Source organism: Cyprinodon tularosa, unplaced genomic scaffold (assembly GCF_016077235.1).
Source record: "Cyprinodon tularosa strain WSP-4 unplaced genomic scaffold, ASM1607723v1 ctg707, whole genome shotgun sequence".
NCBI lineage: Eukaryota > Metazoa > Chordata > Actinopteri > Cyprinodontiformes > Cyprinodontidae > Cyprinodon > Cyprinodon tularosa.
In genome coordinates this window covers 17,119-305,476 of record NW_024039460.1, presented here as the reverse complement: position 1 = coordinate 305,476, position 288,358 = coordinate 17,119, and the positions used below count along the sequence as shown (strand labels likewise).

Genomic DNA, 288,358 nt, shown 5'->3' with positions numbered 1-288,358 from the left:
TTGTGAGCTACAGTTTGTATGTGTAAGGATGCAGAAGTGAAACATAACCTGTAAACTGCTGTCAATCTATGCATCTATTTGCAAATCTGATTCTGATGACGTCAGTGCCTCACCAGCTATGAACCTCACCGCACGTCACTGCATTTAGGTTTTAAAATTAAGGAAATAAAATGTGCCAAAAGAGCATAAACACATGCTTAAACAAACATTATGTAAGTTTTAACTGAAAAATGTCTATAATTAGCCTTTTAATTTACCCTTTACAGCTAAAACATTGTTTGATGAGCAGAAAGAGCCTGGTTCTGCCAGAGGCTTCTTCCCAATGGGGAGTTTTTTTCTCTCCACTGTCGCTCCATGCTTGCTCATCATGGACAGGTTCTCTCAACCTGTGTTATCCAACTGGACTTCCATCTTCCAGGTCCCTGACTGAAGCTCTAGTATCAGCTCACGCAGTCCACTGGATCTCCCCATAAAGCTCAGCAGACCGTCTCACTAACCAGCAGTCTACAGACTAACCAACTTCATCTATCTCCACTCCACCACAAGTTTCAGGCCTGGGGGGGAAATAGCTCTATTCTTTGCTCCTTTTCATGCAAATTAAGCACTATGTTTCCTGCCGAGGTCTGAGCGCCAAAGAAAAAGTAATTTTTTTAAATACATTTGTAATTGTCTTCTCTCTTTGTGTGAGTTTTTCAGATTGAATGTAGATTTGGTCAGCTGGCATCAATCCGAGTCATTGTGTTTATGTCACACGTGACTATTAGCTCCATAATCATTTTACGCAAACCACAAGGAAACAATTATATTATTATACTATTTAAATGTTTATTAACAGCTCTCCATCACACAAAGAACACAAGATCAAAAAGATAACACTCTAAAATACTATGGTTACATTAAACTGCATCAATAGATATGAAAATGCAGAGGCACCATGCTTTTACTTTGAGCTAAAGGCAGGGTGCCCTGCCTAAGGCTTGGGCTGCTCCTGATCTCTGAACCAACAGTGTCTCATAAGAAGGTATGATAGAAACGCTTAGATGTTTGATGATAGGACAAAATCTGGGGCTACAAAATCAAAATTATCATCACAGTTTTAGATCCAAACAAATATGGATCTGTGCTTTCGGCCATTCTCCCCTTTTTGCCATTTAAATGATTGGTGACCTGTCTCGGATGCACCCATCTCTCATACAACGTACGTTGAAGATAGAGAGCAGCCCTATTTGAAATAGTTGGGTTTTACCTAAAAGTCTGGTTTTTGCTTATTATTTTTTCAACTTAAATTTACTACAAATTCTATTAAGAGAACATCTGTCTATCAGTGTGGCATCTTGTTTATTGGTATAAATAAAACTTTACAGCTTGCATTTTAACTAAAATTTGTGGAAAAAAATCCACAATAAATTCAAGCCCAGTTTTTTGTTGTTGTTTTTTTTTGTAAAGAATTAAAGATATATTGTTAGTCATGCCAACAAAGAAATTATTTAAAAAAACATCACAAAGTCCAAAATTAACATGGGCAGTGAGGAAGATATGAAAATTCTTAATGTTGCTATACATACTTGTTGACAAAAAAAATCAAACAGCTGTAGACATAAAAGCAGGAAGCATTTTAAATGTGTTACATACCTGAGTGGAGTCCACAGTGGGTGCCCCTCTGGTCTCTGTACTCCCTGCACCCAGCTCTCTGCTCCAGCCAGGGACAGGGATCACCACTGTTACCGGGCTGCTGCTCTACGTGACGGACACGGACTCTGACTGATGGCTGACAGGGCTTGGCACAGCCACTCCAAAAGCTCCAGGCGCCCACAGCACAGTCCTGAGCTAAAATGTGGCCCCGACAGAATAGAAGAAAGTTATTCAGGCAGCAATAGGTCCAACCTCATTCAACCACAAAGGATTTTAGAGCAATGGAGCTAAATGTAAGTTGTAACATGTAGGTCACTCTATTACTAACTCCAATTTTTAGAATGATACAGTGTTTTGTTTTTTATGTTTTTTCTGTCTCTGCTACAAATAGGTTGATTGTGCAAAGTGAACACCAGTTCACTTTATGGTGCTTAATAATCAAGATTTCATGAATTATGTGGCTACTGGCCTCTAACTCATATTAAGTACGCTCAACTTGTTTGCCTGGAACTATAATTGCTGCAACTGATTGACAGAATCACATTCTTCAAATATTTGTCCTAATGCCATTATGTGGGCCAGTCCACAGAAATAAGGCTTGGCACAAAGACGGCTGAGGTATTTGGTGTACACATAAGATAAAGTAGAAAAATTACAGATACTGTTCAGGAGGAGTCATCGCTGCCAGAAGAGCTGGATCGGTAAAGATTAGATCAGGATAACCATTTTCCCTCTTCTTTTTACCGTTCAACAGTTTCAGAAGATAATCAGTTCCCTGGTTATCTCATTTTAGTCTCATAAATTTAAGCTTTTAATACTACAAAAGAGTCCTCTGTGATTCTTTCACCTAAAGACAGGTCTTCATCACTCACCGGGACACTCTGTAAAATAGTCAAAGCAACAGTCCTTGGCGTTGATGCAGTCTTCGTCGCAGTAGCACGTCCCGTACGTTCGGTCCATCCTCCAGTCAGTAGACGAACATCCCATGTTTCTGCCCCTGCAACACCTCCCAGAGCAGCCACTGGTCACCAGATGCTTCCGTCCAAGATAACACAACACCATCAACCAGTAAGCCACCTCTACAGAAGATCCCCTCATGATGGGAGTCAGAGCCAAAAGTCCAGTCTGGAATTGACACTTCTGCCCCTGTGGTTGGCTTAAGGTATGAAAGGCTGTAGTCTGTAAAACATACCTAATCCTGTTTTATTGCTGACAGGCTTCTAACTGTAAGAATTAAAAAGACTCAGCACTTCCTGTTTCTTTCCCCTGTGTCCAGGTGTTCAGGTCTGCAAAAACAGCCTACAGAATAAAGCATCCAAAAGTTCCTACAGCGACCACCCTTTCAGTCCTCATGCTGTATTTGCTTCGACTTCTTCTCAGAGCTGATTTACCTCTGGGTTTGCCAACCAAGTACCTCCCTGAAACAAGGGGAGGGGTGATCTCTTGGCTTTGGGTTTTTGTGTTCCGGCTCCAGTTTCTGTTCTTTTACCTTCTTTTTTACCTGCAATAGTTTTATCTGTTTGTCCCATCCCTTCCCTTCAGAGGAGCTGTAATCCTGACACCATTTAGTGTGCCATCGCTGATCTCCAAGTCCAAAAAGAAAGGAAGGAATGTGAACATTTGGCAAGTCCCCAAATAACTGTGCTGCAGGGTCCTCAGAGGACACTAAAGCCACTCTTCAGTTCTTACCTTTCTGCCCTTTTTGTCTCCCTCTTTTTTTCAGTGTTGTTCCACAAGAGCAGAGGAAGCTGAATTAAGCCAGCTGTTGTCTGGGTTTTTAGCTTTTAGAGATTTAGTTAATTTTTCTTTTCAAGAAAATAGTTAGCTGGCCAATGGTTATAATCTACCGAATCTAAACCCAAGAAATACCCTAACTTCTATTTTTATTGTATATCATCAGTACTGAGCACGTAATATGATCTTTTTATTTTTATTTCACATTGTAACTGCATCAAATGACTAAAGTGCAATCAAATATCTATGTATTTCATGATGCATCCATGTTTAGTTCATATGTTTTGGGATAAATTGTTAAAAATGTTTCAGGTTAAAATGGGCTTTGGCCTAAAAGTTACCATCTCGTGATTTTTTTTCCATTTTGCAAACCTAACGATCAACTGACCATCTTGGGCTGATAGTTTAATGCTCAACATAAAGTTTATGAGCATCTTTCAGGGAGTGATGCTTAAGTTTTTATAAACTCTTTAATAAACAAATTTTTGTTATAATCTTGATATAGTTATTTGATGTACAAATGAGAGATATGCGGGTCCTTTAGTTCAACCTCATTTTAAGCTGGCTGCTGGAGTTACAATAATAGCTTTCAACTTCATCATAGTCTTCACCAGGTGCACACAGCACGTGTCGGAACCAGTGAATATAAAATATTTAGTGAACTCAACCTGAACTGATATCCGATGGAAGAATCATGTGCTTTTCATTTGGATGACAAGCAACACAGCTACCAAAGTGTTTTGTTCTCTTGGCTTTAATGTAGAATCCTTTTACCCACACTTGCATGAGTACAGCTTGGTTCAGTCATAGTGCTGATTTGATCTCCATTGATCCGAGGAGGGAAGTTGCATAAGTTTGCATGGTGGAGGTGCAACATCAAAGCATTTGTGTTTTACATCTGACGGATTCCTAACCCTGTACCTCCTGCCCCCGGAGTGTATTTGTCTGAGATAATCAGCCTAATCATTATAACACACCCAAGTACTACGTCTTCTTGGTGTGTCTCAGCAGGAAGAACCGTATGAATGTCTCTCAAGATGTCAAACATTAATGGCATTGTGCTCTTGTGCTGATTGGCAGAATGTACCTGAGAATGAGACAAAGAGTGAGATCGATTGTATTCTGTCAAGGGTGGACCTTCACTTCTTAGATAACGCATCCCAGAAAGGGCATTGTAACTCTTCATCGCATCTCTGTGGGGAATACAATCTGAAACTCTTTAGTTGCTTTTAAAACATATGTTGAGAAACTAAAGAGGTCATCTCATCAACATGACCCGTGTTGTAAAGCTACGTTGCTAATGTCAGGTCTGAAATAGATTGTTCCCAACCATTAACATAAACCCAGATTTGAACCCAATTTTGGTCTAAAGAGTCAAAATGGTTATTGTAGCTTTCTGTATTATATAGCTTACAGCACTGTACATATGCTTGTAAAACGTCAGGTATTGGTAATGTAAAAGACTGAAACCACAATATGTCAAAAAATTATAACAACACTTTAATATCCTATCCTAGCTTCTCTTCATTTGCTTAGAGATAGCTTTGAGATCAGATTTTTCCTTATGCTCCTAGGAGAGCATTCACTCTCAATCTGCAGGTTTACTAGTGGTTCCTAGAATTTCTAAAAGTAGAATGGGAGGCAGATCTTTTAGTTATCAGGCTCCTCTCCTGTGGAACCAACTACCAGTTTTAGTCCCTGAGGCAGACACCCTGTCTACTTTTAAGGCTAGGCTTTAGACAGCTTGCAAATACTTTGCTTGACATTTCCACCTTAATGGAAACTATGAAAATGTCGAGGGAGTATAGAGAGTTGAACTAGAGCTACTTACTCTGGTTATTTCTTCAAATGTACTGTTTGACATTTCCAAATGTGAGCTCTTTCATTTTGTGTAATGAAGAGTTCATGCATTTTGCTACATGTATTTAACTAGCATTTTTGTGTGGTTATTTTTCTGCAAATCTGTAATCTGGGATTTGTTTGGCATCGGCTATTAGTGTTTGCGTCCCGTAATGATGTATGAGTTAAAGTGTAGGAGGTGTAATGCTACGTTCAGACTGCACACGCTAGAGGCAGTGGCAGCAGCTAGTTTACATGCAATGGTTGACACGTGTCTAGGTTTAGCAAAAGGTCCTGCAGCACGTTTTGAGCAGCAGGAGCAGCACGTCTGAGCAGCTGAGGCAGTGTGTCATGAGCTACAGCATCTGACGCACGTGACGTGCTGCGAAAGCGGCAGCTGCTGGAATTGGAAAAATTTAACTTTTGCTGCTGGATGCATAAACCAATCAGAAAAGCTGATCAAGGAGCTGCCAGGGAGACGTACACAGCACTGCTGATGCAGATCGCTATGATCCTCCTCCTATTAAGGCCTAAATTAACTTAGAATGTCGAAACCTGCCAGCAAAATATAATCGCTTTGATTATTCTGATGCCTGCAGTTTGGATTACGTAAGTGAAAATTACTTTCCAGCCCCCGCGAACATTTGCAGAAAATCACGAAGAGGCAACCAGGCCAGAGGCTGCTGTTCAAGGGGTTTTCCAGGGACAAAGCACCACCGTACAACTGCTCAGGCCGTCAGTGAACGGAGGTCTGAGAGGCTCGGAGAGCGAAATTATATTTGAAGGCAGGATCGTCATCTTGTAAACTGACAGGACAGATTAAGTTTTCAGGTGGACTTTCTCACTTGAAAACATATTAAAACTACTTTTTACCCACTTATAACAGCAAAGCCAATCTGGCATTGAACACAGGAGAAGCAGAAGCAGCACACGTATCTGGACACACTTTACTGGATGAGCTTCAGGAGCATCAAAGATGCTCTTGACGTACGTCTGACCTTAATGTGTACAAGTATCAAAAATGAAGCAGCAGAAGCTTTTTTGCTGCTTCCAGCACTTGCAGTCTGAACTTGGCATTAGGTATTGGCACAGCAGGCCAGACTTCCTCTCCTACTGATAAAAGAGTTCTTGACCCCCCGAAAGTTTGAAGGAACAGAAACTAGGGTTATAATTAGACCTTTTCGGAAAAGCCAGGGACTAATTATCCTGTTAAGGGAACATGACTGTTCACCTCCAAGAGGAAAATATGTTACAATTAAATAACGGGCAATCAGATTCTGACTTAAACCTTTAGATCTCTCTTAGAAGGCTGCAGATGAAGAACGTTTGTACTTTTTCAGTAGTCCAGTGAGTACAAATTAAGAAAGGAATTGTAGTGGCCTAACCTGAACCAAGAACTACATTTCAAACACAATTTATGTGGTCATTTAGGGGAAGGGGTTTACACCTAATTGAAGAAAATGAAGACCTAATTAGATTTATGAGGTACAGTGGACACATATTACCAAACAAAGATGTTACATACATGTTGACAGGCATAGAAAATGATTTGTTTTATTTTTAGTTGAATCTGTTTGATAAATCTTTATTTCATGTGAAAAAGTTACAAGTTGTTTTTTTTTAACCTCATTAAACCCTGGCATGTTGACAGCCATGCATGCCTTAGAGAGCCTCTAAAATCCATATTTACTACTTGTGGAGCTGGAAGAGTTTATATGCAGTAGATGTGGTTTGCAAAACCTTATGGGAACAGAATTTATCTTTCTGACAGGCTGTTATATGTAAATGACAGAACCAGATGTGTCACTGGTGCCTGAGTCATTGATTTAGGAGTTAAGAAGTGAATTTGTTTAAACTGGCTTAAAACATCAATGACTTTGTGATGCGGAAGGAACGGTGTTTAAAATGCATTTCAACAGCCATTAAGACTTACATCATGATGCTCAGGGAGTCTTGGTCGTTGCCCACCGCTCACAGCTCTGCCTATCATCTTAAAGCATATTGTACAGACACGAAATCCTCCTTTATTCCCTACAGGGAGTTTATCAGTCAAGGAAAATATAACATGCCTCTCTGGGCACCAAACAGCAGGGGGGGCTGGTTATATTCCAGTCTCGAATCCCCTGACTTGCTTGACCTTGGAACAGTGCCACCAAGGCAAGAAGTAAGAAGGTGATGCTGATGAAGGTTTTCCCCTCACCCAAAGCTGACATCATCACTGATAATCATCAAATCATCTGTGACCTCCCTTTGCATACACTTCTATATGTATGCAAATCAAGTAGGTATATAGGGTGACATGTGTGGGCGTGGACCTCTGCCTCACAGAGTGATGAAACTACATGTAATGATGATGATGACTGCCAGAACGGGGAGCATCTATCATGGCCCGTTTCAGAAATCGTCTCATGAAATGATAAAGAGCAGTGGAAAGGTTAGGTCCCTAGACAGTTGTGTGTGCATGTTTTTAACTGCTCTGCCAAAAGCAAAGTGAATAAATACCACAAACTGCAAATGCTATACACCTGAAACCTGCTCTGAAAGATCTCTCTTGAGGAAATTAATTTATATTGTTGTCAAACTTTAAATTTCCTATTTGCAAACTTCATATTTAAGTGCATATGTGTGTGTTTATAATGTTTAAGATATTACATTATAGATGGGGAAATGTATTTCTTCCTTTCGATTTGACAGTTTTATCCACAAAACTGAAGAGAGTAATACCTTATGATCAGTGACGTGCGGTGAGGTTCATAGCTGGTGAGGCACTGACGTCATCAGAATCAGATTTGCAAATAGATGCATAGATTGACAGCAGTTTACAGGTTATGTTTCACTTCTGCATCCTTACACATACAAACTGTAGCTCACAAAACACACATTTCCTTAAAAAACAAAACAAAATAAATGTTATTACTGTCTTACCTTTACTTATAAATGAATAGAAGTCCTCCTTATCTTCCTTCAGTTTTAAAAGTCTCTCTGTCTCAATGGAGATCACTGCCAGGGAAGAAAGCCTTCCTTGATCCGTCCTGTTCCTGCCTTATGTTTTCAGTCTCTTGAGCACCCCCTGCCATGAGGCAAGAGAACTGCCTGCCTCACCTCGAACTTGTTCTCTGCCGTTTATAATCGCTCATTACACGAAACACGTTACACAAACACAGTTGGTGACAAAAAGCTCTGTACATTATATACATAAGCCAAATTATTAGAAATAAGTTCACATATTACATTTGTTTAAACCATTTTATTGACGCCGTACAGCAACATGCTCTCTCCGCTTTGCAGCCAGCGCAGAGCCAGGGGTTGCGCAATCCAAGGTGAGGCAGAGCTCGCTGCTGCCTCACCGGCATCGCTTCCAAGCATTTGAATGGGAAAATAAGAAAATTCAGCGATTTTGAACAAATAAAAATCGAAATTGGTGAAGCTACATGAAAAATGAATATTTTTTAGTACAAACCACCGGATGAATATAACAATTTAAATTACTTTATGATTATATATTTTCTTTCTTTCCATGATGGCTGGTGAGGCACTGCCTCACCTGCCTCCCCTGACCGCACGTCACTGCTTATGATTCCCTAAGTTTTGTAGCTGGATACAGCTGGAGTTCTGCAAAAGTAATCAAGTCAAATTATTTTACATTTGTGACTTTATAACAAACTGTGATTTATTTTATTTCTTTGTATTTTTTTCATTTAACCCAATCATTAGGAAGCTGCAGGCAACTTTGAGCACCTATGGGTCTTGGTAATGAACAGAGTGGTAAGCTGGGGGGTTTAACCAGGTATTCACAGCCTCCTCTATATGCAATATGACAGAGCAACATAATGGCAAAGAGAGCATTGATCAAAATGTTAGCCAACAGGTCCATCACCTTTCAGGAGGAGCTGCAAAAATACAAGATGAATGCCAAAACTTCAGCTTTATTTTATATTTAAAGCTATCAACTACTTTGAATTATCGAGTTCATCAAATCCTAATAACATACTAAGTTTGCACTTATAATATGACAAACTGAAATATTCTATGAGGCGTAAACATTTTTGAAAAATAACTGTCGTTTGGGGTGGGTTGTTTAATGAAAGCATTTATGAACTTTCCTAAAATACAAAAGGTTCTTGGCCAAAGCTTCCTGACTACACTGACCACATTAACAAGAGTTATTTAACAGTTTTAGCTATTTTTTTTTTCTTCCAGCATAAGTTGTAGAAAGTTTACACAAAAACATGGAACCTTGGCAACAAATAATTCAACATCAGCTACCTTTGCAGGCGGGTATATTTGTATGGTACAGATTACTTTGTTTAGCCATTAAAACACTTAAAGAAAGTAAACTGAAGGAAAATGTGTTGTGTGAATCATCCTGTTTTCATCTTCAGATTTTGGACCTATAGATATTATAGACATTATATTGATGTCAACATATTTATTTTTTGAAAAGCTCAAATCATGATTCTTGATAAAATTGTGCTTTTATCAAGAATTTTATCAAGAAACATGTTCATTATAATTTCTGACTTTTTGTTCCCTCTGAGCTACTGGAGATCTATGGAGGGCCAACTCTGACATAAATAAATAAACGTTCAATAAAGACATAGGCATACAATTAAATGGGCAAAAAATACATTAAGTAAATAAATGTTAGCAGTAATTAAATTATCCAATAATAAATATTCCATCCATCCATCTTCTTCCTTTTATCCGGGCTCGCGAGGGTTGCAGCTTCAGTAGGGAAGCTGTATATACTTTTTTACTGTATTAATTTCTCCCAACCTATTTATTTCTCCTTTTCTGTATGAATTTTTGCATCATTATGCAAATGAGGAGCAGGTTTTCTTAAGGGGACGGCTTCTGACTTGATTGGTTAAACTGCATAGCACCTATGTGCTACCAGGCCACCCACAGTCCCAACAAGGATGGCTATCTAGCATGAGGTCATTAGATAGTTGAGCTGAGGAATTTAGTACCTTTATTTTAAAAATTGATCAAATCCCTGACTTTGTTTTTTATGTGGATGCACTGACTGCATACATGGACAACTTTAGTTGTATGTCATCCTCGATCTTCCCAAACAGAAACAGCAGCTTCTACTTCAGGAACACGAATTCAGCAGAAGCAAACTCAGTCTCCATCTCCAATGCTCTAATGGGGAATAATCCCAAACTAGTTTCTAATAAACATTGATTCCAAGTTTAAAATATTCTGGCACATCTCTAGAATTTCTAATTTATTCCATAACCACCTGCTGAGTGGTCAATGCCCGTCTCACTCATTATAAATTGTAAAACATAGTGATAACAGCATCATGCTGAGGGTGATAGGGAAACATGGAAGCTGATCAAAGCTGATGGGAGGATGAGCGGAGCTTGATAAAGAGCAATTTACTGAAGAAAACTACAAAAGGCTGTGACTGGTGTTGAGCTCTGCTGAAGATGAGTTGGAGCAAACATCTGTCTCTAGGTAAGCAAAGCTGATAGAGATATAGGCCTACCTCCAAATACCTGCAGTTTGATTAATAGCATTATTCCTATTCTATTGGATAAATGCATGTAAAACCATCTATTGTTAAATGGCTGTGAAGAATCTTTACAAGCTTCTACTGAACTAGTCCTAACAGCATCTTGCACATACAACATAAAAAAACACATTTCATGTGCTCTCTAAAAAGTATTTATCATTTTGTCCACAAACCCAATTACATGTGATTTTTAAATGTGTGACATTTATGCATATGCTACATGCAATTTTGGAGTAGCTTACTTGGATTTCTTGTAGTTTCCTGGCAACGGCTCAGAGACTTTACAAGCTGTACAACTTGAGTTTTTTTTTAGGATTAGCAACAACAAAAGAAATCCATCAAGTAAGTGGCACCTACTAAGGTTCTGGGAGGTGGATTTAAGAGACCCTGCTCACATTTTGCCCTCTTTGCAAGAAGACTGGGGGCCTCACAGATCTTTAACCCAGTTCAAACTCAGGTTATTCATTCATTACATCTCGCACTGACCCAGGCATATTTGGAGCATTTTTTATTTGAGGCCCTGGAGAAGCTGTACATTTGGCAGAGGGGGAGGTAACATTCTTTTACCGCTGCTGAGAGAGTCAGCTGGAATGACATTAGGTCTGGTGAAACATTAACAAAACCTGCCTTTTCATAATTATAACACAAGCAGGTTGAGCAGGGCAAACACATGACCATTACAAGGATGCCTTGATGTTATTGGAATTATATCTTGCACAAAATGTCAGCCTTTTCTTGTATTACAACCTTAAACATTCAGGAGGATTTAAATGAAAAGTTTACTTTGGATTACAGCAGTCAAAGGCTTCTGAGGAGCTACAGTGAAATGATAAACCGCTTGTGAACCGACCCCAGAACAGCCCTTATTAAAGCCCTCATTGTCGGCTGTTTGTTCCAGGTCATTTTGTTTCACTAAACTTGAAAGGGGCGGTAAAAATCCCTGCGAGAGAAGGGAAACCCGGCCTCCGTTTAAGCCTGAATGCAGCCAGTTCGCTAAGCAGGAATCAGAGGGACAGCTCTGTTTTTCTAGGTCATCATGTGTCCCTGAAATACACACCTCCCTACCCAGAGGGAGGGAGAGAAGGATGCAAGCAGACCCTGACACCTGAATACATGGGATTTGTATTTAATAAGAAAGTGCACTCGCAGTTAAGTTTCCAAAAGGTATGCTAAATAGTGAGATATAATACTAGTCTCCATCACACATATTTTTTGCTTGAACATAGGTCAACCTTTGGCTTTTACATGACTTTTTTCTGATTACACTTAATAGCCTCTGCGACAGCAGGAAATACTTGCCTTTCAAATTACAGCAATTCAGTTCTTCTGGTAAAGTATCTGCATTCCATTCAGAGTATCTGTCTATGGAAGAGGATTAGGGCCACTGAAAAAAAAAGTTAACTGATTTATTTTTTATTTTATTTCAGTTTAATTTGGAAAAAAGTCAGAATTCTGACTTTTTTCTCAGAATTCTGACAGCTTACAACTATGTTATCATCAAGCTGTAGCCATGTCTGTTTTAGAGACTAGCTCTCTTGTTTTAATGACCCTCTGCTTCTCCATTAATGAGGGGACCCCTTAAGCACATAAAAAGTTGCCTAATTCCGTAATTTACCACCACTGTGTTACTGGCCTTCTCAAACAACTTACATCTTTGTCAGTGAAGCTAAGTGCTCCCACATCCCTTCCTTCATGGTGCCCATCTACATTAAGATCCAAAATTCTGAGAAAAAAGTCAGAATTCTGAGAATAAAGTCAGAATTCTGTGAAAATTTTTATTTTTTTTCCAGTGGCCCTATTCCTCTTCCGTATCTGTCAGTATGGAACTAAAGTAAGATAGGAAAAAACAATCACACATTCAAAACAATGTAATATTACTATGTCTTATTGATATTATCCATTTATAAAATTCTAACTATATTTTTTCATTCACTGGAAGAATTTCTTTATTTTTGTATTCAAAAGAAATGTTTTGAGCTTTTAACGAGTTTATATATTTTTATAATATGTTCTTGTGAAAAGCAGATGTCTTTCATTCTCAATCATAGCTTCTCTAATATGATCTTAGATGCTTGATATCATCGACCCAGTGCTGACTTATTGTCACACGATCTGCATTTTTCCTTCCATCTGCTTGCTTCTGTAGAAGAGTTCAACTTTCTTGTACACATTTGTTGTCTCTTTTACAGCAACCAAACAAGCCAGTGAAATGAAGATGGTGCTCTGTGTGTGTTGTATTTTGTTCAGCTATTGGCACAGAGTTAAAGGTTTTAATCGTGGCCCGCCGTGACTCAGATGGAGGTGAATGTCAGGAGGGAGATTTTCAGGATTTCCTGATTTCCCTAAGCTTCTCCTGTCTCACTTTCTAAAGAGATCTTGAAAATCTGGTGGATGATTTCCATCAGAGCGAGGAGTGATGACCATTGAGTCTGCATAAAGGGAATGCAGAGAAGGAGGTGGGATGGAAAAAAGCATGAATGCAGAGAATAAGAAGTTTCATTATGATAGGTGTACGAAATTAAACACCAATTAGTTAGCATGCGAATATAATGAAGAACCATCACTTTTCAAAAATAGAAGAAATAAAATTTTTGTGAAGATGCTTCTTTCCAAATGTTCCCTCTTTGTTATGCTCATGATCAGGAGCAAAGAAAAACTGCTTTTAATGTCTAAGCCAAAAAAAATGACAAATTGCATAAGTGTTTTGATCTTCCCATCTTCTTTCCACCACAAGTGCAACTTCAACTTTTCAGTATCAAATAACATGTTTGTAGAGAACTCAGACCATTGACCTACAGTTTTGATTGGTCTGCAAAGCTCGGTCTCTGGTCTAAACCAAACTGGACCAATCACAGCATTGCAGGGGATTCATAACAGAGCTTTCTCTAACAACAGTCCAGATGAAAGCTACAACTGAGCAATGTGCCAAAAATGACTCCATGTGTTGTAAAGGAAGAAAATATTCTAACATAGTTAACTTTGGAAAAAGATTGGCTTCTGATTCTTCCCTTCCCCAGGTCCACTCGGCGAGCTGCGTTTGGTAATAAAACCAACATTGCGTGTTGACGTCACAGAATTACAGAGTTTAATCCAATATAAGACAATGCATACACTTTAGAAATAAGACAATGCACAAACCTACACCAGAAACTGCAGAACAACAGAGACATACATTCCATTACCTGACATAGGAGGAAAGAAAGCAAAGAGTACAGAGACATCTTTGGAGAGTTGCAAGGGCAAATCTGATCTTTTTCTTCTATTTAGAAAGCTTTATCCTCTTGTATCTAATCCATTCAAAAAGGGGCTGGCCCTCGGTCCTCCAACCAAACGCCATCTCTGACACTGCTAGGGCTTCCCCTTATTTACTGCAAACATCTGGGGTCATTTGCTTCTTTGTTTTAACAAGAAAAGGCGGAAAGCTTGTCCTGGCATCTAGAATTCCTAAAGTCATAAAACACAAGATAAGCTCTCACAGACAGCTTGTGGAATGCGGGGGGCCTCACCATCCCTGGTTGTTTATTCTGGAAGACTTTTGACCTTCTGTAAACCAAGCAGAAATCTCTCCTGCAGGCTTAACTGTTATTCACCCCCCAGGAGATACTCATTTTAAGGCCTCCTGTGCTTTGAATACTTACCCATTAGTAGTTTTAAATCATTAACACAGCCTTGTTCAAAATTAAGAAATATGTTCAAGTGAGAGTGTTTACACATGCCATAAGATTAACTGTAATAAAGTCTAAAAAATAATAATTTTTCTTTAACAGTCCCCGTTTTGAGGTCTGAGACATACAGACCTCACAAATAAAATGATTAAGCCTTCTAATAGAGGAACCAAAAAATTATTTAGTATACTAAAAAACTAAAACATTAGCCCAATTTTATAACAGTCCCCTTTTTTAAACAGCACCTCCTAGGTCCCCTGCCAGGCCATGTGTCTAAAGCTGAACTCCATAATCTAAACTTATCAAATGTATCTTGCGCTGTCCAACAATTTAATACTCACCTGATGAACCACAAAATTTTAACCAGTAAAAACTAAACTAAAAATACATTTCACTTATCAAATATGAAAAATCCTAAAACTCAGTTATCTGAAAGAGAAGCAAACACACAATAGGAATATCAGCCCAGAATATGAAATAAAAAATAAAAAATAAAAGTAAGATATCTCAAAATTACTAAAAAATGCTCAGCAGACTTAAAAGACAATATTCACCACAAAAACTACAATTTGTCAATAAAAAACAATAACAACATCAAGAAATACATCATAAACACATAAAAATTACAAAATAGCATAAACACATAAAAATTACAAAATAGTTTTTCTTTTTTTTCTTTCACAATTCAACAATAAGAAGTTAGAGTTCGTCTCTATGCTCCTTCGATAGTCTTTCAAAAATGAATATGAATTCTTCGTCAGGAAACGATCCAAAAATACGCGCAAAAAGAAACGAATGTTCTTGAAGAGTTCGCAAAAAACGAAAACACGCAATAAAGAGAAGATAAGTTAATGATGATCTTGTAGCTGGATCCTTCACGTGTTCCTCCTCGGTTGTAAACCTCAGGTTTTCCACCTGAGTGTCCGTTGCTCACTGAAAATTGGAGTATTATGCCAATTTAACAGTGAGTTTAAGGAGAGGGTGCAATCTCCTTTTCTCAATGGAAGGACACCGGAACAGGATTATTGTGCCTGTCTGGGCCTTTTAAGCCTTGTAATTCAGGAAAATGAAGTGGTTTTGGCAGACTTCTGCCCGGAAATGCAGATCCTCCTCCGCGCTGTGATGGCCCTCAGACACTCCTCGACCGCAGGTTGAGACTGTAGATTCTCCTGTATGCCCTGCAGCGTGCGCCGTGGCTCCTCAGCTGATGTGCACTGACTCCAATGGAACCACGTGTCTCCTTCTCTCTTGTAGACGGACAGCATGAGATGTACTCTCCACGACTCGGTATGGTCTGGCGAAGCGAGGTTCAGACCACTTTCTTTTGATGACCATCAGGCGCACCCAGTCGATTCCCCGAACTGATCCCGAGCCTGGACGTTCCTGTGACGTCTGATATTTTGTAAATTCTGCTGCCAGGACCTGTAACTCATTGAAGAAATCTTTATGAGATAAATGTGCAAGCTTACCTTTCCATCCTGGAATGCGGGTAGCAGGTCCTGGAAACATCCGTCCTGTCTGGAGCTCATATGGAGAGAACCCTGTTGATTGGTTAATGATTGATCCTACACTTTATGACAGCTTCACTGTCTTCCTTTTGTATTATAAATCTGCTACTTTGGAGTTGTATTTTATCAATCCTTTGACCCTCTTTTTATATAAGGCCTACATGAGAAATGAAAGTTTCCTATCATGTTAAACCCAAAACTTAACTGTATTTTAGAAGCAGTTCCATAACTGTTAATTTGTAAATTTCCAATTTAGACCAATTTAATTTCAATCATCATATTTTCTATTTTTTAAAACCTAAAGAATGATCAGCCTGCTTTACATGAGTCACTAAATATCAAAAATGACCTACTTTATTCCAATCATATTTTAAATCCCAAAAATTTCAACCATTTTTACCTTTGATCCATTTATTCATTTGAAAACCTATTTATAAAATATTTAATTGAATAATGTATTACCCTTTTTATATTGTTTATCAATTATCAATGCCTTTTCAGTTTTGGAGAGAGATTCAATACAGCTAAATTTATTAAATGATGTAAATCTTTAGTTTAGACCTTCCTGGATGTCTTAGTTAAACAACTTATTTTAAAACATATGAATAGAGATACAACAATCCAATGATCACCTTCCTTAGTTTAAGAACACTATTTTATGTAAATTATTTGATAGTCAATATTTTGTTTAGTATATTCAATTTATACATTTTACTTATTTCATATCCAAATAGTTAGCTCATCTTTAATGCTGGTAATACACCGTAAAACATTTAATGTATTTTGATTTAACTTCAATAACCTCTTTTTCCGAAAAGTAAATGCAGAGATCCAAACTAAAAATTTGCCTATCAGATCAATTCCATTCATGTCCCCCTGTTTCTATAACAGAACAAATGTTATGAAATCCGCTATCACCACTAACTTTAGCCTCATGTAACACAGGTGGATGCAATTCAAACACGGTGTCCCAGATGCTGTTACAATCTGCACACCTCAAGCAAAGAATTTAATGTTTGATTAAATTTATGAAATCAACACAGAACTTGGTGTCATTTGCTCAGTAAGTCAGTCTATAGACACCCAATCCACTTTAACACCTTAATTTCAAATTCCATTTAAATTTAAATTTAGTTTTACTGAATGGTAGCCACTGTACTATGCAAATAAAAATTTAGATCATCTTCCTTAGTAGATGAAGCGTAACACACAATGCAATTCAGCTATAGTTAAAAAAGAATGTAATTGCAATCGTTAGTCCCTGCCCATTCTTTTCAGGCAGGAAAGGAAAAAAAACACACTAGCATTTTGTGAGACAAACAGAGTGAATCATGGAGGAATGCAGTGTCGTAACAGTTGGTGGTAACACCAACCCCTAACTGCATCGTAAAACCTCTGACCCCAGGAGATGGGGTTGTCCTCAACACCTAGAATTACACTGCAGGGCTGCAGGACGTGAAGAAAACAGGGCGCCTCAGTGCTATATCTAAAATAAGAAGAGAACAATGGCATCACACACTACAAAAATTTAAAGAAAAGAACTTATTCACCACTACCAAGTTGTGTTGGCACCCATTTCGTCTCCAACCTGCAGACTGAAGGGAACCCCAGGAGTGGGCCTTGGCGCCCAGGTCACATGATCAGAGGTGAGAATCCAGGATCAAACATGAGAACACACAACAGGACCACCGCTGAGCGACTTGCCATGCCCCAATTCTGTATCTGCTGAATCAGAACGTGTCTAGAGAAGCAGTCATTCCAGCAGTGCAGAAACATCTGGATACAGTCCCGCTTTGATGAACTTTGGTCAGCCTTTCGTGGTCGACAGAGCAGGACATAGAAACCAGCAGACCAGTCATCTACTGAAGCCCCCGTCCGGGTTTGTCTATGATCTTTGTGGTCCCGACTCACTGCTGATTTCCAGCCATAGAAGACTCCCACAGATAACGCCTGAGTCCCTTTTGTTTTCAGCCAGGCATGAAAAGCAACAGTCAAAGGAGACATCTGTTGCCAGGTAACAGTTCGCCTTCACTGACCTTCGTAATCGCTCAACAGCGTTTGGCTTTCATACAGCAGTCCAGCAGAAGATGGGCACAGTTCAGCATCATCATGTCTTTGTTCAGCAACAACAGCGGCCTGATGCGGTAATCAAGAAGATCCCTTCAAATACATCTTCCCATGATCTCTGAGCTCAAAAGACCCTTCCCCCAAGATTGCCATCAAGTCAGAAGGAAGGAGAACTGCCAGAGAAAAAATAATACAAAGTAATTAAAAAGCAAAACTTATATTTGCCACATTTTGTTACTTTCACTACTATAAATAAAATTTATCTTGTGATGCCTCCTCCCGTGTGGCGCTAGATTTGTTGTTGTTATAGCACAAACGGCCAACTGCCCCAAATCCTGAACTGCAAAAAGAATAGATAGAAATTTGTTAAAATAGTCCACGATCGGATGTGCCAGAATTAAGAAAATAATGACACTTACTGTTCAAAATCAATAAACGTCAATACCTCGATGACATTCACTCTGCTTGTGCCAAATATCAACTACAAATTCTAAAATCACAACCTCACAAACTCATTAAAGAATTAGAACAAACTCTAGAATGTCCAAGTACTGATACTTATAAAAGTTGTGATGGAATTGCCCTTGGTCAAATAATTATGAATTGCATATTGTTCTACTAAATACCAAACATCCTTATCATTGTCCCACGCTTCAAGACAAAGTCCTATTTCAAAATTTCAGAAATTATTTACATTTTATTTGAATTCCATAGCAGTTTTAACCAAAATTTTCCTCAACAAAGAATTTACACCCAACTGTATATAATCAAGGTCAGCAGTGATGCAGAAATCTATCAACAATTTTAAATGTAAATAAACATGGCATAGATGTTATTTGAAACCGTTCAATTTGAGATGATCAAATCTAATTTAGTAGAAGCTTCTATATCACATACACCATATTGTAGTAAAGCAGGAAGGCCATATGACTCTACATTAAAGAAATCCATAATTCACTATTGTTGAATCGAAAAAATCAGAATTATTGATTAACTAATTTACCATTAACCATATCCAAAAATTTACCAGGAATTAGGGTCTACTTCTGCTTCTCCCCCTGTTGATATAATAAAATTACCATTTTGAAAACAATTTGGAATCTATGTCACTTTTATATAATAATTTGCTGAAAAACCAAAATATCATAAGATGTTCCACCATTTCTCCAAATCTTCCATCTAGTATTCAAACTAGACTGAGATTATGTAAATTTCAAAGTTCCATCTGTAATGTCTTATCTTTATAACATCCCCCTGTGTTTTCTTATTTCCAAAAGAAAAACAATTTAGAGGTGGAAAAACAAAAATGGAAGAACTTACCCCCATTATGCTAAAATTTCAACATGTCCAATCAGTCACCCATATGAAATATAAACCAAGTTTATTTAGTTAGAATTTAGGTTAGTTTGTTAGTGTTGTTAGTCAAAGTGGATAACACAATTTCCTAATAACTACATCTATCTGCTTTAAGCCAAGGCTGAATTCTCGTTTCATATTAATTTCACTACACAAGCAGAAGATTCAGCTTCAACCAGATTGTGACACCAAAATATGAAATCGTCATTAGCTTAAAATTGTCCCTTAAAGCAGTAATAAAAACATATTTATGAAACAAAACCTTCAGTGTACCTAAATAGTTTAAAATAAGAAAAATATCACACAGCTACACACTAAACTGAGGTCATATTTACATAGAGCATCCTAAAACCCATCAAAGGCCATCAGCCTACACATTCACTCTCATTCACACTCAAGCACTCATCAACACCCCATTGTAAGAAAGATGCAGGATGTTACCCCAGATTTCAAACCAAAATTCATCCTGTAAAAGTCTTAAACACAAATATTATAACACCATGGTTGAAAAAAATAATAAAAAGACATTATTATCCAATAGTTCTAATATTGTTCAGTTTTGAGTGAACCTTTTTAAAAACTCCAAATTATACACACAACCGTATTTCATGATAGCCCACTGTTATTAAACGGCTACCTATACCCCCTGTAGGAAAACCCAAAAACCGTTCATGTGGTCATGTAATATGCGAAATGGGCTGCACACGAAGATCGTCCTACAAGAAACAAAGTCATTCATTAGCGTTTCAACATGTCCCACATTAACAGTGTAGAAAACACTGTTACGCAGAAAAACATCCATATGTTCTCATTTTTGTTCTCTTACAATCAGTGAGGGTGTTCCATCCTGTCAGGAAACCTAGAAATTTAAGTGATTGTCAATGTTACAGTATTATAAAAAACAATTGGATCATTCCAGTGCTCTAGCCTGGAACTGATGCAACACATTTCACCCGCTGAGAAAGTAAAAACATCTGTAAATCTGTTATTTTGTACTTTTCATTTCAACACAAAACACAGTCCTAAAGCAATTCACATCAAAATCCAAGAATCCTGAAAGCGTGAGCTGGAAATAGCACAGAACTGAAGCACTCCCAAAATGCAAATAAGGGGGGTCAATCAGTCCCCCCGCTGTGAAACAAAACTTGCATCCAAAACGGAGACACCGCTGTCCCACAGAAGCACATTTTAACAGAAAGTTAGTAATACAACATCCAGCAAAAATATTTAACAATATTTCAGAACACAATCTTGAAACACAAATCACTTCCGCACAATCTCAGCACAATTCAGACACAGACAGACGAATAGACAGCAGCGCGTGGTGGGACATAGGCTACAGTATAACGGGGGAAGACAGACACACAGCCACAAACACAAAGAAACATACAAAACACAGAAACACAGACAACGTTGTAGTTCAGTCGAGAAAAGACAGAAAAAAAAGAAAAGAAAACGTCAGGAGCCGGCTAAAAGAATGTATGACGCATCTTTTAATTGTCCAATTTCAATTTTACAAATCCCTTTTATTCTCATTTCAACTTCTCAGTCCTACACTTCAGAGCTGGGTCAAGCTCGAGGCGAAAATAAGCCTCAATTTAGTTTATTCGATCACTCAATCCGCCCAGTGACAAAAGGTTTTTTCTTTTTCAGCTGGGGAGAGCGATTGAACCCGTATTAAATCAAATAATTTATTTTAGTCCTTTATACTATAAGCAACCCGCTTAAGGGTGCCAAAGAAAGGTGATCAAACCTGCTATTAGTCCTTTATTTCCCACGAGTGATACAACTCGGTCCAATTAACCTGCTATTAGTCCTTTTCCATGAGTGATACAACTCGATCCAATTAACCCAAATAATTATAAGTCCACTGGAGATGAGTCGAAATCTCCGGCTGATACAAGCCAAAACTAACCAATACACAAATTTCCAAAATACTTTTTCTAGAGGCCCAGGCATTGCTCCTCAGGGTAAAAAGAATATACATTTTTTAAAACCCAGCTTAAGTCAGAGTTAACGTAAAGGCTCTGTTTTGAACTAGCCACAGTTCCCTGTAATGTGTATTTATTCAAATCCTTAAACAACTGACTCTTTTAGAAGGGATTTTATCTACCTCTGCAGCATCTGAATTCTGTGAGGCCGCACACAGCAAATCAGCCCCGGTCCGACGACACACGGCGCTTCAGACAACTAAAAAAATAATCAAATACTGTCTTACCACACCGAAGCGTCGGGCCGAAACGGATCAATCAGGACCAAACAGCCGTCCGCCGAGACTCCAGAACCGGCACGAGCCCCCAATTGTAAAGGAAGAAAATATTCTAACATAGTTAACTTTGGAAAAAGATTGGCTTCTGATTCTTCCCTTCCCCAGGTCCACTCGGCGAGCTGCGTTTGGTAATAAAACCAACATTGCGTGTTGACGTCACAGAATTACAGAGTTTAATCCAATATAAGACAATGCATACACTTTAGAAATAAGACAATGCACAAACCTACACCAGAAACTGCAGAACAACAGAGACATACATTCCATTACCTGACATAGGAGGAAAGAAAGCAAAGAGTACAGAGAACTCTTTGGAGAGTTGCAAGGGCAAATCTGATCTTTTTCTTCTATTTAGAAAGCTTTATCCTCTTGTATCTAATCCATTCAAAAAGGGGCTGGCCCTCGGTCCTCCAACCAAACGCCATCTCTGACACTGCTAGGGCTTCCCCTTATTTACTGCAAACATCTGGGGTCATTTGCTTCTTTGTTTTAACAAGAAAAGGCGGAAAGCTTGTCCTGGCATCTAGAATTCCTAAAGTCATAAAACACAAGATAAGCTCTCACAGACAGCTTGTGGAATGCGGGGGGCCTCACCATCCCTGGTTGTTTATTCTGGAAGACTTTTGACCTTCTGTAAACCAAGCAGAAATCTCTCCTGCAGGCTTAACTGTTATTCACCCCCCAGGAGATACTCATTTTAAGGCCTCCTGTGCTTTGAATACTTACCCATTAGTAGTTTTAAATCATTAACACAGCCTTGTTCAAAATTAAGAAATATGTTCAAGTGAGAGTGTTTACACATGCCTTAAGATTAACTGTAATAAAGTCTAAAAAATAATAATTTTTCTTTAACAGTGTCTAAGGTGTGTATCTGACATGCAGGGAGAATTCAGTCATTTGGTTCAGGTGTGTTAGAGGAACTGCTTTTAAAATTTGGAGTCTGGGAGCTCTAGAGATCTGGACTTGGCCCCCCCTGTTCTACCAAAATAGTGCAGCATGCTATTGTGTGATGACAGCTCCACCTACTGGTGGGAAGTTTGCATGCAAGCCACAGGCTCCTGAAAGCGGATAGTGATACAGGGACTCATTTTCTAAAAGAAAGCTTCCCCCAAAGATGTAATTCCCTTGATCAATATTCCCAGACACCCCTGATCTCCTATATACATTGAAGAAATGTATTTTAAAAAGTGACAATAAGAATCAGTTAATTCTTTATTCAAGGAAACCTAAGGCACACTAATGTCTAAGAGTTTAGGAGTAAACACATATTTAAGCTTTATATAATAAGAACAAAAAAAATTCGAGATAAAATGATGAACGCTTTATTGGCTGTTAATGTGTTGTGAAAATGAAACAAAATGTTGGATTTATTTATTTTCATATTCATATATATATATTTCAATACTAAATACCATGTATATATTTTCATTTAACGGTGAAAACTAATATTAATAGAGCCACTATATGACAAAATATAAGCTACAGTGTTGGAAATATTTTCGTTCCCCTTGAGATTTTTTAAATTAATTCAAGCATAAAAATCATATTCCATGTTAATAACATTTTAGACGTCATAGCTTGAAAATACAGTTGAAAAAAGATTGACACACAAAATCAGACTAAACTTTATGAGCAGTTTTGGATCATTCCTTCCATATGAACTGTTGTGAGAAAGGCGGGATACTAAATTGAGTCCTCTGAGCTTTTTCAGCTCTGCCCACAAACTCTCTGCAGGACTTGGGCTTTGTGAGGTCCATCAGATTTTAACTTCAGCTTCAACTTCCAACATTTTAATGTAATGTTCTCTCTGAATTAAGTTGTCTAACTTATAAGGTGGACCAGTTCCTCCAGGAACAGATTATCTCCCTGCTTCACAGTTGGGATAAAGTTCTTAGATTGTCAAGTTTCTTACCTTTTCACCCAAACGTCAGTCATTCCGGGTAGACATTTTAATAAGTTTTATTAGACAATGTAATGGTGAATAAGTGGTTTTAATTAAGCAGTCTAAGTGGTGGTTCACATCCTACGGTGTGGTGGTTGGGCTCTCCGACTGTCATGCAGGCAGTAGATTTAAACCCTGCACAGGGCAGCAGGAAAGACAACTAGCAATACACTCACCGGCCACTTTATTAGGTACACCTGTCCAACTGCTCGTTAACACTTAATTTCTGAGCAGCCAATCACATGGCGGCAACTCAGTAGGCATGTAGACATGGTCAAGACAATCTCCTGCAGCTCAAACCGAGCATCAGTATGGGGAAGAAAGGTGATTTGAGTGACTTTGAACGTGGCATGATTGTTGGTGCCAGAAGGGCTGGTCTGAGTATTTCAGAAACTGCTGATCTACTGGGATTTTCACGCACAACCATCTCTAGGGTTTACAGAGAATGGTCCGAAAAAGAAAAAACATCCAGTGAGCGGCAGTTCTGTGGGCGGAAATGCCTTGTTGATGCCAGAGGTCAGAGGAGAATGGCCAGACTGGTTCGAGCTGATAGAAGGGCAACAGTGACTCAAATAACCACCCGTTACAACCAAGGTGGGCAGAAGAGCATCTCTGAACGCACAGTACGTCGAACTTTGAGGCAGATGGGCTACAGCAGCAGAAGACCACACCGGGTGCCACTCCTTTCAGCTAAGAACAGGAAACTGAGGCTACAATTTGCACAAGCTCATGGAAATTGAACAATAGAAGATTGGAAAAACGTTGCCTGGTCTGATGAGTCTGGATTTCTGCTGCGACATTCGGATGGTAGGGTCAGAATTTGGCGTCTACAACATGAAAGCATGGATCCATCCTGCCTTGTATCAACGGTTCAGGCTGGTGGTGTCATGGTGTGGGGAATATTTTCTTGGCACTCTTTGGGCCCCTTGGTACCAATTGAGCATCGCTGCAACGCCACAGCCTACCTGAGTATTGTTGCTGACCATGTCCATCCCTTTATGACCACAATGTACCCAACTTCTGATGGCTACTTTCAGCAGGATAATGCGCCATGTCATAAAGCTGGAATCATCTCAGACTGGTTTCTTGAACATGATAATGAGTTCACTGTACTCAAATGGCCTCCACAGTCACCAGATCTCAATCCAATAGAGCATCTTTGGGATGTGGTGGAACGGGAGATTCGCATCATGGATGTGCAGCCGACAAATCTGCGGCAACTGTGTGATGCCATCATGTCAATATGGACCAAACTCCCTGAGGAATGCTTCCAGCACCTTGTTGAATCTATGCCACGAAGAATTGAGGCAGTTCTGAAGGCAAAAGGGGGTCCAACCCGTTACTAGCATGGGGTACCTAATAAAGTGGCCGGTGAGTGTATGTTTGCAGCAAGAAGAACAAAAAGGCATTTTGCAAATGTCTCCAAATTCATTTTCAAGCAGCATTTTTGTTGCAGATATATTTATGTTGCAGATGGATTAAAGACCTCGTCCTCTCTGTCCTTTTAGCCCAAATCTGAACAGCACCTTTAAACAGGATATTGACACAACTTCATAAAGTGTCTAGTTTATTATGTTTCCCACCAGAGCCCAGAAATATGGTTACGCACAGAGTCCAAATTACCTAGATTATCAGTCATTGACACTCACTAAAATTAACACAATACTTGGGAAATTAACATTTTTTCCTTTATTCTAACACACGGACTGAGATTTTTCAGCTGCACCACCCAGCCCATATGTTGATTCAAGTCTTTCTAGGTGTTAGATTCTGAAATTACACACTTATATTAACACAAGACAGTGTTATTTGTACGGCCTAGGTTACAGCAGATATGTCTTATTTACCTTTCTCCTCTTCTCTCAATGAAAGGCGTAATCTAAATTTAAAAAAAATTACAATAGAAAAAAACATAAATTGATGGAGAGGAATTATGAGATGGTAATATTTCAAGTTCTGCCTTTTTCATCTGGGCTTTTATATATACACAGAATAAGAAAATATTAGGTTTGGATACATTTCATAGAAATTTAAGTTTTACACCAATTCTCATGAGGTGGAAGAAACCTTCAGGATTAAGACTAAATCTGGTGCAGATGCTTTTTTCCCAGCCACAAATATATGTGTATATTTATCAAAGTAGCAAGGGCAAAGAATGGGGGCATAAAGGGTAGGGAGAGCAATGATCTACTGAGTGGAGCTTCTCACACGTTATGATTGTCAGATATTCTCATAATTTTTAAATTAGTTTTCTTAGTTTACCTGTTCCATTGTTTCCCTCTCTGCAAACTGCCAGCCTCCATGAAAGAAAATGTTTCCTTATTCCGTATATACAGGCCTAAATTAAAATTCTCTTGTAGCAACTCTTCATAGGATCAGAGCCAATAGGCAATAAAACAATGAGTCACTTCCACACAAACTTCTCTGATTTGGACATATCATGTATGTGCTGCATTTACTGTAACTGGCAAAAAAAAAAAAAGTATCCTTCCTGCATTAATGTCCAAATATTTGATTTTTTTGTTTTACGGAAGGTCGTTTGATACAAATTTCACATAATTTGTCCTAATTCCCAAATGCAAGCTTTAATTTGTCCTATCTTTTAATTACATTTAAATAGATGTTAAAATATCTATTTTTCTGATTGGTTTTCTACATACAGCATAAATAACGCTCATGAGTCCAAACCCCATGACTGATTCAACTCAGGAATTATTTCCAGTCTGTTTAAATAGAATTACAAAATAAGTTTGAATATTTAGGTGTAAACTTTCATTTGAAAAGTCATTTAAAAAAATTTTTAACGATTCTTTTGTTTTTTTAGAGAACCTGTAAATAGTCCATTTGATACTGGATATTTTATTTGTAAAGAACAGCAGGATAACCAGTACTCAGATTGCTTTGTAAGTATTACAGAAAACATTTTTGACCTCTTGAAGGATTTTATGACCAACTATAACAGTCAAAATATCTTAGTCTTTTCTTGGCAAGTTTCATCTCAGGACAGACTTTGCAATTCTAGGTGTTTATATACATGACCTATGCAAACTGCTTTCTATTTAAATTGGACCAAGCTGATACAGCACAAAAAGGGGCAACAGGTACAATGACACAAATGTAAACCAGAAAGTTTTTAACAGGTTTTTATTGTATATTTTTGAGTCCTTAGAAAACCTGAAAGAGAAAAAGAAAAATCTGTTAAAAAAAAAAAAAAAAATACTCAAGGTGATAAAGGCAGTTATTACCAAGATGTGGTTTCAGACATGGTTGGCTTATTAACAACGTATTTTCACCATAGTCGATAAGACGGGGAAAAAAGATTATGCATCATTTACCACCGTAGGGGAATTGTAAGAATTGTATGGCATTACTAAAACATACCATAAATTTAGTTCATCCTTCGGATCAGCCGGTTGATCTGGTCCTCCCTGTTGCCAGCGTCGCCTCCCTCCACAAAGTGTGTGGTCTTCTTGTTCATACCACCACGAGGTGAGGACAGCTTAAACGGCCACAGGAAGTTGTTGGCAGACTTGAAGTTCTTGCCGACTGTGTAGATCTCATGAATAAGGTCCTCAATACAGATGATACCGTATTTGCCTGAAGAATAAAACCAACATTTTACTGCTGCCAATATATTTCAGATTACACCTATAAGTACAAACTAACTGCCCTTTTCAATTGCAGGTACTGGGGAGATGCAGCTGATAATTTTGAAACCCTGGTGTTTTTTTTCCTTTGACAATCCCAAATTTACACAAAAAGATTTGGGACAGACCAATATCTTCATTATGTTTAAATGAGTGTGACTGTCTCAATACAAAAAGGGGTCGTTAAGATTTCATAAGCAACACAAAACCTATAGCTGGCATGTGGTTTCAGATACAACTGGCTAAATTTGCTGTTTTCTTCTCACCACAGTCGATAAGACGGGGAAAAAAAGTGTACATCATTAACCACATTAAGTGCCAGGACCCAACAGGAAAATCTAAGAGATTGTAGGGAAATATCTGATACGCAATATTCATTAGCAACAAAAATTAGTAAAGTGTTTATTTGAAGTTGCGTGTGTGGCAAAGAGGCTCATACCAAGGGCTTTATCTATCAGAGCGTTGTCTGTGAGGGCAATGCGCATCTTCTTGACCTTGCCATGGCCACGTTTGTAGATCAGTTCACGCACAGACTTCAGGTTGGGATATCTGAGTGTAATCAGAAAAGTAAATTATTAATGTCAAAAAAACATTGGGAAATATTCATATATTAAACTAATGCGATATACAACTGAAGGTTAGATTAATTGTTAAGCTTTTTAAACCAATAAACCCAACTGTGTACTCCAAGGCATTGGACACAAACTGCTGCAATAATAAAAATGTTTTCTGCTTATTAGTTCAGGTCACAAAACAACACTGCACAGGATATTTTATATTACATCAAAACATTTATGAACAGCAGCTTTTTTTAAGCTCTCTTTAGTCAAATCTAATTTTTTTAAAGATATAATTTATAAATCATTCATTGGTTTAAAAGCCATCAGTGAAGTGGTAGAATGTGTAGGAAATCGCACCAATTTGTTTTAACAGTTCAAGTTAGTGGTCTACTTTTGAAGTATAGAGCATTAGCAAAGCCAGATTTCTTACTTTTGCAGAGGTAGATGCATTTGATTTCTAACATGTATGGGTCAAAGATCATTTAAATCTAGGCAATCCAGATGTGCACCTCTAGTTTTCCATGTTCCTGTGCTCATCATAAATAAGCCAAAAAAATGCTTTGAGTCATTTGTCAAATCTTAAATCTAAATAGATTCCAATCAGTAACTGCACTTATAATAGAAATACATGCCTCTTGATACACACAGCAGATTTGTGCCACAATTAAGAAAAGTTTTAGACTAAGCTTGATAATCTGAGATTTTAAGGGTTAAATTAAAGTTAAGGATTGGTTGATGTCAAATGTTTGCAAGAGCCGACTGCTCATTAGAGCAATAGCAGAATTTTTATCGAAATACTCATAATTAAACCTTGTGAAAACACCTAATCTCAAGTTTGTGTAAACACTACCCTACTCTTGGATACGTCTGATTTCAAGCCTCACAGAAATGGAAATCTTGAATTTTGGTGGCTTGTATTCTTAAGTTAGATCTTTGCATTAACTATGAATTAAGAATAAACAGGTCTTAAAAACATAATGCACCACCGTGCCTGCTGAAGAATCAAGGATCATTCAAAGCAGCCTTTTGACATCCAAGGGAGAATCGTTCAATTCCTCATTTCCCAAAGCACAATTGCAGATTAACTGTTGGGAAATATTTGAATTCTGTGTCATGAAGTACTAACAGAAGCATATTTTTCTTAACTGTTTCTCAATGCTAAAACAAAACCGTCTCAACCAGTAAGGAGTTAAAACAAGATTGCTTGGAATGTGGTTTCAGACAAAACTGGCTTAGTTTCAGAGCATCACCACGGTCGATATGATGGGGAAAAAAGGTTCAGCATCATTAACCACATTCCAAAATATATAACTAGATTTAAATAATCAAAAACTCTTACCCCCAAGCAATGTAAGGTTCTGCAATCCTGAGCATGTTGATGGAGGCCTTGTTCAGCTTAACGAATACGCCATTGAAGATCTGGCGGAGACGGAGCAGCTGAAGAACTTTGCGGACCTTGGGTGGGACACCATTGATACTGAGAAGGAAAAGTTGACAGTTAGCATAAAGAGCAACAACTAGTTGTACATTACAAAACGCAGCATTAAAAGTGGTTTCAGAAAAGAGTTTGGCTTAAGCAACTATTCTTTCACCATTGTCGATAAGTCGGGGAAAGAAAGTTCATCATTAACCACTTTACTTGACTTAACATGCATTGCTATTTCAAAAAGGCACTTTCTAAAATACCTGTTGCTGCTGAAGGACCATCTTTCAACACAAAGGATTGTTCTCAAAATAATTTCAGTGATAGAATTAAAAACAACTATGCCTTAAGCTCTTCAATACAGACATGTTATGGAGATTACTACATTAGTTTTATTTGCAGTGAGATCAACAGTTCTTAAGTTGCCGTTTGATCGTGTTCTTAAACCATTTGAGATTAACAAATCACCCTCAAGTGACCAATAGCCATAGCTATGGCACCCCCTTTTTATGCTAGATAAACCAATGGATGGAGAAAATGACCAATTATCAACAATATTACATTGGAAAATAGAATAACAATGACTAGAAAGACTGATGGAGAGCAGTATGGTCAACATAATCAAATAACCAAGGGATAGATGTATTTTTGTTGGGAATATGGCCATTAAATGCAGGTGATTCTATTCATATTCCTACAACATAAGGCAAGTTAAATTCAAGGCTAAGACTTTTTTCATCCCTTGAAATAAAACTTCACAATAAAAAAAAAAGAAAACCTGGTTGCGACAAATTTAACCCGATGCTTATTTTATCAAAGCACTACTTTCTGGCCCAGTAGAAATGTTTACAATTTTGAAAAACTTTCCATATAGAAAGAGGGCTAAAAACACACCAATAACGTATTTTTAACAACTAATGAATGGAATTCACAAGCTTTGTTTTGATCCCTAATAGCTCTGCTTTCATTGTAGGCGTACCGCCAAACACTATCTGGAGATTTGGTGCTTTTTTTGACTCTTCACATGTCTGACTCCATAGCTTTGATTCCCACCATGCAGAGTTTGAATGACTTCTTGCTCAAAATACACCATTCCTCATAAACATTAATTTGTACTGTTCTTGGCCATGAAGAAACTTGGCTGGATATTTCCATTTCCCCATATTATTTGAGCATCACCCCATGGTATTTTTGCAACATAAGTTTTTTATTAGTTTTGCTGTCAGCATGGAACTAATGATGGTTCCAGCTAAGCTGTTCAGTAAATGTAAAAAAAATTTCATTTTTGATATGAATTCCAAAAATAAAATTATTTATGACTTGGGGACAATTTCAAGACATATGAAAGTTTTAAGACATTTTAATACCGATTAAGGCCTTATTTTTATATTGAAGAATTCAATGCCCTTTAAGACTTTTCAGGATCTGCAGGAACCCTGTACAAGGCAGTTCTTTCAACAGATAAAATAATATCAGGCATGGCCTTATGACCAAGTTTAAAATTAATTTACATCTTCCATATTTAAGACTAAAAAAATGGAAGGCCACAGTGTCCTGCCATTACAGATACTTCCGTTTTTCAGCAGAGTCCAAACATAATCAAAACAAACACCAGGAGAACATTTTATAAAGGCAGCAATCCATACAGATGTCCACACTGCTCTACATCAGCATGAGGAACAACTTACCCTCTGATTCTGATGACAAAGGCCAGCTTGGGCTCAGGAGGAACATAGTAGTTTCCCACTTTGCGAGCCGTACGAGCCATGCGGATCTCACGCCTGTACATCTGACGGTACTCCTTATGGTACCTTTCGGCCCTCTTGTAGATGAGTTTCCTAGTCTGCCTGCGGGCCTAGATAGAAGAGAGACATGCTGAAACAATTCACAAAGCCACCACCAGATAATACAGAGGTGTTCAAGTCCAGTCCTCAAAAGCTTCCATCCTTTAACTTTTAGATGCACATCCTTTCACTAGCACACCAGAATCGAAAGCCTCAATCCCCTCATTTAGCTCAGCAGAGGCATGGTAATGAGCCATTCATTTGATTCAGGTGTGTAAAAAATGGTTACATCGAATAGTAGCAGGATAGTAGCTCTTGAGGACTGGACTTGAGCACCACTGAGAAAATAGAAAATATGAAGTAGCATGATTCTTCAGAGCAAGTTACCTTTTTTTCAGTTAACAATTTCTTGATACGCATGGCCTTCATGGCGGCGTAGGCCTTTCGCCTTTTTAAAAGGCTCTCAGGGACCGCCGGAACCTTTTTTCTGTCAACACAAATAAATTAAATTAGTGTCGATAAAACACCCACGTTGCGCCTAACGTGGCAGCAGCCAAGTAGCGACACATTAGCATCCTTGCAGTGCTAACAAGCTAGCTCAGCTTCTTTACCGGCTTCTATGGAAATGACAATTCTCTACAAATAAACACTAAGAAGGACATTCTGTGAGTTACATCTTTAATTTTGACTGATCTCGCTGGGTTTAGTAAAAACATTTCTGGAGTTATTGTAGCCCAAAATGCAGCCATGTTCTGACTGTTCTGCCGACGACAACTGACTAATCATAAAACAGCACAAAATACAAGACATCTTCTAGAACTATTTCAGTCATGTAATTGTACAAGACCTAAAAGGCTTGTATATGCCATAAAACACTAAGTAGAGAAAATAAGACGTCTGGATGGGCTTTGATTCTATGACGGAGAAAAACACTCACTCTGCGTCCGCCATTGCGATCACCGAGAAAGAGAACGTTCCATCTACGCATGTGCAAACTAAAGGCTTGGCGGGTTGTCCGCGCGGCTGCCTGACGAAAACAATAACATAAACGGTGTTTTAATTATATTTTAATTATTCTATGTCCGGGGTTCTCTCATTGTTGCCTACTTAATTTTCACCAAGCTTGGATTCCCTTAGATCTTATTCTGAAAATGCCGATTATTGTACATTCATGTTGTTCTTGTTTTTGTTTTATGCAGGCATTTCCATGAAATCGATACTATTTTTTATGTACTAATTTTGATTTAAAATGTTGATGTTTTTACAGTCTTTATTTTTTTTTTAAATGTGAACCTGTTTGCTTCCACTTGCCTTCTTGAACTTCCACTTGTACACACACTGGAATTTCCAAGGCTGTGGGAAAATAAAGGCTATTTCTATCTCTGTTATGAGCAGTGTGTCAGTAATGTGTTTTCAAGATAATTGTGATATGAAGATAATTCATATGCTAATCTTTATTAAATTCATGCTTAAAGTTCACGATTCCATGATATCCTACAAGCTATACTAATGTATCCCCAGACCCTCTGCATTAGATTAACGCACGGTCTACTGTGTATATAGTATATAGCTATATAGCCTACTATATATTGCATATAGTATACTGTATGTTATATATTGTATACAGCTATACATATATATATATTTATTTATTTATTTTATTTTTATTTTTTTGTCTGCACCATCAACACCAAGTCAAATTGTAAGAGCAAACCTACTTGGCAATAAACTTGATTCTGATAGCAAAGAAACTCATGGAAAATTTCAAACAGGAAAAATACAGCTAAGCAAGAACACTCAAAGGGCTTACCTAATGTTTATTTTAAAACAATAATGTATGGTACCCAAGACTGTTGGGATATTTTGGTGTATCTGTCCGGCAAAAGTTGAAGTAATTGGGAGTTCTGTGCAGGGGCAAAGCTACATGGGGGGCTAGGGCTGGCCATGGCCATTTATTTCCCTCTAATACAGATGTTGGCAACAGTAATAATCTCAAGTTCAATATCCAGAACATTAAAATTTTTCATATATTAACAATTACTTGACAACAAAAACACTGTGGTTAATTATGCAAATCAATATGCTAACATTAAAATAATAAGTACAAAATTCAAGCAAAAATAGATTTTGTGTTTTATGGGGTAAAGAGAAAATGAAATCATAGATACATAACTATTTCAATAAAAACTTAATCAATTTATGTAGATATTTGTAATTGTAAATATCAATTTTATGCAGAATGATTATTGATAAAAGTAGGAAAGTAAAGACAATGAAAAAGATGTTCACCCAAAACTCAAACCTGAAAGAACTTTATTATGCACTATACCTTTAATTTAGAAAACACAAATGTTTGAATATATGTGTCTATTTGTTAGCAAATGCTGTGGGAAAGTCTAGTTTGTCTTTATTTAGAAAATATGGATGTTTTGCTTGTTAATTTTCCTGTTGGAACAGTGTAGATTGACCCTGAGGTTCTGGTGCCTAATTTCAGCCACCCCTCAGAGTACATTGGTTATTGCCTGGCCACCCTTATACATAATTTCTGGCTATGCCTCTGGTTCTGTGTCCCCCTGTGTCCAACTTCTAATTAAAAGTATTCAAGAAAAAAATCCATGTTTACAGTCAAATATGATGAAAGAAAAATAGGAGGGAAGGACAATCATTACGATGTTTGAGACCTTAAGGCCCTTTATTCAGAGGTATAATAATATGAAGTTCAGAAGAACATATACCTCTGAACAGTGGCGGAGCTAAAGGGGGGGCAGGAGGCACCAAGAAACTAAAGTTTTGCGTCTCTGCAGTTATCAAGTAGTCTTCTTTAAGATTAGCTATATGTGTGTATATTATGCAGAAACATAACCAATTTAGAAAACATACAAGTATAGATAAATATGTGTGTAGATTTATAGTGAGGGCTTTATGAAAATCTAATCTGTCGTAATTGATTTGTTTGGAAAATACGGATGTTTTGCTAATTGCGATTAGTGTAAACTGACCCTAAACTGCTTTTGGCGCCCATCAGTTTTCGACCACTCCTCGGTGCACATTGGTACCTGCCTGGCCGCCCCTTTGAAAATCTTCTCTCTTCGCCACTGCTTCTGAATGGGTTAAAATAATTTAAAAAGCTTCAAAGTGGTGTCAAAGTCTTAAGTTAAATCCAGTTGAGATGCTTCTTGCTTCCCAACTTTTAACATTACATTCATGCTTCAAATGCTTCCATTGTGGCTGAATTAAAGTTACCAAAAAAGAGAGAGAGAGAGAGAGAGAGAGAGAGAGAGAGAGAGAGAGAGAGAGAGAGAGAGAGAGAGAGAAATCCAAGCAGCTAGCAGGGAACTGTAAGAATGGTTCATTGCTGTTTTTCCATTAGATTATTCTGCTTAGAGAGAGAAGGATATAAACAATTCTACATTTTCTTTTCATTAGAATGTAAATAAACCATTATATTTAATTTTATAAATCTTAAAAGACAATTAACATTGATTTAATTTACTGCAATGTATAAAGCTTTAATGCCAGATAAAGCTCAGTGACAGCTGTTGTTGTTTCCAAGGATTGCGCAAACAGGTTAAGGCCCAATCCCAATATACCAGCCTTCTTTATCAGCTTGCTGGGTTTCTTTAAGTCATTTGCTTTAATGCTGCTATCCCAACAGATGATGACAAAAGAGATCACACTCTCCACCATAGAATTATAGAAGATATGCAGCACCTTGCTGCAAATGCTGAAGGAGCTAAGATTCCTTAGGAAATACAGTCTGCTCTGTCCCATCTTGTAGACGGCTTCAAAGTTATGTCTCAAATCGAGTTTGTTGTCCAGTTGAAAACCAAGGTACTCCTCCACCATCTTTACTTTTCTCCCATGATTTTTTTTTTTATAGGATTCCTGTTTAAGATCATGTTCCTATTTCCAGGAATCAGAGGGTTCCTGTTTTGTTGGCGTTCAGCTTTAAACAATTGTCTCCACACCATAGCAAAAATGTTCTTGTTTATCTCTGATGCACCTAATGGCTGCAGAGTCATCTGAGTAATTTTGCAGATGGCAGGAATCCATCTTGTACCCCTGTGGTACTCCTTTGCTCTAAACAACAATAGGTTTAATGAAGCAGGTATATGATGGACACTTCATGATGTGGGATATCAGGGCAACAGGTCTATAGTCATTGTTGACTGCTTTTGTAGGCTTTGTATTTGACTTTCTTGAGCATTTTAGTACCTTGTTTGTATCTATTTATAAAAATGATCTTTGGAATGAAAAAAAATATTTCTAAAGTATAAGCTTATTCAATTCAAAATGTCAGGAATAGCGTTGAGTTCCTGTATGGGGGAAAAAAAAGCTTCCTAGATGGGAAGCGAAACGTCTTCAAACTTGGAAAAAGAGTCTAGTGGATTGTTTTAATTTTCTTTTATGGAATCTCCTCTGCATCCTTTTACTTGATGTCTTGATTTGGTTATCTCTGAATAAAACATAATATTGGATATATTTTATAATATTAGATGTTATCAGAGGGTAATCATAAAAGGAAACTTGCAATTGCAACATGATTAGAGTTATATAGTCATTTACTGGGGGAAAATGGGCTCAGTCATATAGATTTAATTATAAATTAGAAAAGATGCTGTCCAGAAGTTAAATTTTATTTAATTTCTCCTGTCTGGGGATTTAATTTTATGTCTGGGAACATGTATATATAAAATTCTCATATAGAAAACATTATATCTTTAGTAAAATAATTAATCCAAACATAATGAAAAAGTTTTATATTCCTAAACTCCATAAGATTTGAATTAGCTAAGCAGGTATTTAAGCCATCTGGTAGTTATGCATTCAAGTAATTCAAATAATCAAGTAATTCAAATGATCAAATCAAATGTTGAAACATTTACATCAAGGAGCTTAATCTTTATCAATAATTGCATTAATGAATCTGTATAATGATAACTGCCAATGTGGATAAATGTAGGCCTTGCACTTTGAATGAAAGTAAAACTTTATATAATGAGTGGTTTAGTCTAGTTTATTCTAGTCAGTAGGGGAGACTGCAGATTGCTGCAACACATTTTTCTTTTTGATTGATACACCAACCATTTATTTATACATTAAAGTTACATCTGTCTGCTAATACCCATTTAAATACGATTACAGGTTGTTCCCCACAATACTCATAAAAAAATTAATCTGTTGCAAAAGACCCTTTCCCACTCAGAGACAGTTGGTACATTCTAGAACTTCACACAAATTCACAATATATATATATATATATTTTTTTTTATCTGAATATTATTCGGATTATTTGTATTTTTAATAAAAAAATAAAAGTAATTTAAAGCCAAACTGCAATTTGCATCTATAGACATCCCAAAAGGAAACAATGAAATTTTGAAACTTTTTCGAATACTTTTATTAATGACCCCAAATTAACAAGGCAAAACAGCCTATAGCATTCATGACATCCCAATAGCCAGTTTTTTTGGGGGGGAGTAAAAAAACAACAACAAAGTTTTTAAGAGCAGAGAAACCTTAAACATTTCTTTATTTTTCTTAAAAATAAATAAATAAATCCAAATGAAAAGATAACCCGTGCTTGTGTTGCATTTAATAACGCCCGGAAATTACAAATTTTCCTCCTTTTTAATATAATAGCGCGGTTATTATATTTAATTTAATGGGAATTTCTTTTTTCTATAAAAAAAAAAAAAAAAAGATCCAGGACTGGATAAGAATCCATCGGGACTAGAGCTAAGCCAGGCGGCGCCACTGATGCTCTTCCATTTTCATCTTTTTATTAAAGCAACTTCAAAAACTGGCTGATTTAACATTGTAATCCTGTCATTGGGCCAGCAGAGGGCGCAAACACCTAACCGTATAGTGAAAGCTTTAAAACCATCTCCAGGGTTCCACCAAGACCACCTACCATGTGTCACTGTTTTGATGTGAACCAGAGTCAAAGCAATAAAACATTTTATAATACAACGAATTACAATTTTTTTCAAAAGTTTTGAAATTCCCTACCACTGGACTGAGAATCTATATGACAATGCACATTTAAAACCATTAGATAAGACTGTGGCTCAGATGTTTAACCATATCTTATCCTAATTAAACCTAATTTATTCCTAGTGTGTGTTTTCCTGGCCATATAATACTATATTTTATTTCTCGTTTCTTCAAGAAAGATATATATATATATATATATATATATATATATATATAAATTTTTTTTATTCAACTTTAAATTTGGACATTTTAACTGAAATAAAATTTAGTAATATTGTATGGCGATCATCTATTGCCTTATAATAAAAAATTTTTTTGTTATGTTTGGTTGCATTTTTACTCATTTGTAAATGAATGAATTTTCTTTTACAGTTGGCTTTAGGTTAGCCACGCCCTCTCCAATCATAAGCGACACCTGATTGGTTGGCGGACGTTGCACAACATCGTGATGTAAGCAAGAAAAAGAAAGGTGTCCCCATTAGGCATTTGGAGGGCTAGTCCTTCAGATTATTCAACCAACCCCCAAAGTAAGATGCACGGTATATTCAGTCCCATTATCTGGGCTGTGAAGTCTTTTTGTGTGTTTGAAGCTGTTTTATAAGTGAATCACCATTTTTATCATTTACTGTTCATCACCATAGTTAGCCAGCATGTCTTTGGTAAATACATATCTCAATAAAGTACACATTTATGCAATCATACCATGTTTCTTTGTAAATGTAGATTTATTTGAACTTATGTTAAAACCTGCTGTTATGGCAAGTTGGATAATGGCTTCCAAATTTATAAAAGGAAGAACCTGCACACTATATTCAAAGTACCATAATGCTGTCAGCACAGTAGGAGTAACATCTATTATCCCAGCTTAGAAAAGAGGGGGATAGTTGCAGTAATAAAAAGTTATGTTAATTTTATAAAAAAAAAAAAAAAAAAATAGCAAACAGATTTTTGTATTTCCATTTAAGTCTTCGTTAGAACCATATTTTTTAGAATATTATACTATTAGTCAACTTAATTGTTTTGATGTTAAACGGGCATTCTCTTAAATCATATGTGATGTCCAAATGAGAACAGTAACAAGTGAAACTTGTTAAAGTAAAAACTTGCAACCAAATAGAGTATTTTTTATTGCTGAGGAAGTGATTGCTGGTTGAAAGCACTGGGGATTTGCTTTTTGTTTTTGCATGAAAATCACCGCCTCAGGTTTAGAAACTCAAAGCTTTGAGTTTATTATTAGTGATTTAGTGGGATAAAAACTGAATACTTTCAACCCATGGACCGCAAGTTATTACATATTAAAACTTTGACCTGTTGTATTCAGTCATACTTCAACCAATATAGAATAGGATAGAAAAGAAAATCCATTTATTGTCCCACAATGGGGAAATTGTGGTGTTATACAAGCAAAAGGTTATAGCAGAATGTGCACTTTAGAAAAGTGTATACAAATAACAGTTAAGAAAATGAGAAAAACCTAACCAACAAGTAACAAACAGATTTCAGTTGTTTAGACAGGATTTGTTAATGTCATACAATTTAACCATTGATGATCATCACATTTACAAACAAAAATGGGCTTGTTTAAAATGAAAATAAAATGAACATAACATTTAAAGGGTGGAAACCTAATTACAAACTTGTAGGAATAGATTTATAACACTCTTACTTTTTATTTATTTATTTTAATGGGGGACAAACCAGGTTAGAAAAATGTATCTAAATAATGACCAATTACATTTGTATCATTTATTTAACAGAACAACAATGTCAATTTTGACACAAATTGCATTAGGTGCTAACTTATTTTTTCTATATCAAAGGAAATAGGCCTATCATTTCCTTTTTAAGTGTTGGGGGGGGGGATTCAAACAGATCTGCAACAGATTATTGTAAAAATATTTGCCTTACATCACCTACTGAGTGCAGAGCAGGGAGCTGGCACTTCAGTCTGTCAGGCGCCCACTCCTATTGGGTCTAGCGTTGGATGGGAGGACTGAATAAATAGCGAGTGAGATGCGGATCTGAATGACATGAGATGTGGAGCAGCAGCAGCAGCAGCAGCAGCAGAGAGAGTAGCAGACAGAAAGCATAGAAGCTGCTCCTTAGTCACCGCAGATCAGTGCTAAAACAGCCAGTCGGTCCCTTTAACTGATCCTTTGATCTCAGTGCTCGCGCGCGCTCCTCACTGCTTTGATCCAAGTTCTGTCGGGGAAAGCTCACCCCTCTGCTGTTAACAGGTTGGATATCTATTTAGAAAAGAAACAAATAAATAAGGAACTACAGATTTTTTATTTATTTATTTATTTATTTTTTTGCGCGTCTTATCTAAAATCGCTAGAAAGATGATGATGATCATCGCGGAGTTCTTCGTGGTTATTTTAAAGGTGCTTTGGTCGTTTGTGACAGCCGGGGCCAAGTGGGTCGTGCAACCCAAGGAGAAGAGCGTGGCGGGACAGGTGTGCGTGATCACCGGGGCCGGCAGCGGCCTCGGGCGGCTGTTTGCCAAGGAGTTCGCCCGGAGACGCGCAGTCCTCGTCCTGTGGGACATAAACAGCCAGAGCAACGAGGAAACAGCGGAGATGGTGCGAGAGATATACCGAGAAACGGAGACTCCCGCCGCCACAGACGGTAAGTCAGCCTGGAGGACTTTAGATCTCACTCTGTCTAGGAAAAAACACACACCAACCTGCTTTGTTTGAAAGCACAAAGCATGAAAATTATTATTATTCTATTATATTACCTTATTTGTGCAGCAGCTTTATCCAGAGTTGCACTGATTGAGCAGATTGATCGGAATCAGACAATTTTTCAATGATTGGCACTGATAATTCAACCGCATGATCAATAACAGGAAATCACATATTCTGATGGCTACAGTTTCATGATACAGTTTTTTATTTGTACCCTATGTGAGGATTCCAAGTGTTTTAAAATAAAAAAAAGATAAATATCTGAAAAAAAGCCTTGATATCAAAGTCTTAATCCTAATCTATTTATATTTATTTATTTATAACATGCTGAAAACCTGTAATTCTGTAAAATCCTAAATTATTTGAAACAGTTTAGGGGGGAGGTCAAATAAAAATCTTAGAAAGATTAAAGATCTGCAGCTTTTGATATAGAAGAAAAAAAGTGTATTTCTAAGTGATATTTTTCGACAGGTTGCATGTGAAAACAAGAAAACTTTGGTCTTTTTCCTTTCACACAGTTGACTCTGACAGCCCCACTCATCTAGATTCTATTCTTCCTTCTTCAGGGCCTGTTGGTGGAGTGGAGGAGGTCCCTGCTTTTAAGCCTCAGGTCTACACCTATGTGTGTGATGTGGGAAAGCGTGAGAGTGTGTATTCCACTGCAGAGAAGGTGCGGCGAGAGGTCGGCGAGGTGGACATACTGATCAACAATGCCGGCGTGGTTTCAGGCCACCACCTGCTGGAGTGCCCTGATGAGCTGATTGAGCGCACCATGGTGGTCAACTGTCACGCACACTTCTGGGTACGTTTTTTCAACTTTTTCTTTCTTTGCTTTGTGGTTGTACTATAATGAAGCATGTGAAAAAGTAGCATTTTCACAAGCAATGTGATGCCATCATTTTCCACTCCACCTCCCACGCCTCCTTCATATCTTATCCCACCTCCTGATCTCCCAGTCAAAATACAAAGATGTTTCTGAATCCCTCACTGAGAGGGAAAGTGAAAGTATGTGACCAAAAATAGGCATCTTTGATGTTCGCTCCTCAGCTAAAGGTCTGCCACAGGAAAGTCACAAGGTTTTTCTTTAATGAAACTTCCCCTGTTCTCTGCTGATATTGTGGTATGGAAACCCTTCCTTTATCCTTGTGTGATGAGACAGGGCTCTGTCAAAGCCTCATTTCAGTGCAGCACTTTTTAGTGGTAGGTGGTGATTTTATGGGGATCTGTATCATATTTTCTTTTGGCTCCTCTCCCAGGGTTCTTCCTCTGCCTTCTTATCTCCAAAGGAACATGTTTTGCACTTAAACATTTAGTTTAAATAAATATGAGCTGTAGTGTAGGGGAAAATAAATATAGTGTGCCATATGGAGGGTCAAAAGTGCCAGAGTAAATATGTAAATACAATAATAATTTCTTGATGTCAGATATACATATATAAAACACTACTATATATATTCTACTACTATACTACTATAAATATACACATATACATATATATGTACATATATGTATGTTTTAAAATATTTTTTTCCATATTTTTAAGTAAAAATTTAATTATGAATTTATAATATTCTATACACTTTTATGGTGTGCCAGTCAATGGATTGTTATGGATGAGTAAAAGGTAAATGTCATATAGCATCTTTTGAATTGGGAGGAATCCAGAGGGATTTACAATCATTCAGTGATTCATACATTCAAACACTGATGGTGGCGTGCTACATTGTAGCCACAGCTGCCCTGGGACACACTGACAGAAGTGAGGCTGCCGTACACAGGTGCCACCGGACAATCTGACCACCATCATAGATGACTAGTCTCAAAATGAATGATTGTATATTTATCCAATCAGACTTTAAGATGTATTTAATGAGAAAATTTAGTAATAGTTAGTAACCATTTCAAGAATTCTAGAAAATAATTATTTGATTTTTTTCACATATAATGATTTAATTTTGCATCAAATTAAACAATTAAAATGTGTATTTATTATATTTCCAATGAAATTATAACCAATTTTTATCTTGTTGAATTATGGCATGTTTGACCTTCCGTAGTTGCATTCTCTCACTGTGATAAAAAAAAAAAGATGCGTCCTTAGGCTCTGTGAAAGACGCTAAAAGATGGGACTCTGGAATGAAAATATTTTTTATCACTTAGCAGTGGGCTCTGTTCAGCAGCTGTCATGCCTGTGCATAATTAAATGTCGCTCTATATATTTATTTAATCTGTTTTCCAGGGTTTTTTTTTCCTGCATAGTAATGGTCCTCACACCTAGTAGAAGCCTTGTTGTAGTAATTGTCACATTATGTTTGAAAACCAATTGTTTTCCTTTTCTGTGGCTGCAGGTTGTTTTTAAATGGAGATACATCCTCAGTGATGCCATGAAACCACACTGAAGCTCCATAATTGGGCATGAAAACCTCTTGTGTTGTCAAACATGTTGCGTATTTCCTTCCTAATTGCTTCTTCATTCGTTCTCCTCTCTGCTGGCTCTCCTCGTGTTCTTTTACATCCAGGATTTGGAGTCACTATTCAGTGGTTGGGTGGCAGATTTGGGGATTCCTAATAGAAAGCTGTGTTTGTGTATCTCCAGTATTCTATGGAGAGTGTGGTTTCTTTAGAGGTGGGGTGGAGACGAGCGAGGGAGGAGGGAGGAGGAGAGGACGTAGATGAAAGAAGGATTTAATGAATGGCGACAGCCAGAATGGAGGATGTGGTTCATTAACGACACAAGCTAGATGAATAGAGCTTAGACTAACAGAGACCTGACCACTATCCTCTCACAAACACTGTTGCTCACTGCATGCAGGTGGTACCTTTTTGTCCTATATATATATATATATATATATATATATATATATATATATATATATATATATATATATATATATATATATATATATATATATATATATATATATATATATATATATATATATATATATATATATATATCAGTGGCGGCCGGCCCATAGGGGGCGCTGGGGCACCGCCCTCCCTGATAAGAAGAGAGAAACGTAAAATATATTTTTAGAAATTAACTCATAAATGTCAGTTTTACTCTCTAGACTGTGTACCTATAAGCAAAACAAATTATATAAACTACATTTCCCTATCTATTGTCATTAATTTGTGGATTTCCACAGACAGACTCCTACCGTCTCTGTTCTGGGGGCTGTGATCAGACTGACCCACATTTGCAGAGAATCTGTCAATCATGTACTATTGCTAGGTGAATTTAATGGCCAATCAGCGTCTCAGAACTTTATGGTCTTGGGGCGCTGAAAATACTGCGCTTTAACAGGCTTCTGAACCCAAGCGCAGGTGCAGACAATTAAAGGGAAGATGGCGAATGTAACGACCGAGATGCAGCTTCCACCAAATTCGGTGAGATCCTTATTTATCTACCCGTTTGCCAGAAGAATATCCCTGTTGTAGGATATGAACATTTCATGTCATGGTTATTGTGACTGTGACGAATCCACCTCGTCGCTTAAAACAACCTCTCTAACTTTGCGCGCCACACACACATTCCTGTTATACTGTGTTTGTGAGGACCAATACACTCGCGCTGAGACCAGTAGCTCCATTAACTTAAAACACACAAGCTGTTCCTGGTTACCTGCTGGCGTATTGAGGGGGCACACTTAATATTTCAGTGGGGTTAGCTGTGTGTGTGTGTGTGTGTGTGGGTGTGTGTGTGTGTGTGTACGTGTTTATGCTACGGGGACTTGTCATCTTCAGTCTGGCTGCGTCTTTGCTGGGTTCAAACCCAGTTTGGTGTAATTGAATAAGTCAATGAATCTGTGTAAAAGAATTAAGTTGTAAAAATTATTTGTTTTTGTACATCAATTGTTTGTGGATGTAATATATGGACAAAACTGATTAATGAGAAGAAATCAGAAATAAGAGAGCCTGATGTGAGGGGCTTAAACTATTTAATGAGGGCTGTGGGAAGAAAAGCGGCAATTTTTGTTTTCTGTTTCTTTGTTACATTGCTGGTAACTGGAGGGAGGCTGAGGCCCAGAGTATCTTGTACATGTTTAGTTTCTTTTGCACCCTGTTTTGAGTTTTTGAGCTCAATAAATCACCAACACCGGTAACCCGACTGAGACTGGATTCTTGGAGGCCAAAGAACCCCGTCACAGTGACCCAAATCATCACTGTTACTGTTATTATATAGTAAATTAAATCATTACTGTTAAATTGTATGTATTGTCCAATTGTTTATTTGAATTCTTATTCCGGATTAGTTGGAGACATACACTAGGCTATAGCAGCCCCACCAAAAATAGTTTTCACCAGCCGCCACTGATATATATATATATATATACATACACATACTTTTACAAGAGCACCTGCAACAATTTGAGATTAGCTTAGAATACTATAATATAGTCAGTTCTTTGGAAATAACATACTTACATCCAGATGTTTGAGCATTTACAATCTTTTCGGGTTGTTTAAAAATAATTGAATTCATATGTATTCCCAGATGCAGCTGTTTAGTTTTTTTAAGCTGATTGCTAGAGTCAACAGCTTATACTTAGTCCCAAAACACAAAGCAGACCATCTAATGCTAGAATACAAATTACACTGATAATTAAGGAGGTTGTGTTTAAGTACGATGGTGGACTGCTTTTAGAATATTATAGCACCATTAGGAGGTATTCATAGAAATTATCTTCCAACAATCAGGCACAGAAATAAGAAATAAAGCATTTTTTCAGAACAGACTTCTATCAAGAGCAGGGAGAAGATATTAAAAGACTCGTGATTTGGAGCATTTTATTAAATGATCATACAGGACTATCCTTAATTAAGGCTTTTAATTCCTATAAAACCGATAGCAGTATGGAACGTCATCCTTGCAGAACATCTATAAGCATAAACAAAAAAAGCTAAACTGGTTTCTCTCAGAGGTCTGATACTGTTTCAAAAAAGTAAAAAAAAAAAAGAAAGTTTTCCTCATATTTTATCAGCATAACGAAAGAAGAAAAAAGTCAGTTGTAACAACAGTTTCTGATTTGTACAAGTTTTGGACTCTGCATCAGGAGTGAGGCAATGACTGAGACTGCAGCAGGAAACGCAGGGTAATCGTAGTGTGGTTGTCTGCCAAAGCAGCCGAACCCAGACCCCACACTCCATCTCTCCTCCTTCCATGGGGCCTCTCTGACTCCTCCCAACCCAAGGGATTTGGAGGCAGTGGGTGCAGCTGGAAGGGAGTCACCAAGGCCAGCTTCATTTATCTGGCTCTGCCACACACACACATCATAATTCAGTCGCTTTCTTCTCTTAAGATTTTTCTTTTTACTAAGAGGGAGCATGACTCGCTCTGATGTTTTCATTAGTCCACCTGAACGTTTGTAATGTTTCCCACTTCTGAGTCATGTTGGCATATGGGATGCACAGTCATTTTGCGAGGGACACCAGAGCCGTTTCTGTTTGAAGATTCACAGCTATGTTGTGGAATGACATGAAAGCAAATCAGCCTCAGCATCTTGAGCCGGTTATCGAACAGGTGGTTTGGTAAATGATTAATATTTGTTTCTCCTTCCCCGCCACGGAGATCCTTGTTCTCTTGTGCTAATGCATGACATGGCGGGAAAAGAACGCAGTGCCATCCCATGCATAAGCTAGGCAAGAGGGTAATGGTAAGCTGCTGCTGACCCACTTTATCTGACAATTGGTTTCTTGTCTGTGGATCAGCTTGACAAGATGCCAGGCGACAGGAGCCAAGTTCCGCAGGCAGCGTTCCGTCTTTAGACATAGAAAAGAGGCAGCCAGGCAGAATGGTCCTACTTGACTAGTTTTATAAGGGCCCCTCCTCCGGCCTAATGCACCTGTACTCCTTCATGAGAATGCTTATCACTCCTCCCCTTCCTATGTACCTGTTCATGCCCCATCAATCTTTCTCTTTAATTAAATTTCTGATGAGACTAGAAAATGTGGAATGGCTCTAAGTCATTCAAGTGAGAACCAAAAAACATTCTGCCTCTTTTCTTTACTTTGCAGAATGACTTAATATTTAATTTAGAGCTCAATAACTAATCATGGGAAAGATCATATATATTAAATAGTTGGATGTTTCTGATGAAACAGTGGGTTTAAAGGTGCAGTGAAGCATTTACATTACGATTTAAACCTTAGAAATTACTCCTTTTGGTTGATCTCATCATCACCTCCTTTATTTAAGCCCTGTTTTTAAAATAACATCACAGGTCTCCAATTCACTGACAAAAAAGGATAAAAAAAAATTTGTAACTGACTCAAAAAAGTAGTTACAAACCTCTAGACCAGACTTAGATTTTTTTACCAGGGCTTTATATTTATCTGTTGGTTGTAAAAATAGCTGGACACATTCAGATTTACATTTGTTCCTGGCATTAAAGGCTGAACCCAAATGTTTTCTTTGTGTTTTCTTTCAGTTAAGTTCTGACTCTTGGAAACACCATTTCAATTTTCCTGAAAGTAGGAACATCCCAATTAGCAGACAGTTTAAAAAGAGAGTTAGCCAATGCATTTGTATTCAATCTATTTCTATATTCAGTAGCAGCAAGCAATACGTATTTCTACAAGATAATGCTAATAAGAACTTCAGCCCTTTTACAAGATAATAATAAACTACTTTAATGACAGATTAATAATTAAAGAAATCTTAGATATTTAAAATTAAACATATTTTTGTAACCATATTTTCATAAAGCCCTTATGTAATGCCCACCTCAGCTTTCAACCTTGGTAAAAACTTATCTCAGCTTTTAATAAAGTAATTACTGTAACAGCTGTTTTTGTATGAGCTTCTGTCAGGCATGTTGGATGTATTCAAACACATTGAAAGAGTATGAGCAGAGCAGTAAATTACAGTGTCCTCAGCAGAGAATAGTTTGCAATGCTTTGTCTTATGTTATTTACATGAATAAAACAATAATGGGCTGAGAGCTAAACTTTGTAGAACTCATGTATGGGTATGCACTACTCTGCATTAGAAAGAGCAATCTAGTTCTAATTAAAGCTAGAAATCTGATAAAGCTATATATATATATTGGGTAGAAAAAACACTGGAAAACAGGCCCAAATCTATCATCTACAATCAAAGGTGGCAGCAGCACAGCTGATACCTCAATCCAGGATGGTGTCACAGCCAAACCAGAGCAGACCATATGATAATGATGATGAAAAAAATAGTGCATAACAGTTGAACTAATAAATACTGCAGAATTAGAGAGGGCAGATCAAATGAATCAGAAAGATGTAAAGTGGTCCCTCTGTCTTCCAGCAGCTTAAGCCTATAGTAGCATAGAGATAGCTGAAGATAACCTGAATCAATCTAACTATAAGCTTAATCAAAAATGAAAGTTTTAATCCTAGCTTTAAAAGTAGACAGGGTGTCTGCCTCACGGACCAAAACTGGTAGTTGGTTCCACAGATAACTAAAAGATCTGCCTCCTATTCTACTTTTAGAAATTCTAGGAACCACTAGTAAACCTGCAGATTGAGAGCGAAGTGCTCTGTTAGGAACATAAGGAACAATCAGATCTCTGATATAAGAGGGAGTTTGACCATTTAAGGCTTTATAAGTGAGAAGGAGGATTTTAAATTCTATTATGGATTTAACAGGAAGTCAATAAAGATATTCTAAGATAGGAGAGATTTCTCTTTTTAATTCTCATCTGGAAAATTAAAGCTGGATTAGCTGAAGGTTTTTAGCTACAGCGTGTGGACTTCCTAATAGTAGAGAATTACAATAGTCCAACCCTGACATATCAAATGCATTTACTAGTTTCTTACTCTCACCCCTCGATCAACATATTATATTTAATTCTTGCAATACTATGGAGATGAAAGAAGCACATTATAGAAACCTCTTTGATATCTGATTTAAATGAAAGGTCCTGATCAAACATAGCAGCAAGGTTTTTATTTATTTTTTGATTATTAAAAAAATGCAGATAAGGTTACTGACTAACAACCTTCGTTTTCAAATACTCTAGTAGTCTGTAATCTATATAGCGGGTTGGTTACATCAGGATTTATGGACAAATACAACTAAGTATCATCAGCATAACAGTGATAATGAATCCCATGCTGTCTGATAATTCTACCAGCTGGGAGCATAGTAAAGAGAATTGGTCCTAGCACTGATCCCTGTGGTACCCCAGGTAACTCTGGTTCTTGAGGAAACGTTTATCATTAAACTGAGCAAACTAAAATCTGTCAAACAAATAAGGTTTAAAACAGCCTATTGCTGTTCCTGTAATACCTGCAGAATGTTCAAGCCTTTCTGAAAAAATATTATGACAGATGGTATCAAATGCAGCATTTTCATCTAAAAGCACAAGTACAGATACAATGCCATTATCTGAGGCCATGAGAATGTCATTTGGGACTTTCAGCAGAGCTTTCTCAGTACTGAACTTAATTGTTCCTATATATTGGTTCCTGGTTGTACAACTTGTTTCTGTAAGAGTTATGAAAAAGCAACAATTGCTGGCTAGTTAACTTGGTCCATCTACCTGGAGCAGCCTTCATCAATCATGCATTATGATCACTTAAATTAACTCAGCCCATTCTGCTTCCTCATTCAGTCAAACTCCGGTACTCAGAAAGTTTTTTGCTCCCTCTCCTTCATTCACTCATCCAAGGAAAAGTCAACCCAATTAAATGGCCATCTGGTCCAAAGCAAAGGCCAAAATTTCGTTCATATTCCTGTTGGTCAGGCGCTAGCACTAATGCAGCCTGACACCCCAGCTGCAAGAAGCTTTGTGTGGCTTAAATGCTCCGGGGGGCACTCACCAATTAGGAGGGGGTGCAGCGGGCTGGGCACCCCCACTTGGGCCAAGGAGGCCCGCTTGTGTCAACGGGTAATTTAGCGGAACAAGAGAGCGTTGAGACCCAATTACGGCGGCTCTGATGTAAGACACGAGACTCTGGTTGCCTTCACACATTTTGTGTCTGAGAGGTCAGTGGGGGTCATACCCACATGCCAGAGCTGCCATGAGAAGCAGGACATCCCGGCAGGGTGGGAGAGAGATGGGATGGTTGGTCACACTCAGGGTCATCCTCAGCTTGAGGGAAAAATCTTTCCTATATCAGTTCCAGGTTATAAGACCACTCAGCAAATCTGTCCAGCTGAAATCCAATAACTGGCTTGGACTGTAAAGAATTGTGCCAGATCAAGTCATTCTCTGCTGTCAAGAAGTTGCTTTGGGAGTGGGAAATTTTGGCTCAAGTCAGGTACGGGCATATCTTGAGGTAATTCTTCATTTGCACGCAACTCTCTCCCTCTGTTGCCATTCTGGCTCATAGAGACCCCGCTCAGCATTTGCCCAGGCCTAGCATTCTCATTGCTACCTCTCTTTGGGCCCCATCACTTGATGAGTTGAATATTGCACCAACCCTAAAATTTATGTTCTGGAAAACTGCAGATGTCTGGATCCATTTCAGATCAGTTATACCTGACTAAAAATGAACTCCAACAATGAAGTCATTTCTGTTTCTTACAACAGCCTCTCTGTTTAGTTTTGACCTCACTAAACAAGCAGAAAGGCATCTACAACACAAAAGTTAATCTCGGTGTGCAGTTTTAATGAGCCTTTTTCCTCTCTGCTCTGGCGGTTCCATGGCTGTGCTACCAGGTACCAAGCTCTCGCTGGCCCTGTGCTCCCCTTCTGTAAATGTTTATGAAGAAGGATGGATAATTTATCTGGCAAGGAGTTCAGATAATAAAACCCTTGCCTTTAGTTTATTTTAACACACATTATTTAAAAAAAAGTAATTTAAAAATTATATAATTTTCAAAAGATACTAAAACAACCTATTTTTTTGGGACATGGAGAAAAAAAAAGAGTATTCAAATATTTTTAGGGTTCTTAAGCTGCCTGAAAAAACTTTTTGAGGGAAGAAACAGAATGAAACATCCCTTTAGTTTAAAATTTTATAAGCAGCACCGTTGTAATTGTATATTAATAATATATTAAGAAACTTAATTTTTTCTGCCCTCTTTTATTCTACCATTCCTTCCTTACTTGCTCTTTTATTCATTGTTTTCAATCCTTTCTATCTTTAATCAGTCATTTTTTCATCCTATCAGATTAGTTCTTTACTTTAGTTCCTTTTTTTTTACAAACCTGTTTTTGCAGTTTCTGCATCTAAAGACTGGCATCTGTCAAAAAAAAATCAAGAGTGAAGTCAAAATTCTGTACTTAAAAATAAATCGCAAAAAAAAAAGCTTGTATGAAAATCATTTTGACATGTAATTAATCCAAGAACCATGTCTCCCTCTCTATATATAAAACATTACAGTATGGATAGCACATGTTGCTGCTGAGAACAGAAGGTTGAGTTGCCAAGATGCCCGCGGATTTTACTTCATCACCTCAGTAACTTTCTGTATCCCTGAAAGTTTCATGTATTCTTCACCTTCGTAGCACATATGTCACCTAAATTATTAGCTGAGCGACCAACAAAAGGCCTGCTGGGTCTTTGCAGACGTCCCAGTGGGAGAGTGATTGGTCAGTTCCTGTCACTGCCATTATGTGTCACACCTGCTGATTGGCTCATGCTGTGTGCAGATGAGCTCTAAAGTCAGGAGCAGACAGGCAGAGTCAGCTGTACCGTAGGCGTCTAACCCTCATCAGAGCAGCCGGTGGAACTAGTCTGTCTCTCACGTGGCGTTGTGGTTTTTAAACCCTTTCATCTCTGAGCTGGACTGGCTCATCTGAAGAACTTTTCAGTCGCTCGGGTGGGGGCGATGAGGCCGTGTAGGTAGAAAAGAGGCTGCACTGCTACAGGTGATGAGTGAGTGGAGGCCTGCGACTGGTGTTGTCACCAAGTCTTTAGTGCAAGGCTCAACGAAAGGCACCAGATCTGTGTGGGAAAAGAAGCGACTTTGCTGAAACGCTTCCATCACTCCCTTTAACAACGCCCTCCTTCTCTTTTACATTGGATTTATAAGGGATAGAAGTTTTTAAATCTTGAAATGTTGTACCTCCCCCTCTCTCTGTTATGAATTGTCATTCTGACTTTTCTTTCTGAATCTCCATGGAGAAGCGATAGAAACTGAAGGGGGGGGGGGGGGGGGGGGTGAAGGATCAAAGAGCATTGGCACAGACGAACTGCACAAGTGAACTAACCTTCTTCTTTTTTCCCCCCTTGCCCTTCTGTCTCCTCTGTCCTTCCCCCAGACCACCAAGGCATTTCTCCCCAAGATGCTGGAGCTGAATCACGGTCACATTGTGACTGTTGCCAGCTCCCTCGGTTTATTCAGCACAGCTGGAGTTGAGGTTAGTATCATACACAGAAACACACACACAGCCGAGTTGTTCCCACCATCCGCGAGCGGTGCTTTTCTCCTCCATGGCACGGCGTGCCAGCTAGCACGCTGAGAGCGAGGAGGTTAGGCCCCCTTTCTCTGGTTGTTCCCCCACCCGTTAAATTAAGCAACACAGATGAGCATTCGGTAGTCTCGTATAGATTCCTCTATCTGCAGCAGCGGGGGTTTGGGGGGCCCCTCAGTGGGCACTGGCCCTGGGGCCAGAATTAGCTGACAGCTCCCTGAGGGACAGAAACATCTTCATCACTGCTTTGTGAAAAACTTGCTCCTCATTCAATATTCAGCTCACAACTGTTTCCAATTGATATGCTTTTCCTTCCTATAGTTTTTTTTTTGTTCTATTGCATGATAGAATATTTAAAGGGGGGGTATTTATCTCCACAACCACAGAGAGCAAAACAGGACCCCCCTCAAATATTTAGGGTATTCTTATTTATTTTATTAGCAACTGTTTCGTGAAGAATGCATTCAGAAAGTTTGCATGAATTCAGATCTGCAAGTTATTTTTTTGGAAATCTACAACGTTTTTCCTGTCTTTATTGTTACACGTGTGTTTAAAGAGGCTGCTTCATTTTTTTATTTTTTTTTTGTACTTAAGATTATTTCCACAGCGAACCACATCAAAACCTTGCTGCCCAGCAGAGCAGCATACTAATGGCTTAGAGAAGAATGCTAATGAAACCCTAGGAAAGCAGTTAGGTTCCCTCAGGTTTTCTTTGTGGCTGTATCATTACCAGCTAGGAGAAACCCCTGAGCCCATTGGGGCAGGTTTGATAATGTTTTCTGCTCTCTTTTTGTTTTATTCTTTTCAGGATTACTGTGCCAGCAAGTTCGGTGCCATCGGGTTTCACGAGTCCCTGAGCCATGAGATTAAAGCCTCGGAGAAGGACGGCATCAACATGACCCTGGTGTGCCCTTACCTGGTCAACACGGGAATGTTCAAAGGTTGCAGGATAAGGTGAGCCTCGACAGTCTGCCAGTCTAACTGCTTCGGTTTCTCTGTTTTTCTTTTTTCTTCCATCTGGGAAGAGTTTTTTTTAAACAGCTTTCAAAGCAGATGTTGATGGTTTGTTGGTAGAATTACGGTACAGTGATTTCAGTTTCATAAGTCAACAGTTTGTATAAACAAGGAGGGCTGCCTTTTGTTACCCAGGTGCACCTGGTCTACACCACCACCTCCATCCCTCCACACTAACTGCCTCTTGTTATGGTCTTCACTTTGGTTTAGGGTTATTGTGTGCAGGTGGCCTTACTGTCAACCCCCCTGTCCCCACCCCACCCTTCCCCAAAACAAAACTCTTAAAGCCTAATCAGTGGTAATACATAAAAAAAAAAAACATTGCAAAGCTTCATCATGCACAAAACACACGTTACATATTTCCATTTGCCTTAGTGAGGATTTCATGTGAAAGACCAACATAAGTAACATATTATTTTGAAATAGAAGGAAAATCATACTAAATGGATTCAGATTCAGTCTCTGTTATTTTAATACCTCAAAAGTGAAGCAAAACTTATCCACAAATGTACCCAAGAAAAACAGAGCCATTAGCCCAGGTGGAAAAGTAACTCCTACATAATTCTGTCTTTTATTGAAAAAAGCCAAAAGATTTAAAGACTGCAAATCCCCCCTGCACACACCATCACCAACAGCATGGTGCTGCTGGGTCGCTTTTCTTCAGCAGTGACAAAAACGCTGTTCTGCATGGCTAGAAGAGCCTCAGCAAAAAGGCTGAGGCGTCTCTGATTGAGGATTTGATCTGAAAATGGTCGTTCACACAATTTAGAAATCCGTTTTCAAGCTTTTAGTCGTAACATAAGGAGTTTTTACATGCTTTAAAGGCTTTGCATATTAATGATCAAAGTTCTTATTCCAACTAGGAAGGAGATCGAGCCTTTTCTGCCTCCCCTGTCGCCGGAGTTCTGTGTGAAGCAAGCCATGAGAGCCATCCTTACAGATCAGCCGATGGTCTGTACGCCTCGCATCATCTACATGGTTAACTTTATGAAAAGGTAGGATTCCTCCTCCATTAGCTCTCAGTGTAACGCTTTTGGGTCGCTCCTCTTTTAATCCCGTCTTCGTCCCATCTCTGCAGCATCCTGCCCTTCGAAGCCATCGTGTGCATGTACAGATTCCTCGGAGCCGATAAGTGCATGTACCCCTTCCTAGCTCAGAGGAAGGAGGCAATGAACAACAATGAAGCAAAGAACGGGATCTAGGGGACCAGCGTTTACAGCATTTATACCTGCAAGCATTTGGAAACAACCACTGAAGATAAAAGATGGGGGAGGGTGAAAAGAAGAAAAAGACTGAATCTAGACTGGTGCACTTGCATTGAGCAAATGCAAAGATATACCATATTGTTCCTCTGGAACAAAAAAGCTGCGTACTACACAAAGGATATATTAGATTTTTTTTTTGCCTAGAAATCAACATCTATATACCTTCACTAGTTTTGAAATCATACAAAAAAGGTATCCAGTAATTAACTATTTACATAATGTAGTCACCAGCCTTATATAGTGTCATTGTGGAAATATACAGTATGTTACTGTAAAAAAAAAAACAGTAATCTTTTTTTCAGTTATTTTATTTTTGTAGACATGCACTGTAATTTCTAATTTTTATAATGAAAATTCAGATTTGCTCCCCCCCCCCCCCCACTGTCAGTGATATTTGTATAGATTTAACTCAATGTTTCGAACTAAGCCAAGATTTTCTCATGCAGAGGCTCTTTTCCAGTCCAGTTTACCTTCTTTGCTGCGATTCATAATGGCGTGCCATTTCTTAAAATCAAGCGATCACCATGTTTCTTCCTTTTTTTTTTTTTTTGCTTAGAGACATAATTTTAGTCACAGTTTGAGTTTTGAAATGCATTCCAAATGGGACTCAGTGGCCAAGTTGTTGACGACCTTTTTTGGCTACGTTCACACTGCAGGCCTTAATGCTCAATCCCGATTTTTTTCGTGAAATCCGACTTTTTTTTTGCGTTGCTGTTCACATTTCCAAATATATGTGACTTGTATGTGATTTCCTCTGTGAAGTGCATTCTTATAACGTAAGTGTGCAATAGAGGACGCAGTGATGTCACAAGCAAGTCGTGCTGGAGCGCATCTAGTGATCTTTCTCAACCTTAAAAACTCAATCTTTTCAAGATGGTTTAAGAAAAAGACTGCTCTCCACATTATCGTCGTCCATGGTTGTCGTTTTTGTTTCTGCTTCTGCATAGCAAGACGGAGAATTGTGACCTTTGTTGAGTATTAATGACGTTCAGGTCGGATGAATGGCTGTTTAGACACAAGTTGCATTTAAAAATATCAGATTCGTATCGGATTCAGGACCACATATGCAATTGGCCTTGGTCGCATTGAAAAAGATCGGATCTGTGTTGTTCAGACAGCCAATAAAAGATCAGATAAAGAACGCATGTGGGCAAAAAAAGTCGGATTTGGGTCACTTCAGGCTGCTGTGTAAATGTAGCCTTTGACGCGGTCATTGCTTTGATGAATCTCTCATTTGGAAAGTGGACAACAAATTCGCTTGTGGGAGGAATCGGCATGCGGCTGAAAGCAGAATGTATCGTTTGAACAGAAATCCAGAGAGCAGGCCTTCATGATTTTTTTTCTACTCATTCGTGTCCATTTTTCTAAGTGTTGTTCATATTGTAAATTTATATTTTGAACAATATTACTAAAATAATAATTCCAGTTGAATAAAAAAAATGTATAAATTGACATTGTTTTGACCAGTTAAAGTGAAATGTATGTTTAAATGTTGTTAACCTTTGCCCAAATGGGCATTCCCACCACATTTGATGTATAAATATTTTATATACTTTAAATATATTTTTTTGTTCTGAATGTTAAATACAATACATTCCAACAGGCATCATTCCCTCAGTCACAGTGATGAGCCTAAATTCTCTACCTCTTCATTTTTGCCTGTTTATTTTATTTGACAGTATAACATAAGCCGTTTTTTTTAATGTTCTACGGAAAAAAAAAGTTCCATAGCAGAGCAAATGTGGTTTCAATGTTTAGTGTCTCTACCTAACTTAAATTAATAAAGTGATTTAGATTATTATCAGTGTGTTGTGTTGCTTGTAAAGAAATCTTTATAAAAAAGCATTCTTAATTTAGATCCATTTCTTTTAGTGCAATTTGTCTTTATGGAGCTGAAACAAAAATGTTACTCAGCAGCAGGTAAGGTGTCTATGACACCTCTGTTGGTTATTCTCGCAGAGAGAGAAACAAGAAACGGGATCCTCCAAATGACTGAAACTGCGATGGAGCAGTTTTCATTGTCACACCGACTCCCTCCCAGCCCTTTTCTTCTATCTGCAACTTCTCTTATGACTGGTATCAGTGTCACTGTTCTCCCACATTGTACCACCCACTGAGTCAGACGGCATTTAGATATGGGTGTTGGCTTCAGAGGGTTATAGCTGCAGCTATTGTAGCACGTTTTTTTATTCTACAATTTCATTTATAACAGCAGCGATTCTGCGGTAAGCTGCCATCAGTATCTGGTTAACTTATGTTTACAAAGGAAAGGATGTGGCTGGTTGGACCCTAGCATGGACTGAACATGGTTTCTCCAATCTGTTGTCTAATTTTGTTGAGCCTGGATGAAATAAAGCTTTCACCAGAAAAACTATGAACTACCTTAAACTATAAGATTAGATGAGCAACAATCACTTGGCATAATTTTATCTAAACTCTCAGATTCTATTCTATATTTTTACAAACAACTTAAAGTGGACATTTTTTTTGTTGTTCTCTTTTTATTTTAGTTTACACATTAAAAAAAAAATAAACTAAAAGCTATTAGATTACCCTTTATGTTCTCATCAGTGGTGGAAGAATTACTCCTAAGTAGTACTTAAAGGTATAGTGGAGGATTTTTGCGAATGTTTGAAAAGACCCGCCCTCTCCACTTTAAAAAAAAACCCAGTACCTGCTTCATTGAGGGAATGCCTATTAAACGCGTGAGAGTGTGCATGAGTCCATTTCTCCTCATGCACGCTCTGTTAAAAAGTTGCTGTTTGCATCACTCATACAAGCTTACTTTCCAAAAGAACATTTGCAATTTTCCCACTATGTCAGACTCACCACGGTAAGTAAAAATGGGGACGAGCACATAGGACGGCCTTAAGATATCACCAGAATGATTGACAATTAGAAGGACCATTAATTTTGATGATCCACCTGCAAAAACATCCTCCACTATACCTTTAGGTAAAAGTATTGATAGTAATAGTCAAATCTTACTCAACTACAAGTAAAAGTTACTTGGTCAATCATCTGTGGAAGTTAAAATATTGAAGTACTCACTTTTGAAAATACTTAAGTATTCAAAAGTACTAATAAAATCTTCTAATATCAGTACATTTCTGTGTAATTTTAAAGAACCTTTTAACTTCCTCAGGGCCGTCTCTCCTCCTTTCTTGGATTAGGGTCGGATTTCCTGGGCTGGCCCCTTCTTGTCACCTTTGCTCCTGGGGTCCCTTTGGGCGTCTGGGGGTTTGGGTCTCCCGGTGCTGGCCTCAGTGCTCTGGGGGGGGCCTCTTCGGCTCTTCACAACAACTATTAAGCATTTCTCCTTTGGATAAACTTTACATGCACAATTGCACTCTCACAAACAACTACAGGTGCTTGGTTCCAGGTACTTAGAGATTCACTTCCATACAGAAAGCCCATATTCTTATCTTCAGCTACCACAGTATACATGTCAGATTAAATAATACTATTTATACTTAAGCGATAGTATCTAGGTGTTACTTTGTTGTATAACCTTTACCATGTCCGTTGGTTGTGCTGTTCTTTTTACATCTCTTTGCAGGTGATAAAGCAGACGGAAGTTTTTTTTTTTTTATCGTTATCTCCCTTTTATCTCCTCTTTCTTTCATGTTTTCTCCTTTTTTCTGTTTTTCCTCTTCTGTTCTACTTACATTGCAGTGTCCATATAATCTGTAATACTCCCTGCATGAATTATAATGAAGCTATTTATATGCATAAATCAATCAGAACACTATGGCGATAGCCGTACTGCTCCACTTGTGAAACTAAAATCTGTTGGGCTCTTTTTGGCATCAAGACAATCACATCACTTTGCCAAAAAAAAAAAAAAATAAAAAAAAACTTTTTAACTTTCAGAAACCCCTTATATATTATTGTATGAGCATCATATTGATGCATAGAACCACCTGCAATTTCTACACCACCTATAAAGAACTTCAGCATCAAAAGGCCCCAAAAAATGAAGAACAGCAATTTTGATTATTATTTCTGATTTAAAAACAAAGCAAAAACAAAACAGGAGTGTCTTGATTCTCCTCTAAGTTTCATTATGAAATAGAGGTTTAATGTTGAATGCATTACCACAAAGAAACAACAACTCATCCTGCAGAACAACTTGCTGCATGACAACCACTAACGCCTTAATAAAATGTATAAACTACAAAGAATATCTGCCCTGAATTTTTCACATTTGCAGGTTGTCATGCAAATCTCTAAAACAGAGTCCTAATTTAGTCCGAAGGGCTGCTATCTGCCATGTTGAAATCGCATTTGAAGCAGCTTCCGCTAAATGTAGTGGAGTAGAAAGTACAATATTTGACTTTGAAATATATAAGTAACCCCCCAAAAACATTACTCAAGAAAATATACTTAAAAAATTACTTAAGTACAATAATCAAGTAACTGTACGTTGTTACTTTCAACCGCTAGTCCTTATGTTGTATATATTACAGTGAAAGAGGGTGATTGTGTTTAATTGCAGCCCTACATTTGCAGATGTAAGACAAGTGAAATATTTATGCCAATTAAAAAAGGCGAAAGAAAAAACATCTGAAACAAATAGTGAGGATAAACATTTCAAACATTGCGACCCACAAAAAGGTTGGCAAAGAATCCCAGTTAACGTGAGAATAGAAATATTCTCTGTTGCCTAACAGCAAACAAAAACACCCATCCATGCCATTACCTCTGTGAAAATGTGTTTCTGTTTGCTTGATAAGCCATCTGGGAGCAGAACAATGAAATTCCAACCATTTCTATTGCAGCTGTTATGTAGTCGACCTTTTACTTCCCCAGAGAAAAACAAGAGGAAAGAATCATTTCCTAATTGGTGTCAGCAAAGATGTCATGAGCTAGTTCTCTACTCACATGCTCAAACTGCTGTGTTTGTTTGCTACAGAGCTGGAGTTGCTTTTCAGGATCACATATTAGCGCTTAAAAGTTAGGGAATTTTTTTTAATTAAAAGCCTTTAAAATAAGACAAACATAACTAATATAAAGTGGGTTTCAGTTTGTATTGAGTGCTGTATGGTTAACGTCTGTCTGAAATCTAAAATACAAAAATAAACACAAATATATTCCTTTAAAAGATTAAGACAAGCATTTTAGAACTTCTCTAAAAATGAGATTTGAGATCTACCCAAATCTTTGGGTAGCTCTGAGGAGGGCCTGTGATCTCCTTGTGACTGCTGCAGGTGCTGAATGGAGCAGGTGAGATATACCTGAAACCAGATCAGTAGTACAAACAAGGTGGGTTATGTTCAAAATAAATATGCAAATATTGTCAGAACATCTTCCATGCCTGCATGTGTTCCTTAATATTGTGTTGTTTTTTTTATCAAAAAGATGAGAAAATGTTGAAATGTGAAATAATTTTAGGAAATGTTAAATATTATCTGCTGACAAAAAAGTAAAAGGTTAAAATTAGACTAAAATGTTGATATTTTTTGTTGACTAAAACTAAACGAATAAAATTATATTTTCTTGGACTAAAATAAAGACTAAAATGCTCGACTTATAGTCGACTAAAACTAGACTAAATAAAAATGGGATGATGTCGACTAAATGTGATAAAAACTATTAAGCGAGTCTGAAACTGGACTAAAACTGAAACTAAATTTAAAAATGGCTGCTAAAATTAATACTAGTTATCAGACTTATTACTGATGCTATAGCTACTTAGTAAAAAGAAAAGCTGGGAAGCAAAGGTTTTAGGGAATGAGGTCTTGAGGAAAACAGTGCAATATAAAAAGGTCAGATGTGTGGGTGAAGGTAGTTTTTTAAAGAGAACTTTTGATTGCACACTGCTCAAAAAAAGGAAACACAGAAAACACATCAGATCTTAATGCGGCAAAAAAATCATGCTGTTTATTTATACTGATATGGACTGGGTGATGTGTTAGGAACAAAAGGATGCCACATAAATTGATGGAAATGGAAATGATCAACCTACAGAGGGCTGAATTCAAAGACACCCCAAAAATTACAGTGAAAAAATGATGCGGCAGGCTAGTCCATTTTGCTGAAATTTGATTGCAGCAACTCAAAATGGTATTCAGTAATTTGTAAGGCCCCTATGTGCGTGTATGCATGCCTGACGTCGGGCCATACTCCTAATGAGACGATGGATGGCGTCCTGGGTTATCTCCTCCCAGATCTGGACCAGGGCATAATTGAGCTTCTGCACAGTCTGAGGTGCTACCTGGCAGCTTCGGATGGATCGAAACATAATGTCCCAGAGGTGGTCTATTGGATTTAGGTCAGGCGAGCATGGGGGCCAATCAATGGTATCAATTCCTTCATCCTCCAGGAACTGCCTGCATGCTCTCACCACATGAGGCCGGGCATTGTCATGCACCAGGAGGAACCCAGGATCCACTGCACCAGCATAGGGTCTAAACTTCATTTTCTACCTGGTTTGAGGCAATATTTTATTTCCATTATTTAAGAATAGGCATGATATTTTATTTGAATTAATTATATGTTTATTTTTTAAGTTCATTATTCTTATTAATCAAATCTATTTATTTGTTGTTCTTGCACTTCAAGCTATTTGTGCACAAAGTTGTTGCAATTAAAAAGTATAAATTGTATTACACTGTAAAATAGGCTGCATACTAGTTTAAATCTTTAAGTAACCCTAGATGATGCTGATTAAATCTATCATCTGATTAAAAACTATTGAAGCTTTAGATTTTATTGGCAGAAGTAGAGGGTTTGAGTTTTTTCTCCATAAATATGACAAAAAAAATAAAATAAAAAACATCTTAAATCCAATCTGAGATATTGTGTGACTGGATTTTCTCAACATGAACTTTCCCCAATATTGATGTGAAAAGAGCCACTAAAATGAATCCTATCTTAAAAAATGGTGCCAGGAAAGCATTTTTAGATCAATCTCCTTTTTTCTCTGTCATCATTACAGATTTATGCACAGCAACATGGTATTCCCTCCTTTTTTAGGCTGAATGAATTAATATGTGATGTCTGTTAAATGTAGCAAAAGCATAGCAATTCTCTTCATAAACTGATTTTAACAGCTTATCTTAAATCTCTAGGCGGAACAAAATGACCTCTCTGTAAAAGAAAACACCCATCCTAAGCTTTGACCTTACTTTGAAGGTTTCTAAAAACCACAGAGATGACAGGAATCCTGTTGGGATTAATCACACTTGCTTAGGTCAAAACATTCTTAATACGACAGAGAATTTGGACTCTTTTCTGTTTTACAGTAAATGTTCTCATACCAGAGTAAACTCCAAGTAGAGGTATGACAATCTTTTCAAGAAACTAAAAAAAAAAAAAACTGTTGAGACTTTTAGTTTGATCATTTTTACGGACATTTATAAAGTGGACAGGATTCCTCTAGCTTTTTATCCCCGTTAATACGGCTGTAATTAAGAGAACCTGAATGGTGCTCAATGGAACATCAGTCAGGCGGAAAAATCAATGACAATGGCATTTGCTTTTTCATGGCACCAATCTAATTGATTTTGGTCTATTTGGGGCACTGAGGTTCACAATTCACCACAGACGGATAAAAAGACAGGTACTTCATCCTGTGTCCAAAAGACGCTCACGCTGGTCTCCTACAAACTGAACAAGGTTCTGGAATAGAGATCTGCTGCTAATGTAAGAGAACAGCTTTGGCACTCCTCAATGGTAAGCAGATGTAGCTGCCAACAGAAGTCCATTAGTCAGTGCGGTTGGATTGGACCGCCGCTGTCCCATTCACTCATCCGTCTCACTAATAGGGGGTGGAAGCAGAGGCGCTTTGGTGATGCACAGGCGGTCAGCTCGCCAGCGGACAGAAGATCTGGAGGAGTTACGTGGGAACCATGTAAAAGAGGATGATAGGAAGAAAGAACTGCTGGTTAGCTAGGCATTGATTAGTTTGACATGGATTCTTCAAGAAAAATCATACTCAAAATCCTATTAGCTACACACTTATACAGTAATATTTATGAACTAATCAGAAAGATAACCAGTTTGTTCTTTGAATTCATTCTACAATACTTTGTTTGCAGTGTTACACATTAGTGGTGAAAAAGGTCAGAGTGTCCCAAATAATCCGAAGCAGCCTCATCAAACTGTGTGTTATGATAGTAAACAAGTAGGAAGGCAATACTGTTGTTATTTTTTCTAAGGCAGTATATTCTCCTGCATCTCTGACATGAAGAGCGAAGTCTCAATAGAATAAAGGATGGTCTCTTTTACCCATCCTAATCATTTATAGCAACAGATTTTTATTGTAAACTACACAAAGTCAGTTCACACCAAAAACTAAAGAACCCATGAGCACAAGATTTGAGTAAAGTATAAATATTCAATGGTGGAGGCAGAATCTGTTTTTATCATTTGCTCAGAGTAAGGGAGGCGTTTCTGAGCCAAGAGCTGAATGATCCATAAATACACTTACCTTTCTGCATCTGTCTGCCTTTGTTGAGGCTTTTGTGCAGGAAATTTTAAAGGATTGTGGTTGGAAACTGTGAGATCGGTACCTTTGGTGTCTCCTATGGCTGAATTATTATTAGTTTGTGTTTTTTTTAAATAAATGAGGCACATGGTTAATAGAATTTTAGTTTAATTCAAGATAATTTTACTCATGGTATATATGTGCAGTGAACCTTTTTAAAACCTCCTGAATGAAACCATGAGGTCCATCACGTTGTTGCAGACATCTCTCCAACTACAGCCCCGTGGATATGACAGAGCTTTAGCTTAAGCAAAGTATTTTGTTGTTCCTAAGGTTTGTATAAAACCCAGGGCTGCACATTTTCACCGACAATGGAGCATTAGTGAACAAGTTTAAAAACCAAAGTGGTGATTTAATCAGTGACCAGGAGCTGTTGTAATTATGAGTTAATTTAGTGGTGCAGGTTTAAGAGCAGGGACTGTTTGTCCATGTTAATATTCTGCCTACTAAGGCTGTGGCAGGGAGGTTGCACCATTTTTTTAGATTTGTATTATTGGTCAGTCTACAGAGATTATAATTAAAACCTCATTTAGATGAGGGTAACCGAAAAAAAAAAAATCCTGTACTTAATGACTCGTCATGTACACCAGGCCTAAATGAAGCACCATAAAAGAAGAAATGACAGAGAAAAACTACAGCAGTTCAGCTTTTGATCAGATATAACTGCTGATAGGAATGCTGGTGCTATTAGTTTAGAAGGTGGTTAAAAGTGTATTCATGGGTGAACACACACAGAGAACACCCTTAAACTGGTTAACATGTTTATGAAGCAAATCTGTTTGCTATTTTGGTTTCCCATCACAGATGGGAAGATTTTAAATTGATTTATTTAAAAAATCTGACTTTTTAAAATTTTGTATACTCGTTTGGTAACCTTGTAATAGATTAATCACTGATATTGCATTCTTATGAATTAAAAGCTATAAAGCTACTGCAGACAACTGAAATCTCCACGACTGACTAGCTGCTAACTTTAGTCATCTAAGAGACTCAAAAGAAAAAGCTTATTCTAATACCGCCTGGGGGTTACTAACTGCTAATCTGCTCCAAACCACAATAACTGACTAAAAAAATCTGCAAACTCTGCAGGACTTTAGTCATAAAAAAGGATACAGTTCAACAGTTGAAATCAGGTACAACAGTAAATCTAAACGTTCTTTTCTTTTCTTTTTTAGGTTAGGTTTTAGGTACAGCTGGGCATACGCTGTTTGATATTTTCAATTGTTTTACTAAGCCACAGCTCAAACTGTACGATGATATCGCAGGGTTTAAAAGTTCACAGCTCACGATGTACGTTCTTACACTGTATGGCCTGACGCTCTACCTGCTCGCACTGCACGTCCAAAAACCACACGTCTAAATCAGCGACCAGAGACTCGTCAACCTTGAAGAGCTACTCCCTTGTTTGCACATATGCGAAGTTCTGATTTGTCCACGAACACCTCACAAGGGCCGTCTGAATTTCAAACATGTTTGATTTTCTCCCAACCTAACGATTCCTGATCGGGAGGTGGTCGTGAGAGGCTGATCGCCCATCGGTACCTCCTGTATACTAAAAGATAGAGGACGCACGATGAGGCTGAAACCACCGAAAAGGTGTCGTACGGCTGGAGAATCATCGTGAAAATGTCAGCGTATGTCCGGCTTAACATTATCTGAAAATTAAACCCCAGGAGAAACTGATAATATTGAACTTACAAATACAAGTTACAACTTTCCAACAATACAAACACAAATTCCGAATTTATGTGTTCAGATCAAAAAGTTAAGAAAAGTAATCTAGAACCCCTGATGAAGCTGTTACACTCATCAGTTGGTGGTGGTGGTAATCCACCTGAATGTAGTTCATCAACTGGCTTTTAAATGAAAAGAAAACAGAACCCAGTAACTAAACATTACACTGCTTATCCTCTGAAAACATATAACACATGACACTAGTACGCAGTTTAACATCTCCATCAGAGTATTTATATTCAGAAATTTGTAATTGTATGTTTTCTAACCACTCATTCTCTGTCACAGATTAAAAAAAACTTGAAATGGCACATGTATATATGTGCTAACAACAAATACTAATCTTAAATTTATATATGTATTTTAGACTTAATTTCCAAATGTAGGCTCATATCCAGATGTTTTTAATGTTTGTTATCTGATTCAATATTTACGGACTTACCAACAGTCACCAACCTATAAATAAACTCTGATCTGATGTCCATTTGGCTTTATGGCGATTACTTAAAAACGCTTCAGTAAGAATAGCAAAGACACAGGAAATGATACCATTTAAGTTTTTGTAACATTCCGATTCCCACTCTGCAAAGTAAAAAAAAAACGTAAAATCTGTTGGATATTGAAAAAGAAAAAACAGACAATTTTTCACACGAACTGGGGTGTTTTTACTGCATTTCAGAAACAGCCTTATGACACATTGCACTCACAGCGAAGAAGAACACACATCCTCAACGTCAGTGGACAAAGTGACCCAAAGTGTCATTTATGGGGATGAGGGGGAGAGCGTGAGTCTGCAGTTCAGTCACAGGCTCACTCTCCTCCTTAAAATGGTGCACTTTAGAGTAGCAGGCATTAAAAGCACCCAGTTGATGCTTAGGTAAGTCAATACAACACACACAATGGGTGTAGATGTGATCGACAAAACTGTTGAGGGGGAGAGGAGAGGAGGGAAACATCCACTGACACAGATTCACTGGAAAGGTGAGAACTTTTCACTGGTTGAGAACCGACCGACTCTATCTAGGACTTGGACTCTGCTCTGATCGTATCCAGTCTTCTGTTCATTTTAATCCTAATCGGCCTTTTCCTTCGAGTTAAAAAGTAAAGCAGTGGCTCCCCTTTGCCTCTGCGTTAGTTCCTTCTCTGCTCCAGTGGCGCGGTGACAGTATGGGGTTGTGTTAAAACACCTCTAATAAGAATAAACTTCTAACACCAGTTTTGTCCTTTTTGTCAAAATTAAAAAAAAAAAAAAAATTGTGGCATTCTTTTTTTTTTTTTGGAATATGATACTCTTGCAAAGTCATACACATCCATATAGATGAACAGTTTCTTTTTTTTGTCAGCATACAAGGTAAGCTGGGTGACTATATATGAAGACAACAACTACAACTTTCACAGCACTGGCATTGGTTAATTTTAAATACAGTACTCAAGCATTGTTAGAATATTAAGATAACAAAAAATTTTTTAAAAAAAGGTAACATAATACCTCAGATGAAAAAAAATAATTAAAAAGCTACGGTACGCAAGTCGGTTTCTGTTCTAAAATGTTTCTTCCATAAATCAATGGCATGATGTACATATTTGTTTTTAACCATACCAACATCTATCCCAAAGAGAACAAATTGTCTATGCAGTATATCGCTTTGGACTTCCCTTGATTTCACACAGTACCATGCAGTTATCTCATTAATTATGCATCAACTTTGTTGGCTAAATTCGGACTGAAATCATCGATAAACGCGTTAGGAGAGTGTTGTCTTCACATAGACACGGGTAATGGTGCTTTAGTCGGTAATTTCTCGGTGCACATCCACCCTATTGCATGTTGACAGGTTTTGCAGGATACAGTGGCAATCGTTGTGGGTTGGGTTTGGGGGGGAGTGGGGTATTCTGGGTGTAAGGTGTTTGTAGCTGGATGGGGAGAGGGGGGGGGGGGGTGGGGGGTTGTCAGCTCCTTGACGACGGCCTTTGAATCCTTGCAGACCTGAGTGGTGGTGCCTGAGTTAGTCTGTTTAATGTCCATCCTCGCTCCCGCACGGTTCGCTGGTCTGAAAAAACAAATGAAGCCCACGTTAGGGAGTAGGGAAAGGATTTGTCCGATCAGTCTAGAAATGTCGGGAATAATCCCTCCCTCTGTGGTTAATTCTCTCCTAGTTGGTGGGAAGTTTGTGGGGATTCACTCAGTCTGTGGAGTTTTTCATTCAAAACTGAGCCATTCTAAAGGATAAACCTCCAGGGGAAGAAAGGGCTGTGCCTGTGACTCAGGCCACTTAACAAGTCCTTGTACTCAATCTGTCTCACACTACCTGATAAAATGTACCAGATACTGGGTTTTAGGAGAAGAAAGAAAGGCTGAGGAGAGTGTCTGGTTGGAAAGTGAAATATCTAAAATCTCAAACTTAACTCCTGAAAAGTCAGTGCTGTACGACCTATGCAGACATGAATCAAACTGCTTAAACTGCCTTATAAACACTCCCTATAGAGCTCTGATAATAAGCTTTTATTTGATTATGGTGTATTGAAACAGATCTACAGGTTGCAGGACACCAACTCTTGAGGATTGGGTTTTTTGACCAATGATCTAACTGCTCGTTATATCATCCATCAGTGAATTTCCACAATGAATTCAAGCCTTGTGCAACATCTGACCATTTTCCAACCCCTTCATCTTTCCTGGCGTGTAACTTAATTTCATTTCTCTTACATCTAAAGAGATTCGCTGTCCTTGCTGAGGAAAAGCTTTCGTTCAGATTGATGCTACAACTACTGCAGTTGGGGAGGAAGGGTGGCCTAGTGGTTAGGGCATTGTGCTTGTGTCCCAGAGGTTCTGAGTTCAAGCCCTATTCCCACGGACTACCACTGTGGGTCCCTGAGCAAGACCCTTAACCCCACAATGCTCCCCGGGCGCCGCAAAATGGCAGCCAACTGCTTTCCAAGGGAATGGGTTAATTGCAGAGAGTGAATTTTGTTGCTTTGTACTTGTGACAATAAAGTTAAATTCCTCAATTCTTCCTCTTCTTCTGTTTAACCGACTTTATCCCCGGCCTGTCTGATATGCTTCTCATATAGCTATCTGTGCGCTAATAATCACTAACAAACCTCTGAGGCCGTCACAGCTAGATTTATAATAAGATTGTATCCACTGGGTTTAATTAAGGCGTAAGGAAGAAGAGTGCAAGAAACTTTAAAATAAAAAAATGGCATTAATACAGAGGGTCTCTTTCCTTCTTCCTTTGGGAATGTACTAAGTGCTTGGGTGTAATTACTGTCACATCTCCATTTGGCTGCCATAACAGAGCTCGTCTTTCCTCACTTTTGTTCCTTTTTTTCTGAAAAGAAAAAAAAAAAGCTATCTTGAGGCACGCCTACTATGAAAATACTCCAGAAAAATTTGAAAGTGGTTTCCTTCCTCATAAAAAAAAAACCCAGCTGAAGCCTTTAGTACTTTCCTACAGTCATCCATCCTATTTCCTTCCCTCATTTCCTTGTCGTGAAGTAGATACGGGAGAGGCTCATGGAGAAAACCCCCCTCGTCTATAATGATTGAGATTTAGTGGAGATAGCACCCATGCAAAACATGAACCGCTGACAGCAGCGGCTATGTAAAATACATACGCCTACTGTTGCTTTCCAAATTCCAGAAAAATGATGAGCGGAACTGATGGACAAGTGTGTGTGTAGTTGGGGGGAAGCCCCTGATAGGCGAGCCTTAAGTGCTACATGATTTGCACGTTGCAAGTTGATTCACAATCACATTTTGGGACAGGCACCTATCTCGTATCTGGAGCTATCCAGGTCCTACCGTACCTTGATGGGGCCGTCCACTGGGTCCAGTCCCTGCTCCGACAGCTGTTTCAAGGCACTTAGAGCAGCCTGAGAAGAGAAGGGGAGGGGGGACAACAGATGGTTGTGTGAGTTAGGAGGCAGGGGAGGGGTTCAGAGACTGGGTGGGAAGAGAGTGAGTGTCAGCCTTCAGCTGCTTTTCAAATAACACTTAACTTTGGGAAACCTGATGCCAGCAGGACACTTTCCCTTAGCTCTCTGTTGTCTTTGGCTTCACTCCTCTCACTGTTTATCCAGCATTATTGGGCTAACATTTCCACTTTGTGTTTTGGCTGCACCGCATTTACCTAAATCAAACCAAGTGACATCTGTATTCACGGTGGCCGCAGCCGAACCAGAAGTGGCAGGTCTTTAACACTTGTAAATCAAAACCACAAGCTCTGAAAACTTCACAGAATGGACGAGGAGGAAAAAAACGTTGTTTGCTCATAATGTTTGTGCTCCTAATTGTATAAGGATGCAATTATGGTTGATTTTTGGTAGAGAGGGGAAACAGTGTAAAACTGCTGAGATGGTGTTTAGATTGAAATCTTTTACATGAAGGCATTTTGGGGGATAATTGCTACCAGAACTACAGAAAAAAAAACTATAAGAAATCTATATCTGTAAGCTTAGAGCTAAAAAAATTATGTAATTTCCCTTCCCCAACATTCTGTGTAAAATAGCTGGACTGGTAGTGATGTGAGACGGCTTTGTGCTGCTTTTATTGTATGAAGAAGTGCAAACAAACAAGGTTTTTAAGGTACCTCTGGAACTTGACGGCTAACGCAGAATGCCTAGGTTTAGCTTTGAAGCAATTCAAACCTTCTTAAGGTAAAAAGAAAAATCTGAAGGATCAGATCTACGCTTCCTAGATTCGTCTGTTCAAAACTGAAGTTATCTTAACCAGTTTGGTTCAGTCATCAAGCAGATTTCAACTACAACCTAAAAATTTGTTCCAGATGTGTTCTGCATCTCTGTCAGAAATGTGTGGGCAGATTGTGTAATGGGGGGAATCTATGCTGTGTTTTATTTTGCCTTGAAAGTTGGGAAATTGGGTCTGGGAATGACATCACATCAAACATATCAGTGTTTCAGCTGTGAGGAGTTGCAAATTATTTTCTACATTAATTACAACATAGGTTGTTTTGATATGTTTGTGCTGCTAATTTAAAGCATTGCAGACTAACCTAAACATGTTACTGATGTATGTGCCGTAGCTTTATATCACCAATAGAGCCGTTTGGGACTTTTGGGTCCAGACAGGTTAGACACCTTAACTATTACACACAATTGGATAAATCTCAGCCTGATAAGCCAAAACAAGCAATTAGAAACTGAATCATCTCTCCTTATGTGGATCAGTGAATGCAGCTAAGCTCTTGCAAAAGGGCTACTAAATTCTGGCGCTTGAGGTCTGGTGTTCTTCACCTTTTAGATATGCCACATCTTTAATACACCCGGGTCAAATAATGAGGTCATTAACTGGACTCTGGTGAACCAGTCATGTGATTGAGGTGTGTAGAAGTTGATGATTTCTGCAGTAGCAGGTTAGGCTAACAGCAGCAGACTCCTGGATTAATGCTGCCACAGAGAGAAGAGGAAGCACAGAGGTTTAAGGAGACATTTAAAAGAGAACTATTTAGTTTTAGAGCGAAAGAGTGAGAGCATCACTATAAGCAAATAATAAGAAGGCTGCGTACCCTACAGATGCCCAAGGAAAATAAGATAGATTTTGCCTATTGAAAAATGCAGAGTTATGGCAGGAATACACCCTCTATGTGAACTACACACACAGAAAGGTTGCTAACTTCTAGCGTGTTAAACAACATTATTTAAAAAAAAGCATTTAGACATATCTCAATACTGGACATAAGATAACGTGAATAAACACAAAAAGCAGTTTCCAAACACAGATTCATTTGTCGAGGGAAAAAACCCGTTTATTATCTGCGTTACATCTCTGAGGAGGGATTTTGGATTGCTCTTCTTTGCAAGACTTTTTAAAAAAATCCAAACTGCATGGCCTACTTTGTGCCAAAATTAGGCACAATTAGGGATTGTGGTTCACTGAACTTTGGGAGAGAGTTTTCCTACTTGTCTAAACTGACATATCTAAAACTTTCACTTTTATTCCTTTAGACTGATGCATGGTGTTTTGCTTTAAAAGATATTTAAGCAAACGTCATGTTGTGAGGCGGGTTCCTATCAGGCAACATTTTAATGGTATGACAGAAACACACATTGATTAACCGCATTTTAGGCAATAGACACCTGGCTAGCATCCAGGAAAACGGTGTAAAACTGAACTACTGTCAGGCTTAGCACAAGCATACCGGTAACTTTAATATTCTGTGTTGCTGTTTGTTTTACTATTTGATTCTCTGTAAAAGAAAGGCATATCTGTCAACTTTAGGAGAAACATGTAAACTGAAGCTAGAAACAGTCTCTGGTTCAGCTAAATCATAGTATATATATTAAACAAAAATTATCTTTATTTGCTTTGTGACTGTTTTATGAATATCGCTTTGCACACACACAAAAAAAATAAATAAATCAGTGCACATCTGTTTCTTATACCAGAGGCCAATACTATCCTGTATCCATTACACTCAATTACTGTTAATTAGAACTAAGATAAACCACAAGTGGCAGTGCTCAGTAGATAAGTGAGAGGCGATGATTGGTTGAGTCCCTCATTATAAAGCTTACCAACATCCATCTGTAAGCCATTCTTATTTAATCTACTTCAGAGTTTACTTATTTCCCTGATAGGAAAATCTGAAACATCTCTATAAATACTCATCTGTACTTAAGACATCTGCATGAAAGAAGTATGTTTTATGCTTTTGTAAAGTATAAAAAATAAAAGAGCTGCATGCCAAATCAATGTTTTTACTCAATGCATTATAAATGGGACAAGACAATACAAATTAATCTCTGGTCTTGCATCACAAATTATTAAAGCCTCTTTTTTCCCTATGCACAAGGAGAAACACATCCAAGGAATGGTAATAAATGACTGACAGGTGCAAGGGTCAAAATCTGGGTTGTATCTATCAATTTAAGAAAAAACCCAACTTGATACTTTAAAGTACTAAATAATGTAGAGCAATAATAGCTGGACTGATTTGAAAAATTGATACTGTCAGGGTTACTTAAAGCTTTTACCCCCTGAGACCCAGAGATTGATTGAAGCCCCACCAAGAGTCTAACAGACAATTTATGGCACAATGTGTTTTTTTTTCTTTTTGTGAAGCTTTGACACCCAGCGAGATGTAGAAGCTGAATATGCTAGAAGAGATTTAAAGCGACAGCCGAGTGAAACATGACAGACGAACGAAAGCTTTACAATTACATTTCTACTAATCATAAATTAAAACCCAAAAGTATGTTTGCAATGACTTAATAAGAGAAAATGGTTGCACATGTGTGTTTAATGGAAAACCCTATTAAAAAAAGTAGTTTACACTAAACCGCATGACTGGTATCACACCTTTCAAAATAAGAAAGGTTTTCTCCCGCTATTAGTACGCTGCAATCACAAACACCTTCCCCATAAACTTCTTGTTTGTCGTATTTATTCAATGAGTTTGAAAGTGTTTTTGTCCCTGAGTAAACAGCCAGGGACCATCTGTTGGAGTTCGGGGAGAGGGGTAGTGGGTTAGGGGCCGGAGATAAACAGCCATAAATCAGGGGCCTGACAGTGGCAGTGCTGCTGATATACGACAGGCAGGCATAAGGGCGTAGCAGCTCAACGAAGGACGCACAGCTCAAGACAAATATTGGCTCTATCTGTAGGAAATGTAAAAAAAAAAGTCATAATTTTTTTTAATGTGATGAGTTAGCTGTCATTAGAGGACGGCAATTCTTTGGAGCATCATCACTATAGATTGTGTTTTGTCTGAGGCTGTGAGGAGAAAGGTGGAGGTGTAAGGTGGAGGTATTCCATCTATCTCAACTAAAGGAGGGTTAGTAGGAAAGGACATGGGATGTTCTCTGTTAAGGAAATTACCAGTTTAAAAAATAAGCACACTCGCTTTGAATATGTTGTACTAAATAGAAAAGGTAGGTCACTCTATCTTTAAGATACTTCGAAAAGTTATACTTCACCAAAGTATAAAGGCTTTTCTGAGGATGAAGAATCAACCAATAAGTTTAACAAGGCCTGCTTTTTTTCCTGACACTGTCAATAATCTCCCCAAAGGAGTTTTAGGGCTCTCCACCATACCCACACTAATTTGATATTCTATTAGTCATTAAATGCAAAGATGTTACAGGTTTATTTTTTTTGACAGGTCAAAAAATAAAATCCATAGTTATTAAAATAATATTTCCATTGGTTGTTGTTTCTCATGTGTTTGCCACTTGCTCCAATCAGTGTTTCTTTCCTCTAGCCCAGGTGGTATTGGGAAATAAGTTATTCAGAGATAGAGATTTTATTGCAAGAAACACCTGGGAGCAAATCATTTATCCTCTTGTTTAAATAATGACCCAAGAAACTAGTCTCAGTTCTGAATAACCCATCACTGACCACATTATTGTGGACAGTGCTCACAAGAGGGTGATAATGGATGTGACTTGTATTTTTAAATTGAAAACCTGCCGTGTGTTAGCCAAAAACAGTTGCTAAGAATGCTCTTTGTCAACATAACTGGCATGAACTGATGCTGATAAATATACAGATCAGTGCTGCTTTCTCTCAAACGTTCAACTGTTGAGACGAATGCTATGCGCCGGTGTCATAGGGAGCTGTATAGCTAATTTGAATCGTCTAAAATGGGAGAAAACAGTTGTTGGACCTTTTTTTTTTGGTAAATTGCTGACAATGATTATTGTATACCCAAAAAAGAATTTATATTTATTACAAGAAGTTAAAGGAATAGTACACCCAAAACATGATTAGCCTTCATTTTCTACTCAACCCCATGCTGAACAACACTCTGGAGTACTTTTTTGATATCTCAAATGCATCTGGAGATCTGGGAGGCTTCTTGCTGTCTGCTGACATTCAAATAATGGAGGTGCCCAGCGCCCGAGGCAGAAAGGTCCATAAAAGTCCACAAAAACGTGTCAATATTCCTCCATACTGCTCGTCCAATGTATTCCAAGTTTCCTGAGTGGGTAGCATCCAGAATTTACACGAAACGAAGTCATTTAGAATGTTTTTAGAGCATAAACAGTAGTGTATAGGATTTCCTGAAAGCGCGCACATGCGCGATCACGACGCTACGGAAGCCGGCAGACCAAACCAGCGCATTCAGCTCGGCAAAGAACTCATGCTCTTCCTCAACACTGAAGTCCTCAGACATTTTTCTTTCGTTGTTTCTTTCTTTGCACAGGTAAACGGCACATTTCTTCTTCTACGCTTGCATTATTGGAAGAGCAGACGCTGAATGCGCACTTTCATCTGGTTTGGTCTGCCGGCTTCCGTAGCGTCGTGATCGCGCATGTGCGCGCTTTCAGGAAATCCTATACACTACTGTTTATGCTCTAAAAACATTCTAAATGACTTTGTTTCGAGTAAATTCTGGATGCTACCCACTCAGGACACTTGGAATACATTGGACGACCAGTATGGAGGAATATTGACACGTTTTTTGTGGACTTTTATGGACCTTTCTGCCTCGGGCACTATAGACCTCCATTATTTGAATGTCAGCAGACAGCAAGAAGCCTCCCAGATCTCCAGATGCATTTGAGATATCAAAAAAGTACTCCAGAGTGTTGTTCAGCATGGGGGTGAGTAGAAAATGAAGGCTAATCATTTTTTGGGTGTACTATTCCTTTAATAGCATTGAAATTTTTGAAATACACATCAATGATTTAATGTAATCAATGTCATTTCTCTGGCTGTATATACCTACAGGTTTATTTGGTGGAGGGTTTTGTTTCTATTTATGTTCAGGTGAATTTAGAAAATTTGGAAATTGGTGTTTGGGTTGGTTGATGTTAACTAGTCTCTCTTGTGTGTATTTGGTTTATTCATTTATTGTTGTTTGTCAAATTGTCTGAAATAAATTCCTATTCATTCATTTATAATCAGCATAATATTACTAACTATAGAACAGGAGTATAAAACGACAGCCAAGTTAAAGGTGCTGGGGTGAATGCTTATCGTGGGAAAAAATGAAAGTATACGTACTTTAATATCCATGGTATATAGGCCTTTTAACCATTAGCAACACAACAATGGACTGTATTAAGAACAAGCTTTGTGCTAAAAAAATGGTCTTGCTTTAGAGGCATCATTGGAAAAATAACTTGTTTCATTACTAAGTCCTGGTGATTGTGTTATTAGCGCATTGATACCAAGAATGAGAAAAAAAGACCAAAAATATTTGCACTCTCTCTCTCTCCAATGTTATTTGATGGCAAATTTAACCAGAATAACTTGCTACCTTGTGTTTTGCTCATACAGGGGAACATCTTGTGCATGCCCTTAGAAGTGAGTACTCTCATCATCTCTAAAGGTACCCCCCCAATCAAATCTAGGCTCTCAGACTGTCCTGGTGTGACAGCATGCCAAAACCCATTCCCCTTGAGGCACATTAACATTGCTACAGTCTGGTTCTTGGGAAAAGTGAGAGAATTCTCACCCACAGTTGGCCAGATTTCCTTCACATATAGATTTTTACAGCGGGTCAAACATCATACAGTTTCAACAGATTGTTTTGGGGCAGCATTGGTTGATGATGAAAGCCTGCCTCTCAGGGGATTTCTGTTACTTCTTTGCTCTTTGAATGTAGTCATGTTGCTGCACCAACTCATTACGCCCAGTAACCCTGTGAACCATTTAAAAATCTCATCTTCAGATTCATGCTCCATGTTTTTCCTTCCTCAGTTTTCTCCAACATAAATGCGCTGGTCTTATGCCTAATTCTATCTCCATCCATTTAAGCTGGCAGCCACACTGCAGGCAACTCATTCCAGGAGGTATATATATTTGCAAAAAGATCAGCAGTTATTAATGTGCCAGGGTATGGTTTCTGGTCAGTTTCAGGGTCCAGGATGGGTTCACATCAGACGCTGACTGTAGCACCGTAATAAGGAGAGAACTTACATAATACAGCTAATATAGACTATGCAAGTGTTAAGTGTTTTGCTACTAAATGCTGTCTGTATGGCTGTTTTACTGTGTGCCATCATGTCCGTTTGCATCAAACGTGGAAGTCATTGTTACCTTTTCATTATTGTGCTGCTGACAAGATTTCCCCCCTGGCTCAGTGCTAATTGCTGCCTCATTGACTACCCAATTCCTTTGTGCCTACTTTAGATAACAATCCAATACTCATTATTAACCTAAGACTGATAGCCAAGTAAAAGGAGTTAGCAGTCAATCTGTGAGCTTTTCCATCTATTTAAGAGTTCCTAGTTCAAAGGATTGGACCAACAGTGGTCAGATGTGTCACGTTTGTGAATGATCTGCAACCGTGGCGAGTCTCCTGATGTGGAGTGACAAGGTCAGTTCATTTTTCTGGGCCTGCTGCGCTTCTAATGGTTTCCTTGACAAAGGCTTGACTTCCATCAGCGGCTAAGCTAAACAAAGGCCCAGTCCCACAGGAGTCTGCAGCATCAGCTTGACAGACATGATGGATCATAGGATCACATTGACCCTGACAAATCAGACCCCTGTATCAGCTCTCACTGTTGGGTAACTGTGTTCTTTAGTACTAATGAAGACATTTAAGAAATAGAGTAAGTCTGGAAATAGTTTAGCAAAAGTCTTTGTGGGATACGAATTTATCCATAAAGGAAATGAGAGGGAAAAAAAGTCCTTTAGTCAACAGTGTGTATTCTCCGTCTCTTTGTAGAGTCCCATCCTCACAGATCTGCCTGTAATGCCCTTCATGACTTTGTGCATTCTTGAAACGTCCATACTAATTATTAAGTTACACCACATTTTTTTATTCGGCTGAATACTAAATTAAAGTTGAGAGCAGGGCTCCTTAGATTAAGGAAAGGAAAAAATATGCACAATTTGCACAGTAAACTATCATTTCTCAATAATAACTTTTGGTTTACAGAATAATACATGATAAAACACTATGTTTGGTTCTGTGTCGACACTATACTTAATTTTTTCCATCAGCTGAAAACCCATTATCTATGTCTCCTACTACACCACATCCAATAGGTGTTCTTATTATGAATTAAATTTGATTATCTTTTCATTTCTATAGCGCACAGAGCAGGGACCTTCTAGTACTCCTATGCAGACTAATTAGATGTTAAAAGAAGCAGTCAGAGATGATTTGGGTTTAACATTGTAGATTATATTGCTGGAAACATCAGAAAATTAAAAGACTATTGTCATATATTGACGGACACGATCACTAACAATACTTAGGTAGGCTTTATGAACCCTGAACTGTGCAAAGAGTTTGCACAGGTTAGAGCTTACAACCTGTATGTTCAAAGGCTCCAAGTTCTCAGCACTGCCATTTGAGTCTCTTCGCTGGATTTTTTCCTCCTTTCTCTAAAACCAATTTCCATACTCCCAAAAAACCCTTCCAAAATAAATAAACTAAAAATAATGTTTAAAAATAGGGATACAGGATATAATCGGCCCCCTATCGGTATCGGCCTTAAAATATCGGACATCGGCCACCACACCGATATTTAACCCGATATTTGATCAACTTCTGAGTTTCTAAAGTCTAAAAAAAAATACTACTTCTTTTTCCTCAAAAACTTCTTTTTTACAGACTTAAAAACTTCTAAAGAAGAGGGAAAAAATATTGATACATTAAAATATCACAATATCTTCATATGCTGATATATTGCCATTTAAAAACACCATATCAATCTCTTTTACTAATGAAATATTGCTATATGTCATCGTTATGCTACGAAATCCCCCGAAAATTCACGAAATTTTGCCATATTTTTATATGTTGATATATTGACGCGGTATCGATCTATTTTACTAACAAAATCTCACAAGAATTTGCAAAATATCACGAGAGTTTGTAACAGAACGATGAAATTTCACGAGATTTTGAAAGTAAAATAGATTGATACCGCGTTTTAAAAATCAATTTGATATCATCATATGAAAATATATTTGAGTATATTATTTTTCAAAGTGTCAGAAATGGATAACAAAACTGCTATTACTAATGACCACTTATTTTTGTCCAGCTTTAACATCGATATCGATATCGGTTATCGGCTACATGAGTTTTAAAATATCGGCATATCGGATATCGGCCAAAATCCCAATATTGTGCATCCCTATTTAAAAAGCTAAAACGGTACCAAGAAAAAGAAATCAGAGGATTACACCTGCAGACTGAATTTCTGCTAAAAGAGGAGGCGTTCATGTTTTTTGTTATGCCAAATTCTTAACATAAAAAGTCACAATGCTGTTCCTGAAATCCTGAAGATTTTTCATTTTTGCCATTGTCCATGTCCGCTTAGCCTGCATTAATGGCACCCATAAGTTATTGCTCAGTTAACACGAGAACACTCTTTCTGCTGCTGTAATCCTTTAGGCATTCAGAGGTGACTTTCAACATAGTTGCAAAGAACATCTATTTGAACAGGCTTGTTTATTTTTCTCTTGCAATAAAAAAAAAAAGAAATCGATCCACATAAAATTGCTCAGTGTTAAGATACAAGCAGATTATTCAGTGTTCAGACCAGCCTGTGCTGCATACATAGTCACTTTAATCCCTTTCCTCTTCCACACTTATGCTTGGTTTTGTGTTTACCGAGAAATCTTGCATCGACTAGATGCCTGAAGGAGTTACTGCTGTGTTGTAATTTGCTATTTGTTTTAACACACAGCTGAACAGGTACAACTAATAAAGTATACCCTGTAAATAGCATAAAGGCTGTTTTCCTCACTATTCCTTTGTACTATGGGCATATATCTTTGGTAACAACTTTTCTATAGAGAAAACGCCTCCACTAATGCAGGAAATGGACTATTTCTCAAACAAAGCAATCAGTAAAGCTAAAACATGCATATCGTAAGAGCTTAATAATGTGAAAAAAAAAAGAGTTTGACTGAAATCGGGTGGGTGCTTTTGAACTGCTGTGAAGCAGGAACATGAAGGGGATGCTGGGCAGCTGCTTATGAGGATGATCTAAGGACATTCACTAGACTAAACAATGACCAGAGTGGATTTCAAACAGGGCGTTTTACAGGCTGGACCTGGGAGGATGGAAAAATGAGCACTCTGTTGTTGCAAAACTTCTGAAGCTGGATATATTATTCTGAAAAAGGGCTTGTCTTGTTTTCAAAAGGCCACATAAACCCTTGACAGTACCCTCTCTTTAGCGCTTACGCCTCAAAGCTTGAACGTAACATGAGCATACCGGGGAGGAGAAAACCCCAGCTATCTTTTTGTCCAGAGCTAACCCAGATATTTCCATGGCATCAACATTACATCTTTTCTGTGATTTGTTTCCTAGAACTGAGCAGAATGCCCTTCATTCTCAGCTTTAACCATCTGCAAATCAAGCAGAATAGCTTTTTCAGTCATCTTAACTTTTCTCATCACTTGGCTTTTATGTGCTCGAAATTCTTTTCTTCTCCCTCTGCCCACATCAAAACCCTGGATGGGGATCACTGGAACATTCACGGACAGTTCTCGGAGAACACCTGTGTGTGCATGAGTGCCGGCAGTGTACATGTCCATTTGTTAATATGGTGTGATGTGTACGTGGATTCTTGAGTAACTACAGAGAAAATGTATTCAGATCCTCTCTTCAAATCTCTTCCTCACTCTCTCTCCAGATTTCACATCCTCTTCCACATCAGAGCCACAGATAAAGAGGCAGTGTGTGCTTGGCGGTAGCCGAGCTGCAGCTTGACATGACGTTAATTCCTCTGAAGTAGCACTTGATCTTTGCCGGGACATTTCTTGTGGAAATGCGCAGCGACTCCAAAAGCTTGAACTGCTAAATAAACTAAGGAATTCAGCCTGATTCTTCTTAGTTAGGTTGGCCCAACTACACATTGTGGTGATCATAACTCCCACAGTGTGTAGTGCTTTCTTTTGTGCATCTCCCAGGCATAATATTACCACTAAAAGCAGATTGAGTTAAGTGGGGGGGTAACGGCTGTGGCTCCCCCCAGGGGAGCAAGTCTTTGCTGACATGGGAAGCCATAAATAAGAGCCCAGAGCCCATGTCATGCGTCATTTGGGCCAGTGAGAAGTGCTTTATCCTCTCCCATCACTGAGTTGCTGAGCATGGCACCTCCTAGGGTGTAATACAAAACACATGGGCAAAGGGCGAGGGGCAGGAGCACCTCAGTCTACCGTACTGCAGCCTTGTCAACACAGAATCCCAGAGAAGAAGCAGACACAGACGGCCCTATGATAACACCTCTACAATGCGTCACCACATTTGTCAAGAAAGCTGCGAACTGGACTTAGCCAGTTTTCAAATGATAAATTCACATTTTTGGCATGATATCAAAAACATAAAGCATTAAGCAAGTTTTATGGCTTAATCTTCTTGACATTTAGAGGAAATAAGTACCAATATCATCCACTGACACATACATTAATGATAATTGATCAATTCAAGCTTTATGGGAAAAAAAAACAAAACACAACTGTGTGTTAGATTTTATGATAACGAGGCACAGAAGAATAGTTAGGTGACAAGGTTTGATCAGTGACTGGCCAGTCGGTACATAAACTATCTGGTATTACTGAATTCCCAAAGGAACTAATAGAAATTGCTGAACAAAAAACAGGTTTGTTGAAAATGTTGCTGTGAGAAACAGATTAAGTTAGCCATTTTCAGTCAGTAGTAGTAGTTAGCCTCACCATCCTCTCTTTGACATGGTCAACTGTGTTGCCTTTAAGATTTATTCTACAGCATTCATTTATTCCACTTAACTGTAATCAATATGTTTGGATACAGCACTCTGAACAGGTAACTTTTTTTTGCTGTGACTTTATTGAAACCCTCATTGTGGACCATGTGTTTGACTGACTGCTACAAACCTCTGTTCAGTAGTCTTCCTCCTTAATTGATCTTATGGAATGTTCTTATTTTCTTTAACTTTATGAAAAAGTTTCTTTTTTGGCAGCTGCATGGGGGCGAAGTTTGCAGCACTGTTGCTTTCACATCGAGGGTTTTTCTGCATGGAGTTTGGATGTCCTCCCTGTTCATGCATGGGTTATCTTCAGGTACTCTGGCCCCCTCCTTCAGTTTAAAAACATGATTGTTAGGTTGGTTGGCATCTCTAAAACTGGCATTAGGTGTGAGAGAATGTAGGTGCATTGTTGTAAATCTCTGCCCTGCAATTTACTGATGAGCTATCCAGATTGAAGCCAGCCTTTAGCCCATATACTGGTTTTAACTATAAGCCCTAAACTTCAAATATTTAATAGATAAAATCTCTATGTGTAATAAATCCCAATAGCGGTTTAAAATTTTATATTAAATAAGTGAAACAAACTATTTTTTTTTTAGATATTCTAATATATTTGGATGCATGTTAAACAATCAAGAAACTCACAGCAGTAAGTGAAACTGGCTGTATATTAGCAGGTTAAGGGTTAAAAAGATGTTTTTTGCAAACATTTAATCAATATTAAATTTTTCTGGATCTCTATGCGCTGTATAATGCTTTATATTAAGACGAACATGAATATCTTTCATCATTTCACAACTTTTTAAATGTTTATTCTCCTGGGGATAGACCAGATGGTCTGTGAGCTGTATCCCTTAGGCTCACACATCTGGACTTTGCCTTTAAACCATGAATCAGTCTAAGTAGGGGAGACTGAAAAACACTCCCGTTGGCACATCTTTTGACCAAGCAGAGAAATCTGAACACTTACACTTTTCATTTAAGACTGAGACAATGAGACATTTCACTTGAGATAAGAACCTAAAAACAGGAAGTATACGAGTCAAACCTTCTACATGTTCTATTTTTTTTTATCAATCATGAACATGCACTCATAGAGCCCCCAGTGTAAGATACGGCAGATGAGAGTTACATTAGCAATCAGGAAAACACCTAAGATAACATTAGGAAATAGAAGATAATACACAAAGGTCAGTGAATCATCAGTGTCAATCTGACTAAGTTGAAATATTTCCCAAAAGTGACCTCTTGGATCTTCATGTCTAACCAGCCAAGAGATGCAATGTGTATGACTGGACATAGACAAGTACAGGATGGAATACTCTTTTATGACTCAAATGAACAAAAACTATTTCATTACTGACATGCAATTTTTGTCTGGTGGAAATCCGATATTAATGTGCTGCACAACTTATGACAGTAAGTCTCATATTGAGGCAATGTTACAACACACCAGACCCACCTGAAGAGATCCACTTTTCAATGCCTGAGGGAGAAGCTTCTATAATCATGAACAATTGCACTCAGATTGTCCTGGGAGAGGTACAAAAAGCTTCAGGAAGAAAGGCCAGCCTTCAGACACCCGCTCTCTTATCAGCCCTGAGATATTGATCAGCCCCAGGGGGTGCTCCATTTCTCTTCTCTGCTTCCCAGTTGCTAGACCCTTTCTGTTTTTCTCTTTGCAGCGAAGATAAAACTATACAGCTCAAATACTGATAATTTTCCTCAAAATAAATTCAAAATGTCAAGCCAACACCATTTAACTGGTGCTCGATGGGCTGCTTCACTGGACAATTGGTATTTTGTAGAGATGTCAGTAAGCTAGACGTGGATATCATTTAAAAGATAAAGGAGATTTTCTATAGTATATGCCTTACAAAAATTAGTGTCTAAGAGCCAGCTTTGTACAGATATAAAAGACTCAAGTAAATATATAGTAGGGCAACTCTTGAATAATATCATCAATCAGGCCAAATGTCAATACTAATAATAAATGCTGCCCTGTAAACTGTCACAATTTTAGATTCATCATTAATTGATAGAAGCTAAAATGTATTTTTTTTTAATCAAATCTGGAAAATATTGCCAAAAGTAAAGACTCACATGCCTTGGTTCAAATATGACCTTAAGATATATCCTACTGTTGATCCAAAGTGTTCAATATTATTGCACCTTTTACAGCTTTAGAAGCCTAAACTCTTCTTGGTTAGCTTTCTTCAAGGTGAAGGATTGTCTTATGGGTATTTTTGCCCATTCTTCCAGAAGTGTGACTAATTTTGGACAAGAAAGCCACCCTATTTATCTAAAAGATTGTCTATCGTGCTGACGTCATTATGGTTCATCCACATCCATGTCTTTATGGTACTTTCTTTATGCACTGGTGCACCATAATGTTAAAAAAGGAAGGAGTTATTTCCAAACTGTTCCCAAATAATACATTTAGACATGTACTGGTCTCCTGGCAACCACGAAACCCAGACTAGTCCATCAGAAGATGCCTCCACTACTCTAGAGTCATATAACATACACTATGCTGGGATACACTAAGTGCATGAGAATGGTGTATATTATTAAGTAAGGAAGAGATAGATCAGGTGAGAGATTTCTTTATTCTTTTAGTGGATCAAAAAAAAAAAAAAACTGTCTGAAAAAAAGGAGAATAAGTTACGACATAATCACGAGATATTTAATTTTTCAGAATGAAAACACAGATTATTTTTCTCACGTTGTCTCTATATTTGATGAATAATTTCTATTACCTTTATCACTTCCAAAATATTTCTCTGCAGCCTGGATCTTCCCAATACATTTCCACTGTTTTTTTTTGTTTTGTTTGACTTTTTAATAGAACTGAAATGAAGGAGAAGGCTAATGGTGTAAAGTTATGTATAAGGAATGAATTATACAAGTAACAAGATAAAATCTCCTCCAACCTTATTTGTTTCGGTCAAATAAGCCAATTTACGGTATCATTTGCCCCCCCATTTTTTTTTATCCATGTTTTTTTTTTCTTTACCTTCTAAATGGAATTTTGTGCCACCTTACAAGCCATTTAATCCAATTTCCATTCACGTTGGCCCTGATATTTGCAAGGGGCAATTGACTCCTGCAATATACGAACAATTACGATTGGCTAATAAAACTAAAACACTCTAAAAGACCACTTGTTAGTCCTATGTGCTAAGAATAGAGAAACTATTTAAGTCAGCTTTTCACATAAAAGGTACAAAATGTCCTCTTTCAGGTATGAACAGATGTTTGGTCTGAATGAAATGCGTCTCTCGGCTTAATTTCATTTCCCAAATGCTCGGTATGAAACAGCCAAACACAAAGTAAAAAAAAAAAAAGGTAACATGAGCAGCACGCTGGTTTAACTCTCAAGCTATATATGTTGAGTATTTAGCTGTTTCAGCTTATGATTGGGAGCTTTATTGCAGCTCCTGGGGAGTATATCGTGAAGATGCCAAACTCCACAGAGCACAAGACCTCGCAGTGGGTTGGCAGGTGAAACTGTTTGTCACGTTGTGCTATGAAACAGATTGGAAATGATGCAGTAGCCATTACATCAATAGGTGATGTAATTAAATCATTTAAATTTTTTTTAAAGCCTTTGCACTCTATTAAACTGCACAAAATGTGTTCCCAGGTAGCATCCGTTTACATTTTGCATAATATAAATTGCATTAGCTACTTAGATGTGCCTTTTCGCAACATCGGAATAGGTGGATATTTTGAGAACAGTTTAGTTTTAAAATCAAAACCCCTTTACACAGCAAAATAATATTTCTTAAGATTTACAATATAGACTTATAAGAGTCATAATGTAAACAAAGGAAAATTCAGGAGGTTTTGTTTGATTGGGGTAAGGGCATAAAAGCAGGCCTGAGCTTACAGTAACAGCTACCAGCTGCATGTAATAATGTGCAATCCTCCATCATGACCTTAAATATTTCTGAATTAGACACATCACTGTGCAACAAACTGGTAAGAGGAGAGGACACACAACCAGACAGCGTTTTATACCTTTTACTTCTAGTCTCCCCCTTGTCACACTCTTTGCTCCATTTTTTGTGTTGTGATCACTTAGCGCACACAAGGGATATGCCTGTAAAACCCTTTTGTGCCGTGTTGTAATTTGCAATGAATCCCCCCCAGAACCTATGAGTGGTTTTCATTACCCAGCATGCTCTATGAGCCCATAAGACATACACAGACATCTCATCGTATACAGGAATCTGAAGGGAGAGACTGAGACCCTCCGTGTCAAGGCCCCTGAAGTGTTATGAAAACTCTACTGTGTTTCTCTGGTAACTGATAGCGTGCAGAACAGATACAGATTATGCTTAAGGAATGTTTGCTGAAAACAATAAATTCCAGCACGGTTATATCAAGAGGCAAGCTTTGTAGACTAAAACGTATTAAACATAATCAGGTTAACAAGGCTGAAGACGGATAGCCAAATGTGATGAAGAAATGTTTGAAGCCTGTCATTGCTAAGTTATACTAACTTAGGCGAGGTTGTCACAAAGTGTTCATAAACAGCAGGGATCAATCTGTATAGGAAAGAAAATAAGCTATGTTATGGATTCTGTCTAAAAACAGCAGCGTGTCCCAAGGCCAGACAGGGCTGCTGACATGATAAGAAATAACAGAATAACAGTGGTTGGGTGGGCCTCGCATAGAGAATAGAAGCAACACGACATGATCTGGCTGGCAAGGGGAGTGAACTTAATCTGCAAAATTGCATATAATTTTATTAAATCGAAAGAAGCTTTGAAAGTATTACTTAAATTGGTTCTGAGAGGCAGGAGGCATGCATGACAGTCTGTATCCTTTCAAGCTCCCCTGCAGTAGCAAAGCACTTGCAATCCATTATTTACCAATTTCACTGTGATTTTATCCACCAAGCCAGAGTGAAACCTTTAACAAAGAACGGACAGATCTTTATGAGCAACCTCACACATTGTTACAGCATGGCAAACAAGACAGTAAACACAGAGGCAGCTCTGAGTTTTAACATACGATTAAGGCGCAGGTAATTAGATAACAGTCAGTAAAACAGCGAGGAAGAATTGTAAAAGCGGGGGCGGAGGCAGTCCTGAGTGTGGGATCCGTTAAGCCCTAGACACAGCATGCGGCTGACAAATGATCGCGATTGGGTTTCTCATTTCTGCCACTAAAATGCAAAAAACAGACACTGGAAGGTAAAAAAAAAAAATGCAGGGACGAACCCTTCATCTAGTTCCTCTGCACCTACGTCGTGGTTAGTTCCATTAAACAGAGGTCAAGGTACTAATGGAGGACCTTGTGGCCTTGTATGCCTGTAGATCCCACCCTCCCACAAACACCACTCCCCTGTTCTCTTATAAATCAAACAGACTTCACTGACACTGTCGGAGTCCTCTGATGTCCGTGCCATGTCTTATTTTAAGGTCCTTGTGGAAGCTGATGTAGTCACATGTTTACTCATTAGACAGGAAGGAAAAGTGAATGTGGGAATGTCTGCAAGAATCAAAGGGACCAAAAGAGAAAGGGAAACAATAAAAAAGTCTTACTTTACAGAAATAATCATAGTGAGGTCTATCAGGAAATTGCTAGATTACAATAAATGTTTTTGAAGTGACTAAGTTGGATGTGCAATAAATTGAAGTTTTCTTGTTAGTCATTATTTTAGGAATGGGGATTCAGTGGGAAAAAAAAACCCTTCTGTATTCCACCTACTGCTGCCCTGAGGGAACAGTTACTAAACTAATTTCCATCAACCTTTGTGTGTACATTTTGAAGTATTTAACTAGAGGAGCTCATTAAAAACAGCAAAATTCTAGTCAACTTGCTACCGCTCTCCAAATAGTTTTATGCTCTCTTGAGGCGGATATGGAGTTTTCTGAAACAGCGTTGATGTGCTAAAGTTCGTATAAATTCTGATGTAGCTAATATTTACCTCACATGACTGATCAGCCCTTTCTGCAAATACTGTTGTCCTGAATAATTGGATTTAGAGCACACTTCGTTCTTGATGTCTTTGGATGGTATGAATCACCACTTATGCTAGTGGACATGATAACCTAAGTACATTTTGCCCGATTACAAAACATTTATTAAAACTCCGGTTTATCGCTGATCTGTGGTCTGTGCTAGCTTGCTAACTCTACTTCCCATTTATTTCCGGTAAGCGTATTGTCAACGTTTGAGACTTAAGGCTTATTTATACTTCGAAACTAGGCCGTCTGCTTGGTATCACAGTCAACTCAGAGATTCAATGTTTCCTGTGCAAAGGACAACAATTAGTTCAAAACCAAATTGTTTTTTGTTTTTTTAACACATTTACATGACAACTTTTTAAATAAGATCTCTGTCCACAAAACAAACCGAAATGCTAAATGTTTTAACTTCAGCTACGATACAGTGAGCAGTGTGCTCTTTGAAACACAGCAACATACAGGGGATAATGAAAATACAATCTGAGGCACACAGACACAATGGGGTGTTAACATGCGACACTCCAGTCGTAACTCGTTTCTACCCCCGATGGGACTGACGGTTTGAGGTATTCAGAATGTCTGATGTTGGAGGTTTGGGAGTGTGTTAAAGTCCAGATGAGAGGGAGGTGGTTATTTGGGTAGAAACGGATAGGAAAACATTCCCCAGTCTCCAAGCTCATCTCCATAAATCTGGGCACAGGCAGAGAACTGATGTTGACGCGGGACAATCAATGACCATTTAACTACTCTCGAACACAGGTTTTCTGCCTGATGGCTGCCAATATGGTTCAGGGGGAGCCCAAGGAAACAAAAAGCCTCCTCATCATCTAATTTCATTAAGTCAGCACAGCAACCAAGAAACATTTTAACATCCAACAATAGCGGTCCTTGTTAGGCAACTTGGTGTGTTTACACTTAATATGCCCATGGGGTTGTTTTTATGCCTTTGAGCCTAAACATGTTACCCTGCAATTACTGTCATAGTGCTATCTCCTTTTAAAGCCCTCCTGTGATGAATAACTATTAAGTATTTAACCACAAGATGCGCATCGCATATCAAGCAAGTGTTCCCTTTAACAAAGATCTTACTAAGTTGTATAACAATTTGGAGCAAAACAGAGCAATAAATTTTGCCTTATTGAAATCTAATTCATGCATTTTGCTTGAAGCTGAAAGAAAATTCTTGGCAAATGTGCAAAAACTGGGGTCATGATTTAGTGCAACAGTTTGCAATATGATTTACAGCTTTTATTAAAAGCATGTAATTTAAGGAAACTTAGGTGGAATTTTGGGTTGCTGTTTTGGTTACCATTAAAATCTTTTAAGATACGGCCATAACCTTTCAGTGGCAGTCTTGGTGGTAGTTTTCAGTTTGGTTTTGGTGGGAGTTTTATAATGTTTTGTAATGGTGATTATGAAACAAAGGTGGATTATCTCCGTTTCAGGACTGAAAACCAAAGTACGTTGGAAGTAGAGGTGATCTCCCTACAGGTGATACATCTCACACGTTTTCACTGAGGGGTTCAAGATAAAGCAGAGGGGTGAAAAAAAATTATATGCGGTCCTTATCTTGGGGACCTTTTCAGCAAAGCGGACTATCACTCAGGATCAAATGACATTAAGGTAATGAGCCAGAGACACTACAAAGAGCGGTTGGTAGCAGCCTGGCTGGCTGATGCCTCCCATAGAGGCGATGAGTTAAGAAAGGTGTGATTGCTTTACAGACCTTTAGCCAGACCAAATTTGTGTGTGTGGAGAGTCACATGTGGAGCTTAATGGCACTGAAGACAGCAAGGCCACTGCCAAACATCTTGTTCCTCTTTACAGGAATGTGATAATGAATCTAGCACCTTTGGCTGTCTTTAGTAATCGGACAGGACAGGCAGGTTTATAAACAAAAAAAAAAAAAGGTAAAAAATGGCAAACGGAATCAGTTTTATTGGTATATTTTAAAATAGTGGACAGATAAGGACTTTAAATTAGATTTTAATTTGCTCTTAGAACAAGAATTAAAAAATAAATACATTAAATAAATTAAAATAAATGTTTTAAAAAATTAAGTCAACATAGACATAAAAATTAGAGTAAAGAAAAAAACCTACTTATGAATAGATGCAGCCAACCGTGTAACTGTGAAAGAAAACCTTTTAACTGATCTGTATGATTTGACATCACCTGAGATGATTCGTCATGAATTGGAGCTACATATATCAACTAAGTGTATTTTTTATGCTTTGTTATCTTGTAACCTAGAATAAAGACCTCTCGGGCATTTCAGAAAAAGGTGTGTTTGTACTGATCATGAGAACTTTTGATTGCACACAATTGGACATGTCTAATTAATTCTGTCACTTTTTAAGGTAACTTTACTTTTTAAAATTTTTGTCTTACCTTTTTCTTAGCACTTTTTACATAAAGGTTGAGTTAACTTCTTGATCAGGCGCTTAGGTGAACCCTGTGCACAGTTAGCCTGACTAAACAGGAGAATTTCTTTCCAGTTAAAAGGGAGTGTTTCTCTCCACTGTTGCTGAATGTATGCTTGGTGTAAAGGATTGATGCAAAGTCAATGATAGAATGCAAGCGAATGTCTGCTGTCGCCACACACACATCCTGGAGAGCAAAAGTTAATGACTACACTGCAAGAACCATCTAGAAATAGGTAAAACATTTTTAAATTAAGTGTATTTACCTTTAATTTGAGTAGGTAAATAAGATGATTTGCCAATAGAATGAGTAATTTTACCACAAAAATAAGATAATTAGATAATATGCACTTGAATGTAAGACAAAGCAATTGTTTTTTTTCTTATTTTCTTTTCTTATATATGTAAATTGTCTTGTTCCATTGGCAAAGTGTCTCACTTACCTCCTCAATTCAAGAAAAAATGCGTAATTTGCAGTGTAGATGCAGTCAATTGGGTTTTCTTAGATAGAAAACTTTTTGACTGTAATTCTTGAAATCTAAATTGAACATCTTGAATTTTCTAACAATATAATAAATAATAGCTTCTTTAATATAGCATGTAACATACATATTTTATGAAAGTAAAAAAAGAGCCCAAGATCTTGCACGTTTGAGCCTGTGTATGTTTAGTCTGACACTGTGTCCACACTTTATGAGTAAACTGATGTTCTAAGGGGCCACTTGAAGCCATCATCACATCCTTTAATGGCCAAGTTCATGTCTATTCTCTCCCCATAGCTCATCTCTTCCTTTGGTGTGCAATAAAAGACCATCATGTCTATCTTCTATTTTCTCATTTCTTGTGCTCATCCATCTTTAGCATGCCCACTTAATCAGTTTCTCTCCAGTCTCTCCCTTTCCCGTCATTCCTCTCCAGTCGTTTACCCGTTTTCTTTCCTCCTCCATCATTCTTTCACTACTCCTCTCCTCTCCAGTCACACTCTAATCTCTTGGTCTGAAAGGTGTTTCCTGAGGAGGGCAAGCGGGAAGACAGGCGGGAGTGATGGATCACTTGGTGGACGCTTCACTTTGTCCTCACTCTGAGGCGGGAACAGGGCGGTGATGGGACGATAAAGTCCAGGCCTTGTTAAGCATTTATGGAAAGTCAGTCTCCCAGCTGCAGCTTTAAGTTGCACTTTGCAGTGACTATTCTCAGAAATACTCTGTATCTGTGCCTAAAGGAGTTTGCAAGACTGGCTCGATATATAAAAGCAACAGATGAATGCTCCTGTGAGCCAAATTCTTGGATTATTTCATTCAGCTGTGGTTTGATGTCTGGCAAATGTTTATTTTTTCCACTAAGCTTTTGGCTTTTTTATATTTTGAATTTGAAAGAGGCTCAACAGTCTGCAGTGATCAAAAACACCTCTTTTTTCCTGTTTTTTCCACTACAGCTGTCAATCTGTCCATTCATAATACATACCTACAGTTGCATAAACTCATTAATATTTAGGCTTTGTGTCTGGGTTAAAAGCTGCAAGAATTTTATTATTTTTTTTAACATAAAGTGAAACAAGATCGGCTATTACCTAGAAGTGCTTCACATTCAAACCAATTTGTAAAAGTTTACAGTTTTGCCACTCTAATGGTTTTGTAACCAGGCTTTGCACCCCCAGGTGCTAAGCGTGGTTACACAACTTTGGTACATTAAGACGAGACAGGCAAGACAGATAAGCAGGGAGGAGAAGCTGTCCGACAGCTGCCGGCCTGGTTGGGTAACACTCAAGCAGGACCCCCTGAGAAGAGCCCAGCCTGGGGTAACGTCTGCACTGCAGTCAGGGAGGAAGACTTCAAACGCAAGGCTTGTTCAACCTCTGGCCCTCTGCAGCTCCCTCTCCCACTGTTCTGCTGAGCTCCATGGGGGACCTCTGAAGACCTGACCAGCAGTTGGCCGTTTTTTCTTTTTTTTTGTTTTGGTATCTGTTGGCCCTTACCAAGACTAGATATGCAACATTACTGGAATTCAAAGCAACAGTGTGGTTTCACTGAGAAATGGGTTTAACATCCATATAAAATTCCAATAATTGATGCTCTCCATGGATTTATCCAGATATAATGATTTCACTGTCAGAAAAAAATAAAAACTGTAGATGGCATTTCTGTTTGCATAAGTCCCAAATTCCTTACAAAGGAAAATATGAGGAGCTAACAGAGCCATCCTGCTCTGTTCCCAGAATCAATGTTCTGTAGAACCACCTGTCACTGCAACGTCCGCTCCAAGTCCACCAGGGTGTGTATGTAACCAGCTTTTTAAGTAGGGAGAGTAACATTTTTGCCCCATTATTTAGCTCCATCCATCTTCCTGTCGAACCTGACCAGCCTGTAGTTTCTGCTGAGGCAAAGCTTCCTCACAGCATGATGCCACAACCACTGTGTACCATGGGGGGATCTGGGTTAGTTTTCTGCTATTTCCCACGCATTTTCCATGGAGTCTAAAAAAAAAATTAGTGGTGGTCATCTTTCTATCTCAAATGAGGTAAACTGCAAACTGCAAAGAGTCTTCCATAAATGTGAGCTTTGGTGATGGCAGACTCTGTAGCATGAGCTGTGGATTTCTGCAGCTCCCCCAGAGCTATTGTGGGCCTCTTGCCGTGGCGAGCTGACATAACCGCTTTGTTTATCACATAAAACACCATTAAACAAACTAGATGCAAGTGGTTGTAAAAAATAGGAGTGGGGATCGCAGCAATGGAAGCAACACAGTGGCACCCTCCTTTACTCCTTAATATTAACCTTCTACATAATTACTGCCAAAGAAACCCGTGATGAAATACATGCATCTTGTAAATAAATATATTTCTTATCAGCAGCACACATTATCTGTTTATTTAAGCTTTCTACCAAGATTAGAAACCCAATTAAAATTAGCAAAATTTATATATATATTTTTTACTTTAGGGAGGTTTTTATAACCAGGAGACTTGACTGACATGATTATCCAAGTGTTTATAGTTGCATTTGGAAGTAGTAAAAGGTGCAGAAATGCAAGCAATCCATGCTTTCATAAAGCTGGTTTGGAATTTTAAGAGTATTTTCACCCTAATAAAACAAACTTTAGGGAATAGAAATGCTGTAGACATTTGAAGAAAAACAACAACAAAAAAACAGCCTCAAAGCATGTCTGCCACACCTTTTAGTCCTGATGCAAAATGTAAAAAAAATCATGTCAAAACAGTCAAAAACTGCTCCTGCCGCCAGAAATCTAGGCATCAACAGCTGATGTTCTGGGCTCTGGGGGCCTCAGGGACCCAGGGGGGGACTCAGCTGAGGACATATCTGCACGCAAAGCAGCCACAAACACATCCAAAAACACACAGGATCTGGTGGCAGACAACAGTCACCCTGTCATCTTTGATTGCGGTTCGCTCATGTTGGAGGAGCGACACCTCGCACAAAGCGGAGTGGGGCTCAGCCCCCCTGGTGCCACCCTGCCGCCATGGAGAGACTGCCAGAGAGTTATTTCAGCTCAAAAGAGCAAACACAGAAATCAGTCTGTCAAAAGGTTTCTAGTCATGTAAAAATAACGCCAAACGCTATCGTTTGCAGTTTATAATCAACAAATGTGATTAGGGTTTTAGCTAGTCCAAACTGGTTTGATAAAGAGCAGTTAAAAAGGAGCAAAGCCAATAATCTGTTATCACTGAGTAATTTGTGATTTTCAGTCAAAACTGTACTTCTAACTACAAACTAACAATAAACCTGAAGATTAAAAACAAATGCAAAGGAAGGTTAAAGACTTCTTTTGGGTTAAGCTTCCAACTTATGGAGATTAGCTTTTTCAATCTATTCCAGTTTAATGTAATTATGTTCTTATCAGTTAGTAAATCTGAGGGAAGTTTGGGCTTCAGGCTACTTTCAGAAGCCTGTGGGCTCACATGTGTTCGGCAGATGGCAAAGAGAAAAAGGCACGGATGTTACTCAGCTGAATATATATATATCTCTCACAGACCCTCCAAGAATGTCCACACAAGGCCAAGCATTATGGCATCTGAGGGCTGTGCTGCCTGCCACTGTGTAGGTGCTGATGTATGTTGACATTTCATCTGGATAAAATGCATTTCTTCCTTATATCTGTCAACCCTTCCTACCTACCTTCATTTTGTCTGTCACTTCTTCCTTCCTTCCTTCCTTTGTCAGCCCTTTATTATCTTATTCTTCATCGCTTATTGTACTGCCAGAGGACCACATGCAGAGGTTTAGAGCCTTTGTGTTAGTTACAGTTCCATAAATATTTACCACTTGTGGGATCAGAGCTTTAAATATGCAGATGTTGCAGAAACATACAAGAAAAAAAAAAAATCAACCCTTACATTGTAAAAGTGAACATGAAGATCTTTAGTTCTCTTTTGTTTTTGTGTAATTTTTAATAAATTAATGTGTATTTGTCATATTTGAGTTTTTGTCTTTTGTTTTTATCTGGACCTTGAGTCTAAATAAAGTATCTTATCTTATAATCCATCCCCTATATATACAATTATATGTTGGAAAAAAGATGCAAGATGATACAGATGACATATGATTGTTATAAGCTAAAAAATGCGTTGTTCAAATCCTGTGTTTTTCTATTTCTATTCCTTTAAAAAAAAACAAGACTCTCAGGTACTTTTAATCTGCTTTAGAGATTGATTTGTACTTAAAAAAAGAGTTACTTTTAATAACTGTAAATGTTGCTGGTGCACAGCCAGCATCTACAGTTGAAGTTGTAATTTTAGTAGGAGTATATATGGATAAATAACCATATAAACTCAGCATTAACTGATTATTTAGGCGTTTTAACCCACAAAGATCTTTAGAAATACTAAGGAAAAATGTATCTAAAATTGCTTAAAGAATTTTAAAAAAGACAACCTTCCAGGATGCAAAGCATAAAAAAATTTCATGCGTTTTGTGTTTGCAAACATATTACTAGTTCATACGAATTTATTTCCTTCCATACCCATGGAGGGAGGATTTCCTTTGGCAAGAGATCTCTATCAGTTGCTCTTGTCTACGTGACGTAAACCTCCACGGAAGACTCCCCCCACCCCCCGGACACGTACAGGTTGACACTGGCTGATTTGTTGGGTTAGCGTGTGTGCATCAACAAAGGGCAGGCTCCAGGAAAGATCCGATCTGATGTTTCATCAGCTGTTAGTAAAGGGATCCCCCCTTCTATCTCATCAGATTTATAGCATCTACCAGCAGAGATCCATTTGCAAGCTGATTGAAGCTGTGTGAGTGGGTGGCAAGGGTGACACTTGTCCCTGAAACACACACGGAAGTGTGAGAATTTGTGGATCTGGTGTTAAAACAAATGAATGAAGTATTTTATCATCTCTAAGGTAACAGACAAGGAATAAAGGCTTGAAAATGAATTAATGAGTTTCAGTATCTGAAATGAGTCACAAAAATATTTTTATAAACATAGCCATTAAATAAATAAAAATTAATAATTTTAAACCCATCTGCAATTTTATCTTTTTTTGGGGGATAGTCCATAAAATATATCAAGATACGCTCTCTTTAGTTCTACCCATCCTCACATCAACTCAAAACAGCTTCCCTATTCCCACAGATCCAACAGAATCCCATAGCTTCATGCTGCCCCCACTATGTGAAATCCTGAGAATGTTTTCAAGATGATGTGCAGTGTCATATTCTGCAACAATACCTTCTTTTTCCAATTTCCTTAAAGAGTAATTTGACAATAATTTGGATGAAAAGAGGAGTGGAGCAAATGCTAAAAATGGCCTAAGTTTGGGAATCGTACAAGGTCTGTTTACAAAAACTGAGCACCCTCGAATGTTTGCTGTGTGGGGGAAACAGGCAAACAATGCCTGGAGGAGTATAGTGGAGGTATAGTTGAAGATTTTTGAAAAGATACACCCTCTCCACTTTAAAAAAAATGCACATGCATGACCCTGTACCCACACTCGAGCAGGAACGCCTATAAACGCTTGCGAGAGCGAGCACAAGCCCATTTCTCCTCATGCACGCTGTTTAAAAGTTGCTGTCTGCATCGCTCATACAAGCTTACTTACTTACTTACAAGCTTACTCCAAAAGAAAATCTGCAATCCTTTCACTATGTCAGACTCACCACGGGTAAGTGAAAATGGTGATGAGCAGGTAGGACGGCCTTATGTAAACACATCACCAGAATGTTTCACAATTAGTAGGACCACTTATTTTGATGATCCACCCAGAAAAAGAACATCCTCCACTATACCTTTAAGACCTGGTTTGGAAGTGTATTTATTACGCCTAATAAATACACCATGGACAAATACCTAAACCTACCTTTGCAGCTCCTCCAAACTGGTTGGCTTCAAACTAAAATAATAATATTCATTTTAAAACCGTGGATGTCAAACATCCTTGTTTTCCTCCTTCTTCATGATTTTGCCCACACTGTGTTTGTTTACCCCGACTAAAATACAATGGAGATGGTATTCAAAATGTCATAAAACTGTAAGAGCTTATGATGGATAACTTTTTTTTTTGCAATAAATTTCACCATAATAATCCATAGAAACTGGATTTTCTGAAACGCTCTTGGTGGGATCAACAAAAAGAGCGACGCCTTAAGGTCTGTTCATATGTCAGGATTTCAGGGGCTGCTAACGTTGACCCCGTATTGTTAGATGCTCCCTTTGTGGTCGAACCCTTCACTGTACGGAGCGAAGGAAAAGAAAGGCCTCCTCTAACAGTCGGTCATGCCCCAGTGCTCCTGGCAACAACAGGTCCCAAGGACGCAGACCTGCCTGCCCTATATTGGCTCGGCTCTCCATTAGCGCTGGCGACACCAGCCCCCCGTCAGCTGTCCCATTCAGGGCCGGGCCGGCTCTTTATTAAAGCTTTGATGGCTGCGTAACAAAGAGGCGTCCTATGTTTAGATGATAGAATGTAAGCAAGTGGTTTTCTGCTTGGGCAACGCAAGACAAAGAGCTTCCTTCTGAATACAGGAGAGAACGCAAGCGAGAATGAGTGAGAAAACTGGAGAGGGAGGAAGAAAAAAAAAAAAAAAAAAAGAGGGATTTGCCCGAAACTTGGAAAGTAACATCAGATGACTCTTTCGATGGAGTAAAAAACTGGGAGCTGGTATGATGCTTTAGAGTAACCAACTGAGAAATGAATACTGAGGAATGTTAAGCTAGCAAATCAAAAAGTGTTAAAATATAGCAAAAATGTACAATATCATTAACTGCAAACCATTATATCAACTAATATTATACTTCATATTGAATAAAGACTAACTTTTACCAACTTCAATGGTTTTGCTAATTAATCATTTGGTTGATTTAATTTATTGTAATTCTAGCAAATGTCACTGTAACATCTTGCAGTTAGAAACATACTTTTTATATTTTGGTTTTTTCATTTTCTTTGCACACAACTACATGTAGAGTCATATAAAAACAGAAATAATAAAAGCCTGATATTATGAGATATCTTCAATCAATATTTACAGACACTGAAAAAAAAACAAAAAACTGTGTTTACAATGAAGAATACATTTAGTTGATTTAAACCATCAGCATGTAACAGCTCATATATTTGCTTTGCACACATACCTGGTCATGGCTGGCTTGGAGGGTGCTCCCGGTGCCGTGGAAAGTCATTTGCACTGGGGAAAGGGTCAGATAGGTCACGAAATCCGCCCCACTCTGTGCATCACTGTATTGCACCTGAAGGAGAAACCAAAAATACTTCTTTAACAAACATTTTCTAGAAACAAAAACATCACATCCTTCAAAAAGGAGGTGTCTTTATTGGGATTTTATGTGTTGGACCAACAGAATATAAAACCCATTTGTAAAGGGGGGTGGAAAATAGATTTGCTTTTGTTTGTTCTCACCCTTCTTTACATTTATACAGTTGAATAAAACACAACCCACACTGTGATTGTCACCAAATAGCATTTACTCTCAATTACCCACCAACACACAGAAATGGCAACGGAGAGTAACAAGTGAAAGTGCATGTGTGGTTAAAAGGGGGCATCCGAGGTAGTGATCGCATTGCTAGTGACCCATCTGAATTGAGAGGTTAACTCCGCAGGCATTCCTAAATGCTGCGCAATCAGGACTGTTATGACATGCCGCTCCTCTGGGACTGGCTGCTCCTGAGATGGAAGAGCTTTTAGTAACACTGGCTGCTCTCTGTGCCCTACTTCTCACTGGCCTAGTGTTCGCTTTTTTCACTTGCCTGAGTTTATGTGTTTTCCTGTCCTACTTATGCCTGGGACAGCTGCAGGCATCTTAATAAATAGCACACATAACTATGACAATCGAAAGAAGGGGAAATATCTGACTAACACCAAGAAAAGGAGGCACCAAATGACATGGAGAGGACATTTATGATTCCTCCTGGCTTTTTGATGCTATGAGAAAAAGAAAGTTAAACATCTCACAGGTGTGTAAGATACCATATTGTCCTGTAAAGTATCTATGGCATTAAATCAAAGACTTGTATAGATGTTATTAAGATTACTTGGGAGAGAAATACATAGCAGTGGAAAGGCCGACAGGAAAGGAGGTATGAGAGACGGGGAGAGACATGCGGCAAAGGACCACAGGTCAGATTCGAACCCGGGTCTGCTGCGTCGAGGACTAAGGCCTCCGTACATAGGTCATGTGCACTAACCACTGTGCCACCTGCACGCCCGGAAGGAAAAGGTTGTCAAAAAGATAATTAGGTATCAATACCTGAAACGGATGGCATCAATGTAACCCCTTAAGGACATATTTATAGCACCACTACAGCAGTGTTGTTTCCATCAACTATTGCAAAATAATTTCGTTGACGCTCCTTTTTTTCCTGATGATAACGAGAACTGACGAGCTAAACATGGATATTTGATGATGGGTGTGAGTTTTCGTTAAAGCGATGAGACTAAATAAAAGTGTTAATGGGGAGGTCTGTCAGAGATTTAAAATACAACATTGTGCTGTAATCAGCTAAGCAGTATAAGCCGTGCTGCTGCTCCCTGTTTGGTCATGCAGCCCACCTGGCGTGCAGAGCTGCGTATTCTGCAAGACCACAGATGGACTGTGGCAGCAGTGCAAAGAGTGAAAGTAAGCCGGATAGATCTGGTGCTGCATGCTCAACTCTGACAAACTCTGCTCTTCCTGCTGTGCTAGTGCAGGAATACATCTTTGCCCATGCTTAGCTCCGCAATGATGATTCGCTCTCAGCAGTATGGCTCTTCCTGCCCTCGCTACTTCAACTACTGTATATGTGGCTGATCATCCTCTGCCAAGCGTATAAAATCCCTTTGTCTAACTATTAAGATTTCATCTCCTCCAGCTCACAAGAGGTGATGCTAAATCTTTGATTTCTATCAAAAGGAATCCCTAAATTATATCCAAAGAAAATATTCCATTGCATACTGCTTATCATTTGATTAAACTTTAAGTGAAAAAGTAAAGAGAATACTGCTCTCTCAGTTCTTGTTTCTATCTATTCAAATATGATGTAAATGTTTCCTTGTATCGTCATTAAAATATATCTATTTCCTTTGAATATTTCAACATTTCAGTTAGCATATTCATTCTATTTAGGGCTGGATTGCCATGGCATTACAAGGCAATCATGTAGCTTCCCTGTATAATTTTTCATATCAGTATTCATATCATATTTTTATATTCATCTATTTTCACCTCTGAGCAGCAGTAACCGAGGGGAGATTTAAAGAAATAAAGCCAAAATTGACAAAGTAGAAAAAAGAAAGTTTTTGGTTCTTTGCCTTTTTTGGAGCAATGAAGATTTTATTGATCCGTGTATAATGCATAATTCATAGTCAACCAGGAAGTGTTTGCTTTTGGATGAAACCCTTATATGTGTAAAACTATTCCTTTATTGTACATTTTGTTAGCTTTTCTGTCTGCTATACTCACCAATATGATGTGTTTAACTAGATATGCCATTTTCATAACTTTTGTGAGATACTTTTTTATAAAGTAGAGCATTAATTCATAAAAAATGTTATTTGAATTCTATAAATGAAAGTTTTCTGCCCAAAAGCAATGATGAACTGCATGACAGTATTCTATACCCAGCAATTTTATTATCTAGGCTAGAGCTGTCAGTCTGGTAAAGAATCTGGTTGTTATTCGAAATTGTAAAGGTTAGCTTTATGAATTACAACATAAAACTGACTAAAACCCTTTTAAAACTGGACAAAAAAATTCTGATAGACTGAGATGGACTGAGCGAAAAAGCCATGTTTTCAATCTTTACCTGTAAATATCAATAAATATATCCGTTTAACTTTAAAATTATGTAACAGTTTGTTTTTATGGTTTACCTAAAATCCCTGTAAAAACACAAGAAAATGTTGTGATTGTAATGTAAAAAAAAATGTGAAAAAAATGTTGAAATCTTTTTTGCTATGCTCTTTATTTTGAACTTCCTACAGTGCAAAGCAAACACCCACCTGACTGGCAAATAGGGCTTAGATAAAAATGATGCAAATTTGCATTATAAAAAAAAAAAAAAAAAAGCCTGTGGAAATAATATTTCATCTCAGCATTTGAGTTCACGTATAATGAATGTCCTGGCTTCCAATCTGCATATTTATGTTGGCAGAAAAGTTTTCAAGTCTTTTTATCAGAGAGCAAGCGAGTCATAAAACAAACCTCCACAAGCTTATGTGTGCTTAAATCTCTTCACCGGATCAAAGTTTTATCTTATCAAGACCCTTTACTTTGCCACTATACATGCTGAGCTTGTGTGCATGCACATGCACGCACATACAGCAGCCGTATATGATCTGTGACTGAAAGCTTCCAGAGTTGTGTGTCTCTTTCTCTCTGGATGAGTTACGACCAGGCAACCAGACACATGGAAGTCTGTCTGCCTGATCGTAATTCACACACAGGCACAGAGAGATATGAACATGTTTCCACGAAAACACGAACAACCGTGCGGCGCTACATGCAGCGCATACGTACAGCACATGCTGGCATGCGTGCACCCATGCTGGTGAGATGAGATGGGCTCTCAGTGATAAATCAATGCAATCTGTTATGAGGATGAATGATGAATGCAGTAAAGCGAGCCACGGAAAAAAAGCCTTCCCAGACAGGTTAATCCCCAATAAATTGTCCAGACTTTAACATAAACGAGAAAAGGGCAAAGATAAAAAAAAAAAAAAAGGTGGAAAGGAGAGAAAAAAACCCCGAACAAAGCAGAGTGAGTATATATAATGATTTGGTAACAAAAGCTTTATGGTGAAAATGTAGGAAATCCTGTATGTGAATGAGTTATGTGAGAAAGCATGGAGTGTTTGTTTATACGTGACTGTCCTGAGCTCTTTTTCAGGTCTTTGGATAAGAGACCGTGATATATGGGGTAATCACCCTGAATAGTGGGCACTTTGCTTGGATCATTTTTTGTGGTCTGTCAAAAGTCTGGCTGAGGGGGGAAGGTCCCCTCATGAAGCTGGAAGAAGTAGCTGATTTAGTAGTAATAGTAGATTTTAATTTATCATCTAGTTCATAACACCTGTAAAAGAAGGGTTATGGTAGTCAAACATTGTGGTTTTTCAAGTGATACGACCTAAACATTATTATATTGTTAAGTGTTTTCCTTTGAGGTCTCCCAAGGGGATTCCTCTTTATTTTACTCTTGATTATAAAAAAGGAGTTCAGTAATTTAATAACTTGACTTTTGTTGGTGGCAGTATAATCCTATGAAGATGTTTTAATATAAGGAGTGCAGGTACATGAAATGTAGATGTTGAAATAAAAAGGTTTAGTTGTTGCTATAAATGACTAAACTTCACTTCAAATAATCGGTTAGGTAGTTTAAACCTGGTTTTCTAATTGGAGCTGTGTAAAACATATCCTAGTCTAAATTGATTATCATGTTAATTCGTAAAGATCGATTCATTGAACCAAAGATCGAATTTTTTAAAGTTCATTTTTTACAGTGATCTTTAACATGTAAGCTGGCTCGTCTCCAGTAGGTGGCAGTAATGCACCTTACGATACTGGCTAAAGAAAAATAAGGAGAAGATAAAAAATGTTCCATGGTTTCGCAGAAAGATGGAGTTTTAACGAGGCATTGTGCTATTCGGGTAACGTTAGCCTCAAATATAATGTGAACATAGGGGATCTTGACAAAAGCAAAGCAATTTAGAAAAACATGCAGATCAAAAGTTAAATTTGTGAAAATACAGTACAACCAAGTCAGGAACAAGATATTGCTTCATCACCTGGAAATCTTGTCTTAAAAAAATAAGCCGCACAGAGTATAAAAAATGCAGACGTGTATATTGTAAGTGCATAAAACGTAACCCACCCAACTCCCCACCAAATAAACCAGAACTACCAGCCAATCCTGCAGGTTCCTAAAAAACTAACAGAGACAATTGCAGCCTTTAATCAGCAAATATATACAGCAATATTGAGTTGTTGAAAAATAATGGTTTCAGGCGGCTAACAAGAGTAGCACAGCTGCATTATGCTACGGTATCTTATAAAGATCTCTTTGAATAATCATTGTGAACATGTAAAACTCTGTAAAAGAAATAAGATCCTTGCAGCCTTTAATACTATTACTTTACTAATTATGTTTAAATTAATCCCAGCACTCAAATACTGAATTGGATTGAATCAAATTGAAAATAATTTATTTTGAAATCGTGCAAATCGGGAATAAAATTGATTCTTGAAATTTGAATCCATATCCAGCTCTAGTTAAAATAGGACTGTAATTCAAAACACACAGGTCAATCAAAACTAGTTCAGCTTCATGAACACATAAAGCTGGATTATTTTTACCTTTTAAAATGTTCGAAACCAACTTTGAGTCTGAATTCCACAGCATGGAGCCTGAGTAATACCAGGGTCTAACTACTTTGATCATATTTTCTCATCAATTCTCAACTTTCTTTAGGACAGATGCTCTAAGTTCTTTCATGTCAAGGTTGGTGGATGCTGTTTTGGACCCAAATGCAGAGAAGAGGACGCAGGGATGATTGCTTGCAAAATTTAATGAAGAAGTAAAAGTACAGAATCCGTAGTCCAGAACCGATCGACAAGAAACTTTAGAACAAAAACACTAGGAGACACTAGGGAGGAATAAAACTAAAGAATGACGAGGCTCCAGCAATGAGTACCTGAATAAAAGGTCTATATGTGGGAGACAAAATAAATGGGAGGAATAATTGGCTGATAGGGAGCAGGTGTAGACAGAATTATCTAGAAGGAGCTAAATGGAAAGGAAAAGACACTAGGGGGCAGCAAAACTAAAAATAGAAAAAAATATGTAAATCCGGAGAACATCACAGTACAAAACAAAGCATATTTGAGAACCGAAAAAATTAAAACTTAACAAAAAAAAGGTCCAGGAAGTAAGATCATAACACTTTCCCTTCTTTCAAAGATTTCAAAACAACGAAAATGAAAACGGTTATAGAAACCTTTATCTACTACAAAAATTAGTCAAACTTCTGGAAGGTCACCAAGATTCACCCGTTTTTTTTTTTTTTAAATCTTAGTGGCTTTCTGATCAAATCCCCAATGTGTCTGATCTCTCTCAGGAGTAACTAATTACTCTTAACTAAAGGCAGGAAACAAAGTTCACCGAACTGCTGACATCAAAAGACGCAACAGGATCATTTCATTTGTGATGATTTGGCAGAAACTGGAATAACGAGCACCTTAGAAAAACAAACGGCCTATTCTCAAATCCAGCCCGCTTGTTTTGAGTGCATCTGTGAGCGCATGCATTCTAAAGAGCCCGGACTAATCATCCCTGGTCCCATCACAAAACACAGCCTCTAATCCACTTCCTTCTGAGACAAAGAAGCAGGAGAGTTATGCAAGGCCTGCAATTGATCGGCGGGACTAATGTGGAGCGACCTTTGACATCTGGCTTCTAAAGCTGGATGGCTCATCTTCCAATGGTCCTCTTCATTCAAGCAAACATAAACATGCACAAACCCCGAAAAAAAAACAACCAGTCACTGTTTATGGAGATCGAGAAAATCAAAGTTATGTAAACAAATATGCGGGTCAACACCCAAAATTTAAAATCCGTAATTAAATATAGTAGATATGCAAACACTGGGAAAGAAAGAAAGACCACACAAATCAGGAGGAGAGAGTTTCACAATATTTTCAGAGAATTTTCTAAAACAAACTCTTAAAGGAAGGGTTGTTGCATTATCTTAGCTTAAATACATGGGTTTCACAACAACACACAACTAGTAGGAAATAACATCACCCTAATCGTTGTCAAGCAGCCACTAAGAAAAGCTGACATTGTTGGTGAAGATCCATTAGGCTCCAAAATAAGCCACTTCAATGAAGTCAAGAGAATTTAAGTAGACTGTTGATATTCTTTTTACTTCCAGGAATAGCAGGATGTAGATGCCAAACAAAGGTGCTACTCCAAAAATACACTCACCAATAGAGCCTTTATAGAATGAGACAAAGCATTTGGGGCTCTAATGAGACCTTTCCGTGAGATCGTTAGCTCTTTACAAAGGCTGCCTGAAGCAAATTTGTCACATTCACATGAAATCATATTTTTTTTTGTCATTTCTCTTCCCAAAAGAGGTTTATTTTAACCTTAATACTGAACACAAGTAGGGGTGTGGGAAATAATCGTTTTGGCGATATATCGTGATATTCGGCTGCCCAATATAATATTGATCTTTCACTTCTTAGTATCGATTTTCAAAAAAAAAAAAAAATGGTTATATAAAACATTGATGGGAAAATGGGCTACCTCTGCACCACCACTCTGGCAGAAAGCGCTGTGGAGCCCTTTAACTGTGCGTGCAGCACCAAATCTGAATTTGAGGCAGTCACAGTGGAAGAAAACCCCAAACAACATGGATAATAATACCTAATCAATATTTTCTGATGAAAATATACAGCACTTGCTGTTTTATCTCATCATTTGATTTTGATAGCTAGGGAAAATATGGCAATATATAGTGATACTGCAATATCGTGATAATATCGTATCGTGACCCAAGTATCACGACATGTATCGAATCGCAACACTCATGCCAATACTCACCTCTAAACACAAGCAGGATTCTGTTGTTTCGGTTGTACAGATTTAATGAATGGCTCTTGGCAAACTCTGTACACAGAAACATTGATGGGTGTCATAAAAGGAGAGTAAAAAAAAACAATAAAAGCTTAAAAAGAATAACAAAAACAAAAGGAGCTTAACTACTAAACTGTATAAATAATTAAAGACAGTGTAAGTGGGCTCAACTATTTTGTGTGTATGGAGACATTTATCCATCAATTAGCCACCTCTGTTAGGCAGGCTCATATGTAACAACCTATTAATAACAGGGTTTATACATGAATTAGTAACTCTTATTTAATGCTTTTAAATCATCTTGTAATGCTCTTAGAAAAATATTTAATGCCATCAACAAGTACCCATGACTCTCATATGTATGTATATATATATATATATATACGGCAAAATCCTTCGTCATGGATTTCTCGTTTTCCCGCCACTTTGGTTCAAATTTGCATTTTTCCCCATTCTCTAGCCTTTTCTCCACCTCAAGCTTCTTTTCCAAAGCATTTTAATGCCACAATTATCAAATTTAAATAATTTTAATGCCACTTAAGGCCTTAATTAAAAAAATAATGATTTAATGACTTTTAATGATTTTTAATGACCCGCGGAAACCCTGAATAAGTTTGCTAAACAGCATAAAAACGATCCAAACAGTCCTGCAGATCTACTCTTCTGCATCAGTTTTTTAATAAACCTAAATATATCTAATATTTATAATTCAAATACTAATACAATTATAAAAAAGAACAAATATAAATTATAAATTAAATCAAAGAATTCACTTGAAAATAGCAGTAAAGGCATATATTCCATTAATAAACAAAGCATTGGGTTTTATTCTGAAAAACATTTAATATTTGTGACTTAAATTTTTATTTTCTGTAAAGTTTTACTGATATTATTGTAGTCTTTTGGCTTGTTTATGCAAGGCATAAATTGAACACTCACAGAAGCAAAAAACATAAACATTTATTTATTTTTTAAACAATGTTTTTCCCCAACTTACATAATATTCATGAGAAAAACTTAGAAACTGCACTTGTGAAAGAGCCTATTGAGAACAGAATGACTTAAAATTAGTGGAAAAATGCAGGCCAAGAGTTCTTTTCTGAGAAAAACAAGATAATGAAAAGTATTTTTACAGCTTCCAAGTATAGTGCCAGCGGGAACACACCCTTCAATCCTTCATACTAAGCTTGGGGTGGCACACAACCTCCATCACTGCAAAGTCTTACAAATTTGATGAAATATGATCAATACTACCATAATATTCAAGAACAAAGGCAAGGAAAAGTGATTATGCTGCATGTTTCAATTGGAAAAAAATGCTGCACTGGCATTTGAGGGTATTTGATTTAAAGGTTTGCAAATGGGCTTGATTGCAGTATGAAAACATCATCGCTGAGATTCGCTAAATGCACGCAGAGACAGGCATGTGCATCGACACACGCGCGGAGGGCCACCGTGTGAGCAGAGACTCTGCGCCGAGCCAGGAGAGCATTTGCAGTCTGATTTATACCACCGACAAAACTTGTTTTCGAAGATTGCTCTTCACACAAATATGCCGCAGACTGCAGCTGGAAGCCATCACCCGGGCCGCAGAAATAAAACGTGGTGGGATTAGTCGCCCCCAAAAAGTATTTTCTAAAGCAAATCCCAGAGTAAACAGAGAGCAGAGGAATGAAATGATGACAACGAGATTGGAAGCAAACTGTTGGTCTTTGAGTGTTAGCAGCAGATCATGTGTTTGATCTCGATATAGAGATGAGAGTGAGCAATGGAGATCAGGCAAAAGGAAAGGAGGAGGTGGAAAAAAGAAAAAAAAAAAGGTTATGGCATGCATGCGTAGAAGCTGCCAGGCAGGGTACGAGGTGTAGTCGGCAGCGCTTGATGTGGTTTTTCTACACGGCCAAAGGAGGAAGCGTGGAGAGGGAAGAACAAACAGTGTGAAAGTGTGAGAAATCCTGGGAACTGGACTGAATGGATATCAACACCAGCCACCCGCCAAGGATAGTGTTTTCATTAAGACGGCATTTCTGCCATCAGGTTCTGACTTCAGCACAGAGTACACCCCACGCCTTGTCTCTGAATCCATCTCCAAAGCTAAATCTCCCATAACCTCCTAAAAAAAAACTCTCAGGTGATTAGGGTCTTGGATATGTTGTTGTTTTAGATAAAGACATCAAAACAGCAGAAAGCATTTATCTCTTATCTTACATATAGTATTTTGATCTATTTCCAATAGGGGAGATTTGCAGATATAACCTTTGAAGATTCTGTAACCCCCACACTTTTTATACCTAATATTAAACAACAGTCTCCTAGAGTTATGCCTCATGTTAATAATAAAACACTGCAGGCTGGTCAAAAATGAAACAATAAACAAAGTGTTCTGTCATATTTTCCACTGCAGGAAAAGAACAGCATCAGGAATGGCGTAAGGTCTAACTAAAGCTACAAAGGTGTCACATCTACTATGGCTGCCAGTTAAGCTGGAATATGGTTTATTAAAAAACAGGCATGGTGTTTACAATTTTTAAATGGAACAAAAGCCTGTTAAATATCATCTTATTTAAAAAAGAAAGCTGTCAGATATATATCACATCAACTGTTGAAATTAAATACTTACTGTAAAGAAAGATAGAGAACCTATTTTTCTTGCTGTCTTACGTTAAAAACTGAGGAGAACTTTTTCTCTTCCTTAGGGCAGATGCCTTTTTAACGCCAAGATTCCAGCCTTTAAATCATTTGGGTAAGCACAGAGGATCATAATATGGCTGTGTAGATTAATAGCATACAGACCTACAGGTGCATTACAACAACACCTCCTTGTGGAACATTGTTATGGGAGAAACCCTAAGAAATCAGGCAAAAAATTGGGTTCTGAATAGAACTACAGGTCTGGCTCACTCTTGGGACTTGGAGCCAAAACAGTAACAGTCCAGCCAATATAGTGTTAAAGAGTGAGACAGGTTATGTATCTCATTTTTTGGAGTGAAATGGACAAATGAAACCCATGCATGTGCGTCTCAAAAATTATATGTGAAGGAGACTTTACATACAGTAGCACTATATTAAATGAGTGCTAAACTCAACAAACTTTCAGTAGAAATCTTCTTAAAATTTGCGTTACAAACACTACTGTTAAGGTCAATTTATGTTTCTGTTGCATTGTCTCTGGAACCGTCAAATCAATCTCTGTGCGCGTACAATGCCTCCCGCCAGCGCCGATGAAGAAGTTGTCGTAAACATCTGCCGAAGTTCTTGCGAGTTCTCAAATAGGCTCCCCCTAGCGCTTTGGCGGGAAACTGCGTTGCGTCCCTAGAAATTCCAGACCGATGTTGCAGATGCATACCAGCAAAAAGTGACATTTCATGTGTGAGGTTGCAGAAGTATAATCCGCCCTTTAGGGTGACTAGATGTCCCCACTTTCTGGGGACATTCCCCGTTTTAGACCACCTTTTACCAGAAATATGCCTAATTTTAATGTCTGATAATTTTTGTTTTATATAATCTTTTGTTAAGGTAGCCGTGTAAGTGTGCAAAACTGAGTATTGCTCTGAATGGCTTTTTTATGTCGCATGGCTAAAGGAGCAGCACTGGGGGGCCTGGTCGCCACCTGTCCTGTGATATTATGGGTTAATCAGGAGCATACTTTTGCCAGGAGAGAGGAGGCGAGTTGAATACCTGCAGTAAGCTAGGCTGCTATTACAACTTTTCAGCTACAAATTGGATAAAACTAACTGAACTCCATGATAAATCTGACCAAACATCAGATCATTTAGGTTGATGTTCTATGGCCAAATGAGTTTGTAGCCTGTTGTAAATTAGGACAACTATATTTTGATTTGCAATAAAGAGGAGATGTTGAGATCACTCTTAATTAACAGAAGACCTGAAATTTTAAAAACAGCCTCTGCCTCTATTTCTTTTTTACAATATTAAACAAGCAGGCTAAGGTTGCTTTTTAAAGATCATTAGGTATAAAATGAATGAAAAATTCTTTGGAAGTAAGGTCGGGATTTTCTGTACTAGATGATAAAATTTTTACAATTTATTACATTTTTAATATATGAGTTTTATTCCTTGCTTCTCTGATCCATAACTTCTCATGTCTATCTTTTCCTCTTTTATTCCTTTTCTTTTTTTCCTCTCTGAAACAAATACATGCTAACAATGAATGCTTTTAAAAGACTTAACATATGATTAAGTGGTAGATATTTCTATTTAATTATTAAATTACTTTTTGGAAGTCAATGTCTACTTGCACTAATTCCGATAAACTCATTGGTTGGCTTGAGATGCTTTTAAAGAGTTTCCGACAAAATAAAAACCTCAATGATCATTGGAGTTACTATGAGCAGCAAAGGACGGAGAGAAAAGCCGTATATGGCAGGTAAACCATCTTTTAGCTTCTCCTCTCCTAGCCAATGTTTTAGCCAGCAATTCAAATTCTTCTGACGCAATTGAACCCAGAGATGTGTAGCTGCTGGATGAAGTTGGTACAATTGTTATTATCCTGAGAGAAACAAGTCCTGTAGTGAAATGGGCTGAAAAAATTATCAGGGAGAAATAGGTTGTTACTCCACAGGCAACAACAACCGAAAAAAGCCAGACCGCCACTGGCAAATGCACTCAGGGACAAATACCAAGACCTTTAAGAAATGTCTTGTTATTTGAGACAAAACTATAGAGGAATAGAAAGGAAGTTATGAGTTGGCCACAAATGGGTCTTCAAAATAAATGACTTATGAGAGGCTTAAGGAAAGGCCATAACAGTTACCTCATTTCCACAGAAAGGTTAAAAAATCTGACTTAGCTGCATTTTAATCAGGAATATAGGGCTGCTAAGTGAGAATGACGCCATTACTCTAAGAGCAACATAAAAACAGTTTACAGTCTATGGCCATAATCATCTTTGTTGCATTTGGAGGAAAAAGGAAAAAAACTTGCAAGCTTGTAAACGTCACGCAAACTGAAAAATACAGAGTTGGTTGCATTACTTTGTAGAAACAAGGGGGGAGCATTTGGCAGAACTATACAATGTATCAAGAATGTAGAGCAAAAGGGAAAATAAGTTGAATGTGGATAAAAATTTAAAAAAAGCGGTAGATCAATAAGAATATCGCAACAGTAAAAGGCCTAAACCAGAGGAAACACTAAAGAAGAAGAATTTAGTTCCATGTGTTGTCAGTGACTTTCGCCTCTTTTTGTGTCTGCCCTACTGCTACGCTCTCACATATCCACGGAAGCCAACAACACGGCAAGCAAATTATTAGCACAAACAAACACTGTGGAATGGCTGCCAGCATCTACGCTTCAAGCTGTTACATAGCTGGTCCCAGCTTCCCCCAGTGAATATTTTCCAATCAGACTGGCAGAAAGGCTTAGCAGGCAAACACGAGCTTTTGTCCCCTCAGAACGCCCATGGCTTTAGCCAGGTTTCTTTAATCCACAGTATGGTAATCTCCTTTCTTGGATAATATAACCTCATTATAAGATCTCTAATTAGACAATGAGACTGAGCAAAAATTTACTCTTCACAGAAAGTTTGCTTTTTGTTTTTAAACACAAAGCAGCAAATTATCCCTTTCTGGCTTAGTATTAAACACCACAAATGTCCTGCAATGTACAAGCCTTAAAAGGTTTGCTCAACATAGTTTTGTAAGCAGGCACAGGTTTTCATTACAAACCCAGAAGATATGAAACATCCTCTCAAAGGAACACACATTGTGAGCGTGTCTCAATTACAGCTTGAATTCTTTACTTAAGAAACATGCAGGGATCGGCGGGTAAACTGATGCTTGTTTGTGTGTTTTTTTTTCCCACCTAGAAAATGTATCCAAGCATTTACAAGCAAAAACGCACAACTATGTAATATGTTATAGTAAACAGATTTAGAATACTCCAAGAATGCCAACTTTACAGACAAGCTTTGCCCGGCTCATCCGTTTCCACTAAACAGAACCTGCTGTTTAAGTGTGTGTGTGTGTGAGTAAATGGTTGGGCAGCAGAGCTCTCTCAAGTTACATCTACACAGGAAGGCTAAGAGCAATAACAAAAGCCTTTCAAAGGAACCCTCAGCAGGTTAAGATAAAATGTTTGAGCTCAAACTGATAAAAAGCATCTGCAGCTTAAATAAGTGGGCGCTGGTATCGGCGCACAGGTATGTACAGATTGAGACAGACAACGAATTCTCTGCAGAGTTTAAACATACACATACAGAGACAGACAGACCTGAGGGAGGGTCTACTGTATGACTGGTTAGGTGCTGACAAAACCACCTGTGAGGCTGACGAATCATATCCAGACCCGCCACTAATGTCCGAAACGTGCTTTAAATCCACCGCTCTAAGGTCTTCATGTAATCATGCTTCAGCAAATATTTGGCTAAATTTTTATTTGGGAAAATTTGGGGAAAAAGTGTTTTTTTTTCACAATAGGAAACAGACAAACCCCAAATACTTCCTTCCTGCTTCAGTAGAAATCTGAAGATGAAGAGTCGGACTGCAGAGAACTACAACTACGTGGACCATAATGTTCACAGTTAAAATAAAACTGGACTAAACTTTTTCCTGACTTTTCCTGACTGTGATCATTCACAGAATACTGATAATCAAAATAAACCCTTTAACCTCAAAGCTCAGTATTAGATAAGGGAAACTGATAGCAAGAGAAACTAACAAGCTATCAATCAAAGATTCGAAGATGAATCAGCTGATATCAACTTGAACGAGTCTGCTCAGGGATTGATATGTTAAATACCCAGAAAAATCTTTTTTTGTGCCAAATGAGTTCAGAATTCATTTATAATTCATTAATAAAATAAATTTCTGTTTAAAACTCTTAACAGCTGAGCTAATGAATATGAAGAAACTTTTATCCTTTGGGGACAGAAAGGTATTGATTTCAGAAGAAGAAAAGATTGAACACTTTAAAGACATCTCTCTCACATCCCTCGTCTTACCTGGAAGCCCTGGATGTGAGCCAGGTAGTCCAGCTGCTGCGCCGGCTGCACAGAGACGCTACAGGCCAGGTTCTTCCCCTTTATGGGCACTGACCCATCTGCTGGGGGTGACTGGCCATTGAGCAGCAGCTCCCTGGCCATTGTAGCAGTGGGGCTGGGTGAGGAGGACGAGCTGTTGTAATAAGGAGAATGTCCTGGGGGTAGAGGGGCAGAGCAGGACCCCATGTCTTTGGATACAATGTAATTTACGGACCCTCCGGTGCTGCTGCTGCCACTGCTGCTGCTAGCGGTGCCTGGTGCGCTCCCACTCTGCTTCCTGCTGGCTTCCATCTCTTGATAAACATCTGGGCTGAGGTGGAGCAGACCTTTCTGAGCTACGGAGATCGAAGAAGAGGGGAGAATCAATTAGAAAAACCGTATATATGAAAGCATAGACAGAATTGCTTGCTTTGGGGAGTGGTGGTCAAGGGTAGGGCATTGCACTTGGAATCCTGAGGTTCTGAGTTCAAGCCCCACTCCCACGGACTGCCACCCTGGGTCCCTGAGCAAAGACCCTTAACCCCACACTGCTCCAAAAGGGGATGGATAAAACGTAGAGTGTGAATTTCGCGCTGTACTTGTGACAGTGTAATGACTATAAAATAGAGGATAGAATTTAACAGGATAATTGAATGTGTCTTAAAAAAAGATGGAAGAAGTATGTGATTGTTATCTTCCAGAATAAGGAATATTCATAAAATCTCAAAGAGAATGGTTTAAAAATCAATTCTAAATAACCTCTGGAAAGTGCAATAATCATTCCCATTATTACAAAGTTTCTTTGTATATATAACTGCAAAGAGATATCAACAAAAAAGTTCTGGTTTTCAGATAAAATCTAAGGAGGTCTGAGATAGGACAAAAGGCAAATGAATGAAAATCACTTCAATTATGTTTAATTGAGCTTAAAATAAAAGAATCAATGTTAAAATGCTTTCACAAGAGTCCACTAAAATGACACCAGTCAGATTTGGAAAATACTTTAAGACCAACAATAAGTTAAACCTCCACCACACCCTTCATGACAATTCTAATTAAATCCACCAATTATCTGTTATACAAAAACATTGAAGGTTGTTTTATTCCATAACAAAAATAAGGCTTGTTTAATCATTTCACCACATTTTAAAATATTTTTGAATTCTTTCCCGGATGAAAATGAGAAAAGACATTAAAAAATGATATTCTGCAAACAACACTTGCAAAATCTATCAGAGATTCTATGTATAAAACTTTGATTGCATTTTATCAAATTGGCATGGAAATGCATGAAGATAGAACCTATTTGTGGTGCTTTTACAGCCCCCAAAAAACATGGTGAGGCATTCAATAAGCTGTAGGTTTAATCAGACACTTGTCAGTTAAAGAGGATTTTAGATTATTTTAAGTCATTTATCGGAGCATCACTAATTTATTCTGCCAATAAAGCTAAGTAGAATAAACTGCACTTTTTCTCTTGTAGTCTCCCTACACTATTTCAGTACTTAAGGCTGTCCTGTTTTAAATGACTGAGAATCAAAGCCAACGTTATGCGTGCAACAGACCACTATTCAAAGTGAATGCATTTTGTCACTCTCTTTCTATTGTTTGACATTTCTAATAGCAATCTAATTACTTTGATTTGCTGTTGCGCAGTATTATATTTGGAAAAAGAATAGGGGCTCTTGTGGCTTTTATTTTTGCTGATGTGATGAAATCATGTGTAAACAGATTCCCTAGTTGTTTAGCCTTAATCAAACCACGTCTACTTAAGTAGTGCCGGGAAAAAAATGTTTGCCTGACAACAGATTTCTGATCTTCTGCCTTTTTTTATCAAAAATGTTTCAGATAATCCAATGAATTATAATATGAGATAAACATAAATACAAACAGCAGTTTTTAAATGATTGAGTCACATTCTAACCAACCAGGGGAGCCAGTTGCATCATCAGTGATTTATTTTGACATCATAGTTTCAATTCAGCCAAATGTGAGTATTGGAATAAGACATTGAGAGTAGATCATTGATCTGTGTAATATGAAAAAAGTATTCAACCATTCAATCTAATTAAATAAAGGCGTTTGATGGATTTCAGTTAATCTGCACATTATTTTCCTTTGCAAAGAAAACGAGAAAGAGACAATTGTAACAGCCCTCACAGCTACATGTTCTGCCCTGTCTCTACCCTTGTCTCACTTACTTACAGTCTAGGGAAAGCTGTGAAAGTTGTCAGAGTACATTAAATCAAAACAAATTACAGACACCAAAGTGGATTGGGGTTAAGGTTCTGATGGCTGCACATTTTCCTGCAGGACATCTGATAAAAAGAAAAAAAGAAAAAAAAAAGGTAAAGGTTTTGAGGAAACAAAGCAGCCCCAAACCCTCACTGCCAAAGTAGTACCTGTCAGTGTTGTGGTCTGTATCTGAAAATAAGTTTTAGATTTAGTTCAGATGAAACATGACACAAACTTTCCAAAAATGTCCATTTCTGTCTAGTCAGTCTTTAGAACATATCTTTAATAGTTTTTTAGGGAAAAATTTAGACAGGTTTTAATGTTCTTTTCAGACAGCAGGGTTTTTTTTTTTTTTTTTTATCTTCAAGGTCTGCAAGATGCTATTGTGGATTTTTGTTCCCTTCTGGTCGAATCTTTCATTTGCTCTTAGGGTAATGTTGGATGACAAGCCACTCTTTGGTAAAGGTTACTATTGCTGCAGGTTATTTCCAGCTGTGGTTTGCCAAAGCCCAACAGGCTTAGAAATGTCTTTGTGACCGTTATCTAAGTAGATAAAATTCAATAACAGTTTTTTGATTATGAGGTACTTTAAAGATTTTATTTAATTCAGTGGTTGTATTTAAATCATCTAGCCCAGGCATCCCCAAAGTCGGTCCTCGAGGGCCGCAGTCCTGCAGGTTTTAGAGGTTTCTCTGCTTCAGCACAGCTGATTCTGATGATTGCAGTTTAGCAAAAGCCTGTTAATCAGCTATCAATGTAAATCAGCTGTGCCGGAGCAGAGCAACCTCTAAAACCTGCAGGACAGCGGCCCTCGAGGACCGACTTTGGGGATGCCTGATTTAGCCTATTCCATCTGCATGTTGGGTAATCAGGCCTTGGTTCAGCTCTTTTGAATAATCTGTTTTCTGAAAAATATATAACAAGGAAATGATCTGTTTTTCATGGCAGTCCAGGCAGGTGTGGATAGATCTTAAGAGAGAATCATTATTTAAAAACCGCTTTCTGTACATGTAGTCACTCAGGTTATCTCTATTCAAAAATGAAATCTAGCTATCGGTTTGTAGGATTAAATCAACTTACCGGTAACTTAAATGGAAAATATGTGTTTGTATATTTGTAGGATTTACCCTGGTTTTCTTCTTAAATTAAGAAAAAAAAAAAATGCACTCGTCTGATATTGTTTAGTTGTACAGGTCCCAATATTGAAGAAAACTCTACATTGGGTAACCGTGGAAATGGGTGTAATCTGTAAGGGCTGCGCTATCCACTCTATTTCTATAATAGGCTTAAGTGAGATCAGCAGGAACGTTGACCCCCTTAAGGAAATCAGTCTTTGATTTACCCATTGAAATTTTTTATTTTAATTTACCCAGTTTGAACCTCAACATTTGAATATTGGTTTTTAGGCTTGACTGTTTTTATAATATCTTTTACTACACCGGACTAATCCAAGGTTGCCTGTTGGGATGTAGATGTGTCAATTTATACATATCATCCATGCTTATAGAGAGGATTTTGATGACCGCTTCGTAACTCAACAGTATTGTTGACAACATTAAAGCAGATAAAACTCTGGTACCAGAAAAAGATGAGGATCTGGGGATTCCCAAATGTAAGAATCAGAATCGCTTCGGAGGGGAAAAAAGGTGGATGAGAGAATCTCTTTGAAAAAGGGATATATATAAAAAGTTTGGAAAAAGAATATTTTATATTTTGCATGTATACACACTTAGATCAGTTAAAATACCAATGATGTAGATATAAGTTTAAAACAGATGCTTTAAATAACAGTTTATGATTAGTAATAACTTCAATTCATAAAACATGAAAGTATAATCCTATTTGGTCAGAAAAGTTGCAAAATGGTGCTACTTTAATTTTAGTGTGTTAAAACTGACTCACAAACTGAAAAAAAAAAGAGAATGTCATCACTTAAGCCTAAAAGTGTTCAAATGTACATTTCTATTTCTTAAAACATCTGAAAATAACATCTTGGGAAATGTTAATTTTCTTATATGTATGAAGATTCAAAAAGTTGGAAATTAGATTCAGATCTTAACGCAGCTGTGTTTACACTGAGATTAAATTTATACATGGAGAATGGCTGACGTCAGTTGGCCAAACTTAAACCTGTTTTGGGGGTAATCAGAGGGGGCATAATGTTTTTAAATTTCTCAGTACTGACCAAGCTATCAGGTGTGTATTAAAACATGTCTATTCTGGGATTACATTAGCAGGCTTGAACACTGATTAATTGGTAGACTTGCACATTGCATTAGGTTGAAGACTAAAGGTGTTGCCTGGGAAACAAATGCAGCCGCTCTCTCTCACTCTGAAATGCAAACGAAGCGTCCCCCGATATCAACAAAGCGTCACTGACTTCATCCTTGATGGGAACCAGCAGCATCAGTGGCATCCTTTCCAAATTTAACTCTTAAAGCAGATACCCAACAAAACCTGGATACACTTTTCAACATCTTCTAAGAAACTCTTAAACCATTTGGATCCAAAAACTTCAAGCACTTTACTTTGTTCACTGTCTCTTTCTGGCAGAGCTGCATCACGGGATGAAGCTCTGCCAGAAAGTTTTGTTTTGTCAAAATTTAGACTATTTTAAGTTGGCCATGGTCATAACACTGATTAGGGATGGCCATGACAGACTGAAGGAGGACACAGCCTTGAATTTGAGGCTTTCATTAAAGCTGGGAGTTCAAAAACAAACGTGACGCATGTCGGAGAAAGAAGACAGCAGACAAGGTTGATTGTGTGAGGCAATCGTGATAAAAGAAGACGAAAGGATGAGTGGATGCTAAAACCCCGCGAGGAGCCCTCCAAATCCACCCAAGGTCAACAGAGACAGGAAGACCAGCTGTCTTTGTGTCTGTGCGTACGTCTGAGGGCTCGTTTGTGTGTGCGCATGTGGACTGACAGCTGGGAGAAAACGCCGGAGCCAGCTCCATAACTGACAGGCCACTTCCTGTTTCACTTAACATTTACCATCCACCGCACAACGCCAGAGATTTGCACAGTTGTAGTCAACTCGTGTTTAAGGTTTCTGGGAAAGCGCTGACAGCGTTTCCCATTCTGAACACTCCAAAGAAGAAAAGAAAAGCTACAGCAATGAAATCCAAGGCTTATTACTCATACTACTCCAAACTGCCCATCGCCAACCGTGACACAACTTCCACAATGTTTCTCCTCCCTCTACTCGGTCAAAATGATAACTTTAATTTCAATTAACACAAGCAAAAGCAGCAGGCAGAACGTGGCAGTATGAAAATATGTCATCCAGCATGACATCAGAACGAGGAGATTGCACGTGAGGACGACTGAGTACCTGATGCTGATGTCAGATGGTGAGCGTGAGAAGCAAGACAAAGAAAACAGTGAATAAGCAAGAGTGACGGAGTTTATTTCTGCATGATGTTGAGACAGCGGTTGTGAAATTGTGTACACCAAGTAATAGCGAGTTTGGGAGAGTGGGGAAACAAGCAGAGGTTAAAAAAAAAAGGAGAGGGGGATAAAAGAGAGGGAGAGAGTTGTGTTGTTCCTGAGGGGGTCCCACCCAGACTCGGTGTCCGGTGGGCTAGGGGAGTGCTGGAGGGAAGCCAGAGTCGAGCATGAGACTGATCGAAAACAGATAGGGCCGGAGCCCACTGCTATAAATCACCAGTGTGGAGCAAGACCTTTACATAGTTCACACACGCACACGCCGCGCACAAACGCACACATGTGAGCAGCAGGAAATGAATTGTGGCAACTCAAGTGAAAAGCCCTGCTGCAGCACCCATGGGAATAAAAGGGAGAAAAATCACTCTTCTTACTTCGTTTTCCTCTGCTTTTCTTTTTACGCTCCCTTCCTGTCTCTGAGCCACCCTGTTTGCTGGAGCTGCGTCTTCCTCTTGGGGGCAAAGGACATGTACACACGCGGCTTGGAATGAAGGCTGAGGGTGACTGTGATACGTGTGAGAGAAAGAACTAAAGATAAAAACAATAAATAAGAACACTTTTTTTTTTTGTCCCACTAATGCAGAAATGTTCTTAAATTTAGGAGAGACAAGTTTTGGATGTTCTCTATAAATCTGGCCTTTATGGAAGAGTGGCCAAAAGTAATCTGATATTGACAGAAAGTTATAAGAAACCTGTCATTTTTCAATGAGTCACTCTAGTGAGCTTGCACATCACCTTGCATATGTTCTTAAGGGGAAACATAGTGGTGGCAGCATCATGCTGTAAGGAAGCTTTAGTTGTGCAGGAACAAAGCCGGTCAGAGTTAATGGGAAGATGAATGGATGCATGTTGTTCTTGGAAGAAAAACGCAGACACTAAAGATTCAGCCAGAGCTATGATGAAATGGTGTAAATCACATTCATCCTTATCTGCTAAACTGCCTGAGAAAAAGCACACACACACGTACATATATAAACACACAAATACACACACTGAACAAATCAGAGATTCAGGGTTTAAAAAGATGAAATAAGATTAACAAGCACTGATATATAAACGAAACCTGAGATATCTACGCACATAGTTAAAAGAGTTCACACATTTAATGAAAAATGTGTATTCTAAACTTTTTCCAAATCTTTTAAATCAACCTTCTTGGTGCTTCCAAAGACCTAAAAGAGAAAGTTTCACCCATGAGCTGTTAATCTAATACACCTGAATTTCTGCAGATAAAATATCAACAATGACCTCTGAGAAAGAGTTGCTTTTGCCACTTATCAATTTGTGAAGGGGTAAAGGGATCTGTCCAAACCATTTAAGGTCCATAGTTTAAAAATGCAAAAGGTATTTCATGCAAGGAATTAGGAAAACTTTAACTCTTTTTAGGAATGGAGGTCCTAGCATAGTCGCCGCCTGTGCTAGATCATATGAAGCTTATGATTTAAATCTCAGACTTGACAGGCCTCTTTGGCTCCAAGAACAACTCAGCAGCACAACCAACATTTCCGAGGGTTAATCTGAAAAAACAGCCAGATTCCTTCGATAAGTCCTTAAAACTGATGATATAGTTTTGAAATGTTTGCTTAATTTTTCCATCGCTATTTTGACTTAGAACAAACACAAGATATCAGCACTTATCCATCATACCAACTGTACCATCTGCTTCATGCCGTCTCTGAATCAAAAACTCCTCTGGTTGCAAAATATCCAAATGCTAGGCTATCTATCAAACAGCTTAAGCTTGCTCAAAACTAGGTTTGACAAGATAAAAAAACTAAGTTGTAGATTTAGAGATTAGCTGCCATAAACTAATGCTTTTAAAGATATTTAAAATGATTTTTACAGAGCATGTCTTAAAACATTTCGGGTTTTGAAAAAAAAATCATTGTGGTTAAATCTGTCATGTATAACCCAAGTCCTAATTCTAAATGTATTTAAATCTAGCATTATATATAAATCTAGTACCTTTTTTAACAATAAAAAAATTATATCTGTATAAAATAGATTAGAACTGAAGAATGAGCTCTGTTTTTACCAAGACTATGTGAGCTGTTATTGTTAATAACAGGATCATAATAGGCTGTAAAGTATTATTTCCAGCCAAGTGTTCAACAACTTTTTCACCAAACAAGAACAGCCAATCAGAACAGAGGACAAATCAGAAACATCTTCCATTCACCATCTGCAGCAACACAGAAAACAGAGACCAGCTGTATTTGTTTAAATAAGTTGTAAATGGTGTTTATGCAAAAAGAATTACCCAGAAATTAGCATCATGTGAGCGCTGTGCGAATCGTGCGCTTTTAAGAGCCGATTAGCAGATAGTAAAGCCAGATGCTCAGGGTGCGAGAAGGAACTGAGAATAGCAGCAGACCAAAGGCAGACTCTGAGCCAACAATAGAAATAATCTCCAAATAAGGAAGACATCTCCCAAGTGGCTTTCCTCTGGAGCTATTGGGCAACTGCTGGATCCCAGGTTACTATAGAAACAGCAAACACGGTAAACCTCACAGGGTAATCATCCATCTCTAAACATGAAGATGATATTTAATAGGATTGGACTTAATTAGAGATCTTGGATTAGTATCTGCCTCATGGGAGATGTCCATGTTATCATCTGGATTCTGAAGTTAAAGTATAATTAAACAACAGGTTTAAATTTATTGAAGTGCAGCTGAGGATGAGAGGTGGAATATACCATCTATTCTCCTCTCGATGTTAATATTGGATACACTGCGTCAGCAGCTCTACAGAAAACATATGACCAAACTAGCAACAATAGCTAATTGGCATCTAATCTACTTGTTTCCAACTTCTCAGACTCATTCACTTATCCCCAACACAGCTTCTTTCATAGCTCAATGCATTAGCTTCGCTCGTATCAGAATAGAAATGGCATGACCTTTTATCAGTTGGGGACATCACAACCAATCAAGCTCAGTACATAGCAGGCTAATTTAGGGCACTGAGCTATTAAGGACACGGACAATGATTTCTTTGACCTATCTGTGTGGAGCATTTTCTCAGCAACCTACATATAAGGAATAAACCATCTTTTGGCATCTTCTGAAGAGTCCTTTGAGTCCAACTCTCCCCTGTAAATTAAATTTCCCTATTGGGGTCATTACGTTCCAGAGTAAATTATAACATCATTGAATTATTTAGTACAAGTATGAAAGTGTGTTTCTAAATGATGCTCATGCCATGATGCTGATTTTATCTATTTTCATCTAATGTTTCAGCTAAATGTTGTAAGAAAATAATGACTATGATATCAATTACAGGTCTCCTCTTAGACTTGGTGTTTGTTCATAGCCAACATTTATAGAGGGGCTAGTTTTGGTGCTCATCAGGTACCGACACAACTACAAGTTCGCCATATTATCGGGGAGCAGGATATCTGGACTCTTTAGATTTTATAATGTTTTCTGGGGTCTTAAATCTGGACTGATTGTAACCAGTAAAAAAAAAAATCATCTTTTATTTTATATGTTTATTGAAGCATACCAATTATGTGCTAAACCCCAACTTTAAAACAGATGTACATTACTCTTGTTTGGTGTCTTCGTAGTTGTTACTGTTAATTGCAGAATGAACAGAACAGCTAATTTAGGCACTGGAATGCCAGTAGCAATTTTCCTTGCTGAAGAGAGGCCAGCTGAAGGCATGCTATTGGCTTACTGAGTAACTGTGACTAGATGTCATTGAACAACACGTATTGTTCCATTGTCCCAGAGGTTAAAAATAGCCTCAAATGCAACTGCAAAGTGTTTAGTGATTCTTAAAGTCATGGAAGATGAAATAAAACAATGGCTAATGCCACCAAATTATGGTGTCAACCATTAAAGTCACTGAATTCATGCATTCCAATTACTTCCATGACTACAAAAAATCCAGCATCTAGGCGCAGATACTGTCTTTATAAACAATTATGAAAGATAGGATAAATCTCTGGAGCTCAGTCAATAAAGTCACGTCAGGATTCGTCCTCAGCTATGAGTCGAGTAGTAAAATAGCAGCAAAGGCTGGGACAGCATCATATTAAACCTTTTTTGATCAGAAAAGGGATCTTTATTTGGTGTATATGTTTCAGAAAGGCTGACAACAAAATACCTTTAGGAATCTCTAATCTGAATTACTTAAAATTATTATTTCCGCTCTGTTAATGTTTGGCGTATTTAATTTTCTTTGTCTAAGAAAAGCAGAAATGCTGCTTATAACATTCTAGACAGATCAGAATATATTTAAGCAACATATAGATCTTGTGGCCATTCCAAAATAATATTCAAAGTAATAGATGTGATCCAACCACTGAAACACATTTGGAATTTTCACATACATTTGGTATTACAAGGAATAAAACTTGTGTCATTAAGCACAACATAAGAACCAGTATAGTAAATATGATTGCTACAGGTTTATTAATACATGTATAGCATCCAGTGATGCTTTTATTGCTGTAGGAAACCTTATTTTTTAATCAGCGTATGCTTGGTGTCTGTTTTTGGGATGAACAACATGCATGTTTTTTTTTTTTTTTGCATGTGTGCATCTCTACGCTTGTGTGTTAATCCTGAGTGAAAGGCTGTGTATTTTGCTCAGGAAAGTAGCAGAGACTCCCCAGAGGGCCCCTGTGTGTTGGCCCTGTAAGCCTGTGTGAATGAGTCTGAATTCACAGGCTCCCCACGAGGACGCACGGCCAATTAAGCTGACAGTCAGAAGCCCATTGACCAGTCACAGAGATTAAACGCCGGGCCATCTTGGTGGCTAAAACCACCTGCGGGATCGGAGGGGTTTTTGGAGAGCCAGAGAGGAGGAGGAGGAGGAAATGGTAATAGACACAGGGAGACGTGCCGATACTCACTGTTACTTGTTGTTTCGGTAAAAGGCGCCTTTTGTCCGTTCCAGCCTTTGTTGTCCATCTGTAGAGATGGAGAGAGAAGCAAAGAAGGGGGGAGGTAAGAAAGATGTCGATTCTTGGACAGACAGCTTCTTCACGCATGTCAGACAAGTTCCTTCCTACTGTTTGGTCCACAAAAAGACAAACGCTCACAAGATGGAAGGCCTATGGAGGCTACTGTCTCTCTAAGCCAGCTACTTATTTAGATGGGGGATTCAATGTTAAGCAACTTGAAAAAAGGATTCCTTTTCAATGTGCTACTTCTGCAGCAGTAAGCCTTTCTTCGTGCACAAACACGCATAGCCACAAGTAGGTTTTTAAACCAGAAACAAATTATTTCTGATGCGTGCGACAGGTAAACAAAGAATCATGGCCATAAAGAAATAGAACCCACTGTTTGTTAACAGCTTTCCTCAGATGCTTTAGTGGGAATGAAGAGCATAAAAGCAGGATGGAGTGAGGGGAATGAAAGATGAAGCAAGCAGCAAAATGATCTTAAGCGAGATTACGTCGTCTACAATGTCAACAGAGCCCAAGTTCCTCTGAAGATTTAAAGGTATAGTGGAGGATTTTTTTCAGAAAAGTAAGCAAGGAACGACCAAGTCACTTTTTGATTAACTGTGCACATGCCCCTCAGGGAAAAGACTTATCAAATGTGCATGTGTGAGACTTGTTGACCTAGTGCACAGCTCTGTAGAGGGGTACGTTCACATCCCTCACATTTTAAAATGGCTTGTACATATATGTCGCTTTTTAGTCGGAGGACTCTAAATCGCTTTACACTACATTCAGTCATTCACATTAATGCAATGTACTCATCGTATATTTCAAAGTAGAGGGTGAGAGCAGAATGGCTGAAATCGATAGTAATTGGATACATAAAAACCTGGAGGTGCGCATGCTCAGCGAGAGGAAACTGTCAAGGAACGAGCAGGTATAATGGAGTAAAGTGAGCATTTCAGGAACATTGGCATAAGGCACAACCACGGTAAAATGATCAACTGGAAGTCAAGAAACATTGTTTACTATACCTTCTAGGAAAAGTAGACCAGCCAACAAATACTAATAATGAAGTATCAGATAACAGAGGTGATAAATCTGCACATTATTTAGTTGTATATAGGCATTCTTTTACAAAGTAAAACAACATTTGGCTTGACTCTTTGCATTATGAGTCAGACATAATTTTATAACCAATAAGACAAGGACTACCTTTACCATACTAGCAATTTTAAATTTTGTAGGCATCAAGACAGGGTCTTATTTAGATTAGACAAGGAATCTTTATGTTCCTCAAGTTATGAATGAACCATTTGGTGAAACTGCAATGTGCATTTTCCAGATTCAAAAAATTTGAAATTATCTGTGGTGTAAGTGGGCAAATAAGAGAAAAGATGGAATCATCATTCTGGTAAATTGCAGTTTTCATCATTCAAAAAAAAGTTGAAAAGTAATCACAACATTCCAGCTGGGTTAACTTCTGCTCTAACTTCGACTTAATCCCAGATATGCAATAGAACAAGCAACTGACTTCACAGCACAGTTATGAAGCAAGATTTAACTACAGATACAATAAAGCTAGATAATAATTGCTTTATTGTTTTGACTGCATCATAAAATAATGCTAGAACAAAGTGTTGTAGTATTTATTCCCCACAAAAACACCCCGAAAACAACCCAAAACCAATACAAAAACACAGAAAAAGAAGAAAAAACAGGTAACTTAAGAGTGACTAAAGTGTTTTTAGTTAATCAGAAACACTTCAAAGTCCAGAAGGTCTAGAACTAGTATATCTGCTACTTCCTGTTTCCCCTTGTATTAAACGGATATATAAATATCTATATAAAGCGCATATGTCAAAGTCAAGGCCCGCCCGCCGAATCCGGCCGGCGAATTGTTTATCCATGGCTCCCAGGATGATACTTAATTACCATTAGAACCGGCCCACAGGCCACGGCCACTTGTGTGAGCTGCAGTGACTTTGCAGACTACCGTTGCATTGTGGGGAATGTAGTGGTGGTTCGGTTGTGTTGCACGCACCAACACGACATTCCCGGGGGAAAACAGGATTGTTTACTTTTATGTAATTTTTTTTGCTGTGCTTTGCATGTTTGGATTGTTTTGGTTTTTGCTTTTCCCCCTTTAACAATCCAAGCTGGGCTGAAGTCGGTTGTCTAAGGAGGCGGAGTGCACTAACTGCGCTCCGCAACTGCTGTCAGCAGAGGCTGACTGAAACCAAAATGAAAGGAGCCTGGATGGAGGGAGGGGCAGAGCTGATCCTGCAGGTGATAGAGATGGACAAGCTGTTCAGCGAGGGGCAGGTAGGATCTGCACGCTAGGCACAGAATACCGGAAAGTGAACAGAGGGCACAGTCAGGGCAGAGGTCCGCGCCTGTAAGTAGCGCTCCGTCTCAAGAGTATCGTTCGGATCCCACCTGCCCCTCCCAGGTCCATCTCTATCAACTGCAGGATCAGCTCTGCCCCTCCCTCAATCCAGGCTCCTTTAATTTTGGTTTCAGTCAGCCTCTGCTGACAGCAGTTGCGGAGCGCAGTTCGTGCACTCCGCCTCCTTAGACAACCGCCTTCAGCCTAGTGTGCTTGGACTGTTAAAGGGGGGAAATCAAAAACCAAAACAATCCAAACAAAATCTATAATGCATGCACTTTGATTATGTATTTATCTTAATAAGTTTATTAAAGTAATAAAGGTTTATTTATATTTTGTTAAAAAAACAAAACATATTAGGTCTTAGTTTAATAGGCTATGTTCATTTCAATATGTTTTAATAAACATATAACCAGCCCGGCCCTCAGCTTGTAGCAAATTTGTTTTTTGGCCTTCGGTATATTTGACTTCGACATTCCTGCTATAAAGGGATAATTCTCAAGACAGGGAAAGACAGAAGAGCATGCCATTAAACAGATGAAGACATCTAGAAACAGGAACAAGAAAACAGCTACAAACACGAACTTGCTTGTATCTGCAGCCAGGGTTATAAATGAAAAGTGCTTTTCTTCAAAATGCCCTGATAAATTTATTAGGACACATCATGCAACAGAATGTAATCTACTCTTGTAGATAAAACCACATATACTCAAAGGTGCCATTGCAACCATAGAACATCTTTAGCCTTCCCTGTAACTAGTCATAATGTTGTATAAAGTCTACTGTGCAGCGGCAATGATGACAACAATGGTTAGCCATTCTTCTGTGATGTCTGGAGAAAAATTGCAATTCAACAGAAAGCTTGCTTATGTAACATAATCTCTATCGCATTCTGTTCTCTGAAGCTTAAAAACCGATGAGGTGAATAAAAATGAGGGTGATCAATGGTTGCTTCCAAAACACTCGGTTCAGAGGAGCTCAAGTTGTTATGTAATAGGTTAGCAGCACTGAGGCCGGTGATAAATCAGAGGGTGCAGGCTCAGAGTTGGTATGCATGCACAAGGCTGAGGAAATAAGACCTAATAAAAAATGTTTATAACTGAAATGCAGTTTGAGATAAATTTCCTTTCTTGTATAGATTTCAGTTTTTGATGCAATATAGTGTTGCTACATGCTGTTCATGTGAGATTTTTCCACTGAGCTGGAAATGTCAGAGTATCCTGACCTTTCTCTGGCAGATTTTTTGAATTATTAATCTAAAAAGCTTTTTCGGTAAATATTTATGCCAAGATGAGGAAGTAATGTGGAATTGAAGACAGTAAGAAAGATAGATGGACAACAGATGGATAACAGGTTAGACAGACTGATTGATACACAGTAGGGTAAAATGAAGCCTGAATTTATTTATTTTTTTCTTTTAAAATTCCCCTCCATTGTATTCTTTTCTGAACTTTTCCTTAATTAGCAGTGTAGAAACCATCTTAAATGTTCCTTTTCAAAATGTTACTTAAAAAAAGTAATCATGAGCCACAAACTTTAGTCATGTTTTCAGTGAGGTGATGATAGCTTAAAAGTTTGAATAACTCCTTACCGTAATCCCACACTGGGATAAATAAATGGTTAGACATAAAAACAAAGGCGGGAGGTTTGTATATAGATCAAAAATGAAATACAGAGGTTGCAGTTGTGTTTGATTTGTACCTCTGAGGGATTCGTAGCGACTGTGGAGGCCTTGTATCCCAGCTGCAGCAGCATTGCTTCAGCAGCGTTCCGCTTGGCCACCTTCTTGTTGGGCCCCGTTCCCGTGGCAACCTCGTTGTTCACCTTCACCTGCACGAACGCACACGTGAAGAGGCAAACAATTAGATACACGTGAGAAAGAGACACGGCTGAATGGTGCGGCGACGTATTAACATGCTGTTTGGTTGGTGTCTAAGTGCTTTTCTTTAGCCTTTCCTGCAGCTCATAGGCCTCCATTCACTTTCAGCTGAGAACTTTTGCTTCCTCGGCCAAGTCAGCCTTGCAACGTGAAGTGTTTGTTTTTCAGTAATCCCAAAGCATTAAATCTGTCCACGCAAAATGTAAGCAGAAATTTCCAAGAGCAGATCGGACGTCGTTGTGTTATACAAACAGACAATTATACTGTACAAATAACATTGTGGGGAGCCGGAGCCTGTGAAAAGCCAGGCCTCGGTGCACTTATTGAAAGCGGCCTGACAATCTCAAGTACTGCTCTGAATGCATAAAGCTGGCAGGGACATACAGGGTAAATAGCTGACTCCCAACCAGAATCACTCTTTTATTGAGTATTAAATACTGATAAGCACCTCAAAGGCATCTGATATAAGGTGGAGGCTTTTTTTCCTGTTTAAACAAAAGATGTGAAAACACAGGCTCATTTGAGCCCTGCTGCCTACCGGGGGAAACAATATGGAAATTTTAGAAGAGTGAGTGGACTGCACAAAAGAACACACACCAACACACACAGACAGTTCCTAATGTGTGCATCAAAGAGGCATGGAGAATAGAATTGGGGCTGAATTACTTGCTGATGGTGAGAGAAGCTGTGTTCTTTCTATAAAAGAGGAGGATTATGGAAAGAAATGCAAAGAGAGCAAGTATGACTACCGGACTGAAGATGAATAGGTGCAAAAATGAATAAAATTCATAAAAAGTATCTATTATCACGTGCGTTCTACTTTTAAGTTTTATTCAAACAACACATTAAAGACCCAAGATGCCCATGAGGGTTAACTTGTATGTAGCTATGTAAAAAAAAAGAGAAGCATTAAAACTAGGACAATCTGTGCATCTTCCAAAAATGAATGCTGAATAAGATGCTGCACAGTAAAATAACCTTATGCCCGTCACACCATGACGATTTAGACAGCGTATGCCTGACGTACGGAAATCTGGTAAAAAATGCTGGCATACATTGGATAAGTTATTGGTACGTTTTGTATAAGTTATGAGACCGCTGAGGCACGCTGAAACACGCTGGCACATGTCGACATACGGCAAGACATACGGCAACTAAGCCAGCGTATGCTCATACATGGGGCATAGGTTACAGGTCAATTATCTGATAGTTGACATACGTTAAAAGTAAGTTACTTACTAGTAATGGTGTCTAGCTTATCCAAGACCTATGAGTAACTTGTGCATAACTTATCAAGAACTTATCTCCAACGCATATCAAGGTATTTGATGTGTTCCAGACGACCGCTGAGCGTGTTTCTAACTTACAGCTACTGTTTAATGGCATATTGGCAGCGTTTTGGTGTAAAAAGAGGTTCATAGGAGGAAATTGTCAGTCCTCCTCCAGACTGCATCCCCATTATAGGATGAACGAGGAGGTGTGTGTGATGGATCCTCCTTGGGTTCACGTCCACGACCAACAAACTTCCTAGCAGATTTGACACTGAATCTGCTGTGACTGCAAAGCCTCTTTCTTTTTCTTTTTCTATTTATTATTCTTTTTTTTTTTTTTGGCAGGCGGTAAACAGCAGCTACGTTAAAACCCCGATCAAATAAATCTTTTTATGCAGGCCGGGCGCCTCTGGGCGCATAGCTGCCCTCCTCAGGACACTTTTTTATGCCATTTCATGGGCATTACGCTGCTTTGTGTTATGTATAAGTTAGGCTGTTGTTGGTAATAAGTTCTGGACTTTGTATGAATACTCTATATATACGCCCAAAATTTAAGAAATTCATAGAAAGTTCACTGTATGCCAGTGTTTTGGAAGATTCTGGGACGTCAGGTAAACACTGGCTAAATCGTCAGGGTGTGACAGGGCCCTTACAAAGACAAAAATATCTGAATCCTTCTGATCAGATAATAGCTAGAAAGGTCTTCATCAGCCTGTGTTTCCTCCCTCCCTTATTTCTGAAGTAAAACCATGATACCTGAAGCTCCTCAGTTCGATATTTCCCTCTGAATACTATCAGAAGTGATATTCCTACATGGCAGTAGCAATGAAATCACCAGCCATATCATCCAATCCTGACAGAGAATATTTTAATATCCCACTATTAGTTCTTTTCTAATGTGCACTGACAATAACTTTATTATCCTGATGAAACCAGAAAGCATTAGAATAAAAACTTTTTTTTTTTTTTTTTTTTTTATAAAATTATCTAACCATATATCTATCACAAGTCAAGTGGCATTGATTTAAAACTTTATGGATATTTTACCCAGAATCTGTACAAACCTTAGAAACAGAGTAGATTATAATAGCTTTTGTCTGAAATTACTGAAAAAAGTCAGCAATGAGAGAAGTTTCAATTCTATAAAAGATCAGCTCTGTTAGAGAGGAAATGTTCTTTATTTTTTTATTTTGCAAAGAAACCAATCTTGTTTTAACTTTGATTTGCATTTATCTGAAAAAAAGGTAAAAACATTAAATTCCAAGGACGGACGCCTTTAGAGCCGCCTCCTTTGTCGTCGATTTCAATGGCCTAAAACAGCGTGTTGCAACCTTTCATGGATAGTAAAGAGGTGTTTGTAGTGTTGCTAGCAGATAGTGTTGATTCTGATGACATTACCGACCTGCATTAGATTACACAAAACCTGATGCAAAATGACCAAAACTATGACAAAAACAAAATAAATAGAATCTGCTAAATTTTAGAAATTTTGCAACATCAAACCATGCTATAATACATTTTTGACTTTGTAAAAAAAAAAAAGGTAAAATGGTAAATGGCATGTACTTATATAGCGCCTTTTTTCAAGTCAGGTAACTTGGCCAAAGCGCTTAACACTACATTCATTCACCCATTCACGCACACACTCACACACTGATGGTGGCAAGCTACATTGTAGCCACAGCTGCCCTGGGGCTCACTGACAGAAGCGGGGCTGCCGTACACTGGGGCCACCGGGCCCTCTGACCACCATCAGTAGACAATGCAGGTGAAGTGTCTTGCCCAAGGACACAACGACACTGAAAGTCGGAGTCGGGGCTTGAACCATCAATCCTTCGATTTCAGGGAAAACTCCTACATCCAACGCCACTGTCGCCCACAGTGACAATATAATTATATCATTATGTATAAAATGCCTTTTTAACTATTAATCGGGGCCACTTTCTGTGAGGTGAGCCCGGAGGTGAGCAGCTGCCTTCTGTGCATTCTAAGCAATTTCTCTGATCTGAGTAAGATTACAATTTCTATCAGAATCTGTAATCTCTCCTGGTTATTTAATACATATAAGTTATGATATGTTATTTAAAGAGTTGTCGCGAGTGATCTCCTTTCAGGGAAAAGAACCGGAAAGATAGAGAATCAGGGTGCATACACAGAGCCCATCATTAACAAGCTAAAAAAATGTCCCTTGATTTGATTTTAGAAATATGGTCACCTTACTTTTGACCCTAAGAACATGTACAAACTCTCAAGCAAGGTGGTGGTACCATCATGCTGTGGGCGATCATTTATATCAGTGGTACTGGTGCCATCTTGAAAACGGATGGAACAAAGGAGGAAAGTTGCACCCAAATGTTTCATTATACCATAGGATAGCAATACATTTGAGACTCAAACGCAGTTGGGTTTTTTTCCACAAGACTCACAATGAGTGGCTCTATCAGTAAAGCAGGATTATATCAGTTTTTCCAACTCTATTGGAAAAAAAAGTTATGTGTTTAATAGAAAATCACAAGATTTCCAAAAGGTTAAGTCTGGATACAACGCTTATGGTTGCAGGTATAACTTGCAAAGGGTCATTCAATCAGACTATTATGAATGCATAAAGTTGGGCCTGTATGTACATTCTTCAACCAGTTCTCCCTTTAAAACCACATTGTGTAATCATTCTGCTCAAGAAAACAAAACAAAAAAAAATTCTAGGAAAAATTAACCAGGGGATTTTTTTTTTTACTGATAGACATATGAGCGAATGCAACACAATGGACCACAACTGTAAGCTGAAACCGTTTTTTTAGAAGCAACAACTCCACTTAGATATTCTGATCCAGACTCAGTGAACCAGACGGCCAAATCAGTGTTCTCATACAGCTGTTGTTACTGGACAGTATGTGCATAAACTTTTTTCTGTTGTTTTTTTTCAGTCATTTAACAAAATCAATAAGCTGTAAAACGAGCTAGCATTAAAATCGCTCAGCACTAACGGAGCACTGCCTGTGCCTTGTTTTTCCAGTGCACCATGTTTCAATTATTTTCAGTATATGAAGCTTTGTACGCTCACATTTTCATGAGAGTGGACTTGGAGACAGATTTTATAGTTGAAAATGTTCTGCACTGCCAACTGTGATTAGGATGACGGATTCATGTGTAGACCAGAGGGAACGGTCATCTCGTTTCTTTTCCTTTTTTTCTGCCCTTTACACAACAAATCCCAACATAACCCCATTCTATGCTAAACAATCACAACTATATTAAGCAGATTAGAACTGTGCTCTAGTCGTCCAGAGAGGGCATTATCTAATATCTTTTAACATACTTCCCTTAATTTGTTTAAATTACAGTAAACTGACTAAAATAATTATGTCTAAAAATGTTTATATTTAAGGACAAAAGGTGTAGACACTTTGCTTAGTTGTTATAAAAGCTAAAGAAATCAGCTCCGTCTTGCAAGCAGCTGAGGTTCATAGGAGAACTTTATGTTAACTGGGCAAAAGTTGATTGTCAATGTTAAGTCAACCTGACCCACAAACTTTATCACTGGGACAACTAGTGGTTGTGGATAAGATGTACCACCGAAATGGTAAACACAGAAGGCTGTCTAGACCCAGACGTTAGGATTCATTCAATGCCAGTCCTGTGATAGGAAAAGTGTTTAAACAACTATAGTTATAATTTTCTTAGAATTAGTAACCTCAATTGTACAGTTTGCTGACAGGAAATGGGAGTTGAGTGAGGTGGAGGACATGCAGCAAGGGTCGAGAGAACTATAATTTCTGTAAAATAAGTACTTGATCTCCTTATGTACCAGCGCCGTGCCCCAAAGAGAGGTTTCATCAAATTAATTTGCCTTAATGTTGCTCTTAAAAGTGAAATTCTTTAATGTTTGGTAAAAAATATCTTTTAGAATAACTTTTCTTCAACTTTTCCTTTACTTCATCCCTGTCAAATCGAGAGCCCATCAGAAGAATGTTTCTATACTGATCTACATGTCTACAGAACCGGTAGTGTTCCTCAGTGGAAATACCCTGACTTTTCCCACATGACGAAGGTCTTCAAATATAAATCTTTATTTTAAAACCAGATTCTCCAGGTTTTAGTAGAAATTTGTCAGAGCAAAACAGAGTTGAGGGTCTTTTATCAGTCCATGTTGATAATTTAGACTAAAATAAACATGAATCTACTGATCTTCGACAAGTTCTATGTATGTCTATATAAATACCTTAGATGCCACTTTTTTTCTTTCATTTTGAAATCCGTACATTATATTTAAAAATGACCACAATCCACACTGTCAAGAGAGTGGATTTAGAAATAAGAGAAGGCAAAGTTTAAATCTCTGCTCACCTGCATGACAAATTCCCGACGCCGTGGCATCCCTCTTTCAGAGAGCAGTTGGTACTCCGGCTCCTTCTCCTTCTTGGCCTGCTGGATTTGGGCTAATCGGCTGATTGGGTTCATGCCCTGACCATAATCAGGTCCTGTCTGAAAGGGTAGGGAAAATTTTATAATTAGCTTAATTCAAAGGAATTTATCTCCCACGAATGTTATATTGCTGAGGTAATACTTTCATATAGCTGACTATTGCTGGCACCAGTGATAAAGATGAGCAAAAAGCCTTAAACTGAAAATGTCACTTTTAATCTCAGTAGTTTAATCTTTTACTAAAATTACACAGAAACACACAACCTCTAATTGTGTAGATGAAAAGGAAACAAAAAACTAGCCTATTGCACAGCTGCTGACATCAATGACATTATCTTATTGCAAGCAGTCCTACATAGACCAACATTTTCTCTATTGTCTTTCACATTAACAGCAGCACAGCAGTTTAATGTTTTACCATCAGGAACAAAACCTTTTATCACATTCAACTATTTTTTGTCTAAACTTAATTTTCTGGTTTTAATCCTTTAAAAAGCCTAGTCAGGCACCAACGTTTCAAATTGGCTTTGGTCAATAACCATTACGTGTGACATCTATTTTCCATTATACATATTAAGTAAAGCTTACTGTATTCATCCTTGCTAGTTAACCAAAATATTTTTGTCGAGTCTATTGCTTAGTTTTTGAGCAAATCAAAGTACCAAGAAACCAGCGGCTGTTGCTACTTTCTGAGCCAGGGGTGACTCAATGGTATCAATGAAATCCAAACGTAACCTATTGCATTGGCAAATTTTTGAAGACATCAATAATGATGTGGGGAACAAATGATTTCGGCTGCCCAATATAACATAGATTTTTCAGTTGCTATTATCAATAAAAAAAAAATTATTAAAACAATAAGGGAAAATGTGCTACCTCTGCATCTCCACTGTAGTAGATTGAGCCATGAAGCCCTTTTGCTGTGCGCCACATCACCATTTCTATAGTTGAGGCAGTCACAGTAGAAGACTTGGACTGACTCAAACCCTAAACAATTTGGATTCTGATATATACAGCACTTGCTTTTTTTATTTAGACATTTCATTTTGATAGCTGGATAAAAGTTTTTAATATATAGTGATATTGCAATATAGTGATAATATCGCATTGTGGCCCACATGCCAATACTCAGCCAGTAGGGGTGAGTATTGGCATGTGAGTCAAAAATGCCAATCAGCATTGAGCAGTCAACTTCATGACCAGCCTCCACTCCACAGACCCCCCTAAGAGGTTAAGCCTCACTGGAAGTGGTAGATCTTTTAGTGCTATCCAATCAGGGCCTTCTTTCTTTATCAAAGTTAAATTAGTCAATTTATGAAGTTTACAAATGCTTTTTGACCAATCATTATCAGGGGTTGCTTAGCCTACTTGGTATTCAATGAGAAACTGTGTATTTGGTATATTAATATGACAACTTTTGCAGAAATATTGCTTTTAGCAACTGGACACCACTCAATTACTTAACTGCAACAAGAGTAGCATTTTTGGGCCACAATGTATCTACAACAAAGTTTAGATGTCATCTACATGCCAAACGGTCTTGATGCTGCCTTTTTTGCACGTTTAGATGGACAGATGACAAGAATAATGCTGTAAAATCGTAAATAAAGAAAATGTAAGGAATGTTTCCTGTGTATTAAGCCTGGTGATGCAAGACTTTTACAGTCAGAAGCATTCTTGACAAAAGTCCCTCATAAAAACACTGTCATCAGGGATGACTGTCCTGCATATTGTTAGATGCATTCTAACAATATGCAGGACAGTTCTAGATGACAGTCCTATATACATGTAATAATTCATATATCAACTTGGCATTGGTTTAATACTTTAAATAAAGCTAACCAGGGGATTTGAAAAAAAAAAAAAAATGTTGGTGTTGTTATTCAACAGAGAACCGAAAGCATTCCAAGTCTGGTGCAAGAAATTTACAAATCTACAAATATATCAGCACCTTTAGGATAGTCTTGGTGCGTTTCTTGTAGTGCGTCTTAGGTTTCTCCACAGTCGGTATGAAAGGGAGCTTCTTCAAGTCCTGCAGGATGGACAGAGCGGCGCGCTTCTTGGACAGCTTCTTGCTGTTCCCCTCACCCTCGGCAGAGAACTCTCCAACGGTGACGCGGGTCAGGAAGCTTTTCATATGAGGCGGCCCGCTTTCTTTTAACACCTGGGAAAGTTGGTTAAATGTTCACAAGAAAATAAATAGAGAGACAGAGCGAGAAAGAGAAATAAATAGATGTGTGTCAATATTTTGTCGTGTACGTTATGTGCCAGAAAGCTGGACTAGGTGGTCCAAAACATCTGCTTTATCCACCCATATACGCATGGTAATTACATACAACACACGCTGTACTGAGAAACATCGACACGCACACACCAGGAGTAACATGTTCCTAAATGACAGTCTCTGGTGATGGAGGCTGAATTTCCTTCCTCCAGCCTCTGGTCACCTGGGAGACCTAAAACAAACACCGGCTGGCGTTAGGTCATGCTTCTGCAATCACATCTACTTCCTATGAAGTCTGAGAACAATATCTATGCAGCAGGTGGGGCTCTTTCTAACTTCACGTAGGAAAAGAATTAAGTTTCACACATGTATGATTCCAGAGTTATAACAGTCGCCTGACATTTGTCCATGTTTAAAATGCGCCTCAGGCATTAATGGTTTATGGGTGATGCAGTTTTTTTCCCCTCTCTTAGGAAGTTCTCTTTCCTTCCCTTTCCTCCTCCCACGCTCTGCAGATTTTCTTGACTAAAACTGGAGCTACGGCGCAGACAGCACAAATTGTAGCAATCAGCCGCAATCTAGAAACACTTAATTTAAACCCAGTGACCGATAAAAACGATTTTACTGATAAGCAGAGGCTTGGGCATTCCCAAGATGCCTTGCACATCAACATGGACAAATACCAGACCAGGGAAAACATTATGAGAATGTGTTCACTTCCTCTTAAAAGAAAAATTGCAATTTAATTAAGAAACTGAAAAAAAAGACTGGAAGTTACGAGTTTCAGCACAAGACTATTGTATGTGAAGGGATGAGGGATACAGGGAGGCCTTGAAACACTCACTGTCCAACTAAACAGCTGAACTCCCTCCAACCCAGAGGGATCTACTCTGGTGTTACTCATCACCAGACAAGGGAAATGCAACATGACAGCTTCTTGTACAAACTAACATTTGGCATGATTGGAAACAGTGAATAACAATGTTTTCACTGTGCCAGCAGTGTGCCGGGATGACACTTCAGGCTGCATGGACATTTCTCAGCAAAGATTAAGTCACTTTGAGGAAACTGATATGAACTAGTAACGGACTGCAGATAGATTTTTTTTTTGGCCCCACACAAGCCTTAAGGAGCCTCGTGATGCAGCTCTTCAGCTGCTCTCAGCTCTGATTGCCTCTCCGCCTTCCACTCGCTCCCCGTTCGTCACATAGACCATGTGTAAGTACTCAGCTAAAGGATCCCTGGGATAGAACCCAACACACAAACGCTGCCGTGTTTCTGAATGGCACTGGAACCAAACAAGAACTCAAGCTCATCTGAAGGCATCCTTTTCCAAGCAATATATAAAACGGGAATGGGCTATTCCCAGTTTGATTTTGTTTCGTTTCATTGTTTAGTTGTCAGGCAACGAGTAGAGACTCCAGGAAGTTAGTGCTCCGGGCCAAGAAATAGTTTGGCACATAAACTCCAATAGACAGCAAGTTGTACATTGCACACTTCTGGGCTTGTATGGTGGGTTCCTCTAATTTCTTTATGATTTGCTTTAAAGATGATAACATTTTCATCTTCAATAAGGATTTATCTAATAGGGTTTTAAGTTTTTCTTTGGACTCAAGCCTTTTTGACACTGATTTATTTTCCTGCCTTATCTTTTTACCAAACCATTGTGCTTTGTGTGCTTAAAGATAATATCCAATATCCACACACTGATCAATAAAAGTCTGGATTCCCACCGCAATATTTAACATAACACAAGCAGACAGGAATCAAGTATACAGAGGTGTCAAGTAAAGTACAAATGCTTAGTTCCCTTCATTAAGTAGTGATTTGGCCATCTATACTTTACTGGAGTAAAGTAGACAAAACTTTTTACTTCTACTCCTTACATTTTTTGCAACCATCTCTACTTTCTACTCCTTGCATTTTATAAATAGACTAGTTAGTTTAATTTAAGCCTATTTTCATTATGGCCTGTTGGTATTTAAAAAAAACTTTTCATCCAATTAATTTCTTTGTAGATGAATCAGTGCAGCACCAATTTGCTGTTCACCATATACCAAAATAAATAGTCTTTCAAGATGATCCAAAGTTACATTTAATGATGTTGCCATTAGTTCTAAAAATAAGAAAATTAGGTATAAAGAACTTATCATCCAAAATACTATAAAAAACGCTCCTTTAATAGGGTAGTGCAGTAGAGGATTTAAGGCTTCTGCTTTTAACATGTTTTCCTGCATTACTTTTACTTTCATATTTTAAGTAGTCTCAAACCTGTTACTTTTACACTTTGACTTAAGTAAAAAGCTTGAGTTGATACTCTAACTTCTACAAAATGATTTTAAACAGTAGGAATAATACTTCTACTTCACAAATAAACAATACTCTCATTTAAGGTAGCAGTACGGAGTTCTGAGAAAATAGTGGAGTTACCCTTAAAAAAATTAAACATATTAAAATGTGTTTTTTTTTTTATTATTTTTTTTTTTAAGATAATTACTGAAGCTTTAATCTGTGATACAACTACTGCATCATTCCAAAAAACATTGAAACATTTTCACAATGGCAGCCAATGGTGGTGGTAGTGTAATCGTGTGAAGTGCCATCACTCTTAATAAAATTTTAAATGCAAAGTATTTCTTAAATTAACATGTGTCCACCTTTAAACCTTTGAGGCAGTAACAATATTCCTGATTACTTCAGGTAAATTTAAACCTAATAAAGCATGTGTAGTTCCGTCTTTGAGGCAAAAAAACGTGAGGCACAAAGGTACAACATTTTAGATTCCTATAGTCTAGGACAGCATCAGACGAGCTGTAGTGAGAGTCCTGGCAGCTGACACAGGATCTACACCGCTGCCGTTGGGATTTCAGCACTCCTATTCACCTACAAGCCAAGCCCGCACACAGACACGCAAACAAACACGCAAACACGCCCGTCTACCACCCGACGACAAGGGTATCAGGTTGTACTCCTTCTGTAATTCAATGTTGATTTTTTTTTTTTTCAATGCCCGTCTCTTCATCCTTTCTTATTCAAACATGGGAGGCCTTCACTTCAGCTTCTCATGGAGACATCAATACCCTGGAAGGTCTGAGGAAATGTGTATGCTAGAACTCAGGTACTGTAGAAGGAGGCAATGGGATCAGGGCTCAACAATGGTAAGGATTGGTAGAGAGAAGAAAGACGCTTTTGTGTGGAGCGTTGGATGGACATGCCCTGAGGGAAACCGCTCCTTGTAAGATAGGTGGTTCCTGGCTCAAACGTTCTTCTGTCCCCTCCCAAAAAAAAGAAACACACAAGCAGTGGTTTATAGATTGATTCCTCTTTGATCCTTAGATCTGTTTGATACTCCATGACAGGAGGATCAAATGAGCTGACTGGCTCTTGGGGTGGTGGCAACGTAGCAGAGTGACGGGAAAGTAGACAGTTTAATGGCGACTAACGAGAGATTTCATGCACCAGTAAAGGAAGGATTAAATGATAGAGAGCGAGAAGATGCTGGGCTGAATAGATGGAAGAGTAATACATACACTATATTGCCAAAAGTATTTGCTCACCCATCCAAATTATTGGAATCAGGTGTTCCAATCACTTCCATGGCCACAGGTGTATAAATTCAAGCACCTAGGCATGCAGACTGTTTTTACAAACATTTGTGAAAGAATGGGTCGCTCTCAGGAGCTCAGTGAATTCCAGCGTGGAACTGTGATAGGATGCCACCTGTGCAACAAATCCAGTCGTGAAATTTCCTCGCTCCTAAATATTCCACAGTCAACTGTCAGCTGTATTATAAGAAAATGGAAGTGTTTGGGAACGACAGCAACTCAGCCACGAAGTGGTAGGCCACGTAAACTGACGGAGCGGGGTCAGCGGATGCTGACGCGCATAGTGCGAAGAGGTCGCCAACTTTCTGCAGAGTCAATCACTACAGACCTCCAAACTTCATGTGGCCTTCAGATTAGCTCAAGAACAGTGCGCAGAGAGCTTCATGGAATGGGTTTCCATGGTCGAGCAGCTGCATCCAAGCCATACATCACCAAGTGCAATGCAAAGCGTCGGATGCGGTGGTGTAAAGCACACCGCCACTGGACTCTAGAGCAGTGGAGACGCGTTCTCTGGAGTGACGAATCGCGCTTCTCCATCTGGCAATCTGATGGACGGGTCTGGGTTTGGCGGTTGCCAGGAGAACGGTACTTGTCTGACTGCATTGTGCCAAGTGTAAAGTTTGGTGGAGGGGGGATTATGGTGTGAGGTTGTTTTTCAGGAGCTGGGCTTGGCCCCTTAGTTCCAGTGAAAGGAACTCTGAATGCTTCAGCATACCAAGACATTTTGGACAATTCCATGCTCCCAACTTTGTGGGAACAGTTTGGAGCTGGCCCCTTCCTCTTCCAACATGACTGTGCACCAGTGCACAAAGCAAGGTCCATAAAGACATGGATGACAGAGTCTGGTGTGGATGAACTTGACTGGCCTGCACAGAGTCCTGACCTCAACCCGATAGAACACCTTTGGGATGAATTAGAGCGGAGACTGAGAGCCAGGCCTTCTCGTCCAACATCAGTGTGCGACCTCACAAATGCGCTTCTGGAAGAATGGTCAAAAATTCCCATAAACACACTCCTAAACCTTGTGGACAGCCTTCCCAGAAGAGTTGAAGCTGTTCTAGCTGCAAAGGGTGGACCGACGTCATATTGAACCCTATGGATTAGGAACGGGATGTCACTTAAGCTCATATGTGAGTCAAGGCAGGTGAGCAAATACTTTTGGCAATATAGTGTATGTGTGTTACTTTTAGCTTTTGATATGAGCAAAGTGTGACATTTAACCTAAGAAACAAAGAAAACTAGGTAGGGAGTATCAAGGAAGAGATTATCCTACGGTTACACAAAGGAGGAAAGTAAGAAAAAAATAATAAATCCAACGGTACATTTAGGGCTGAAACAATTAATCGGATTAAACTTGATTATTGAAATATTCGTCAACTAATTTAGTAATCGAATAATGATAAACTGGAGTATAGAGACTAAAAGACGGTATTAGCTGACGGAGTGACCCCCTTAGAGCAGTAATTCTACTAAAATTGTGTGTATATATATATATATATATATATATATATATATATATGTTGCATTTAAGATAAAAAAATATTTTCCGTCTGTCAATACGCCCTATCCAGAAGTCTTCAATTGGAAAAGTTTTAGTTTCACCTGGTTTAATTGCGTAAAAAGTCCTCTCCAAGGAAGCTTTGGCTACCCGATTAATTACAGAGAACCCTTCACAGATGTAAAAATGTGTTATAAAACAAAGCTCCCAACATCCTATGAGCAGCACTATTTTAGATTTAATTTAAATAAGCAAGCATAGCACTGAGCTTGTCAACAGGGACCTCTCTGGCCCTAGGGACAATTTTATCTGGGCTGCACATACTATAAAACATAGCTATAGCCATTGATTTGGATATGAATTTCTATGCACAGGGCATAATAAAAAGCATGTTATGGAATAGAAGCTGGATAGAAAGCTAGTGTTCCAGCAGCCAGCCACTATTTTCTGCTGGAGTTATATCTCTGAATAACAGACATTTTTCTTGTGTTCATGTATTCTTCAAAATAATATATCTTCAGAACACAAAACTGAAAGAAACATTATTTTTCATTTACTGATAAAATGGAAGAAATTATACAACTAAGAAAGGTTGAAATGTTACAGTGTTATTTTCCTATACACTTTCCATACTCGGCATACACTTCTTGATCATCAGATTAACCAGCCTGCCACAAATGTTTCGGACATGTAAAAAAACGACACTGATCTTCTATGGCTTCAAAATCCCACTGAAATGATACAACAATGCCCCGGTGTTAATATCACTCTATCTCACACAGTGGTATAAAGATATTTTATACTTACTTTAAAACATGCAATAGCTAAATTGGAAAGTTCAATTTCAGCTGTGAGTTGCTACCTGATTAGTTCAGCTAATAACTATTTTACCTCTGTGGGGATCATTAAGGCAGCCAAAGTGTCTATTTACCAGACCATCTGTTGATTATTTAAAGTAAAATCTTGCACAGTCGAAATGTTAATTTCTTTATTTTTTAATTTTCGTTACACATTCATTTTTCCCTGACAAAATTGCACCAATAAATTCAAAGACATCATAGAGCTTGCTGTTGATGATGATCTTGAGCTATCTCTATAGTTATGCTGCTATAGGCATAGACTTCTGGAGGACATAGGGACCCCTATTTCATCATTCTGCTTCATTCTATCTCTATTCTCAAACTTGGCGTAATCTGTTAGTTCAATCTCTAACGTTATGCTCTCTCTGCTTTTTCTCATAGTAGCTTCGCCTTGTCAGTTCCAGTTTGGCAGTGACACCATCCTGGAGAGATATCAGCTGCCATCAACATCTTTGTTTATAGGTGTTCGAAATCTGCCAGTTTTTCCAGTGTAGCCCTGTTTCTCTGACTGTGACTGGCTGGATGTGCTCTCTTCATCCTCTGACATGGGAGCTGGCTCAGAGCTTTTCTGCCGGGCTGTGTGTTTCCTGGATGGGGCCGCCTTTTACAGTTGCTTTTTGTATCTCTGCTTCTGTCTCCTTGAACCCCGGTCGGCCTCGGCAGATGGCCGCTCACACTGAGCCTGGTTCTGCTGGAGGTTTCTTCCTGTTAAAAGTGAGTTTTTCCTCTCTCCACTGTCGCTACAAGCATGCTTAGTGTGAGGGATTGCATTCAAGTCAATGAGTTGATGCAATCAATTGGTCTTCCTTAGATAGAAAACTTTTAATCAATTTGACTGTGTGATCTGGTTGAATTGTCTCTGTAAAGTGCCTTGAGATGACGTGCTGTGAATTGGCGCTATATAAATACATGGAACTGAATTGAATTTTCCCACTAAATCTTCTGAAATAGCCTCTTTAAGAACGGTCTTCGCCTTTCTTGTCTGCAAAGGTAAGAACTTTTTTACTATGATAAATAGAAAAGCAGAATGAAAGATCAAATATCTACATTTTGAACATATTACTGTCCTAATTCCTTCCATCCACACTTCATACTCCTTTATTTGTCTCACGTCCTTCCTTCTTTCCTTCCTCCTCACTCCCTCTTTTTTCCATCCTCCACTGCTTCACCCCCACCCCTTTTCTCCCCCGCCCTATTGAGAATGAAATCCTTCTTTCATTCTACAGGTCCTGTAGATAAGCCCAAGTTTTAAACCTGCTGCAGAACCCTTGTTGGGTGCAAGGCATGCATTGTGGAGTGGAACAACAGCTTTAGTGACTGCCTGAAGTGTTGTGCTGTGGATTTGGAAGGCAGCATCCATGAGGTGGCTAGACTCTCTGAAGCAATGCCTCAATTCAGAGCAGTCTTCCTTATCAGCCATGCTCATGTTTTCCTATTAAATCCATTTCCAGTAGAATCTGCTTGTGTGTGATGAGTTGTGCTTACTGTGTAGAAGTACACCACACACACTAAGATAAACACTAAACCTTGCAAATGAATGTTTTCCATCATGTATGGGCTTTCAGGTTATAAAATCTAAAAACAATTCTGACATCTTGTTGTTTTAGACTTAGACTAAACTCAACTTTAGTTAGCCTTGGGGTTACTCATACAGGGAAATTCTGGTTCCAGTAGCTTATGTAGAGTACAAAGGCAGAGTCAAAGCAAGATGCCATTAAAGATAAAAAGACGACAGACAATATAAAGAGAGTGTACATAGTACAAAAAGAGCATAAAATGTGATAATGTCCTTGAATATGTTTACTTTAGATATAAAAATATCTGCACAGTAAAGAGCTAAGGAAAGACTACACAGTAGTCAACTTGGATTATTGCACTTGCACTGCAGAGATGTAGTGACTTTATTAAGTGAAAAATACACAGACTATACAGTAGTTAGCATGTGTTATTGCACAGTGAGAAAGAAGAATATATCACATGAGTGACAATAGGTAATATTTTGCACAAGATGGGGGTAATGACCCTTGTCCCCCTTCCTATCACCTCCTCCTTCCCCAAGGTGAGGAGTTGTACAGCTTCATGAACAAAGGAGTTCCTCAAGTTTTGACCATTTATAAGGGTGTTTGATATTTGTATTATTTAGTTCCCCTTTGTCTGTGCATTATATGTGCCTTTATAGGCAGGGGTTCCAGCAAAATTGAGTTAAGGTTCCATAATTAAAAAAGAGACTATTAATTTAGATCTTTTTTTAATATAATATACTTGGAGGTAAATATTAAATGCCATAAATGAATCAGTCTTTAGCAGTTTTTTGAGGGTGATAAAAAAAATATTAAACAATGAAATATAACTCTAAATACATGGGAAAAGATTTTGGGCAACATACTTGATACAGTATCTGACAAGAGCTTTCCCCTGAATAATGTGACTAGACTTGCAGAAGTGATTTCTTATTAGGGCTTGATTGGAAGATCATGAAAGGGGCGTCGGCTGAATCAGTTTGCACTGCAACTGCAGGGTTGTTGGTGCAAGCGCCGGCTCCAGCTTTCAGTGTTGTTGTGTCCTTTGGCAAGACACCTCACCTACAACTATTAGTGTGTGAATAAGGTGAATGATTAATTATAGTGTAGAGCACAAGTCTTCTGACTTGAAAAAGTGCTATATATAGGCCATTTACCATTTAAAAGAAGCTTATATACCCTAATCTAAATCAAATTATTTCATGTTTGCAGTAAAGCTAGTATAAACTGCGACTAGGTAGAACAGATAGGTGTTGAATATGTAAAAAAAAAAAAAAGAAATCTGTCATCTGCTGGATCTATTTTAGCATCATATTTACTTTAACAGTACAATGTCATGTCTTAAAGAGGGTGCAATATTATTGTGTAGATACTATGACTGAAGAGAAAAAAAATTTCATTTTATTCCTTAAAGCATGTTGTATTAAATAAAGATAAGTGTTTTATGCACTTAAAGGAATAATACCGTGTTGACTCCACATATGAAAGGTTTATCTTTTAGCATGTTCAATTACAATAAGACTGTGCGAATGAACTGGTATCCTAACACTGAGGTTGAATTTACAAAACCGTGTAGTCATTATATTATCATGAGTACTAAGAAAGAGAAATAACTTCATGTTCCAGATGAATATGATCAAGTACTAAATAATCTGCTCCCTTAGGCACGGTAGGAGGTTCACATGGGTTGTGTGCTTACTATCGACTACATATAACATCAGTCTCCACAAAGGGTGTGGGGGAAAAAAATATTTGGCGACATATCATGATTTTTGGCTGCCCGATATAAGATCGATCTTTCAGTCCTAAATGATGATTTTTTTTTTTTAAAACAAAACAAAAAAAACAGTTTTATCTGAAACAATGAGGCTGGGGAAAAACATTGCAATATATTGTATGCGATTATATTGTATTGTGACCCAAGTATAGTGACGCATATTGGATCGCAGCACATATGCCAATACTCATCCCTACTCTCAACTACATTTAAAGTCATAATATGTAGACATCAAACAGTCAGCATATCTAGACCTAGATTAAGCAGATAGTTCATTCGGTAAGAACACATTCTCAGTAATACATAGGTCCAAGGATCAACCCCTGTGACCATGACCCAATTTATCTAAAAGTTTGGAAGTTATTTAGCTGTCTTAAAGGAAGCAGACCAATTCATCTTGGACTAATACGAGGGTGTAGATTACTGCCAAAGCCAAAGGTGTGTGTGCAACGAATATCCACTATTGAATTAATTAAATTCAACCTGCTTTTTGAAGTGAAAAAATCAACGGAGATGCACCAAAAAAAGGAGAGAAGTCTTTTAAATTATTCCAATTGTACTGGATAAAACAAGAACGACACACAAAATATTAGAAAGGGAACTTGAAAAGTATAATTTTTAATGGATTTTAAAGGGCAATAAAGATTGTAATAGATTAAGGAAAAAAGGGGGCAAAGAAGAAGTGAGAACATGAGACGATTCAGAACAAAACATGTCACCTCTAAAAAAGACCGTTGCTTCTCTATTCATATTTTCAGGACTGGTAAAAGGTGCAAATTTGGACAGTGCCGGCCGGGTAAAGGCAGGACAGATAATAAATGAGTTAATGCCTGATTTAGCTGGCCGCAATAATTAATAAGTGTTCCAGGAAGGAAAGTGATATCTGCTCTAATGGGTAAGTGAGCAGAGGAAGGTAAGGGGAACTGGGAGGGCTACACAGTTTTCCAGATAACTGTTCCAATGTTGTGTAAACTCATTAATAAGCCAAGTCAGCAGGGAGAAAATATGTTACTTTCTTCCTGTGTCTGCATCTCCCCCTTGTCTCCACATGAAACTGCCTCATTTGTGATTTTTGGGAGTGATGGAGATGGAAGGGAGAGGTCTGAGGAGGAAGGGAGGGAGCACACAGTGTAAACTGAGCTTCCCTTGTTTTTGGCACCTCCACAAGTGCAAACGAAGAAAAGGAGGTGGTGGCTTGGGGAGAAAATATCAAATGAGTCAGCAAAGATATGGTAAAAGCCAAGAAGAACGGAGCAGGTCATATGAGGACGAAGTGAGCTACATTGACTTTGAGATTCTAACTCTGAGGGTAGGCTCATGTGTAGACAAAATTGGTTAGGAGTTTGTTTTGGAGACTGCTTTGGAGTCCCTGAGGCTGATTCCAGACATAATCGCCCTTAGGGAGTACGAATGTTGTCCTAGCTGGCAGCGTTCGTAAGAATGACCATTTAGAAAAGGATTAACACAAAAAAATAAAATAAAAAAATAGCATGCAATAAATGTGTATGGATGTTAAAGGGGGATCTAGGTTTTTTTAAAGCCTTAAACAATACAGACTAGCAGGGATGTCCTGATACAACATTTTCATTCATTTTATTAAAATACAACATCTTTATCTGTTGCAAATAGTCTGACAGCATGTTAAAGCGCATACCCTGTTTTTATCTTGTACTATCTCAATGACAGATTTACATCTCTACACATTTGAAATAATAAGTATTTCAGATATCTTATTCATCTCTGCTCTATTACATAACCTAATAGTTTCCAGTGTTGTTGTTTTCTAAAAATCTGTTTTATTATATCTTATAAATGCGTTTAATCATGTGAAAGAAAATATTTTAAGTTCAGTCAGTATTTGATACAGCTGGCACAATAAATAGTTAAAATATAATGAAGTGCTATTTAATTTTTGGCCACTTTTAAATCAATGGATAAGTTCGATCAACTTCAGAGGACATTAACTACTAACTTACATCCCTGTTAAGCAGGATCCCTTAATGACTCACAGTTATTCTTAGTTTGCTACGTGATGTGCAAACTGGGGCTAGGCAATATGGCCTAAAAAATATAATCTCAGATTTATTTCTGTCCAAAATAGGTTAATCAATATCTTTACCATAAAAGTTAATAATAATAGATGGCAAATGATATACATGGCTTTCAAAAACTAGCTTGTATTTCACTGATCTTTATTTATTCACTGGATTGCTGATAGGCCATTGGTAGTACATAGTGATGCAAAGTCAGCAGCCCCCATATTGGTACTCCCTAGTTAGACCGCTCGCAATGTAAACAATATGTGAGCTACAGCATCGAACAACGGTGACAGTCTTATTTTCAGGGGGGTGAAAGACTTTTAAAATAAAGTTAAATTCATCATTTTGACACACACTTGCTATTTCATAGCATCAGTACATTACTATATTTTATAGTAATAAATATGCACATTTCATTGCATATTCACTATGAAGTCCATGAAGTCTACAAATAATGAAATATAACATATTATACAAATCCATCACAACAAAATTTGTGTTTTAATGGAGAATAATAATACTGTAGTCAGATATTAAGTATATTACACACGCACACACACACAATCTGATGATGTCCCAAAACTGCTAAATTGAATATGTACATGTAATATACATGTATAGATTACATTGTTAAGTAATTATGTAATGTATGTTATGTATTACATGCATTTATACGGCATGACTCCGCAAGAGTGGGGAGTACGAAGATGGCGGCAGGTGATTTCAGTTTTTTTGGTCTATCAGCAATTCAGTGAATAAAAAGAGATCAGTGTTGTATTTCAGTCATCTACCCTAATAATGATGAACTGAAATCAGGCTGAGCTATGGAAACCTAATGAGTTCATTGGTTAAAAAACAAAAAGCCCTTGAACAAAGTGAATCTTGTTTTAAGGTCGCTCATCTAGTAGTGATTCAATCCCACCAAAAACAAGCAACTGCCTCTAGTTGCCCATGGGATAAAAACAGGGAAAACAGAAACGACCTACAGCACCATCTCTATGACTTCATATAACAGAAATAATTAGATTTGGCAAAAAGGAAACTTTGTAAATTTTATGGGGAAAAAAAAAAAAATCCCTTTATCCACATTCATTCTTTTCTTTCTTGTTTTTTGTTGTTGTTAATAAACCAAGAGAGACCAGCATTTAAGAGGAATACCGTTATTGATATTGTATAGCAATATAAAGGTATGGACTAAAAAGGATTGCTTGATGACTGCATTTCTGCTTTTACCTCAAAGTTAACAGACAAATTTCTCTTGAGAGCGATTTCATAGACGAGGCTGATCTCTGATTTGCTGGCATCAGTTCCTTCCTGGGTCTCCACTTTTTCCTCTGGATCCTGAAAAAAAAAAAAAAAAAAAAAAAACAAACATTGATTTTAATCCACAGAAAAATTGTCCCTCTAACAACTGGCCAGTTGTTTAGATTTTTAAACCTAATTTACAAAAGACAGCATTTATATTCGGATAATTATGTAGGATCAAAAATATTTGCACATCTTAACCTATATGCAGAATATCTTTGTAGATCAACCTTAACATCCCCACTTATTGAACATGCAGTTTCCTTTTTTGCTCAGGTATAGTGCTCCTGATTTGGATTGGATTCTTTATAGAGTCCATCACAGTTGGATTGTCTTTCATTTACATCATACATACATTTTTTTGTTGAGACAAGGATTTTTTATATTTAAGTTCATTTCTTTGAAATATTTACAATATGAGTCTTGTGTATACTAGACTTCTTTGATTGTGGCTGGAAGTCAAGACAGAAGTTCGTTTTGTGCAGCACCTGAGAACCTTTATAAAACCTACGATCAAAAGTAAATATTCCTTGTTCTCCTTATCCAAAAACTTTTGAATTTCTACTTTTAAGGTATGTTACTTGGATCAGCAATAATCTCTTTTGGGATGTTCTATCTTGATCTGATGGCATCAACCATCTTCTATGGAGCTGTCATTTCCATAGCTGTGGCTTATCTATAGCTGAGAGAAAGCGGCTGGATCAGCTGATCAGGAAGGCCAGCTCTGTGATTGGATGCCCTCTGGACTCGGTGCAGGAAGTGGAAAACAAAAGGATCCTAACTAAATTAACATTGTTGTTTGATAATGTCTACCACCCCATGCATGAAGTTGTTGCAGAACTGGAGAGCTCCTTCAGTGACAGACCGCTGCACCCTAAATGCACCAGTGAGTGTTATCACAGATCCTTCCTCCCAGCAGCTGTAAGACTATAACCATCACTTTTCCCAATAAGTTGTTACATTCAAACAGATTTTTGCACCGTTTCTGTCTTGGTCACTTATATAACATGCTGCTGACATTTTTTGTATATCACACTGTACGATGTCCACAGCTGTATATTGATTAGGGCTGGGTATTTTCGTCAAAGTCCTGAATCGATTCGATTTTGATTCATACAATTCTAAATCAATTCATTTCTATTCGATCTGTTTTTACAATAATGAAAGTGGTTCAACTGTGTTTCAAAATACTCATGTATTTTATTTTTTTCCTGTCACATTAAACACAAAGTGCAAACTTTTAAATCGGACAGTTTAAACTTGAGATGTGAACAAAACTGTCTCAAAAGTGCAAACTTGTTTGTGAAAAGTGAAAAAGTGAAGCCTCACTCGAGCAAGCAGACTTGACAGCGGGGACACAGCAGACAAGTATGAGCTGCATTATCTCCACTGTGCAAACCACATGTGCAGCGTTGTCTGTAAAAACTACAGGGTGTTTGCTGATCAGCCCCCATTTGTTAATGTCTTCAGTCAACCTATTGGCTATATTTGCAGCCGTCTGGCTTGAAGTCATCTTGAGAGCATCTTTCCTGCTCATTTGAATGTGAACGTCACGTGCGTCACTATAAAACGAATCGATCTCATTTCCTAGACATCAATTTTGCAAAAATTTAAAGGAATCGATCCAAAATCGATTAAATCGATTATTTTTTACCCAGCCCTAATATTGATTATTTATTCTCCAAGTGTACAGTATTTATATTGTAAAAACAGAGTACAGTTCAGTATTTTATTTGTTTATTTTCTTAAGTCTGTCACTTATTCTGTTAGTTTTATACACTTTTTTTTTAAAGTCCACATTTGTGTGACTTTGTGTGATGACTAAAATCAGATTTCTTCTGCATGAGCAGTAACATTAACCGGTTTAAACATTTACTAGATAAATAAGGGAGCTTCCTTAGGAATTGTGAAGCATGGCAGCAGGTTACAGTAACTTCAGCTGATAACTGATAATGAAACCAAGCTTACTCTGGTGAGCTCATATCCTACAAAAGGGGGCATTCTGCTGCCCGTAGCCCTCCGGAATGTGGCGTTATGTCTCGATCTTTATCTTTTCATGCCCACCTCTTTGTCTCATTAAGTCTGACTGGCTGCAGTCTTTTCCCTCGGGGTTCTGTTGTTTCTTCTGCTTCTTTGTGTGATGTGATGTGGACCTGGATGAATACTTTGAGATGAGATTTCTTGGATTTCACAGGAAGCAGACACTGTGCAGAGTCAGAACTCCATTCAGGGGAGATTTACCTGCATTTGCTATGACACATACAGTAGTCTGGAAACGTTTGGGGCAGTTTAGGAGGCTTAGATCATCATTTGTCATACAAAGCCACCATAGTAGTTTCTGTTTCTTTTTGAACTGTAAAAAAAATGAAATCAGGCACTGAAACGGGTAATTTAGCCAGGTATATGTAATAACTACAAGTAATGCTTTCCTGCGGATCCCTTAAACACTAATAATTAACAGTAAAATACATATTAACACAAAGCTCTAATATTTCCCTAATATATTGTAGTTAAAATGTAGTAAAACGTTTTTAACTTTGGGAGTTTATCTAATAGTCCAAGTTACTTCTATTTTTACTTTTTAAATAGCTTTTACACATTTCAAGGTTGCATTTTCCCCTGACGCTACCGACCTTGATATGTGTGATGAATAGAGAATCCATTCTCAAGGTGGCCTTAACAAGCAGCTAGAAGAAAAGTGTCTGAAGGGGAGAGTGAAAACAAGTGCAAGGCAGAATGTGCGAGCAGATTAGAAACATCACTGAGACGGAGACAGATAGGAGCCTGGACTGGACTCCAGCACTGCTTCTGCTTATTGATGTTAGGGTCAGAGAGTCCTTCTAGCAAGAACAGAAACGCATGCAGAGCAGCAAAACAGTATCCTGAAGGAGCTAATTAAAATGAAAAGTGATGGGAGGGAAAGAGAAGAAAAGAAAAAACTTGTTAACTTAAATTTCAAAGGGGGAAATGGATTCTAGACCAAAGGGTAGGAGTCAGAGGCTCCCAGTGGCTAAAACAACAATCTCTAGAAAAGCTACAGAGGAAGTTCATGGATTTTAAGCGTAAGAAAAATAATAGAAACATGGTTTTCAATGTTTGGTCCCTAGTACAAACTTGAAATGTTATTTTTCTCTTAACTTATTGGTCGTTTCCCAATATGTGTACTTGTACGTTCTCATGTGCTTGTGTACTCAAAAAACGTCATCAGCCTTAGTCCTCGAACTGTTCCAATTGACAAAAATACAAGACCGAGAACGGACAAAGTCCCAGGACGTTGTTCTCGGCCCTTCGTCTATAAAGAGCGTGCATCAGAGCAGACTTGTCTGTTCTTGAGATTGACAGCTGTCCCAGCATGCACTGCGGCACCAGCAGCTTTTAATTGAACGCTCACAGAGCTCAGAGCATTAAGTTAAAAGTTCTCTTTTCTGTTGCCGTTGTTCTATAAAAGTATGTTTTAAGATCATTTAAGGCGATAACATTATACTTTTAAGCTTCACTATATGGTCCATTTACTGATTTAGTGCATAATTTAAAAAAAGTTCAGATGTTGACCTCCGAGGCTAACCTCATCCAGGGCTAATCATAGCCTGTTTGCAGCAGCCCTCTCTCGGCATAGCCATGTGTGAAGTCCCGCTGGCTCTGATGGTAATTTTTATTTTTATTTTATTTTTTATTTGGCAAAAGGTTAATTTGATTTGTGTTTATCTTACTGCGTTCCTTATTCTTCCCCAAGTAAAGTCAATGTCAAATTTATTTATATAGCACTTTAAAAACATCTAAAACTGCACCAAAGTGCTTTACAGGAAAGAAAACACCACCAATTAACAAAACAGAATGTAAAACACTGCTTCAATTAAAAGCTGAAGAATAAAAATAAGTTTTAAGAAGCGATTTAAAATGATCCAGGCTTTGGGCAGATTTAATGTGAAGAGGTTAATTGTTCCACAGAATTGAAGCAACAACAGAGAAGGCCCGATCTCCTTTCCTCTTAAGTCGAGTCCGAGGAACTGTCAGTAATAGTTGATTATTTGAACGTAGACTTCTCGACACAGATTGGAATAAAAAAAATATATATTGTTATCTAGAGACTATTAATAAAAGCAGCTCTGGACGAGCTGAGCTTGTGGTGATATCACGATAACGGTTCGGTTCCAATTGACCCAGATTTATGCTGCATGCTCCCGTTCTCCCCGAGTCCATACTTTCCTGTGTTCTTCTCAAGAACATACTTGACGATGACACAAGTCTTTACTCGCGTTCTTGTGAATTGAGAAACAGCCATGGTTCCACTTTCGGCCTCATCATCCGCCATAATGCATTAATCATACCTAGCAATGAGTCTTTTAACTTGATATGGATGAATTTTTGGAATATTAAAAGGTTTTTAAGCATAAAACACCTGTCTCAGGTACATCATCTAACACTTAACTCTATCTTTTGCTTTTGAGTCGTTCGGATTTGGACTTGCTGTCATTCTTTAGATACTTGTCCTTCTGCATAAGCTAGCTGTTCTTGAGCATAATCCGAAACATTATCAGTTTCTCTAGGATTAACTATGTTTATTGTAAACTAGACTAACTGGAAACACATTATCTGAAAGTTTTAGTTAGTTCACAGAATATATTTCCACTAATCTTGGGAACCAGAAAGATATTTTGAGGCAAATGTGGTCCTTTTGAGTCAACCGTGTTTTTTGACATAAAACTTTCCAATTGAAGCAGTTTCTACCCAGTTTTGGTCTCTTTTCTATTGCAGAATTATGAACAAGGACTTAACCTAAGGTATGTAAGGCAGGTAATGATGCAGATATTGTCCTGGTCTTTTCTGTGACTTTCTGGGGGAGCAGTCGGTGTACAGTTGGCAGGCTGGTCTATTCTGCTAAGGTTCCCTGTGGTTCCATGTTTTGTCTTTTTGTTGGGAACAACTCATACCGTTGTTGGTTAAAGTTTTAAAGCCTTAATAACTAATATGTATGCCTTCCCCAACTAACGGATGTCAATAGCTTTGTTTCTTATCCATCCTTGAATTTCTCTATACCAAAAAACAAAAATATTTTCACCTACTTCATTTTGTCAGACATTTTCTTTTTAGAGGAACTTTTTAATTCTACAGGACAAGCTGCAATCAGGACTGGTGTGGTGAGTGAAATTGGAGCAACAGATGTGGTTTATACATTTACAATTTAAAAAGACTACTTAAATAGGATGATGCTAATTAGGAAATTTAAGTAAAAAATTTTTAAAAATAAATCATTAGGATTTTTAAGAGCATAAATACTTTTTTAAAGTCCTCTTAAACCTCTGATCAACCAACAAAGGGTATCTCCACATCACTATGCTGCCACTACTATGTTTAACCTGTGTATGTTTTATTCAAAGAGACATTGAAAAGCAACTGGTGTACTGCATTTTATTGGTTTCAAAGTGTGAGGACTATAAAAAATCTCACATCCCACTTTTCTTTTTTCTTTTTAAAAAAAGAAAGAAAAAATTCAATACATCAAAGTGTGTGTGTGTTTTTTTGTGACAAAATGTCTTAGCAATAACATTATTCTGCAAAATGGTTTACAGTAAAACTCATACATGTGAGACCTCTTTGGTAGAAACAAAGATACGTTCTAAGGATTTTTTCTGAGAAAATCATAGGACCTTTTCAATAAAAAGCAAATAAACAAGATACAAGCGAGACAAACTTTTAGCCTTCAGGGCATCCTAAACACACCGACACAAGCTGGAAAACACACACACTCCTGAGCCGAGACAGAACGACATGCTTATACTGTAGACACAATGACGCTCAATTTGTAAATCAAGACTCAGGAGGAGCAAACAAAGAGCTCGTTTATGATGGTCGACGCCACAAGACAGCGAGGAGGGCAAGTGAGAAGAGCCAAAGCGTTTTAAATAACCATCAACGATGCCAGGCAACAGGGATAGGGGGTAATTTGATTTCCGGTGGGAGATGCTAACAACAGTTAACAACTATGGCTATAAGTAACTTTGGAGAGCTACAGTGACATTGGTAAGAAAGTGGGTGGGGGGCAGAAAGAACAGGGGAATAGCAAATGCAACCCTGCCAGGTGCAAAGTAGACTGCAAGGTTTATGTGACACATTAGAGTAATAAGAGCTGAGGTGGATTTGGCTTCAATCTGATTAAGGGTGGATACGCACTAATCTTAGCAACTGAACAAGAACACATGAAAAATACATCTTTGTGGCTTTTTAAGATAGAAGATAAATGAACCAAGAGCACAGAACCTTTTGGCTTAAGCAAAGTTTCAGGCTATAATACACTTCTAAGGTGATAGCAATTATAAGGGAAAAAAAGTGGAGCTTTTAATACAAAGCAAAATAGAAAGGCACTCAGAGTGCAGACCTCCACCAAGCAGCACATTTTGTCCCATATTATGACTTACACCTATACAGCAGCTAAAACTCACAAATGATCTGGATCGTCACCGAAATTTAACGGATTGTATATTGGCAGGAGAAAAAAAATGTGGTGGTAAAAATATGTCATTAAAATTGGCTTATAAGTTTTCAATTGATCCTCGTAACAAACCAACAGCGTTCCCTTTTCTTGTGTTTTTTTTTCTTCTGAGTAAGAGGCCTTGGATCTAAATAGTCAGTGCTGCCACCCTCTGGTTTAGTGGGGAACTGCTTGTTCCACCAAATATCCCTATCAAACATGATCTGGATCATCACAAAAAAATCAATAGATTTTTTTTTTTGCTGACATTCGGCATCTTTTTATTTTAAAAACAGACAAAACAACACAGATAAAAACACAACCTCCTTGGCCTGGGAAATAAAAAGACAAGGCTGGTTTTAACGGACCTACACAGGTGTAAAATCTATAGATTAGATTTTTTTTCCTCTTGTAAGATTGATAAATAACCAATCTATTAGAGCATGGATGTCAAACTGGCTCCAGAAAGGGCCGTGTGGCTGCAGCTTTTCTTTCAGACCAAGCTATAGCACACCAGACTCCAGTCATCTCATCAAGTGAGTCCAGTCTTAACATGATGACTTGATTAAATGATCTGGTTTGCTATTGCTTGGTTTGAAAGAAAACCTGCAGCCACACGGGTTTTTCTGAACCAGTTTGACACCCCTGAATTAGAGGATGCGGTAGAAAAAGCATGGGACCACTTGACTGTTTTTTTTTTTTTTTGATTTGGACAAACATGCAGGGTGTATTCAGACCGGAAAGGTCCACTGATCCGCTTGTTTGGGCCGCACCAAAAACCAACTTTATGTTTTTCATAAGGTTTGGTTTGTATTCAACTATGAGTTATACTCCACTTTTTGCAAGTGGACTATATCAACATAACCCTAAGCACAAATGTGAAGTTGGTTGGTCCCACCAAGGACAATACAATTCAGTTTTTTATTTAGCCCCAATTAACAACTCATGTCAAGGCACTTTAATGAGGATGGACTTGGAAACAGAGGAGAAATACAACACAATTCCTATATGCAGCACCTCTGCTTTACATTTTTTTTTTTTACCAGTATCATCGACTGTGTGGAGCAGCTCATTAAATGTAGATTTTTTTTGGATGTTTTATTACTAATTTTGGGTCAGTGTGAGGAAAAGAGTCCTATAACACAAGAGAAACCCACCACATGCTGGCAGCAGCGTTGCTAAGCAACAGACAGGAGAATAGGTATGACTTTGATACTATAGGTTTGTCCTAAATCAGGGGTTGCATTATGGAAGGCTGCATTTGTACACCAGTGATGTCACAGCTGGGGAAAATGCATGTCCCAGTTCACAAATCCTTCAAAGATTTCTGCAGCAAGCAAATGTGTCGTTTTTTTCCTTCAAGATTTGAAGGATTCACCACTTTCAATGATTCATTACAGGTTGAAACCCATTGGTCAAGCTCAGGGAGCAATGGGGAATAGCAGGAATAACTATTTATTTGACAGTGAAAGCATTTAAGATGTTTTAGGTGAGAATGTAGCTTTGATAATGTTAAACATCTGCTCAACATATCAACATTTCACTTAATTTAAGTGCTTCTCAATGCTTGCTATGCTCACAGCCCACTCGCTTCAGCAGCTGTCATCTGACGGAATTCTTTCCGCTAATTCATGGTAAATCTACTGCTCGGTCTACCTTTCATATTTATTATAACATTTATAATTCATTTACATTTAATGGTAATGTTGATGTTTGGCTTATGCAACTGTTTTTTTTTATTTTCTTTTCAGCTAATATTTGAAATCAGAAATTAAACTGCTGCAAATCAGGATAAATTCATATAACTGATGTCTTGTGCCATGGTTGTAAGTGACTATGGTATAAGCAGGATAATAAAGTCCATTAGGCAGGATAATAATGTTGGCAAAGTCCAATCGGATTTGGGCTCCATTGGGTTCACAGATTGCCTCACTCATTCCTGGTTGCTAGGTGACAGAGGTTAAACTGAGTTGGGGGTGGGAGTAGTTGAAGAAGGCGAGACTTGTACAACTTCACTGCTTTTCTTTTCTGGCCTGAGTCTGTTTGGCTTTTGGAGGACCTAGTCTATGTAGACCGGATCCCAGGAAGGATGTAGCCTCTAAATTCGGACTTATGTTCACTACTACCCTGGCTTACCAAGTCCAGAGCAACTTATGCTTTCTGTATTGACGTCAGACTGAGGCTAGTCTGTATTTAGGCCAGACTTCAAGTGAACTGCACCATAGTCTGTTCTCCAAAAGTGTGTTGCGGCCCAGATGTTTGGTCTTGACCAGAGTTTGCTGGATCAACACCTGCATAAAAAGGTCTGGACCAAGAAGGGTGAAACCTCCTCTGGTCCATTTAAAGTTGACACAATGCGTCAGATCGGAAAGCCCCCTGATATGATTCTGGTTCTTGTCTAAAAGATAATTAGAAAGTGTAACCTTGACAAAATGCAGAACCTTTTAACTAGACTCTGTGAACGTTGGTGCCTTTTAATTTGCACACAAACGTCAAACAACCGCAGTTTTTGTGATAAAGCCCAGTTTAAGAACCATAGATGCAATTTAAGATGAAATTCAAGTTATCTAAAAAACAATCAGGTAACAGGCATTCATTTTTGAATGACTGTTTTCCTTCAATGAAACAAAGACTTAGGTTTGAAACGATAACAATGAGTTGGTTTAAAATAATCCAACATGCCAAATCTGAAAACTATTGCATTTATTATGCATTCTAAGACTTATTGTTCTGAAAAGATGAACCGTTTTATATAATTTTCATCTTGTAATAGTGGTCCTGTGTTTTCTTATAGCAAACTTCAAATTTGACCCTTCTAATACATAATCGTAGTAAATAATAAATAATCATTCCAATACACAGTATCCGTCAGTCACATAGTTTCCTATTTGTGCTGTCAATCTCTACAATCTCCTGAATTAGCATGGACTTTTTCACCGATTCACTGAAGAGCATTTGCACTGCAATGTCTGGGTTTGTTTGCAATTCTTCTAAAATCTTTCCAATTTTGGAGGATGTGATATATAGAGTAGTAGCAGCTGGATTTCTAAGCATAATAAAAATTACTTCAACAGGAGACTGTGTTTACCTGTGGTGGCCGTTCAGGGATGGGTTCATTGCGCAGTGCTTGTAGGGCTTTCATGGCAGCGCTGTGTCTTGCTGCTTGGCGAGTGCGTCCATCCCCAATGAACTCACGACTCCCCACAGAGAGCTGCACATAGAAGATCTTGGGAACAGGATAATGGTACCTAAAATACACAGAACACAGATAAAATTAGGTCTAAACTTATGTTTTTTAACCTTAAATTTAATACGATGCATGTGTGCGACGCAAAACAGGGGGAAAAAGAACAACATAGCTATCAATTCAGCGAGTTTACACCATTTCCAATTTAAAGGCCCACAACTTCATCAGGGTCAATTACTACACAATGGTCTGTTGGCCAGCTATCTGAGTAATGTCCTGCTATTGAATCTCAGCTCATGGATGCAAAACAAAGCACAGGGACATATATCCTGTAGTCTTTCTTCTTGCCCCGAACATAGATTATCTGCTCTTTCACTGGGCCTTGACAAAGTGGGGCTGAACTGTCACCAGGCAGATTTAAAGGTCTGTGTGCGAGATACCCCTCCCCGCCGGGTCAGTAGGAGAAGAGCTGAGAATGTCTGCCCAAGTGGGGAAAAGGAAAGAAAAATAGTGGGAAAACTAATAAGTGAGGAAACCAAAGATTTTAATATCCCTTTGCCCTGTCTGCTTTAATCACTACAAAGATACACTTATATTCACAAGCAAATACAGACACTCCGTATGTGGTCGACATAAGCTGGGATTTATGTAAATATGTCACGATCAGCGTCTAGTTCCCAGACTGTTTTGTGTATTTTCATGTTTGGCAGTGGTCTTCTATACACAGAAGGAACATCTTAAGATAGAGAATATTTCCCCCCAAACAAGTGTGAACATAAACAGCTGTCCTTTGTATCATTTTGTGGAACAGCCTCCACTGTATTATCCTGCTTGGTTTTATAATATCCAAAAATTGCATTAAATGATAACGCTAGAAATCTGTGCGGCCTTTTTCATGACAAATTACGCACATGCTTCTCATTAGATAAAGAGACATTAGCTTAGGATAATCATACCACAAAAATCCCTTCTTGATATGTACAAAAACACTTTTAAAGAAGGACATAAATCTTTTTTAATAACTGAGATTTATAGCTGCTATCCATCCGATCCTAACTGGCAACCCTTCTGAACCACCATCAACACAGCAATGAAAATCCCTCCCTAATAGAAGGCTTTTATTTATCCACTTGATTGCTTATCGAGCTAAAACAAACTGACTAATAAAATGCATTGGGACCAGATGGATCTTGAGGTCAGACTTCCCCAGTGGATTTCACAGTGCAAGGTCAAATAAAACAGACATTGTAACTGAATGAAAATGTAATTATCATTTGATACTGTAGGTTCTGGTAAGGCGTTTAATATAAACCCACATGTTCGCCTTGCAAGGCAGAGAGATGCTTGCAAGATTTGCAGGCACCAATAAAACAAAACAATGTTTTGGAAAATTACAATTTTCATCTGTGACTTGAGCAGGCCGCTTTAAACCAGTCAGTCAGTTTGGTGTCATAATTAGTAGCAGCTTCTACTCAAAAAACAAAGCTTCATGTCACCTTAGGTAATGTATCAGAAGCCAGGTGTGCAGGACCCCGATAAATGCAACACTTTCAACTCAATGATGGAGCATCAGATGGACCTAGTGAGGGTTAACACTACTCTATCTTAAGTTTTACTTAATTTGAAACAAAATCTTACACCTAAATGTATTGGGCTCTGCTGTCAAGTTACCAAATTCAACTCTCAATACGAGGTAATACTTTTATCAATTTAAAAAAGGAATGATCATAATAGATATCTATCATCACATTTGCCACTTGTTTATAGTGATACTAACCCTGAGAGGGGCTAAACAAGCAGTAAATAGGAATAATTCCTACTTCAGCGCTGGTTCTTATTGTATTCCTCACAGGGAGATTTCCAAACCATGATGGGGACAGCTGGGGTTATACCAAGTTCCTGCCAGCACCCTGTGTTTTATTTGGCTAACTATTAGCGATGCACTGATTCAATACCTGGATCTGGTACCGGCTCCGATATTGACTAATTAGCTGGATCGGATAAAGGACATTCAATTCAGTGAACTTTAGATGGAACTGTTATTTCTCTCTTGCTGCTGCTTATTGATTAAAAAATAATTAAATTACATTTATAACTGTTTTAATTTGTTAACTTTTATGGCAAGGTTTTTGTCAAGGCTAAAACCTTCTCTCACAAGGCAAGATACATGGTTCATTCATTCAACAGTTGAATTGGTAGCGATTTCAGTGATACGCTAAGCCCAGGTATTGATATCGAATTGGAAAAAAAACTGAGTCGGTGCATCTCTATTAATTATTGACAGATTTTAGTTTTGATTTGTCTACCAGAGTATCGGACGTTTATTAAAATGCCAAACATACTGAACAATTACTTGCCAAATAAAGGCTGTTTATCTATTTTATGGGTCTATATTATGAATATTTAAAGAGACTGTTGGCCTAATGATAGATGACAAGTGTTTGCAATATGGAAAGGCTCTAAATTACTTGGTTCAAATCACACAGACTGCCACTCCCTTAGTCCAAGAAAGCTCCCCTGGCAATGTGCAATAACTGCCCACTCTTTCAAAAGAGAGGGAGAGGGGGGGTTAAATGTAGAGGACAAATCAATAATAAAGATGATTAGTATTATTATTATTATTATGAAAGCTGGTTAATAGAGACATAAACTACACTAGATGGGACTTTCTAGGAGTTTGTGACCTGAGTTTATTTTGAGGAAATCAAAATAAAATAAATCTTATTCTTCTCACCTCAAGAATAATTTTCACATGATATGTAGCAATCCTTAATCGTCTACAGTTCTTTTTTTTTCCCATTTAAGACCTATTCAACCAGCCACAACAAAAAAAAAATAAAATATCTGAAAAATACTCCAGAAATCCAGAAGGTCCTTCTCTAGGCCACAGCCCTCCTCTCATGCGCCTGCTCTTAACTCATGGCCACAGGAGTCTTCCCTGGGTGGGGGCCTGCCTAAGCCTTGCACGTCAAGCGTGGCCCCAGGTTCTCAGAGGACATGCCAAGTGCAACACTAGTTAAGGCCAACTGCTCTGAGCCGAGATGGAAGCAGCTGGGGCTGCGGCGTGAGTACAGGTGCAGAGGGGAAGAGAACAGAAAGATGGAGAAGGACACGAAGGAGAAAAGGGAAAGAAAAGAATGAGAGGGAGAGAGAGAGTGAGGTCTGTGGGAGATCCGACTCCACAACGTGGGAAAGTAGTGGCTTACACACAAGCAAGTAAGCCAAGAGTGCAGGCCAGCACACATGCACACATCAAAATCACGTAGAAAACACAGGAAAAATCCTCATTAGTGACCAAGTCTGCATGATCATCATTATTTTTGTTAGAGTTCTTACAACGCAGATGAAATTAGATCAGGACACATGCTGAGCTCTAAGCAAAAGGAAAAATGATTATATAGACAAGAGAACAGCATCTGTTCTATGTGAGTCAAAGAACAGAAGAACCGATACCAGAACTCAATCAAATGATGAATCATTAGCATTTAGATGTGAGTCTTCCAGAAAGCCTGCCTTTCATGTAAGGCCTGGTAGCGAAGGTTACCGTTTCATTTTAATCATTCAAAAGGCCATGTGTGAACACACAAAGAAACAGATACATTCAAAGATCACGCTGCCTTTAAGGCCCACACACAGTCCTACTGGGAAATACAAGGTTTGTTATTGCAATCACTGCTATGAATGACATTTCAGCTGGAAAACATTTACTTCAGTGGCATGAAAAAGAAAACAGCCTTCCCCTCAAAATGACTGTGCAGAAAAGAGTAAAGATGAATCATCCATTATTAAATGTTACAGCTCTTCTCAAACCAAACTACTTAGTTGTAATTTGTTATTCTTGGCAGTTTTAATTTTTTGTGGTATTTGGTAGTATTTAGATACAATTCTGTCAAAAGACAAAGCAATTCTCCCAGCATTTTGACTGACTGCATGTTGTCGATGACTTGACCACATACACTAGCTTCTTTGACAAAACTCTTGTAGGTAAGCTTTTATTTTCCACTCGTCGTAGGCCAACATTGGTCGACTGGTATAGACGAGCCAACTGCATAGGTTGAGGATTTGATATAGTAATGTTTACACTGGCCAGTAGCAAAATTCACAATTATAAATGAGACCACAAATTAGTTTCCAATGAGGTTGTTAAGAATATTAGACGTATACAATTGGAAGATTGGCAATTAGAAAGTGGCATCATTGCACAGAATTTTTCCGACATAATTTAAAAAAAAAAATAATAATAATGAGATGACACAAAGAGGAATAGGGTTTCTGATGTTCAAAACCGCAACTATGTACAGCATCACTTTCCACGAGTGTCTTTATGGGTTTATGACAGAAAAGCAAAAAACAAATTGCTGCAAAGTACACAAAGGGAAAGAAATTAGGTTGTGCAGTGAAATGGAAAATTTAAATTAAACATATAGTAAATTTTTTTTTTTAAACATAATTATTTGTGCAATATTTTTACTATTGTTTACAATAAAAGTGGAAAAAAAAGACCATGTTGGTCCCTATAGGTTCCTCTGTCTGAATGGAGTCATACAGTTGAGGGTTTTCGCTAGGGCTGCAACTAACGATTATTTTGAAAATCGATGAATCGGCCGATTATTTTTTCGATTAATCGATGAATCGGACACAAAATATTTTTTATATATTTTCATTCCAAAATAAACATTTTAGACAGAACAAACAAGCACGCAAGTACAGGTTTCTCATTAACTGTACTGGTGCAATATGAAAAATAAATGTTTGTGTTAAAACTACGCAAACTTACATGAGAAATGTAGCTGTACATCCACAAAATATAGGGTATGTTGTTTCATAAAGCGCAAAAAGAGACAGGCATTTTTGTTTTTTAAAGCCCCTAAGGGGTTCAAACAATAGGCCCCCCCATTTCAACAAATGAGGTTTTTATAGACTAGAAGAGTTCTGCCTTTTAAGACAGGAAAGTATAGCAGTTAAAGTTGCTACTTGAGAAAATACTGAACCATAGAGATAAAAATAGCCCTGTGATTCAAATTATAAACTGTATTTGGAATAAAAATGAGAGAACTAGGGGTGCTAAAAAACACATCCTCCAAAGACAGATATTTACATGGGAATGTGGCAGATAATTAATTGACATATTACTGATCTTGCTGGATTTTATTCTGCTTTACTTCCATAAATTGCAGGATCTTCTTTACTTTATCTTTGCCAGAAGATTTAAACTTTAAAAGCCTTGCCCTCATAATTTGCAAATTTATTTATTTATAAAGAAAATATAAACGCTGCTTAAGCTAATTCAAATGAAATTAAAAGTAAAATAAGTAGCCAACCTTATCCCTGTCTGTAACCTACTAACAAGCTAAGGAAAGCATCAGATGAGCTACCTGAGAAACTAACGTAACGTTTCCCCACTTTAAAATGAAACAAACATGGTTACTCATCCTGCTGATGAGCTCTCTTCACTGCCATCGAAGGCCCCAACGTGTTTTCTTTTCAGGTGCTGCGTCATAACAGTAGTGCTTCTGTGCCATGTTTATTTGTTTTTACAAAAGTTGCATGTTACGACTTTTTTCACTTTACAAAGCGCAGGCTATTTTAATTATTGTGATCAATTTGCGCCGTCAATCCCGGGGCATGCGCGCTTCATTTGCAGTCTGGACGCTGAGGGTAAACTCCTCACTAAAATCCTGCGGCTCGGACTGCAGCGCTGAGAGGGATTCCTGTGGGAGAGAGAGAAAGGGGTTGGGATGGGGGAGGCGCCCCACGGCAGCAGCTGCCGCTGGAGGAGAAGAGTAGGAACGATACATGCTTTCACGTAAGAGTCTCCAAAAGCCGCCAGTGACACCGAAAAAAGTCGCCAGATTTGTCGCTAGTAGCTTTTTAAAGAAATAGTCGCTGGAGGGGTCTGAAAAGTCGCTGAGTTGTCAACGCTGCAACTGCGGCGCTGACTCGCTCCGCCATATTTTTTTTTCTTCCCCGGGATGACGGTGGCGGCGGATGACGCATTAATCGCGCGACACAACTAATCGATGATTAAATTCGTTGCCAACGCTTTTAAAAGTCGATTTTTATCGATTTTATCGATTCGTTGTTGCAGCCCTAGTTATCTCTGCTTCTTAACAATTATGCGGGAACGACCACAGCTAAAGTTATGATAATGTTTTAACAATAGCTAACTTTGACAATTTTCAAATACTTCTTTTGTTTATTAAACAAAAAAATGTATAAATCAAAGTTTAACTTAAACAGGATTAAAAAAATGTTGACAAAAACATATGAACTGATATATTAACAAGTCGTATCACAACAGAGAGAAAAGAAGCTAACTTAAGTGTGATGCATTTACCTATTACTCCTTTAACAAGTTATACAGCAGGAGAAAGAGGTGTTTATTGTTAAGATTTAACAGCTTCTTCTTAGAAAATAAATGTGTTTTATATGAACTAAAAAGAGAAAATGTAAGCAACTTTGGTAAGGCAGAAAAGCCTTGCAGCAAGAAGGTTCCGGGTTCGATTCCCAGCCCGGGGTCTTTCTGCATGAAGTTTGCATGTTCTCCCTGAGCATGCGTGGGTTCTCTCCGGGTACTCTGGCTTCCTCCCACAGTCCAAAAACATGGTTAGGTTAATTGGCTTCTCTAAAAAAAAATTCTCCTGTGTGCGTGAATGGTTGTTTGTCTCTGTGTTGCCCTGCGATGGACTGGCGACCTGTCCAGGTGTACCCGCCTCTCGCCCATTGACTGCTGGAGATAGGCACCAGCAACTCTTGCGACCCCACTTGGGATAAGCGTGTAAGAAAATGGATGGGATTGTGAATACAGATGTGCAATGCTGATAAAATAAGCAAACTAAAACAAAACCTTATACCGGACTTTCCTTTCACTGTTTCGTTGCTCTTAAAATTAGTTTTTAATCACATGAATAGATATTTTATTCTGTAGAAAGAAGTTCAAAGCATATTTACAGCTCTTTAAGCAAAACAGGTATGATATATTACACATACATTACAGTTTTTTTTTAGAGTATCAAGAATAAATCCCTATACACATTTTTTGTATAATTTATGTGTTGAGATTATCACATGAAAACAGCATGAATTAAAACAAAAACCAGCTTTTGCAACTTTTACATTTTTATGCATTTTGACCTTCATGTCACACTATTGCTGTAGTTCAAATCTTGTACTATTTGGTATTCGTTTGGTAAATGTTAATGTCATCTAACAATTTGTTTGATGCTTTCACATCTAACTATTCTCTTTCAGCACTTTAACTCAATGAACGGCAACAAAAATACACTTTACATTTGCAAAAGGGCTGGACGATTAATTGCATTTGCAATATAATCCCTTTTTAACAAAACATTTTTTTCAAATCTCGGATGCACTCAATTTTAGTCACATTGCAATTTAATGAGAGTAAGACATTACATTTCTCACTCCAACCCTTTAGTTGGCAGTAATACACTTAAAGTAGGTTTGCCACCACATGGAAAAGAAGAGTGCGTTTTTGCTAGCATGAAGATCCATGCATGCAAATAGAAGTAAGCACCTTTTTACTAGGGCTGAACAATTCATCGCATTTTCAATATAATCGCGATTGAAAAAAATGCAATTTCCAAATCACGGACGTCTGCAATTTTTGGCTATGTAACAATTAGTGAATCAGACGCGTTCTTTAGGTCTCAGTAAAATGTTTAAAGTGGATTTGCCTCCACATGGAAGGGAAGACAGTTGCATGTGAGATAATCTAATTTTATTACTTGTTTTAGAGTTTATATATTCATACATAGCACCAAGTACCAGTTAATCAGTTTAATACATAGACTGGTTTGTTGGTTGCCCTTTGGACTTCATGTTCAACAAGGACTGATGTCCAAATCAGTTAAAAGCTGTTCTCTTGAATAATATTCTGATTAATGAAAACATTAAAAGTTCTTGATTTAAATAGTCCTTGTTTACAATGGTCTTTATTTAGGGGCCATTTTTGTTGCTTGTGGTTATTTAGAGAAAAGTCAAAATTAAATTGCAATTTTGGTTGAAATATATCGTAGGCAGAACACGATCATTAATTAGGACACAGCGTGTCTTTTAGCACCTAATCTGCACAGCGATGAAACAGATTGATTTGTTGTTTGGATATGTTTAAAAAAAGACACGATCATTTAAACTGGGGGAAAAAATTGCATTAAATCGCAATATAAAGAAAAAAAATTGCAATTAGATTATTTTCCAAAATCGCTCAGCCCTACTTTTTACACAGAGGTTGCAGTAGAGTCCTGTAATGACGTACTCTGGTCAAGCAAACTTTTAAGGAACTAAAACCCCAAATGTGAAACATTTTCATGCTTGTGGTTGGTGCAAAGAAAATTCAATATAAAAATCGGAATTGCAGCATTGGCTGACAGTAAACGCAATTTTAATTTTTGTCAAAATCGTTTAGCCTTTGGTTTGCAAAAGTAAAAAAAAAAAAAAAAGTCAGACTTTCGTTTTATTGAGTTAAGAAAACTAGGTTGGTATTCAAGTTGATGCCACTAGTTATTAACATCAGTTTACAAACACTTCCTTGCAAACACACATTGTAAAGAGTTTATAGAGTAGGTTTTCTCAACACCTGAATCAGATATAAAGATGGCAGCCTCTTTGTTCTGTTGCCTGAATTGAGATTTCTGCTTGTTCTGTAAATTGTATCTGTATTTGGCATCCGTGAAACAACAGAGCCCACCTGCATTGCCTCAACACTTCAGGTTGGTGGTCGTGGGTGTCAGACTGTGAGGAATGTTTTCCTGGCAAATCCTGGGCCCCATGAATCTAATCAATCAGAACGCCACAGCCTTAAAGGCAACTTTCACCAGACATGCACAATCCTTAATTGACATTTTCTTTTTCCACAATCATGCAGAATGTCACCAACGCCAATTATTTACTTTAAAGAGGTATTCGTTACCAAGCGCCTACATATTTAAAATAGGTAAAATATTTCTTTAAAAAAGCAGTGATATAAATTTGGAGTAATGTATAATTGACTTGGATTTTAATGAACTGGAAGTTGTTTTTGTAAACATAATATAAACATGAATCAACTGAAAAAGTAAGAAATGAGGGAACCACACACAGACAAACAGCAGCACATGTATGGAAATGTAGAGGCCATTTTATGACCCAGCATCTGTAGGCTTGGCCACCAAAACATCTACTGGACGCACATAAAAAAAAAAAATTAATACCGCACACTAGGACATAAAGCTTTGTAGAGGGGATGGGACTGCGTTGGGGAGGTAAGGGGCCACCGAGATCTGCAGGAAAAAAAATAATATACACAAAAACTTGGAAAGCCTTACTCCTCCACCAGCTGCACTTTCCTTCAATCTCCTGCCAGAACTTTACTTGTTTTCTCTTCCTCCCAACTTCCATACTTCATTCCCTTTATCCATCATGGATGGCTCCCTTTTTCTTCAGCCTCACGCGATCGCTCATGTAGAAAATACATGCCGTAGTCAAGTAAACACATGGCTCAGAACATCAAATGTGTTGATGGGGGAGTGGAGGAGATTGCATTTGGATCCTGTATGTATTTTAAAACAGCTAGACCACAAGAGAACATGACGAAATGTTGAGATCATTTAGGAGAATAAAATTAAACTAAATAAACAAACAAATCTAGATATTATCGTTCAAACCTGATCAATGCTATATCTTTACTTAAAGGACAATGAAACGGAAAGGTGCACCAAACTGTCAAGCAATTTTTTGGCTCTGACAGGTGATAGGCAGGTCAAATCTTGGCACCTGATTTATTTGGAAACTGCCACTACTTTAATTCTGCAAATCCAATACCTACCACGATCTTTGATGTACTTTGAGTTTATCAAAAGGCAGATTAAGGTTTCGAACGTGAAAGTATTAGTTATACAAAGATAGATGTATTACTTTTTTTCAGCTGGACTCACTAAAACGTATTTTAAATAATATGTAGTTTTCCGGCAATTTATTTCAGTCCTCATAGGACTTTCTGAATCTGATTTAACTAAAATTGTTTAGTCAAAACTCAAAAAACATCTGAAACTGGTATCAGAACAGAATGAGTTTGAAATGTGTCTTCAAAAATCAATCCATCCATCATCTACAAGCTTGTCAATCAGATATATAGGAGGCTGGTGCTTCTCTACAGCAGTCTTTGGTAAAAGACGGGGGTACACCCTGAACACGTTACCAGTCCATTGCAAGGCATCACAGAGATAAAACCATGCAACGCACACACACACACTTATACCCAAGGGCAATTTAGAGACACCAATAAACCATACAGTCAAGCATGCATGACCACCAGAAAGACACTGGGCTGAGTTTGAAACTCTTATTTTTGCAAGGCAGCAGTGGCAGCAAGGCAGCAACTGGGCTACTGTGTATCTCTCTTCAAAAATCTGTTCTGTAGAATTAATCAAATTTGCCTCCGTGTTCAGAAATTAAAAGAACACCTTAACATCTTGGCCTCTAAAATCAACACACTTGTGTCTGTAAATCGTAAAAATTAGTAAAATATCCAGTCAGTGGCAATTCTGTGGGCAAATGGCTTGTGGTGGCAGAGGTCAGAGGAAAGTGGCCAGACTGGTTGGAGCTGACAGAAAGGCAACAGTAACTCAAATAACCACTCTTTATGGCTATTATTACCTGGTCTGGTTAGTCTCCTGGTCTGCCAAAATTTGGCATCAAAAACATGAGACCATGGAGCCATCCTACCTTGTATCAAAGGTTCATGCTGGTGATGGTGGTGTTATGGTACTCGGGGTATTTTCTTGGCACACTTTATACCGATTGAGTATCGTGTCAATGCAACAGGCTCCCTGAGTATTGTTGCTGACCATGTCCATCCCTTTGTGACCAGGGTGTACCCATCTTCAGATGGCTATATCTAGCCAAAAAAACGTGCCATGTCATTAGGTATGAAACATCTCAGACTGATTTCTTGAACGTGACAATGAGTTTTTTGTACAAATAGGCCTCCACATCACCAGATTTCAATTCAATAGAGCACCTTTGGGATGTGGTGGAACGCGAGATTTGCATAATCTGAGTGAAGCCATCATGCCAAAGCGGACCAAACTCCTTGAGGAATGTTTCCAGTACTCTGTTGACCCTAATCCAACCCAACCTTCAGATCTAAGATGTGCACTAAATAAAATATTTGGAGCTAAAAAAAAAGCCTGCTATGTAGGTCAGTTGTTTTTGTGCTACAATTGTTTATAGGACACAATGTTACAAAATGCCACATAGAGCAGTGATTTTGCCATTGCTATTGTTGTAACAGTGGTCATTGTGGCCATATACGAACATTAGGGAATATCAGTGTCTGCAACCAGGAAACTGGAATATCATCACAACGGAAATTATGTCACTCTGATTTCCAAGGTCATTAGAGCTTAGTATCACTCTTCAACACAATGAATGTATGTATAAATATTCACAGAAAGCCAGAGACGTGTTTAAGATCTGTTTTGTTCCAATTTTTTCCCAATCAAAATGGGAGTTAGACAAAAAAAAAGTCTGAAAGCAAAACATTTAATACAAAAACAGCAGATCACATTGTTATTGGAAACAGAGTAAGAACAATAAGATATACATTTCAGTAATTAAAAGGGATAGGCTTATCAAATGTGTTAACCTGCTGCTACTTCTTGATTTGATTAAACAAAGCAAACATTCTGAGAGGGCACAGGGTCACAGTCCTTCTATGTAAGAGGCTGTTTCAATTACAGCCTCTACTGACAACCAATGCTATTTCCAAAATCTAGCAGGTTGAATAAATCATTTCTTTCTGTCCAATTGGGGGGTGTTCACCATTGATAGTTTTCCTAATTGCAGTTCACATTTCTCACAGGAGATAAAGGTTTATGAATTAACACATAACAAGCAAAAACCCTGGACAGGTCTGATTAAAATGCGGTTGTTAAACATGGCATGCTTCCTGTATTACTGTAAAATAACCAGTGACGTGCGGTCAGGGGAGGCAGGTGAGGCAGTGCCTCACCAGCCATCATGGAAAGAAAGAAAATATATAATCATAAAGTAATTTAAATTGTTATATTCATCCGGTGGTTTGTACTAAAAAATATTCATTTTTCATGTAGCTTCACCAATTTCGATTTTTATTTGTTCAAAATCGCTGAATTTTCTTATTTTCCCATTCAAATGCTTGGAAGCGATGCCGGTGAGGCAGCAGCGAGCTCTGCCTCACCTTGGATTGCGCAACCCCTGGCTCTGCGCTGGCTGCAAAGCGGAGAGAGCATGTTGCTGTACGGCGTCAATAAAATGGTTTAAACAAATGTAATATGTGAACTTATTTCTAATAATTTGGCTTATGTATATAATGTACAGAGCTTTTTGTCACCAACTGTGTTTGTGTAACGTGTTTCGTGTAATGAGCGATTATAAACGGCAGAGAACAAGTTCGAGGTGAGGCAGGCAGTTCTCTTGCCTCATGGCAGGGGGTGCTCAAGAGACTGAAAACATAAGGCAGGAACAGGACGGATCAAGGAAGGCTTTCTTCCCTGGCAGTGATCTCCATTGAGACAGAGAGACTTTTAAAACTGAAGGAAGATAAGGAGGACTTCTATTCATTTATAAGTAAAGGTAAGACAGTAATAACATTTATTTTGTTTTGTTTTTTAAGGAAATGTGTGTTTTGTGAGCTACAGTTTGTATGTGTAAGGATGCAGAAGTGAAACATAACCTGTAAACTGCTGTCAATCTATGCATCTATTTGCAAATCTGATTCTGATGACGTCAGTGCCTCACCAGCTATGAACCTCACCGCACGTCACTGAAAATAACAAATACTAAATAAAAAGAGGAAAGGAAAATATCTGGAAATTAATAAAATTTTACTGGCAATAAATGCACATGCTGTAATATTAGTGCTTTGTTCCTTTACTATTTTAATTAAATATTGCATTTTGTACATAATCCGGACCTTTTTAGCAATACCCATGTGTAAGAAACAGAATTGCCAGTCGGTGCACAGCAGTTTTCCCCAAGTCAATTCAAGTGACAAAGCAAAACAGATTCTTAACCCTGGTGCTCTTTAGGTGCCGACTGCTGAGTGTAAGCAAAATAAAGGGAAAAGGTGGAACAGCCTCAGATTTAAAAAACAAAAAAAACTTCAGTCCACATTAACTTTATTACATTTTCAGGCTCATTGGGATGGAAAGACCAGTCATTACCAATCCAACAAAGAATTAAATCTTGTGCTACATTTCTCTGAATTGCTCTTAAGTTATGCCTCTGTGGGAGATACGGCATATTTCTAAAGAGCAAGTTTCGAAAGGATTATACCCAAGAGCACGACGTTACAAGAAACGACGAATCAGCCAAGTTTAAAAGTATGCATGCCACTTTTTTTTAAGTCCTACAACATCACAACCGTAAGATTCACGGCTTTGTATTGGTATTTCTTAATAGACTAACACAAAGGTCTGCATGACTGTATAGTGGGAAACAGGACACATGGCTCCAAAATGTTTTTGTTACAACAGATTATCTGAAAAGTATGCCTAAGATTTGTATCCAACTTCCTACATCATGAAGTGGCCAAAACTTGGTTTAATTGGATGTTTTGCATGTGCTTGGTTTTCTGCCAAATGTACCGTTTACAATGCAAGGAAAAAAACAAATCAGTTCAGCTTAATTCTAATCAGATCACCTTCTACATTTTCTTTTTTGCAAATTCTTGTGAGATTTTGTTAGTAAAATAGATCGATACCGCGTCAATATATCAACATATAAAAATATGGCAAAATTTCGTGAATTTTCGGCAGATTTTGTAGCATAACGATGACATATAGAAATATTTCATTAGAAAAAGAGATTGATATGGTGTTTTTAAATGGTAATATATCAGCATATGAAGATATTGTGATATTTTAATGTATCAATATTTTTTCCCTCGTCTTTAGAAGTTTTTAAGTCTGTAAAAAAGAAGTTTTTGAGGAAGAAGAAGTAGTATTTTTTTTTTTTTGACTTTAGAAACTCAGAAGCTGATCAATTATCGGGTTAAATATCGGTGTGGTGGCCGATGTCCGATATTCAGTTTTAAGGCCGATACCGATAGGGGGCCGATTATATCGTGCATCCCTAAAAAATATGTTTAAAACTTACTGTGTTAACTGTCACACTCTTTCATATAATTTGCCTCAGGAAAAACAATCAGTCTGTTGAGAATTTTCAGTTTTAAAATTCTGGGGGCTCTGATCTCTGAATTCACAAAGAGACGCAGAATAGAAGCAGAGAGACAAGAGCTTTCGACATTTTCAGACTGGTAAGTTTGGATCAAAGCTTGTTATGTTGTTTCACACTGTGCCTCTACCAGACTAAGTAGGATAACCAGCTGAGCGTATCAAAAAAAAAAAAAACTGAAGCAAAGGAGACCATGTATTCCACAGGTAATTAATAACTTAACGAAGAAGCCTGTAAATATTTGAGAAGTAAATGCAGAGTGGATGCCTGGCTAAATATTATCTCTTAATAAACATGTCACTGGAGCAGAGGAGGAGCCCTGTGAGGGAAAGGTAAGGTTGACTAGCCCCTGAAATGACAAGTTTTCTATTTAGATGACAGATTTTAGACCCTTAACCGATCTACAGTTAAACATATCTGAATTCTTCAATGGTGTGAAAACTCAACTGTCAAGATAAAAAGCAAATCCAGCTTCTGAGAACGACAGCAGGTCACTAATCCTCAGACCAGTTATTACGCCAGTATTCATCAATTCCACTGATCTTAGATTTTTTTTTTTTTTTTTTTTGAGACAGCAAACCATCAGAAGGGCATCTAGTGTGGCCCTGTTCAGCTTTTCCCATTTCTTGGTCCATTTTTCATGTACTTTGAGTCTGTATCTCTCACAGTGCGGCATCCAAATCAGGGATGTAAACAAACACCATCGCAGAGGGCAATGGCTCCTGCAGCCCACAATCCATTGAAAGATCATAACTTTCAATGTTAAAAGAGTGGGTAAAAAATAAGTGCTCACGTCATATTTACACCTCAGGACTACAGAAAGTAATAAAACAATACAACTAAACTTTATTAGTCTCACACTGGAGAAATTCACCTCTTCATTTGACCCATTGCCTTTGGGATCAGTGGGCTGCCATTGTGCAACACCTGGGGAGCAGTGTGGGGTTAAGGGTCTTGCTCAGGGACCCAGAGCACAAGCGCACTGCTCTATTCACTAGATCAACACTCCCCAATAAGCTCATGGATGACTAATTAGAAATTACTAGAAAACAAGAAAACTAATTATACACAACAAAAAGGCTTCAGTTACATATATTCAAAAATATAGGCTAATAAGTGCAATAGTACTTTTATAATAAATGTATCTTATTTTCTTTTTTTACAGAATGGATTAAATCTATTCAGACCTTGGATTGGTTTCATAAAATCTTTTCTAATTTTTTTCATTTTCTGTGCTTCTGAATTCACAACTACCGGTAATTTAAAGTGGTCTTATTTTTACCAAAATATCTTAACATTTTGGAGCCATCAAACCGTTCACATCATCTTTAATTCCATAGATCGCTTTAATTTGGCGTACAAGTATGAAATAAAGTTTTCTAAGTATATAAAAAAAAAAACGTTTTCGTGATTAAGTTAACCCTGACTCTGAAAGGCGGGACTCCATGAAGTGCTCATGTTAAAACTATCTCCTCTCAGAACTATTTCTATATACGCCACATCAAAAAGGATAATCTAAGGAGGACATAAAGGGATACAAAATCTTGAAACTTTTCTTAAAAGATACAAGATGAAAGCGGAGAGCTGATTTCTGCATCTCATAGTCTGCTGAACACAAATCAAGTGAGCATTTGTTTACGTTGGAGCCATAACCCCATCCACCCTTCTTTAATAAAACACGGCTTTAAGACAATTAGGACATGTCATCCTTTCTATCGGTATGTCACCCATGACGATTTATATTCTCTAACAGTAAAATAAGTATATGTTGCCAGCGACACAGACGTTCACCGATGTAAAATGAAAAAAAGAAAAAAAAAAGGTCATGCAATAAAAAGTTATTCCTTTGAAGTCTCTGTCTGTTTGGCTTTGGCTGCTCCTTTTTATCTGGAGGCATCTGTGATGATTGGATGGAAAAGAAAAAGCATATCTGAGGAATTTCAGAGTGAACCAAAGAGTTCACTCTGAACGCTGTGTCCTGATAAAGTCCTTAAGAAATCTAAAGCCTAAAGTAACAAGAAGCAATATATAAAAAAACGAGTAGGTGAAAGAGGGAGATGAGTTGAAACAATAAAAAAGAAGAATAAAGATGCCATTTTGTGCTAAGAGGACCTCAGAGGACATAATGTTTGTGCAGAAAGAGTTGAGTGGAAATGTTGAAGGTAGGAAAGCACTGATGCACAGATCTGCCTTTTGAATGATAAAGGCTGGTCCAATTAGAGCTGCAGGTTACCGGATTTACTTTGTGTCTGATGTGACATCTGATAGTCTGTCATGAGATGCATCTTTTCATTAATTTAACGAGTCAACACATGTACCCTCTGCAACCTATGCATGCTGCAGTACGCCATGCTAATTTCCAAGGAGTCTAACACGCAGTTATGAGGAAAATATACTAGACAACATGTTGCATAAAAAAGGCCCTCACCCGAATGTCCCTCTAGGGGGCAACACAAACAAACACACAATGAATTGATGAACCATAGTCTATATGAACAGCTGTCAGTGGAAATAAGGTAGCTTTTAGCTTATTTTTATTAGTTAGATCTGTGCTTATTAAACCCAATTCATTCTTTTATGAAGACCAAAAAGAATTCCTGTTCACACACTCCACCCTGGCCTTTGCCTCGGTAAAGGAAAGCAGAGAAATTCACCATATATGCTTTGCTTTTCTGCTAGTTATATACGCTGTAACTAAATCGAAAAAAATAAAAATACATCTACAAAGATGCTTATGCTTGAATCAATCCATCTATCTTTTTGTTGTCGTCCTTGTCTGGTTCTGTTGAATAATGATAACAGCTCGTGGGGCTGGCCTCACACCACTGCCATGCTTCAGCAAAGAAAAGGCATTTGTAAAATAAACACAAATAAAAATGGTAACAGATATATAATTTGTAAGGACTATGCAAATACTGGCAAAGCATTCATCACTGATGGGAGATTATGATTATGTGATTTGACTTAGTTTATATATTGCAAAATTGCTAGAATATGATCCAGATCCTTTTAAGACAGAGAAAAATGTCTTCAAAAAGATAATTAAGGAAAAAAATGATTTGTCCTAAGGAGCACATGAAGCACCACTGTAAACGCAGCAGAGTGTATGACGGGGTCGTAGGTGGCACAGCCAAAGACGCGCACCTCCATCTGCATGCATGTGACGAGGTGCACCTAACAATGCATGCAGGGTTAAAAGGGAGTCTTAATGTTTAATTCTTTTCATTTTTTGGCATGGCCTTTCATATTACCAAATAAATGCCATGGCTTTTAGATTTAAGCCTGATCTGTATAAGATGTCAAGTGACTCACAAGTGCAGAAGGAGAAGGTAGTATAATACAGCAGCAGGTTACGGAAGAAAAGATGGATGTCACTATATCATGACAACATCATTCAAAAAGAGGAAAGGTAAGAAAAAAACAGTACACAGCAGCCATTTCCAAAGCAATCAGTGCAGCTGGAGCCCTAGTTAAGACATAAAATACGGATAAAATGAGGCTTGGCTGTTCAGACTGCAGGCGCTTTGAAAACTATCAGATGTGAATCCAATTTAGTACATTAAAATGTTGCAGAAGCGTCTTCAGCTGGGTTCATAGAGTTATACGGCATTAAATCCTTCAAAGAAAAACCTTTTCATCGTCGTGACCCATGTTAATGCTAACTGTCTGTGATGTGCTGCGGCGATCACAAAGTGCAGGTAATGAGAATCCCCTGGGTTGACACGGGCTCAGAGGAGTTAGCAGGCATCAGTCAGACAACAACCTGATTTCTGGAGCCACAGTAATTAGCTTTATACAAGAAAATAATGAAAACATGCAGATTTGCTTTGAAATGTATAATTTGGGGGGTAGGAAAAACAAATCTAACAGATTTCCTTTCAATCCTGTCAAAAATAATACCAGAACAAAACCCATCAAAAACTCCAGGGGTAAAAACATCAATAGCAACTCTTTCCACTCTTAAATTGTGTCAAAGGGGCTGCAGGTGACTTTTTCCTTCTTTCCCACTTCCGTCAGAGAAAGCAGCAACCGACCGCCTAGTATCTGAAAACCATCGGAGGAGGAAATGTCACAGAGCAAAGCACCCACACCTTCAGCCCAATCTTCTTCCAGCTGACATAATGCTGCCGTCATAACCAAATGAGGGCTGGGAGGACACCACACAGTTTAGCCTCATTGGGCGAAGTCCAATCCAAATTCTAACTCTAACAGAATGCTTGCACCCACCAGGCTCCCTGCGATTGGAGCAGCAGGAGGAAAGCTGGGAATCGGCATGGAGAAACTGGAGGCACCCCAGCATGACTCACTGGAATCAGGTGTTCCAATGATAACAATGATTCTTTTGATAGCACAAATATGTTTGGGATTCAGTCCCTGCTACTTTCACCAAAGCATCTTAGCTTTTTGGAATACCTCAAATCATTGGTTTGAACCCAGCATCAGAAGCCATTTAAACAGTCCGTGATAGGTTTACAGAATCAGTAAACTGATTATTACTCAAACATTAAACATTGCAATACATCCGATCACAGTTAGCAATACACCTGATACTCTTGCTTGAATGCATAGGTTCAAACTGATTATAAAGCCTTTTTCAAAATAAGCATAAACTCATGAGAATCCTTAGAAGATGCAAATATCTTCCTTGTCCAGCGATCAGTTGGCCTACATTTCCACAGATTTCACAGCACTCCTCAACAATGGGACGGCCATTTCCGCACAATGAGGGAGACGGATGGCTCGTTTAAACATGGACTTTTGTGGTAAAGAATTATGCTCAGGTTCCTTCGCCATAAATAAGATTCATTGAGACGCTGATAAATGCACGTTTCATATTATCGCAGTATTTTCTCTACAGGGCACTTTCTGAACAAATCAATACTGGTCTCGGTGGTCATTAGAGCACTGATGGATCAGAGCCAGGTTGGCCCTTTAATGAGGAGATTTTCCATCAACACGACTCTGGATCGCTCTTATTCATCATAATAGGTAAGGACATGGATATGTGGAAACCTTCGCTTCTCCACCACATCATTTAGTTGACGAATGGCAAATATGGCCTGTCACTCTGCTGCATAGTGACCCATCTGTTTAAGAGAACCTCCATTCAGAAGGTCTCCCCTTCATTAATCCCCACCCTCATTCACGCTTAAAGACAGAGACCTTGGAATGAAATATGTCTCTTCTGTTCGAGACGCACACATCTTTAAGCTCTTCTCTTTGCCACGCCGGTTTAGGGAAATCCGCAACAGAAAACAGACCGTGAGGGATAAATACTGCCGGTGTCTGCTTAGAAACGCATCTCTGTGACAGATGACACTGATAGATAGACGTTGGCGAGCAGATTTTTCTTCTCTACCCCAAAGACATTCATCTTTCTCCCGCAATTAGTTCCTGCATGGATCAAACGGTAAAAAGATGTGAGCCAGATGCTAGACTCTCTGCTGACTACACTTAGTTACTCAACATTGTCCCTGAGTCACTTATTTGGCAAGGTTAACGCCATCTTATAATAAATCTAATTTCTTTGGAAACACCACACCTCAGCAGCCAAGGTTTCAATGTAAAATAAAATAAAATAAATACATCTTTTAAACTAAAAAAATCATCTTTATTAGATGTTGATAGGCTTAATGTTTTAAAAAAGAGAATATTCAAATTCTCCCCCAGCTTAAAGACCAAAGTGAATAAAACTGAAAGCTTAAATGAATGTTTTTCTTTAAGGTAGATGAATTAGTGCTTTATCAGATTTAAGAGGAGTCAGGAAAGTTATAAAATGATGAAACACTGCCACCTGGTGGGAACATTAGATAAACTTTCATCAAGTCATTTTTTTATTTATTTAAATGTTTGTGTTTTAAAGACCATCTTTTGTCTAAAACGTATTTAAACCAGTAATTAATTGATTATTGAAATAATCGTCAATTCATTTACTAATTGATTAATCGTTAAATGGAGTATAGAGACTGTAAAACGTGTCTTTAGCTGACAGAGCGACCCACCTTGAGCAGCAATTATACCAAAATTGTAAGAAAAATATTTTAATATTTTGCATTTAAGAATAAAAATAAAAAAACTTTTTTGTCTGTCAATATCTCTATCAAGAACTCCTCAAGTGGAAAATCTTTAGTCTTACCTGGTTTAATTTTGTAAAACATCTTCTTTTACTATCCAATTATTAATCGAAAAAATATTTGAAAATTAATCGATTTGTCAAATAATTGTAATTTAAACACACAAAAAAACTAAGTTTACACTATCACCTAGTTTACCATCACTCCTTATTCTATATAACTTCCTTACAAAGTTCGTCACACGGATGGAACCAGAATCTTCATCATATTACGATGTGGTAGAGCAATAAGAAACAGGGCATAGTAGTGAAATGAAATGAATGAAACTTCTAGATATTTTTTTTTTATTTCTATGAATAATAATTCCTTCAACTTGACATATTTGAGCAAATTATTGTTTGAAGGAAAAATTAAATGCATTCAAAGCTGGAGAGGTTTGCATTAATGTGCAGATCACTGAATTGGTGATTTGAATTTGCTCTTTAAAGGGACATTTTGAAACAATCTTCATCTTAAGTCTATCATTTCAATTGTTCATGTATTATAAAGGTTTTATTTACAACAAATCTCATAAGGAATGTAGTCGTATCTCATGGAGTTTGTGGTTACAGTCACAGACCAGAGTTTTGATTTGAAATAATAATGGACATTCATAAATGAACATAGCTGAGGCAAAGTTGTATAATCAATAATGCTGATGAATAATCCTTTGGTTCATACATGTGCTGGTGCTCCCAAATTAGAACCATTTATACTTACAGTTCCAACAGCTCATAATCTACAGTCAATACAGAATTTTTTACTTTATATTTAAGAAAACATAAATCCAAGACAAATCCTTTTCAATAAAACAAAACACACATTTTAAATAAACAAGCATAAACTGTCAATGTGGCAGCTGTCAGGATGTCTGTACAACCAAGTTAAAAGCAGTACTGGACTTCCAGATTTTAAAACAAGGCATTTGGAAGAGTTAACTTTAAGATGCTCACCTTTGGTTAATCATCCCTCTGAAGTTATAATTAGCTCTGTAGTTGGGCATTGGTTTGGGATCCAGAGGCCTGTATATAGCGGGCTCCCCTCTCTTCATGGCCAGACCATTCAGCTCTACTGTGGGTGTTATGCTGCCTGTGATGGTCAGGACAAAGAGAAAACGAGAAAATTAAAGGAAGGTTTTAAAAAACAAAAACGAAAATCTAAGACAGAGAAGGTAAGTCAGTATAACTTGAGGAAAAAGTATCGATCCCATTAATTTCTCAAATTTTTGGAGCATTAAAAGGCAAACTTAAAAGATTACTTGACATAGATTAATACACGGTAGAGAACAATTACTAAATGGAAGTAGAATCCTACAGGACTTGCAGCTTTTAGCCAATAGAAAAAGGCTAAATCAATTATTTTGAGCTCCCCTAAATCGACATATTGAAGCACCGATGTGGGCGGCAGTGATAAAGGCTGGAGGACGGTTTAGATCGGTAGTGTATGAGGCAGTGAGATGTGATTCTGAGAGCTTAATGCAGTTTTTTTCCTCTTTTTTTCATAAAGAGGGGAGAGTGATAGCTCCGCTTACGTGCCCTTTCTTCTTTTTTTCTTGGAGAGGCTAAATATTAAAATTTTAATCCGTTTCCTGTCCTCCTGAAGTCCTATCATGGGTTTAGCAATTTTTTTTATTTTAATGTTTTAGTTATTTATTTTTTTGCACAAGTCAGTCATGTCTGCTATATATTTTCCCTGCAATTGGCAGATTTGTTTTGGATTTCCAGGATGTGGATATGTTTTACTTTGTAACCGCACCTTTTTTCCTGTCAGACCAATTAAAATTGCCACTGAACTGCTGCATAGTCCAACTAAAACAGGTCTATCTCAGTCGGATCGAAGCAAAAGTCGCGTCGGTGCGTTCATCCCACAGGCTCTCAACAAGTGCTTAACGCCTAAACGTTGTCATACACGATTTTCTGTCGGATTGGGCTCTAAATCCGATTTTCAGGGCTTTGGTCTTTAACCGTTCGCAGAAAAAAGAAGGTGGGGCCCAAGTTAATGCCGCCACTTTGGTACAAACAGTTATCAAAACAGGAGCACATTCACACCACCATACCTAAAGGAAATAAGGAGAATGAATTGAATCTAACAGTCAAATCAAATGTTGGTCTGTCACATAAAAACCCAAGTGTGTGATATCTTTACCCTTTGCAGACCAACATGCTGCGCACAGTGGCTGATGTTCTAGTACCTGGGTTGCTATTGACGTCTACTTTAGGTGATCGGAGCGCAGGCCTGGGGAGGACGCTCTCAGCCAGTGCTTTGGCAGCGGTGGAGTGCTGGGCCTTCTTAATGCTGGTTCCTTCTGCCTCCCACACCTGCTCCCCAAGAGTCAGCTGCACTGTGAAAATCTACAACAGCGACACCCAGAGGACAAACGGTCAACTCACAGAACTCGGGTTGTTCCCAAATCACTAGAGCTGCATCTTAAGAAACATGCTGCATCGTTACATTTCTTTGCATTTTATAGAAAATATGAAAAAAAATGGTAAAACGAATATTTCACTAAACAAAGACTCCTATTATACCTTAGCATGTGCAGGGCCTCTCTCATTGAGGAGCTTGTACTGTGGTTGGATCCTGTTGAAACGGGCTAACTCATTCACCAAGCACATTGGAGTTTTCTCTTTAGGGTTTGCCATGTTCTCCTGGGGCGAGCCTTTGACACAGAGAACCAAACACAGCATACTGAGAACCGGACAGGACTACAAGTAATAATTAGAGAACTTTACAGGGAAAGCTTAACATCAGAGTTACATGTTTAACTCTATTGCTGAGAATATATATTTTGTAACTTAACTCATAATATTAATCTTAGATATATTCACATATATTGATTTGTTACACACAGTTTTTTAGTTCAATCGTTAAATGGTTTCTTTCAATTAATTTTGATTAATTTTATTCTTTTTGACTTTTAAAATCGCTTCCAATCAGCAACTCAAGCTGTAAGTTTTTTTGTTCCACAGCTCTCTTAAAGGTAGAGTGGAGGATTTTCTAAAATTTTTGAAAAGACCTACCCTGACCTAAAAAAAACGCACATGCACAACCCTGTACCCGCTCCCGAGAGGGAAAGCCTCAAAATAGCAGGCTAAACTTTTCCTGTCGAGTAGAAACTTTGGAACCGAGGCATCAGTGGGAAGTCCAACCAGCATCGCATAAAAGAATCTCCCAAAATCTGGTCTTGTTTCTCTGAGGTCTTTCTTTTCTTCTCATACACTTCCTGGACACATTTTCTCTAAGGACCCACATCAATTTTCAAAGAACTGGGTTGAGAGAGGCGATGGTTGGCTTGATCAACACAAATATTCGCCTGAAAGTTGGCATGCGCAGAAAAAGCTAGGTAACTGGGGACGAGGACATAGGACCTCTGATTTAGATGATCCACCTGGAAAAAGAAAACGCTCCCTTATACATTTACAGGTTTGGGTTATTTTGTCCTATTCTGCCTTTTTTTTCTTCCTACCACACTTTATTCCCTTCCACTCAACTTTACATCACAGTTCTTGGATGCAGAATTCTGAATAGACAGCTTTTTTGCCCTGCTCTCCTTGTGGACAGTCTAAGTTTCTGCAGGACAACTACCTCCATGCTCCAACACAATTCATCAAATGGATAAATTACCTCTGTAGCAAGTAGGGATGGGAATCGAAAACCGGTTCCTGTTAAGAACCGGTTCCGTATTTTCCGATTCCATGGCATCGTTTGGCAGCTCACTGAACGATTCTTTTTTCGATTCCCGCAGCACCAGAGCCTAGAGCGCCGGCTCTGGGGAGCACGACTTACGTCACGTTTTTTACGTAAGTTACGTAAGTTACGTAAGTTACGCAAGTTACGCAAGTTGGAAGAACTATTCGAGGAGGAAGACAACGAGCTGCGGTCACTTTGTGAATCAAAGCCCCGTCTTTCCTTAGCCCAGAGGGTAGATCAGGAAATCCAGCTCTATAAAAGCTTGCCCTCCATCCCCTGCAGGGATAGCGCCACACTGTGGTGGTGGAACAAGCAAGATACGCTGCCCTTGCTATCTGACTGGCTGAAAACTACCTCTGTGTGCAGGCTTCCTCCACCCCATCTGAGAGGGTGTTCTCCACGGCTGGAGACACCATAAGCCCTGAAAGATCCTGTATCCTTCCAGAAAAAGCAGATATGCTCATCTTTCTGCAAAATAACTGTTAATTTTCCCTACTACTCTTTTATAATTAGTATTTTTTGTTATTTAAAATAGGTTATTATCCCATCATTTGTTATTAGACATTGTTGGTTATTAAGTTTGTTCTTGTATATTTATTTTTCATTTAAACACAGATGTCACTCCAGTTTCACATTTCCTGTGGACATCTTGATCTTGTTGAGTTTGTAAGATTGTGCAATAGTTAAGTAAACAAAGTTGATGCTGATAATCAAACTGTTTGTTCTCCTTTTTCCCCCAAATTGGAATCGAAAAAAGAATCGATAAAGAATCGAATCATTTCATAGAATCGAAAAGGGAATCGGAATCGTGAAAATCTTTTCAATTCCCAACCCTAGTAGCAAGACATTCATTTAATTCATTTGTTTTGGAGCAGGACTGTATGCAAAAGTTGCAGGATTGTAGTTCTTAAGGACTGAAAAACGGCTGTGGACCAAAAAAGAACTAGAGCTGCACTTATGTTACAATCATTCATAATAAATGCTTAAATTATCTCTCCGAGTGTGATAAATATATATGATCTACGAGTTTCCATGTCTGATTTATTGAATGCTTCAATATTTCGATTAGTTAGGATGAATCTAAAGCTGCAATCTAAAGCTCGGGCTTTTAATTAAAGCACCATAAATCTAACACATCAGCTAACAAGATACATTATTTATTTGGTAAAATTCTCATAAACAACTATTCTAATGCAATATGATTATGATGAGAGATTTAAAACAAAGGATGATACAAAAACATTATCAGAACCAAAAGATTAAAAAACCAAACGTTATGTTCGACAAAGAGTTCTGCTTGGTTCTGTTGTACCTGGCGGTGTGGCAGACACAGGAGCGTCCCCATATCCGACCGCAGGAGCAGGGCAGGCGGGTGTGGGGGCCGGGCCTGTGCCGTTGACAGAGGGCTGCAGACCCAGGGGTCCTGGGCTGGCCATGGCCGTCGGAGGAACTCCAGGGGAGAGGCCAGGACCAGCCAGGGGCGCTGTGGTCTGTACTTTCACTTGAGCCATGCTCTATTCCTGGAAGAGAACAAGAACTTCCCCTTTGGCTTTCAGTGGTTTAACAAAACACTTAAAAAAAAAAGAGTGCAGTCACAATTCAGATTACAAATCATTACAAATCATCTAAATATAAGACATTTATGAGCTAACAGGAAATTAATTATTCGGACTATAGACACATTTATAAAAGTCTAAAATCCATTTAAGATATTTTAGAAATGATCTGAGTTCCAAGCCTGGAAAAGTGACTCCAAACTGAGCAGTTATTCTGATCCCTTCACTGCTAATAGTCATAAACAATGAGGCTTTATTCCAGAGCGCTTTACTCATGTTAGTGCTGCCAATGGCAAAAGGAGGCAGACTGTGAAAGTCAGAGCAAAACAATACACACCGAAATCCAACTCGTTTCCCTGTAGGAACAAGCTCATAGAAAAACATCCAGATTCCAGGACAGAATCCATTTAAAGAAAAACGTAAAACATACACACTCAATGATTACAGTCCAATATTTACACCAACTGCAGCGTTAAATGTTCAAACGATTTTAAGAGTTTAGAGAAAGTAATCCTTTGCGCAATGAATTACAACCTATGGCGGCCTCACAGTATGATGCTGCCACCACCACGACTGACAGCAACGGTAGTTTGTTATTTGATTTAAAGGAAAAGAGGTCAAAAAGGTTTATCTTTGTTTTGTCTGACCAGACATTTTTGAACATGTCCATTGGGGCAAGTAGAAAATCTTCTCAAGTTATAGATTTTAGAGAAAGCTCGTGTTTTAGTGGGATCCTTCTCAAAATATGGCAGTTTGACATTTAAATTTCAGCGACAGTGGAACTTTTTCTAAACATCTAAAAAAAATATCAATTTTTGTTTTGGGTTGAATGATTTAAACGTGGATAGGATTGGGAAAGCATAAGACCAAGTCATTTCAAGTTTATGAAGACACACATCAAGCCTAATATCTATTCTATGGTTTCAATTTCAGGTCATTAATATAATAAACTATCTTTAAAAATTTTATGTAAACAAAGAACACAGATCCGTAAATTAACTTTATTCTGAGTGGTAAATGTTTTACTTTAATAATAGCAGTTATTTTAGGTAAAGAGACTCAAATCTAAGTCAAAACTTATTAGTATTCAAGTCAAATTCAAAATTTAAGTCAACAAACCTGTAACTGGAATCTGACTTGAGTCAAGTCACCAAGTCAGAGTTCACACCTCTGAGAATCAGGAGACAATGATCACAAACACACATCAAAAAGATGCTACTTTCAAAACCTCAACGCCACTAAAAACTTGTAGATTTTGTTTGAAAGCAGGAGAATTGTAACCTGACAACAGCCAGATGCATGTCTCGCTCCGCCTAGCTCCGCTCACATACATCTGGGAACCCGCCATAGGAATTGCCTTTACTGAAGGCTGGGCCTTATCAAAACTCCTTGCATATGATTGGATAAGCCACTTGTCTGTCATCTTTATTGACGTGCTATTTCAACCACTCACACCGAAGCTAACCCGTGACGCTGTGAGAAGAGGAGCCATTTGGTAGATCAAGCTCTTGCCAAATCCGGTCGGGAGAAGGGCGAAAACATCGTTTCCACCAACAAAAGCCTTCAAAGCCTTTCTCTGATGTTCTTTTGATGAAACAATATCAGATAGATTAGACAACACAGAAGAAATAGCAGCATCAATGCTAACGCTTGCTTCCTGAATGCGAGCCGCCATTGTTGTTGGAATCTCACGGTCGCTTCTCCACTCCAGGACACACCCGCCCTGCGTCCTGATTGGACAGACCATAAATTCGGTTGGGGAAATCACTTTCAATGAGCGGGTTCCCAGATGTATGTGAGTGGAGCTGGGCGGAGCGAGACATGCATCTGGCTGTTGTCAGGTTAGGAGAATTGAGCCCACTAAATAAGATGCTACCTATGATTTTTCTTACAATCTTCATTAGAGAGAAAATCTAGTAGCTTACATGGTTATCCGTACTCATATAAAGCTGAGTTTAATTCTCAGTTTAAGTAAGAAATCAACTAACCAGAAGATCAATGACAACATTGAGTTCACCAAAACATTTTCATCAACACATTTGCTTATAAATGTTATCTGATTTGACGTTTGATTTATACTAACTCAAGAGCAGATAAGAGATAAAAGCACACCCATCTATTTAGCCTCTTTCCCACTGAGATTGGAGGTTAAAGTGGGTTTTTCAAACATGGGTTGACCAGCTAACAATCTGCATTTGGCTCCCTTCTCATTTGCAAAAAAAGCTGAACCCTCGCTGGCAAGCTGCTTGGCATCCGACCCCCTGCAGCTGCGTGTCTGGTGACACCATCATGATAGGTAAGCATTTAAGATGTCACCAGAAATCAGGAGAGTAAACAATGGAGAGCAATGTGTAAGGAAGCCAGGGCGTAGTAAGTGTGCTTTTTTGTTTCACTCCATCACCTTTCCAAATCCCTCTCACCAGTCCTGCACCATGTTTATTGAATGTAAACAGTTTTTTGGGTTTGTTAGGTCAGATGTGGCTGGCTTGGTGTGTTGACGTCCGTACTTAGGGCTAAATAGCATAATGTAAATTAGGGCGTAGAATCAGGTCTGGTGTTCCCAAAGCGTGCCAAGGCGATTTTAACACTGATCGCTTGCAAAGTCGTTTGACCCAGGTAGACACGTGTCAGTGAGCTGTTCCAACTACCACTAAAAGCCTATTGTTCCTAGGTTTAAACTGATTTTTCGGCCACTGGGAGATGGGTATATGTGTGAACCAGGTGAAAACGTTATTTTGATGTTTTTTAGACTCCAGTAACCCAGACTTTAAATAAAAGAAAAAAGATAACCACCTCTGATTTCAGGTTTTTAAAACGCCTAGTCAAAGTATTGACTTTAATCCAAGCATCGCAAATTTCACATCAGAAGTCTAACTTTTTTTCTAAAACATTTTTCAACAACACTGAACTAAAATAGCAGCCAGCTTCTATCTCTTCCCCCCTGATTCCTCCCACAAACTTTATCTCTAAATGGGAATAACTGAGCTATTAATACTCGATACTCCAAAGAACAGATCAGACATCAATAGAGATAGCCTGATCTATTTAGATCATTTAGATCTAGTGTAACATTATGGTTCAGTATTATGATTACTATGGCTATTAAATAGCTAGGATAAATTAAATAACTGTGTCCCACATTATTTAAATAAAGGTAAACAAACAGCTTCTAATCATCCCTACCACAAACAGGGTTGGAATAATTTGAAGACGGCTTCAAAAGTAGGAAAAGTTGTGAATAAAGGGCAAAAGTAAGGTCAGAACCTGCTAATCTGTTTCCATAGATTTACCACATGCAATATATACAAAAGTTTTTGAGGTATGGAAATGGGTGCAGTTTGCACAGTGGTTGTATTTTCTTTCCCTTTCTTTGGGTTTGTGTAAAACCACACACATCGTGATTAAATTATGTAAACAACCCTGCACTTTATATTTTAATCGAAAAACTCTCCATAAGGCACAACACATGCATGCAGCCGATTGAACTTCATGTTATTTACATTTTCCCTGCTAATCTGTACTTCCAGCCTGCCACTTTATTTTTGCTCGGAGGGGGGAGTTGTGTTTTCATTCCTCCTGCTGCAACTCTACCTGTAGTGAAACAGCCACAGATCAGGGTTTATCACTGTGTGTCACTGCAAGTTGACAGGAATAAAAGGTATGAAGGATTCAGCCTGACTGCTTGCAGCCCATCCATCCCAGCTACTGCACAGCTTAGCAAGGAAGCTAACGATACACAGAAGAAAGCGACGTTTCCTCTTAATGTCAGCGCCTGGAAATGGAGCCACAGAATGGCCAAATGTGTTTACTGCCACGAGTGGGTCACTGGGATTTTTTTTAAAACGATAAATTTAATCAGACCACCTCTGGGTAGACTCGCTTAGCCGGTGGAGGTTCATCATGGCTGAACGGCCGAGAACACCCCCCTCTCTTTGCTAGCATCTCCACACCGCCCAATCTTTCACGAAGAAAAGTCGTAGAAATTTCAGCCAACCTCCAACAACACGCACAGAACGACAACGGCGTGACAAAACGCCTCGTGACTACCTCACGACGACGGGACAAACATTTAGAGGTAATATTTTTTACCTTTGTCCAGGGCCAGACCCCAGTTACACCTCCAACATTGGCAAACACTAAAGAGAACTGGATGGAAGAAGGGAACGTACCAAGTTATTGTTCCGAATAAAAACGCCAAACAACACTTTGGTGGAAGATAATCACCTAGTAATGAGGTATTTTGAGTTTAAGTTGCATTATTATATATATTGTGTTAATAAATTTTTTTTTAAGTAGATATGGCGATAGCTTGATGTTTATGACGGTTGAATGAATCGGCGACCCCCGCAAGGCTGAAATGGTTCAGTCCAGGTTTGCTACCTCGAAGCTACAAGTTAACTTTTGACTCAAATCCTTATCCAACGCTTTTAAATGGATGTCACAGTTTAAAAATATCCTTTTGGTTTATTTATAGAATGTAAAGTATATGCCACCCATTTACAGTGAATTAAAAATGTATTTTACAAAAAATCTGCTTGTCATTTCTGTACAATATGTATTTTTATAACACGGCCAATGTAATAGTGGTGCTTCTTATTGCAGAAAGGCGTTGAAAACGGCTCAAAAACCTCAAAATTAATAAAAAATTACAGGAACTCCGGATGTTGTTTAAAACCAGAGGCCGCAGACTTTGTATAAAAGTGATGAATCATTTTAAAAGCGTTGAAAAGTTTCTTATTGTCCACTGTTAAAGAAATTATAAAGTCTGAAATGAGAAGTAGCACCTCGGATATTGTGAACCATCCCACTATGATCGGTAGAGGGCGCCACAGGACCACGTCTCCCAATTTTACTAGATTATCTTTTAATCAGTACATTTTTTAGGATGCAATGCATACAAGACCAGTTTCCAACTAAAAGGAATCCTCTAAGAACACTGCAAATTTTTTTCAAGTACACAAAAATAAATCTGCAAGAGCTATATATATATATTTTACATCTATATCATCTAACACAACTAACAAAGTTGTATGTTTACATTTATCACTGCTACATACCTTTTATCACTGCTGCACTTTGAAAATGAAAATGTCTTGAAAGCTGTACTGAACGAAAATTTTTTTATACACTCTCTTTGTACAAAATGACAATTAAGTCTAAGTCTATGACCTATATAAACAAATTTAAAGCAAATATTTCTGTCCCAGTCATTTTATGTTTAATCTTTTTGTATTTTGGCTTAGGTTTAATAATTTGAATTTTGTGAGTTTTGTCAATTTATTGAAAATGGGCCAGGTTTGAACATGGTCAAAACGCATATTTTACGTTTTAAAATCCAGAGTCTCTAAAGAAAATAAAAAAGTTGAATGTATTCTTTATCTTGGCCATTTAGTTTTCAAAATTCAGTGAGACGAATTAGACAAACTGAGCACAGAGACTTATCTTTAAAAGTGAATTTTTGCTTTATTGATTATGAAAATGAACAGGCACCTTTTACATGGAGCTTGCACATCCCAGAACAAAAGTTTTAAATATAAATAACACACCCTTATTAGTGTTTATCACTCACAACCTGCAAACTAAAAGTTCAAAACACATTGAGGGAAAAAAAAGACAACCAAAATAACCATAAAGAAAAAAAAAAAAGATGTTTGTAACATACTCACTCAAGTTCTTAAAACTCCCGATCTACTGCCTGCTGGATAAAGGACTTATTTTAAATCGGCAACTTGTTCTTTATCTTTTGTCCTCTTAAGAAAATTACAGCCCTCAAGACCCATTAGGATAATGACAAAAAAAGCAAATCATTGTCTTTAAGTAGTTTTTGAGACAGCAGTGGCATCATCGCATTCACTCAAGAGACTCTGCTAGATCAACCCATCCCCAAACCCCAAAAAAAGTCAATATGAACAACCCAAGCTGGAAAATTCAAGTATCTTACCAGATAAAAGTTAGGAATGGAGTGATCACAGGCTCTAAAGGTGAGCTTTGTCATAATTATCTGAAAGCAACTTTCTAAAGGCTGGAAAGACTAAAGGTTCTCGCTATGTTTGATATTGGTATGACAGGGTAGGGTTTGAAATCACATGCATCCCCACTGTAAAACTTTATACTTTTCTGTACCAATTTATGTCTGCAACTGACTGTACATACCAGAATTTGCAAAAGATGCTAACTTCCATTGAAATAAAGCACTGCTTTCATTATTAAGCCAGACACTAAATGCATCTTACGCACTTTAAAGACCTATATACAATATTTTCAATGTATTAACTTTACAACATAACAGTCTCTTTTGCTGAAAATATAGTTAAATTCAAAATATTTAATAGGTTCCTTTTTGAGGTGATTTATTGAAAAAAGTACCTGAGCCAAAACTCTGACAGGGGGAACGTCACGAAAGCTTTCTAAACAACTCCGCTTTTAATCATTCATTGCTGCTCTGGAGATCAAACAAGGATTTAAATTAAATTACAAAATACCAAAGAAAAACAAGAAAAACATACTGACCCTTCAAAACAAACCCCTTTCCAAAGTATCAGCTAGTCAGAAAAAAAGTACAAAAGCAGATTTAAAATCAAATGTTTCAAAGACAGAAAATTAAAGCATGTTAATTTAAAAAATACATAAATATATATTTATATATATAATCATACATATAAAAATGAATCAATGTTCTCTTACAGACATTCTTTGAGTGGAAGAGAGGCTGCAGCACACCTTGAAGGCTGGAATAGCAACAACTACCCCAACCTTACGAGGAGATGTGCACAGAGGTCCTCGGATGACTACAGATGCATCGGCTTATCCGTTTTATCCCCGTTTGTTCCACAGAAGGAAGAACCAACCAGATCTCCAGATGGAAGATGAAGAAAAATAATGTAATCTCTCTACAGTGGTTTCCAAACAATGAAAGCTTACAATATCTCTGCAAGTCATGGATTACATACAAGTAGTTCCTTTTCAAACCAGATACTTTCACAGTGCATAAAAACAAAAGAAAAACAGATGAAGCATTTTCTTGGGGCTTGATGGGTCAGATCCATTCTAGAAAAAATTATTACTAAATGATTTCTCTTTGCAGGCCCAAGCATGCATCCATCAGTAGGTATTGCACACCACAAGTACCTTTAAATTCACACACACACTTACAAAAAAAAAAAAAGAAAACAAACAAAACAGCAATTTTTAAGTCTCCCTATTAATCTTCCTCCCTTTTCTTGCTGCATTTATATCCCGTTTGCCAAAAACTATACATCTTGGGTTCTTCTAAATTTCCGTTTATTTTCATTTTCTATGTTACAACCAACTAAAACATGCAGCCAACTGCCCGCTTGGAAAATGCAGTCAAGCCTCCACCGTATGGTGTCCATTATTCCAGTCAAAGGTCAGAGTTCAAAGACTGAATGATTAAAAAGTGCTTTATGTAGGTCAGAAGGACGTCTTTCTTCTACAGTTATAACAAAGTTTGTACATTAGCATGTATCATCTGTGAAAGGACAAAAAGAAATAAGTTGGACCATCCGTATCCAAACTTTAACAGGACAAAATGTGTTACAAATTACTCACCATGATACCACCATTTTGTTTTCTTTGGATTTTTGTTACATGTTCTTACATAAAACGAGTTATCAGGTGGTCGTCTCTGCGGAAAAAGAAAAAAACGGATTTAAAGGTTACAGAATTCAGAATACAAGCAAAGTGTTATGTTTCTCTATCCAGAGGTACCTTTTCTTTGCAGCTGGACAACATGCTGATAATACTAAGACAAACTGATTGCACAGAGAGGGCTGGTGACCAGTCTTCCGTCAGAATAGATAAACAGATGTGACCGTTGCTATACACATGAGGGTGGACAGGTATATTCTCTCCTGTGAACATTACCTGCATTATTCAAAGAAACAAACATCTGGGGTTATTCAGACAATTCACAGAAAAAGAAACACATGCAGAATATGAAAGTTAAACTTATCAAGTATTCATCCCTCTTATCACTTTTTCAAAATTTGTTTTGATACAACCACAATGTTCACTATATTTGATGTAGTCAACATGTAAAACAATACATGGGATTTCAAAAGATGTTACAAATATAAATCTGTAAAAGCATTTAACAACTATTAGACTCTCCCTCTGTAAAAAAAAGTTCCTCAGAGCAGAATCTTTTCAACAGTTTAAGTCCCGAAAAGCTGGACCTCTTAAATTTCTCTTAACAGCTTTCACATTGCGACTGTTTCATAAAGGTCAGACATGGAGGTGGATGACACATAACTGGCCTCTCGGACAGATTCATAACCTGAATACAGGACCTCTGCTGCTCCTCCACAGATACCACAGGCCATTGGATTGCTTCTCTGATAAACAACCTCCAAGCCTGGCCTAGGAGACAGCTGGGTTTTAGCTAATCTCCTGCTGAATCCTACCCATACGGACGATGGATTAAATAGTACTTTCTTTGATGTTGTTTGAAAGTTATTCTCAAACCCATGCTTTATCCGTCTACAGTGTTTATTGATCTTTGCTATTTGTTTCCTCACAAAAACATCAGGTTTATCACAATCTGTTTCTACAAAGATTAAATTACTTTGTGGGAACTCAGTTTACTAACGTACCGACTTCTGAATACAGCATAGAAAAAAAACACTGGAAAAACAATTAAATTCAGTGTATTTAACCTTAATTTGAGTAGTTAAATGAGATAGTTTGCCAATGGAATGAGTATTTTTTACTCTTAAAATAAGATAATTAGATAATATGCACTTGAAATAAGACAATGCAATTGTGTTTTCTTATTTTAAGAGTAAATTGTCTTGTTCCATTGGCAAAGTGTCTCTTTTACCTCCTCAATCCAAGAACAAATCTACCTATTTTAATAAAAAATTACTTATCTAGATTTCGATTTTTTTTCCAGTGAAGGTGACCGCTGATATATGATTGGCCGATTTAGGTGTACAAGCTGACGTATAACTTACTGGCATAAGATAACGAGAAAAAAAACATATTTTAAGATAGGATTATTTTTCAAAATAGAAATTTTCTATATTTTGGGACAATATTGTCTGATAAAGAGTAAATGTATATACATGCTTAAGCCAGAATGATTTGACATTTAAATATGACTTCCCTACGACTTTAAAAAGGCGCCACCATTTCATTAAACTTGAAGAACACAGCGACTCACTGTTTATATGGACATAGGTCGAGGTTTATCTGCTTCTTCACATGACCTTGACATATAAAACCACCACTGTGGCTTTTTAACTGCTCCATAACAGTTATGCTGTATAAGTGTACAATACCCACTAAACTTGCATTCAACTGCTCCAGGGCTTCGTTATAACTAATGGTTTTTCATGCACACCAGGGACTGGGAAGTTTTTAAACCCTCCCATTCTGGAACACGTTTTCAAAACTCTAGCACCAACAGAGAAAACGTGCCTTGAATTGGTGTATATAACCAAAATGTATTGTTGTATGTATGCATAGAGTTATAGATAATAATATAGCAGTAAGGACTTCAGATGGGTGAACTATTAAAGATGATCAGTAGAGGGCTCTACTGACTAATTTCCTGTGTTACAGTTTTTAAGGAAAAGAGGAATACAAACCTCCTAAAAAGCTGTAGCAAATAAATTTAGTCTAGATGTGTAAAACGTCACATTTTTTTGTTCTTTATGTCAATTTGGACATATATGCAGAGGGACACAGCTTCATTAATAAGCAACGGGGAACTGCTTGAAAATATTTAGCAAATGCAATGACATCTGTATGCAAATTAGTTTATACCATCAAGATTATTTTAAATGGAATTTTTTCAGGAAAAATAAAACGATATAAAGTGAGCTAGTTAATGTTTTAAGTGTATATTTTATTAAAAATATTTGTTAACAATGAACAGCAATTATTTTCTTGCGTCTCAGAGGTGAGATGAGAAGTTGTTCTTGTAAAGGGTTCATGAAACTAAGTGTCGCCATTACTTTCCCTGCTCTATCCTATTCAAGTGATTTTAAATTCAGGATTTTATTGCATTAGATCACTGTATGGGTTTAGGATTGGCGGATATGTGGAAATGTGTTGTTTTATTTTTATGCATTATCTGGCATACATATATTTCCTAATTACCCAGGTAAAGGTTGAAACTCAGGGCTGCATTTGGGCTTTGCCTGCTTTAACATGTTTGTTTCACCTAAATCAAAATTATACAAATCACATCCAATGATAGGAAGCTAAAAAAGAAAACCCTCAAAATAAATCTAAAGTAAGACATTTAAAAAAGGTATTGTGAAGACATAACCTTCTATATTGTTCAATTATAAAAAAAAAAAAAAAAAAGAATGCTCAACTTTTTGTAGGAAACATAGCAGTAAGGAAACAAAAACACAATGATTCATTAAAAGAAAAATACTTGCAAATTCACATTCTGTGACAGGAAACTGTAGCACAGCAGTGAAAAAAAGTCTATGAGTCTATGTTTTAAGTCTATTTGGCCAGCAGGCTTTTTTTTGTTTTTTGTTTTTGTTTGTTCAAGGAATGGCCTTTAGTCTGGAAAAATCAATAATGAACAACATCTTGTTGTAGGACAGCTATGTTAACTAGTTCTTTAAATTTTACGGGTCATGAAAAAAAAAAAGTCTCAGCAGAGTACTTCCCACTGTTGGGTCTTACTAAATGTCGGTTTAAGTTTCTGCCTCTGAATGCATTGTCAATCGATTACCATCCTAATTTAAAGATCTGTGTACGTCAATCATATCTTGGAAAAAAAAACGGATGTGCACAAGAGTCTTAAAGAGGCAGTACAACAATAAAGGGGTCATAGAATGAGTATATAGGGTATGTGGTGCTGGTCCTTAAGGTCTCTGAATAGGGTGTGTAACATTGGTTGGGCTCAAAATGGCACAGTTGCTGTTTGATGAGCCCTAATGCAAGCCTGGTTAAAAGCCCTAGAATGAAACAACTGTTTTTTTTTTCCTTTTATGATATGCTCATGAATATTTAGATGAGCTGTGCGCTGATTGGTTGGTTTACAATGAGCGAAGCTGCTGAGCAAAGAAGCATCATAGCAACAAGCACTCACTCACTGAAACATCAAAATTGTTGATATGGTAGAGTGACCAGACGTCCTCTTTTTCCCAGACATGTCCTACTTTTCATGCCTAAAAAATGTCCGGGGGGAATTTCAAAATCGTCCGGGATTTTGATAGGCTACAGTGCAGCACGTAGTGGAAACACACCAGGCATTCGAACCGAGCCATCAGCTCCGGGGCTCGTCCAGGAACCCCGACGGACGGGGGCAGGGAGCCAGCGGGGGACGGAGCGACCGAACCGGCCCCGTGACAGTAGCCTGGACACCGGCAGCCTAGTGCTCCCCCCCGCCTGCCTTACGGATCCCCAGCCCCCCCTCTTCTGCTGAGGACGGGTGGCTCATGGCGGCTCTGCTGAGGTCCATTCCAGGCTGCAGCACAGCAATCGACACTTCATACCCGCCCCCCTTCCTTTTCAGAAACCCAAATCTGGTCACAATAGATATGCTAGCAATGCTACCAACAGCTTAGCGACAGAATCATACTTACAGCTTGCGGTTTTGATGGCCTTACGGTCTGAACAGCCCCTGGTTTCAGTAAAAGAAGTTTAGCAAATCCTGCTTTGAACTGTCCAAGATTTTGAAAGCTGTCTTTGGTAAAATGCTTTGAACAGCGAGCATCAAACTTTGCAGGGATCTTCTGATAGACAAAAATAATCCCTGCCTGTCGAGCCTTCGGATCCTTGGGAAGATTGTGAAAAATTTTCCCTTTCTCCCTGCAGCCTGGAACTCTGCATTTAAGCCAGTGGTTCTGGCTCATTTTTAAAAGAGAAACTGCCTGCTTTGTAATTCTTGTAGAAGTAAACCCAACTGTAGGCTAAACAGCTAAACTGGAGGCTTACATCTACCGCTATTCATGTTCTTGGGCCAGTGAACCAGTGCGCTGGTCTGTATGTCAATTTCAGGGCATGACAAAAGTACAGGCCAGAACCAAATAAGGGACCATCCCAGAGTTTACGTCAATTCGGGAGTTTGTTTGGATTCCCCCGTTTTATGGTGAAAGTATGATATTTGGAGATTTGCAGAGAAAGGAGGTGTCGATGGGGTCTGAAATTCTCTGTACGTCCATTTTACCCACTGAACTATTTTTATTCATCTATGACAATGTAAACTCAGTTTTGCATTCTATAACCCCTTTAGTCTATCACCTATAGGCAAGCAGAATTTATTTTCCATTCAGAATTTATCTCAATCTTTAATTCAAATTGGTTTTATAATGAAGACAGGTAATGAAATAACATGTTTAGACTGGTCAATGACTTACCTGAGGTGAATCAAAAGGATATCGACTACTAAATTTGAAAAGCAGCTGGAATTTCTCTCCTTCATACAACGTGCCAGGTGCGCCTTCCATATCTACAATCCATCTAGAAAAAGGGGGAAACAATGTTAGAATGTCTGGAATTTCACTCAAACAAAAATAATCATAACATTCCTTATGTCAACAAAGGATAAACAAGAGTAAGGTAAAAAATAAGGGCAGTAGATGTGAAGTAAGATGTTCTTCACATCAATTAAAAAAACATTGTTAAACCTATACTTATTTAAAAAATGACAACACAGAACTGTTTCTGAATTAAAGAAAAAATGAAGATAATAAGATAAGAGAAGCACTTGTACTTTTCCAGAAGTGGAAACCCCCCCCCCCCCTTGTCACTTGTATTAATAAAGTGGATGTGATGCTGTTTTCTGTTTCCATGGCAACCCAGCAATCAGTGGCAGAAGCAAAACAATACGCTATTATTCAGGCCATTATGTCATCTGAATAAAATGTTAAAACTTCACCAAATACATCCGTATAGTACTTAAACTAAGTGAAACCGCAACAATCAATGTGCTTATTGGTATCATGTCTTATTCTATCATGTTCAAATGCTTTGCATAATGCCCTCCGTTTCTGCCTCATCATGTCTTCACTTTCCTATTACTGTAATTTTTGTTTAAGAAGTTGAGTCTGCACTGTCATGCAGCACAGCTGAATGGGTGGTATCTAGACGAAAACTTGAGGAGCTTGTTGAATATTTTAGTTTTATAAAGGTGCATTCTGCATCCTTGACGCTATTGAACAATGTAAAATAATCCCACCCAGGACTTTTAGGAAGGGTTGTGTCCTTGGATGTGTCTGGCAAGATTATTTTATTCTTACAACTGTTGGCTTGCTGACTTAAAATTTGGGAGACAGGGAGAGGGAAATTCCTGGAACATCCTGGTTTATCATGTGTGTTTTTACTCCTATAAGGTCTCTCTGCGCTGGTTCACCAATTTAATGGACTGTTTTCCATTATTTTGCAAGTTAATCATTCTGTCCATAGTTTTTTTTGATTAATCAATTATTATTCAGATAGCAAAAGGTTCCTTAAAAAAGATTTTTTTTATAAACAAGGTAAAACAAAATTTTTCCACTTGAGTATATTGACAGATGAAAAAGTTGTTTTGTTTTTTTTTTATCTTAAATGAAAAACGTCTACATATTTTTGTTACAATTTTGGTATAAATGCTGCTCAAGGTGGGTCATTCTGTCAGATAAAGGCATGTTTTGTTTTAGGAAAACGCGTCCATCCCTAGAACTGAAAATGTGTTCAAATTAGTTAGCGGTCTGAGCCTTTATCTCTTCAGGTTCATGTCTGGCCGTTAGCTCCATGTTTTTAACAAGATCAGGATCTGAGGTTGGATAGAATGGTTTCAGGCAAAGGAAAGCAGTTAGCTTCAATTAGTTCTTCAGCCACTAGCCTACTAACATTAGCAGTGGCCACTAGCAGCAAAGGGAAGGAGTGTGTGTCAGTACGTGAGTGTCCTCAGACTCAGATACACTCAATGTAACCTTTCATAATAAACTAGGTATGAGTAGATAAGCAGAAAGCTGCTCCTGTGTGGTTTAAGAGTTTTTGACTTTAAGGTTTGGATCAGGTACCAGCTCTGCAATGGTTTCTGCAGACAGCATGTTGGATCAAATGTAGCGTTCTGGTTACAGCCTGTACTTTTTTCTATTATACTACTGTTGATATTTTTGTTTCTTATACCTTCTACTTGCTGGTGTTTTGAACTTAATGTTTTAACAACCTTTGAGCTGCTACCAAACCAGACAGCCTCTCCCTATAGCTCTAGGTTTTGAGAGAGGCATTCCGAACAGAGACTCGATGTCGATACCCACTAAGTGCTGCAGATGGATGCAAAAAATGTATTTATTATATCTCAAATCAGGCAAATATTTAGGTCAAAAGTTACAGTGTTGCTTTAAATAAGCCTATCCTGGTCATTTGCCTTTGAACACAGTGTGCTCTGTCAGCAAAAGGAAGAAAACTATTACTTTATTTAAAGTGAGTCTAGAATCAAAAATATTTCTGTCTGGCTCCAGTGACATTGTGACAGTTTTGACAGTGGTTTGCTAATAATATGATGATCCACTGATTTGGAGAACTAAATCTATTTTCACTTCAGAAGGCAATCTACAGACTTGGTAGCAATCTCATGGTAGAACAAATTTATTTGCGTTTCTAAGGCAGAAGTTAAATGTTTTGAGCTCCCAAACTTTCTATAATCAAACAGAAATTACACATGTAACATATGAAAGAGTACAAACCCTACTTTTTAAGGCTGCATTTAAACTTAAAAAAAACCCTTCTGATTACCTAAATAGTTAATGGACATAAAATAATCAGCATCATATTACTGAAAAACAGAAAACATTCGTCCTACATTGATTTAAGAGATTATTTTGGACACTTGTATCTGTATAGCTGCTCTAGTCTAAATACAACCAGACCTTGGACAGTCATAACCTAGACTGTTCTTAGTTCAGAGAAATGTCTTGGAACAATCTAAGATGTTTTTGTTTTTTTTGGTGTTTGTTTTGCTCTATGTATTGTTAAATAAAGTGTTGCCATTCAGGTCGATCACAATAAAAAAAATAAATATATGATAAATCAATCATGACAGATTTCAATGAAATCAACAATAGAATTTGCAAACTTGCTGGTTTTCCTTGTGTCTACCTCTCCAATATAAAAATTGGATGACAGAGAAATGCTAGATGTGATTTTTTTTTTTTAAGAGAAAGAAAACACAAAAAAACCCTGATGGAATAGGTTTCAAAGGCAAACAACACTTTGGATTCATATCGGATTATAAATAGAATAGAAATACTACTTATATAGGGCACTATATAACGGTTACACCTAGGCCTTAAACCATTGATCAGATTAATTGTGATTAATCGATTATTGAAATACATCGTCAACTGATTTAGCAATCAAAAAATTGTTAACTGGATTGTAGAGACTTTAAAACGTGTCTTTAGCTGACAGAGCGACCCACCATGAGCTGCAATTATACCAAAATCGTGGGGAAAAAAATTTAAACATTTTGCATTTAAGATAAAAAAAAAAAAAAAAAACTTTTTTGTCTATTAATATGCTCTACCCGGAAATCCTCAATTTCCCACAAAGCACCTTGAAAAGTAGTGATGATCCGTTTCCCACTATGCTTTGCAAGATCTCTTCTTGCAAAGCATTATAGGATTCGTTGTATCGGCAATAAATAACAAAGGCGGCACAGGAACTGTGAGTCACCAACGGTGAGTAAAAAGTAGTGATCATCTGTCTGAGTGGCCAGATAACTGAGTTCACTATAAAGTTTTCTATATAGTCTCCGCTCTATAACGTGATTAAGGGATTTAGGGGTTAGGGCGGATGTCTGAACACAGCCTTTGTTTTCATTTTTAAAATTTATTTTTCTGTCGCCTTCATTTCAATCTAGTTTTTGTGTTGTGAAAATCTCCAGACTTTTTACAGAAAGGCAATGAGGATAACAAGTTCAATAGATTTATAATATTTTCTAGTCTCATTAAAAAGTAACAAATGAAGACAAGCATCATGGGTCTGCAGCTGAATGAACAAACTTTCACTGATCTTTATACAACAGGAACAACTGTGAATGATGTCTGCTAAAAGCAGAGTCAAGGACAAAATGTTCAAAATTATCAAATTTACTTTAGTCTGCGGATAATATGATCTAACCAATAAGAGTAACATTAAACCATTTGGAGAAACTGCGAATGGAGGGGGTGGACTGGTTAAATTACGGAAATATACTGCAGCATTGACACAACAGGTTTGTAGATGGCCATTTCCTTTTTGGTTGGCTTCCATGACCACACACAGCCAGCAAAAGCAAGACAATCAAATGAGCAACAGAGACAAAGTGCACAATAAACAAAGGATATCAAACTGACAACACACCGTCACAACATAGACATCACAGCAAGTGTCTCTTTTTAGGTTTTTATCCTCCATTTTGTTTGGATTCTTTAAGTAAGAGTGAAAACAAAGTCAACCTAATTTCACAAAGGAATTATTCCCACAGCTGTCTTTCACTCCAACTGAGCTAAAATCCTAGCAGAGATTTTCAGAACTCCAGGCCACAGAGACACACCCATACATACCATCTAAAACCCATGATGCAAAGAGAGAGAGTGCATAAGCCAGCTGAACTGGTTAGAGGACTTGTCAGTCATGCAAAACATTCATCGGCTTCATCCAGGTGATTGTTAAGTAATAAGGAAACAATAAAAACATACAATATTTATTTTCTACATTAGCAAAAATCAACTTAACAATATAATCCTCTGTGTTCTTTCACTTTGGAAGAATATTATCAGAAGTCTTAATAAAAACAGATAAACTTGTCTCTTTGTTTCAGCTAAACAAAATAATAAATGTCAGCAGATTACATCAGTCTTCAAGCTACTTTTACCTACATTGTTTCACATGAATGCTGTTTTAAGTTTGCTTCTATTTGCATCTCTGCTAAGCAGGTGAGACATTAGCATATTTTGATCCAGTAACCAGTAGTGTTGCCACCTAAAGAATATTAGAACGATGCAGCAACTTTTGATGGTAGTGTTAATGTTTTTTAAGGAAAAAAATCAAAGATCTTTCTTAGCTAACAAATATAACACACCTTAACAACACTGACATGGCTTCAGGAAAGGGAATCAAAGATGAAGGTTATTGAGCAGCCACTTTCTCGTCATCCAGCTAAACCTATTGAATATTTTATTCAAATGCTTAGTGACAACGAGCATTAGAGGCAATCTTCTCACGGGCCAGAACTGCCAGTCACCGGAATGAATACAAGCTTCATGTTACCTCCAAACCCCTAGCAACCTTTTCTCCACACATGGTCAGAACAATAGCATTTCATCAACAGATTCAGCAACAACAATTAAAAAACAGCAGAAACAGAGACACTTACTGTGTGATGGTGTTCTGTACACTTTTCTCATTAAGCGTCATTCCTGGGGGTGGATCATTTTGCAGAGCCATTAATTCCTTTTGAAGCCTTTTCTGTTGGAAAAAAAAATATATGTTTATGTTTACTTCTCTGTCTCAACATAGCACCAAACATAATGCAAAAGAATCAGAAAAGCACAAAAAAAATCTATATATGTTCCAATTTTACATAATTATGTTAGGGCAATATAAATATAAGAAATATAAACCTTTATTGTGTATATATATATATATATATATATATATGAATATTTTCGATCCTAAATAGAAAAGTTTACATCTTTAAGAGTTTTGCATTAATTACTTCTGTACGTAGTTTATTGTTTCAGCAAATGGTATGCTTTAGAATCTGTGTGTGTTTACTCTAGGTAGTGATTTAATTTGATTACCAAATTTGCTATTATTTTTATTTAACTGTTAATCACGATTAATTGCTTCAGCTCTAAACCATATTAGCCAATATTAACTTCATTGAGGATAACAGTATTATTTATAATAATTTTAGCCAGACAGCCCACTTAACATTAGCTATTTGCCTCAAACTGTTATTAGGATATCATAAATCTAACCTTATATCTAAGTTAAGAAAACTAGCGGATCAACTAAAAGCATAAATACAACTATGAAGCATTAATCTCTCTATAAAAAAAGTCTATTCATTTAGTAAGTTTGTGATTTAAAAAAAAAACAACCATTTATCATTCAGAGATATTGAAGATTAGATTAGATTAGATGAGCTTTATTGATCTCGCAGCGGAGAAATTCACTGGTCACATATTGGCATAGTACTTAAGGAACGTGCAAACAAGGAGGAAAAGGTGCATTAGGAATAAAAAAAATAATAAAAAAAAATAAAAAATAAAAAATACAAGGGTGTAACACAGAGATTAGAGGTGACATATGTCCAATCAAGATGGCTTATATACAGGTGGATTGACTTTTACATTAAAGTGTAGTAGGTAAGGAACAACGGTGAGGTAGTGGTATGACTAGATACAGTTACAAAGATGTATCAGATGCTGTTAAAGATTGAAAAGGTTAAAAATACAATATTAATATTGTCATCTCAATAACAATGTGGGCACAATAACAAAAGAAAATGAAATGCATGGATGCAATATATGGAGGGCTATTATATTTCAATTACCATGCATCGGTCCCATCATGCATTTGGTCTGTTAGATGGGCTCTCACTGCTCTCAACACCCCCACATGATTTAGACTTTAGCACTAAAACTTAAAGTGATGCTTCCATCAAGATATAAATAAAAACAGTGTGAGAAGAATATGGATTTATCACAACCAGTTGCATTGTTTTAATATTACACAATAATCATGTGATTAAATGTTTTCCTTATAATCTTACATCTTTATCCAAAAGATTTATTTTTTATTTCATATTTCTTTTTGCATATAGAAAACCAATATGAGGGTTGTAGCAATGCTGTGGCTGTAAGAAAAAGTCCCCCTTTTGTCTTTTTTTTTTTGGGCGGTAAGAAAATTCCCATGTTATAGATTACTGTATTACACAAAAAAAGAATAGAAAGATAATTTCATTATTATATCGTCAATATGTGCATTACCAAGCAGGGGTTTTTTCGGGCAGATGGAACAATGTTGACTAATGTATTTATAATATTCAAGTATCAGCAACTTCCAATTTACATGTTAATGCAATATTTTAGGTTTTCCAGCTTTTATTGTCATGACACTGTCACAAGCACAGAGCAACGAAATTGATTCTCTGCATTTTTTTTTTTTTTGCGGCAACCTGGGAGCAGTGTGGGGTTAAGGGTCTTTGCTCAGAGACTCAGATCACAAGCACACTGCTCTAACCCACTAGGCCAGCAACCCCCCTTAGTTGGGCAGTGTCTCATGGGAGCAGAAATCGCACTACACAAAATGCTAAGGATCGCAGCGTGATGAAGTATAAAGAAAATAATAAAAATGAGAAGAGCCATATATCAACTGACATCATCATAATAATTACCAATATTTTTTCCATCGTAAGACTATCAAATATTGGTCTTCCTCAAAAATAACCATGTGGCCATTTTCAATTATGTTAAAAAATAGTTTACTATTTCAGACTTTTTGTGTTCTCATTGTATGCTTGTTTGTTTATATAGCATTATAGGCAACCAATTAGCATCACAAAATCCATATAAAGAAATTTAACAGCAATTAAAAAAGCAAAAAAGACCAAACAAAGCAGCATTAACAAACAAATAGTGTTTTCACATTTCTGTGTTAAAAGCCTGTCTGAAAAAAAAAAAAAAAAAGAGTCTTGAGCTTAGATTTAAATGGCCACATTCACCTATGGAAATCATTGTCTTGTTTAATCTGGAACAGGCATGATTTAGTATAACAATCACACAGTGTAGAACTTTTCTTTTTAAATACGAAGGTTACAATGTTTTTACACTGGACAGTATTATTTACGAAAAATATATATCTATCGTGATCAAGTTTCTAAACTCAGTCATAATTTTCAGTTTTCAGGTGAAAGCTTAATAGGAGCGAGGGCTGGCATTCCTTTATTACTAGCTGTTTAACAACCAGATAACATTCAGTCTTTCTTTAATAAACAAAGAGGTAGTAAAAAGGTATTCAGCATTTTCTCTGGCACCTCAATCAAAGGCCCATAAACTGAAGATAACACAATTTCAAAGGGCTGTAAAACCAAAATCAAATACAACTAAAATAAATAGAAACAACACCCATCAATTGACATACATATAACATCAACGCTAAAAGCTAACCCCATGTGGAGTTTTCCTTCCCAGATTTATTTTTCTTTTTTGGAGACAAAGAGAAAACCTCATACTATGTAATTTGAATTAATATAAAAAAGCACCTCAATGATCATTTAAATTCGTGTTGGAAAGATTTTAATCATACTACAGACGTTGTGTAGACAACATGTTCTTTAGGGGCTGTTTAATTTTTTTCCCCTTTTATTTTATGTAAGCGAAACACCTGTATCTCTACCTGAAACTGCCTTCAAATGCGCACCGTGACGTTAGCAGGCTGTGGAACTGGTTGAACAAAACTAAAAGAATAACTCTCAAAATGTCCTAACTATATCTCTCGTAATAATTAGCCGTAGTCACTAATGAGGGGGAAAGAAACAACGAAAATTACAGCGAAGCATCAACAGTTCCCAGTTCTCCTCAGCTTTTGCCGTGGATGATGATGATGATGATGGTGGTGGTGAGCTAGTAGTGTTGCTAGCAAAAAGACCAGCGGCCGAACCACAGTAGTTTAAGGACACATTTCATGGCTTCCGCCTCTATGTCAGTGCCGCTTTTTGACGAATACACAAACGCAAACATACCGACAGTAACCAGCCGAGAGAGAGCAAAAAGGGCGAGCCGGTAAATTACAAATATATGCTCGCTCTCAATAGTATCCTTACCTGCATCGACGCCATGATGGAAACCCCCCCTGCATCAGCGCAGAGCGGAGGACGGTGCGTCAGACTGTCACGTGACCAGAGAAGTTGTTTTGACAACGAGGAATAGTTCCGGCTGCTTTAAAATAGCGCTCCTTCACCCAGCTCAATCGTTTTATGTTAAATAATAAATGTATCTCGGAGTTAAGAGATGTAGCAGTAATTAAACAACAAACACGCAAAAAAAAAAAAAAAAAACAGATGGGGAATTTAAAAAGCTAGAGCCCACATGACGTCAGCCATTGACCTCTGCTGAAGGAGGGCTAAATAAACCTCCAAACTAAAACATCATGATTCACAATTGAAAATAATATCTCATAATGGATTTGTAACATTTATGATCAAATTTGACCTTTTTTTTATTTATTTAACCTTTATTTAACCAGGGGGGGGGGGAATCCCATTGAGATTACAAACCTCTTTTTCAAGGGAGTCCTGGCCAAGAGGCAGCTAAGTTACATGATAAACAAAGATACATTGAAATAAATGACAGGTACATAAAAAAAAAAAACATAATTGCAGATCATTGAGGCTGCTTCAAATTAATTCACTTTCAACTTAAAAGCATTTAAAGATAAAAACTCAGTCAACTTCCAGTTTTTTTGGGAAAAAAAAAAAACACGCACAAGAAGCTGCGTAGCTAAAGGCTTTCTTCCCTAGTTCTGTGTGGGCAAAAGTAACAGTGAGCAACAGCTGATCGTTGGATCTCAGGGCATAAAAAAAAGATTTATATATATATATATATATATATATATATATATATATATATATATATATATATATATATATATATATATATATATATATATATATATATATATATATATATATTTATTTATTTTACTATTTTTAAAGGCTGCACCTTTAAAAAAAAGATGAAATTGTCCAGAGAGCTGTTCCAAATGAAAGTTCTTTTTCTTTTACACTTGTGTAAACAAAATGACAAATAAATCTGTCATAAGAAGCCATGCTTTTCTGCGTAAGTAAGGTACAAATGTAAGAGGGCATTAATCCAAGAAGGGCCTTGTAAATAAAAGTGTACCAATGACACTGCCTTCTCATAGAGAGGGAAGGCCATCCCACCTGAGAGTACAGGTCACAGTGACGTGTCATGGCTCCACAGTCTGTGATGAACCTTAATGAAGCATGGCAAACAGAATCCAACATTTGAAGACATGAAGAAGTAGCATTCATATAAAAAAAAAGTCTAAAAAAAAAAAAATTTTTAGGCTTTGTAGTATTAGGTTTGATCAAAGCATTTACTTAATGTAGGTCCATCTAAAAAATCTGAATATAATCTAAATACATTACAATTATATTTATCTAGACCAGGTTTTTACTAAACAGAATCACATAATACATTTGAAGTTATACATCAATTTTGATGCTTAGTTTTACTGCCCAGTTAGAAATAAATTATAAGGGATGCTACACAGAACAGGAGAGAATTGGTGAATTAAAAGCATTCCATCTGGCAATCTCTGGTAAGCTATATCAAAGTATATGAATGGAAACTTGAAGTAAGGAAAAAGGTGGTAGAGATGGGTCCTCACTTCCCCTCTTGACTCTGGAACCTTGAATTCCAAGTGAAAAGAAAAACGTACTTTTAAAAAGAGCTCCTTCGATAAATGAGCCAGACCAGCCTTTTTCTTCTTAGCCTAGGTAGCACACTACTGACCCTTTCTGGGTATAAGGACAGGTTTAACAAAAGGACTGTGACAGCTGTAGCCCATCGCCTGGATACAGCTCAGACTCCTGCTGCAGTTCGCATCCTGCAAAATTCCTCCAAACTTCAGAATTCCCTTACAAGGCAACGGTTTTTAATTACTTGTGTACCTTCATCTGCCACAACTTTTTTCCCTACTTTCAACTTTCCCTTAATATTAACCTTTGTTTTATTGTTTACTTTTATTGTAAAGTGTTTTTAATCTTAAAGGTTTCCAAATAATACATCAATTCATCTTCCATCCCAGTCCAAATAATAAAATTTTTGGTTTTGACTTTTTATAATCTATATAAAAAAAAAACACAGAAATAATACTTTGTATGATTATGTACAAGTTTTAATAAAATTAAACTCGGCAATATTCTAAATCAGAAGCAACAAGGCAGAAATCAGATTTTTACAGATCAGAATTGGCCAGCTATTAATTACCATATGCATATACTTTATGTACATTTTGTTTTGTTTTTTTAACTCATCCAAAAGCTCTCATTTAGGGAATGCAAAAATTTCCTTCCAGTTGGTTGCATCACAAATATTATTTAAAAGGTTTTTGACACAAAGATTTGATAGTTTTTAATATCTGGTGGCCAATATGTATCAATATGTCCTTTGGTGCCTGAAATTGCAATTTTTGTGTTTTGATTCACCTCATACAGAAATCCAGAGCATTTATTGTACCTTTTTTTATCCTTTCGAAATGTCCTTCTATATACAAGTTAAAAACCAAAATATGATTTGTTATTTTGTTATATTTAACACCAATATGCAGCATAAAACCCACTAGTTTAGCTGTATAGCACTTAATGCAAACTGCAAAATCCAAGTTATATGCAAAGAGCCACTGTCAGAAGACAGAATGGTAACTCAAAGCTGCATAATTGACATCTAAAGCTGATTTTTTTATTTTTTGTAAGTGAAAAACTTATGAAAATTTGTAAGAAAACCTTGGAAGCATTAAAGAAATCAGTTGTACATTTAGAAATATTGGCTGTTTTAATGTGGTAACGTTCAGGTAATTATTATTTTTTTTAAATAAAAACTTGCATCTGCAGGTCGTAACATAAAAAAATAAAAAAATATTTCACAAATCTGTGGAACTTCAACAGTTAACAAGTTTTATGATACCCACTCTATAATCAGTTTAACTATGTCTGAGTTTCGGTAGAGACAATAAAACATGTTCAGCAAATGGATCTTTATTTATATTCAGAGGTGAGGACATTTCTGTGGGGAAAGGTGCAATTACCCCCTTTTCTGGCTTCCATGTTTAAATGACATTCTCAGTAATACAAGGGAAACCATAACAGAAGACAAGGAGCAAAAATGTATAATATGAAACAAATGGTATAACAATTAAATACTTAACAAAAAAAGGAAGAAACTAAACAGTTTCATGTTTTCACCACTTTTTTTTTCTTGTAACTTTAACAATCCAAAAAGTTTGCAGCCATGAGCAGTTCCAGAGCAATCTCAGGAGCGATGGGGAACTCGGGGATTTCTGTGGAGCTGTTGGTATAACGGACCTTGTAGGTAAAATACATGCAGACCTTGGAAAGGACGTGAGATGGGATCTCCCGGAAGTTCACCTCATTGGTTTCATTCTCTGCAAACTGACCTGCAGGTTGAAAAAAAAAAAAAAAAAGAAACAAAAAAAATGATTGAACAACTTTTGAAAAAACTATTTTGGCCTAATGCATGTGAGCCAACTCCTTCTGGATGTCAGATAGCTTTGGACAGTCGTGTGTGAGGGGTTAAACGCTGTAGGCTGCTAATGTGTGTGAACAAAGCTGACGTGACAAAACCTCAGTTAAAGTCAATCAGGTTTGAAATTAGAAGCCGCATCTGGACACAGGTAGTTTGACCTGATTGACAACTCCACTGGTATTTTTTGACACCAAACTCTTTAGGGGTCACTGAGACTCCCTGAGCCCCTGCTAGGTAGATCTACTGTCTCACTAATGGTTACTTTATGGTTTATATTTTCCATTTTGTTGTTGGGAAAGACTATTTATATCCTACCTAACTAAAAGAAGTCAGAAATATTCAAAGTAAACAAGAAGACAATTATCTCCACTAAGTTCTAGTTTCGCACAGATTCTTGAAAGATGGAGTGAAAGTCTGAGCTTAATGAAAACGTTCTGGCATCACTGCTGGTTTCTAGAGAATATGGCAGTTCTCGGACAAGGAATCGCAGAATAAAGGATTCAGCGGATCTTCCCCTTCGGAGAGCCTCCAATATATAAGGAACCAATGTATGTGGATATAATCCTGCTGTGTGGAGTGTCTTCACAGTGAGCCCCTCTGATCACAAATCATAGACACCCAATATGTTGGATTTTCCACTGAGCCAAGCGCATTTCAATAAAACGCTAGAGTTTGGAGTTCTGAACTTTTGTAGCTAAGTGCTGTGCGACAATAAATCAGAGACACAGATCTGGGAGGTCGGTGAGAGACGCTGCAACCAAGCCGTGATCTCTTCTCTTCCATAAGTTTCTGAGAAAATAGCACAAATATACATAAAGGGGGTAACACTCCACAAGGTTTACATAAAAAAGACAGCTGGAATTTTTTTGTGCACTAAAAAAAAAGGAAGTGGAAGTGCTGATCGCTCCACCAAAAAAAATTTGATTTTGTTGCTATATTTAACAACTCTTCAGACTACTGACAAATTGTGCATCTTTTTCATGCGTTTTAAGGAGATTCTGGTGTGAACGCATGACAGCACTGACATCCCTGGGTTTACTGTCTTCAAGGGCAGTAGGTGCGCAAGACTCTCTTTTCCCACTGAAAATGGGTCACACAAATGCAAAGCTTCTACTGATCCCTGCTGAGTTGAAAAAACAGGATGTAAATTTTAGCCTCATTTTTTTTTTTTTTACTGAATCCTGAGTGAAATCCGATTGTCTGTGGTGCGATGTGTTTGCTGTCACCTAGGGCTGGGTAAAGAAAAAAAACCATGTAATGGATTTTGAATCGATTCTTTTACATTTTTGAAAAATCGATGTCTAGGGAATGAGATCGATTAGTTTTATAGTGACGTTCGTGATGTTCACATTCAAATGAGCAGGAAAGATGCACTCAAAAAACTTCAAGCCAGACAGCTGCAAATATAGCTAATAGGTTGACTGAAGACATACTTATTTGTTTTATACAACAAATAGGGGCTGACCAGCAAACACCCTGTAATTGTTACAGATAACGCTTCAAATATGGTTTTTGCATAGAAGATAATGCAGCTCATGCATGTCTGCTGTGTCATGTCAACTTGCTCGAGTGAGGCCTTTTCACTTTTCACAAAAAAGTTTGCACTTTTGAGAAAGTTTTGTTCACATCTCAAGTTTAAACTGTCCAAATTAACAAGTTTGCACTTTGTGTTTAATATGACAGGAAAAATAAAATACATAAGTGTTTTGAAACACAGTTGAACCACTTTCTTTCTTGTAAAAACAGTATCAAAATTAATTGATTTAGAACTGTATGAATCAAAATCAAATCGGTTCAGGACTTTGGCGAAAATACCCAGCCCTACTGTCACCACACATACACACAATGTAAGAGAAAATCTCTTATCGACAATTTTCCATCTTTACGTGTGCCGTCTCTTGGGCTTTGAAAATCATCCAGCTATTTTAAAATCCTGCTGTGTAAAGCAGTCTTAATACAGAGGTTCTAAACTTGAAAACATAACGGTGAGTCTGCATTCAGCGAGTGGTTCTGCCATAATTTCATAAACTAACCCGGAAACCCCTTTCAAAGTTAAAGGGGAACACCGTTTTTTTTTTTTTTACATTGGGCCCTTGATTTTATGTTGTTATATCATGTTCTACTTACCCATATTAGTTTTGTGTCATTTGGAGCTGTTCTGAAGATATTTGGTTTTGTTATATCCAAGTAACGTCTTCCTATGGGCAACGAGTTGAAGGCACAAACTAAACTGTTTATAATTTATTCTTTATGGTACGCCAGCATTCATAACATGAATAACATTCATGAAATGTCTAATTTTGTGCTAATTAGTGTCCAATGAATTCCCATAACACCAAATTCTTAAATGTAGGCAACAGAACCTATATCAAAAAGCTTCTTAGTTAGCCAAACACGTTTATTTTTCTCAAAATATTTAATTTATTTTTCAAGCTCTATGCTATTAATTTGAAGAATAACTAAATTGACTTAATATATAATAATCTTAGTCCTCACCTGGCCCACTTAACATAGCTTTGATGGTTCCAGATGTCAAGGCATGTTCTCTTTTCACAATAAACTCATGGCCATCTGAGGAGATGAGTTTCACATACATGGCATCTGGCCCTTCACAGCCACCGTAGGTTCTCTCCTCACCATCTGTCAGGTCAATACATAAAGATAATATCATACAAATGCAGATTTCACAGAGAAAATGTTAAAACAATGCAAAGCTTCGCTCTGTAGTTTAGTTTTTCAGTTAACAAATGAAATTTTTTTTTGCCTTCGAATCAATTTCATGAACTGATCTAAGCGCTTTTACAAAGAATATATGAATGTGTAAAAAATCTTACCCATTGTGTTCCGGGATTTCTGTTAATCCTAATGCATAGAACGGGAAAATAAAGGATATTATTTATCTTGCTTCAAAGTTGAGCTGAAAAAATATAGCAAACAGGATAATACATCATTAAGCTAACATGTAAAGCTATTAAATGAAGAGTATGGTCATTTTAGCCTTTGGATTTATTGGGAGGTGATTTTTGACAGTCACTGTGAGACGTCAACTTCAGCAAAACACAAAATAGTCAGAGAAATGAGAAGACATTCTCTAGTTTATAAACTATTATTTATGATACTAAAATATACTCGACTTATTTTCAAATACTCCAATCATATCAACTACTGTTTGATTGTTTCACAATGTTTTAAAATGAGTTAGCGCTAGCTGTGCTAGCTTTAGAAGCTAACATATTTCTAAAAGTCAAATCATCTTCATAATAATAATTGATTTCTAGGTAAACCACAGCCTGAACATTTAGTATTAAAGGTGAAAGCATTAACGGACATCAAACCGAGACATAACATAGTTCTTACCGTCGTGTGGATAACTGAGCGACGGAGATTAAATTTCAGCTAACGTTAGCCACCAAATGTTTTCACCCGGAAGAACTTTGCTGGTAAGAGGTCCGCAGAAAATGTGTTCCGTGTTGAAATTTTTACCTACCATGTAACTTCATGGTACATGGTACAAGGTATGTATATATTTATTTTTATTTATTTATATATATATTTTTTTTACATACATATATATATCTATTTATAGATATATATATGTATGTAAAAAAAAATATATATATAAATATATATATATAAATATATATATATCTATATATATATATATGTATATATATATATCTATATATATATATATCTATATATATATATATATATATATATATATATATCTACAAGGTATGTATATATTTATTTTTATTTATTTATATATATATTTTTTTACATACATATATATATCTATAAATAGATATATATGTATGTATATATATATATATATATATATATATATATATATATATATATATAGATATGTATATATACATATCTATATATATATATATATCTATATATATATATATATGTATATATATATATCTATATATATATATATATATCTATATATATATATATATATATATATATATATATATATATCTATATATATATAGATATATATATCTATATATATATATATATATATATATAGATATATATATAGATATATATATATATATATATATAGATATATATATATATATATAGATATATATATATATATATCTATATATCAAAATGAATGAACCCGATCAAATTACACATACCTATCATGTTGACACAGCTTTCTTCTCACTTTTTTGTTTTTTTATCTCTTTGCTCAAAATACATAGGGCTCTTATTCACTGGGTGATTGCCTCTCTAAAAGACTAGACTAAACCCTGTCGCTTTAAAGCAACTTTATAATTAATTTGCTGCCATGGTTGATTTGGAAGACCCATTTGTTTTAACATTTGTTTAAAGTTTTAACTTCCTGATTGATGTTTTTGATGTAACTGATATTTCATCACTCACCAAATAAGAAGATGGTGCGCCTCACTCTGCCTTTCATCTGTCTGTTTCTATAATTCAACATGAGGAGGCAGTCAATGAGTCTGAGTTGTAATAAGTCACCAGTTCCTGATGGTGTAAGCCCCAGAGTCCTGAAGGTCTGTGCAGACTACCTGTGCGATTCAATAGCACCTCTTCAACCTTAGTCTGAGCCTGGAGACAGTTCCAGAGATGTGGAAGGCCTCCTGCCTTGTTCCAGTACCAAAGAAGACTCAGCCGACAGACTTCAATGAATGAAGGTTCAATGAATGAACCTGTTGCCCTCACATCCCACATCATGATGGTCCTATAGAAACCTCTGTTGGTTCACCTCAATAAACAAACCAGCAGCTATCAGGACCCCCTGCACTTTGCTTATCGCTGTGGAGTTGAAGATGGCATTATACACCTACTTCTGGGGGGTCAACTGTCTCATCAAGTAGTTAGCAGTAAAGGAGCACCACAGGGGACAGTACTCTCACCATCCTTTTTTGCTCTGTACATCTCTGACTTTCAGAACCACACACAGTCTGGTCATCTTCAAAAATACTCTGATGACACTGCAGCCATTGGGCCCATCAGAGATAAAGAAGAAGCCAAGTACAGGAAGCTATTGAACCCCTTTTTGCCATGGTGTGGAAACATTCATCTGATCCCAAATGCCTACAAAACAAGGGAGATGATTGTAGATTTCAGAAGAAACAGGAACAAGTTCAATCCTCTTCACATCATGGGAGAAGAAGTGGAGGTGGTGGAGGACTATACACTCACAAAAATATTTCACCAAAATTTTAATCAAGTGTACTTAATCAAAATTAATATTAATGAGTGTATTTATTGCAAATACATAAAGTTCATTGTTTGAATTGCATAAAGTTAGCATGTTTATTGTGCAATTCAAACAATACATATTTTTGTGAGAGTAAATACCATGGTGTTCACCTGAACAACCGATACGACTGAAGACAAAACTGTGAAGTTGCTTATGAGAAGGGACAGAGCAGACTGTACTTCGTAAGGAAGTATAGGTCCTTGGGTGTTTGCAGCAAGATGCTACATATCTTCTATAACTGTGTGATCTCCTCTGCCATATGAAAATTCACCATGTTTTACTTTTAATATTTTTAACCAGTGGGAAATTTACCAACATGCTAGTCATATACCATTGTTTAGGTGCAAGAATTTATGAATCCATGTATGTGTAAAAAGGCAAAATTTTACGTCAGTTTAGTTTATGACATTTTAAACCCAAGGCAGACATGTTTAAAACAGAGGTTTTGGATGGGATCTTCTAACAAGCCTAAAAGGGTTTCCATGCTGCAGCTTTTCCTAAATGTAAGAGGTAGAAAATTTTAAGCATATAGCAAAACTCAATCATTCAACCATTGAAGGAGTTCAAGTGATTAATGCAAGTATTTCTATTAATTTTTGTTCTTTCTTTTTTCTTATAATAACTAGTAGTTGAGCTTTTGATCCAAAAGGGGGCGCCTGTGCCATGGATGGCTTCATCTCCCCCTCCACCTACCTAGATGAGTTAAAGCAGGTGGTTGTGGGACATGAGAGAGATTTAGCAAGGCCATAAATCTGGATTCGGCAGAGAAGACTTGTACCCTGCGGCCTTATACATTTTCCCAGCTCCACCTAATAGAAATATAATGAATGAATAAAGGAGATAATGAACCAGCGAAACAAATAAGTCATTATATTGATTTTAGAAAATCTAAATAGTAGATCAGTTGAGCTTAGCTATCAAAACCTAATTAAACATTTCCATAAAACACCAGTTTTAATAAAAATAATTCAGTTTGTTTAAATGATTATGCTGTTTTGAGTTTACTATGGCCCATTAAACCTTTAAACGTCTAAGCAGACCTCTACTGTAAGCATGAGTAGGTTCATAATGGGACTTTGCCCTTAGTGTGGGGTACTTTCAGGAGGAAAAGTGATGACTTTTGAAATCCGAGGCTTCAAAATGACAGAGTTATCTGAGCTGTGACACTGACAGCTCAAACACTGAATGAGACTCTGTGCCCAGCTCACAGAGGGAGCTCACTGCTCCAAATATTCTGGGGTGATACATTTTCGCAATGATTGGCGTTATGTTATTTAGGATGTTTTCAAAGACCAGCTGATTTTTGCTGTGCCCCCAGACATCTCTGGCCAGTATTTAATAACGGTCTGTTGCTATTGGTGGAATAGATGGCAGCAGAGACTGATCTAGAGGTGACATCTGACCTGATGTTACTCTCTGAGCTTTAGTTATCCTCTCCAGAATAGTCTTGCAACGTCTGGCACTGCCTGTGTTGCTTGTAAACTCTCACATACAACTCAAAGGCAACCAAAAACAATCACTGACCTTCCATTACACCATTAGTACTTGATCATGAGCGGGCGGGAGGGTGTAGCCGCTTTGATCTCTTTCTGATATGACCCACCCCGCTGCAGCTGCTCTCAGCTCTATTTTGGGGAGGCTGCTGCGGGCCTTCAGAACAGGGCTTCCTAAACACACACAGAAACAGAGACAATGCATGCAAACTGTCTTGTCTGGCCCAGCCCCAGCAACAGTCCTTTCAACAGTTTTGTGCACCTATGAACACTGGTTTCGGGATAAAAGCATGCTGATTATATGCAAGAAAACAAAACTGGAGTTTAATAAGTGATACATTAAACATATTTAGATATTTTTGTAGATTTAGGAATATCTATTTAATAGTATGTGAAATGCCTTTCATTTCTTATCAAATGAAACTTAAAATTGTATAAGGTTAAAAAAAAACTAAAGTAGTATGCTATTATTAGAGAAAGGAATGCTTTATTTTTTCTACATTCAGCCTTTTTTATTTTGACCATCTTAATAAAAACTAATCTAAAAACTGAGGTTTACACATAGTTCATCAAATAGTAAACAGAGTCTGCCTATGAGCAAGGTTCTCTCACTGTAGATACAGATGTTAAATGATGGCTTAGTGAAGAACATTGGTGACCATGAACCAATGAACCCATCGAATGGGTGAGAGAAAAAAATTTAGTCAGCTTTAAAGCATCCCTGGGTTATAAAACTCTGTTTTAAACTTTAACAGGTTTTCTCAATGAAAACAGATACCTAATGGCACAACTGTAAATGTACAAGGACACGGCTACCAACTGAAAGCAGTAAGGAGAGAAGCAGCAAAGATAAGCATGATTTCAAAATAATGCAATTATCCTTCCTTCACTGAAATTATCTTTTGCTAAGCTCATTACTTTAAAGAATCCTTTAAGGTTACTAATTTTAATCCCATTCTCATGTGTCCATTTTATACAGGTATGATTCCCTGTCTGTCCGTATCTTGTTTTTCTCACTAATGCTAATGTTTCCTTCCTCTTTCCTAATTGGTTCTGCAGGTCTGTTTACATTTTTTAGAATGACAAAGTCTTGCTGCAGTTCCACCACCATAAATCATTAAAAATGCAACATATAACCTTTATAGGAGGCTGGGAAAATATGGGAAAAAAAAATTATAGTGCTGTGATTTCTGTAATTCCTTGATGTGCAAAATTTGTAGAGATGTAGCCGATTAAACTGCAGCTAAACGTGTTTCTATTCTATTCTATATCTTTTCAGGGGAGCTGGAATAAAAATGACCACAATATTTCACCTGTAAAAAAAAGAAAGAAAATGAGCACTATGTTTCCTTTTCCAACCATTTAAAATGATACATTTGTGTGTCTTAGTCAATCACTGTTAATACCAATTAGGGTTGATTTATGCCCAGATTCAACACAGAAACCCTTTATAACATAATTTAACATTTATACATGAATTGTACATACTAAGAAACACCAATTAAATATAATAAAATTTGTCATATATCAGTTAATTGAATCCAACTGACCAATGTTTCAATAAAAAAGGCCCTTAATAAAACCAGGTCACATTTTCTAGTCATGATATGGAACAATGAGCGGGGATTCTGGCATTTCTTGCCTTCGAGGGGGAAAGGCCTGTCACAATGTATTTGGGGGTGCTGGCCCTTGAGCCTGCAGCAATGCAGAGTCCCCTGAAATTCTTATGTCAGTCTTAATTTAAAGGATCTCTTTTAAACATGCAGGTCTGTCTCACAAACAAAAATGTAGAACAAAAAAAAAAAAGAAAAAGAAATATAATTAATAAGGTAATGTAAAAGTATATTTATAGCAGTTTTATTCAGAAAAATTATCCCATTTTTGTCTCTTTCAGTTTTTTCTTACCTGCTATCATTGGTAACAATGAAAGCTTTTCTAAGTCCAATCTTGTCAACGATATGCATCACGGACTTCAATTAAACTTAGGGCAGTAAAGCTATAATATACAGTATGTAGAATCCAGCTGTATAAACTCTCTCCATTAGAACAGGCTTATGTGTTTCTTAAAAAATTGACGTAGCAGCACTGTTTATCAAACAGATGCCTGATACTGGAGGGAAAATAGGGGCAGGTTTCAATGTGTGCATTGAAATGTTTTAAAAAAAAATCACCCTGAAGGAATTAGGCCAACAAAGTCCACTTATTTTTACATTATAATGGCTATTGATTGTACGCCTCACTATACATGAGAAAATTCATGAACAACAACTTGTGCAAATAAATATTAAGCAATTTGCCTATAGCTTACTTGGAAGTCTTTAATAAAATAACATACAAATAATCAGAGAAATCACTTTTTACAAGGAAGGAACCAACCTCCCACCCCCTCATGCTGAAAGCTCTAATAAGCAGATAAGTGGATGTGAACTATTTACTATGAATGGCTTGAGGCCCATCTATTATGTTGAGGCACTACTTGTTTAAACTACAATGACTCAACATAAAGAACCTCAGAAAAGGCAAACTTTTATTGTAAATCACATGTCACTAAATAAACAGGATGGCAAACCCTTTGATTGAATGGCACACATTGGATTATGCTGATATTTTCTAAAACAGTGTGTGAGAACAGGTTTATTACTGCGTAGCTATGACAAGTCCCTGCTGCCTGTTTGAATAATGAGACACAGAATATTGCTTGCTTTAAATGACAGAGGCAACTTTATAGTTTTATTGCTGAGATTTATTACTGTTTGTGTAACAGATGATGTGATGCTAAGCTAGGCTAGCTATGCGAGGAATGGGAACAGGACCTGCCATATACTGAAGTCTCAACAGCAGTTTTGAAAGACGGTGGACACTGATATCCCCCGCTCTGCATGGAAACCTTAAAGCTGTTTTAAAGATGTGCAAAGTTAAAAACAGGACAGATTAATTATGTTTTTACTGATATGTTTAACATCAACAAGCACATTGTATAAAGAGATAGTGATACAATAAAATACAAAAAAATGATATAATTTAAAAGCTGTTTTTTTAATCAAGTATTCTTCATACTTTTCATACTTTCTGTTCCTTATAAGCTGGAATTAAAATTGATTGTTTAAAGGAAAAGTCCGGTCAGCAAGGAATAATCAATGGATCATTATTTATACCTAAAACTAATACTTTTGCAGTGATTTAATGAATTTGCGTTAAACAGTAAAAAAAAAAAAATAAATAAATAATAATTTTCATCACCATCATTAAGTCCTGGACTGGCCATTTTTGCCCAAATATAGTAACACCTCACTGACATCTTCCGACAGTGACATCACGGTGCGGTAAGCCGAGCCCCACTTTACAAGCAAAATCAAGCTATGAGACACATCTGCAATCAACAACACTTATTTAAGATTTCGAGAGGACTTCACCATTGAATTTCGCGAGAGCTATAGTTAAAATGACAATTCCAACGGGCATCCACCACAGACAGGTTCGACGTTGGATTGCCAACTTGAAGAGGGAGGATATGCCATTGAACTTCGGGCCAGAGAGAATAATGAAATATGTAGCCAACATTTCGAAGAAGAATGTTTTCAAGATGACTCACGTGTTGCTTTAACAGTAGTCTGCAGGGCGTTACTTTGCTGGAAGGTAGACTTCCGTCCAAGTCTATAATCACACGCAGAATGTCAGGCTTTACTAAAGAATATCCCCGTATTCAGAACCTTCCATCTTTTTCTCAGCTCAGAGCAGTTTACCTGTCCTTGCTCCTGATAAACATCCCCACAGCATTACATTGCCACTAAAATGTTTCATTGTTAGTGTTCATGGGATGTTGGGTTTGCCCCAAACATAGGGATTTCATTGGCTGTCAAAAAGTTAAATTTTAGTCTCACCTGACCAGACCAGCTTCTGCCCTGCATGTCAGTGGTCGCCCAAAGTTAGGCTTACTCAAAACCTGTGTGTTTATTTTTTTAGGCACTTTATAGTTTATTTTCCTCCAGAGAGAAAACCTCATAGCCCCATCTGTTAAGGTAAGTCCTTGTTTCAAGGACTTACCACTAACACTTGTTAGTGGTACACACTAACACTTGTTTTCAAGTGTTAGTGCTCTTTTTTCTGAAATTTAAGAGTTTCATGGCAAAGGTAACAAATTCTACACTTTCTCTTCATAGAATAAAATTTTTCTGAAAATCCCCAAGAGAATCCTTAAAATTGTCCTTGATGGAATTGAATAAAAACTGACACTCCTGTGAAGGATCACCACTGTTTCCAGTGTGGTTTATTGGAGATCTTAGGTCTGACAAAAACTTTTGGCTTTGTCCTTTTCCACTCTGATAGATGACAGTGAATACTCTTTCGTCTATTCATGTAGTTTTTAAGATTGGCTTAAGATATGACCAAGATTTTACAAAATGCGCCTCACTTGCACCGCTTCTCCTGTTTGTACGGTAAAGCCCTGCAAAGCGTCCGGAACTGCAGTGAACTGGTGAAAGCAAAGTGAAATGGCGTGCTCAAAGATGAATCTGCACATTTTGAGTATGCTTGGCTCAACTTACTGCTGTCAAGCAGGATTCCCCTCCATGAACATAATCAAAAATAAATATTAATCCGGTCTGAAAATGAGCACCTTGATATGTGCTTGAGAATGGCTTTATTGCCATTCAAATCCAGTTTTAAAAGCCTTGCAGGTCAGCCTAAAGCCCAATTCTCTCATTAAGCCTTAAAAAAGAAAGAAAAAAATAACAAACCATCAGTTCAGATGTTTTATAAAATATGTGAAACAGGAAATTGTCTATATACCAAACTGAAAAAAAAAAAAAAAACACTTTAGATTTTAAAATGTAAAATTGTAAAAAAAAAAAAAAAAAAAACTGTCAGTCAGGTCCGTAATCTCATCCGTAATTGTGTACGCCATAACATGGGTATTACATGACATTCATATGCTTTTTAAAAAATTGGTATTAATATAATTTTGAGATGCTGATTTTTTATGTTTCCATTATTAGAAATTTATGAATATTGAAAGGTTGAGATATTTACTTAATTAATGTATCTTTACTGTATTTTAACATTTTAAATTTCAGAAATTACGCTTTCTGACATATATTTCATTTATTGTAATACATATGAACCATGTAAACCATTTACATAACCTAATCATAGTTCTGGTTGGATAAAAACTTAAAATAAATAAATAAGTTAATTAAGTTCTTTTTTTTGTAGGAACCTACAGCTTCTCTCGTAACAATCTAATTGATTTTCCTTCAAGATAAACTGCATAACAGTAACGTTGGTGAATTGTAGCTGTCTGTGCAATTTGTTAAAGGCCCCGGTGGAAGCTAGGACTTAAAAGGGTCTGGTTTATATTTGTCCAAGACGGCTTGTGCAACCAAATCTTGTCTAGCTTGCTGTGCCATATTAGAATGGTAACAGAGATATTCTATACTATTAGTGACAAGTTCTGACTTACATATAGGGATTAGATGACAGCCTTTAAAAGTCTAGCTTTCTGTGTAAACAATCACATGTAAAAGGGAAAAAAAATCCTGACTTTCTTTTCCTGTTGTCCATATTGAGGAAGAACAAGACATGCATGAAATGGTGACACTACACTACTCTGAGAGTGATGCATAGTGGAAACAGTGTGAATGGACTCAAGGCAAACTGCAGCACCTGCCTTCACTTTCACAGCTAATATAAGACCCCTACTGAGATGCTTTGGTTCCATGCCTGGACTTTTCCCCCTGGATCTCATTATGATAAGGTTAAAATGAGGCCAATGTTTTGCTTGGAGATACACAGAGGTGATTACAAGACTGGGTACAAGCACATAAGAGGGAATCCTAAAATGGCCTGATTCATATCGGTCTTCTTTTCGACTGAAAACGACCAATTTCTTCTCAGTTGTCCTTTATCAGTCTCTTTCTGGTAATAAATGTTTTAAGAGTGATACACATGATTATATTCAAATACTCTCCCCTTCTCAACAGCCATCTATGACCCAACAAAAGATTTTTACTGGCACCTATGCTCTGAGTGGAAATGGGTGGAAAAATACGGCTACATGCGTTACTGTCTATTTAAAAAAAAAAAAAATAAATCAGGTGTATATTTTTTCCATACCTTTACTCTAAAACCGCTAATAAAAGTCTGTTTTCAATTAATTTCAAGAGTCCATTAATTGGTCAACATACTTTCATCGATCCATCCATTTTCCGTCTCCCTTATCCCTGCTGGGGTAGCGAGGGGTGCTGGTGCCTGTCTCCAGCTGTCCAAGAGTACAGCCTGGACAGGTTGACAGTCTACTGCAGGGCAACACAGCGACAAATAGGACAAACAACCATTCATGCGCACTCACACCTAAAAAGAATTTAGAGAAGCCTAATAACTTAACAGCGTGGGTTCTCTCGGGGAGACAGACAGAAGTGAGGATAGTACCCGGGGAGAACCCACGCTTGCACAAGAAGAACATGCAAACACCATGAAGAAAGACAGCACTCCTGTAAAGGCCTGGAGGGGTTTGTTAGAGAGCATTGGTAAAACAAAGAGCATCACAGACACAAAGGAAGACAGATAAGGTAAGGCATTATGTCATGAAGAGGAGGATTGTCTTTCATTTGATGGAACAGCTGACAACCTACCAAGACCAACCAAAACTTATAGACAGTACGAAAGGAGTATTAATTGGAGAAGAAGCCAAAGGGTACATGTAACCGCTGGAGCTGTGGATCTCCGCATCTCAACCGGAAGCTGTAAGCCGGGCATACACTGTTAGGATAATTAGAGCCTATATTTAACGCACAGTATGATTTTGGCCCTTTTGGGGACGATTCTCCAGTCATTCAAGAATTTTTCGATCGGGCCGACTTTCAGCATGATCATGCGTTGTGTACTGTACAGGGGGTAACGAGGAGCAATCAGCCTCTCCAGACCTCCTCCCTATCAGGAATCGTATCCCCGGCTTAACCTTCTCAAACACCAGATTTCATTTAGACATTGGATTTTTGCCTAAATGTGGTCGGTCTGTCATAGTCTTTATTTAGTCCAGAAATACTTGTTGAAATATGGGATGCTTGGTCGCCCAGATTTTGTCCCAATTTAGTCCAATATAATAGACGCTGAAAACCCACTTTTCTACATCTTTTCAAAAATCTGAAAATCATGGTGTTTCACATTTCCCTTTTCAACCAAATATAGATGTCGCTTGGATGTAAATGATGTCCTCTTTTCAACCAATTTTTGCTCGGAGGGCAGATGAAAGGCGGCCAAAAGAAAACTATTGTAAAATACAGCTAACAGAAACCCCAGAAGAAAGCCTTTAACATGTTGCAGAGCGACAAGACTGCAGGGGAGGCTCTCCTTCCAGAAGGAAGACAGTAATGTGTTAAAAGGATCCATTCAAAGGCCACACCTAACATTATTTAATATTTTAAGACTAAGGTTCAATGTATTGCCCCATATGTTGACAGTCCATTCAGATCAAGATTAACCTATTTTGCAAAAACACTCTTAACCTAGGTGGAACTAGATGAGTCACAAGCTTCTGATTTTCACTTGTAAAACTATTTGAAAACAATATATAGTTTGTATGTGATTTGCAGTCATTCATTTATTTGTGTTAATCTGCGTAGACTTAAAATCCCCAAAAATTCCACTGAAGGTTTCACATGACCAAAATACAAAAAATATCCAGAGTAAAGATGGTTGAATACTTGCACAGCATTATATACTTTTCCTAAAGAGAAAGAGGGAACATAATATTTTATTAGAAGTTGAAGTACCAAGAAAACAACTTTAAAAATAAAATACGCACTAAAGAAGTAAAGTTTTAACTGTGTATTGCATAATAGTTAATAATATCATCTACAAATAAAAGAGATATTACTAATGGTAATGAAAATAACCAAATAAATGCAAATTTTTAAGAAGGCTCAATAACTTTATTTTATACACATAACTTCATCTCCAAAGACTTTGCACAAATCAGTGGGGCATTATGAATCTTGACATATCAAAACTCTCCCACAGTTTCTTCTTTGTTTGTTTTTTCTTTGTTCCATAAAATCCTCGAAACAAATACATCTGCCTTTCACATCCCCAAATGGTACACACATTATGACAAATTAGAAATAAAATATTCATGTTTTTTTTCTCTTTCAAACAGTATCATATGTGCATTACATTACCAATTACAAACAAAAGTTATCTTCATTGTCAAAATACAGGTGTGCAAATTGTTAGAAAAATACCGACTCATACCAGATTCTGGATTGTGCTCTGTAAAAATCCTTACAAACAGTATATAATAATCTATATAGAAATTTCTCCAACATGCAATGTTGTATTTCAAAAAAATATCCAACAAACAGGCTGTTCTGTTTAACCTTCTAAAAGACTAATCTTTGCCTTTGTATTGACTACAGAATATTATGAGTAAATTTAAATAGTGGGTTTTCTAGTAGTTTATCCAAACGATAAACTGGTTCAAGAATTATTCTAAACAGATCTTCAGAATGAATTTGCAAACATTAAAACTTAAATATATATATTTCAAGCCCTTTTTTTTGCAATGACCAATGTTTTAACAAACACATCAGTTGTACAATGAATAAATAATTCATCTTGGTAGAGTTGACACTAAAACGTCCACCATATAAATAACCACTTTGGGAATCAAAGAAATTCATGCCATACCCTCAACAAAAACTACAAGCAGCTAGGATGAAGCAAGTCAAAAGCATGGCTGAGGTGATGACAGCAGTCAACCCCCTCCTCCCCTTAAAACAGAGTTAAGACAAGGATGGCATCTATTTCCCTTCCCTCCCTTCCTCATATCTTTTGAGGTAAACAGTAGCACTGTTAAAGACTTCTAAAGGCATATCTTCTTCTCCCTGGATCCACATTCCCCATGGTCTAAACCTGAATAAACCTCAACTGTCCACGAAATCCAGTCTCATACACATGCAAGGCTGGGCCTTTTTACCCAAGCAGCTTTGAGGAGCTGCAGTTTTGCATCTTCAGTGTGGTGTGAAACAGTGTAATTATGAACTTCAATAAAGCAGAAGGGGGTAGGCATGAACAATAAAATATATTCTTTTATCATTTCATAAATAATATAAGACATTTGTTACTTCACTCTCACAGGACTATCTGCCTTTTCAAGAATAAATCAAGTTCATCTTCACAATTTCTGCCATTAATGAACGCAGTATTTCAACAAACCAGGCTATTCAAATTACCTACATCTGACAAATAAAAATTGATGTTTATTAAAATAGCAGAACACTATCTCTGGCTAAATAGATTATAAGCCTTTGAAAAAAAAATAAAGATATTGCACTTTCAGTAACATGGATGTGTAATGTCAAATTACAGCTCAGTTATTAGAAATGAGTAAAATGAAAATAAAACAGGAAAAGTTATTGTTTTACTCATTCTCTGACAAGATTTCTAGAAGCATAGGATGCAGGTAACCAACATTTGGAGGACAACAGTGAACGAAAAGCTACAGAAGAACAACAAACAAAAAGTTTTTAAACTGTACCATGCAGGGGGGAGTGTTTCAAAAGCAGTGTATCCTGGATTACAATGGACGGAGCTTGAGAAGAGTTGCAGGGATGTTTGGGTTAACAGAGTAAGACTGGCTAGTGACCGTGCAAGCACTGACTGCTGGCAAACGGTCATGCGTGGTTTGCGCTTGCAAGAGTGGCTTGAATCCCAGTAAAACCCTTCAAACACCCGAGCCCCAAGCCCCCCCTCTGCCACACTATCCTCACTTCTGTCTGTCTGTCTGTTTCTCTCTCTCTCTCTCTCTTGCTCGCTCTCTTGGCCACCCTGGGCTAGGGCTCACATCTCCCCATCAAAACGTCAGATGGCAAAATAGAAAGGCAGCTGTTTGCTCCCGTCAACTAAAAGTGCATCTCCACACTCGTCCAGCAAGGTCCGTCAGCCCACTGCTATCACTGCCAAGGCAGTGAGAGTGGGCTACAGAGACCTGAGCTTGGGTCAGCACGCATGTAGGTTTCAATAACATCTTTTTTTTTCATACTTTGTATGTTTGGTTTATTTTTACTTTTTTTCTTTTTTTTTTAAACTCACTAGACATAACATTTCACTTCTGCTATAACAGAAGCCAAAGGAGTGCTAATTGACAGGGCTGGTCCTAAAGAAGGCCAAAGACAAGTTGATAGTAGTGATGCCCATCTCCTGATTCTCTTCGGTGTCATGCTGATTCCTAAACACCTCCGGCCGCCCCCGTTTCTCACTGGCGCCATTTTCACTTTTCAAGGCCGGCAATGCAACTGTATCAGTTGCCATGGTTTCACTGCAATGTAGAACAGTAAGGATTTAATTGGCTCCTTGTCACATTTCAAATATACACAGATTAAAAAAAGAGAGATGTTCGTATGCCATGTGCAGATTATCAGGTCTGCTTTTTTCCTAATAACGTTAATATCAAAGACAATACATACAAATGAAGAACTTACCATAGAAACAGCATGATCATGTCAGAAAGTGGACAAATATAATTGCAAGGCCAATATTCAATAGCATTACCATAGCAACAAGGATGGAGTTAGGACCCTGCAAACAGAAAAAAAGTAATGTTAGTCTATAGGATAAAACATTTTTTTTACCGCTTCATATGAATATAAGTTAATTGATAAATGAAAAAAACTAAAAAACAAGGCTAAAGAGAGCAACATTTGGTTGATTTAAACAGCAGCAGTTTAAAAGTGAAAACCTAAATAAACTATTGAATATCTAGATGCTGCAGCATTTAAGGCACCATTTGGGGCTCTGTGGCGCTATTTTCAGTAAACTGTCTCATATATAAAGAGCAGCAGCAAAGTCTAAATCTGGGGTGTTGTAACTATAAACCCCTGTATTCATAATGCAGACATTACATTTGTCAATTTGCTATGCACTCTTCCACAAGAAGGGACTAAAACTTTAACCAACCTGCAATCTTTACCAAGCCTGTAGAGAAATTAGAACTTTCACACATCATCAGTTTTTTCATTCCTTATACAAGGGAAGATTGGTTAGATTTGCTGGTTGGTTGGAAAATAATTTAACTTGCCCCTTTGCCAAATCATACACGTATTTCTTCAATTTTTATTTCAAACCTTGAAGCAAAAAATGTATGTCCATGTACTTAAACCATTACTACCATTTATGTGCATTTCTGCTAGAAAAGTATGATATTTGAAGTTATTCCAATAAATATTTTTAAAAATGCTGACTTCACATATGCTGAAATACAACATAATTTGGTTATTTACTTATTACACTTAAAAAAAATGTATATCTAAATAAGTCATTTTTTCTTAAAAAAAGGTGCATTGTTTCTTGAAGTGAGGAGATAAGTGAGACACTTTGCCAATGAAATGAGACAATTTACACTTAAAATAAGACAAAACAATTACATTGTCTTATTTCAAGTGCATGTTATCTAATTATCTTATTCTAAGAGTAAAAACACTCATTCCCCTAGCAAACAATCTTATTTACCTGCTCAAATTAAGAGTAAATACACTTAATTTAAGACATTTTTGCTTATTTCTAGATTTTTTTTGCAGAGTAAAGACTTTGCATGTTCCCATAGTTCCATAAATTTTGGTTCTGATATTGGTTTTTGCCAATCAACTTTTACAAAATGTGAAAGATTATAAGCTTGGATTGAAAACAAAATTCCTTTAAGAGACATCTTGCATGTCTTTATTATTTCCCGGAGTCACAAACTGTACTGAGGAAAAAGTCTTAGACTCATTTACGATTTTGTCCACAGCATCTTATTAAATTTAGATCAGGGGTCTTCAACTACCATCCCGATGTCTGCTGTCCTTTTACATGAGTCTTTGCTTCAACAGAGCTGAGTCAAATAATCAGATCATTAGACAGAACTCTGGAGGACTTTAGTCCATCCGAATCGGGTAAGTGTGTCAGTGGTTGCCATGGTAAGTCCTGAATAGGGTTAGTGGTAAGGACAGAAGTAAGAATAGCTGGATGCTTCATATTGATAGTTTATGTAGCGTTGGGACCTTTCGACGTTCCTATCAATAACTTAGGATTCACGCGACTGCCCACTATTCTTTGTGTGATGAGATGTATAGGCACAGCCCACCTCAAGGAGTTTAACAAAAACAGAATTTTTGGAAAGTACTCTGTGTGACGGATGTAAAAGCACACAGTTTCATATACTTTGGCAATGTCCAAATTTTGGCAAGCATCACTCGTGCATTTTCATCATGCAATAAAGGACTTTATTGCATGGCTAAAGGCTGTCTGGAAGAGCAAGGAACAGAAGGTAGGATCTACAATGTGCTCAATTCAGAATCAGCCCACTGTATACCATCCATCCATCATTATTGTAATGGCTTATTTCCTTATGGGGTTGAGGGGGGACACTACAATCCCAGGCAAGGCATTCAATAGGCCTTGCTTCACTCTCACTCCTAAGGGCAATTTGGAATGTCAGATCAACCTAACATGCAGATTTTTGGACTGTGGGAGAAAGCTAGAGAACCAGGAGAAAACCCACGCAGACACAGGGAGATGTGTCTCCTGGCTGCCCCGAACTCAGAACCTTCTTGCTGTGAGGCAGTGGTGCTAACCACCACACTACCTTAGCACCTCGGCTTTTTTCTGAGCCATGTGGAGGTGGGCTTCTCTGTTTGTTTTGTTGTTCTAATGTATTACTCAAGTGTTGCTAATCTTAAGGTCACCAACTGATAACTTGACATTCTTGGTAAAGATTTTCCGCTGCAGTGCAGAATTCCTTCTTCATGTCCTGAAGGAGCAAATCAGCCCCTGACCAACTATTTTTGACTCTCAGTGGGATGCTGTTGAAATGCTATATTAGTTTTATGGCAAATATATTGTAACTAAAAGAACACAGACCTGTTGTCTTAAACCTCAGTCCTCAAGTGTCAGGGACATGCAGTGTATAGATTTGCTTCTTCTTCAACACATCTGACTCCAATTTTAGCCCAGTGGCAGAGCCCCACACAATTTAGACATTTGATTCAGGTGTAGGAGACAAAAAAGCTGAAGGACGCTGACCCTTAAAGATTTGATACCATTCACAGACCTTTCTAAAACTCACAATTTTCTCTTATTATACAACGTAATACAACAAAATGGTTCAGAAAACCCAGTGTTTTGGTTCAGTGTTTCTGGCAGATGTGAGATGGATCTTGTGTCTTCCTTTTGTCCAGAGGTAATTTTGTTTTCTGATATTTAACAAACACATATTTTGACATAAGGATAACTTTGGATAACTTTTATCTACAATAATAAAAGACATCATTATTTAAAAGCTGAATTTTGCTTTCAGTCTGATTGTATTTGATATAAATCAAACATTTAAAGTTATCTAAAGAAGGATATACTGACAATGTACATTTCCCTACAGTAAACTACAGGTAAAACGTTAAGAAATATTTGAAACAATTAATTTTTATAGGGAGTTGAACCTCTTCAATGCTTTAAAAAATGCTTCAGAGACTCTGTCGAGTTACTTGTTTGATGTAAAACCTACCCTAATAAAAGAACAACATACTTACTGTTTCTTCTGTGCTTTCAGCAATCTCCATACTTGCTTTCTTTGTGTCTGCAAGGCTCTTTGGTTTTAGGGAATCTTGCTTCCTGAGTTTTGGGTCACTCTTGCTTTCCCGAATGGAAGGGGGTTTAGGAGTAGGGGTGGGGGTGCTAAATGACCTAGGTTGTGGGGGTAAACGTGCAAGATCCTGGACACTAGGTTCTTCTTCTACTTCCTCAGGTTCAGGGGGTGGAGGGCCCCGGGGAGTGGCCTTGACATAGTAACTGTGGTACTCTGAGTGCAGCTGGCCATTGACTGGAACAGTTGGTGGCTGGGAAGGAGGCACAGATGCTGGGGTTGTTGGCTGAGCTTTAGATGGTTTAGGTGGAGCCTCAATGTTTACATGAGAAGACTTGGGCCCATCAGTGAAGGACAACCTCTCTTCTTTGCTCAGCTTCCTGCTAGGTCGCTCATCCTTGATGGCCTTAAAACTTGATTTTTCTTCTTTGCTTATCTTTCGGGAGGGTTTTTCTTCTTTGCTTATCTTTCGGGAGGGTTTTTCCTCTTTGCTAGGTTTGTGGCTGATGCTGTTACCAATCTGGCCAGAGCTTTTGCTAGTCTCAGGTGAGGGGGGAGGAGTTGCTGCAGGACTAGCCACAGGAGAATGAGGCGGAGTTGTGCCTTTGCGGTAGAAATGAGGAGAATCGTGTGGAGATTCTTCCTTCTTCTCAACAGGGACCTCTTTAATTTCTACTGGTTCTTTTAACTGTTGTTTTATGTAATCCGGTCCTGGAAAATGAAAGATAAGTAAAACAAATTGTAAGGGAAGCCATCACAAACAAGTATAAACTTAACTTTTACATTCGTTAGGAGGCCAACAGAAATCATAGAAATGCCATTTACTGTTCTATAACATGAACGAGTAAACTACATTAAGGCCCCCTTCCAAAAAAAAAAATATATATATTTGTATTAATTGGCCAGTAAGCTTTCTAATTAACCTTTAAAATCAAGTGTTTAAAATTACACCTCAAATTTTCAAATAACTAAGGGCCAGAACTGATTACTGTAGTATCAGAATACTATCACAGTATATCAGTATTTTTGGCCTAATGTCTTCATTCTTATACATAAGGATATCGTTTGGCATTTTGTATAATCTGTGAATGATTTTCTTTTTTAAATTAAGGAAATTCATTAAGGTCTGCACTGTGTAGCACTGGTTAGCACTGTTGGCTTGCAGCCAGAAGGTTCTTGGTTTGATTCCCGGCCCGGTGTCTTTCTGCATGGAGTCTGCATGTTCTCCCTGAGCATGCATGTGTTCTCTGCGGGTACTCAGGCTTCCTCATACAGTCAAAAACATGATTCTTATGTTAATTGGTTACTCTTATGCGTGTGCATGGTTGAGTGTCTCTGTGCATCTGTGTTGCCCTGTGGCGACCTGTTCAGGGTGTACCCTGCCTCTCATCTATAGACTGCTGGAGATAGGCACTGGCCCCACCGCAACTCTGACAAGGACTAAGTGGGAGAAAATGGATGGATGGAAATTCATTAAGAGGATGAAGGTGATTGTTATGTTTTGATACACACAACTTCAACTGATTCAAGAAATCAGGAATTAAAGTGAAAGGCTTTCAAGAAAGATGTATTCCTTAGAGTAATACCTTTTAAAAAATTTGAACACAGACACAATTTATGCAACTGGTCAGCAAAAAAAAAAATCAAAGGGGCAAAAGTAAACACAGTAAAGCATAAAGCTTTAAAGTGTAACCCCAGGGGCCTCCATACTTATAATCTTAGTGTACCTTTCGGTTGTGAGTCATTCTTAATTTGTTTCTAAACCACCATAGGCAATACGACCCACTACAAAGAGAAAGGGGGATATGTAAACATTTGTGGGACTTAACATATCCCCACAGCTTAATTTCACACCATAGTTCAATAAGAGTTTCGGCTCCACTGGAGTGACTGAGTGATTTCACTTTGTTTGGGGACAGAATCCTGTTGGGGCTTCCAGACATTTTCTAGATGGTTTTCACAACTTAAGCAACCTCTAGCTTCAAACCCCTGTGGGTTAAATACTTTATTATAATTTCTCTGACGTAATTCAAATGAATTTGAACACAAAGAAAAAAGGTTGGAAAGTTTTTGGACATTTTCTTTTAAGAACTCTTAGCTGTTTATATTACCCATGTAAATATCCTGAGCAACAACCCTGTATAATGATACTACTATTAAAAAAAAAGCTGTCATAAGTGGATGCACTGTATGTATCCCATGCAACTTTATTCTTCCTTTTGCACAATCTTCTTTGACTATTTGAGCTGATGTAAGGAGTAAATTTCTCCTCTATGAGATTAATAAAGTCAATCAATCAATATTACATAAAAGAAAACAGAGAAATGGTATAGTACATAGTTAAACCAGAAACTCTTGTCAAGCCCTTGCTATAAGAAGGACACAGGTGACTTACGTAAAATCTTCTTAAGACACCATTTTAATTGTTATGAGGAGTTCTGAGAGAGCATAAAGAAAGACTATTGGTGTGGCCTAAAAGCAAATTGGGCAAACTGTCCGGGGCCTTCGGAGGGTAAAGAAGTGTTTCTTTTATAGCGGAACGCTGTTGACCTTGACTGAGAACATCGTCTGACAATGGAAGAAACTGGGCTGTCCAGCCTTTCCCTGGTGAAAGCAATATATCGTATATATATAAGTATCTGATCGGTGCATCTCTAGCTTAGTGTAGAGTCGCTTCTCCTTAACATCAAGAGGAGTCAGCTAAGTCAGCTCGGATTCTCCCCAGGAGTCCACCCTAGCATGTTCTATCAGCTCAGGACACACTGGAAGGATCTCTCGGCTGGCTCAGGAATGTCCTGACTTTCCCGAGAGGAGCTGGAGAAGGTGTCTGGGAATGGGAAGTCTGGGTACCTCTGCTGAAATCGCTGCCCCTGTGACCCAGTCCCAGATAAGTGGAACGAGTGCGAGTAGCTTTTATGACAGAGATACAGAAATAAAAGTAGACTAGTCTTTTCTGCCGTCTACCTGAAAAAAAAATTCAGGTTTGCTTTTTTTTGTATGCACTTTTGTGCATGTTTAAATAACAGATGTTAGAGATGAGCCTGTTATTGTAGTTTCTAATTATTTAAGGGTATTTATTTTAGGTTTCTAGTCCACATGTCTTAAAAAATAATGTATACTGGAACGTGACTGCTTCATTTTACGAGTCAGACAGCTCGTAAAATTTTCATAAAATTTCCCATATTTTCTAATTGAAAACTTAAAATGTAAGCATCAGCGAAGAGTTTATTTTTTGGCATTTAGATTACATATAAATAGTAATAACTAAAAAACCTTTAAGAAAATATCTATATGATTGGAATTAAAAGGCTAAACTAGAATGCACACAACCTCTATAAAGCTCTGCTAATAAGCTAATGAGTAATGCGTTAAAAAAGAGACGCATCTTAGGGGTGGGTAATCCAGGTCTAGAAAGGAAATATCCTGTTCAGAGATCAGTTCCAACCACTGATATATCCAACTCTTCAACATAAAGGCGTCCTGCGTCCTCAAAAGGCCAGATTCGAAGACTGATTACTTCATAGCGTGACGCCGAGGTCTGTCCGGATTGCAGGACTTCTCGTTATGCGGCCGACAAATGCATTAAATGCAAATGCATCCAGGTATTTTCAACAGATAATTGCCATCGGTGCCATGTGTCATCTAAGATCACTGCTACCTGTTTAATTCAAGCTATTTCCTAAGCTGCAGAAGTTTGCCAGTTATGCTTAAGTTAATCCACAGGACCTTTTCTGTTCCAGTGCTCTCTTTGCAAAACACAGAACTGTGAGGGCATTTAGCTGGTCCTCAGAAGCTATTTTGCTAATGGTTAGGTTTGGGATTAAGGTATCTATTGGGTTAGGGTTAGGCTGAGGTTTGCATCGATAATGATTAGGTTTAGGGTTATTTTTAGGGTTAGGGCATAGAAAGGGTTAAAAATGACTAAAAATCAATGAAAGTCATTGGGAGTGATCACATGGTCCACTACATGTGTTTGTGTATGGTTCTTGTGGATTTGGGTATAGAAGACCCCAGCAGGAAGAAGTACTCTGCGTTTTGTCAGATCTGTTGCCACTTGGTATTACACTAGATTGACCCAAATATTCCTTGGCAGTCTATTATAATAATTTAGGGCTTATAAAGACAAAAAGTATGATATTCTATAGAACCTTTGGAAGTCACCATAATTGTTATTTACCACTGAAGTTTTGGTTTGTTGAGGAACTGACAATCAAACACCTACACAAGGCTGTTTTTTCTTTAGAAAAGATGACAGGGCTTCTCTGCTGCTTTGTCAGACTAGCAGACAACAGTAACCACAAGAAAAAAAATATTTCTAAGCATCTAAATCTCTGTTACCCCATTGGTGAATTGTTGCCGTTACTGTACATCAAATAAAATGCCTTCTTCCTTTTGGAGAGAAAAATGTGCCTGTGCTGTCCGTATGTTCATTACGGTTCTGCTTCATACACAGCACAGCTTCAACTAAGGTTACAATACCGTTATATTATTGAGAATCAATTGTTCCTTTCTATATAATATAAATAATGTGACAAAACCTTCACTTCTGTAGATTAGACATTTTTGTCAATTTTTTTTTGCCACACTCTGGTGCACAGACACACTAGCCTGTGCACTAGAGTAGCACTAGACAGGCTAGTGCATATAAATAAGTAACAATACCCTATCTAAGCCTGCCCAACATTTGAACTTCATTTTTAAAGAAATATCAAAGGCGTGTCCTCAGTCTGCAGTCTGACCATAAGATTTTTCTAAAAATGACAGTATAGCTTAAACATACTAATTTTTAAATGTCAAAGTAGGGCATTCAACATGATGGTGTCACTGCTGCCACCTTCTGTTTTAATGGATAACTGCTTGTTCAAGAAGTGGTGAATTACACCCATATGGAAACAACAAGGGTGGCCAACCTTATAGCCATCCCCCTCCTGTAATATTGTTAATCCTTTTTGAACGAAATAGCTCAGGTTTGTCCTCCTACCTCGACTGATTTTGATAAATCTATCTATTTATAATGCAAATTTGTACTTAGAATGTGGAAGCTAAGAATAGAACTGCAATCACTAGTATTCAGATTAATCAGTATGTGTGCTCACAAATCAATCAGCTCAGTGGTACCATCTTCTTCTTAACTGTAAAGGTGGTTGGCAAAACAACTATGTGGTGCATTACCACCACCAACCACAGAAGCAACATCTGAATGCCTCCACAGCTTTAGCCTGGCCAAGCCAGATTGCTGTTGACCAATCACAGGACTGGAGGTGGGTCTTTACGATGCCGCATTCTCTGGGACTTGCTGCTTTTTTTGCAAGCCCAACAGCAAGCTGGCAACTGCCAAGGAGCGATGTTTTAATGATACCCTTTCTGATGTACTCAGTGGTGTCAAAAGTACACACATTACTTAAGTAGAAGTATAGATACTACAGTTTAAAAACACTTTGGTAAAAGTTGAAGTATCAAACTGACCTCTTTTCACAAGTAAAAGTGAAAAAGTATTTGATCCAAACACTACTGAAAGTATAAAGCCACCTTTAAAATAATAAGCCAGATGCCACTATATTAATTGAAAGCTAAATTTTTCGAGTATTTTGAAAAATTCTTTGAGATAGAGCCATGGATGAGGGAGGTCTTGTTAGTCTTCGTCTCCTGATACGTTCTCGCCTGTGTCCGACCTTTAAGACAATTGGACATCTTTTTCTGAATCCTACATTGTAGCATGGCATAGACAATTCATATTTGCAGTTTGAAGAACACCTGCTTGCTTCTGATGATTTCCATTAGCTAGCCAATGAGTGTTTGCGTTATATGACTCATCCAATTACACTAGTTTTCACTAGATGTGGATGGCGCCAATGATCTGCTTTGGATGGCGCATATGACGTGAAATAAATATCTATAAACATTAAACTGAAGCCAAGAGTAACTTGTAACATTTGTTTTAAAAATGTAAGGAATAGAAAGTAAAGATACCTGTGTGAAAATGTAATGAGTAGAAGTCAGAAGTAGGAAGAAAAATAAGTAATATAGTAAAATATAGATACCTAAAAAGTGTACTTAAGTACAGTAACAAAGTATTTGTACTTTGTTACTTGACAACTCTGGATGTCTGATAGCATGAATAGAGCTTTAGTGTCCTTTCGCTCAAAAGGACATATTTGCTATTTCCAGTTTGACATGTTTCACGGTCTATGAAATTACAGAAAGAGGGCGTATAGCTAGGACTTTTTGCGTCACATCCATTGTTATATCAGTGTTTCTAACCTGTTGATGCTGACCCTGTTAGTCCCAACTTTGAAACCAGGCTCTTTGGCTGGCCAGGCTACCACAGCTTTAGCTCTGGCCTCAGTGATCAATAAAGTTCATAATGTTCCCAAACGCTATTTGAGACTTATTTCTCTTGGAATCAAATACTTTAACACCCGAGTACCGCACAATGGCACCCCACTGCTCCCCAAGGGGGATGGGTTGCTCTGTACTTGTGGCAATGTAATGACAATAAAAAATAAAAAAAAATAAACAAAAAAAGCTGGAGATCTTTCACTTTTCTTCATTAAATTTATGCCTTTGCTGGGAGGTGCTAACTTGCTTAGCCTCAGTATTTCAATGTTGTTTTTTTTGGGCTGCCATTGTGCGGCATGCAGGGAGCAGTTTGGGGTCGAAACTCAGAACCTCCGGGACCCGAGTGCAATGCTCTAACCACTAGGCCACCACCTCCTTTAGTACTTCCATATTAACCCTGTGCGCACATGGGCAGTGATGTAACACTTTTTGTTACTCAAAATCTGTAATTCTCACAGTAGGGGGGGCTCAGTGGGGTGGGGTGGGGGGAATTTGGTAGAAGTGATCTGAAAAAATTACCAATGTTAAGAGATAATCCTTTAAAAAAATACATATGGCAATGCTGATTTAAAATAGGTAACTTTGTGATTTGAAGGGGAATGTAGTTTTCTTTAGTGAAATAGGGTCTACTGCAGTTCACTTTCATTGTTCAACCACCAAAAAGATTAGTTAATGGGGGTTCAAGAACTTTGGTTTGAATCCATGGGGGGTTGGGGGCTTCCAAGATACTTCTGGGTTCCACAGTTGCAAATGTTGCAAATTTTATACCAGCAGGCAGCATTAATCTTTCAGAAAAAAACATTGCATTCTACTAGAAAGGTGAACTTAAGGTGCACTTAAAAATAGAAGTCTTATAATATGACCATGCTTCTTTAACATCACCACAGAGCTACGCTCTACTGGAAGCTAGAAAAGCAATGGTCTGCAACTCCAAGGAACGTGAGATTTAAAAGTTGTGAGACTTTATGATTTAACTTATGGATTTTTGCAAGTTTAAAAACATTTTAGAAATGTTATACTCTAGTAAGGTTGTTTAAAAGTTTTTAAAACTTTGCCTTAAATATTAAAGTTAAGATTTTCAGGAATTTTTGAAAAGACTCGCCTTCATAGAACATTCGCCTAGTCTGTTCCTGTTTGGCTGTGACCCCATCCTGGAGAGAAATATCAGCTGTGCATCTGCCATCAACACCTTTGTTTATAGATGTTCGAGATTGGCCTGTTTTTCAGTGTAGTCCTGTTTCTCTGACTGTGTCTGGCTGGATGTGCTCTCTTCATCCTCTGACATGGGAGTTGGCTAGGAGCTGCCTGGTTGTGTTTCCTTTTACAGCTGCTTTTTGTATCTGTTTCCTTCAACCCCAGTCAGTCTTGGCAGATGGCCGCTCACACTGAGCCTGGTTCTGCTGGAGGTTTCTTCCTGTTAAAAGGGAGTTTTTCCTCTCCACTGTCGCTACAAGCATGCTTAGTGTGAGGGATTGCATTCCAGTCAATGAGTCGATGCAATCAACTGGTTTTCCTTAGATAGAAAACTTTGAATCAGTTTGATTGTATGATCTGGTGAACTGTGAAGTACCTTGAGATGACATGTGTTGTGAATAAATAAACTTAATTGAATTCTCCAGTACCTATTAAACGTGTGCAAGTGCATGCACATGCCCATTTCTCCTTGTGCACTCTCTGTTTAAAAGTTACTGTTTGCAACGCTCATACAAGCTTACTTTTTTAAAGAAAATTTGCAATTTTTCCACTATGTCAGACTCACCACCGGTAAGTGAAATTGGGGACGAGCACGTAGGACGGCCTTATGTAAACATATCACCAGAAGATTGACAAGTAGAAGGACCACTTATTTTGTATACTGTACTGTATAAATAAGACTACAATAAATCCTCCTTCATTTCTCCATTGATTATTGGATATTTTTAATTGGTTTATTGATTCATACACCACCTTATTTTATGGACAGTTTTCACTAAATTGATCAAAAAAGGGAAAATTCTCTTAAATGGAGGGGGAGACAGAAGCTGGTTAGGGAGGCTTGTAAGAGGCAAACAGCAACATGAAACAAGCTGCAGGAATCCCGCCCAGTACTGGTTTAATTTTGTGAAGACAGTCTCCTTATTTCTTTATATGGTGGACATAGGGCAGGGCTTTATAAAAGAAGCTTTTGATTACAATGAAAACAGTGACGCCTGTCTAGAATTGTCTAAGTTTCTGGGAGAATGTGTTTAAGTTTGACCTAGATAAAGATGGACAACACAAAAAGAACACTACAGGGAAACATAGAGGGGGAGGCTTAATGATTCGGGGGTTTTCTTCACATGGAACTCGGGTTTTTGTTATTGGTTAAATAAACAGAGAGTTCCAAATGGTAAATGGCCTGTACTTATTTAGCGCTTTTACAAGTCAGGAGACTTGACCAAAGCGCTTTACACTACATTCAGTCATTCACCCATTCACACACACTGATCGTGGCAAGCTACATTGTAGCCACAGCTGCCCTGGGGCTCACTGACAGAAGTGAGGCTGGCGCCACTGGGCCCTCTGACCATCATCAGCAGACAATGCAGGTGAAGTGTCTTTCCCAAGGACACAACAACACTGAAAGCCAGAGTCAGGGCTTGAACCTTCAATCCTTCGATTTCAGGGAAAACTCCTACACCCAACACTACCCAAAATGTGTACGACTGATGAACTAAAACTTTAGCGTTTCTGCTAGAAAGCTCAGTACAAAAAGATTTTATTTTCCAACATTACAGAAAGTCTCAGCCTATGTCAAAATAAAAAAAATGGGGGTTTGTTTAACATTTTCTTTTCTAAATATATTTATTTATCAGTGTTTTTGTATTGATTAAAGTTCACTATTTAATCGTCAAAGGTTTGAAAAAAGAACATTGTCTAAATGTTTGCTCTACAAAAACCTGGCATTTTACAGAGGAATACAAACTTTTAAAGGATCACGCTACAGTATAAACCCATGTAAAAAAATTACTTACTGCCTACTGTACAAGTCATGTGAAAGAAATTATTGAAGATAAAAAAAGAGTTAACACTGGGGAAAAAGCTCCTCCTAAATGGTTTTGGTAATTATTCAAAATCTAAATAATGAAGATGTGGTGGTTCTAGCAGGTTTAAGTGATTAATTTTTTTTTATTTATACAAATATAATCTAGGTTATTAATTAAAATATTTCTTATTTTGCTTTTCCCTGAAAGTCATGAGGTGCTCCTGCATGAGATTACTTAAGGGAAAACTACTGAGTGAAAGCTTATACCCCACCTGCTGCTATGAATACACAACAACACCTGCTAGTGTGTGCTTTTTAGCCCTGACAGCTACTGGCTTTTATGACCCCACCTGATTCAAGTGCACCTTGACTGGGTCAAATAGGGCGGAGCAGGATCCCTCCAGCCCTGCCCTCAAACCTCCCGCCTGTCTCTCTGGTGAGCGGCTGAAGGAAGGAACAGCTGCAGTGTGAGCACAGGAGCAAAGCCCTCTCAGTGCATAAGGATTTCAACTATGTCTCCATTAGACCTCTGTGAGCACACATCAGTACCAAATATAGCCCAATTAACGTCACCCCGCAGGCCACGCCTAGAAAACCCCCACTGCTCCCCCTCCAGGGGACTGTGTGTATGAATCAATTGTAAAGGTCAGGGTTCTATTTACTTTGAGCCTCTCTTTCTTTTTGAGGCACATACTACCAATCTTAGTGATAATCCCCTATGATTCTGAAATGCAAATTAGTAACGAGAAGAGTATAGATATCCATAGCTGAAACTTTGTTAGTAAAGGCTTAATTAGGAAGGAAAGCAGATGAAAATTGGACAAGTTGGCATTATCTGATACAATGCAGCCTGAGTTCTTTTATTTTAAAGCCAAACTTGTGTCCCTGTATGTAAATTTGTTTGAGAGTAGCATTACATTTTTCCCTTAGGAAGCTGGACATATGAAAAACTGTTTAAACTCAAACAAAATCTCCCAGACTAAATACCACCCAGAAAACAACCCCAACCAGGAAAGTGTCTTCCCTTTATTGCATAAAAACATTCAATCTTAAATCAGATACAAAACAAAATACCAAAAATAAGTTCAACAGATCTGAAATAAGGCTATTTGCAGGTGCCTCTTTGGCTTTCAGTTGGACTTAACAGACAAGCTGACGTAATCGAACGTTTAAATTTTCCTGCTCATATGTCATCCTGCGCTGCACTTTATTATGACATCGGCCACTCTCTCATTCATGATCCGACTTATAAGGCAAGGACACTCCGTTCGCACACACACAGACACGCACACCTGGAGAACACTTAGCCTGCCAGGCATGACCACTGTTTTCCACAACACAAACAAGTCGCAGGATGTCTCTGGCCTTGGCTGGCCATATCTGTGGCTTAGGCAGCGACATGCTTGAATGGAGCCCATTGTCAATCTGTATGTCACCTACTATTTTGTAGTGGCCTAATGGCAAGAGACCAGAAGTAGTTTGCTCATAGTACTATATATATATATATATATATATATATATATATATATATATATATATATATATATATATATATATATATATATATATATATATATATATATATATATATATATATATATATATATATATTCAACCAAATGCAAGAGGAGAGGATAGCATTGATCTTACGTGGTAGATAAAAATAAACAAAAGGTGTGGCATTGCCTCTTTGTGTTTATTATATGTCTTTGGGCGAAATTAAACATCAAACAATAATGCTAGAGTCAGTGAGAGGTTCAGAAAAAATGTTTTAAATTGTGTTCAGGCTAACATATGCTACATTTACTTCTATATAAAAGTAAAAAAAAAGTAAAAAAAAAAAAGCTAAAGTCACCAAAAAGGAATTATATATATTTACACACATAACACCATAGTCATGCAAAAATGTATAAAATAATAGGAATCATAGAAGGAAGTAATGATAGCTTAATCTCCAGCCTCTGATAGATCAAATGTCACTGTTTACATGTATCTTTATCCAATAATAAAGGATTATTTTCCATGGACAAACTGTCTAGAACTCATGCTTTCACAGCAGCCTTTCATTGTGTTAGTTCTTCATAATATGTTTGGATGAAAGGGAAAACTGAATGTATTGATGTTAAGTTGAAGTTAAATGCTCTTTCATTCATTTGGCTCAAACAAGAAAGAAGGAGAAAAAAAGACTATAGTATTCATTAATGGATGTTTACAGACAGAAAGCACATTTTAAAAACCTGCATTTAAAAAAACATAATAAAACAACACGTTAGAAATATTCTCTTAAGCGAGACACTTATGCATCCACGATTGAATTGCGTCTCCACTCTACGCCCAATGAACAAAGCAGATTAATGTTGAAATTAAGGTATTATGTTATTTATTTATGTTAGTAATGAAGATATTATTTTTCTGGGTAAAGAAAAAAGGCTTTGCTGTTTAAATAACACAGAATCAATTGAGATCAGTTCTCCCTTTTGTAACATGCTTTTATTTCCCACATCTGATCTCAGCTGAATCCCAAAAATGAGAATGATAGCATCTGATCATGTATGTAGTAGTATATACCGCTAAAACCTTATTAAAATAATCTAACCTTGTCAAAAAACTAAACAAAACTCAAAAAACACACTGTGCTTTGAAGAGAGTATATCTACTGAATCATTGGATAAAGTAAAAGTTAAAAACCTCATGGGAAACATTTAAAGGGGTTCACTTCCAGGACTACTTACTGTATTCTCTTATCAGCCATGAAAAATATCTTAAACAAACATATTTCCTTTCTTTTATTTAGCCAAGACTTTAACAATTATTTTTATCAAAGGAAGCCTTTGAGACTGGAAAAAGGCTTCCATTCAGAATACAGTGGTCTGTTTTAGAATAAACACACAGGCCTTCGTTGTTGTGTTAGAAATCATCTTTAGTGTCTCTACTGCTGAACCAGTCTCTCTTTGTTTGCGTACCAAGCAGAAGCTGAAGAACAAGCTCAGATAATCAGTGTGAAAAGCTCCAACGTACACAAACCAACTTCCCACTTGTTAATCCGTTTAACAAAATATGAAATTTACAGACAAATGTTTTGCTTTGAGAAACAAATATACTATAAACTGGGCTGGATTACTGAACAATGAAAGTCATCACCAGGAACTTTTCAGGACCAGTAACTGGCAACCTCATCTGTAGTTCAGCAATGTGAAAAAAGACTGAAAACAAAGTTTAAAACCATCTTCTACAGTGATATATATTTAGCTGTTGCATTTTACCAGCTAAAATGCTCTGACATCACTAGCCCCTAAATGCACCTGCAGTTTGGGTCTGAAGAAATGGTTTCCATATCAAAATGTGCCGACCAACTGGTACATCTGCAGCATAGCTTCTATTTAACTCTTCCACTGTTTCCAAATAGTAGTTAAAGGTTTGGATGGTGGATCCCTTTTTGCTTAGTTTAGTGTTTCCATTTTTATAAATGGTGGCTTGATATTTGCATGCACGCTCTTTGTGGATATTTCTGAAACATTACAACAAAGGTTAACTTCAGGGACTGTTATTCATCGCAAGATCTTCTGACATTAAATCCCATTAAATCAAAACAGCACAACATTTTCTCGTTTGGGGAAAGTGTGTTGCATTAAGTCCTATCTTGGTGCTCTTTTAATGTGAGCTATAGTGCTGTGTTTTGCACTTTCTGTTGGTTACACTGAAATGTTTTAGATCTTTTGATAGTTTGATTGATTTCCATTATGAGACAACGAGTCTTTTTCTGATAATTATAATAATCTGAACTTTTAAAGGTTTTCAAAAGAATATATATATATATATATATATATATATATATATATATATATATATATATATATATATATATATATATATATATATATATATATATATATATATATATATATATATATATATATATATATATATATATATATACACTCACCGGCCACTTTATTAGGCACCCTATGCTAGTAACGGGTTGGACCCCCTTTTGCCTTCAGAACTGCCTCAATTCTTCGTGGCATAGATTCAACAAGGTGCTGGAAGCATTCCTCAGGGAGTTTGGTCCATATTGACATGATGGCATCACACAGTTGCCGCAGATTTGTCGGCTGCACATACATGATGCGAATCTCCCGTTCCACCACATCCCAAAGATGCTCTATTGGATTGAGATCTGGTGACTGTGGAGGCCATTTGAGTACAGTGAACTCATTGTCATGTTCAAGAAACCAGTCTGAGATGATTCCAGCTTTATGACATGGTGCATTATCCTGCTGAAAGTAGCCATCAGCAGTTGGGTACATTGTGGTCATAAAGGGATGGACATGGTCAGCAACAATACTCAGGTAGGCTGTGGCGTTGCAACAATGCTCAATTGGTACCAAGGGGCCCAAAGAGTGCCAAATAAATATTCCCCACACCATGACACCACCACCACCAGCCTGAACCGTTGATACAAGGCAGGATGGATCCATGCTTTCATGTTGTAGACGCCAAATTCTGACCCTACCATCCGAATGTCGCAGCAGAAATCGAGACTTATCAGACCAGGCAACGTTTTTCCAATCTTCTATTGTCCAATTTCGATGAGCTTGTGCAAATTGTAGCCTCAGTTTCCTGTTCTTAGCTGAAAGGAGTGGCACCCGGTGTGGTCTTCTGCTGCTGTAGCCCATCTGCCTCAAAGTTCGACGTACTGTGCGTTCAGAGATGCTCTTCTGCCCACCTTGGTTGTAACGGGTGGTTATTTGAGTAACTGTTGCCCTTCTATCAGCTCGAACCAGTCTGGCCATTCTCCTCTGACCTCTGGCATCAACAAGGCATTTCCGCCCACAGAACTGCCGCTCACTGGATGTTTTTTCTTTTTCGGACCATTCTCTGTAAACCCTAGAGATGGTTGTGCGTGAAAATCCCAGTTGATCAGCAGTTTCTGAAATGCTCAGACCAGCCCTTCTGGCACCAACAATCATGCCACGTTTAAAGTCACTCAAATCAACTTTCTTCCCCATACTGATGCTCGGTTTGAACTGCAGGAGATCGTCTTGACCATGTCTACATGCCTAAATGCACTGAGTTGCCACCATGTGATTGGCTGCTTAGAAATTAAGTGTTAACGAGCAGTGGGACAGGTGTACCTAATAAAGTGGCCGGTGAGTGTATATGTGTATATATATATATATATATATACGGTATATATATATATATATATATATATATATATATATATGTATATATATATATATATATGTATATATATATATATATATATATATATATATATATATATATATATATATATATATATATATATATATATATATATATATATATATATATATATATAAATATATAATTATATAGATATAAATGTGAGTTCTTTATGCTTTGTTTTTTTTTTCCATTAGGGAAGGTATTATTTCCAGGTCTGTGGAAAGACTGAAAAAACTCAGTTATATGAACCACTGAAGAAGCCTCCGGCAGTCCTGGAGAGTTCAGATGGAAGGATGTAAGAATGATAAGAAAATTTTGGAACATTAATGGTTAGATGTCAATGACATCAATGTTTGCACTAAACTTAAGGACAGCTTCAGTGTTTCCAGGTGGATCCTTACAACAATATATATACCATACTCAGTTCAGCATTATCCATTTCAGAGTGAAACACTTAAAGGGGAACGACATTTTTTTTACACTGGCCCTTGATTTTACGTTATTACATCATGTTATACTCACCCATATGAATTTTTTGTCCTTTGGAGCTGTTCTGAAGATATTCCATTAGGTTATATCCAAGTAATGTCTTCCCATGGGCAAACAACTTGAAGGCACAAGCTAAACTGTTCATAATTTATGATTTATGGAACGCAAGCATTCATAACATGAAGTTGAGGTGAGTAGAACATGATGTAATAACGTAAAATCAAGGGCCCAATGCTAAAAAACCGGCGTTCCCCTTTAAGTATATAAAAGTTCTTTAAAACAAAAGCAGACATTTTAGAAACATTGATTTGTTAAATAATTTAAAGCTACATTTTGAGTATTTCTTTAGCCCTTTTCACAATTTACAAATGCATGTTCGTGATTTGTGAAGTTTATCGTCCAAAAAAAAAAAAAAAAAAAAAAAAAAGTAGCTGTTTCAAGAAAGAACTGATAAAATCAGTGCAAGTTTATGGTTTCGTCTTGTAAACTAAATGTTTTGCCCCACCTCTAACAGTCAGAAATATGTTGTGTATGAAAGTTGTTTTGAACTGTTACCTGGATGGTAAAAGTTGGGGGAAAGCTCCCTGGCGACCGCCCTGGCAATTTCTGATTCATGCACGGCAGAGATGGCGGCTTGTTCTGCAGCCTCGCTTTTTGTCCTGGCGTGGGCCGTCCTGGACACAGCATGGGAAGAATAACATCAGAAAAAACAAACCACACATTACAGCAAAGATACAATAAAGAATGGGGTCACCTCTACAAAGGAATAGACAAAAAACATTTATGAAGACATATTTTTTCCACTTTCCAGTAAAACAAAAATGCTTTTTGACAGTTACCTAGCATGCTGGATTGTTTATATTAAATGGCTCTCTACTGCTATTATTTTTCCTCTCTATTAACTCTGCTCCAAGTAGTATAACTCTGCCTTCCCCTTCTAGGATAATGTAACACTTTCACTTGCGTTGATATTTGAAATCCAAATCCTGATTTTCCAAATGGAACAAAGCCATAACCCAGCAACAGCTTTACACAGTCTGGGGCACGGCACTGGGTCACCAGAAGTTGTCGCTAAGACAAACATACAGGTAAACAAACAAGAGTACATGACAGGAATCGCAAAGCCAAGCCCAAAATCTTTTACAGTCTCTGATGATTGACATGAACATTCTCAATAGATACATGTAGTCTAGGTTGCCAATAAACCTGCATTGTTGTAAATTCTGAATATCATGCTCTGTTTAATCCTAAAGCCAAAATTGACCCTACAGTCTGCTAATCCTCCTTGATAAAAATGTAACTACACTACAGAACATGCCGAGAGCTTTCAGAGGTAAAAATCCACTATTTTAATTTATGCTTTGAGATCAAGACCACATTTGTTGAACAGGTAAAATACATTTTACCACAAAAACTGTGTAAATCAACGGAAATCATTTTCATTCATTATGACCCTTCACAGTACAACAATATTCTTAAAAAAAAAAACAAATATACATCGAAAATCAGACTTGGAACAATATGACAATGTGAGGTTATGCAATATGGGAATGAATGGCAAAAGGATGGAGTGAGTGGAACCTGTCTGTATCTGAGCCATCATTCTCCATGTGTACATCTATCCCAGGATAAACGCTTTTTTCATGGTTGAATATTTTCAGATGCTCTGCAAGCATAGCATAATTCCTTAGATGTATTCAAATAGAGTGATGTGATACAGAAAGGCACAAAAATTCTACCATGGGACTCTGAGATGTGCACATGGTTGCACAGCAGGGGGCCAATTTTTAAAATAAATGTTTTTGTTGCTCTATGGACTGTCCTGTTCAGATGGAATCCTTCCTTGGATTAAATATTATTACATTTACTTTTTTTCAAGCAAGAAACATTTGTTGGGATTAAAAAATCCTTTTAAGAAGAGGGCATTGCCCAAAAGCAGCAGCAGAGAAAATATTTAAGAAACAATTTTAAGGAACAAAGCATTTCAAAAAGAAAACAGGTTCTGTGAGAAAGCAAAAAATAAGCATATGTGTATATACTATACAAGCTTTGAAAATATAAGCCCCACTACGTATGGGGCAAAGATATGTTCCACTGGGTTTTCTTAAAAAATTTAGCAACAACACAATAAAAAAACAAGAGTCCCTACTGGATAATGCACTTGTTTGATATCAGACTTCTTTAATATTCCATGAATGTGCAACAAGGAATGACAGGATGCAGCTGCAAAGTTCTAACATCACTGTAAGTATCGACAGCTGTGCCAGCTGCCCTGATTAACCCAGCTCATCCATCTTCCTCTCCCTCTTCCCTCCTCGGTCTGTCTCTCTTTCAATCAATGCTCCCTGTTTCTTTTTTCATCCTTCATCTAGCTATTGACGTCTGCCCTCATCTGTCTGCATGCGTGCTGCTCCCCTCCCTCAGCATCTTTCCATCAGACAGACTCTTCTATTTTAAAGTACTCTCCTTGTCCTTGGGCTTTGGGGCTGTCTTGTTCGGGACAGGCTGGAGAGTAAAATATTAAAATGTATGAGAAGCCGCATGAGACCCAAAATAAGGCAGGACATCACCCACAGACAAAAGACACACTAAGGCTGCAAGATTATGTTTGGAAACCATGGGAGCTGCTCCAGACAAGAACTCAAGTCTAATTTATATTCATGACAGTCACATCATTTGACATGTTTTCTATTAAGCTAAAAGAATACACCCAGTATACAGGTTCATAATCTTATAAAAAAAAAAAAAAAACAGTTGAGGCTAACTTTAAAACATTCCGGTTACCTCACATTGCAGACCTGCGGGTCGCACAGGTTCAACTGTCACAGATTTCCAGAGGGACCTGTATGATTCTATTGCTATTTTCATTGTATGCTGCAATGCCCATGACACAGCCCAAGGGATCTGATCACAGTGAAGTCATGGACAGACCGAAGAAGTGATGCAGACTGTTCCCAGACAGGATGTCTGCTGGTGGGAGGTGACAGGCAGAAAATGATGGGAGTGGAGGTGTGATAGAGCACTGGGACAAGAGGGGGTGAAAGGAAAGGTGAGAAAATACAGGCGTGTGCAGGCATTAGACGAAAGGAATGGTTGGTTTTGTTTTTGGCAGAGGGTTAAGCATGCATTACCTTTTGGATATCATTAGGATTTGAATTTATTTTCTAGCAATTAGTTTTAATTTCTTGAGACCCATCAGTTCTGATTTTTGTTTTTACCATTTTTACTTTATGAAACCTATACATAATGTAGAGATATAATAGAAAATCCCTTTATTGTCCAACAGTGGAAAATTGTGGTGTTGCAGCAGCAAAAGCATTACACCAAAGTGGTCACTCAAATGTTGACCTTAAAAAGTGTATAAATATACCAGAATAAGTGACAGAGTTAAAATAGTGACAGAATTAGTTAAATGACAGCGAACAAAACTGCAAAAATCAGCATGAATATAACAACTTATTGAGGTTTTTGGGAACAGTGATGATTACAAAGTCTTACAGCTACTGGCAGGAAGGATCTGTGATAATGCTCCCAGGTGCATTTAGGGTGTAACTGTAAATATTTCCTATTTTTAAAGAAAAAGGACAAATTGATGTAGCTATATGTTCTCCGAGTTGAAATATCTGCCACTATGATGATTACCACTGATACGGATTCCTTTAAGGGCTCAACCATTTGAAATTATGTGGGCTTTTATTCTGAAGGGAACCTTTCAATTTAGTAGTTGGTATTTACTCTGTTTTTTGTTGCCTGTTGCCTCTTAAAACATTTCAGTTTACTGTAGAAAATATTTACAATTAGAAGCAATAACACAGAAAATCTTTGTTAATGCCTAAAAAAAACTCAAGATATAAAATAATAAACCTTCGCCACATCCTAGTAAAAGCAATTTTCTTCTGCAAAGCCTGTAGCTGCAGTTTTGTATTTAACAGTCACAAAAAATATTTATTCTGTGTGCGTGTAAGATATATTGTAAGATATATTTCTTTGACTGATGGTTGACAAATTACAGTTTGACATTTATAATAGTTATGCTAAAATAAGTTTTTTTATGTTAGCTCCATATTCTAGGCCCTTGTTCAAAATAAATAGAACAATTGTGCAGCTGCCCATTTGAAGTTACAGAAGCTGTTTGGGATGTGACATGGCTTGAAACTGGGAATGACCAGAAGTAACAAAAGCATGCAATAGAATAAGCCACTTCTGATGCAAAAAATACAAGTTCTGCCTTCTGTTCTTATTTTTACAGTATGTTTTATTCTATACTATATTATGTTATTTTTCATTGCCTTTTTTGTTGTTTTTTTTAACAGGTGGCAGTCCAGTATGAGCAGCAGTCAAGGCAGCAGGCTATGCACCTTCATACATAGGAGGAATGGGGCAGGTTCACTCCCTGCCCTTGGTTTACCAGATATGCCATTAGTATTTCCCACTGCAAGTGAACAACTGTTTTAGGAGGACCAGAGTTTGATTGCTTGTTTGATTTCAAACGACCCTCTAAAAAATAAATAAATAAATAAATTAAATAATAAGATTATCTGAGGAATTTGACTGTGGTCCACTGAAAGTTATCCAAAATCTGTGGTGTGAAATGCCTCTCACAGTTTCTTTAGTTGTGAAATGACAAAAATGTCAATCATCTATAAAATAAACTCAGATTTCTTTCTGTACCATCTTACTCCTATATCTATTTCAGTAATCTAAAACAAAAATCCTGAGAATTTTAAATGTGTTTAATGACCTTCACACCTAATTCAAATGGTTATACTCCCTCATGGCTTGCAGTCAAACTCCACACAGCTCTGCTAATGAGCTAATACTTTAGAGTGTGTCAAAGCACAGAAGCATCTAAAAGTTGCAGGAATTTAAGAGTTTAAGACCACTGCTCTTTGTGATCTGGATGTTAATATAGGATTGCATGGATCTAGAGGACAAAGAAACAAAGATAAGAGCAGACAGTCACCATGAAATAGCTAGTTCAAAGTAACGGTCACACTCCTCACTTAGCTGTGTTACGATCATAGGCTGTACTTTAATCACAGCGCTGTGTGTTTGATGACTTCAAAGGATGAAACCAGACATAAAATCACCAACATCCCTTCGTAACATGTAATAAATAAGATATTACAATGATCTCTCCTTCTCATCAAAATGATTCCCAGAATGCAGATGACAATAAAATATAACAACAAATCTGACAAAATGCATCAAGGAGAAGAATTTGATCTCATAACTGAAACGTTTTCATCACTTTACCAACTTAAAACACATTCAAACAAGCATGAGAGGTCCAACAGTTAATACTTTGATGTTTTTATCAGAAATTCAAAACATATATTGTGTATGAGCCATGAAAACAAGCAAACTTACTTTTGACCTCTTAAAGAAGTTATATGCACTGTAACTTGTCAAACAGACAACAGCTCATAAGAAGAAGGCCCTGTTCTTTGAATAAAAGTAATTCCTGTTCCTTTGGTTTAGTCTAAAGAAAGCATGGCTTTTAAACCTGCAACATAATATATATATATATATATATATAAATATCTATATAGATATATATATATATATGTAGACGCAATCTCATTAGTATTTAGACAAAATCTTGAAACATCAACAATTGGAGAGAGGCTTAGATGAACAAAGATCAGTGCAGGTAGTGTGTGATCCAACAGCGACTGTAGAGAGCATTCCTTGGGTTTGGCGGTGAGTGGAGCAAATGACCTTTTCTACAAGAAGCATGTTTTGAGCATGTTTTTATCTTTAGATGGAGCTATTTCCAAAAAAAAAAAAAAAAAAAAAAAAAAAAAAGGAGCTTGTGGGGGTGGCACTCAGAAAAGCAGAAAAGAAATATAAGAGAATGATAAAATTAGAAAGGGAATGAGACCAAGACAGATTGCTGCTCTGAACACTCTTGGGCACTCAGAACAGCTGAGGTATGCACTGCAGCCTCTCTAATTTTACTGTAGGGTTAAATTTCAAACCCAAGCAACACTGTGCTCCCTACTCTAGAGGTTGTCATACCGCCATCTGAATGCAGCGAGCAGGTATTTTACGTCTATTTTTTTTATTTTTGTTTTTTTCTGTGTACACAGATTCCTTAGAAGCTTGCGTCCAATCAAGCCTCAGGCTGTGGCCTATTTGAAAAATCTCTTTCCCATATGCTGACACATTTCTACTCAACCCTATCCTCACAGACACTCCATAAAATAAGCCATTTTTCTTTCCCAGTTTGTAAGTTTGTCTTTTCCAAACTAGTAAACTCAATACTTTCAAAAAGACAAAAAAAGTATAGCCATTTTCACTAGATTAAAAAAATGCAACAGTTCTCATTTAGCAACCATTTTTCTCCATTTGTCAAATTATGCTTGTGTACTAACTTGACAAATTCAGTCACAAACACACATTACACCATCAGAAACAAAAGACTTTATCTATATTTCAACAAAAACAGTTCCTAGGCCCTAGGTAATACCAGGACAGACAGTCAGCACAAATTACCACTTAGCTGTCCTGGTGCATATACTTCTACAGGCCCACTATTTGAATTCCTGGATGTTGCTAATTCAGGATTACTCAAGCATGTCTAACACCATTAGTGGTTAGCTAAAAACCTGCTCTGAAATTATTGAGGAATTATTTCTGGGCTATGCTAAGGGCTCACATTACCAGGGGCAGTAGAAGGTTGGGGGTGGGGGTTACAGCAAATGAGGTTTTAAACAGGAGACAGTTGGCTGTTATGTAGAGATAAGCTAAATTTATGCAGGACAGAGAGCGGCCTGGCAGCATGACAGAAATATTGGCTTGTTCTCATGCCCAGGAATAATTATTACTTAAGCTATTTTGTTGTCTCATCACATACTTGCTTTAGTGTTAAACTCCCCTTTTTGCTGTGCTGCACCCAAACCTAATTTATGTCGAAGGCAGGGAGACTTAAAAAGGGTCATTTTGTCAAAATGCAGGCAATGCAAGGTTAGATTTTGATAGTTGGAGTCATCTGAACAACCAAAAATACAAAAATATTATTTAAGCAGCTTTTTAGTCACTGGGCAAAGATATAGAATAAAGAGAAAAAAAATAAATAAAAAAAGAGTTCAGAGGTAACATATTTGCTTTTTTAATCCTAAATATTTAGTTAATATTTAACTTAAGGACTGAAGAGAAGTATGATCAATGTGAACATCTTGACTATACAAGGTACCACTTCATTCTCTGCAACAGCTTTGTCTTCAGCCAGTATATAAATGTGTGGATCTTCATCACACTATGAATTGGGTGCCATTAGTAGAGAAATTTTAAGTAAAGGAAAGTAACAAGCAGTCTAAAATGTGGGAGAGCTATATAATGAAACTTATTATTAAAGACGATGAAGACTTCTGATTCCTGATTATGTTTTACTCAATGGAAAAATGTTAAAGTAAATTACCCAGGATTACCTATTTTTATGAGAACATTACAGATTAGATCGTTGTAAAGTAGGGATGCACGATATTGGGATTTTGGCCGATATCCGATATGCCGATATTTTAAACTCATGTAGCCGATAACCGATATCGATACCGATGTTAAAGCTGGACAAAAATAAGTAGTCATTGAAAATAGCAGTTTTGTTATCCATTTCTGACACTTTGAAAAATAATATACTCAAATATATTTTCATATGCTGATATCAAATAGATTTTTAAAAACGCGGTATTGATCTATTTTACTTTCAAAATCTCGTGAAATTTCATTGTTCTGTTACAAACTCTCGTGATATTTTGCAAATTCTTGTGAGAATTTGTTACTAAAATAGATCGATACCGCGTCAATATATCAACATATAAAAATATGGCAAAATTTTGTGAATTTTCGGGGTATTTCGTAGCATAACGATGACATATAGCAATATTTCATTAGTAAAAGAGATTGATACGGTGTTTTTAAATGGCAATATATCAGCATATGAAGATATTGGGATATTTTAAGGTATAAATATTTTTTCCCTCGTCTTTAGAAGTTTTTAAGTCTGTAAAAAAGAAGTTTTTGAGGTAGTATTTATTTATTTAGACTTTAGAAACTCAGAAGCTGATCAAATATCGGGTTAAATATCGTTTAGGGTGGCCGATGTCCGATATTCAGTTTTAAGGCCGAAACAGGCCGATACCGATAGGGGGCCGATGATATCGTGCATCCCTATTGTAAAGTATAATGAAAATGTAGCTGGAACATTTCAGACTGAAGTTGTAGTCAATTCTTCCTCGTAAAAAGGTTGGAGTTCATGCCGATTAGATGGAGAGCATTAATTCAGTTAAATATTCAACTTAAGTTATGGACTTTATATGCATTCCACCTAGTTTTCCGTCACACCTAATATTTTCTAAACTGCAAAACAAAGTGCCAGATGAGAAAGTGGAATTATGGTTCATGTCAAAAGATTCTTCCAACTAAAACTTGATTAATGCAGTTCCTCCAAGCAGCACTCTGGACCTTCTGGCTGCTTATCTAATGAATGTTTTTTCCTGACTTCTCACTTGGGTTGGAGGACAGTCTCTTACAGTAATAGGTTTGCAGTAATGGCATACTGCTTTCATTTTTTACATAAGAGATTAAACTGAATTTTTTGTAATTCTTGTAAAAATAATTATACGGAAAGGACTCATCACTCTGAAAAACAAAACAGCACACCTCATTACCGTACTTATTTTTTTACACACTCTGCATCTGGCAAAAGCTTTAAATTAAATTCTTAAAATTCCAAAGATTCCAACAAGTAAAGCTGTTTTAATTTGGTAAAAGTAGTATTGCTGAGAGCATGACATAACTTTTTATATCCTTCCACTGGTTTTGCATCTGTCGTGTGTTTATTCATTATACAGGGGCTGAGCAGGCAGGTAGAGACAGATTGTAAACCTGACCACCACGTTTCGGGGAAGAGGAATAAGAATCAGATCTGATTAAATTGGAAAAATCCCTAAACTTTGTTATTTCCATGGATTACAAACAGACCTAATCTCCCTCTGGTGTCTCTGGAGCCTCTCTCCCTGAGCTCTCTGCCAAGACCTCCACTGGCCTCCACCCAAAGAAATCAACTAACTTATAGGTACAGCTCTGTTTTGTTAAGCGTTGCTACGTTCTTATAATGATATGAGATGCCGTGTGTGTGTGTTACAAAGAATCTGTCATGAAGATGACCCCTGTGGATTTTGGGAAAGGGCACTGGTTGGGATTCAGACTTCAGCTCTGTGCCCCTCGTGTCAGCACTGCTAGTGAAACATCGCCACAGCTGACACAGCTAAAATACGCAGGGGGAGGGAGCCTCGGTGGCTAAACCATTAACAGCAGCAAAACACTCATACAGTCTGTAAGGATCTATTTGTGTTTGAACTGCTGTTATTTTATTATTATTTTTAACTTTGGCAGAAAGTGATGACCAATGAAGAATCATCATAAATTATCAGTCTTTCATAACATTACAACAGCGTTAATGTTAACAGTTTTTATAGCCTCCAATAAGTCTTGAGCATAAAAGGAAAACAAAAGTGGCAGTCATATAAATAAGCTTTTATTCAAGTTGAATAATTTGGCATCTGTGTCTACTCCATTGCTACTTAAAGGCATTTGTTGTACATCACAAATCATATTTACCTCAAATACATTGCTGGCCGATTCATTTAATAAAGTATTTACGTAATTGCGAACATTTGTAAACAACATCACAACATACAAATTGCTCATTTAAAATGACATGGATTTCTGGAGTGAGGAGCCCAGCCTGCAGGAAACAAGATATGTTATTTATTTTTGTTAGATGTGAATGATGCCCAACAGGTACATGGAATTAGTGGAACTACTTTTCTATTATTTAACTGTTTTTAAACACATGTGCAATGTCTGTAAACATCCTTTCTTTAGGTGACTGGTAGTAAGCAACATGCCATTTTATTTCCCCCTAATTATAATCAGACATTTCCTTTGAAAATCTCTACCATTTTTTTCATCTCAATTCAGCAACTGACTTTAGCTGTATAGGATCTGCAGGCTATATGCTGTATTAAAATCTACTAGAATGGAAACAGATGTAAACACTGGGAAAATGTATAGACTTAGACCGTAGGGTTATAATTGAGATAGCTGCACATGTGCAGGCTTGCTGTAGGCTGTTCATTTTTACAACAGATAACTGAAATCTGAAGATTACCTTCTAAACAGTGGTTCTTCAAACAAGTGTCCTCCATGTTTAATGTCTTTCTCTAGTTCAACTTCAACACACATGAATCAAATGAGTCTCTGTTAAACCTGGTGATATGCCAAGGATGTAATTTAGCCTTTTGATTTATATGTTTTTGAGCAGAAACAGAAGCAGAGCACTTGGTAGGGGAGGGAGATCTCTAAGCTGCATGGAAAACACAAAAAAAACCTTCACTGTCTTTGGATCTCATTAAACATATTTGGAGTTTTAAAACTTCTTCTTACCATCTTATATTTTACCATCTTTTTTAATTGAAAAAGCTTCCTGGATGGGAAGCAAAATGTCTTCAAACTTGGAAACAAAGTAGAGCTGATTTTTTTTTTTTTGTTACTTTTTGGAATTACCATCTTATAGCTTGAAAATGGAAAACCGTATCCCTAGTCTTGCATAGCTCCAGAGTTAATATTCCAAGGTTATAGCAAAACCAATCCAATAAAGTTGTTTCAACTTTAATAAGCCCTCAAAAAGGGCTTAAATGTTAAAACTATTAATAAGAAATAATCCATACTAGGGCTGCAACTAATTATTATTTTACAAATCGATTAGTCTGTCGATTAGTTTTTCGATTAATCGATTAATAATCAGATAGCAAAAGGTTCCTTAAAGAAAATTTTATGAAATTAAACCAGGTGAAACTAAAACTTTTCACTGGAGCATTCTGGATAGAACATATTGATAGCAAAACTAATTTTAAACCTTAAATTTTAAAATATTTTTTTTTTTTTACAATTTTGGTATAATTGCTGCTCAAAGTCGGTTGCTCTGTCAGCAAAAAGCACATTTTAGAGTCTCTATACTCCTGTTAACGATTAATTGATTACTAAAGTTGATGATTATTTAAATAATCAATTAATCATGGTTAATCCAAAAAATTGTTTCAGCCATAATATGTATTTAAATCCGTTTAGATACATATGTATGTGATACAACAAGGACTCTATCTCATACAACCCCAGACAAATTACAAAACGAGGGCTTCGTGATGCAAATCATGGAGATTTCATGACAAACAAACAAGCATTGAATAGCCATGCAGATATATCTGACCTGTACAGTACCATAAAAAAAGAAAGCACCAATCATTGAAAGAACTTCAAGTCTAATGCAATCATATTTACATAAAAACACAGAAGAACCTTTACTACCCATGGAATCTGGGTAGTATTTATAAAGCTCACATTGGCCTCTAGATCTGCATCACAGATCTCTGACTTTATAAATTCTCTGCAAATTTCAAAGAAGAATTTGGCCTGGTGTTAAGGCCTTACTGTAATTAATCCCTTTTGTAAACTAGAAGTGCCTCTTGGCTAACAAATGTTTGAGACAGTAACCATGGTGACCACCAAAGACACTAATTCTCCAACCAGACCTCAGGTCTGTACTATGAATTCCAAGCGATCATAGAAACACTACAATTTACATTTTGGAAGATGTATGATGAAATGCAAAAACTACAGATGCACTATGAAATTATTATAACATAATGATACTGTATGGAGAAACAGTCTCAATTGACTTGAAAAAAAAAACTCAGATAAGTACATAAAGCTATTCCATTGGGAATCTAATCTAGAAGATTCAGCGTCTTAAGTTCAACCTGTGTTAGCAATCTCGTATTTTCCTGCCATTTTTTTCACTGTTTTAGCTTAAGAAATAGTTTTAATCATGGACTCTGCTCTCTTCTCCAATCTCCTGACACCATTCACCCTATTGTCTCACACAAAAAGCTTACACACACAAATACACACACAGCCATCAATTTCCTTTTCAGAGCAAAACTAAAAGCAGCATTAGCATTAAGTTACATCCGGTCACAGCAGAAAAACTAAGTCGCTTCTTTAGACCAGCAGTTTTTCAATGACTATTTATTTTACCAACAAGATAGAAAATAGTATAAGATATTCACATAGAAAGCCTGGTATTATTACCTTTTATGATTGATAAACATAAAAAAGTGGACAATGGTATATATAACATCTTCAATGCCCACAGTAGTCATACTTTAAAACTGCCACTATATATGATTACAGAAGTGTCTGCATGTTTCATGAAGAGATGACTTTGGAAAAGCAATGGTGGGATTCAGCAATCAACGTGATAATTCCATAATCCAATCCCTGAACATCTGGAGTGAAAACAGCCCAGCAAGCCAATCAGAGTTGCTGAACAGATTTAAAGAGGAGCATCAGTATCCAGAGCCTAAAACACATGAGTCCGGTGACTTTTCTGCACAGAATGATTAGGATATTTTTAGAACTATATCTGTAAAAAGGATAAGTCAGTGTCTTTGACACAGCAAACCCAGACACAAATGTCAGCTATACCTGTTTTGTGCTTGTAAATCAGATTGTTTGGCTGTGAATAAATTTTTCATTTTCTAAACCAAGATGTCTTAGAATTCCATCTCTGTGAATCAATAGAAAATAATATATCTTTGTATACATTTTTTTTTTTACTTTATTGATCTCACAATCGAAAAATTACCTCTCTGCATTTAACCCATCCTCTTTGGGGAACAGTGGGCTGCCACTGCGCAGCACCTGGGGAGCAAGGTGCAATCAAGGGTTAAGGGTCTTGCTCATAGACCCAGAGTGGCAGTCCACAGGAGTGGATTTCAAACTCACAACCTCAGAATTCCAAGCCCTCTGCCCTAACCACTAGGCTGCCACTTGAAATAAAATAATTGCAGAGGTTCTAAATTTTTTACAAAACTAGAAATGTTTTTAAATCTTAAAAATGGCAGATGCAGCTCTGTTTAAAAACTTGAATTTCAAAATTATATAATTGGGAAAAAAAAACTGTGTTTTGTTAAAGTAGATGATAAATATTTGTCAACCTGGTCTAGAAAAATGCACCACCATGTACAAAATACACAACTGTCCCAGGACCTTCAGTTTAGTAGCCTGCAAAAATCTGTTCTCTGACTGGATATTAAAAAAGTGTTACTAATGTGAAAATGACCAAAAAGCTGAGAGAGCATTGTTGGGCAAAATGTGTGCTTGCAAGTTCTAACTCCCAGCAAAGTTTTACTATGTAATTATTACTATTATTACAAATACAAGTCTTTTGTACGCATATAGATTATTATCTATGACTGTAAAAAAAAAAAAACTTATCAGATATTTTTGGTCTACAAGGTAAACAAAATGTAATAGTAAACTGCACATTCTGAAAATTGTTTGAGCAGTATATTTGTCCATAATAGATGGTGTAAAAATGGCCAAGTCTCTGTGGAAATAGTAATGGCTTTATCTGACAATCCCCCAAATAAGGGGACAACTAAAAATGACTTACATATTTGTACAGATTAAGTAATAAATACATATTATTATTGGTTGCATTCTCCCATTACGGGAAGGTTAATAACTGAAGCGACCAGATTTTATTTCCAGCATTCTAACTAAATTATTACTTTTCTGATCTAACCCTAACAGGTTAATTTGCTCTTATTATTTTTCATAAAAAACCTAGAAAAGAGGGTACACTCTACACTGATTTACAGTGGGTTCAATTTATTTCAAGATAGACCAAAGCAAAGCAGTGCATCTTCATGACAGGGATAGAAAATCACATGTTTCTTTTCCATTTTAAAGATATAAATACCTGACATGTTTGTTGTAAATATGTATGAACCTGCAAGGTGGTAAGTGTATTTCTTTACCCTTTTTTCTGTGAAGATAGCTTCTCAAAAGTGGTTACCTTTCCTTTTGTGTAGTTGGACGGCAGGTTTTGGCATATTTGCAATTTCTATTTCAGATGATGTATTGTATTACAAGGAGCGGTGGGACAAATCAAAAGCTTGGGTTATGCTTCTGACCTAACCGCTCTTTACAACTACCCGTCTGCTGTGTTCCTGGGCCTTTATTATGTTGTTTAATCAGTTTTGTTCTCAAATGAACCTCCGTGGTTTTCACAGAAAAGATGTACCTATACAGAGATTAAATTACAAGCAGATGGACAAAACTGATCAATTAGATGACTGACATCTAAAGTCAGATATCTCAGTTGGATTTCATTTAAGGGTTTCAGTGCAAAATGGGGTAAATAAAAATACACTGTGCAGATTTCTATTTGTGACATACATCTGTTTACATAGCACTTCATAATCATGCACTTCTCTATGATAGAACACATATGTTCTTTATTTGAAATTTACAGAATTTAAGAAAGTAAATAAACTACTTAATGCTCATTAGCTTTTGGACCTGCAGCTTTTAAGTGCAATGTCCAACTTATAAATCCCACTAGTGTTAGAATACTGGGTTTGTTGCATTTAATGTTTAGGATTTTTAGGAAAATTCTATTTAGTGAACATTTTAACAACAAATAAAGAATTTAAATAGTATCAAAACTCCACATAAACGGCTTTGATTGTATGGTTAAGTTTAAACTCAGTTTTATTTGGTATATTTCTATTTATAGGCATTGCTACAATCTCTATGCTCGTGCAGACACTAGGCTGAATTACCTTTGGCTGACGTAATTTCTCTTTCTTTAAAAATCTGCCACTTGAATTGAATTTCCCTCACCGTAAGATCCCTCAGATCTCATTGAACATTTGATGAATGAGGATGGCCTCTTACTCACAAAGCTTAAAAAAATATACTGCATACCAACAAATAGTGTTTTTTGCAAATTAATTACTTTTAAAATTCTCATGAGGAAACAAACAATTGCTTCCACACATATGGAGGTGAATGCTATGAGATATTACATGCCCGATGAACAGAAACATTGACAATTACCTCACATGGAAACATCTTATAGAATGCTAAATCTCCTCCCCTGAGCTTTTTTTCTTTTTAGCTTTTATCACATACAGAAATGACTTAAAATAAAGGGAGTGAAGCTGTTAAGAAATATATGAGGTGATAAAAAACAGTAAAACATAAATTGTTTTAAGTAGTGCCATGTTCATAAAAGAACAGCCACAGATGCCATAACTGCTGTCCTCTTCCTTCCTTCCTGACCTCCTGCTCGGCTGACTCATCCCAGCCTTTCTCAAGAAGCCAAAGAAAATATGTGCCATTCTTGGAGAGATTAAAAGCCACAGATACAGCCCTGGCATGTAGGTGAAACCCAATCCTTTCACCAGTTCTGATGACACAGACCAGCGCTTTACTGCCGATCTGACTTCGACCATTTCCACCGTTTTCTTTATCTCCTCACTTTGGTACAAAGAGCCCAAACCCTAAGGCTATAAATCCCACCCTGAAAATCTTGTTTTGGTTTCCGCATACTGTGCACTTGCTTCTTCTGCTTTGCTATCGGGGATCTTCACAGTGATCTGGAAGTGATACAAACTCATATTTCTGGAGGCTATGATCTAATTTCTGCCAAAAAGAAAAAAAAAATTATTCTCACCTTCCTACTGTCTCCCACCAGGGACAAGAAATACATTTGAGTAGGAAGTGAAAAAACACAATAGCTTCATCCTTTCCTTCTGAAAATGTCTTTATTTGTACTACTTAATAACTACTATATCACTCAAAGCTGTCAAATTCAGTGCACAGTTAAACCGCTGATTTTCTTAATGTCGAACTGTCAGAGTTAGAGCAGAATTTAGATGATCTAAAAGGTATAGGGCAGGATTTTCGTGAATTTTTGAAAAGAGTTCTCGACATTTGCACACGGACAATCCTGTACCCACTCACTAGAGGGAACCCTTATTAACCGCGTGCAAGAGCATCCCCACGCCCATTTCCTCGTGCACACTGTTTAAAAGTTGCTGATTGCATTGCTCATACAAGCTTACTTTCCAAAAGATTTGCAATTTTTCCACTATGTCAGACTCCCCACCGGTAAGTTAAAATGGGGATCTGCAAGCAGGACGGCCTTCTGTAAACATATAACAAGAATGATTGATAAATAGGAGGACCACTTATTTTGATGATCCACCTGGAAAAAGACAATCCTTCACTATGCCTTTAATCTAGATCATGATTAGATTCTGCATAAACATTTATACACGCTGCAGCTTCATGGGACTCTTCCCGTGAATGGCACATGATCATTACAAGGTTAATTTAATCCACTTTAATCTAGTTTATAGGGACTTAAAGTAACACACTGTCACAATGTAGCACATATCACAAGGTAAATGAATTTAAAACATTTTAAAGGTAATAAAAATCTAGAAAAGGCTGTATTCATTTGTATTCAACCCAAACTAGTTAATGCCTTGTATATCAATCTTTCCTGCAAATATTAGCTTCAGGTCGTTTTTAGCATCTTTGCTCATATAGACTCTCTTTTTAGCTAATTTCACTATGCAATATTTTCCAAGATCAATGCAGAGGTTGTTTATTGAAAGCAAGTTTTAAATGTTGAATTTTTGAGTAGGGTCTGAATATGCAACAGAAGCATTTAACTGTAGCTTTGGAAGCTTGATTTCTACCAAAAAGGTTCTTCTTGCTGAACGGAGAACCCACCTCCCAAAGTTTGAAATATTTTGTTGTATTCCTAAGCTGCCTCCCAGGGTCAACTTGTATTTAGCCTCATATATTTGCCAATAAAATGTGATCAGATTCCCTGCTCCAGCTAAACGAAGAAAACACCCTGCAGTATAATGCTGCCAGCATCATGTTAGACCACATGGAAAGGCTTTTGAGGGGGATTTTTAGCATCCTCCTATACCCTTACAGCTTTATTTCAGTAATGTATTTTTTTATGGTAAATGGACTGTACTTATATAGCACTTTTTCATTTCAGAAGACTTGACCAAAGTGCTATCAGTCATTCACCCATTCACACACATACTCAGCATGGGTGTTTTTTTGGCCGCTATTCAATAAATGCCATATTTGTGGAGCTCATTATCAGTTGATAATGATTCTCCTACCTGAGCTGTAGAACTCAGCGGCTTCATCTGACCTGTTAGTTTAGATGGAAGTCCATGTCTTGGAAGATCTACAGCTGCAGCTTTTGCATTTAATTTTCTAGATGATGCACGGAAGTGCTCAGTTCTCAAGAACTTTCAACCTGACCTTGGTCTTCACAATGCTTTTTCCCCCACCATCCTCTATGCATTCGCAAAACCTCCAAATTTATGCTAAGATAATATTACACATCTATAAATTCACATCTATGGGCAGTTGGATTTTATTCAGGGGTGTCTGACGACATGTAAATGCTATGGCTTTTTAAATAAACATACTCAAATTATTCAATTAATTTTCTAGAAGGGACTTTTTAAATATATGTAACACAAGCACCAATAAATACAAAGGCTGCTGTAAAACCACAAAATGGAAATGATCTTGTTAATAATGGGGTAGCTATTATATTACTTCTTTAAGTGCCTACTCTGACACATGACTGCAAGCTAAGACTTCATATAAAAGTAATGCAGTGAGGTACAGAAGACTAAATTTCACAGCGTAACTTGATTGCTCAGTGGGTCATTTGAAAACTGCTCAACTAGCTGATGATGAGATGTGTCGTTGCATCAGCAGATTTATTTATAGCTCTGTCATATGTAGTAGCTGGTAGTGACCCTAGAATTAAATATTAACAATATATAAGCCCTGTTTGGCCAGTTAGTTTGTATGTGTACATCTAAGTATATGATTCAGTAAAACAAGGTTATGTTGCACTATGTTATAACGGGAGGGTAGATTTAGCTCAGAATCATGGCGTTTATCACACCTTTAGGTCATATATACTTTAATAATATCATAGTAATTGTTCTTCAAAAGAAAATGAATATAAACACAGAAGGAGAACGTCAAATATTAAGAAATATTTGACTGTACAGCTGCTTCAGAAGAAGCCCCTGCTGTTGTGGGACAGTTGATGTTATACAGAGGGCTGGGATTATTCTGCTCACGTGTTGCTAAATAACTTTCCCCAAAAAAGGAGCTGGTGGTGTGTGGCTGAGGTCACCCCACACAGCAGGTGATGAACAAACAGCCCGGACACAACAGCCACAAACACGTAACAAACATTTTTTCACATCGGTACTCTCAGAAAGCTTTGCCCAATTCCGTTTAGTAACCCCCCCCCATTTTTAAACACTTTAAACACACATTTAAACACATGTTTTAGGAGAGATGGTCGTGTCACTGAGATGGCATGGCCTGTATCAGTGTTGGGACGGGTATATATTCCTGGCTGGTGCTGATAAGCCAACTGATGCCTTGCCTTATTTAGGCAGCAGTAAGCACTGATACACTAGCAGGGACGCACACACAGTGCATGTTCTCTGTATGTTTGTTTAGCAGACTGTGTGTGACAGAGTGTGTATGTATGTGAGGGGTTCATGAGCGGAAATAACTGGGCTCTGAATAAGTGAATGCATATAGATAGAAGTGCACGTGTTCAGCCACTCCACTGCTTATTTAAATGGAAGTATTGAAAAGGAGCTTAATTAGCTGTTTTACAGAACAAGATTCCGTTCCTATTCACTTTGATACTCTGCCGTTACATAAACCATAAGGGTTTAAGGAGATCTCACACCATAAGGTCTCATTATAACAAAAATATCAAGATATTTCTATCTTGTTGAAGTCTGTCTTGATAAAACTTGTCAAATTGATTTTAGCCTAATTCATCTTACTAATTTGCCGTCACAGTACCCCCCCCCCAACAAAGTTTTCAAACCAACAAAGTCGGTTAAAGTTACTATGTTTAATGTTAAGGCAACACAAACTGGCCTGAAAAGCATGTCCCATATCCCGGAAAACTAAAAAGAAATATTTGCAGGATAGCTAGTCTATTTCCAGAAATCAGTTTGTAAGAGGCAGCATAAACCCTGCATAGGTTAATAGTAGTTCACCAGGCAACAATAGGATACACACCTACAATTGACCTAACATACATGTTTTTTGGATGGCACAGATAACAATACATAACAACAAGGAAAAGCTACACAGAAAAGGCCTGACATGGATTTGAACCCACAAAACATCTTGCTAAAAGACAACGGTAATGGCAAGTTAGCCACCATTTGACCTTTATAAATGACTTAATTTGGACCAAAAAAGTCAAATTTACCATATATAACAGTGTATATGAAATCATTTTATATGACTTTAACAATCAATAACAAAGGAAATTCACAATTGCCATTCATTTAATACATAAACCAAAAATTTATAATATTATAGAAATGTCAGCCTATTAGAGATTTTTCCCATCTACTATGCGACATATGATCTCAATACTTGGTACTGTAGGGTTTTCTTTGCATGAATTACTGCGTGTGTGTGACATGGCACGGAGGGAATCTGCCTGTCTTTCTGCCAAGATGTAAAAAAAAACTGAAGTTTTTTTTTAATGGCAGCTGTCAGCTCATTCAGTTTATTTCATCTGGTGGTTCTTCTTTCAAGAAACTGGATTGTGCACATTTTCCTTTTATACTTTTTCCTTCTACAAAACTTTCCATTATACTTCACAGTATTTTCTGAGGAGTTAAATTTCAGGTCTTTCCTTAGCTGTTAGCTTTATTCACCAGAATTAACATGGCGTTATCGATGTATATAATTTATTGACATGCACCACTAAAGTTCTTTTAACACCTCTGATTTGTATATATGAAGTGACAATTTAAACATGCGGAAATCTTATAAAGGCCCTTACAATGCCTTGCACACAGCATCTGTGTATCTACAGAGAAAGTACTGAGTTACCAAGTTACCTAAACTGATGAACTGTACCAAAAAAAAAAAAAAGGTTAATCGGAGGAGAAGCTTCGTGAGTCTGTAAAACCTTTCAGCGGCATGGTCACTTATCTCAGTTTCCAGGCCTCATTTAACCACACAAACACACCTTCATGTTTGCAAGCTGGGGAGTGAAATTGTTGCAAAGATAGGCGGGCAAAATAACCGTGAATGAGAGACAGAGAACTTTGCTCCACTGCATCACACTAGCTCCATATTGATTAGCTCATCACAAGCATGAGGTCATAAGCTCCATCCCAGAGGCGGATGGGATAGCTCCACTTTGCTATAAATCCACTGGGGGTGGGGGGTTGTCCATACCTTTCCCCCACATTCTCCATCATTTCTGCCCTCACAAACCATCAACTCAGCAAACATGCAGCTCTTCCAGTCGTTCTCTCTTAGAACTCATACCATTTAATCCGTTTCACTCTCCAACTGTGCTTGCCTTATTCCCTCTGAGTCCTCTGGGAACGCTGCACAATCAAAGACCGTGAGTCATGTGAATAGATCCAGATCAATGCGAGTGAATCTTTCACAGGGCACTGTACTGTACAATCAGACTTATGTAACCTGCTTACGACTCTTTATTTTATGTAGCTCAGTACATAACCAAACTCTTGAAAAATATCATGGCAGGTAGTTTTAAGACTGCAGGGTACGATGGAGAGGGTAATTAGATCACTCTGTTAGGTGGAGGGAAACCTGCTGTCTGATATAAACACTTTGTACAAACCGAATCCTTTCCTCTGTGTTGCTTTAATGCCATGCATTGGATTTAGTGTTTCCTTCTGCAAACAACCAAAAAGGATATCAGATGGCCTTTTGCTTTAAAAAACATCCGCTATTTTTCTCTTTTCCTGGTAGGATTATTTCAACCTCAATGGCCCTTCTCTGACATGCATGATGTCTCTCTATACTGCAGGTTGTTTTAATTTGCAAATAAGATAACAACCATATTTGAAATTCAACATTTGAGATCTTCATAATCTGAAATTATTCTATTTTTTTAATATAAGGCAAAAAATAGGCAATATAAAAATGAAAGCTATTTAAAGAGTATTCTATAATTGCACCAAATTATTAAATTAAATTATCTTTTAACTATTTGAGTATGAATGGCACTAAGATGTTTGGGATTTCAAATGTTATAAATTGCGGTTCATAAGTTCAAACATGCAAATTTATGTTCCCCCCTTGGGAGAGCAGGAACAAAAATCAGCCATGCCTGATTGCATCAAAACCTTTTCCCAGCTTGTACTCTTTCGCTCAGTCATCACTCGTACAATTCCCTGATGCAATGAAAGGAGAGGATGTCAAAGCAATGCTCTCAGCCCCCAGTGTGGTGCCGGTGGGGGTTAGAAGGGAGCGGGGGGCTCTAGATGAAAAGGTCACATCACATTCACCTGTTAAAGAGCAGATGCCACATCAGAGCAATACTTGGTGTGGGCACTGCTAAGGGTCATACAGCTCCAACACATGAACTCTAAAGACACACGAATCACGCATACAGTGCAAACAAAGACGCCTGACCCATCTTCCTGGGAATGAAAAGCTTGTGCAGAGAATAGAAGCAGAACCTTCTTCCAGGGTCGATTGCCCCGGCAACACAGATTTCTTGACTGCTGATGGTGTATGAGGAGAACTGGATCACTGGACAATTTAGCGCAGTCAGTCTATGACAAAAACGACCTGAGGAGGTACTTTTGTCTTTATTTGTTTAAACAGTCCACACCCACATGCAAATACAGGGGAATAAATGAACACACAAGCGCAAATAAACATCACAGTACCTGGAAGCAGCTATTTCCACTTTACTCCTCGCAATGGCTGCAGCTCTCTGCGCCGCCTCCACAGCCCGATCAACCTTCTCTTTGGTTTTGGGATTCTTAAGAGGAATCAACTGCTTTCTTATTCCACGCACCAGAACGTTATTTTTGTACTTCCCTTCTTCTTTGGTGGCGTCTGGGAAAACAGTGCACCCGTAGCCATGGCGCTTGTTGTTAAGCCATTCTCCTTCATATTTCATCCCATTGGATCTCTCTGAAACACCAAATCCATTCCGCTTGTCGTTCTTCCACTCGCCCATGTAGGTCTCAGTTGTGGTTGCGTCAACATGGTCCTCCAGAAGTAGGTCCTCGTCTGGCAGCTCACCGTCACCGATGGATATGGTGGAGTTTGCATCACTTGAACTGATTCGGCTCATGGTGGCGTCACTTCTTGCTGAGCTGCGTTTGCTGGAGATAGAGGTCCGAGAGTCAGACTTGCGCAACTGCCGGAGGCTGCCGAAAAGAGATCCCCGGCGGAAAAGGCCTTTCTTCTTCCCGGTGACAACCTCGCTGTCTGAGTGGAAGTTGAGGACAAAGCCGCCACGGGTTCCTGTTGGTGTGTCCACAGGGGAGGAGAGGTCATGGAGAACTGCACCGTTGCTCTGTTCGGAGCGCAAGGAGGCCATGGAGGTACGAAGCGGGGAGCGGATGACGGTGGCCATGCCATAGGGAACACTCTGACGGACACCATAACCGTGACGCATCCCCCCCATCCACTGGCCTTGATAGGTTCCTAGGGGCAAGTAGAAATGAATGTGTGAGTTGAAGGGGTTTCCTTAAACTTTTCTACTTAGATCACTGGCTTCTTATAAGCTCTTTACATATGCTGCTTATGTCATGGTATTTCTCCTTATTTAAGCTGGAAACTATCAAGCCTACAATGTAAAAATATTTTGAAGTGAGGAAACTTTCTCAATCTTTAGAAACGTATCTAAGTGAAGATTGGAAACTGTTAGAGAAAACTCCAATGTAATCTGTTTAACATATTTTTAACAACTTAATAGTCGTAAATGGAAAAAACTGAGCTGTTTCCACAACTTCTCTTTCTAAAACCAACTAATTTAAAGAATAGACAAAGACTATTGGCTGTAGGCAAGTATGAAGGGCATTTCTGCAGGGGTTTGCCAAATTTACAAAGGTTCTGTAGTTAACACACCTTACATACAGGATAAAAGAAGCATGCTTTGGTGCTAGATGTACATTGGTTTATAAAATGTGCTCTTTTGAACAGTGATGGAGAGCTCAGCTAAATTAATTTAAAGACCAGATTCAGTGATTGCTTGGAATAAACAAGAACCATTTAGGTAGGATCCTATTTACGGGCAGCAATTACCTCTACTCACTGATGGTAGGCAAACTTTACTTTTATCTGTTTGCTGGTGACGACAGGGAATTGCTATGAGTCACATAATGAGGAGAATAGTTTATTAATCCCATTCTGTGCTGCTGAGCCCCAGTGAGCATGTGTTAGTCTAATGTAGCTTCTTCAAAGCATCATATTACAATCCTGCTCCTAATTAATACGGTGCTCCAATTGCAATTCAGAACACAATGAAAAAAGCTCCTGTGGTCACATATTAACAAAAAAACATGGGGAAAAACTACACCAGCCTGGCCAGGAATTCAGATGGATAAACAGTGTAAGATTAACAGGCTGGCTGTGCGCTGCAGTCCAATTTAGTAACCCTGCAGATCAAGTGATCAGGATGCAGCAGGGTCAGACAGCCAGATGTTGAGTAGATCCTGTAGGATCAGCTGATTTACTGAGCCCAGCAATCTGTGCCCATCATATGTAAAGTATTTATTCTGAACCATAAGGCATCGGTTAAGAGTTTTTTTTTTGTGCACGTTGGAAAACCCTTCTTATGGATTAGATCAGTGGTTATGTTGTGCTTATTTTTACACACACAAAATATATACTAGAAATATTCTCTAACTTCCAGTATGACTGATATGTTTGGAGCAATACGCAACTTCAAGAAAATGAATATTCAGGTCACAGATTTGTTTGTGAATCAAGTACTTTCAGGTTAGACCCTGATTGTGACCCCTGACAGCTGAAGTGTAAGACAGGTTCATCACTTGGGGGTAAACCAATCTTCACCAGCCTGGGTTCATGAGCCAAATAGAAGTGGTAAAATGCATCACTGATGTAAATTAGGTAATCATGAGTCCTTTTTTGTTTGCCCCACAACTCTAAATTACATTTTTTTTTTATATAACATGATGTAATTAGAATAGAATAGAATAGAATTGAAAATCCATTTGTTGTCCTATAATGGGGAATTTCTGCTGTTTACAGCAGCAAAAACATTATAGAATAAATGCTCACATAAATGTGGAGCTTAAAAAAATATATAAGAACATAATAGTAAAGAGTAAAAAAATAAACAATAAAATACTGTACTGTAAAGTGTTTTAACAATATAAATACTGTGCACCTGGAGAGTAAATAACCAATATACAGCTATAGACAATTAATGTAATTTAAACAAGGCCACAAATATGCCTAACATTGCTAAACTAATATAGATAAATAATCATTATGGTTTTATCCATCCATCCATTTTCCGTCAGCCTTATCCCAAGTGGTGTCACGAGGGGTGCTTGTACTTATCTCCAGCTGTCTACGGGCGAGAGGCAGGGTACACCCTGGATAGGTCGCCAGTCCATTGCAGGGCATTATGGTTATGTTGATTTTATATCTTAAGTTATTGGTACTTGCTAATGTTGTTTTATTTAAGATCTCTACTTATTGCTACAGTAGACCTATGTATGAATGTAAAAGTGAACAACTATAACTTTTGGAAGTAGATTTAAACTAAACTTTTTTTGCAACTAGATATTTTTTCTAAAAAACTCAATTTGTCTTTTTTCAAGCAAAGGAAAACTGTTCGAGTCCTCCTTCAGCCAGCTGACTGGCAGTGAGTAGCAACAAATGCTTGGGGAGGCATAGTGCAGGCCTTCTCTATTACTTTTTGCAACTTGAGAAAGCTTCCATTGATTTTCCACTTTCTCTGGCATCATCATCATCATCATAATCTAAAATAAACTTGTACTGTTGAAAAGTGTACTTGGTTTAGATTAGCTCTTTTTGGGGAAGTCAGTTGTTCTATGTAGAAACCTGCACCTTAAAACCTATTTAACATACTTAAAAAAATGATTCAACCATTTTTGGCATTTAATTAATCCTATTTAGTTACTTTAACATAATTGTTCCATGTTAGCAGGGTAGGACATAAAACAATTGTGTTAAAGTAACTAAAGATGATTAAATAAATTCTAAAAGTAGTTGCATTCTCTTCTATCTTCATTAGTTAATATGGATAAAACAAATAAAGTTTACAACTGATGTATCTTATATATATATTTTTTTTGACCTTTGACAAATATTTAACTCCCGCATGCTAGTAAACCTGAAAAAATTAATGTGCAGAATTATGGTAACAAACCTTCATGATGCAGACATGTTCCAATCATTACAGATCCTCTTAAATAGAAAACTTATTCTAAACAAACCCATCCAAACACAAACAGCCCAAAATAAAAAGGTAATTCCGGACTTTGTTATAAAAGAAAGTTTCACTTAGCCCCAATTCATAAGTATTGAAAACTTATGTAAGAAGCAATTTTGTATAAAATTAAACATAAAAAAATTGCACCTTTCTAGATCAATACCTTAAAAAGTTATACTAAGCTTAAAAAAATCATAGAGCGGTTATCCATGGAATAAATTCAATTAACCTGTTGTATATTCAATTTGGCAAACCAAACAGGTGTTTTTGTTTGTTTTTACTGGGATATACCCCACACTTCTACATCACACCTGATTTATACAATCAGTTAATAAAGTACTGTATTTTTATTTTCTCAGATATGTAATCCCAACTTCCTGACCCCTGTGGGGCATCCTAAGCAGCTGGTATGTTTTCTAATGCCTTTGATGAAGCCTGATCTCATATGAGTGATAAAATAGGAAATGGGCTAAAAATTCAGCCCCAGATGATATGAAACAGTGGGACAGTGATCGGTTGCATAACTTGACATTTAGTTTTCGTCTATATAAACTGTTGAACAAAAGTGGAAAAAATAAGTATTTTTGACCAATCCTATAATTATGTATTATCTTTTTATATATACTTAAAAACTGCCCACCAGGAACTGCCAATAATTTCCCCTATATTGCACACAAGTGAGCTCAGGCAGCATGTGTGCCAATGCAGCCTAAGCAAAATCTATATGGGTACCAACATACACACACTTGCTGGGGGGTTGGTTTAAGACAGAATGTTCAATACAAACATGACAGAATGATAGAGATTATTATTCTGGATATGATTTAAGTGGGCTGAACTGCTTTGATGTCAAATCACCCTCTTCATCAGGCATGGTGCCACTGAATAGGACTTTCACTCCTCCCACAGCCTGCGAAGAGCAACCGGTAGTTGTCAAATAAGATACACTCCCAATATAAACAAGGAGTCATAAAAGAAGCAAGTTTACCCACATATAATATATTATTATTATTATAGAAATAGGTTGAGGAGACTGCTGCGCGCAATCCCAGTTGGAATCATATGTAGATTCACACAAATATGGTCAACCCACACATAGGCTGCATAACACATGATCTGCTAAAGACGCACTGAGGACTCTTACCGCCATCTCCGTAGGTTTCCACCCCATATCCATCCTGAAGCCCGTTACTCCAGGTCCCCTCGTATCTAGCAGGTGTGTTGTGGCTTTGCCGGACCCCATAGCGACCCTTAAAGCCGTGACTCCACTCTCCTCGGTAGATCCACCTGCCTTTATTCTCCACTCCGAGCCCGTGCCTCTTCCCCTGGGACCAGTAGCCCTTGTAGGTATTCCCGCTGGGCCAGGTGTACACCCCTACGATTTCGAAGCCGTGCGACCAGGACCCGGCGTATTCGCCCTGGCCCTTGGGTCCGGTGCAGATGCCGTGCCCGTGGGCTTTGCCATCCTCCCACCCCCCGCAGTAAGTGCCACCGTCGTCGAAGTCAAACCTTCCGCCCGTCATTCAGATAAAAGGCTGGGGGGGAAGAACGCAGATCGCGCTGCTGCCGCTGCTGCTGCAGATTCGGGCGTCTCCAGGACCGAAGTGGGCTGTTCCAGAACCGGCGCTGTGATGGAAAGAGGGATGGCAAGCAGGATGATGATAATGATGATGACTAGAGAGGAGGGAGAAATCAGAGGATGAGGAAACCCAGACACAGATATGTAAAAGGCATGCGTAATGGGGAGAGTTAATGCATGAATGGTGGGCGTCATTTACCGGAGGCGCACGCCCGGATTCTCCTCTGCGTGTAGCTCGTCTCCCCCCTCTCACCCACTGAACACCGAGGGAGATAGAGAAGTATGGAGTTCCCTGCTATAGAAGAAAAAAAAAAAAAAATAAAACACCGGGCCAATTGCGACGTCACGCCACAAAGGACCTCCCACCCTCATCCCTGCGCGACGTGCTCCCACCCCCGGCCAAATGGCCCCGGCGCCTCATCCCCTCCAAAATAAGGCACCTCTATATTTGTGCCATATTTGAAAGACGCGCCTCGTAGGCCACAGGTGTAAATTCCGACAGTAGCTGAATTCCCGACAAACCTGTTAAGTCATAATTATTAATTATTAGATTGTATCCTGTCATTCTTTTGGAGTATTTTAAAAAAATATCCGTCTATAAGTTTTTATTTTGGCGACACCTCATCAAATAACGATTTCTTAATAAAGGCATAATGGGATCATTATATCTATCGAACACTCAAAGGGGGATCAGAAATAAAATTAGAGTAATCTCATTTAGAGTTTATATTTGCTTTAATTATATATTGAGTATTCTGTAGGGCTGATTAAATCTGGTAGATGGCTGCCAAATTAAAGAACAGGATAAGGACGCCCTCTGCTGTAAAACCACGGCTGTTGCGCACAGCTTTTCCATGCTTTCCTAGATCTATAATGTATAACACTGTGGAAGGAGTTCTCTGATGAGCTGATATTTACATTTCGGCAACATGTAAATTATTTTTTTTTTTAAAGGAAAAACTGACTGCTGCTAAATACTGGGTAATATTGGACAAACACTGTCTTTTGCTTGAAAAGTATTAAAACAGAGGTTCACTGTTCAGTAGTGATGTGTGCAAAGCTGTCAGAGGCCTTCCATCATACTATAACTGCAGCAGAAGGAGGCCTTATATGGTTGCTGCTCCAGTTAAATGGTATACAATGTTGAAAACAATCTGTAGATTTTAAGCTGACATTACTTTGTACTTCGCTTTTATATTAAACCCCATAAAGTGTTTTTAACTATATCAATTCCACCTGATCAAATGTTAACATGCTAAAGGGGCATGACATCGGTAGCAATGCAAAACACCTGCATTATAAGAGCAAATAAATAGAACATTTTTAAAACTCTGAGTTTTGCCATGTGAAATTACTACAGAGAAATATTCATTAAAAACAAATTCTTATACTTAAAACCATGCACCATTATAGGTGACAGCTTTCAGTGGTAAAAGTATGTATAGCATCATTTTATATGTATATAAGCTCTGTCACTACCAGTCCAAGGTTTGGGCAAACTTTGCTTTTCAATGGACTGTTTTGTTTTTACTGATGTTGGGAACTTCTTCTAGACTGTTGGAAAACTGTGAAGCTCATTGAGATCATCCTTTATCAGAAAAGAAGGGGGATTTTGAAGAATGTGAAAGTAAGAACATTGGGCAACTATTTAATTCAGTTTTTGTTTGCTACACAGTACTTGTTTTTTCCTCCATAGTCTTGATGCTTTATTATGGAAGAGGATTAGGGCCACTGAAAAAATAAAATAGTTAACTGATTGTTTAATTTTATTTCAGTTTAATATGGCTTTAATTCTGACTTTAATCTAAGAATTCTGGCTTTTTTTCTCAGAATTCTGACTTTTTTCTCAGAATTTTGACTTTTTTTTCTCAGAATTCTGTCATGGTGTCTGTGTGTGGCTGAGACTACAGGTTTCCAATCAGATCTCCAATTGGAGGGCGTGCCAACCCGACAGGTGATCCACCTGTTTCTCATCTGGTGCAGCTCTTATAAGGAGCAGCTGGACTACCCTTCACCGCCTGATTGTCCGACTAAGTTGGTAACTTCAAGCCTCACTCCCTGAGTAAAACTCTCCCAGAGATCTTTATCAGAACCGTCAGGTTGTTGCTGACTTACCTGTGCTCCAGCTCATCCAGCTGTCTTTTTCCTCCAGGCTCCGCTGTCACTCCGTCTGCCTGCCCGCTCTCCACCGTTTGGTCTCCAGCCCACCTTTGCAATCCACAAGCCCCCTCCGGGATCGGCTCATCTTCTGAAACAAAGCAGCAGAAGCAGCTGATCAGTCTGAACCCATCTTGGATTCTGTTTTCAGAACAATAAAGAGATTGATCCTTTGAATCCTGCTTGTGGTTTCCTGCATGTGGGTCAGAAAAATCCCCTCGATCATGACAGAACAATCAGGCCAGTTTGACCCAGCAGAACCACGAGCGGGCTCCTCCCACGAGCGGGCTCCTCCCCCGAGCATAAGAGCGTGCTAACACAACACCAGGAGGTGTTGCGCTCGTTGTTTGAACAGCAGGGGTTTGCTGCTCAACGCATGGATCAGCTGACCGCGTCGATCCAGGAACTGACAAACAAACTCTGCATTACGCCCCCTTCTCCGGCTGGCGCAGCGGCCACATCTCTCCCGTTACCGCCCCCAGGTGGTCAATTCCGGGATGTCACCTCGCCAGTTCCTGAACATTATTCTGGGGAGGTTGGAAAGTGTGGAGGCTTTTTGTTGCAATGTTCCCTTGTTTTTTGTAGGTCACCCCAGTCTTTCTCCAATGATGCATCTAAGATTTCTTATTTAGTGGGACTCCTACAGGGGAGAGCACTTCAGTGGGCGGAAGCTAAGAATAACTCTAATTCTCTGTTTAACCAATCCTTCGATGATTTTGTTTCTGAATTCAAACAGACTTTTGGACATGCTGAAACCCAAACAGAGGTAACTAGGAGACTCTGGACCCAGAAACAGGGCCAGAGATCCGTTGCAGATTTTGCTATTGATTTCCGAACTATTGCAGCCACTTCAGGTTGGAATCCCCAGGCTCTCAAGGGGGCATTCATTAACTCACTAAATGAGCATGTTAAGGATGAGTTAGCCTATCGGGATGATCCCCCAGACCTCGAAGAGCTAATTACATTAGCTATAAGGATTGACAACCGGTTACGTGAAAGGACAAGAGAACGAAGGCGTAGGCCGGCTTCCCCTGTTGCAACTCCACCTAGGGGCCCCCAAAGGGCTAGCCCCCAGCCAGATCTACCCATGGAGGAACCCATGCAGGTGGGACGTGCCAGGCTCTCACCAGAGGAGCGCCAGCGTCACTTTGAAGCCCGGGCATGCCTGTACTGTGGCCGGGCTGGACATTACATTTCAGTTTGTCCCCTTCGGCCAAAAGAGAGAGCCCACCAGTAGCTACGGGAATACTGGTGGGTAGTCTCAGTAACTCTGTTTCCCGTGTAGCCTTACCAGCTTCCCTTATCATTGAGCAGGAGTCAGTTCAGCTCCATGCTCTGATTGATTCTGGGTGTGAGCAGAATCTGATTGACAGTGAGTTGGTACAACAGCTAAAGATTCCTACCATTCCCCTGGTTGCTCCCCTCTGTGTATCTGCCCTGAATGGTAAGGCCCTACCTGTGATTTCACACCAGACCGAACCTATTGAAGTCGTTGTGTCTGGCAACCATAGAGAGAAACTTAGTTTGTATGTTTTTTCTTCTCCTCAGTCTCCCCTAGTTCTGGGTTACCCGTGGCTTTCTCTCCACAACCCCCACCTGGATTGGAGCAATGGTCGAGTGGAGTCATGGAGTCCATATTGTTTATCCACTTGCTTGCAGTCAGCTGTTCCACCAACCTCATCCAGTGCCAGGAAAGAGGTAAAAGCACCTGACATATCCAATGTACCCCCCGAATATCATGACTTAAAGGAGGTTTTCAGTAAGTCCAGAGCCTCGTCCTTACCACCACACAGACCATATGACTGTGCTATAAATCTGTTTCCTGGGGCTACACTGCCATCCAGCCGGCTCTATAATCTATCAAACCGTGAGAGAGAGAGTATGGAGAACTATGTGAATGAGTCATTGGCCTCAGGCATAATCCGCCCTTCCTCGTCCCCATTAGGTGCGGGTTTCTTTTTTGTAGCAAAGAAGGACGGTTCACTCAGACCCTGTATTGATTACAGGGGTCTGAATCAGATTACTATAAAGAACAAGTACCCTCTTCCGCTCTTAACTTCTGCCTTTGAACCTGTTAGAGATTCCACAATTTTCAGTAAACTGGATCTAAGAACTGCCTACCACTTGGTCAGAATTAGGGAGGGGGATGAGTGGAAAACTGCTTTTAAAACCCCCCTAGGACACTTTGAGTACCTAGTCATGCCTTTCGGGCTCACCAATGCTCCTGCGGTCTTTCAATCATTAATCAATGACGTCCTGCGTGATTTCCTGAATGACTTTGTTTTTGTCTACCTGGATGATATCCTGATTTTTTCTCGCACACTAGAGGAACACAGAGTACATGTAAGACGAGTCCTCCAACGACTTATGGAGAATCAACTCTTTGTGAAAGCTGAGAAATGTGAATTCCATGTTTCCTCAATAACATTTCTCGGATTCATCCTTGAGAGTGGGCAGGTGAAGTCAGACCCCGAAAAGGTCAGGGCGGTTTTGGAGTGGCCAACTCCCACAACAAGAAAACAGCTGCAGCGCTTTCTAGGCTTTGCCAACTTTTACAGACGTTTCATTAGAAACTACAGCCAGACCGTTGCACCTCTGACCAAACTCACCTCCACTAAGAGACAATTTTCGTGGACGTCTGAGGCTGAGCAGGCCTTTTCTGAGTTGAAACAGAAATTTTCGTCCGCTCCTGTTCTGACTCAACCAGATCCTACTAGACAGTTTGTCCTGGAGGTTGATGCTTCAGATGTGGGAGTTGGGGCAGTCCTCTCTCAAAATTCTGAGGACAATAAACTCCATCCGTGTGCCTTTTTCTCTCGTGCCCTCACCTCAGCTGAGAGAAACTATGATGTGGGTGACAGAGAGCTATTGGCCATTAAGTTGGCTTTTGAGGAGTGGCGCCACTGGCTAGAAGGGGCTTCTCACCCTATTGTGGTATGGACTGACCACAAAAACCTTTTATACCTTCAGGAAGCTAAACGGTTAAACCCTAGACAGTCTCGATGGTCCTTGTTCTTCACTAGATTCAACTTCCTAATAACTTATCGACCTGGTTCTAAAAATACCAAACCAGATGCACTTTCTAGACAGTTCTCCTCAAATGACGAGACCCCTGTTGACACTATTGTTCCTCCTTCCTGCATCATAGGTTCCCTAACCTGGGACATACGAGACAAGGTACTTGAGGCTCAAAAATCTGACCCTAGTCCTGGGAATGGCCCCCCCAATCGCCTCTTTGTGCCCAGTGCTGTTCGCTCTCGTCTTATACATTGGGCTCATACAGCTCGCTTCTCCTGCCACCCAGGGGTAGGCAGGACCGTAGCCCTGATCAGACGTCACTTTTGGTGGCCCTCCTTGTACAAAGACGTCAGGGAATATGTCCTTGCCTGTGTTGTTTGTGCCAGGAACAAGTCTCATAACCAGCCTCCCAGTGGTTATCTGCAACCCTTGTCGGTTCCCAAGCGTCCATGGTCTAGTATAGCTTTAGACTTTGTGACTGGTTTACCCTGTTCCAAGGGCTTTAACACCATTCTCACAATAGTGGATCGATTCTCGAAGGCCTGTCATTTGGTTCCACTAAAGAAACTCCCCTCCTCTTTAGAGACTGCTAATCTTCTAGTGAAACATGTGTTTCGTCTTCATGGGATTCCCCTTGAGATCCTTTCAGACCGTGGGCCTCAGTTTACCTCTAGGGTTTGGAAGGAGTTTTGTTCGGCACTTGGTGCCAAAGCAGCACTTAGTTCAGGTTTCCACCCTCAAACCAATGGCCAGACTGAGCGCATGAACCAAGAGCTTGAGGCCACCTTGCGATGTCTTTGTTCTTCCCGTCCCTCGACGTGGAGCTCAAGACTGGTGTGGGTGGAATATGCTCATAACTGCCACGTCTCGGCTGCTTCTGGTTACTCTCCATTTGAGGCATCTCTGGGTTATCAACCCTCTCTATTCCCCCTGGAGGAGAGGGATCTGTCTGTGAACTCAGTTCAACAATATGTCCGTCGGTGCAAAGAAACCTGGAGGGCTGTCACAAAGGCTCTGAACCGTACTGCCGAGCGTAACCGCCGCATTGCTGACAAGAGACGTTCCCCTGCACCCCTGTACTCACCTGGTCAGGAGGTTTGGCTCTCTACCAGAGACATCAGGCTGAAAGCCTTAAATAAGAAGCTGTCTCCTCGATTCATTGGTCCGTACAGGATAAGTTCAGTTCTTAGTCCTGTCTCTGTGCGCCTTGATCTGCCTCCAAGCCTGAAGATCCACCCAGTCTTCCATGTTTCCTTACTCAAGCCTGTTCTGTCTAGCCCCTTGTGTCCTCCTCCCGGGTCCCCTCCACCCCCTCTGGATGTCGATGGTCACCCTGCCTACTTGGTCAGAAGTATCTTGGACGTTCGTCGACGGGGCAGGGGTTTCCAGTACCTCGTAGACTGGGAGGGTTGGGGTCCAGAGAACCGTTCCTGGGTTCCCCGTTCATTCATCTTAGATAAGTCCCTTATCAGAGATTTTCTTGCCTCTAGGTCCTCTGGATCTGGGAGGCCGCCAGGTGGCGGCCCTTGAGGGGGGGGCAGTGTCATGGTGTCTGTGTGTGGCTGAGACTACAGGTTTCCAATCAGATCTCCAATTGGAGGGCGTGCCAACCCGACAGGTGATCCACCTGTTTCTCATCTGGTGCAGCTCTTATAAGGAGCAGCTGGACTACCCTTCACCGCCTGATTGTCCGACTAAGTTGGTAACTTCAAGCCTCACTCCCTGAGTAAAACTCTCCCAGAGATCTTTATCAGAACCGTCAGGTTGTTGCTGACTTACCTGTGCTCCAGCTCATCCAGCTGTCTTTTTCCTCCAGGCTCCGCTGTCACTCCGTCTGCCTGCCCGCTCTCCACCGTTTGGTCTCCAGCCCACCTTTGCAATCCACAAGCCCCCTCCGGGATCGGCTCATCTTCTGAAACAAAGCAGCAGAAGCAGCTGATCAGTCTGAACCCATCTTGGATTCTGTTTTCAGAACAATAAAGAGATTGATCCTTTGAATCCTGCTTGTGGTTTCCTGCATGTGGGTCAGAAAAATCCCCTCGATCATGACAAATTCTGACTTTAATATCAGGATTTTTTTCAGTGGCCTAAATCCCCTTCCGTACTATATCAACCTTTTAGAAAGTAATAATAATAAACAGGTTAACAAAGAACCCAAACAACCCCCATTCCAAAGGAGCAGAACCATTCGTCCGGCTCAATTTGTATGTTTTCTAATCCAAAACAAGGCTTTGTTTTTGGTCCACCCTGTAAAGCCTCAAATTCAACCATAATTGACTGACTTTGAATTTCAAAACCTGGATGCAAAGTGAAACGTCTTCAAACTTGGAAACGAAGTCCAGTGGATTGTTTTTATTTATTTATTTATTTTTTATTTTTTTTTATTTTACTTTTTTGGAATGACTATAACCTGGATGACTGAGAACCTTTACTAGCAATAATAATAAGGAAACTCTGTGGAATGAAAAACATTTTTCCAAACTGTTGATGATTAGTTTATGTGGATTGAATAAATATGGAATTATGTAACATGAGCGCATTATATATATATATATATATATATATATATATATATATATATATATATATATATATATATATATAATATAAAAAGTAGAATAACTACAGGGGACCAAAATAATATAAGCTGATGCAGATAAAATATAGTTAAACAAAAATTATGAAATACCATTTTTTTAAGTTCTACGCCTGACCAATAGGGGTAGTGTCAACGTTATTCGGCGCTGTGCAATCCTCTTGTCCCCTGCAGCACTAACAGCTAAAATGGCGTCGGAAAATGGTTCGGAAACCCAAGATGATAAAAAAGCTCTTATACAAGAAACATCTGAAGAGGAGGCACAACAACAGGGTGAAACAGTGCTGTGTAACAAGGAATCAAAACTAACGCTTTATCACTGGACCCAGTCCTTTAATTCCCAGAAGGTGAGTCGGTGTCATAGTTTCAGCACCACACCTCAATGGACAGCTCCCGGTTTATTTATTTACAACTGCAAAACGGGGAATCAGAACACATTAATGTTGTTTTCACATGTTTGTTTATAAAACCTTTACACATTTGTAGGGGTTTGAGGTTTCTGATGGTGCTTTCGATCATTATTAAGGTACGTCTGGCCATAGCGGAGAAGGGTTTGCGCTGTGAGGAGTACGATGTGAGCCTCCCTCTCAGTGAACACAACGAGCCGTGGTTCATGCGTCTGAACCCAGCGGGTGAGGTGCCGGTCCTGGTCCACAACGACAATGTCATCTGCGATCCGACACAGATCATGGACTATCTGGAGGAAAACTTTAACACTGGTAGGGCGTCAGTGCGTTTGGACATTACCCCTTGAACCTTTCACATGTTTTGATATCTCCAGTAACTCCTTTTGGATGCCATTCGTTAGACTTATTTCAATACATAAACGTGCAAACCATCTTCAGTGTGTGTGCTTTGTAGATTTATCAATTGAAATCTTGTTCGTTGGAAATGTGTTGCTTTGATCTAAACCTTATTATTGTAAAAAGCATCGGAACTTGATGCTGCAATCACATTGTGTCACAGTGGGGATGATGCGTTCAGATCAGAAGGAATCTAGAGTTGGTAAAAGAGACATATTTTGGTATCATCTCATCAGAGCATCTGTTTTTGCTTATTTTTTTTGCTATCCATTACATTGCTTGTAGAAAACTAAATAGTGGATATCCTGTGGCTTTCTTTCATCCATGAGTTACCAATTTTGTAATATTTGTATAAATTAGTTTACTCTGGATTTTTTTCAAGAGAAACAGTAAAATTGGCAGAATATTTATTGAACATCACAAATGAAAACAAATACGTGAAAAGTTTGGAAAGAAGTCCATATTTTTTCCTTCCTCTTCCAAATTACTGCATCTTGTTGTAATATGTAAAATCCCCCAAAAATATAATAAAGTACATAATCTGACAGAAATTAACTCAGGCAGAGCATATAAAGTACTCTCATTTTCAAACAAAATGTGTAATGCAGAAAATGAGAGATGGGAAATCTGTTGTTAGAAGTTTCTGCCAATTTTAGTTAATTCATTTTTTTCTGCCAAGTTTAGTTTAGAACTGCATGTATATATTTTTTTATTTACTTTTAATTTTTGTCTTGGTTTGTATTCATCCAAAGATTTGCTTTAAGATTCTGCACTGCAAATGGACAAAATCTGGTAAGTATATTATATATAAAAAAAGAAAAACATATGTTTAAACTTTAAAGTTTTAAAACATTGAATATTATCAATGTATCATTCTCAAATATGTAGTCTTTTAGATACAGTCATAGGAAAAAAGAAGTTTAATTCTTAAATTTAATGAAAAAATGTCTCATCCAGGTAGTGTTATTAAAAAAAAACTTGATCTCATGATCTAAAAGCCCGACTAAGAATATGTAAATTTTTAAAATCCAGGTCAGTTCAATTAATAAAATACCAAACAAGGAAAAACATCAGGAAAAATATGTTTTTCTCTAAAAGGAATGTGACAGCAGGGCTTACAGTAGTAGAGATGTCGGACTGTAATGGTAGGTAAAGAAACAACAGAGCACATCTGAACAAACCATATCAGCACATGAAGGGCTCACGGTTTCTTGAGTTGACCAAAAAATGTCCTTGTGTTCTAATTGTGCACGTTGTCTGTGCACAATGTTTATAACAGACTGACCCAAACAAGCGAAGTAAGGTTGTACCAAAACTCAAAATCAAATGAAAGACCTCAATGTGATTATAATGCAGTGACAAGACAAGAGATATGCAGAACCATAACTGTTAATCAAAGCAAAGAAGAATGTGCTAAAATTTACCACAATAATTTAAGATTCAGAAAACACAACTTTAACGTCTGGTACTTCACAAGCTTTGAAATCGGAAGGTATACTTACTTTTTTCATGAGTATTTATGAAACTTCTATTTTGATGATTGGAAATCTTTTATATCTTTTTTGAAAAATTTCTGTTTTAATGCCAGTGTTTTTCATGTTTCCGTGACCTGTGTATCTCCAGAGGGAACTCCCAGGTTGGTTCCTGAAGAGGGCAGCAGGTACTATCTTAGGGTGCAGCACTACAGGGAGCTGCTGGACTCACTGCCGATGGATGCATATACACACGGCTGTATCCTCCATCCACAGATCACTGCTGACTCCCACATACCAACATATGCTGCTGCATCAATAAGAAGTAAGGCTGCCTGAGATCTCAACATTTGAAAGCTTACTTCTGATACATGCATTTAGTTTATTTTTAAATGAATTATTGTACCGCCTACTTAGATCTAAAGCTGAATTATACAATTATATTAAAACTGGTCTCTACAAAAGATTTTTTTTTCTTTCTATTAATTAAAGAGATAAGGGGTGGGATATATAAAATATCTAATGAAGCAGATGTTTGAAATGCTTTATAATTCCATTTGTAATAAGAGGTAATCTAACAAATTCATCACTGACAAGAATGTTGAATTATTAGTTGTTTTTAATGATTTGTTAATTATTTGACCAGAATTTAACCAGGGTGAGTGGTGGCCTAGTGGTTAGGGCAGAGGGCTTTGAATCCTGAGGTTGTGAGTTTGATCCCCCACTCTGGCTCCCTGAGCAAAACCATTAACTGCTCACTGGGTGCCGCACAATGGCAGCCCACTGCTTCCCAAGGGGATGGGTTAAATGCAGGGAATTCATTTTTGTTGCTCTGTACTTGTTTTATTTTCCCTAATTATTTGAACTTTAACTCAAATTTTCTAGCAAGTTGAAACCACCATTACTAAATTTGTGATGCCCTCAGCAAGGTTACGGACTATTTCTGACTGGTGTTTAGAATAGCTCCATTCTTAGATTTTTTCCCCCAAAATATATTTGTTCAAATTTTAGCAATTTAAACAAACATCTTGAACAATATACAAAATATAATCACAGCAATAGTTACGTTACTGTTCAAGTCAAAATAAAATACAGACAACAAATTGCCTCACACTACATTTGTTCCAATGCAACTGATCACATTTCATGCTTAGCCTCTTATACTGAGAATTAAATTTGACAGTATATGTCCTCCAATAAATTGTCTTTGGGAACTGGGGTTCACATGTTCTGCAATCACTTGCACCATTTTTTGAGATATTCAGAGTCTTAACATAATTATTGAAGTAGTTCGAAATAGATTCAAACAGGTCCTGTTTGTCCTTTAATATATACATGATTTTTTCCAGAGGTAGGACAGATAACATCTGCTGCAGCCATTGGTTTATGCTCGGTCTGTGAGTCTTTTTCCAAAACATTGATATACATCTCTTCGCATTAAGCAAATTTAAGTTTATAAACACTCATTAATTTTTTGTGTAAATATGTTTCTCAGGGAATAATCCAAACACAAACAACCTTGGCTCAAAAATTATTTGTTTGGGAATTATGTTTTCTATAGCACCTTTTACTTCTTTCCAAAACTGTATAATTTCTCTACAATGCCACATAAAGTGGGCCAGAGTCCCTTTATCCCCTGTGCATTTTGGACATACATCAGGTATCTCCCTGTTATACCTATTGAGGTCTCTGGTGGTATGTAAATTCGCATTTGCCATTTATATTGAATCATTTTAAGAGATGTATTAATAGAGCTGGTGTGGGCCAGTTTACATGCTGTCTACCAATCTTCCTCTGTTAACTCAATCGGTAGATCTTTTTTCCAAGCCTTAAGTCTATCATAAGATCCTTCTGAAATTTGTAACATCATTAAGTTATAAAACTCTGTTGTGATACCTTTTTTCAAACTGTCCTTTGTTAACATTCTTTCTAAAGTTGAGATGGCAGGCTTCTTCAACTTATTATTTTGATTTGTTCTTATGAAGTTTCTGAGTAGAAGATATTTAAAGAAATGTTTCTTATCCATATGAAATTTATGCTGTAGATCTTGAAAGTTCATTCGTATGTCTGAGTCTGGTACATAAAGATTCTGAATCATTTGAAGTCCTTTGTCTGTCCAGAATTTGAATGTTGGATCAGTTCTTCCAGGTAAAAAAAACTGGTTACCCCACACCGGGCTGAACAAAGACTGGCAATTAGTTTCATTTAAAATTATTTTTACATCTCTCCATACTCTTATCATATTTTTAAGAAATAGATTTTTAGTATATTTCAGAAGCTTTGATATTGAATTTGAATAAAAATATGAAGGGAGAGTTAAATTTAAATCTTGAGTTTCTATATCAATCCAATGTGGAAAATGATTACTGTAATAGAACATCATATACCTCAACTGCACAGCATACATGTAGTAATACAAGTGAAAATTTGGGCACTTCAGGCTTCCTGGGTCATAAGGGAGATATAGTAGAGACAAACGGAGTCTGGACTTCTTATACATAGAGTACCTTTGGCAATATATTCATTTTTATTATATTTATTCTTCCAATCATAGATACTGGTAGTGGTATCCATCTTTCAAATGAACTATCATAGTTAAAAAAAAAATAGAATAGAGGCTTGAACTATCCTACAAACCTAATGTTGTCCTTTTTCTCTTCCTTACCCAAGTTGAATGAATGTTTGTAACTGTTGTACTCCTTGAAACAATACATGGGACACTGTTTTATCATCAAAATTTTATAAAAAAAAAAAAAAATTTGGTTTGCTTTATCTGCAGCTTACAGTAAAACAGAATCAGAACACGATGCTTCCACTGTTATAATTGACTAATAGTTCTGTGTTCCTTGCTAAGAAAGCTTTATCTTGTCTTTTCTCATCTCATCTTATGAACAAAATGTTTCCCAGAAGGAATTAATTTTACCTATAAGGCTGCAAATTGTAGAGCATTAATGTGCTGATTTATTATCTTCTCTTGGTTTATGCCCTCATTTAATAAATCAAAACTTGCCTCAGTGTGGATAGTGACAGTGATGTTCCATAAAGCCTGAGTTCATTTTTCTCTAACAGGCTAAATGACATTCATTCCATTTTGAAATGGGATTTATGCATCTTTAAGACTCTATATATAAAACCTTCACACAGTGGTAGCATGAAGAAATCCACAAATCTTTTTTATTATTATTATTTTGTGAAGTGCTAGGTTCCATTTCCCTTTAACCCCATCCCCCAAAACTGGTTCTAATGCATGATTAAAGACCTATTATGAGTGTATGCATATTATCAGAAATGTATTTTAACAGGCTGTATGTTTAACATCAAAATAACTGATTTTTCACTTAGATCTCAGGAATGCCTTATGATGTCTGTCCCTGTTTGTTGTTGGCAGCACAGATTGGAAATACACAGACAGAGCTGGCGAAACTGGCTGAGCAGAACCCAGAGCTCAAAGATGCTTACATAGCAAAACAGAGGCGTTTGAAAGTAAGTTGGGATAACGATGTTAGCAAAGTGCCAAATGTGTGAAAGTACAATTTTGAGTCATAATTTCACTAAATATCTGTGCTGCTATGGTTCGCTTTGGAGATGTCTGCAGGCCTACACTCAAATTTTTATTTATGTTATTTAAAACATGTAACAATTTAATTTAGAATTTGCTGAGGTATGATTTGCCAAATGTCCCTAGGTCAAATAACCATATTTGCTTACAATTATGTTTGGTAAAAGTTTTATTTTTATTATACCTAATAATCTGAATAAAAAAATAGCTATAAGCCTTAATGTGAGGGCATTATGACATGGCATTATCAGGGTTTTTCAGTCAGACTGATCATTTGAGCCCACTTTTGTCAATATGTGTTGTTTTTTGTAGTCGAAGTTGTTTGACCATGATAACCTGAAGTATCTTAAGAAGCTTCTGGATGAACTGGAAAGCGTAATGGACCAGGTGGAAACAGAGTTGCAAAGGAGGGTGGAGGAAACACCAGGTCTGTCATAGCCCCCCCACCCTCCATAAGTGATATTTGGGATAATTTTCCATAATACTAAAATATTTTTGTCTTCCTCTATCTACCAGAGGAAGGAAAACCTTCATGGCTGTGTGGAGACTTCTTCAGCATGGCCGACGTCTCTCTGGCTGTCACATTGCACCGACTGAAGTTCCTGGGGCTCTCCCGGCGCTACTGGGGCAATGGCAACCGTGTCAATGTAGAAACATACTACGAGCGAGTTGTCGAGCGGCCAGCCTTCACGAGGGTGCTGGGTCACGTCAACAACATCTTGATCTCGGCTGTTCTTCCTGTCGCGTTCCGAGTAGCCAAAAGGAATGCTCCGGTTATAGTTGGCACAACTCTGCTGGTCGGCTTTCTTGGGGGAGCCACGTACCTTGCCTTTCTCTACATGAAGAAGAGGCTTAGTCCCTTCAGTTGAAGGAGATTGAGAAGATTTTGAGCAAAACTGATTGAAACGGTCATTGATCATTGAACAAAGATCTGTTATGTGTGACTGGACTAATCAACTCCATTCTGTCTGTGGCCTACTGTAGCAAAAGTACTTTCACTTATTCTTGATCACTGCTGCTTCAATGGATGCACTTATGATTTGAATCATGCTTATAAGTTCATTCACATAACTAAACTATCCAAGGGGAATATAATGTGATAAGAATATTCACTTTCAGAGGTATGTAGGTCTCGCTGTTTCTGGCTTTCAAAGGTTCTACTGACCTTCCTTTGCAGCCAACATGGCGACACGTTTACTGTACCTTTAAGCCTGGCAAACCTTACAGTAGGAAGTTGTAGTTGTGTTATATTCAACATAGATTTTCCAAGCTGATCTTGTGATTGAAGAGCAATTAAAACATTTTAAACAAGCAACTGAAACTTCACCTTTAAAGGTTTAAATGGATCCATTTAATTTAAAAACAAGAAGACAACCAACTCTATTTTTTAATATGATATAAGGTCATTTTAAAGAGTTATACATGTTTAACCATATGTTCAGAGGTATGGTTGTCTGTTTGGTTGATGTTGAATTTTGCATGGTAGGGAATTTAAAAAGAAACCTCCCTGAAAGTCTACAGCGTGGGAAGGCCTAGCATTGCATTCTCTGTTGTAGGAAAATGTTTCCAACAGATGGCTTCATACAAACAGCAGTAGGAAAAAAAATCCTTGTTGATGTTCCGGTCTTGCATATGTTTTTAGGGCCTAGCTTACATATTTACAGTATCATATCCAATAGATGTGTCTAAAAAATAAACTAAAAACTTCCAAACAACTCATTTGTTTTAGCTGTATTTATTTATCCCTGATTACAAATGTATTCCTCATTATTTATTCATGTCCTACAGGTTTTTTTTTTTTTTTTTTTTAACCACATGTTGGATTTAAAGTGGTTTGGAAAATGTTCATCGCGATGCTCACATCACATTTTAAAAGCTTTTGGAACTATAACTACCATAATATTGTTTGCACATATGACTGTCTACAACTGCTTATCTATTTGATTCACAGGAGGGCTGCGGTCTCCCTCTGCCAAACATTGGACAATGGTTGTGTTACACCCTCAACAGGTTTCCTGGCTCTTACAGGGTAGAGCAGAGATGCAGAGTACATGCAACTATGCACCACTTTCATACTATAGGTTGGCTTAAGAAGGCCAACATACCTGATGCTCCCTTTGCCTCCACCTTCCACCCATCTGTCTCTAAATGTAAGGCAGCTGGAGAAATTGAACACCTCAGGCCCTGCTGGTGTCAGCCTCAGAGTCCTGAAGGCCTGTGCATGGCAGCTTTGTAGGATTCCACAACTCTTCTTGAAACTTAGCCTGGCCCAGGCGACGGTACCAAAGAAAATTTGCCAACATTCCTCAGTGACCTTATGTTGCCCTGAAAACCCAGACCATAAACATCCTAGAGACACTCTTGTTGGTCCACCTGAGCAAGCAAACAAGCAACTACCACAGTTTGTGAGACTGAACAGTTAAGGGTGTAATAACATGGCCTGCTACTAGACAGTACTTTCACCATTTCTTTTTACTCTGTACACCTTCTGTTTCTAGTACAGGACAGAGTCCTGTCATTTGCAAAAAAACTCAGATGACTCTGCAGACGGGTGAATCAAAGGACTGCCTTGTGGCAGGGTGTGGAAACAATCTTCTTAACTGAATCTGAATAAAACAAGGGGGCTGATTTGAGAAAGAACACAAGAACAGGTTAAAAAAAATAATTTTATGGCATAAGAAGTAATTAATCGGATTACTTGTGATTAATTGATTATGGAAATAATCGTCAACTAATTCAGTAATCGATTAATCATTAAATGGAGTATAGAGACTCTAAAACATGTCTTTAGCTATCAGAGCGAACCACCTAGAGCAATTATACCAAAATTGTAAAAAAAATATATGAAACTTTTGCATTTATGATAAAAAGAAAAAGTCTTTTTCACCCGTCAATACGCTCTATCCAGCCTCCTCAAGTGGAAAGATTTCATTTTTACCTGGTTTGATTTCATAAAAAGTCTTTTTTAAGGAACTTTTAGCTATCTGATTGTTAATAGATTAATCCAAAAAAGAATTGACAGATTAAACATTAGTTGCAGCCCTAATAAGAAGTGGATGTTGGGGAGGAGTATAAATACCCCTGTGTTCATTTAGACTGCAGACTGGACTACAAGAAGGAACAGAGTAGATACAATTTTAGATATTTTGTTTATTCATTAGAGGGACAGTGCATACTATTCAATATAGCAGGGTTCACAAGAAGGGCCATTTTTCACCTGCAGTCCCTAAAGAGATGGAAAAAGAACATAAGAGCTAGAAGCTAAAATGTACATAAGAGACAAACAGAACAAGCTTCAGACAAATATATGCAAGGTGGCAGCAGGGGCAGTGATAGCGGGTCTAATTGTATTTAAATGTTGACAAATATGGATATTGACCAACCATTTCTTTAGCTATATATTAAATATATTATACTTATTTAGAAGATTAGATCATAAAGTGTTTTGCACCAAAATGCCTCATATCTTCTACAAAGTCTGTTGTTAAGTGTGTGATCTCTTCTGCCATTATCTGTTGGAGAAACAGGTTCAGAACAAATGTCTTCAAAAAGCTTTACAATGTAATAAAGAATACCAGCACTCTTCTAGGAACTCCTCTAAAGCATCTGAAAATAATTTTAAAAATAATTCATTATAAAATGAAAAATCATTATGTACAAAGCTTAGCATCCTGGCTAAAGAGTTTTTTTGAGTAATAGATTACAGTATGCACAAATTAACGCACAAAGTCACAAACAAAGTAAAATGTGGTCTTTCTAAAGGCTAAGTGCTAGGACCTAAATTATTTAAACTTTATTCAGATGATATTTTTACAGTATTCAGTATTTTAAAGTTTATAATGTTTGGTGACGATGCAAACTTCATCTTTTCCTGAAAAAAATATGGATGAAATAATAGAAGAAAAAGAGTTAGCTGAGTTGAAAATATGGTTTGATTACAATAAGTTGTCGTTAAATGAAATCGAAACGGTTCATGGGACAACATTTTTAGTGATTATAATCAACGGTAAACTTAGTTGAAGCCTTACATAGAATATATTAGAAATAAAGTTGCTAAAACTATTTCAATACTGTCAAAAAATAAAATATTTAATAAATGTCAAAGGTTTGCACATTACATATTCCTCTTTGGTTATGACTTATTTGTCTTATTGCTCAGAAATCTGGGAAATGCAAGTAAAACAACCATAGATATATTAGTTAAATTGTTGTTTCCTGTGTTAATGTGGACAAAATAAAGTGACTGATTGATCGATCGATCATTCACAGCCAACTGAGCCCATTGTAAATAAAACGTTTCTGGTTTTCATCTATAAAAGCAAAAAAAAACTAAAATCCTGTATTGTTTTTGTACTGCTTAGCAACGTGCTGATCTGTCACTTTAAATGCCAGTAAAATACATTTAGATTTGAGGCTGTAATGTTAAAAAAAATGGAAAACAGTATGAGTAAAAACTTCTGCAAAGCCCTGCACAGTATGTCAACATTTACGGTCATCTGTTTTCCCAGTCAGAGCCCACACGCCAACACAATGACATTCAACATGTGCTCAGCTTTTATTCAGATTCCTCTTCACGTGAGCTCAGCCTTAATAAAAACAGACACAGGGAGTTTTCAACAAACTCTGGCCTTTTTGTTTTTCTGTGTCCAAGGAGTTGCTGTGGGGTGGGGGATTGCTGTTGGATGGGGAGGGGGGTTGTCAAAGGAAATTCCAGACACGTGTTGAAGCCACATGAGATTTGAGAGCTAAAAGAAACAAAAAAACAACTTAACATTAGCTCATACTATTAGCATTGGCAAGGCATACAGTACTGTTTTATTTTGCAACTAAAATATGCCATTCTTGTTCTGGAGCCACGTCACAGAGGCCTGATTTAGTTAAAGGGGGGAAAGTAATGAATACAGTTTCACACAAAAGCCACTTAGTTCTCTAATAGGCCTACATTTACAGTTTGAAATCCCATAATCCAGCTAGTAAGGTGCGAAAAAAAGTAATAGAAAATTGATCCACTAGAGGGAAACATTTCCTCACGCAACACTTCTAGTAGAAGCATAAGATGAAAATAAATTTTTTTTCAAGCTCAAAGTTTTAAACTTTTAAGTTTTAAACTTAAAACAAATTCTCATGTAAGCAAGACAAATAAATTTACATTGTTAGAGCAAAGATGCCAAAAGAAGATTTGAAGCACTAATAGTTTAAATACAAAATACATTTAGTGACAATAATGGGGCTGCACAGTGTTGCAGTGGGGGCGCTGTTGCCTTGCAGCAAAAAGGTTCTGGGTTCAATTCCTGACCTGGGGTCTTTCTGCATGGAGTTTGCATGTTCTCCGCTTGCATATGTGGGTTCTCTCCTAGTACTCCGGCTTCCTCCCACAGTGCATTAACAATACTGTTAGGTTAATTGGCATCTTGTCCTTAGGTGTGAGTGTGTGTTTGCATGGTTTTGCATCTTTGTGTTGCCCTCGATGCAACCTGTTTAGGGTGTATCCCGCCTTTTGTCTGTAGAATGCTGATGATAAGGAACAGCACCACTGTGACCCTAATGTAAAAGCAGACAAAGAAGTATGGATGAATAATAAGGATGTGGTTCTTGTCTTTTTGCTTTCTTTCTTTCCTTTTTGCTAACTTTCTTTCTTGATTTTTTGCTTTCTTTCCCTTTTGCTTTTATACTTTCTTGCCTTCTGCTTGTTTTGTGTCTTTCTTGCTTTTTTGTTTCATTCAATATTGCCTTTTGTTTTATTTATTTCTTGCATTTTTGCTTCCTTTCTTTTTTGTATTTTGCTTTTCTTCTTGCTTTTTTGCTTTCTTTTCTCTTTGCCTTTATACTTTCTTGCCTTTTTGCTTGTTTTCTCTCTTTCTTGATTTTTTTGTTACTTTCAATATTGCCTTTTGTTTTATTTCTTTCTTGCATTTTTGTTTTCATTCTTTCTTGTTTTTTTTACTTTCTTCTTTCTTGCATTTTGGCTTGCTTTCTTACTTTTAACCTTTATCTACAAAGAAAGTCTAACTGGAAGAAGTTCAAACTTCACTAAAAGTACTTGTAATCAAAACATTAGATTCAAATAATAAAAGCAAATAAAATATGAACTACAAACAGGAGCAAGTTTCACAGGAACATTTTAATTTTTTGGTTTTATTGTTTTTGCTATATTCCAGGGGAATCAGTGTGGATAGCTACAGATCCTGCTTTATAGTATTTCAAGTTGACAGAACACAGTAAGAAAATTCTTTTATCCAAGTTGTGATTGCAATGATGAGAGAATGAAGGGTATATGATATGAAATAGGGTTGATATAGCAGTCAAAGAGACGTTTCCAAAACAGCTTTCATTCTTCTTTGCTTATTTTGTTTAAAATGAATATAAAGGAAAGATTACCTGAGTAAACGCAAATACGGAAAAAAAGCTTCCTCAGAAAGCTGTATGTTACAGAGGCATGACAAAGTTTTTTAGAAAAGTAACTGCCACCTGTGGGCAAAACACAAAACTGCAGCAGTCTCCTCCTGGTTCTCACAGGTCATGCTAGTACTTGAAAAGTTTTTCTTATAGCTTTTTACAACTTACATGGAGGTGCCATTGGTTTTTGAGTTCAAGTGGAACAAAATTCCTCTTATATATAATGCTTTTGTTTAAAATTTACACACTTGACATAACACCTGCAGAAACACTGCAGGAACTTCTGACTCAAAGTACATAGAAGTACATTTTTCAGTAAAAACATTGAAACTGTATCTCTTAAAATAATTTGCACCGACGTGATGGAAGCAGCTACCATTGTGTGTGATGACTGGCTGTAAATGTTTCTAACAGTCACTTAATGCACAAGAATATTGGTCTGAGTCAAAGAAGTTGTTTCCTTTGTAAACACCAAGAGGAATTACTTATGTGTAATTGTGGTAGAATGGAGACTCCTGAAAAAGTTCAACACTATTTCATGCTTTCTCTAATAAAAAAGGCTCTGGATTGTGGTGTTGTTCCTGGCACTTTTTCGAACCCCTAAAGTATGTCATTGCATCTTTTGTGGCTTTACATGATTTTTTTTTGCCTACTTGATGTTGTCACAAACGTTCCATTTAAAAGCTTTCCTAATTCAACAGTTCAGGCAGTAATCAGCATGAAAAAAGGAAGTCAACCCAAAACAACTTGCTTTTTCTGACCTTCCAACCAAAAGGAGAAGTCACAAAGGTGATTTTCATACAGATCTTTGATTTTGAACAAACAAGTCTTTTGGTACTTCCGGATGTCTTTAATGTGCTTATGGGCATGTTAGTTTGAGGAGAAGGAATAAGCTCTTTCTGCAGTGAACTTAACTCTGTGTAAAAAGAGACATCACGCAGCTGGCTGAGGACACTGATGATGTGGCATTGAATTACGTCTTTACCAATCCTTCTGTGCCAGCTGTGCTGCAGAAGTAGGCCAACTAAAACATTATTTATGCTCCCTAACCTTTTTGGTGGATCTTAGAAATGGTGACTGGCATGCAGTCAGACCACAAAAGCACATCAGAAATGCTCATCTTTTCTACTGTTAAAATAAAGCAGTCTGCATCATCAGCTTTCCATTTTTCCTCTGTTGCTCCGTCATCCAACAGTTTACTTTTCTCTAACCACAACACCGTTCCCTTTGCCTCTCTTGGCAGAAAGTGTACATCAGAAGGTGAAGTAGAGCAGGTGTTTGTTTTTGAAATGGATAGTTGCATGGAAACCCCCAGCAGACAAACACACGCCTCAGCATGGACAGATGGAGTCTTGTATAGTGACTTACAGGTGCTGGTCATAAAATTAGAATATCATGAAAAAGTAGATTGATTTCAGTAATTCCATTTAAAAAGTGAAACTTGTATATTATATTCATACATTACATACAAACTCATATATTTCAGATGTTTATTTTGTTTAATTTTGATGATTACAAATGACAACAAATGAAAATCTCAAATTCATCATATCAGAAAATTAGAATATTGTGAAAAGGTTCAAAATTGATGGCCCCTGGTGCCACACTCTAATCAGCTAATTAACTCAAACCACCTGCAAAAGCCTTTAAATGGTCTTTCAGTCTAGTTCTAT

The 288,358-nt window shown here is 37.8% G+C and overlaps 8 protein-coding genes and 4 non-coding genes across 16 annotated transcripts in view; 2 read left to right on the top strand and 10 right to left on the bottom strand.

The window, feature by feature from the left end:
* LOC119772308 (somatomedin-B and thrombospondin type-1 domain-containing protein) overlaps window positions 1-3,220 on the bottom strand; it is a 9,488-nt gene extending 6,268 nt beyond the window's left edge. The window contains exons 1-2 of the mRNA XM_038268667.1: window positions 2,505-3,220; window positions 1,633-1,827 (exon numbers count right to left, since the gene is read on the bottom strand). Of these exons, the coding sequence (XP_038124595.1) occupies window positions 1,633-1,827; window positions 2,505-2,730 (421 nt within the window). The 5' untranslated portion in view covers window positions 2,731-3,220. The remainder of the gene's footprint in view (window positions 1-1,632; window positions 1,828-2,504) is intronic.
* Window positions 3,221-26,661: 23,441 nt separating this feature from the next.
* Window positions 26,662-31,965, bottom strand: rpl7 (ribosomal protein L7). 2 transcript variants are annotated; one of them, XM_038268660.1, is made up of 7 exons: window positions 31,885-31,965; window positions 31,335-31,434; window positions 30,852-31,018; window positions 29,080-29,217; window positions 27,620-27,729; window positions 26,915-27,130; window positions 26,662-26,707 (listed from the first exon to the last, which is right to left on the bottom strand). In XM_038268660.1, the coding sequence occupies exons 1-6, from the start codon at window positions 31,896-31,898 to the stop codon at window positions 26,922-26,924; spliced, it is 738 nt and encodes a 245-aa protein (XP_038124588.1). In that variant the 5' UTR covers window positions 31,899-31,965; the 3' UTR covers window positions 26,662-26,707; window positions 26,915-26,921. The 2 variants fall into 2 exon arrangements, with proteins under 2 accessions (XP_038124588.1, XP_038124589.1); XM_038268661.1 differs by having other exon boundaries at window positions 26,662-26,708; window positions 26,920-27,130.
* Window positions 26,782-26,872, bottom strand: LOC119772314. The gene has a single exon (XR_005279245.1). It is a non-coding gene; the product is annotated as a small nucleolar SNORD12/SNORD106 (small nucleolar RNA).
* LOC119772313 lies at window positions 27,400-27,493 on the bottom strand. The gene has a single exon (XR_005279244.1). It is a non-coding gene; the product is annotated as a small nucleolar SNORD12/SNORD106 (small nucleolar RNA).
* LOC119772311 lies at window positions 28,949-29,038 on the bottom strand. The gene has a single exon (XR_005279242.1). It is a non-coding gene; the product is annotated as a small nucleolar SNORD12/SNORD106 (small nucleolar RNA).
* LOC119772312 lies at window positions 29,287-29,377 on the bottom strand. Its single transcript, XR_005279243.1, has one exon. It is a non-coding gene; the product is annotated as a small nucleolar SNORD12/SNORD106 (small nucleolar RNA).
* Window positions 31,966-38,954: 6,989 nt separating the features above from the next.
* On the top strand, window positions 38,955-54,098 carry rdh10a (retinol dehydrogenase 10a). Its single transcript, XM_038268659.1, has 6 exons — window positions 38,955-39,572; window positions 40,201-40,436; window positions 50,824-50,922; window positions 51,785-51,930; window positions 52,854-52,985; window positions 53,069-54,098. The coding sequence occupies exons 1-6, from the start codon at window positions 39,287-39,289 to the stop codon at window positions 53,190-53,192; spliced, it is 1,023 nt and encodes a 340-aa protein (XP_038124587.1). The 5' UTR covers window positions 38,955-39,286; the 3' UTR covers window positions 53,193-54,098.
* Window positions 54,099-64,121: 10,023 nt separating this feature from the next.
* On the bottom strand, window positions 64,122-184,393 carry stau2 (staufen double-stranded RNA binding protein 2). Its single transcript, XM_038268656.1, has 15 exons — window positions 184,311-184,393; window positions 179,978-180,185; window positions 177,504-177,634; window positions 177,167-177,326; window positions 175,929-176,064; window positions 154,547-154,706; window positions 144,918-145,025; window positions 132,113-132,325; window positions 130,084-130,221; window positions 124,291-124,419; window positions 120,168-120,225; window positions 109,601-109,974; window positions 95,145-95,258; window positions 67,291-67,356; window positions 64,122-65,531 (listed from the first exon to the last, which is right to left on the bottom strand). The coding sequence occupies exons 2-15, from the start codon at window positions 180,174-180,176 to the stop codon at window positions 65,496-65,498; spliced, it is 2,022 nt and encodes a 673-aa protein (XP_038124584.1). The 5' UTR covers window positions 180,177-180,185; window positions 184,311-184,393; the 3' UTR covers window positions 64,122-65,495.
* A 1,271-nt stretch (window positions 184,394-185,664) lies between these two features.
* Window positions 185,665-201,146, bottom strand: flj11011l (probable ubiquitin-conjugating enzyme E2 W-B). Its single transcript, XM_038268668.1, has 6 exons — window positions 201,010-201,146; window positions 197,554-197,645; window positions 192,566-192,668; window positions 187,950-188,105; window positions 187,791-187,866; window positions 185,665-187,710 (listed from the first exon to the last, which is right to left on the bottom strand). Exons 1-6 carry the CDS (start codon window positions 201,022-201,024, stop codon window positions 187,697-187,699), a joined length of 456 nt encoding a protein of 151 aa, XP_038124596.1. The 5' UTR covers window positions 201,025-201,146; the 3' UTR covers window positions 185,665-187,696.
* A 2,805-nt stretch (window positions 201,147-203,951) lies between these two features.
* LOC119772299 (elongin-C) lies at window positions 203,952-207,950 on the bottom strand. Of its 2 annotated transcripts, none has more exons than XM_038268654.1 (4): window positions 207,833-207,950; window positions 207,310-207,337; window positions 206,972-207,115; window positions 203,952-204,386 (listed from the first exon to the last, which is right to left on the bottom strand). In XM_038268654.1, exons 2-4 carry the CDS (start codon window positions 207,311-207,313, stop codon window positions 204,196-204,198), a joined length of 339 nt encoding a protein of 112 aa, XP_038124582.1. In that variant the 5' UTR covers window positions 207,314-207,337; window positions 207,833-207,950; the 3' UTR covers window positions 203,952-204,195. The 2 variants fall into 2 exon arrangements, with proteins under 2 accessions (XP_038124582.1, XP_038124583.1); XM_038268655.1 differs by having other exon boundaries at window positions 207,310-207,392; window positions 207,833-207,899.
* An 11,178-nt stretch (window positions 207,951-219,128) lies between these two features.
* LOC119772304 (junctophilin-1-like) lies at window positions 219,129-267,021 on the bottom strand. Of its 2 annotated transcripts, none has more exons than XM_038268662.1 (7): window positions 266,884-267,021; window positions 266,250-266,779; window positions 261,555-262,323; window positions 240,430-240,548; window positions 224,779-225,542; window positions 221,698-221,794; window positions 219,129-221,534 (listed from the first exon to the last, which is right to left on the bottom strand). In XM_038268662.1, exons 2-6 carry the CDS (start codon window positions 266,626-266,628, stop codon window positions 221,714-221,716), a joined length of 2,112 nt encoding a protein of 703 aa, XP_038124590.1. In that variant the 5' UTR covers window positions 266,629-266,779; window positions 266,884-267,021; the 3' UTR covers window positions 219,129-221,534; window positions 221,698-221,713. The 2 variants fall into 2 exon arrangements, with proteins under 2 accessions (XP_038124590.1, XP_038124591.1); XM_038268663.1 differs by having other exon boundaries at window positions 266,250-266,731; window positions 266,884-266,988.
* Window positions 267,022-274,629: 7,608 nt separating this feature from the next.
* Window positions 274,630-282,006, top strand: gdap1 (ganglioside induced differentiation associated protein 1). 2 transcript variants are annotated; one of them, XM_038268664.1, is made up of 6 exons: window positions 274,630-274,802; window positions 274,982-275,174; window positions 276,882-277,055; window positions 280,119-280,213; window positions 280,602-280,716; window positions 280,806-282,006. In XM_038268664.1, the coding sequence occupies exons 1-6, from the start codon at window positions 274,644-274,646 to the stop codon at window positions 281,156-281,158; spliced, it is 1,089 nt and encodes a 362-aa protein (XP_038124592.1). In that variant the 5' UTR covers window positions 274,630-274,643; the 3' UTR covers window positions 281,159-282,006. The 2 variants fall into 2 exon arrangements, with proteins under 2 accessions (XP_038124592.1, XP_038124593.1); XM_038268665.1 differs by lacking the exon at window positions 274,630-274,802 and adding an exon at window positions 276,011-276,050 and having other exon boundaries at window positions 274,985-275,174.
* The last annotated feature ends 6,352 nt before the right edge of the window (window positions 282,007-288,358 follow it).

What these genes read in the sequence shown, in the direction of transcription:
- stau2 (XM_038268656.1), bottom strand. Translation starts at nt 180,176, where the DNA reads ATGGCTCAAGTGAAAGTACAGACCACAGCGCCCCTGGCTGGTCCTGGC. An exon ending in AGACGTCAATAGCAACCCAG is followed by an intron (nt 176,065 to 177,166) that starts GTACTAGAACAT and finishes TGACCATCACAG; the next exon opens with GCAGCATAACACCCACAGTA. An exon ending in ATTTGTCTGTTAACTTTGAG is followed by an intron (nt 132,326 to 144,917) that starts GTAAAAGCAGAA and finishes CAACTTTCCCAG; the next exon opens with GTGTTAAAAGAAAGCGGGCC.
- LOC119772299 (XM_038268654.1), bottom strand. An exon ending in AGCTATGTTAAGTGGGCCAG is followed by an intron (nt 204,387 to 206,971) that starts GTGAGGACTAAG and finishes TTCAACCTGCAG; the next exon opens with GTCAGTTTGCAGAGAATGAA.
- gdap1 (XM_038268664.1), top strand. Translation starts at nt 274,644, where the DNA reads ATGGCGTCGGAAAATGGTTCGGAAACCCAAGATGATAAAAAAGCTCTT. An exon ending in AGTCCTTTAATTCCCAGAAG is followed by an intron (nt 274,803 to 274,981) that starts GTGAGTCGGTGT and finishes ATCATTATTAAG; the next exon opens with GTACGTCTGGCCATAGCGGA. An exon ending in TGCTGCTGCATCAATAAGAA is followed by an intron (nt 277,056 to 280,118) that starts GTAAGGCTGCCT and finishes TGTTGTTGGCAG; the next exon opens with CACAGATTGGAAATACACAG.
- rpl7 (XM_038268660.1), bottom strand. An exon ending in TTTGTCATCAGAATCAGAGG is followed by an intron (nt 29,218 to 30,851) that starts GTAAGTTGTTCC and finishes TTTCCTTCTCAG; the next exon opens with TATCAATGGTGTCCCACCCA. An exon ending in GAACCTTACATTGCTTGGGG is followed by an intron (nt 27,730 to 29,079) that starts GTAAGAGTTTTT and finishes GATTACACTCAG; the next exon opens with ATATCCCAACCTGAAGTCTG.
- LOC119772304 (XM_038268662.1), bottom strand. Translation starts at nt 266,628, where the DNA reads ATGACGGGCGGAAGGTTTGACTTCGACGACGGTGGCACTTACTGCGGG. An exon ending in GTGGAAATAGCTGCTTCCAG is followed by an intron (nt 240,549 to 261,554) that starts GTACTGTGATGT and finishes TGCTGTGTCCAG; the next exon opens with GACGGCCCACGCCAGGACAA. An exon ending in CCCCAACTTTTACCATCCAG is followed by an intron (nt 225,543 to 240,429) that starts GTAACAGTTCAA and finishes TTCATTTTCCAG; the next exon opens with GACCGGATTACATAAAACAA.
- flj11011l (XM_038268668.1), bottom strand. An exon ending in GTACAGAACACCATCACACA is followed by an intron (nt 192,669 to 197,553) that starts GTAAGTGTCTCT and finishes CCCTTTTTCTAG; the next exon opens with ATGGATTGTAGATATGGAAG. An exon ending in TGTCCAGCTGCAAAGAAAAG is followed by an intron (nt 187,867 to 187,949) that starts GTACCTCTGGAT and finishes CTTTTTCCGCAG; the next exon opens with AGACGACCACCTGATAACTC.
- rdh10a (XM_038268659.1), top strand. Translation starts at nt 39,287, where the DNA reads ATGATGATGATCATCGCGGAGTTCTTCGTGGTTATTTTAAAGGTGCTT. An exon ending in ACTGTCACGCACACTTCTGG is followed by an intron (nt 40,437 to 50,823) that starts GTACGTTTTTTC and finishes TCCTTCCCCCAG; the next exon opens with ACCACCAAGGCATTTCTCCC. An exon ending in ATGGTTAACTTTATGAAAAG is followed by an intron (nt 52,986 to 53,068) that starts GTAGGATTCCTC and finishes CCATCTCTGCAG; the next exon opens with CATCCTGCCCTTCGAAGCCA.